The 256811-nt window shown below is 44.1% G+C and overlaps 2 long non-coding RNA genes across 2 annotated transcripts in view; both read left to right on the top strand.

Moving 5' to 3' along the window:
• The first annotated feature begins 27976 nt into the window (after positions 1 to 27976).
• On the top strand, positions 27977 to 153448 carry LOC134547805 (uncharacterized). Its single transcript, XR_010079612.1, has 3 exons — positions 27977 to 28420; positions 122843 to 123027; positions 153354 to 153448. It is a non-coding gene; the product is annotated as an uncharacterized LOC134547805 (long non-coding RNA).
• A 70089-nt stretch (positions 153449 to 223537) lies between these two features.
• LOC134547454 (uncharacterized) overlaps positions 223538 to 256811 on the top strand; it is a 61668-nt gene continuing 28394 nt past the window's right edge. The window contains exons 1-2 of the long non-coding RNA XR_010079477.1: positions 223538 to 223641; positions 225178 to 225249. This is a non-coding gene — a long non-coding RNA (uncharacterized LOC134547454). The remainder of the gene's footprint in view (positions 223642 to 225177; positions 225250 to 256811) is intronic.

Here is a 256811-nt window from a genome sequence, read left to right as displayed (position 1 = left end):
AGGCTGCATTGGCAGTGTCTTCATTTAGTGAAACGTATATTACGCTCTGTGGTTGATGTCTTACTGAAAACCCTTTTCGTTAATGTAAAATTATTTTTGTTTGCATTAAAAATAGTTTACAATCAGTGCAAACCATGGTTAAAATCAGGACCACGCTCCCATTTGCAAATTCCCTGTCCTGAGCAGAGTGAGGCCATTTTTCAGGACTTTGGTGGACCCGGAGTGTTTAAGTGTGCTGGACACATAAATACCAGTTATCTGTATTTACTGAGTTACAGGGAAAAATATACATGTTAATCCTGCTGGAGAAAGCAGAGCTCCTGCAGCTGAGCCCATTTTCCATTTGAAGGGTATAACTGTGGTGTCTGGAGGGCACTGGCCATGGCAACTCAGCCCGCATCCCTCTTGCATATTTCTTGGAAAAACCTGGCTAGACAGGACCCACACAAGGTTAGTTCAAGGTACCTGCGATAAGATCTTTTTTTTGTGTTTTCTTTTATGTCATGCAGTGCTTGTGAAACACGCTGGCTTTGACAGCAACCAGGGCACACGATTCTCCTCAGCAGCCACAAATGGGGTCCCCAGTGGGGAGCCCCAGCCCTGGACCCTCGCAGGCAGGTTGGTGCTGCTGGTGCAGATGTGCCAGCTGGGATGGGGCTCACGCGAGGTGGATGCTTCGGGCATCACGCGGCGTTGTTCACACAGGTTATGGCAGGTGTTTGGTGGCAAGGACTTCACAGCGTGACAGGTCTTTAATGGATTTGAACACGTGTCTGAGTACTGTGACAATGACCGTGTCGCAAAGAGTGCAGTTTTCCCAGAAATGCCTGCTTGCTTACTAAGAAACTGGTTTTGGAGAAAGTGCTTGTTCTTGCCCTTTGTTGCTGTAGCTGTGAGCACACACTGGGCTCCTCCATGCACCTTGGGAGCTGCCTGTCTGCTCCTGCTCGTTGCTCTGCCAGACGGGGACATGTTGAGATTCACCCTTTGTCCTCTCCAGCAGCTGTCCTGAAGCTTCAGGCTCCGTCCCCAGCCTTGCATTTGTATTGCCCATCTCAGATCCTTCCTCTAACTGGCCTTCCTGCGCTCTGCCTTGTCTTTCCGATCTTTGCTGAGAGACAGAATCTATCCAAGTTGTGGAGAGCTGCAAGCCAAGAGAGCAGTCTTACAGCAGGCTGAGGTGAACTCCTGGTTTCTGCCAGGGTCCCCATGGCACAGCCAGGTGTGTGTCCAGCATGGGCTTTCTCTGTGCCAACCCATTCGCCACTTTCAGTCTGGCCTCTACCACCACATGGAGCTACAAATACAACAGCTTGGGGCTCTTCTTGTTGACATCCCACTAGCTGGAACTTATCTCTCCTTAAAATCGGCTTCAGGAAACAAAAGTTTAAAATGCAATATGCTGGGCCAGGAAATTGTAGCCTTTCTCCCTTGAACTCTGAGAGTGTACCTAGTGAAAACGGAGCCACTGCTGTACTTTGATATTTCCTGCAGATTTGAACAGGGAGACAGGTGGTTAAAATTCATGGCTCTATTTTGGAGTATATTAAGAAAGGAGTGGTTCCCAAGGCTGTTGTATTTTGGGGATGTCTGTGTGTGTTCATTTATATATATTACGTAAGTATATATTTTTCTTTTCTATCTAATTTTTTTTGGTGTAAAATGATAAGTAACATTGGAACCATTTCTGACCAGATCCCCGCTCATGTGGTTAATGGGAGGAGCAGCAATTGTTTCATAAATAGTGCTCTGCAAAGTTCATTTTATGCCAGAGCAGCTTTTCTAGAACCGGTTTTAAAGTTAATTATCAAAGGCAGGCATCTTCTCTCCACCGCCGGTGGCCCCCCGCTGGGTTTGTTGTTCAGCTTTTCTTGGGAAAGAGTCTCTCTACAGAAGATCATCTTCATGGTGTCACAGTCCAGGGAGCCGAACACGTCCGAGCTAATCAGCTTAGAACATCACTACCATCTTAATGTGGGATTTGGGACCTTCTAGATGCAGGGTGAGAAGCTGAACTAGTCTGCAAGCACATCACTTTATTCCTTTTGCTTTAAGCAAGAATAATTTGCCTTTTTCCTCTCATCTTTCTTCCTTGTTGTTTTGCCCCTGAAAACTGTGCAGCAAAAGCAACCTCCAGGGTGGACACTAAATCTTCTGATGCAGGCAGAGCAGTGATAACATCTGAACTGAGGGTGCTTTTCCAGGGCATGCTTGACAGATGTAGCAGGGCCTTTTAGGATTTAGTACTGGAGCATATCTATTACCCGTGCTGCAGCACAGCTTGGCAGGAGCTGTGTGGTAATCTCCCATGAATTCTGTCTGACTTATCAGAGCATCTGAACAGGTTCCTGCAGGATGCAGAGTCACTGCACCAAGTTGGGGAGAAACAGACCATACACTTCCAACTCCTTTAACTCTTGCTGGCCCAAAGCCTTTCCTCCGCCCTGGGAGGCACTGATGCCTCCTCCTTGTACTTCCCCTCGCTTGCTCTTCACTTCCCCCAGTGTATGACTTCAAGGAGCAGAATCTAATTTCTACGTATCTGAGAGGGCAAGAGTAATTGCTTTAATGGCATGGCAGCCTGCCTATTTCTTTGGCAGAACGTAGTAAATATGATACATGTGGTGGAATTTAAGCTTTCGCTGGTTGCAAGTCCAGGACTCTGTTACACATAGGAGTGTGTGCTTAACAGCTTTACTCCCTCCCTTTGCTGTGTGTATTTTATCTCAGTCTTACTGAGCAGAGTATTTAATGTTCGGTCTTCATCCGCGATAACAATTATCTGAGCGTTTTATATTTTTATACACACACACACATGCACACATGCACACGCCCACGCACACACACTCATATATATTAAAATCCACTCCACCAAGATTGATCACAAACACAAAATTGTTTAGATCACAGATTAAAGTTTAATTTTGGAGTTTTGCTTTAGGGTTAGAATTAGCTTCAGAGTGTGAGTTGCATAGGAGGCGCTGTAATTTGTTTTAAGGATAAGGCCTTCGGGCTGCTGTGCATAAAATGAGCATGATTCCTTATTCCCACGGTTGATTTTTGAATGGAAGTGCAATTAGAATTTTTTCACCCAGAAGCACATACAGTACAGAGCAAAGATAATACCTTGAATGCTTATCAGCTTGGGGAACTTCTCCTGGAATTTTATTTATTGTTCACCTAGCACTAATTCAAAAAAGATCCATGCAAACCCTAACAATACACTTGCTCTTTAATTTGGAGTCTAGTGTGTTTGTAGAGACTCTTGCAGGGGCTTTATTATTACCAAGCGAGATTTCAATGGTGAATTTTAATGTCAGACACAGAAATGTGCAACCAGTTATTTCTGATAGAATGGGAGCTATTACAAACAAAACACTGATGTAGCAATGGCCTCTGTTAATCCTCAATTGCTGCAGATATTTTCCTGTCACACCAGGAAGCTGCGCTGCCGACTGGTATAGAACAGCCACCATCTGCATATGTGAGGTATGTAGATGATATTTTTTCTGATTATCGATGCCGATCACATTCATCTTCCACTGGAAGAACTGAAGAATCGATACTCTCAGAATATTCATTTAACCTGTGAGAGAGAGGTGAAGTCCTGCATCCAATTTTTGGATGTCATGGTCACTAAAGAGCCAGATTCTGCCATTTCCACTGCATGATATCAAAAAGACATTGCCTCAGGTAGACACATGTTAGGCATCACCTCAGTCATCATGAAAAGGAAGCAGGAATTGATATCATAGTTTGGGAAGTCAAATATCTTAAAATATTTTTTTCCTTAGGAGAATTTTTCAGAATTTTATGTGTGTGTGTGCCTGTGTGCATGAATATGGGAGAGAATCTAATAATGCCCTGGATAGGCTGAGTTTGGGTTATTTATCCCACATACCTGGCCTGTGCAGGAATCCAGATGGGCCTGGGTGTGTGTACAAAAAATCCCAACCTGGCACTCCTGAGGAGCTGGGCTGCATTAGGATTTTCAGAGTCCGAGAAATGCCAGGGGAAAGAATGATTTAGGCAAATTGCTCCAATAGCAGTATTTTTAAAGGCAAGGTTTTCCTCTCAAAACCTGCTTTTGTGGAAGTCTTTGTCTTGCAAAGACTGCTCTATTGCCTCAAGGACTTCCCCCAGTTCAGTGGCCAACACAGTGGACAACACAAATCGCAGGAAGGGTTTGAGCCCTACTTGCTACAGGAACAGGTGCTGGGGCAAGCCTTGGAGGAAAACGTGTCCTTGTGTGCATTGTGCCTGGGGCTGGAGGGCTCCACAGAGCTTCCAGTAATACCAAAACCTTGCCCATAACCCTTTCTTTCATTTGAAAAATGATGTTTTTCTCCCTTATTGAACAATCAAAGAACTTTCTGACATTTATTTTGATGGGAAAAAAAAAAGAAATAAAAAAAAGAAATCTATTATTGCAAGGACCAGGAAGCATAAATCCAGGTTGGCTCTCAGACACCTTCCACATAAATTGTATTCAGGTAAATGGTCCCTAAAAATGCCTTGATAGTACAGTGTACATCATAGTTGCTAGAAGAGAAATGTAAAGCTTCCCATTATGAAGGATAATACAAAGAAAGAAATGTATTTTCATTATCCTCCCATAGTTTTAAAGTCTCTCAAGATTTGATTCAGGTCCTAAAGATATTATGAGGCAATATCTATGTTACCTTTGAGTCAACTACCATGTCTTGACACTTGATCAGTCTGCAAAAGCTCCTGGAAGAATCAGAAATAAACAGTTTTGTTCCCCAAACAGGAATTTGCACATCAGCATGAGCAAGAATGCTTTTTTCTCCTCTAAATATGACTCCTACATCCTGTAATGCATTTAATCAGAACACAACATTTTTGTACAATCCCTTTTAGAAATACAATCTAGACAAAAAAAAAAACAAAAAAACAAAAAAAAAAACCCACACAAAAAAAACCACACAAAAAAACCCCCAAAACAAAAACCAAAAAAAACCAAACCACCAAAAAACAAACAACAAACAACCCCCCCCCAAAAAAAACCAAAAAAAACAAAAAAAAAAACCAATACAAAAAACCAAACCAAACCAAAAAAAACCAACCAAACAAACAAAAACAAAAGAAAAAAACTAACCCACAACAAGGACATATTTTGAAAATCCAAGAAAGAAACTGTGTGCATTGAGAGCACCCCAGCCATGCTAGGTAGGAGTGAGAAGCATATTTAAACAGAGGGGCTGAATAGGTCTATAGCTTTATGCCCTTACATTTGCATATGGAAATTCAGGGTTTATGGAGGCTGTTGTTATTTTTCCGACCAAATTCTATGTGGTCTTTCCTCTTCTACTTACAGTAGAAAAGCTCCATTTCCAGGAATGGCCTTATTGGTTGCTATACCCATGCAGATTTATTTGGTTTGGCCCTAAAAAGAGGTTTTAAGCTACAATTTTTAAACCAAAACACACCTATGGAACTTTCTGGAACAACAGTGGAGAGCTATGAAATAGCACTACTCACATTTGCTTAGAAAATTGAAAGACTTTTGCTGGTTTTGCCAAATACTGACAGCTTGGTCCAAAGGGGAAATCCTGTATCTTGTTCTCTTTAGGGCAGATGTTGTTGTCGGGTTTTAGTTTTGATTTTTAAATGACAGGTGATTCTCTTTCATTCTGTGTTTCCTCAAGCACCCAAACAGAGTGAATGACTTCTTCCTCTGGCCTGATACCTCAGGAGGAAAACATTACCTGTGGCAGGACAAAATCAATCTACTTTAACCAGAGAAAAAAAAATGAAAAGGTAGAAGAATAGCCAAGTGATTTTAAGCATGTTTTGAACCAGCATTGCTTTAGAGTAGCCTCTGGGTGCACAAAGGAGCAACAGGAGCCTGATGGACCATCCGGTCCCGTAGGAGGGGCTGCCCTGGCTGCTGAGGAGAGGCTGGATGCTCACCCCAGCCACAACATGGAGAGCTCAAGGACTGATGAACCATATGTTTGCCTGAACTGCTTCAGGAGTCATTGCTCCTCAGTTTCCCACTTACTGCCACAGTTAAGGACTGAAATATGCTAAGATAATGTTAAGTAGCTGCTGAGACCATAGCGTGGAAAGTGAGTTTTAAAAACCTGGGGAGGAGAACTGCTCCACTGAAAAGAACCAGTGTATTACAATTTCTGCTATAACAAGTGAGAGCATAACACCCTGAGGGTAACAGCCCCACACATTCCCACCCAGCAGAGCACATCTTCCTTTCCAAACCCTCGATCTACCTAGTGAATTAAAGGAATAGCTTAATTAATGCTGCCAGTAGAGGGAACTGATGTACATGTGAGTAGATGCGGCAGCATTTCTTCAGGGGAAAAGAAAACAACTTTAAAAGAATAAACACAAGAGTATCCTCTGCATTTCAAGAGTGGTCAAAGGTACCATTCCCAGCAGACAGCAGTGAGTGGCTGGGGAACAAGAAGAGAAGGCCTTGCTCCTTGCTGAAAAGTCCCTCCTTCAATGGCATGAGTAGGGTACAAAGTTGGCAGAATTTGGCAGTACGTGAACATGTATCCATGGGGCTTTGGGAAAAGAGATTTTGCATCATTTGTGCGTTTTAAGACTGGTAGGCACAGCTTGAAATGGGCTATTTGAGCCAAAGCAGCAGGGAATTTTTTTTTGTTTCTGGTTTTTGGTTTTTTTTGAGTTCATTTGCTATAAATTTATATAGTGTTCATCTTAAAACCCTAAAAGGGTTAAGGTATTGAGGTGAGCTGTTAACAAATTCACTGATATCACAGTCCTGACCATTCTTTTTGTTTCCCCCCAGTGTGGGCAGCAGAAAGTCATGAAGCAAGAGGTAGGGCTGGGAGGTCAGAGAGAAAGCATCAGACAGTGTTGAGAACAAAATGCAGATGCTTTCAACAGCATTAAAAATCCAAAAAAGGCTGGTATTAAATAACTCCATGTAACAGAAATCAATGAGCAGGGCTGAATATAACTTTGGAAAGGTTCTGCTCAAAGTCATTAGTGCTGAAGTTATTACCTGTGGAGGCATCTGCCAATCTAGAGGGTGTGGCAAAGCTGGGTAAATGAGCAAAAAATGGACTGCAGGAAATGTGGTGAATTCATTTAGCACATTAATTCATTGGCTGTAGTCATGGGTAACCCTTTTGAAATCTTTTTTTCCTAGAAGTTCTGATGGATGCCTTTATTTTTAGGTATCTGATATTCACTTGTGCATAGAAAGGAATAATTGCTTGTGTGAAGCCCAAACCTTTTTTAGGATAGCAGGCATACTTATTTTCAGGTGGATGGTCATTTCTAGTTTTGGTAGCTGAGCACTCTGGTACTTCTTTTTTGGGGATATATAAAACTGGAAGTAAAGAAAGTCAAACCACTGAAGATAAAACCAAAAACATTGCCTCCTCCTTTCTGAAATTAAAATCCACCTCAAATGATATCATTTTCTCCAGGTTTTGAAATACTGAGACTAACGTTTGATGCTTTTTGGTTTGTATAGAGGTTTTTTTCTTTTTTTTTTTTTCTTTCCCTTCCCAATTCAGGTTTCCGGATAGAATTGGAACTGAATGTGCCAAAAATACCAGGATAGAAGCTGTTCTCATGGGTGTTTCCATCTGGAATCTAATGTAGAAATGCCAGAAATCCTGTAGGAAAACCTGTTCTCATGTGGTTTCCTGCCCGGTTCAACGTTTTTGATATGTTGGGAGAGTTTGGATTAGCAGCAGATAAGCAGAGAAACTGGATCTGAATGCCAAACTTTTTTTGAAGTTTTTCCATCCCCACTGGAAGCATTATGAGGCCCATAGGCATAAGGTATAGAGTCTCTTCCCTGCTGGTAAGGGTTTAAAGCTGGCTGCATAAACAAATGCATAAATATATTCATGAATGAGTAGGGCTTTGCTCTTTGCTTCTTTGCAAAGCTATTTTAGCCACTCTGCTATTTAAGATATCTTTTGGTTATTTGTGCAAATATTTGTATGTTCAGAAAGTTTTATGTCTCTTATGTGCACCTGGAAAGTTACTTTTCAGGTGATTAGTTTTCATCACTTCCTATTTGTTATAGCTCATTTAAATTTCTTAGGGGTGGTTGCTGGTGATCTGATCAGCACAAAGAGACCAACACCAGGTTTCTTCGGGAAAGGTGCTGAGCCCTAGCCTAGGAGGCACAGCAGATAGGACTTTCCCAAATCCTGGTCTAAGTACACTAGTAGGCAGTATCCAGACTCTGGAGATGCTGATCCTTTCAGAGGCGAGATGATCTTGGGCAAACCAGTGGTCTTGTCTTGCCTCTATGGGATGGCTCATGGAAGCACTCACACTTTTCCCCCCACACTTTTCCCCTTTGCACATTTTCCTCTCATACTTGTCTCCCCTCACACACTTTTCTGTCACACTTTTCTCTTCACTTTTTTTTTCCCACACTCTTTCCCCCTCTCACTTTTCCCTCCTTTGCACTCTTTCCTCTTCACACTCTTTCCAGCTTGCACTTTCCTCCTTGCACATTTTTCCCCTCACAATTTTTCTTGCCCACAGTTTTCACGCTTGCACTTTTTCCCACTCTCAATTTTCTCCCTCATGCTTTTTCCCGCTAGCATTTTTCCCCTCATAAATTCCCGCTCTCACTTTTTCTCCCTCACACTTTTTCCCATTTGCACTTTTCCCCTCACACATTTTCCCGCTTGCACTTTTTGACTCATACTTTCCTGCTTGCACTTTTTCCTGCTCTCACTTTTTCTCCCTCACACTTTTTTGCCACTCACACTTTTTCCTGCTCGCAGTTTTTGCCCTCATATCTTTCCCCTTCCAGTTTTTCCTCTTCACGCTTCTCCCCTCATGCTTCTCCCCTCTCGCTTTTTCTCCCTCACTTTTTTCTCCTTGCACCTTTTTCCCCTCTCACACATTTTTCCCTGCTCAAACCTTTCCCCTCACGTTTTCTACCCCTTGTGCTTTTCGTCCTCATGCTTTTTCCCTTCGCACATTTCCCGCTCATATTTTCCCCTTATGAACTTTTCCCCTCACGCTTTTGCCCCTCTGGCATTTTTTCACTCCCTCTCATTTTTCCCCACTTGTGCTTTCCCCCTCATGCTTTCTACCCCTTGCACTGTTTGCTCACACTTTTCCCCTTGCACTTCTCGCTCCTCTAACTTTCCCCATCTTCTTTTTCCCTCTAGCTTTTTCCCCTCATGGTTTTCCCTTCACGCTTTTCCCCTGGTGCTTCTCCCGCTCAAACCTTTCCCCTCACGTTTTTCCCTCACGCCTCACTGCTAGGTGCCATTTTGCCCTGCTCCACTGAGGTGCCCCCGGCTTGCTGAGGGTCTGACTGTGACACCCACATCCAGTACGATGGGAGGTGACTTTATGGATGGGAGATTGTCCATCCCAGTTATCTGATGAGCCATGCTGGAAAAGAGCAGATCCTGGGAGAAGCGGCCCTCAGGGCTGGCACCATGGCCCTCCCCAACCCCAAGGTGCAGTAAAGCTCTGGTGGTGAAATGAGGCAGCTTCTTTGGGCAGCCCTGGCTGCTGATGGTGTGCTGAGGAGTGAAACATTCCAAACTGAAGTAGCAAGTTTTGCTTTTTTCAGCGATTCATTCAGCTCCAACTGCGTTTCCCAGGTAAGAGACGACTTTAGCTTGGGATGTAGAGACCTTGGAGAGGTGCTAGTTTGCCAAAGACACCAGGTGTGCATGACCTTTGGGAGGAAATAGAGGGTCTCTCTTTTATTTCTTATGTTATTTTATTTTATCTTGTGAATCAGGTTTAGCCTCTTTTGTTGCCAGAGTGTGGAATCCTGCAGATTTCCCACTTTTGGCAGCTCTGGAACTTGAATTTCTGCTGGACAGAGTCCTGCCAGATTCAGTCCAGTGTACAGAGCCCCTTTCACCTGGGCAGCCAAAGGTGGGTGCGTGCTGAGGAGCTTTCCTTCTGCTTAATGCAGATTTAAGATTAGAAATTTCCCCCTTCCCTCCTGCAAGGTGTCCACGCACACCTGAGCACAGGTATTGTATTTGCACAGCTCTTACTTGCCAGAAAGCTGCTTATTTTTGCAGCTCCCTCTCCCTTTGTACTGCTGCCTTCCCTGCCACGGACACACACTAGTTCCCTGTATCAGCTGTCGGGAGTGATCTGCGCAGAATGAACATCTGTATTAAGTTTGCAGAGCTAGTCAAAATGTTTACCAGGACTATTTAACAGGGAGATCAATAGCTAGTGCCTCTCTGTTTGTTTTAACGAAACAAAATTGGTTGCAGAGCAAAACCTTTTTAGAACAACAACAACAACAACAAAACCCCAACCCTGGCACTACTCCAGCTCCAGTGTAACAACACGGTAGAAAAGGGCATTCCTGAGCACTTGCTCAGATTTATTTTCATTATGCAGTTATTAGGGTAAGGGAGCGTTAGGTGGCTGTTGTCACTGGCAGACCCTCTCCTTACAAAGCTCGTGTGCTCGGCAGTTCGTTTGGAGCTGCGCTGATTTATGGCTGTCAGCTCCTGCCTGACAGTGTCCTGACAAGTTCTGCTGGTAGAAACTTGTTCAAGCTTGAAGTGACACTTCTGTGCTGCTGGTTTTCCTTCCCCAGAGAGGAAACTGCTCTCGACCATCCCGATTTCGGTGTCACGCTGAATTCCCTCTAAGTGTGTTTCCTTGCCTGGGGTCTGACTTGCTACTGGAAGCCAATACATTAAATCACTTCCCCAAATTATCATATTGGCTCCTCGCTTGGGGGTTGTTTACAGTAAGTTTCAGACCACTGGTTGGCCCACGTAATGCCTGATTTGGAAACTGGTAGCATCTCCAGTTGGTAGCTGACAAATTCTGTCAGTTTGAGTCTGGCACAAGATATCAATGGAACGTGGGGAAAAGGGGGAAAAGGATTATTTTCCATTTTCCAGAAGATAGCTGCAAAAGACTGTTTTGTTACATGCATGCAAAATAGGTATTAGCTGGGTTTTTTCTGAAAAAAAATTGGATTGAGAAATTATGGCTTGTTGTAATTAAGAATGGCAACCCTGCCCTGCCCAATTCTGTATTCCTGGATCTCGCTAAAATATATCCACCTGCTTGAATTTCAGCACTTGTGTTTAAACACGCCCCTTTAATAATTAGAAGAGTGGATTTATACCCTAACTTTCCAGACAGCTGGTAGATTTTTTTCCGTCATCTTCACCTCCTAAAATGTTGTGATGTAGCAAATTAGCCATTTCTCACCATTTATTCTGACAAACAGAAATAAGTGAAATCTGTCTCTGAACATTAGTGCTGCAGGCATGTGAAATATATGGTAGTCTACATGGCAACAACCAAATAAATATGTTTTGCAGCTTTTAGGTGAGAAGGTGGTAAGGAAAATAGAGAAGGAGGAGCTAAATATTCTGGCAAATATTATGTGTCAATCATGGGGAGGACGCCAGAAAAAAAGTTAGGAGATATGAATCATCACCCATGGAAAAGGGAGAGAAACATGTCAGAAGCCTTTGAGTGCATTTATCCCATTTCAAGTACTTTGTATCTTTTAAAATGCAAACTAACTGCAGTACTTGAGTTTTCCTGTGCTGCAAAAAGCACCACTATCCCTTCAATAAATAGTTTCAATGATAAATTAACTCTCCACCCAAGTTGTGCTTTCTTGGCTTCAGCTTCCAGCATTGGGTCTTCTGACAACTTCGTCTCTCAGAAGGAAGTGTCCCATTGTATTTACTTTTTGTGACCTGTGCCACCATAAACTGTGATCGAGGCCCTCTGTCACCTTTCCTTTGATAAGCTGAAGGGACAGAGGGCTGTGAGTTGTTCATGATAAGGCATGTTTTCTAGTGCTTTCCCCATTCTTGTTCCTCTTTGAATCCTTCACAATTAACCAATTTCCTGCTTGAACTTTTGCCTCCAGGGCTGTCTCTGTATTCCTGTAGCAGTTGCACCTTTGCCAAAGGCACAGGCAGAATAACGTCTCTATTTTCCCTTGAAACTCCTCTCCATGTGCCTGAGTCTGCACTGGGCTTTGTGGCTGTGAATGGGGATTTTACGATCAGCTGATAGAACCACAGTTTTGGTGTGGTTTGGGGTAGAGATGGTAGGTCCCCTCTTGGCTCCTGGCTGTGTGAAAGTGTTTTGTCGGGGTGGATATTCAGCTTACAGTTTGCCAAGTGATTCAGAGTGCTTTGTGTGCTCTTTGATCGAGCTCTCCTGCAGTCTCCCTGTCACCTGCAGACTTTATTAATAATGATTTTATTCCAGGGTTTTTTCAATCATTGATTTAATATGTTAAATAGCATGAGACTGAGGACTGGTGCTGCTGGCCCAGTTAAAACTGTTCCTATTCAATTTTCAGACTTCTATTCACAGCTACATTTTTCAATCTAAGGTGCCAGTTTTAATCCATTTTAATTTGTGCCTTGTTTAGATTATATCATTCTACCTACTGAGTCAAAACAGTGTGGAGAATCTGATCGCATGCTTTGCAAAAATCTAAGTGCAGCATACCAACATTATCACCCTTATCAAGTTGATTTGGACTCTCAGTTAAAAAAAAAAATAAAATCAATCCCAATTAAAATCTTTTTCCTATAAACCCACACTACTGGAAGGTATTTATATTTGCTCCTTTTGCATTGTAATATATAATTTTTGGATTAACTGCCCATTACCTTACCCAAGATGAGAATGACGGTCCTCACAGTAGCTGGAGGACCCCATCTGTTTGTTTTAAATTTTGGAGAAATGTATCTTCGCTTTGGTCTTCTGGAGTATTGTAAATCCCATCGTGTCCCTGTGGGGTGGAGAGCTTCCCTGCCCGTTCTTTGCACATTTTCCGACTGACTGACTTCAAAATCTCTCCCTTTTCTAGCTGCTGTTTTAAAGTCCTTTCACTCATTGCTGAGCGTGAGTGTGATTTATTGTTTTGAGACAATATGCATATAAAATCTATTTCCCAAATATGGAAGACAGGTATTCATTGAATTCTTATATGTTTTCCTCATTATTATTACGTTTTTACTATTTTTCTCCAGTAACAGCTGACAACATTTTTGTTCTCAACATGCTTTTAAAAGTCCCAGATATCCTTTCCTCATTGATTTCTTTTTCCCCCCCTTTCTGGCTCCCTTTGTCTAGTTCCTAGAGTTATTAGCTTTTGGTTTATAATTGTTATTATCAGTATTCCTTTATATCATTAGTGCTTTGTGTTGAAACAAATGTGTTTTCATTCTATGTCTACTTTTAAACTGAGAGAAATTTTTAAATACTGTCAGTTTGCCTCTTGGTTGTGAAATTGCGGCCTTTGAAATCTACAAATGTATTCTTAACACTTTCCTGATTACCATGAAAAGGCCCCTCTGTAGCTGATATTGCTCATAATTATTTCAGTATTGTGAGAACGAGTTTTGTCCAACAGCAGCTATGTGAATGTACACGCTAGAATGCCCATAAACACACGCATTGCTTTGGAGTGGAGTCTAGATGTTGACAACAAATACGATCGAGTCATGATCACTGGCATTGGAGTAACCATTAATTTTTAACATCTGGGATCAGTTCCTCTGGATCTCTCATTAGGCAGCCTACCCCAAGCTGGGTTGAGTTAAGAAATTGGCTGCCTGTAATTTTTGAAATTCTGAGGACTTTTTAGTGCTGGTAGCCTGAGAACACCAGCATATGCCATTCAGATTGAAGTCCCATATGTTAACACAGCTTTTTTTACCAACACATGATAAATAAGTCTTTAAAGAAGCTGGTCATCGTGTTTTTTACACTGTTTTGGTCGGGTAGCAGGCACCAAGTAGTTCACTCCTTCCAGTGTGTTTGTTAGAGCACAGACCCACCAGCTATTTTCAGTTGAAATCTTTTACAAAGTAAAGCCTTTATTTGCACAGACTTGCAGAAAGTGATGAGATTTTTGAGATGGCGCACTGCATCCCTTTTTTTTTGTTTTGCACACTTGAGCCTGCTGGGTTGGCTTATGCATGTCCTGATCATGTGAGTTTTCCTAGTAATATTAACCACGTGAAATTTGTGCTCATAAATCAGTTGTTCTAATTCCTCTTGTTTATTATCTGACTTCTAGCAGAAGTGTATAAGCAATTAAATAATTTCATCCCTTTATGTAAGCAGATGCTTTTGTAATTTTGTTCTCAACAACATGATTTTGAACGTCAACCAAAATCCTCACACCATTTGCCCAGGTAGTGATTACAAATGCAAAATTTTCTGACTTTTTCTGTTCACAGGGCAGGAGGAGCCTTATAAGATCGCATACATATCTGCTCTGGCTTCTGCTCAGTTTGACCAACTGTCTTTGCAGAGAGATTTCCTACAACTTCTGTGCCAGGGATGCACTGTCTAGCCCTACAGTCTTGTCCCGGTCATTCATATAAACTCCCAAATCTGTAGTTAGTATTTCCCCAATTTCCTGCCTTTTCTAGTTCCTATGGAGCCATTTTCATGCTTTTCCACAGGGAGTAGCTATGTTTCTGAAGGAGGATTGTTCAAAACCGCTGTACTTTATTCTTTGTTACATCTGTGATTGCACTTCTAAACCGCAGTTTTGTTTCTTTTACCTTCAATACCACTTGCACATTGCTCCAAAGAAATCTTTTCAGGTGAGAAAACAGAGCCCATCTGCTCCAGCTCAGAGCCTCGCTCATGCTGCCAGCCAGCCCTGTGTATCCTCTGAAAATGAAAGTTTCTCAGATGCCTTCTTCAGCCTTGCCCCAAAGTTACTCTGTTTGCTGCCTCTCTTTGCCTGCTCCAGACTTTGCCTGGCAACTGATGGATAGATTGAGTTACTTAGTGCTAGCCTCCCCCACCGAAACGAGGGGTAAATCAAGTTTGACCAATTAAAATGACCCAAGGATTTGGGACAGGAGACCCTCACATGAATAAAACAAAACAACACCCAAAAATGAGTAAGCATCTCCTATCAGGCACGTTTGAAGACCCCCAAATTCGCTGTCTTAGGGCCAAACTTAAAAACCAGCAGGATCTGGCAGATAGCTTACCAAGATTTTTAACCTGGATCCTATGCTGTCTCCTCTGAAACACCCCTGAGGCAGCAGGAGACATGGAGCTTGCCGTGTCCAGCTGAAGTGGATCTTTCCAAGATATTCACATCAGGAATGTTGAGGAGAAAGGAGAGAGTTTGCATCTGTCCCTTTGAAATACCGTTCTCCCACAGTTAGCCTAGCAGATGACTTCCCAAGAGCCCTCTTCAAGTGGTAAATCGAGCTGTCGCCAGCTTCAACAGCCTAAAGAGGGATGGGACCGCTGACAAATACATTACAAAGGGGCCAAGTTAACTCCAGTTGTGCTTTGTTTAACGGGATCGTGGCTGTTTGTGGGGGTGAAGGACGGCGGTGGCCCCTGTTCCTCAGTGATGAGCTCAGGGTTGCGTATTTCTGATGCTGAGCTCTGCCTTCTCCGCCAGGTTTCCTGAAAACTGTGAAATGATGTGGATCAGGCACGTGCCAGGGAGGTTTTTCTCCGCACCTGGCTCCCCCTTGCTCCCGTGCCTTTCAGGATGAGCCTGTCAGACACACGGGAGCAGCCGAGGCTGGGCTCTCCATCGAGGCGCGGTGCACAGGCTCCTTGAAATGCCAGCGCAGTGGTAAGGGCGCATTAAAAACAGAGAGAAAGACAACTGCTTGGCGTCATCCTATTCCCTAACAGGATTCCTTTCCGCACTGCCTGCCTTTCCAGTAGGCACTTGGCAGGCTGAGGTGAGAACTGCTGCCCTTCAGCTGCATGGCTGGGGCACCCACTGGCCTCCCTAAGGCATGGCCAGACTCCAGGTGTCCTACGCCTTTTTTCCCTATATATTCACTTCTCTCTTCCCCCCCGCCCCCCCTCCTTTTCATCTTTTTTCACCCCCTTTCTTGTGTCCCTACCTATATATGTTTTTAATCTCTGCCTGCATCAGTGATGCCTGCAGGCAAAGCCTCCAGGGTTAGGCACAGCGGGAAGAGGTGTGACCAGTAATCCCTTTGCTAAGGGCGTTCCTGCTGCAGCCAGAGGCACGCACGCCACTGGCTGAGGAAGTCCCCGGGGGGCAAACCTGGTTTTATTCTCAGGGTGCTGCTCACAGATGCTGTGAAGCCAGGTACGCTTCTCTCCTCCTCTCCTGGGCATGTTCCTTTTCGAGGAAAAGGAAAGCGTTCCCTTTCGAGGTGATGATTGTGTTTGGACCCGTGCTGAGGGGAATATATCTCAGTATAAAAATATCCATCCCTTTGAAAAGGCAGAGGATCATATTTCTTTTAAACCATACCTCAATCAGCTTGTGAAAACCTGAAATATAGCTGGACAAATCGGATTTATATGAAACAAGAAAAAATATAGCAATTTTGGGGATATTAAATTGAAGGTTCAATGTAGTTGTTCTTGGGCTAACTGGTGCTTGGGAAAATGGGGTTTAGATTGTTTTCAGAGATTCCCCTTTCTGTGCTGACAGTCAGAGAAAAGGGGCAAGAGGCTATTGCTTGTGTTTGTTCCTAAAGCAAATGACGGTTGATAGGTCCAACTTTAGACCGACCGGCCTTGACAAGTTTCTCTGCAATTCTTTCTTGTGTGCAGTTTTTAGAAATCTTTGAACAGTGAGAAGCACAAAAGGTAGAAAGTTAACAAGACTCCACGGGGCTGTGAGATGGTACCTGACAAGGGAGAAGAGGTGCTCCTGCGACTAAAATAGGCGACACAGAAGGTGGTTTTGTGCTTGCCTGAGAAATTGGGAATTTTGTTACAGGCTAGGAAGGTCTGGTGTGCTCAGACATACAGTGTTCATGACAAAAGCTTTGGTTTCATTAGCTGAATGTTTTCAGGAGGTTTCTTATAATTTTCAAATGTGTAGATTTAAGTGAGTTTATTCTGAGAAGTCAGTACTACAACTCAGGTATTTTGCTGGGGAGTTGGGAGTTGGTTTTGGCTATGTTTGTGGTTATGAAACAATTGCTGGGGTTGGAGTGGGGGGAGAAGAAAAACTCTTGCTTTGGCACACTGAAGGAAAGATGTCCTTTTCCACTCTGTCTCCCTTGAAAGAACTTGAGGTTTCTGCTTTCACTTTCCAAACCTGTGCAGGTAATTAACATCAATGATTTGTCCTTAAGAAGCAGCTTTGGCCTCACATTTCAGAGAGAAATGTGGTTATTTCAGACTTAGCAAGTGTGCTTTAGGTTTTGATCCTCAGCTTTGGTTTTCTTGTTATTCCTATTGATTGCTTCAATTTGTATGCTGTTTTGCTCTGTGAGTTGTTGATCTGTTTTGTTTCTAGTCTGTTTTTCAATGGACACGGGTTTCTAATTTTCTGTTTTCTTCTTAGACTGTCAGGTTTTAATTCAAGGCATGTTTTCCAGGATATTTCTCTCTCTGTGGCAAAGCTGTTGTATGATTATGTTGCTTGCCTCTTCCTTCCTAGAGACAATGCTAACAGATATCATGGGAGGAATATCACCCTCCTCCCCCTAAATTTTATATAGAGCACTGCACTTAAGTCAGAAGCCGTATTCCCTTGCCTGTGGATTTTCCTTTGCTGGAAGGGCCAATTCGTAAAGCAGATGGGAACTGTCAGCTTTGTGTTTCTTGGGAATATGTTCCAAAAGATATCCTTTACCATGGTATCTTTTGTAAGGCTCTGATGTAGTAAAAAGCATTGGGATATTAAAACCCAGTTAATGGAAAATCATTAACACTCAGCCTGAAAAGAGTAGAAAAACCTTGGAAAATCCTGCTGGCTAATAATCCTTTGGTGAGAGGCCAGTGCAAGGGGGCTTCCCTGCTCTCCTCTGCAGCCTGGCAGCATTCCTGGGTACCTCCAGAGGAGAAGGTTTACTTGCTGGGAATACTGCATATGGTGGGGAAGAGAAGAAGTGTGGAAGACAACACATGCAGCTCTGAGGGAGAAAGAGTTTGAAAGAAGAGGAAAATGCTGCTGGAGCATGGGGCCATTGGCTGGTGCTCTGACGTTCCCATTCCTCCCTATTCTCAGCTGTTTTAAACTCTTCAAATGCCCCGGCAGGAGCAAAGCATATGATGTTACCTCTGCCAGTGTACAGTTCAGAACCTGGTTAAACCAGAGTTTGGTCAGAAAAGGGCCTGGTCCTTTTAGGGCCTGTTATCCTGCACACTGGCAGAAAGGTAGACAGCTTTTGCACCCTGCCTACTCCATCAGTATTTGTGCTCTCTGGCCATGAATTTAAGAAAGATGTGCCAGAATCGACATTATCCTACTGGAACCAAGGGGCTAGGGGAATACTTTAAAAACTGGTGAAAACATGGAAGCTGCAGTTCTCTGTTGGCCAGAGGCACCGTGTGTGTGCATGTGCGTGTGCGTGGATGAGCTCTCTTCTTTTTAAAAACCTTTGGAGTGAGTTTTTTGGATACTTCAGACGTCCCTTTTTCTCACCCTCAGATTGTTCGCCGCCTCCCCAGCAGAGTGACATATTGTTTGCAGTGGAATTTGACAGGCTCAGATGGCAGTAGCTGCTGCAAGATTTTTTAGTTCTTGTTGGTGCTACGACAGGTCTCAACAAATTCCCTCGCCCACTCGCCCGTGGTGCATAAGAAACTTTCTCTAGTGCGAGGGGAGCTTGCCCAACAGTTTTGTCAAAATCTCAGCTTTCCTTCAAGCATGATGCAGAAATTCTGGCTTTGTGAATGTGACACAGATCTGCTCTAAGGCAGTGATGTTTGCAGATTCAGGAAGGCAGACAGACAAAGGCGAGTGAAACGTGAGCTCCCAAATAACCCTGTCTTGGCTTCGTGATGGCAGTGAACTGCCTGGTGTATGCGGTGGGAAGAGGGTGTGGGTTTCTGCCAAGAAGATGTGTCCCTACTCTTTGTGCTGCGTTCAGTGTCCCTGTGTAAGTCCATTGCCTCTTCTTTGTCATGGATACAGGTGACAGACCTGCAGACCTACGCATCCTACCCCAAATACCAGGAGGAGACATGAGTGCCTACAACATAAACCTGTGAGCTGGTCACCCACTTCTGTGTGTGATGGTGTTTCTGCTAGCAACCTCTAGGCATCTTCTTTAGAATGAGCAGAAATTTGCCCTGAAAGACCCTTTTCTTGTCTGTGTCTGCAGAGGAGCTCCCACTGCCTGGCCTATGGGGCCAGGGGAGTTCTCCTGTGCAGCCTCTGTGTAAGAGAAGCACCCTGGGCTTGGCATCCTTTGGAGTGGGACTGCCTGTGATCAGGGTGACAGTGGCAGGCATGGGTCTTTTTCTGAGAAGAGACGCATTTTCTGAGGCTGGGGACATCTCCATGTCCCTTGTATTCCTGCAAGAGTGAGGGCTTTTCAAAACAAGAGGAGACATTTTCCAAAGCCATGAGCCCCTTTTCTCCCACGAGCCATGGACTTTTGGAGTGTGGCATTCACACCAAGCTGTATGTATTCCATGTTTGATTTAGGCTCAGCCTCACAAGGTTATTTTCAAGCCGTGGTCCTGGGGCTGTCCCACTCTCAGGCTTTTCCTTGGCATAAACAGCGTTAGCCCGAGGGTGGCCCTCATCTGTGCCAGATGCCCACAGCCACGGCAGCAGGAAATCAATGGGGCGTGGGGATATTCCCCGCCACTGCTCGCTGCCGCTAATAGCTGTGGTGGTGTAGGAGTCCCTGTGGCATTTCCACATTACCTGGAGATTTCCCAAGGCAGGAGAAATCCTAAGGATAATTAAGCCTGTTTTATTTAGGGCTGAGCTGAGCCATCAAAGTGGCATAAAGCAGCCTAAATGGACCAGAGGATCTGGCACCTTATGCGAAAACTAATCATTTTCTGAGGTGGTCTGATAATTTCCAAGGAGGATATAAAATAATTCACACCCACATGTAGCTTTTAATGAGTAGAAAGGCCTATCTGCTGCATGTTCTGGAATTGTACTCTTTAAAAAAAAAAAAAAAAAGCAACTCAATGATGTTTGCATGCAACAAAGCGAGAGGGAGGCTGTGGCAGGAGCAAGAGCTTGGGGCAGTGTCTTTGTTGCTGTTTTCATCAGGGTTAAGGGCTCAGTGACCATTTGGAAACCTTTTATGGGCAAACTGGCTAGCAGCCAGTACTGCAAATTTGCACTCTTGACTTTTTGATTAGTCAGTAGTCCATCAACAGCAGTAGAAACCTGAGAAACATTTGCAGCTAACCACGTGAAAAGCAGGTGTAATAAATCAGGTTGTTCAGGTTTAGTCCCAACTGGGAAATGTGTGGATGGAGGTAGAAATCTTTCCCTACTCCTCTGGTGGTGTAGCAGAATACCTGCTGCCTTGCCCCCGTCCCTCTTTCCAGCAAGATTTCAGCCTACAACAGTGATTGCATTCCCATTGGGAAATCACAGATTTACAACAATTTCTTTTAAGATCTACAGTGAAATTGCGTGAATGACAACCATTCATCCATCTCATTGCAGGACCAGGACCACAGCGTGGACTTTTTAAGCTTAAGGAGCGAGCCCTTAATTGCTCTGCCTGTGCTAAGTGCAAGGAGCTCTCTCTGTGCCAGTGCCCGATGGCAGCAGAGGCATCTTTTCTATTTACTTGCCTCTGTCCCACGGGAAGCTGGAGAGTGTGTCTGTGTGTGTGGGGAGGGGAGACCCGAGCTCTGCTCCCTGGCTCCTGCCATGCCTGTGCCCAGGCTTTTCCCGGGAGCAAATCAGCAGAGCTGGTGACAGAAGAAGCCATGAAAAGACCGTGGCAGATGTGAGCCTGCTCTCTAATACTTTATGAATACTGAATCTGCTTTTTCTTCAGGGGGAGGGTGCCTCTCTGTCTGTGTTGCTGCTCGTTATTTATCACATGTAGGGTATACACAATACTGGAATGGGGTGTTAATGAAAGTTACAAAATTGCATCCTGGAGATATATTCTGGCAGAGGAGATACAGGAGAGAACAAGAAAGCAGAAGGGAAGTGTTTGTGCCATGAAGACAGATCAATGTTGCAGACCATGGAAGAGCTTCAGGAGCATGTTTTAATGATATTTTACTATTTTTTCCTTCTGGGTGGACTACTGAACCCAAATGGTCTGGCAATTGTGGGCTAGAATTTTATAGCAGCTGCACAAGGATTCTCTCTCTCCCAAGCTGTGACATTTTAGGATTAAACAAAACCTCCCAGTGTCCCTCAAGATGAATATACAAGTTGTAATCTCAGGAAAAATTTAGGGGATGTGTCTCCCAATATCAGGAAATGGCAATTTACAATCTTGGGAGAAGAGGGTGGATGAGACAGGTTTCTCAGAGGGGACACATCACACTGACTCCCCATCAAGTGACATCCAACCTGAAGAGTCACAGCCATACAGTAACTTAGTACTGCCATTGCCATGGCTGTAGTTAAACAGAGACCTTCAGGCTCCAGCCCAGCAGTTCAATTGCTTTCCCAGGTATGAAAATAACACAAGAAACATAAACTACTGAAAAAGGCAGAAGGAAGTGGAGCTCTTAACACCCCCAGCACTAGGCAGGCAGCAAGAGCAGGCACATCCAGGGATGGTTTGCATGCTCAGTGCTGTGAGTTGTCAGTGGTGGATATTTGACAAAAACCCCTTTTTATAGCAGTTTAAAGAAAAAATTAGTAATAACTAAGCAAACCGCTGAAACCAACTGAGCTGAACAAGGGAATAACAACAAAACAAAAAGCCCAGTGTGTGTCTGTTGCCTGGGGCAAGCTGCAGCTGATGGATAAAGTGACAGACGAATCCTTCCCTCATTTCCATTTTAATCTCTGTCTACTAATTGTCATCAATATCATCAGGGTCACTAGACCACTAGTGCGAGTCTACAGCCATCCACAGGAACCACAGCTTTATGCCTGTCTGGCCCCCAGGGCTTTGCCCCTTTGCTAACCTGGGCTGTACCAGGGATGCCTTGGAGGGGGAGGAAGGGCCCTTGGAGGTGAGCTGGGGTGGGTGATGTTTCCCATCGGCACACAGAAGAGGCCACTCCTAGTGTCCACCATTAAAATACAGGACAATTGCAGCCCTCTTTGAAATGAAAATTACTTGTACTCCCTTTATGCCCAGGCCAGCATTTGAAAAAAGGGCAGCTGGGAATCCAGCTCCCATTGGAAGAAAGGGCTCATTCCGACTCTTAAATCAATGACTGTGTGATGAAAGCAGACTTTGGATCAGACCCAAGGAGGACAGAGTCAACGCTTTTTGTCGGTTCTCTGCCTGGTGCTTTCTCCTCCCTCCCTTATTCTGGTACATGTAACACAAGTGACGTGCCATGGGAGTACTCAAGGGGGTCTCTGCTGGTGACCAGTCAGGCAGTCCCTTGGAATTTTGTTCCCTCACCCTCCTGCCCAAGAAAGGTGCCGCACAAGGTTGTAAAGGTAATGTTTAACCCAGGGGCTCCAAGCCAAATCCTGGCCTCTGCGCACAGCTTGAGCACGAATTGTGCCCATGGCAACTACGCAGCAACTTGCTAGGCTGGAAACTTCCCATCCCCACTTGGAGGCAGCCATGTGGTCCTCTGCTTCTGCTGCTAAAAAGTAATAGGTTTTTGGCATTTACTCTGTAACTTTATCCTGCACCCGCTCCTCCCTGCTTTATACGCATAGTGTTCAGGTGATTCAGACAAGGCTCTGGGTTGGATCTATTGGAATTGCTCCCCCATAACAATTTTCAACTTTTTTTTTTTTTTACCAAATCTCAACATCCCTTTGGTGGTACCATCTTCATCTCTTCTCCAAATCCCCCTCATTTCTCATGAGTTACACTTTTCCTTAGACTTCCCAACTACTTTCTCTGCAATCATTCCTTGGCAGATCAGCTTCTTATTCCTTCGCCAACCTGGTAACCATTTTTTGAACAGGAGATGTGAGCACAAAAAATGGACTTTTCTTAGTTCTGCTGTTGATTTGGGATCAAAGGAGTTCACAGTAGCTGCAGTCAAATCCTCTGTTCATGCAGCTGTAGCTGGTGACAAGGACTCTGCAGGCTCTGAAGCACATCCATCCTTTCACTTGAGATGGTGACCCTGTTTTAGGATGCTGTGTGGTTTTGAGGCTCCACATTTGCAAGGTGGTGCTTCTGCTGCCTGAGGAGAGGCGGCGGTGATCCTGGAGAGGGTCATCTTGGCCTCAAGGTGATCCTCTTTGGCTTGCTACTTCATTGCTCATACATTTCTAGTTTTCCAGTGAATTAGGAAGGGACTGCTGCAATATTAAATGCCTCTGTGTGTGCTCCTGTGGCTGTGTGGGATTTTACCACTGCGGTGTGCAGCAAATCTGTAAGGAATGCCTGATGCCACTTTGTCGTTTGTGTCCTCCTGAGTGATTCCCTGCCAGCGCTGTGACCGGGATAGGGAGAAGCAGAGAGGCAACAAAAAAATTACTTCATGAAGCCATCTGCTGCAAATCTTCCCAGAGGAAGATTTGGAATCCCCCCGTTCCCGCGATGAAAATCTTCAGAGGCCCATGCCCTGTAAGCCGCAGTCCCTGCGGCTGCAACTCCAGATCTTTGGAGCTTATTGGTAACATATTTGCAAAGCTGCCCTGCTGTGATCACTGATCTCTGCCAGCTTAAATTTGGGAAAATGCTTTACACAGCCTTTCCTCTCCCCTCCTTCAACCCCTGCAGGTCTATATGCAAGCAAAGAAAGATTTAGTGTTTGAGCATAAGCACTGGTCAGCCAATCTGCAGCGTATCTTCTTGAAAACCCAAAACAGGTGCTCCTGGGCCATCAAAGTCTTGAAGCAGTTAAACTTCCTTTCACCTCTGTTGCAGTTCCTTTAAAAGAAATAGAGAGATCTTCAAAAGGTGGAAGGGTGGCAGGCCAGAAACGTAAAGCGTGTGCAATCACTCAGATACAAGTGGCACCACTAAAAATTGCCTTCATATATCAGCTTATGGTTTACACACTGTGGCAGAAAGGACGCTAAAAGGTCAGCAGAAAAAAAATATATATGTCAAGCCTGGAGCTGTGACTCCAAAGGTGTGGAAAGACATGATCTGAGAAGGGTTCTAGAGGGACTGGATAAGTGCTTGATATGGCAGGATTTTTTATTTTATTTTATTTTATTTTTTTCAAGGGAGCTGCTTGCAAACGTCAGCACAGAAGCCAAGGTATATACTTGCAGTAACCTCTTGCTACGACCCCTGGTGACAAGACGGATAGTTCCATTCATCTGTGGGTGAACAGCACAGGCTCTCTGCATTTTTTACTTGAAGCCCTGGATGAATTTGTTTGCAGAGGGGAATGTCACCGTTGTGAATGCTCTGATCACTCATGTGCCCATAGTGAAGTCAGTGGTAGGGGAGGAGGGGGGGAAGGAGGGGGGCAGAGCAAGGAGGAAAGCAAGCTTCTCTCTGGGGGTCTGGGGGATGCCAGCTTATATCCAGCAAAACATCTCCAACCAAACATTAATGGAGGATGTGACTTCGAAAGAGAGGGATCAGCAAATATGCTGTAAATTAATAATGTGCCCTTTTAGTAGCAATTGCTTTATGAAAATCAGTAGGGCTTTTTTCCCCCTCCTTGTAGAAACAGCTCTGAAATAAGTGGGTCTCACTGGAGTTTTGTTTAAGACTGACCCCTTACTTTATTAACCGTGTAACATTTTAAGGTTGTTTTTTCCTCTCTGTCTCCTCCAGCAAGTCTCTATTGATCACTGTTTACAGTTATAATCCCTTTCAAATTTATCATCCATGACTAACACCACATGTATTGATTGGTGCTGACGGATGTCCCTGTATGGTGTATACCCACAGTGATTCTGGCTAGTGAAGTACAGTGGATATATTTTTTTCTCTCCTTCATTTGCTTTTTATAGCTTTCTGCTCCCTCCCTTTTGTTCTCAGTCTGACTAACCTATTTCACACAAACACCGTGGGATTAACATGTCTAAATTTAGGACAATTTCTTGATTCTTGATGAGGTCTTTGGAACAAGAAGGAAAAGAATGGGGAATGGTGGGGTTTGGGTTTTGTTGTTGTTTTTTCCCTCAACTGGGAAGCTACTGGAAGGAGACAGGCCCTATAGGAGATCAGATTTATGAGGGACATCCACATGTCTTAACCTAAAGCCTAAAGTAACAAAGATGTAAGGGCTAGTTTTTTTAGGGACAAATTAGATGTCACTGGTGACTAAGGACAAGGTGTCCGAAATCTGGACTATAAATGGAGTCATTTGTCAACAATGCATTTTTGCTTGCCTGCTGCAACATTTCCTCCATCTCTTGTTGGCCAGAAACAGAGGTTTCTTAAGGTTAATCTCTTTTCTGAGCCACCTTGATTTAACTTAAATTTACAGACTTAAACTAATTAACTAAAACTAAACAAATAACTAAACAAACCAAAAGCCCCCAGCCTCAAATGTCCTCAAGGATTTTGCTACAGTAGCACCATAAAATTTCTGTCACTTCAGCTATTGTTTTGTTCTTGTTAACCCAAAGCTCTGAACTTTACCTTTCAAAGGCTGGGTTCCTTCCAGATCTGAATAACCCTTTTTTAACTTTTCATTTTGTGTGCTTTATGCAATGGTTTAAATACATATTCTTGTACATGCATTTTATTTGGGGGTAATAAGGCAGCAAGTATAAGACAGAGTTGTTAAACCTCAGTAAAAACATTTTTAATAATAATTTGGCATTTATTTAATATACAACCACTGTCTTATTAAATCTAACTCTTTATATTTAATAGGATAGTTTATTGTATTATAGCATTACTACTACAATGCTATAGTTATGGTTGAAAAGGCATTTTCATCATAAACTCCTGTTTGCAGGTGCTTATAACTTCCTGAAGTACAGCACCTCTTTTATTTGAATGTGAAATCACTCACTGCACTTCTCATTTTTTTTCTTCCATCTCCTTCTCAGATACAAGGACATTTAGATGTTAAAAAAAAAAAAAGAAAAAAAAAAAAAAAAAGGCATTTACTGAGGAGCAGCATTAGAACTGAGAATCAAAATTCACCAAAGTAGGAGTTCAGAGTTAGGGCTTAGGAAACTGGACCTTGATCAAGTTGCTGTGTCCATGTCTGGTAAAGCACAGAGTTGACAATTCGCTCAGTAATGTGCAATGCCATTAAAAGAAAAAAAAAAAAAAAGGATTCTCTTCTGTGTGTGCATTTCTTCCTCACCTTCAAGGCAAACAGATTTGCCTAGTGAGGTGCTCAGGACTGGACCAGGGGTCAGTATACTCACTGGTAAACTGGGTTTTATGATGAGCAAACAGGACGTGCCCTCAGCAGGTCTGCCTCCAGGAAATGGACACTCTTCTGTGCTGTCCCAGCTGTGCCTCTGAAAGGGTGGGCACACACAGTGGTGACATCCACAGTGGCCACCCGCCTTTGCTCCGGTGTCTCTGTGGGTTGACCCTTACGGCATTACTCAGCTTTAGTAAATGTAATATTTAATTGCTTTCTGGGCTGAGAACCACTTGTAAACAAACCTTAGCCTCAATGGAGACTTTATAAGTTAAATAAATAAATGCTGACAAAGAAAGACTGGAGACACAAAAAACCCAAACAGGAGCACAGCACTAAACTGCCCCATAAAACCTGTGTAAAGAGAGTGTTTCATGGTGTCACAACAGCAGACTTTTTGCTTTTCCACAGGCTGAGTTTGCACGTGGCATCATTTTCCTTTATTTCAGTCCTGGCCCAGAAACTCCTACTGGAGTGGCACTGAGCAGAGGGTTGGTTGGTTTGTTTTTTTAATTATCACCAGGCTTAGACAATTTCTCATTTAGTGGTAGGAAGATGGATGCAGGAAGAGGGACATGTGCCACTGTTACAAAGGGTGCAGCCTGTTCTTGCTGCTGTAGAACTGGAGCTGAGCAGAGAGCAGAAAGCAATCCGTTTAAGGCACAGAATTTTGGTAGATCTCTTCTAGTTCTAGTTCTATGCAGCAATGCAATCCTTTTGCTTAGGTCTAAACATCAATTCTTTCCCAAGAATGCAAGTAGAGGTAGGTATGAATTAATCAAGACATGAGTTATTGTCTCCTACTCTGGTATAATCCACTGTGGGTTTAGGAATACTAATAGTTTCCTCAAATAAACATCCTCAACTCCACTCAAAATAAAAGGGTTTGCAGCTCCAAGCCTTCTGCCCTGACAGTCCTCCCTGCAGCTGTGGCAAGGCTGAAAATGAAAGTTGTTTTCAAGGAAAAACAGATAAATCAGACAAACTTTTATGGCAGGACTGAATTTTCTGCCGGTTATTCTCCCCCTGAAGTTTTGCACTGCTGAAAATCCTCATGCAGGGTCCTTTTAATGTTCCTCAAGCACACGTCCAGTGACCACAATGGTAACCACTGCCTCTGTCCAAAAGAGAAAAAATGCAATCATTTAAAAGCAGCAGCTACAAATGAATTTATTAAATGGACCAATCATACAGCTAGCTCTGAGCAGCTCCTGAATTTCCTGAGAACTTGTACTGCATTACCACAGTTTCAGCCTATTCTGTTGGGGTTTTTTTGGTGCACAGGTAGGTTTGACCTCTCTTTGCCAGTTTTAATTTTCCTGCAGTTTTTCAGTACCTCTGTGGTCATGTTGCTAGCAAAGGAGCACTATAAATGGATGGTGTCATGAGGAAATAGGAAACTGTCTGCTTGATTTTTTTTGACTGTTTTAGTAAACACAAGTATTTGAAAAATCTTGAAGATACAAGAACTGGGAACTTTCTATTTTTTTTTTTTCTTTCATGAGGATCATTTAAAAATACCCACAGGTTCATTTTTGTGTAATGCCACATGACTTGGCATGCTTCAGATTGTAGTTAGTCACTTTTGGTAGAATTCTCTTATGGAAAAATGTGTGCATGCCATTTTAAAATCATATTCAAACATATGAAAAATCCTTTGTGCTTGAAAAATGTGGAAATCTGGTCAAAAATGGCCTAGATTTATCTTAGATCCAGTCAATTTTGTTGTAAATGTAACTGGAGCAGAGCTTGGTTTTTGGAGAGAGAAATTCATCTAGAAGGGTGACATTTCCTGGCTGGGCAGACCTATTTTGAAATTTGAAATAAAACATCAAAGAAAGAAGTGAAGTGAAACACCTCTCTTGGATTTGCTTTTCTGATAATGAAGTGAACCCTGGACTTTTCATGGGCCTGGATTGTCCTGTCATTGAGCCCAGAAATCTCCCAGGAGGGAGGGTCTGGAGATGCTGATATCAAACTGCAGATCTCTGGGAACAGTGCAAATGTTGATTGGGAAAAGTCTGTGGAAACTTCATTGGAAAGAAGGCATGATTGTGAAGTAATTTGTATAAAGATATCCTAAAGTCAATTGATTGAACTGAAACATCAGGAGGAAAGAATTCTTCTCCACATTAAAAAAAATTAAATAATCATTATAATTCAGATTTTTATATCTTCTAATGGTAAAACATTTTGGTTATTTCAGATACCGGCCTTTTCAGCTCATTGCTTCTCCACAGGGCCAGAAGATTATCATGACCTCTATGATGGATCTTTGGATGGATGAAACTTCTTACAGGTCCTTATTTTTCACTCCCTTGGGAAATGCATTTTCACATATTTGTTGCATGAATCTTTTATTTTCGCTACTTTTTTTCCTTTTTTTGTCTTTTCTATTTTTTCTAACCTCAGAGGTAGCAATCCTACTGCTATTAGCAAGATGTCTATTATAGTGTCATTAAAAAAGCTATAGTCAGAGCATGGAATGACTCACATCATGGAGGAGTTAATAATTCACTGTAATAAAAGTATAAAGTTTTATGATAAACCACTCTCAGGGGAGTTAAATATAATCCTTAGCGGGTCACACACTGACTACAAAGCTTACATTTGTAATGGTAATTTGAATTTACTACATCGCCTTTAGTTTTTAAGCGTTTGTATGTCATTAGACCTTATAAATTGATTTATATATTCAACTCCAGTATAATTCTACATAAAGGTACAATAAATTTTATGGATTATAGATATGGCATCTAAAACAGTTTAGAAAAATAATTTTATTAAATTCACTTAAACAGCGGTGATGAACAGCGGCGAGGATGCCAGCCTGGCTCAACTTGTGAGAACTGCACGAGGTGGGCAGGGAGCTGCCAGTGGTGCTGGGGACAAAGGGAGGGGACTGGGCCATAACTGGTCACCCAGGCTCTTTTTTCAGTGACACCAAGTGCTAATGTTTCACACAGCCACCACTGTCACTGATCAGGACCCCCGTGCTGCTCCAAAACTCCATCTCCTACTGGAGACCCCCGACATGTGGTGTCCTCATGGCCAGGGCCTCCCTTCATACTCCACTGGTGACATTGCTGGTAAAGGTACAAGATCACCCGCAGGAAAGGATTGTGCTTGTACCACAAACAAGTCACTTTGTCCTAAAATTGGGCTGCTGGGGTGCACCTTAGGTTGGCTTCAGTGGGACGTCTTTCCTCAGCACTTTGCCTCTTCTGCACTCTTTATCAGAAATAGCTTGTGAACAGTGAAAAGATCTTTCTTCTCCCCACTCCCCGAGCTTGGATTCAGCAAATATATTCATAAGAGGAGCCATTAAAAATGTTCATATTGAACATTCTTTATTGATGTAATTTCAGTAGAGCTGACTGTGAGGAAGTCACTGTTGGTATTTTGCCCCGACGTGGCAGATCCTGCTCAGAACCCTCATCCTGTGAAAACTTCTGTTTGTATTCCCAAGCATGTGGAGCAGCCTCTGAAAGCAGTACAGGATACAGCTCAGAAACACTTGATAAACTTCACCGTCTGTTTCTTAAGTGGTTTTAAAGAAACAACCAGCTTTTTAATGCTGCTTTTCCTAAAGTCGGTGTAATTTCAGTGCTGATCTTCAACCTCCTTTGTCTAATCCGCTGTGTAATCTTTCCCATAACAAACCTAAAAAAAAATCCTTGTACTCCCTGGTGGGCAGTTATCAGTGTATTCCCCATTGCACTCACACATTAGCAAAGCTTTATCCCATCATCACTCCCATTTTGAAAGCATTGAGGTAAATCTCAGGTGGCATCCTGCACTCAGTGGGTGTGTCACTGATGAAATGACCCAGCCAGCTGGACAGGTTTATGTACAATTTACTGGAAATGTATTAAATGTGTCTCGGGAAATGATTCTTTAAAACATTCTCACTGCCAGTGCAGTAAAGATTAAGACCTTGGCATGAAACAGGGAAAAAAATTAAATAATTTTCAGAAGCTTGATGTAAAATAATGATACTAAGTGTAACTTAAAGTCACCAAAGGATGAGCATTTAGGTTAAATTCCTACTTGTCCCTTGACTAATTCCCATAATAATTCAGGGGTCTCTGAAACTTGCAGGCTGAATTTGAGCCCTGGCACAAGCACACTGAGTCCCGCTTTAATCCCTCTCAGCCAGTTTGCTCACACAAATGCAGGATTACATTGGCAAAACCAGAACTTGCAGGTGGGCAAGCTCTTGGGAAAATAAACACTGTTATTTTCATGTAATTATTTTTGATATTTCAATTCCTCTTCTTATATTCATTGGCTTAAATATTGTGAGGGCAGCACTTAGGCTGACTCCCAGATTTTATTTGTGCCTGAATTTCCTAAGCCACTCAAGAGGACTTTACAATCTCCTTGCTTAACATGCAGTTAGCTTTAGATTTTACTACATGCAGACTTTTAAAATTACTATTATTTGTACCTTTTGTATCCATCTGTACTTCACCATGACTGCCTTGTTTGGTTGCACGGAGCGCCAAGGGGCAGCATGGCTGGAGTTTTCCATGCCATGGAGGGCTGGCAAGGGGGCTTGTCTGCCCCAGCAACGGGGCTTGCCTGGCTTTTGAAGTGCCTCCAGGGCTGTCGGGGTAGAGAAGAGTGATCAGGATAAATGCAAGAAGTGGGTTTGATGCCCCTCTGCCCCCAGACACTGGGGTTGCAATGGGTGGGAAGTGGCAGAGGGTGCCACAGGCTGCACAAGATGCCAAGGGGACGGCAGCCAAGGGGCTTGGAACACCTTCCAGTTTCAGCATCTAAAATTATGCCGGGATAAAACTGCTTTCTGCAGTATCCTTGAACATTTGCTCTGCAGCAAATAAAGGCATTAAGTCCTTCCTCCTCTTCCAAACACACAATTTAGAAATAAAAGGTAATAACTGACGATATACAAACACTGAAATTTCCATTCTTCACAGATTAAATGATCCTTGCTGCAGATCATGAAAAGAGCCATTAGTGAGAGGGGCGGGGGGTGGGGGGACAATTTGTATAGCAACAAGCAGTATATTCTGTGCTTTAATAAGATGGAAGCTGATGGAGAACTGCAGCATTTAAAATCACAGGGAACACAGCAGGTTGATTTTTGCCAGAGCAGGATGAGTGCAGGAGAACAGAGGTGGGAGAGATGAGGAGCAGAGCTGGCAGTGACCAGGTGCCCTCCTTAGAGTTTCACAAGTTTGTAATTTCAGGAGGTTTTTTTGAAAAGTATTTTAGCCCTTCCAGATGGGTTCTTGGGCTTCCTCTTCTCATGAATTCAGGCGCATTTTGAAGAAAATATTTCAATTCCTGTTCAAGTTAATAGTAATTGTTGTTTAGTATTGGGTTATATAAAGCTATTTCATAGGGTTATAGAATTAAATATAGTAGTTAGGATGTCTGCACAGCAGGCAAAGAGTTAATGGCTTCAGGTTGAGGTGGAATAATTACTGCCTGGACTGATTTACTATTTTATTTCTATGATGTTTGAAAATCTAATAAATCATTTTACTTTTATCTCGATAGATAATACTTTCATTAGGAAAATTAGAGGCTTCATTATAATGTTTATCATGAGCTGGAAGCTTTTTTCCAATTTTTTTTTCAAGTTTTAGGATTCCACTGTTCACTTTTTGCCAGGTTTTAATTTTCTTTATCAAGTTTTCATTTTCTTTGTAATCCTAAGAGAATGCAGCAGCAGAGCACTGGGCTTGATCAGACCTGGGATCTGCTTTGGAGGTGCCACCCATGCTATTTACCTGGGGAGCTGTAGATGTTTTGGAAAATCAGGCTGGAAGCTCTTTGGACTTTAGATGCACAGATACAGAGATTGGAGGGGGATTGTAAAGATCTTTTACTCTCAGTTTCTTGAAAATTCACATTAAAAGAGCCCTCCCAGCAGCAGGGGAGACCCCTTTATTCCCACCAAAGCAGTGCTGACCACTTGCTAGATAAGCTTCAATTTGGCTAGAATGTGCAAATTTTTAGCCTTTTCTCTTGTGCAGAGTGTTGGTTTTTGCTAAGAAAACTTGCAGTGATGATGTGGGCTCGTGCTCACTCTTGGCCCAGCCTGGCTGTGGGTTAATAACCTCTTGGCTGCCACCCCTTTTGATGGTTTGCCATTAATACAGATTTATGGCATGGGCACCAGGTGCAAAGGGGCTCCTCACCTGCAGCAGGGCAGACTAACACCCATTCCCGCTCCCGGCAGAAAAATCCTTCTCTGCTGTCTCGAGTGCAGAATTCTCCTACATCCAGCCACAAGGAATGTCACAAGGCACTGTCTGACTGCAACATAGTGTTTGCAAGCCCATTTCAGTCCTCATTGCTAATTATGTTTGTTTGAAAATGCTTAAACTGGTTGTGAAAAAATGCCAAAACGCAACAAAAAAATGGTGTCTTAATCTGGAAGATGCTTCCTTACCCATACAACATCTGTAAGCTCTACATACTCACCACTTAGGCTGATTGCTTCCACAGTTATCGTGCTTTGGGTTTGTGATTCTGTAATCGTCCATTGTGTTGCAAAATGCACAGCATATATTGAAAAGTGTCTATATTATGTTTTAAAAGGAATTTTTAACTAAGCTCTGACCTCGACGCTCTCTGAAGGCAAAGAGGATCAATCATAGATAAAAGAAGGGGAGCTCTCAGAGGACATGCGTACCTAAGAATTTTCTAGGTGCAGTTCTGGATCTGTATTTATTGGTATTTATCTTTGAAAGCTCAGACAAGTAGAGATGCTGTAATTGATTTTATTTGAAAGTGTGAGATGGGGTCAAACGGGAGCTTTTGGGTCTCCTGTTTTTACTTTTCTACCTGTATAGAACAAGGACTTTTGCTAGGGGTGCTTGATGACATTCACTTCTTTTTGGCCAAATGTGTTAATGGGAGTTTTCAGCAAAGCAAACTCCACCTTCCCTAGCTTCAAATGAGCTGGGAATGATCCTCATCCTGCCAACTGATCATTAATTGGCCTATATAGTAAGAAACAATTAAAACTAAAGGTCTGATTCATAAAAAATGTATGTTGTGTTTATGTGTCTGTGTGAGTAGGAGTTTTTCCTGTACTCCAGCTGAAAGTGCAAGAGGCACATTAGCTTCATGTGCACCTTTTTGCAATTTATTCCTTCCCTCGTTTTTTTTCTGAGCCGCAACCGACCTTTTACAGGGCTCTTCTGCAAGTGAGTGTGAGAGAATCCTAGAATATCCTGGGCTGGAGGGGACTCACAGTGTTCATCCAAGTCTGAGTGGATGGAGGTGTTTGGTGTAAACCTTCTAGACAAAAAGTAAAGTTTAGACAATATGTGAAAATGTCCAAACAAAAGCTAATGGCTGTGAGTCAGCAGCGCTGGCCTCTGTTAGCTGATTGATTTTCAGCAAGTCACTGGCTTGCTAGACAGGTTGTGAAAGATCTTTGCTGGCTCTGCTGGGTGTGCAAAGCCTGCAATTTCTTCCTCTCCTTTTCTAAAAGAGGAAAAATAAATTAATGTTGAATACTTGATGCACAGAAGAAAAGGAATAGAGGATAATCATCTGTCTGATGCTGAAGTTCATGCAAAGCCCCAGTTTGAATTTTTTTCCTAGCCATCTTACCAGATCCTTGTTTAATAACTGGATGCATAAATGCATTGAAATACATGATTGTAATTCCTATAATTCTTTCTTTTTTTCTTCTTTCTTGTTTTTGTTCCAAGTAATTTTCTTTGTGGGGTGTGGAGTTGTTTTGGGGGTTGTTTGTTTGTTTGTTTTGTGCAAAGACTCTTGGGATATAATTTATGTGAACCCTGGTTCCAGAGGGCTGCACAGGACCGCATGGCATAAGGCTGAATCAAGTTCATTCTGTCGTGAAATACCTGTAACTTTTAGAGTAATCCCCACTGCAAACACCTCAGAGTCAGGTTTTGCTGAGGTGCTTCCATCCAGTTACAGTAAAATCACCAGGTTGCTTAAAAATACTCCAAGAAAACTCAGTTTCTTCTTATTGCTACGCCCTGTCCTGGGAGCTGGGCTGCCATGCTTTGTTTTTTGGTTCTTCCCAAAACAATCCAGCTGAGGCACTGATCCTGGATGCTTCCCATCTGCTCCATGGCAGTGTAAGGCCACAGCCCTCGGTGGTGTTCAGCACCGTGGGGAAGGTCTCCACTTGTGCCAAGAAAAGAAGGGACCGTGTTTCCAGGTGCCGTGCCAGCCCGGCGCTAACCATACGGTGTTTTGTGCCGAGGGAAAAATTACCCTCGGGGAAGGAGAGGTGGCCTCCGGTCCACCTTCAGGATTGGAATCTGATAAACAGTTTCAAATGTCACTGGCCTGTTGTTGGTAATTAAATCGTAATGACAGATCCGTGCTGATACTATCAAGGTGCTTTTGTCCCGGGAACCCTGCATTAAGAGGAGCCACAACAGCAGTTTTCTTGTTACCTCTTCCTACTGTTACAGTTAAATAGTTCATGGCCATCCCGAGCTTCTCGAGCAGGAACGTGCACTGTCCCCTGCGTGGGTTTGCTGCACAAACACCAGGAATGTGAGTCTATCTTAAATATTTGAATGTTCAAATGTTCCTTAGCCCTGACTAGCCAGCGTTCCTGGTCAAACAGTCCATAGGCACACATCTTTTTGTGCATCTTTACATCCAGACCTGGAGCCTTTAAAATTTATCTGTTAACTTTTGGAGAGAGGAGGAAAACGTCTATAAAAAGGTTAAAGTTCAGAATGAAGGCACTCGGTCAGAGAAATATCAATATGCAGCTGTCGGGAGAACTGACATTCTGAGTCACAAAAATACAGTTTTGGTTTGCGGGGGGGTTAACTTCTTCCCTTATAAATTATTAAAACCACACGATCCATCATGAAGATAATAATAACAGTCACCTTCTTAAAAACAACAGCAATTGCTTTATTCCCATATTGTTGTTTGTGCCCTGGAAAGAAAAGAAGCCAAATGAGAGTGTTTCAGATGTTTTGGTGAGTGAGTGCCTTCAAAGAAGTTTTGGAGCCCTTTTCCGTCCTGTTCTGTAGAGGTCAGCAAGTTTGAGGAATTACAGGCACTAAGTGAAAATGAAAACATCAAGAGGCTTGCTGTCTATCACAAGTATCACTAAATCTTTTTGAACAACCCTGGGCAGTGAATTATGGAAGCATGGAATTGACTTACAGTTTATTTCTAGTAACAGTCAGTTACTATGTCAAATCTAAAACCATTCAGAAAAGCCTATAAAAATGTATGACAAACTAACCAGCAACCTCTAGATCTTTTTACATGTGTATGATTTTAGAGAACGTCTCGCTAGCTAGCGCTTGTGGAAATGAACAGACAGGACATTTTCACGAGGCTGTAGTTTTTGTTGGGTTTTTTTCCCCTCCTCTCTTGTGTTGTTTGGCATCAGAGGAAGCCTCTGGAGTAGCTTTGCTGGAGGAAGACAATATGGTGTGTGGGCAGGAGAAAGGCACAGCTCTTGCTCCTGCCTCCCTTGGTGATGATCTTCCCCTCTGTGAGTGAATGCTCTCCTAGCAATCCCCCAAACTTATTTCAAGGGGGATTGTGAACACCTGGGGACCTTTTAGCAAAGGCGTTGCACCAGCCTTGGCTCACCCCAAGGTCAGAGAGAGCAGGAGAGGTTGCCTGCATGTGTGGGGCTGTCCTGTTACCAGCGAGTTTGGGTCTGATGTTGGCAGGGAGAAGAGCTAAAAACTTGGGTATTCATGTGACCTTATGGCTTCATGAGGCAGGGGGGAGGGCTTCTCCTGGCTGCTTAAAATGCAAGCTTGTTAAGACCACAGGGTGCTGTTCCTAAAAGCTGGTGGGGGTCAGGTTATTGTTGGGCAGTTTGGGGGTGTGGGGAACAGAGGGTATTTCAAAACAGCTCCAATGTGTTCCCCCTGCAAGGAGTCCCCACTTCCTATTTCCCCCAGAGGACTCCTGCTAAGTGGCACTTCCCTAAAGGTGCTGCCTTTCAGATCTGAAATGTGTCTTGGCTGATCTTGTGGCTTTTCAGGAGAGGCCCTTCCAGTAACGCTGGAAAAGAGCCCCTCAACTCTCTTTGGGCTTGATCATGAATTTTAGGGTAGGCAGGACCATCTGGACCTAACTCTCTAACTCTCAGAGATGAAGTCTGGGGATGTCTTCATAAAACTAAGTGACAACAAATTAATTTAGAAATATGACACAACTCAAGGCAATAGATTGTCACTCTCTAGTCACGGTTTTGATGGGCAGACTGGTATCTACCAATTGGATGGACCTATAAGGAGGGTATTTGGAAACTTATTTGTGAGGACTACCCTGAAGACACCAAACAGGGAGCAGGTCTTTCACAGCTGCTTTTTTTTTGTTTTGTTTCTGTGTAAGTGGCAGACAGCATTAAAATGTTTTAACATTTGCCACTGCAAGAATGAATGCAAAATGTCATGTGTCCAGATAGCCGTCTAGCTTTCCTTGTGGTGCTTGGGCTGGGAAAGCATCCAAAACTGAGTTTGTCTTGCAAGAAATGATTTCAACATCAGTCCCCTGGCAATTGTATTTTAAAACTAACGCAGCCTAATAAACTTTCACTCATGAAACCATCAAAGTTGTGTTTACTAGCAGAGCACTCGGGTCAGTAAAAATACTCCACACACTAGGATTTGGGCTTTTATTATTTTGCATTTATTGAGAAACAAATTGCAGAATAAAGTGGGGCCACAAATAAAGTACTCCTATACATTCAGAATATAATACAAAATGTAATTAGGCAGCACATTGTTAAAAGTCAGGACCAAAATCTAACAATATGGTGTCACCAGTTGTAAACTTGTAACAGTATAATACATAATTGTCAACTGTTGAGAAAAGATCTCATTTTGATAACACATATTGAGATTTGAAGCTTGTTTGTTAATGAGGGGTCTGAAAAATACTTATGACTCCAGGATGCTTGACAGCTCTAACTGCAACATTGTGCTGCACAGTCAAAGAACAGTGAGTTAGAAGGGATACAAACAAAAATTAAGACCTTTTTAGGAGCAAAGCAGGCATGTTTATATTTAGGGAATGTATTAAAATCACAGCTAACCTGCTCTGATATTAGAATCAATCAATAGATTGACTTGTGATTAATTTCTATTCATTTCTATTTTATGTGCACAATTTGGCTTTAAAACTGTTTTTTTTTTCAGAGCTGTTCATAATATTCTCAGCTTCATCTCTATGCAGAGGGCTGAGGAGAGGGGTGCTCTGCTCCTCTGGATGTGGCACAGAGCCAGAGCAGCTCCTGCTGCCCACCTTTGCTGGATCTCAGCGCAACCCAGCCCTGAGTTGTTTTCTCTCTGGGTCATTCCTCTCCTTGTGCAAAACAGGAGGCTGGGATTCCAGGATGCCATCAGATTTCCTTCAGGACTGTCCCCTCCTCTTTATGGCATGACCCACGTGTGGACCCAGGGCCTGTTGGCTGCTGGACTCGGCTGCAGCCCCCAGCATTTCTTTGTGCTGGCTTTCCCAGCTCTGTGTGCCTGCTGAAGTTGTGCATAAAGCCAATATTCAGCACAAAAGAGCAAAGCCATACAGGTTACACTAGCAGGTTGCTGCACACCTTTTATTTCTGATCTGTGCTGCTTTTATTTTCTTGGTGAGAGATTAAGAAGGTTTTGTTAAGGTTGTTCTGGATGCCACAAAAACTCCAGGTAGCATTTTGCAGTGAATTTCAAAATTTTTGAGTAGCGTTGTGCTGGTAAACTCAGACTTGAACTCCCATGGCATATATTCTGTTCCCTCATTATCCCGAGTGCTCAGGAAGCTCCACACAACCCGTAGCAACTTGTTTTCTCAGAGGGAGTGATTACATGTGGTAGAGTGGGTTTCTTTTGTGTGTGTGTGTGGCAGTCATATAAAAGCCAGACCCTGTTATTTTTTAGAGTATTTGTAGCAGCTGCAAAGGAAATGTCCGTGTTGCTCTATGTTTTAGAAATGAGGTAGGGAGTCTAGATGCCTCTGGAGACTCTGCTGGCAGTGCTGATGTCTTCAGGTGGCACCTGAGGCCTGACTGAGCTGGCTGCTGTCCTAGGAAGGTCACAGGTGGAAAGCTTTCCTCCCATTCACTCTGCTCCCCACAAACCCAGAAGGAACAGTGACCAGTTTGGACTTTAGGAAGATAAAAGAAAATGCCCGCGTTTGCGTTGCCATATTCTTCTTGCTACTGACAAAGACTGCATTTAGTGCTGGTGTCACAACAACCTGCCACAGTGGCACTGGAAATGTGTTTCCAGGTCACCCTCAGAGATACGGCTCTAAGCAAAAGGCAGGGGGGGCTGAGCTTTGTGCTGACTGCAGACAGACTGAACCTCCTCTGGTGCCTCCAAGGATCACAGTGGCTCTCTGTGCCCCACACCAAAATCTGGGGACCTCACCAACACAGCAGAGGGTCTGGGCTCTTTCCCTCCTTTCTGTTTCCTCACTGAGTCCCCTGCCCACTTCATCAGCTGACTTGCCATGGAAACTTTTGGAAGGAGGGGTTGCACGCTTTAATTACACAGTTCAAACCATCAGATCTATTGCTTCCAACATCAAGCACTTTTTTTCCCTTACTCTTACTAGAGCAAACCTTGCTACAAGGGTGAGCTGCATATAGTATCCTGTCTGCATTGCTTTCCTTTCCTTTCCTTTCCTCAGTGCACGATGTATTTATCCTCCAAATGTCCATTTTCTTCTATTTTCTCTTTTTCCTTTTCTTTTTTTTTCAATTTTTTTTTTAAACAGCCTTTAACCACTGATGAGTTGAAGCAATTGCCATAGAAAAACTACGTACCAAAGTCTGCTCAGGCTCAGTGCTTCCTCATTATTATGGTGCAGCAAATTCCCAAATCCTGTTGGCTACCAGCACCATGAAAGAAGGACCTCTGTTCAAAGGAGTCTGAGGGGGGCAGTCCTGTTAGCTGGGGTTTGGCACTGCACAGTGGGTGCACTGCAGCCTCCTTAAGAGAGAGGTTTGGGAGCATCCTCTAAATTAGGGGGTCAGAGTGGAGACCAGAACCACCGAGGAGCAGCTGCCTGGACACTGCCTTCCCCTCCCCTCCACACTGGGAGCTTTTGTCTTGGAGCCGTAGCTCCGCTCTGCTGCATCCGTGGGACGGCCGGGGACACCGGGGGCTTAATGGGGAGTTGTCAGAAATAATTGTGTTTCCACCTTTTTGTGCTGTCAGAGGGGAAGATGTTAAACTCTCTGTGGAAGCTGGATGTGAACAGGGATGGACAGTGGTCTTCGGACCATTACAACCCACTTCCTCTAATTTTTAAAATTTATATACTTTGTAATGCATTATTAATTTTCTTGTGAGTGATATGACTTTCAAGGCTATCAAGGGACTAATCTATTTTTTACATGGAGTAGAGAAGGATTCTACGTTTGTACAAATAAAATACTCCCTGGAAGCAATACAACTGAAATGATATCTGCAAACATCATGGCTTTACCTCTTTTCTGAGCAAACATCAGCTCTCTATAGAAAGTTAACACTTTAATTAGACAGAATTTCAAATGATTGTGCATGTCTGCTATTAAGTTAAAGCGTTTGTATCCTTTTTCATAAAAATTACTTTCTTTGTACAGCACTGAGCTAGGAAGCCTGGGAAGAGATATCCAAATCCTTAGTTTAAAGATATTTGGAAAATACACATGATTAAACAATCACTGGTATTACCTGAAATCCAAAAATTGGGTTGCTACGGGTATAGTATATTTGCTTAATTCTAGATGATTGTTCCTTGCCTGCAAGGAAAATTATGTGTGGTTGCAGAGATTTAAACATGCTTTTTTCAGCAAAACTCCAGGTATAATGGTTTCATAGGTCTAAGTGTGGAGATAATTTTGGTTTTTGGATGTTAAACAGTAGCAAATATGTGCACACTGATTTAATATAAAATCTGGTGGAAATAAATAAAATCCAGCAAATGTTTATTTGAGAGCTGGGTTTGACCTCCAGGATAATGTTAACAGAAGGTTTAATACACCAAGCTTCATATTTTTTTAAATATTTGAAAAAATAGCATGAATTCAGTAGAATAGTCCTACTGAAGAGTCGAGTACAGATGAGGAATAAGGTGTGATTAAAACATACCATTGCAAGAACAGTGAATATATTTTTTAATGATTCCTGTTTCATGGACACTCAACTCACAATGTATCCACTTTTTCTTTTTCTTGGATGCTGTTAGCTACAAAGCTTCATACCAGCCTGTCTTCATACCAGCTTTGGAAGGAAAATAACGTCCATTTTTTCATCTCTGCTATTTCCTCCTCTGAACTCTTTGAAATTCCTGTCACTGATACCAACCACAGGTTCCTCTGTACAGAAATGTAAAAACCTGGCAGGCACGAGGTGTGATCTCTGATCCACCAGATGTACCTGGGGCACTGAGATAGCACCGAGTGTCAAATTAAGTCTCATTTGGATAAAGGAACCTGGGCTGGCTGCAGAGTTTGGACCTTTCAGTACCAAACCCACAAGTGTCCAGTCCTTGTGGTGAGGAGTCAGCTCAGCTGCGTGTGCTGTTTTTGCAAAGGGTAATGTTTCTCCCCAGCCTCCAGAACCTGGCACTGTCAGAGCTTTGGTGAATGTTAAAGTAGGAAGGAATCATCCATCTTGTTGTACGTCTGTGAATGTCAGTGATACCATACCTGGGAAAGGCAGGACAGTTATGGTTATTAGGGCTTTTGTCTGGGAGTCTGAACTGCTTTTGGCACACCTGATAATAGGAGAGGGACAGTGGTGTGTGCAGGGATAAATCAAAGTGCCTTTTCAGTCCAGCTGTAAATCTGATCTGCTGACGTGTTCCTCTTCAGGAGTAACTCTGTGGAGCAGGTCCTCTGCCCACCTCATCCACCCAGATGAGAGATGAGAGAACGGGCACTCCATGCAGCTCTTTTCAATGCTGTTTAATGCTGCCAAGACTTTTGTCCCTTCTGTTTAAGGACTGCCCATAGCTAGAGCTTTGTTACCTAATGTTTTTGGTGGTTATTTTCATACCCATGGCAGCTAAACTTTGAGTGCTTCAGCGCTGGGGTTATGTTCAACAGTGCCAGAGTGAGGCTGCTCTTCCACACTGCCATGTTCCAGTGTAGTTGCACAATTCCCTTTTATGCTTTGCAGTCTAGCTGAGGTCCTCATTGCAGGAAGTGGTTTGCCAAGCACTCCACTGGCACAACATAAGCCAACACAGCTGATAACAGGGGTCCACCTGGAGAGCAGGGGAGTGATATCCCTGAGTGGAAACGTCCAAAATAATGCTTTTATCCTCTAGAGATGGTGTGTGATAATGGTCAGCCTCAGAAATGGATTCTTGGAGACATTTAATGAGCACTGCAACCTGGAGCAGTCCTACATAAAAAATGCTCTCTAGGCATCATGGAATACAAAGCTGGTCCCAAACCAGCACTGCTTCCAGACACAAGCAGTGGCAAGAACTGCTCGGTCCTCAATCTCGTATGTGTACTGGACACTTCTCACTCCTTGATTCTCCTCCAGGGCCATGTGGGGGCCTTTGACTTCCTTTTCAGTTTTGGGGTGCAGTTTGCCCTGTGCAGGGCACACATGTTGCTCCAAAGCATACAAAGTTCAGGAACTTTTGTGTTCTCTCCTGATGAAACCTGCTGTCGGTGCTAGAGGGGACCCACTGGGTCTGTGTGCAGTGCAGTTCTAATATTGTACAGAGCTGGGATGGACAAGCAGGACCATCCAAAAACTCTAATTCTACAGCGGTTCAGAGGAGAAAGATACCTGCCTGTCAAAGCCTGAAAAAAAACCTAGTTCTGAAAGACAAAAAAAAATCCTCAAAGACTCGTTAATTAGTACCATACTGTGAACGAGTTACCCAAAATCTGCTTGGAGCGATCAGACACCCCAAGAGCTCAAGAGTTTTGCACCCAGAGCCGACACTGACTTTCTGTGGCCCCGGGCAAGTCACTTAACTCCCCGTTGTTCATTGAACTGCAAAGGGGAGATAACAATCCCTGCCTACCACGAGGTAGGTTGTGGCAGGATAAATTAGCTGTTGGCTTTTAAAGCACTTTAAAGATGTACTGCAAAGCATTAAGAGCACTTGTTTTTATGAAGACAGTAATGGTTAAATGATAATTCTGTGCTCTCGCTGAATTTGTTAGTTTTAAAGTGTGAGTGTTATGCTTCTACAATATGCTATTAATCCAAACAAATTACTAAGCCTTTGTGTAGTATGTGAGGAAGCCCATGAATTTACCTTTCCGTAGCTGTAAATGCAGTGGAAAGGATTTGAACTTCCCTTCTCACCTCAAAGCCTCTGGCAAACTGGTCACTGACATAATAAATATACAGCATTTAATAATGCTTCACTTTTCCTCTTTACACCATTAGTTGTTTCCTGCTTGACTAAGAAGAACTTCAAATTCAAGTCATTTACATTTCTTTAAATAGCCCTCTTAACAATGCCGGTTTGGTTTCCTTGTTACGTTCTGTCACTAATAGCGGTTTTTATTTCTAACATGTTATTAATTAGAAAGAAAGACTGGATCTCTTAATTTCTGAATTAGTTTTAGTGCCTCTTTTCTCAGAGGCCGAAGAGCGTCCTTTCTTTAATTTTTTTTCTTTTAAATTTAATTTAAGCATGGCGTGTCGTGTTATATAATTGTTCCTGGGGTAAATAATTTAGCTGGTCAGAGCAAGTGCACTCCTGGCCGCCGTGAGTGGTCAGCCCGGCGGCGGGCAGCGAGGCATGGCAAATCCGAGCCAAAGAGGAGCACAGCTGCATGAAACTTTCATTAGGGCAGCCGAGGGAAGGGGCCGCGTCTCCGCGGTGCTTTCGGCGTGACCCGCGGCCCTGCCTGCGACCGCCGGGGCTGGCGGGGCACCGCTCCGCCGCGGCTTAAGCGTCTTTGCCGCGAAGGACAAATGAACAGGCGCAGACCGTCTCAGCTACCCTAATCTTTTCTTTCCCTACTTCAAAGCCTTCTGTGTTGCATCTCGGGCTGTAATTACCCTTGAGGTATTTCAGACTCGAAGCGACACCGGGAAAATTGCACTTCCCGATAATGGTAGTCCACAGTTGTGTTTAATCAATTATGTAGTTGGTCATGAGACTGGCTTTTTTAGTTACAAGGATTTTAAGGCCAACCCCTTATGCCCTGGCTGAGGAGAGCAACAATACCGAATTAAAGAAACATTCTCCATTTGATGCAGCTTAATCTAGGCTTTACCTGTTTAATTAAAAACATGCTGCCAGTACCCACTTACTCCTCCATGCTCTAAACAACCGGTCGAATGGCACGCTGTAATTTCCTAAGCAAAACTGTTTAAGTTAGGTGGAGCTGCAACACTAATTTTTACGGATATAAACAGACCCACTCAGCAGCAGCAGCATCTCCAGATTCCTTGGAGCTGGTGGCAGTGCTGTAGTGCAGGGCTCAGCGGTGCGCAGATGCTGGAGAGGAAGCGTGAGCTGAGCTGGGAATTAAACGCGTGGCCTTGCTTTGAAAGATGCATGATGGCCAAAAGCTTCTCTCCCCAGCAGTAATGGAGTGGGGTGCAGAGGGTGCTTCCAGTGGAATGAGTTCAGATGATCCTAACTCAACAGCTACTTTGAGATGTGCACTAGCTGGCTGTGGGAGGGCCTTGCTTTGGGAAGCTGGTGATAGAGCTGCAGGCCAGTCAAGGTTACATGATGGTGTATCCTGGTGTTTACAAATTCAGTGTGGGGCATTGTGACGGTGAACTGGCAGTGGGGCTGTGCTGGAAAGGTGAGAAATATTCAGGGAGAGGGGGTCTGCCTAGACGTCTGATGACACCCATCCTGTCTCATGCACTGAGCCCACAGAAGCTGTGTGACCTCTGTGGATGTTGCTGGGTGTTTGCCTTTGGTCCATGTTGGCTGGATGACCACTGAGTTACTCAAGCAACAGCTGTTAGAAAAGCATCCAGGCATTATCCTGCTTCTTCCACCTTCTGCCCTGCTTTCCAACACACTGAATCCTTCTCTGTCCAATTTCTTCTCCCTACCCGAAATCTCCACCTGCTCTTCAGCAATGCTTAGCAAGCCTTTACAGCACTTGTCTTGCCTGCTCCTCCTCTTTGGAAAGTCTCATGAAACCTCAGTCACTGATGTTTTGATCAAGCATGAGGTACAAGTTTGATGCTATTTTGAATCTGTTTCACTTGGGGAAGAGGGAAACTTTCAAAATTCAAAACATCTTACAAATTCCTATATTACTTTGGTTACTTCTGTGCTTGACAGCTCTTTGCCTGTGATGCCAGCTAGTTGCAGAAATATTGTCTCTGAATTTTAGATATCCAGGAGATTTGATGATATGTGAGGAGGTATTGATTGATGTATACATTTATACCTCTTCTACAAATTCTCCTTTCTCAGATAGCATTACAGTTAACTGTCCCAGAAGAAGGCAGCTTTGAATGTCTGATGTCCTCACATGGTTCCAAGCAGCATATCTGTCTATAGTGTGGAAGGCAGGTTATTCCTTAGGCCTTTTCCCTCTCTTCTAATTTTAGACTTGTAGAGTTATGAAGGAGTTGTTGTTGCCAGTCGTACAAAGCCGGTGGGCCGCCTTGTTGGGAATCACTCGTTGCCCTAACCCAGTTTCAGTTATTCTATTAATACACCACTGGAGTCTGGCTGGAGCACATAGTCCTCCGTGGACAGGCCAGTAGTGATGTCTTTCTCCTGGAGCAATTATAGGAGAAGTTTTACAAAGATGGTAATTTGGATAAAAGTAATCAGAGGGGCACAGTAGAGAGAAAAAGAAACATTGGGGGAAAATCAGGTTGGAGCTCAAAACTGAGCTAATGAGGGCTCAGTGGATGATGTGATGAAGTTATAAAAAATGTAACTTGCAAGCACAGTTCCAGACTCTTCATGGAAAAGAAACAGCTCTTATGGCAGCAAGACTGAACTTCTGAATCTCCTCTCCTCACAGCATTCACCAGTGAGAACTGGACTCCTCTCTTGAGCAAGACTTTGGTGTTAGCGCTGATGCAATGCTATTTCTGCACTGCTCTCCCTGGCTCTGGGTGTGGGTTAGCCAGCAGCAGCAGGCTGGGCTTAGCCTGGATCCATGTCCTGATCATGCTCCCCATATCATCCCCCACGTGCTGTGCTTTCTTAATGTGCTCCTGGAGCTCCAGTGCTTCATTGCTGATTAGGCAGATGGGCTGATAAGAGACCAGTTCGTGGAGTGCTGCTTCCATACCAGCAATTTAGTTGTGTAGCTCTCTGCAACAAAACTTATTGAGGATGGCAGCCTGGGCAGTCCCCTGGAATTCAAGATATGTTATTTTTGTTCTGCAGACGTTGTTAAAGGATTTTAATTACGTGCATGGTTAATAAATGTCATGCTACCCATCTTCAGCCATGCATACACACGTGGTGTGCTGCTCAGGTGCCCGCTGGCCTGCAGTGAGGGTGATGTGCAGCCACGTTTGTGACATATCATTGCTTGGATGGCTTCTGGGGTAAGCACAGGAAGGGATTGTTCCCACTACCCCTAATAGTTCCTGTGTGACAGACACAGAGTGTGTAAATCTTTAATGCGTCTGCAGCTGGGAAGGCAAGCGGCTCCTGCCCTCTCCGCAGTCAATTACACCATCTTAATTTGCTCTGACATAAAATTAGTTTCTCCTGCCCCCCCCTCCCCCCCCCCCCCCAATCTTATTTCCTCACACAAAGCAGGAGTAGAGATTGTTACTGGAGAAAATTAAGGTATGTTTGGGACCTGAAAGGTGAGGCGACAGGGAACATTTGGTTTTCTTAGGCTTTGAAATGCAGTTAGTTGAACAAGCCATTTCCTGCTCATCCCAAATCTTGGCCAGATGTGGTGGTGGTGGCACCAGAGGAGGGTTCAGTATATTGAAATAGAACTGTACCTTCCTAGTGGTTCAGATTGCCATGGAAAATGCCAGCTCTAGCAGCACAGTTGAATCAGGGAATCACAGAACTGTCATGTTTACTTTTAGGATTGTAATTATTCCTCTACTTAGGAATAAAACCCTTTCCACTGTGCCCTGCCTCAGGAATACACCTCAGAGAGTTCTTACATTTGGCTTCAGGTGGAAGTTCTGAACACAGTGGGCCATCAGCCCAGGATTCACTGCGCAAATGCACAAGAGAGGTGTGATGATAAACATTCCTCCCTCAAACTTGGTATTTCTCTTTCTGTACTTTCTCATTTGGGTTTGTTTTTTTCCATTGACCACCGGCTATGACCATATGGCTTCTCTTCTGTTTTCCTCTGTGTCTTCTACCCCCCTATTCTGAACATATTATAATGTTCACAAGACATTTTAATATCAGTTCTGGTCTTGCCTAGCAGCACAAAACATCTTGTGTATTTGCATTTTTTAGTTTAATCATTATCTTAATAATTTTGGGCAGTAGCCACAGAATCTTTTTCCCTCTGTCTCATCTCCTCTTTAAAGCAGCAGTTCATGCGACTCCCTACCATGCCCTGTTACACTTGTTTTAAACCCACAGCTGAGGTGTGGTTGGGAAGGAGGAGATGACAACCTGCCTGTAAGACACATTCCAGGAGCCTGGGTTACTCCAGCCCTCTCTGGAGCAGGCCTTCAGCACTGGCCGTGATTAGTCACAGAGGGTTCTCAGGCTCCAGCTCAGGGCACCTGGAAATGGAACTCCTATGGACTGGCATTAAACAAGTTCTGGAGATTAAAATAATCTTGGGAAGCACTGGGTTAGCAGGAAAGCCAGGAAAGCCCTCCATCTTCTGCACCCTGGCTACAGCAGACTCGTGACTCTTTTTTCCATGTTAGTTATATTTTAGGTGATACAGCCTAGGGAGGTAATGTTCCTGTTACCATAAATCCCTTCTTTTTTCAAATCCAGTTTGATTTTTGTCATCTTGGGTTAAATTCACTCCTTTTTATTTGGGTGTAGTTGCACCAATTGTGCCTGGGCTAGTTTGGTCCTGAATGTCAAACTCACTGTTAGCATCTTGGGATTACCTCATGATCTCCTTTGTAATCCTTTTACAAACATATTTTCTTTTCAGCTCATGACAAAACTAATTAGTGGTGTTTTCAGTAAATAGGAATACCTTTAGCAAAAGTCCTTTTTCAAATACAGGTTTGCTGTGACCTGACATTAGTTTGACCTTCCACGGCATCTCTCAAGAAAGTATTTTGTTCAGGTTGATTAATCAAACTTCATGAAATTTACCAGATAAGTAAAAAATTGTTATTCCTAGGTTAGAAAAAAAAAGGCTCAGGGTCAGAAAACCTATTTAAAATCGCTGGAAGATTGAAAATTATACCTAAACTGTCCTAACTTTTAGACCTCTGCTGTATTTCCAAGATGCTTTCCTTACTGGCACTCCTATTCTCAACTAGCACGTTCTCATTGTCTTTGCCTTGTTTGTCTTCCTTTAATCTTCAGCCTTTTAAATATTCCAAAGCATTTTCCTTTACTGTTCTGATAAAGTTTGAGAGAATCTCAGCCCCTGTCCCAGGTGACTCCTGAGCTGGCAGAAAAGTGTGAGCTCTGTGGGGAGAAGGAAACACCTCGTGGTGCATTGTGCAATGCTGGTGCTGGTTCTCAGCATCAATTCCAAACTGCTGCATTTTATCCTCTAATATCACCCCACAATCTGTCACAGCAGCCACCAAATGCAATGAAACCTTCTTTTCCTTTTTAGATGCTACTCACTGTTCTTATTTAGAGAGAGATCTGGCTTCAATTATTTACAGAAGAGATGCTGGGTAGAGTTACATACCAGACAAGCTAGGCTGACTTGTTGCAATCTTTTAGGACTGCCTATTTTTTTTCTATTTCTTTTTAAAAGAAATTTTAATCTTTTTCCCTTAGAGAAAATTATTTGTAATCATAAATGAATATTTGGGAAATGTCACCCCCAAGTACTACAAATGAGGCCTTCCAGGCTTATGAAGCTACAGAGGGGTTAGCTAATGTGACATTTTTTAATCTGCTCATTTGTTTTCTCATCATGGAAAAAGGGCTTCTGCTTCATTCAAAATGAGAGAAGAGCATTCTAACCAGTTATGTGGAGAAAGTTCAGTTTTTATCAGATAATCTGTTTCTGAGTTTTGTACATATTCCATGATAATTCAAATATCAAAGCAGGATTGCCCTCTTTTTCTTTTATGTATTTGAGAGGTTTTTTCCACACATTTGCCCTTTTCTTAAAGCTAAATAAGGCTCCTCACGTGACTCAGATGATAAGACTATTCAGACAAGAGTAGATGCCTCTTCACAGATTATGAATTTGCTTTAAACTTCTCCCTTTTCTGTCCCAACGCTTTGGCTTGCTCTCCTTCACTGAAAACTCTATTTTGTATCTTCAGTGAAATATAATGAATTAAGAATAGAGGTTTCCCCCCTCTTTTTTAAATGTGTATGTGTTGACAGTAATTGTTTCCTAAAGGTTTGATTCAAAGGACATATAAATCAATTGGATTTGGACTACAAATCCTAGAAAGGAGAACTGAAAGGGATATCAAGAGAACCAAACAAGATCTATTGTATCTATTTAATTTCTAACACATGGTTCTCTAATCAACTCTTAAAAATCTTCAGTCACTATTTTTACTCTTAAAATAATGTCTTAGCACTCAGTGGATTTTCTATTTCTGTCCATGATTTCTTGTCCTGCCCACTCTGAATGGGAACAAAGCAGTTCCCTTCCTCTTGGATGGAGTCTTCTACACACCTGGATATTCTTTTCCTGCCTCTCTCAGTTTCTCTTTTTGAGGATCAACATCCCTGTTTGTTCAGGAGGCCCACGTGGGGACTCCTGAGCATGTTTTCCCCAGGTGAATTTTAGCTGTGGGATGTCCAGATTGACTTTTGGCACTCAGAAGTGGATGCAAAGTCCAGCTGACACCTACACTGCTGGCGGCAGACAGAGGGAGAAGACAAAGCTCTGGAAGTCTTGAGTGCTACCTGCCCAACCCGTGTGCAGCCGACATGGCTGACTTGGGACTTTTCTCCTCAGTCTGCTCATATCTGCTGCTTCAGATTAAAGCTCCTCCGAGTTCTGCCAGAAGCAATCAGTCATGTTAACATATTCCAGAAGCCAAATCTGCCTGTGTGTGGGAAACTGAACCACGTGCTTCGTGATATTGGCCAAGTGAGATGGTGTAGGACTTCTGACACCTGGGAATTAGTCTGCTGATTAGATCTTTCACTGGTGGAGCATAAAATACTCCCCACCATGTATTTGCTGTAACTCAGTTGTTGATAGCTTACAAATATCTCAGTGCTATCCCTTAAGCACTTCTGAGGGAATGTTCATCACCTGTTTTTCTTCAGATTACTTCAGAAAGACCAAAGGGGAGCTGACATGACAAATCATAGGGTAAAACAGATTATTAGAAGCAAGAAGGCATCCTTCAAAATGTTAAAGTTCTGTGTTCAAGAATGAAAAGGGAGGACAAAGCTCACAAATCTTCAGGAACCCTTTGAAGGGGTCCCCAGGCAAACGAACAAAGAGATCCGGGTGATATGGTCCTCAGGGAATTCACAAAGGCACTTGAAAAAGTGCTTCACCCATGGGTCTTACAGGAAATAACCTCCATAAGTTTCTTGCATGGATAAGTAATTGTTGAAAAGATGGGAAACAAGCGAGAGCAATAGAGAGGTAATTTCTACAGCCAAACCTTGCAGAGGTCTGTGCTACTGCCCATATTTTCGTAGATGTGCTATAAAACCGGGCTGATCAATAAGATGGCAAGTTTGGAGGTGAATGCCAACTTATTCAAGGTAATAAAGGCAAGGGCTGACTGCAAAGAACCGAGGAAGTGCCTTTTCATACTGTGTCCCTGAGCGATAGAGTGGGAGAGGAAATTCAGCGTGGACGAAAGAGAGGGGGGTGAAAGTTGCAGCATTGCATTGATGGTGATGAGTGTGGAATTGAATACTATCACTTGGGAAAAAAGATGTGGTTATAACACTGGGCTTTGAAAGCATCACCTCAGTGCTTAGTATTTATTTTAAAAAAGGCTGACTTACTGTTAGGAGCTATTAGTAAAGTAATACAAAACAAAAGAGGAGACACAAAAGAGAAGACACTCTTCAGCACTTTAGACATCCACGCTTTGCCCACATCTTGAATACTTGGTTCAGTTCCAACACTTCAGACACAGCAGGAGTGGAAAAGGCATGGAAAATGAGTGATTAGAGTCAGAGAATGGCTTTGTATGAAGAATCGTAAAATAGTCTAGAATTCTGTAGCTGGGAAAAGAGATGAGGGGATATGACAGGGGGCTGTAAAATGATAACTATGAGCATCAAGATGAAGAACAGGAAAAGATGGTTCGTTGTTTCTTCTCACAAAAAGTAAAGGAAAATCAAATAAAGCTACTGAGTACGGCTTCGGGAAAAACAAAGTGTTGCTGCTTCATGGCACATGTAGCATGCATAGGGAACTTCTTTCTGCAGGATGTTGTGGATGCTGCAAATTTTCAGGTGTTTAAAGGGTGGCTGCTCAGATTTATGTGACAAAAAATTTACCAAGGGCTGCTTTATGCAAAAACAGCGTTTCAGAAAAATCTGTGCACTGCAATTTGTTAGCGGCTGGGAGGGTGTTCAGGGATGTCGGATTTTATGGGATGGTCCTGTTCTCCTCTTCCCTGCGTATCTGCTGTTTGTGACTGTTGGAGACAAGTCACTGGATTTGCCTTAGTCTGACACGATGCTGCTGCTCTTGTGTTCACTCTGTCATTCCTAGGGATGCTCAGACACTGCTAGTTTTAATGAATTGTTTTCAGTGGTCAAAGCAAATTGCCCAGCTACTCCCAAAGAAATCCAGCCAGGATAATGAAATCTGGCAACTTCAGGAATGTGGCAATATAACCTAGAAGTCAAAGAATTAAATAATTCTTAAAAAAAAATCCTCATTCTCCTTTAAAGCAGTATTAGGAAAGGGAAAAAAATGCACCTAAACAGTCATATATCAGAGAGGCACGTAAAATGTCCAGCTGAGGAGTATTATTAATGAAGTAGTGAACTTTAAGTCCATGCATAACATGCCTCCAGTAGGAAGGCTCTTATTTCCAATGCCTGGGGTAATCTAGCAAAATCCAAGCCATATCTTTAATGAACAAGGTGGGCTATCAATCAACATGGAGATGACACAAGCACTTCATACAAAATCAAACCCCGACCCCCCCACCCCTAAAATCAAGGCCACTGCAGTGCCTCCCAAGGCTGCCTGTCCTCGCCAGGCAGGCAAAGAGTCATGAAATCTGCATGTGACTGTTAAAGGCAGAGCTGCTGCTAAGTAGGTGGTAGTTATTTTTAGCAACTAGTTTAAATTGTTCTGATATTGAATCTGCACCGTGCAGGGGTAACATCTTTAAAATGCAATTCTATGGTAGGTGGCAACAATCAAGCTGAATTACTGACATTGTAAGGAAATGAAAAGTCAAACTGCTGACCATGTGTATTTTATGGTATTTAATTAAAAGTAGATAACATAGTGTGAATGAACCACAAATCAGATAAAAATGGCAGTATATTCTCATATTTAACACATATTTGACTTGTGGTTGCTTGACAATTTACCAGAACAGGTCTATGACAGTCTCCAAATATAAAATCAGGAGTGTAATTAAAAATACTGCAGGGAAGAAGCAATATTCAGTTCAGCCCTGAACTACGTTAATCACAGCCACAGCTGTATCGCCTCTATTCCCTTTAACAAGAACCTAATTTCTTCTTCTTTTTTTTTTTTTTTTTTTCTTTTTTTTAATAAAAGAGGGGAAAAATGTGTCCAGGCTTATGCTAAATCAGAGTGTTTGGTTTAAAAAGTTTAAAATGTGGGGCTGGGAGGAAGAAGAGGGTAGCAGAGGCAGAGCATGGTTTATTAGGAGCTGTGGTGCAGCTGCCTCAGCCTGGGGCTCTGCTGTGGCTGTGCACCAGGACTGTGGCTTCTCTTCTACTTTTGGCACAGGATTGTGCTGCGACCTTGAGAGGTTCTTTTATTGTAGCCTCTGCCACAGCTCCTTCTTCGGTAAAGCAGAGCTCTCCTTGCTTTCTGCCCTTATTCCTCTGTTTGGCTAATAACCAGAAGGGCGGACCTTGATCTCACTTGTGCAACAACCCGTTTCCAGGGCATTTAGCTCAGCTCTCCTCCCAAATCACCCCACACGCTTGTGCTGGCTGCTGTGGGTCTGCCACAAGCGAGGAAACACAAGCTGGACCTGGGCTCCCACCGGCTTTTCTTTTGATAGTTCTGCCACTGAAATCATCCAACCCTAATCTGTGAGGTTTTGCCAGGCACACGGGGATGTTCCTGGTGTTCTCCTGTCCCATGGGAAGGGAGCTCTCACAGCCTGACAAAGAGGAGTTGGTATCACACGTCTTTTCACTGGGATTCAGATAAAAAGTCACAAATTCTTCTTGTAACTCCAGCCGAAGAGGCAGCTCTTACAGAATGAGTGTTTAGTCTTCACTTGTTTGATGTCTGTCAGCAGAGCTTTCAGCCAAAATAAATAAAGGTAGGCTCTCCATTCAAAGGGAGGGCAGGGAAAATGAGAGTTCAGGCTTCTCTTGCTCACATTTAGGATCCTCACAGGTAGTGCCTTGCCAACTTCTCAGCTCCAGTCTCTGTTCCCCCCACCCACTACAAAATGCTATTTTCTGCCCTGAGAAGCCCCAGTTGATTCCACTTCCCATCTCTATTGCCTGCTTGCTTTCACCAGTATGTACAACTGAGTTGCAGTGTGACCAACTGTGGAGGAAGGAAAAACATCCCTCTGCGTGGTAGTGTGGGGAGTTTTTCCAGGTGGCTACATCTCCTGGAAATCCTTGGGAACCAGAGAGTGAAACCAGGCAGAATGCATTCAAGCACATTTGGTTTGTAAAATACAATTTTATTTTTTTTTTACTTATTGCCTCTGGACAGTTGAGTTTCACATTTTTTCGCCGTTAATCACTGTACCACTGGGGCTTCCAGTGGCATCCAGGGATTTGTGCACAAAGATGTGTTTGGGACAAGGACTAAATAACCTCTGCTCTTTGGTGAAAGAATTCAAGAAAGGATTTCCATGTTGTAATTCCTATTTCCCCTTATCTTCAGTGGGTTACAGCTAATTAGGGAGAGCGTAGGATTTAGGTTCTGGTAGCAGAATCATATTGTCTAAATCTCCTTGCTGTTATTTTAGTTGACATGCAATTGCAGTATTACCCACTAGTCTCCACAGATATGGTTTATTCCTTTGGGAAGGGCTGGTGTCTCCCTCAGTTTTGTGTAGAGTTTCAGAATTTCAGAGATTCTTTTGGTGAAATTTTGTTGCACTTTGTAGAGTATAATTCAGTGTTTCTTGCCCCTCTATTGCAAAGCTAATTGTAACACCATTTGTTAACTTGAGAATGAGACTATTTCTTATCTATTTTTAAAATCAGACTTTTTAGCTTATTCTTGACTTCACTGCCCTGTAGCCTGAGTGAGCGTAATGCAACACAATGGACTTGCAGGTAATCAATAAAAGCTTGGAGGTCAGAGATGGCATTTGACAAACTTACACTCATGATTAAATATTCTGCTGAAGGAAATACTTAGAGGGTTTCTTTTTAAAAGGTAAACTCAGAGTTGCCCTGATGACCCTGAGGTTTGAATTCCGTGCTGCCATGTAGAGGAGCTGGCTCTGGAGTTCCTTTTTGGGACAACAGAGCTGTTGCTTGCTGCACAGACAGGTTGCTCCTACTGTGGTCTGTGAGGCCCCTTTTGGCTTCAGCGGTGCCAAGATCTCACTGGATTTGTGAGACGTAACCAAGCCACCTGGGCTAGGAGCCTTGACACCCTGGTCTCCCTTGTCTACTCAGTGGAGAGGAATGATTACAGAAAATTTCTAGGGATGATGCCTTTTTAAGAAATGTTGGGTGCGAGTTGGATTGCAACAGGTGGCTCTGTTGCAGCTCTATGTGTGTGATACTCAGGATTGACTTTAGATTAAAATTACGAAAATGTTCTCAGCAAGCACTAGCAGTTAGGACAATTTGGTGTGCACCTGAGGCAGAACTTCTAGTTCTGTTTTTCTGTGAGGGAACAGAACACTTCTAGTTCTGTGTTTTCCATCTGGTTAAGGTGACACACCCCAAAATCAGCTTGTGCCGCTGAGGAAAATTGGGGGATTTGCTTTCAAGTTTCATGACTGCTCTGAAACTGAGTGCCAGTGTCCTTGGTGCTGGCACTGCTGCTGATCAATGCTGCCATTGGGTGAGAAGGTGGGAGTGCTTTTGAATATTAATAGCTGAACTGGTAAACTGTGAATTCCCTTTGTCTGAGCTTTGATTCTATGAATGAGTAGTGCTACACTGAGGTCCTGCTGGAAGGACTATAGGGAACTCATTGAGGAGATACTAAAGCAGGATCCATGTATTTGACAAAGGTATCAGGCACCTCCAGGAGTGATCATCATCCCACTGTCGCTGTTGTCTGGCTGTGGACATGATGGCTGGGTATGATGATGGTCTGTCCACAGGAATTTATCTTTACATCACCCAGACTTCCATAGCAAAAAATCCTTGCTAGCTGGACCTCTATGAAGGTGAAATCCTTCCCCCCCAAGGCTTTGAAGACATGAAGAGAAGAGCTAGGAATAAGTCAGTTGTCTCCAGACTACATGGCAGTGAATGATTTGGGCAGAATGAAGTTGCTGAAGCGGGGAGCTAATCAGGCCATGGAAGCATTAATAGTAACAGGGAAGCATGATGTGGTAGCAACAGAAAAATGCAGCAGCAGAAGATGATGTTGGCAAAACTTTCCCACTCTAGAAGTTAACTCCATGAATTTTCTGAAGTCAGTTGTAGGCACTTTTGGGAAGTGATATTTGGGTGACAGCAGAACGAGTATATTTGTGGCATGGCATCCCAGTATGCCATCGAGCAGCTTGTCTCAGTGGAAGTAAAATGTGAGAGAAGTACATCATTTAGCACTGAAAACATTTCAAAAGGACACGAGCCAACAGACTCATAAAACTTGTCTCTCCAGATGTTCTCCCCAGAGCCATTAAAATAGGTGGTCTTAATATTTGCTTTTTGATCTTCAGCATGATACCTTCCCAAAAGCCAGCAAAAAAGCCTGTGATTAAATGTGTGCACAGATGAGTGTCCATGCTGGGGCAGCAGGAGCAGGGGGCACACTGACACTTTGTTTAGTTTGCCACTCCATTTCCCTCTGACTGAACTTGCAGTCTACCTGCAGTACCTCGCTTGCAATCTGCATGCAGAGTGGGAGGCTTCAAAGCTCTTAAGGAAATGCATTTCAAATGTTCTTCCCGTTATAAAGCATGCAGCCAGAGCAGTCACCCAACCATGGCAGAGGAATCTGTAAAAATAAAGATAGGCTGGTGTAAATCAAAAAGTGAGGCTCGAATCCTGAGAGTTGTGCAACTGCAAGAGGTGTCACATCCAACAGGATGCAATATATAATGGGTATGCACCACACCAGTTACAAGAGCATGACAAATGGCCTCACAGGCACCACGCTGGCTCCATTTATACTGTTTCCTTTCTGAGGCAGGATGGTAACTCCATAATGTTTCCAATATTTTGTTGTATTTTTGAACCTCCTCTGCTGAGAGGAGAGACAGCTGAGTGTGTTCCACTCATATTCTCTCAGGTATAATACACAAGATCCATAATAATTCAATAACGTGAGAACTCAGCCCTTGTGTTTGTTGGTAAGGATTTACTCTGCTTTCTTTGGGATAATTATGACCGACTGTAGTAAGTATGGATATAAACGCTTGATCTTTGCCTTCAGAACCACAGACTACAAGTTACATGCAAGTTGAGGACACTTACAGCTCAGTTCAAAGGCTGGAGGCTTAAGAAAAAATAGTGATTGCATTTAGTAGATTATAATTCCACACTTTTTATTCTCCGTTATTTGCAATTGTTCTGGAAGTTTTACTTGCACATATGGCTTCTGGATTCCAGAGCAGTGCAAGTGCATTTTGCAGCATTCCTTTTAAATCCCATCTCAAACTACAATGACAAGGGTCCTGATGGGAGCTCACAGCCCTTTCCTGCTCCCCTGCTCTTTGGATAAATAGCCAAAACAGGTGAACACTTGCCAAGTTCCTGGGTGGGAGTTGGGCTTCAAGCACCTTGATTATTTCATTGATTTCATCATCGGGATAACTTTTTCTGAACAGCACAACAGCAGCTGAGCTACAGCGTCAGAGGACAGTGGGCTTTTCCCTGGCAGTGCCGCCTCAGCTCCTGGAAATGCTGTGGAAGCTGTTGTTTTTGTTCAGAAAGCCAGGTATCTATGACTTCTAGTAGCCCTTTGTTTCCCTGAATCCGCTGGGATGCGGTATCCTCAGTTTTCCCTGACACTGCAAACAGGTTGAAATGATAGGTGAAAAGGGAGTGGGAGGGAGCTGTGAGTGAGTGCATTAGCCTTTCACTGCTGGACTCTGGGGTTCAGAGCCTTTCTTTCAGCAAATGTAGAAATGGGTTTAATAATTTCTTTCTAACATCCTTAGTGGACATTCAGAAGTATCATAAAAACTGTGCATGGTATGGAAAAGCACAAGTCTCTGGAACAGGAAATGTGTCGTGGAATGGAAGAAAGGTAGAAAGCAGAGAGCCATGGAGAAACACGCACAACACCTCCATCTAGGTGTTTCTGAAAAGCCCATGCTTGTTATACACCAAGTGCACCCACTAATTAAGGAATAAGAAGGAAAAAAGGTAGTTGAAAAGCATGACTAGTTTTTCTTTGGGAAATGCATTAGACAATTGGAAAGTGCACATAGTCCTTTTACTCAAGTTAATTTACACCCACTCTCCTAGTCCACCACAAGAATTTATGTACCTGGAAGAGCTGTAAGTCCCTTAACAAAGTAAACAAACTGTAACTCAGGCTTGTGTTCTTCCAGAGACCCACCACCTAAGGGTTTGGGTGGCTGTTTTGGTTCTGGGGTTTGGCTTTTTTAACTAAATGTGAGGAGATGATTCAGTACACGGTGCTGTGTCGCTTTTCTCAGGGGCAAACAATTCACATAACCAGAATTAGACCATTAGAATAGACTTCAAATGCACAGTGAACCTCAGCAAATAAAATCTACCAGCCTTCAGCTATGACTTGTCTTTGCACATACAAGGAGTCTGGATAGAGAAGGAAGCCTTGACCTGCTGGGCTCCTTGCGAACGGCTCAGCCTCCCCCGGGCCCTACAAATTCAGAGCAACAACAGCCAGAAGATTAGGCAAGTGTACCTAAAACTATTCTGATGTCAGGCCCCTATTTTAATCTCCTCCAAATGATCAGAGCGTACTCGTTAGTCCTTACAACACATCCTTTCCTCCTGAATGTGTGAGGCACTTAAAGAAAGAAAGTTTTTCACACTGTATACCAGACGACCTTGATGTGATAGACTGCAGGGTTTTGTGACACTGCACACTCAGTGCTATTCAACACTTTGCCTGAAAGGGAGGAAGGAATGGATTTATTGACTTGTGACTTTGACTCAGGCCTGTGTATCAGGACTGTTATTATGTGGAATGATTAGGCTGCAGTGTCAGGGACAAGTTAAACTAGAACAACAAAGGACCTCCTTAACCTTTACCTGGACACAAGGCCATTCATAATGACTTGCATGGTTTGGAAAACTAAGTATATCTTGCAGCACTCAATACTTCTGCAGCTACAGCAAATGAACAGAAATGGAAAAGATGGATTGCTGAAGGAGAAGAAATGTAATTCAATTCTGCATAGTCCTGTTCAGAATACCAAGTTCAGGTCCATGTCAAAAAGTGGCGAAGGCATCATCTTTCTGTTCAGAGTGAATTTTAGAACTGGATACAATACATACCTACCCAGGATTCTTCCATTTTTTGGGGAGGGGTTGTGCAGCAAATAATGCTTTCTATGAAGGAGATCTCCTCATATGGAGTGTACATGAAGCCATAAACAATGTTAATAACAGCTGGTGCCAAATGTAAAGAGAAGGTCCTCAAATGGCAGGGGGAGTCACTCCCACAAAGCCAGTGTGACAATATTCACGGATCCTTATGACTGTGTGTGAGGAACTGAGTATCTCTTTGTAGCTGGTGCTGTGTGAGAGTCCTGATGTAACACTCCATTTGTGGTTTTATATTAGATTCAAAATATTGCTCTCTTTTTCTTCATGGTCGTTATCAGAGCACATTATGAATGACTCAGTGCATTTTGGATGGCTGAGATTTCAGCCCTGCCCAAGCTGATGACAAATTTGTCCCTGTTTTCAGGAGGTGCTGAATTGGAGCTCAGCAATTTGCAGGGCCAAGTGCTTGGCGGTGGGCATTGCCTGGACTCTGCTACCGGCTTGAGAGTGCCTTGCAGGCTTCTCTTCTTCCTAACTGTGCTTATTGGTGATATTCAATAGTGGAATCCCAGGCAATTCTCCTTCTGTGGAGAAAGGCAAAGACCCTTCTTGCAGGAAGCAGTTGCATAAGGTGCTGTAAAAATGTCTGCAGAAAGAAATTAAAACAAGCAGGATACGATACGGGAGTTGAAGAAATAATGAAAAATAAGTGTCGTAATGGGAATATGACCAAACTGCCTGGGGAAGGAGAGGCCAGTTTCTGATGAGATGCATTTGATCTCTCCAGCACCACACGAACATCTGAACTTGTTGCTCCCGAGTGTCTCTCAGTTACAGAGCTTGGAGAAACCACAAATGGCTTCTTGTCTTTGCTCATGTCTAGCACACACAGTCACAAACTATAGGATAAAGAGAATTCTTCTCTTCTGCCTTGATGCGTGTGATGAGTGGGAATTTGTATTTCAAGCTAAACATACCTGCTAGGCTTGAAAACAGCTGCAATATTTCATCCCACTTTTTTTTAAAGTAACTGCTCAGTAAAGCACATCATTTTCGTGGATGTAAACTGCTGTGCTGGTTTGTATGTTTGTAGAGACGTTTATTTTTGGCTTGGAGCCCCAAAAAGCTCTATCACCTCTATCTGTCCCTTTTCCTTTACTCTTTTCTCTATGAGCAGAAGAAATCCAAGTGTGGCCCCAAATCCTTGGTCATCCCAAGGCAGGTGAAGCCACTCCTCCCAGGAGCAAGATCAGACCACTGGAAGATTTCATCTGCATCCTCCAGTGTCCTGGTTAGACCATTGCCTGTGACCATAAATACTGGGTCTCTTTTAGCTCACGTCAGCCAAGAAACAAGTCCTGTGGATAAGCTATTTCTCTGCCCTGTCATGGAAATGAGGTGGGGCAAAACTGTGGCAACCCTTTATTTCACTTCAGAGTTTGTTGGGTTTTTTTCACCTCAGTGAATTCAGTCAGAATGACAGCATTTCTTCTATTAAAAGGTGTTGTATGGGTGTGAGTTAATTTAGCAATAACTGTGTTTCCCTGGCGCTATTATGAAATTATTCTAGGTTTTTTGTGATAGCTGTGCCAAGATCCAGTCACGGGATAGGAACACTGCACACACAAGAAATAAAATTAACAATATGAAGTGAAAGAATCTCTGGGTCGACCAGACTAATATTAGATTGAGACAAAGAAGACTAGCTGATGTTTGATTTGAATTTTTTGCTGCTCACCTGAACTCAGGTCTTTTGAACTAAAAGCTTCAAAGAAATGGTCTTTACCTGCAGGCTGTGGCATATCGTGTGTGTACCTGGTATCTATCTGTAGTTACTCTCAGAGGTCTGTGGGGTTTTTTGACTCTTGCATTCATTTTTGCTACATAGGAGTTTTACTGCTTTTTTATCACCCCTAAATTGATTTGTTGGAAACATCACCATCGAATGCTGTCTTTTTCTTTTTATGCACGTTGTCTAACATCAGAGAAACACAAGGGTTTACTGTATAAGCCTTTATTAACTACTCAGTCCCTTGTTTAGCTGGTGAATGACAGTGCGTTTCCCTTTGTCGTTCACATGCTCCTTTCATTTTGTCATATCAATATTGCAGCAAATTAATTAACTCCTGTTCATTTTTTTGTTCATTTAAATCAGAGGGCAGGCTGATTCTGCAGGAGACAGGAGGGAAGGACACCCTTGTACTACTCCCAGCTCCTGGACTATCTCTCTTTTACCTATGGGTAAAATCACCTGAAGAAAATCTTGCCTCCCATCTCCCACAGCAGGATTTGAAGTTGCTGTGTAGGATATTGCAAGACAGGTTTTCAGGAGCAGGATCCCTGTTCTTGTTGGAAGGCTTCAACAACTGGCCTTTTGTTCAAACCAGGGAAAGGACGTCTTATCTTGAACAATTACCGCCTTCTAAAATTACAGGCATCTGAAAAGAAGGGAGAACCTTATATCACATGCAAGAGCTAACATGAGAGGTGCACCATGTCCAAAATAACGCTGTAAAAGGAAGAACTTCAGGAGAAGCTGCCAAATGTTTCTTTCAGATAGTGCACGGAATGGGTTGTTTTACTCAGAACCATAAAACATTTATGCAGAAAGGGAGCTTAGTGTTTGCATTGCATTCACTGTAAGCACTGAAAACTGTAGAAGAAACCTGCCTTCATATTTTTAAGTGAATCATAGTTTTAATGACAGCTGTTCGACTGGGATCATCTGAGAAATTTTCCAGTCATGTGGTTGCCCTGCAAGAGTTTGTAGCCAGCAGAGAGGGGAGTTCCTTTACATTTCTGGTTCTCTCAGAATCAGACTTCTACTTCCAAAAGCCAGCAGTCTCTGCAGGCACCAAAAGATCAGCAGCCTCCAAACAATTTCAGACAAATCACCTGATTGTGTCAGAGGGGATGTTCAGAGCAGCATATTAAATATCAGGCAGATAAAGCATCCCACACATGCCAGGAGTGACAGATTCCTTTCTCCTGTTTTGTTCCCAGTTCAAGATTCCATGCTTGCAACTGTGACTCCAAGTGCACTGGACACACTTTTTGTTCAAATGGGATTGTGGGAAGAAGTCAACAGGGGGAAGAAAAGATGTTGCCAAAAGAACTGCTGAGGGAAGCTGAGAGAGGAGGAAGATACTGAAAAGAGCAAATATTTCTGTACTATTTTACCCATGAGATACGCGCTACTGACTAGCTGCAGGTTTCTGGAACTGCTTGGGTGGGAAAGGCCATCTCTAACCTCACTTACCATCCTTCAGGGCCCCTGACAGCCACACTGCTGGCTGCAAGCTGAACCTGCCGGAGGCCATGCTGGCTACTGAAATCCCCCAGCTCTGGCAGTGAATGATCATGAGAGTACAGGGTTAGGAGGAAGGATATAGAGCTGGTTACGGGAGTGTCGCACAACCAATGACATTATCTAGCTGCAGCATCAGCACAGCTCTTCCCAAATTGCTCCAGTAGTAACTAAAGTGGTTATGGCCTGGCTGAACAGAGCCTTGCTGAGCCATGGGCTGACCAGGCTCACTGGTCACCATGGCAGCAGAAGCGGCTCTCTTTGAAGCACCTCTTCTTTCTGACACCTAACACAGGACACCAAGTAGGAAGGGACCTTGAGGAAGGCCACTGTGCATATCCCTCCATGCTAAGGCAACACGTCCTGCACCTCTACCAAGAAAATTTCACATGGTTCTTGCCAGTCTCTTCTAGAGCTTCACTGCTCTTGCTCCTGGAAAGGCTTTTCCTAATATTTGATTCAAATCTTCTTACCTGCCAGCTTTTTCTTGTCCTTTTGGTCATGGAAAACAGATTGTTCCCTTCCTCTTTGCTGCAGCCTTTTATACACTGGAAGACTGTTATCATGTCTCCCTTCAGTCTCCTCTTTAGAGCAAACAACCCCACTGTGTTCAATCTTTCCTCACAAGTCATGGTTTTTAGACCTCTGATTGTTCTCCCCCCGCTCCTCTGAACTCTCTCCAATTGGGCCATGCCTTTGGAGCAGCGCGGTGCCTGCCGGAGAACACAATGCCCTGGGTGAGGCCTCCCTGGCACTCAGCAAAGTGCAAGCTTTGCTTTATGAGTCTTGCAGACTCTACTTCTGTTTAAACATCGCAGTGTGGCATTTGCCTTTTTCTCAGCTGCACGCCATTGTCGCCGAATGTTCAGCTCGTGATCCACGGCCCCCGACCCTCTGGTTTCTTTTCTGCGCAGCTGCCACCCTGGCAGTTGTTCCCTCTTTGCTGCTCATGCAGGTTAATGCACAGGGTAGGTGGAACAAACACCTGCCTCATCTCCCCCTGCCCCCAAACCCACTTAACGTCAATTTTACGCTTTTCCTACTTCACACAGAATGCGCGCGTTGAGGGAGTGTTGGATATCAAATGGATGGGGAGAGGGCTTTGTTAAAATTACAAGCATAGGATAACAGGGCAGGTACCCAGCAGCAGGCAATAGTACATAGGTTTGAGTTTGGGTAGTAAAATGTTGGACTTGGCTGTCATTGATGATTTTCCTTTGAGTACTGAAAGTGCTTAAGCTACAGGAAGATAAACGTAAACTCCCAGTTATTTCTTTACCAATTCTGGGTGATTCCCTTGAGTTCATGTGTGTTTCACACTTGGTATTTTTTTTTTCTTTTCAGAGGTAAGGGATATTCACGGGGGTTATTTGGGTTGGAGACAACTGTCTGTGTGATGTGAAGAGGTCTGCTCTTCCCTGGTGCTGGTTTGTGGCTGGACAATACAGATAATGTGGGAAAAGGACAGTTAGCTGGAGCTTTTATTGTTATTACTGGGTCATTCCTTAGCTCCTTCTTTGTAGTTTTACCAAAATAAGTTCTTTATCTCAAAATCTATTCTGAAAGATTTGGATGATGCTTGGAAGTAGGAGGTAAATCTATTTTACTGTAAGAGTGGGGTAAATTCAGGAAGATTTCTTTGTATGTGTGCTCCCCAGCCAGAAAACATGAAGGTTCATCTTCAAGGTGCTTGACAGAGGTGATGGCTCCTACCAGGGGAGTCAGCACATCAAAATGTTGCTTTCTCTGGCAGAATAATGGAGATGTGGTACAGCACCTTCTAATTTTTCAAACAGCACAAAGTGCAATTCCAAATTAACCAGCACACCTCCACCTTAATTTTTCATTTTGCTTAACCTCTCTGTGTCTGTTTTGCCATCTGTAAAACGGAGATAATACTTACCTACCTCACAGGGATGTTATGAGGATTAATTAATTGATGTTTGTACAGCGCTTTGAATATGCAAAGCGCTATATGTGCTAAGTATTATTATTTAGCTTAAATGCGACTGAACAGGTTTAGAATGCTGGGAGAAAGCTCTGTCACTGACACCAATCTATCACAATGTGGCTAATGACACAGCCTTGGGAACCAGGCAGCCAATTTTCTTATTCTGTGCCATAATTAGCCAATATCAGTAACAAAAAACCCCTCCAGCACCTCATCTTTGCAGGAACTGACCAATACAGGATATCTGCTGAAATCCCAAACTAAATACCTCACAGCGGGATCAACCAGTAGCAAATGGTTCACCCTCAAAAATCACCCAACCCACATGGGATGGGGAGTACCTGTAGGGCTGGAAGAAGGCTGCAGTGCCCCATGGAAAAAGAAGAGCATTGTCTGACTTGAGAACAGGAATAAAAATGAACAAAATATTTGCGAGGGGAGGTGGGGGGAGGTGGTGTCCAGCCTGGCTTTTGCAGACAGAGCTGAGAGCAGCACCTGCCCCCCTGCATGTGAGCAGAGGGTCTCAAGCCAGTATTTGTTCCGGTGTGTTAATGAGCAGCAGCCCCAGCAGCCAAGGGGACGGTCTAGCTGGAGATACAAAAAGCTGGTTAAGAACTGGTAATATTTGGTCTGTGTATGCACTGGGGGAGAGCAACTTCTTCCAAGAAATACAAGGAGAAACTATAATTTTTTCTCTTGGCTGCAGATTTATTTCAGTTTTAGTGGTTCTTATTCAAATTCATCAGGGGTAATTAATGAAAGATATAGGAAGGCCAGCACACACCTAGGATGCTCTGTTTGTAGCTTGAATTATGTTGAGCTGTTTGGTCTATTGGTTCACTACCTCAAGCCTAGTGCAGTATTGTCATCCTTTGCTTTACAACACAGTCATTATATCCCTAAACCACATTGTGATACACTGTGGCTTCTGTTTACGACTCCCGAAACTCCCACTCCATATATCACCTGCCATAAAACCCATCAAACTGCTGCTAGTAAAATGGTGCACAGTGGTCTAAGTAGGAGCCAGGCAAATTGTGTGATACCCTACTGTGGTTAATGAGAGTGAAAATGTGGTTAGGATTTTATTCAGGCGATGTTCATTTGCAGGGCCATTGTAGTGAGGTGGCAAAGAAAAGAGTCTTTTGTTAACCTGAATGACAATATATTTTCTATTGTACGAAGTAGCTGAATGCAGAGTTTGCCAAGTTATACATCAATTGTAAGTAAGTCAAACTGTGACCTTGAATGGCTACATTTTTATTGCTTGGGGGTCTTGAAAACTAATTAATACACTGAGATGTTATAACGACCATATGAAACCTGTTACTGGAATTTAAACCATTGTGGAGCGGTGCAGACCAGTCATTGACAACAACAAAAATATAAAAAAGTAATCCAGCTCTGTGTATCAGAAAAAATTGTTTAATTTCTTGTTTGAGTGCTGTTGGGGTGGATGTGCCATTCAATTGTTTAGAGATGTAGGGGAAATAAAATTCTGGTGGAGGCGTGGTCTGTGCTGCAGATCCTGAAGGCTCCTGATTTAACCAACACTTTTAGCCCCTGAGGCCAAGGACACACTGAGCTGCATCCCAAGGCTGTTTTGGGCTGCACCCAGGGTATAAACCTTTCTCTCTCCTCCTTGCCCCTTCTACTGTGGTTTATGGAGGGACTAGATCCAGACATGTGGGACCAGCAACTGCCCGAAAATCAAGCATGACAAACCCCTCCTTGTTCGTTCCTGAGTGATGTAAAAATTGCCAGAGCGATTGTTGGTTGATTATTTTCCACAGTCCTCATCATGTTTCTGCTTGTAGTTGTCTCATTCATTAAAATGCACTGTAGGATTTTGGTTGTAGTTGTTTCTGCCTTCTCCCCCCACCCCCTCCCATTTTTAATTACAAGTCCACATCTTCAGAACTATATAACTTGAATACAGGAGAGCTGGGTTTAACTTTAGATTGAAATTTTACATATATTTTGCCTTGGGTAAAAAGTTGATTTTCCCTCCCCAGCCAACAGAGAGTAAATTAAGGAAGGCGTGTATAACAAAACCAAAATTTTGTAGCAGCATTGTGTGCTTTTTGACTGTTTCTGTTGTTGCACAAAAAAAAATTACATTAAATTAAAAAGGCCTATTTATAAAACAAACATTTTGTAGGCAAAAAGGAAATGCAACCATAATAAAATTGTCAGTCTCAGCGGAATGACTGTATTGTACTGGGCTTTCGAAGAAAATCAGGCTGGCTCCTTCAGAGGAAATCTGATTTCAATTTAAAAGTCTTATTGAGGAAAACAGCACCACAAAAGGGGAAATTAAACCATAAAGAGTGCATTAAGATAATGTTAAGGATCTAACTTACCACCACAAAAAAACCAAAGCAATCTGAAGTGGAGCTATAGAAACTTTCTCTGTGGCGCATCCTCCTGGGTGGAATTATGGCAGCTGCCGCCAGAAATGAGGGAGGGACGGGAGGTGTTTGAGCTGAGCCCTGGGGTGGTTAAGGTTAAGAAAGAGATGATGTAAAAATGGAACCTTCTCACTTCACATATCATCTCCAATGCGAATTCTGAGTCATAGCTGCTTAATCTACTGACTGAAAGAAGTTTTTAGTGCTTTTTTTCCCCCTGGCTAGCTTAGTGGAACCTGTAGAGCCATGGAGAGAGAGCTGGATTATTTTGTGGCTCATGCACCACCAGGAGATTAGCTGATGAAAGCTCTGGTCTAGCAGTCACTTCCCAGGGTGTGGAGACTCACTCCTTTCAAGGAGAAGCATTTCAGCTCAGCAGTGAGACTTCCTTTCCGTAGGCTGAGAGATCTTTCCAAAAGGATTTTTTGTTTTACAGCTGAAGAGTGTGAAAATCTGAAAGAAACCAGAAGAATGTCAATTTGTTAGTTTTATGGCATACATGGAAAGTAATTTTGCTCCACTTTCCCTTCCTCAGTGAAATGAGTCTGACTGCCAGGATGGGCAGTTGGTCTGTAAGAGTTTATGTCCTCCTCAGGCAGACACAGGCTCCTCCCCAGTGCACCTGCTGGAGAAGGAGCGAGTGCTCCACCACTTGTGAAAATCCCAAATATTTTGTGGTACCTTTAGGATGCATTTCTCTGAGTTGCCACCGTCAGAGCCCAGGGGGTGCAAAGTCATCCTCCGAGTGCAGGAGGCAAGGAAGGTGACCCATCCCTGGCTCCAGCGTAACACTGCACCGCGTGCCGTGCATGGGAGCAGCAGCAGCCAGCCCTCAGGCTGGGTCAGCTCTGCTCCTGCTGACATCCCTGGGGTGCTGTTGGTTCCTTGTGGAAGTCCTTCCCTGAGCATTTCTCATTCCAGAGGAGCACTGCCTATCAGATGTATGTATATTTGCTTTTTGAGCTTCCCAGCTGGCTTGCACTGCAGGGAAGTATTTCCTCTTTGTTGAGAGGAAACCCAGGCATAGAGGGATCAGGTCAGATGGGACTGTGGGCTGCTGGGTGTCCCTCAGCGGCATGGGCCACCTTATCCAGCTCGCTCAAAGTGGGAAATACAAAGGTGCCTTCACAGAAAGGTGCTGGGAAGGGTTTGGGTATCGTGGTTTCTGCCGCGAAACAGAGAAGCAGCCCAAGACTTCATAAAGTTTCATCCTATTTTTAAAATGCTTTCATTAGCATTAGATTTTATACAGGTTTGACCTGGAGTATACCTGCCCTTGCTGGGTCTGTCATTTCTATTTTGTGAGGAAAAGAAAACAGGTATTTATAAATGGGTAAAAAAAAGTGAACTCAAATAAAGGCACTGTTGCCTTGGAGTGCAAGACGATGGGATGGATTTGCATACAAGAGACCCCAGCCCCTGTGGGACTTGGGAACTCTGATCCTGTGTCTGCACCACCACCAGTGCAGCAGTCTCTCTTCCATGTACTTCCTGCAGTGAGGAAGCTGCTGTCTCTTCTGTCCTGTCCCAGTTCTTTGATTCATAAAAATAGGGGCCTGCAGTCGCTGTGGGAGTCAGACTCCTTCAGTGTCAAGGGGACTTCTGGCAGAGGGAAAGATGGAGAGCTGGGAAGAACCTTTGTGCATCCAGAAATTGGAGGAAGTTTTGAAGAGAGCAGAAACATAAACAAAAATAAATAAAACATAAACATAACCCCCTAAACTGAAACATACTCATGCATTTACAATCATCAAAATCCCAGGTTAGGCAGATGAAAGAGATTTCAGCGTGTTACAAGTCATAGCAATAATAGCCCTGGGACATTGGCTGGTCTATTCTATTATGTAAAAGTCTTCCAGCCTTGTAATGGTTCCACAGATTAAGAAGTGCTATGCACCAGCTCTAAACATTTCTTCAAATTAAGACTTTCTGCTTCTAACTGAAATCTCTGCTGAATACGGTGGTATAATAGGGTGCCCTGTTCCATCTGTGTAAATAACACAGAGAGATTTTCTCTTGTTGAAATACCTGCGTTAAGAAAAAAAAAAAGGCAGCAATAACTTGAGACTTCAAAGGTCTAACTTCAAAAGATTTCTTGCATTCTGCTTGACGGGACAGCATCTTATGCACACATGCTTTTTCACTGCTAAATGCCTTAATAATGAGCTTGGGTTCAGGTTTTGTGAATCAGAGCCAAGTAACTCTGTTTTATTATATTTTCTGGGAAATGAACAAGCTCTGGGTAATTAGGAAAGCAATTTTATTAGCATCTATTTCATAAAGATTGTTTTTTAATCAGAGTCAGAACTTACTAGAAATGATTCTTTTATTTTTATTGTTCCAGTCTCCTGAGCGGTGCGGGCTGCCATGAGTCTGGACCCGTAGCAAAGTCTGTCCACTGAAGGCAACAGTATCACCATTAATGTGTAACGATGTTATAAAATAACCCTGGGATAGTAATCCCCTAAATAATGCTGCAGAAGCTAATAATTACTGTGGTGTGCTTTGCTGCACAGTGCCACCCTGGGCTAAATAATAACTGTCCATCCATTCCTACCTCACAAAGACAGGACACAAGGAGCCTGCTTCCCTGCACATGCCATGCAGGAGCGACAGGAGCCATCTCAAGCCATGGGGAGAGCTGCAGGACCGCTCAAGATCAGGGTGCAGGGGTACAGAGGCAGCACAGGGATCAGGAGAGAAGATTTTGGCTGGATTCTGTACTTGCCTTTGATTTCCTGTAGGGACTTGATACTAAATTAGTGATGGTGCTGGGAGTCAGGGGAGAGACCAGTAGGAGACCTTTGGAAAGCAGGAAATGCCTCTGTGCCCAGCAAAGGGCAAAGAGCACAAGGATTTGTTCACTGGCAAACTGGGAGGGGAGGAAAAAATCAGGCTTAGAGTAACCGTTGTGGCAAAACCCACCCAAACCTCTGTTTTCCCAGTGAAACAGGAGGAGAGGTTTGTATTCACCTGAATGAAAGGTTTTGGTTTCATTTGTAAATCTCTTATTATTTAATACAGTCAAATTTCTAAACAAAAGAGATTATTTCAAAACGCAAAGTTAAATTCATGCTTCTTGAAAGTGTTTTCAAGAAACACTTTGAGTTTTCTGAATGTTTCAGAGTTGCTTTCTATGTTCCTTGATGAACTTTACCTGAAATTGCAAATATTTTTGGTTCCTTGAAACGTCTTGAAATGAAAGAACAATGACTTGAACAATGCCATCATCACAGGGAGTCCATGGGCCTTGGAGCTCTGTGGTCACTGCTGAGCAGAGTGACCATGACTGATCCCGGGGCTGGGATCCATTCCAATCCAGAGCAGCAATAAAGACAAGTGTCTTCTGCAAAATGTACACCTACATTTGTGTTCTTATTGCAGACAGACCCTGGGTTAGAGGCAGTTGCAGTTGGATTTGGAGTAATTCTTTTTCTTTCAAGAGTAAGTTCATACTGGATTAGTAGTAATAAAGGAATGGGTGAGGATGTAATGGAAAGAGTGGGAGGATCTTTTATGCAAAAGAAAGAGTGGGCTGAACTTCCAGAGGTGCTTGGCAGGGCTACCCACGTACCTGCAGAGCACAGCCTGCCTTTTTGAAACAGAAGGCATCTGGAAAAGGGCAATTACCTGCCTGGCTCCCTCCTCACCAGGGTTTTGAGAGTGCTGTTATAAAGTTTCTAAATTTGGTCCTGTATAGCAGTTCTCTGGAAAGGACACAAGAGCTGGGAGGAGAGATATCCCTTTTGGTTTGGGAGTCTGGGCAGAGAAGGGAGAAACTGCTGGAATGCGTGCTCAGCCAGTTCCAGGGAAAAGCACCTGGCACCAAATCTGGAGCTTGACCTGAACCTGCTCACATTTTGGAGGCCTTCGGGGAGTTTGTTTCAGGCCAAGTCACTATGAGATCAAGGAGAAAGTTTATATCAATTTTGAATTGCCTGAACAAAGCAAAAACTTTTTAGGACTAAAAAGGGAGAAACATATGTTACACATGAGAAAAACATCTTATCAGGAAGACTATGGAGAGAGTGAAATGACTAACGATGAGGTTTCTGAGACTTTGCCACAAAAATTTTATAAAAGGAGGCTCCTGAAAATCTTTCAGATGGCTGTAGAGTGATCTCATTCTCCAAGCAGAGAAAGATTATAAACCAGAGTGTATTTCCATTTTTTTTTTTTTCATTTATACTTTACAAAGCTTATTTCATTTGGACAAAATAATTTAAACCCCTTCAATTATCTAGATGTCAAAACCCACATCGCAGGACAGGGATTCAAGCCAAAGACCTTAGGCAGGGATACTTTCTGTCATCCTCATGGTTCCTGGCCTCATCTGGCGGTACTTGTGGTCCTCCACAGCTGTTGGCTGCACCCACTGGGTGAAGGTAAAGGCTAAATTCTTGTTGTTAGAGAGAGGGAAAAAAGCAGGTCCCCCTTCCCTTTGTGCACACAGCAAGGACAGCTACTGCTGCCTGCTTCTCCCAAAGTTTGAGTGCTTAACTTGGTATCCCAAATACAAAAGTATTTTGGTTCACATATACATGCATACATGCATATATATAAAAATATATATATGTACACCCACACACGAAGAACAGCAATCAGTTTTATTCCTTTGCTTTGCAGTCATCAGTAAATTTAGTATATTCATGTGAATAGTTTAAAGAACACGTCCTGTGATCTAAGTGAAAGGGAAAATATATCCACAAGATGATCCGATCCAGTGTGTAAAAATAAACAGCTTGATTGCTCTTACATGCTCTTCTTTTGTGCAAGCAAAGAGAAATGCAGAAAAATTGCCACATTTCATCATGTAGGACAAGGGGGCCCAGGTGACACCCTGATCAGGTGTGCATGCATAATCATTCCCAAAATAATCACCCTTTTGAATAATTTCACTCCAAATATTGCAGCTTCAACTTATTCTCTGCAAGTGACTCATAAATCTTTACCGTGAATGTGAATCAAGTTTCAGAGCCGCAGGCTCAGGAGCTTGTTGGATTTATTCAACTTTAGTCTTTATTTATAGACATAAAAGTGTATTATTGGTTGTAACATCCAAACAAAGGAAAACAGATTGTAAGCATCCATTAACATTTTCCCAAAAGGGAAATCTGGAGTTTCTCCTGGGTCTTTCAGTCTCTCCCTTGTAATATTAAGATGATGTCATAAACTCATAATTACTTTGTGATGCTCTTATGTACTCCGTAGTTGCTTGTACAGAGATGGTTATTTATTTTCTGAGCAGAAACACTGAACAATACAAACAGGTGGGAGGAAGGAGATCGGTCTTTGGTGGTTTAAAATTTGAAGGACCCGATTATTTTATTTCATCCTAATGCAATAATTTTCTCTGATATATGCAAGGACACAGGTGTTTTATGTAGTATTATTAAAAAATGTTTAATTAATATTCAAGTATAAGATACAAACACTTTACATCCCCTTTATAATGACTGGAGCAAAGAGCAATTTGGGGAGCTGTAATCTGTAGAAAGTGCAGTCTTTACTGCTGAATTGCTCCAGGTTCCTTCCAAAAATCTCTCTCTGATTAAGTGGTGGACTTAATGCTCTAATGAGGATCCCAGATTGCAAAAAAATGTATGAGTACGTGGAGGGGAGGGAGGAAGGAGCTGACCCAAGAATCTGGGGAAGTGCAACCTTGGCAGATACCATGGGCAGGACTGAGCAGTGCAAGGGGCTGAGTGTGCCCTGTGGAGATTTCAGGGTGTGGGGCTTCCCAGGTACATCCATAATTGTTCCTTGTTTGAGGGTAGAGCAGGAATTTGCTTCTGAGCCATGTTTATCTGGTAACATTTCTGACCTATAAAAGGCCTGATGGAGTGCTGCCTGAGTGACTTGAAATTAGTAATTGATCTGGGTTTCTTTTTCTTCCTCATGGAATAATGGTGAACAGATTGTGATTTCCTCATCTCCTTGTTATTCAGAAATATCTAATACACTTTTACAATTTCCCCCCTGCCTCATTCCATTGCTTAGATTTCGCAGGCATTTGGGTTTGGCTCAGACACTTTGGACTTTGGGCAGCACATCAGGGAATGAGCACAAGTCAGGTGTTGGAGGTTGGGGTTGTTGCACTGCTCGGTGAGGAGCAGGATGGTCCCCTCCTCCCTGGGGCACCAGCAGGGCTGCTGAGGGTGGGACAGGACCTTAGGCACACGTGTCAGGTAGCTCAGGGCAATCTGCCACGGTTAGCCACGGGGTGTTGCAAACCTTCCCCGGACTGGAGTTCTGGGAAATCCATTGCTCAGTGGGATAAACCCTTCCTTGCTGTTTTCTGCCCTAGTATGGAAAAAGGCACAAGCGATTCTCACGCAAAGATGAGCAAATCCCTCTCTCTGGGAGCATACCTGGGGTGTGGGCAAAACTTTTCTGCAGGATGGTTTGCTTGGTGCAGGTGCACCGATAAAAGGAAAACCTTTCAAAAGCTGGTGAGAATATTCAGGAGCATATTTTGTTCCCAGTACTCAGTCAAAGCTAATTTGATGGAGAAGAGAAAAATCTCTCCCTTCCTGTGCAACGAGCATAAATATCCATTTCAAACAATTCTTTAAGGACCTAAGGTTTCTTATTACTCATTGCTAACCATTTTAATTTCTGACCTCTTCTGCTTGACTAGCTGCAGATCATTTCATGACCCTTTAGGATTCCAATGCTCAGATTTATGTCCTAGCCCAAATTTCTGTGAATTACTGTTATACTGAGCCTCTGACAGAATTTGAAGATGGCCTTTTTGTTTCCCCTATGCAGCTTTCCATACTTCTCCCTTCCATTTAGGCTCAATGGATATAATTTTAACCATTCTCTTCAACTCCACACAAACATTTATAATGCAGACATGATCAGAAAGGGACTCAACTTGGTTGAGTTTGTTGCACTTCTCTCAAAATTTCCTTTGGACTTGTGGATTGCTCATACTTTTTTATTTTGGTTACATAGATTTTTTTTTTTAAGTGAGAGCCATTACAGCGTATTTAAAAGTTGGCTTTCCACAGTCATCATGGCTTACTCTGCCTATGCAGAGAATTATGCTTTTCTTGCCTTTGTATTCCATTTTGGTACTTAAAGATGGCTTTTCTTGCCTTGCCATGGGTGATTCAGGGTCCTGGGCAGGTTGGGAAGAGTGGAATCCAACTCAAGTAGAGTATGGACTGACTGTTCAATCTTATATCCTCGGATTAAACCCAGATCTGAAATACAAACCTGACACTGCACAAATGAGTGAGAGGAGATGTGTTAAAGCACCAGGAGTTCACCTGTGCTCTGGTCATTTCCTGGTCAGGGAAGCTCACGTGGAAAGAGATCTCTGGAAGAAAGCCTCTGGTTAACCCAGCCGGGTGCTGAAGGCACTGGTGGTGAAGCAACCATGCTCCTGCTCCTCTCTGGGCTGGTCAGAGGCTGCTGCTTCACAAATCTTGGGTCCAATTTAGGGCTTCCTATTTCCTTTGCCTTTCCCCTCAGCCTCTGATGTTATCAACAGGCTCAGAAAAGTGCCACAAGTCATGAGGGGAAGGAGTAAGTTTCTTTGCCACCTTTGAGCTCCTCAAGCCCTGTTTGCACCATGCTGGAGGAAGGGAGAGGAAATATAGCTAATATTGCTGAATCTTAAATAGATTCCTGATCCAGATTCCTTCTTGATGCCAGACTTATTTGGGGCACATCCTAAAGCTAAGATTGATTGCTTTGAGTTACCTCCATGTAAATATATATCTCTGTTTTTAAAATTACCTCACTTTTTTTTCTTGTCTTGACCACTTTCTTTGAGAGCTCCTACTGTCTAGTGCTGCACTGGCCAGCCTGGTAATTAACCTACCATGCAGTCATCCAGGACTCTCTCTAAACTTGTTGCTGTTTACTTGGGATTTTCTCTGGAACGACTTTGATTCTGCGATTTATTCCCCACTCCTGTCTGCAAGGAAGTGGGTTAGTTAGCACTCAGGTGAGGATGCCAGCCCATGTTTATAGTCACTGGTAAAGATGGAATTGGCCTGGAATTATCAGCTAGTTTTGATTTTCCTAGAATTTCCTCCCCAGTTCTTTAGCAGGCCTTTATCAAAACCCTCTGTGTCCAGTGCACTGTTTCTCTGCTGACCTGGGAGCCAGGCACTAAACATTGTTCACATCAGAATAGCAGTGCATGAATGAGGGAATCTTTTTGTCACTATGCTGATGTGCCAACCCTATAGATGCTCTTTTGTTATTAGAAATTAAAAACTTACTCACAGATTCTGAGGCGGAATTTTGCTTCTGTGTGTTCATTTAGGATTTAGCCCGAAGTATTAATATAAAATTTAAAATTGTGTCCTTTCCACTGAAATCCAGTGTGATTACAAGGTTCTAATAAATATTATGTCCTTCCATCATGCAATTAAAATTTTCCACCTCATTTCACAATGCAAAACACTCACATGTTGTCAATCATTTTGAAACATGATTTTTTGACATCATATAATTTCACTTCATTTTTCAGACAGACATCACACCAGGAAATTATATAAGAAAGGATCCCATTATATCTTTATTTTTCCACCAAATTTCACCTTCAAATGCAGACATTTGTGTACATTTCAGTAATTCTGACAATAAACTTTCAAGGAGAAACGAATGGCATCCACATAGCTGGAGATCAGCATATGGAGTTTCCTGCTCTTCAGAGACTGCGGCTCCGGCGTCGGCACCTGGTTAGGAACCGCTGGTGTAGCCACGGGAAGTTTGCAAGTCTTCATGCACGAAGTGAAAAGGTTGCTGCTTGAAACAGATACCACCTGGGAGGCAGGGAGGGAAACATATGCATGTTTTTGAACTTTCCTGTGTTTAACAGTTAGCAGACACTAATGACTTGCCAAACAGCCCTGATTTAAAGTGTAGTAGTCAAAAGTGAGGGGACTCGCTGCTTGTCAGGTAGTCCACCCATTCAAGAAACCAAAGCACCCCTGCCCTGTGCCGGGAGAAAAGCTGCTGCTGTTTCAAACCTCTGCTCTGGGAGGTGTGTGTGTGTGTGTGAGTGTCTCGTTGTGCTGCTTCCTATCATGTGAGTCAGAAATGCGACAGAATATCTCAGACTCATTATGGAAGTCTGGTGTTCAGCGACAGATTTTGACCAGAGTTGCGTGTAAATCTAGGGGAAATACAGCCTGTTTGGAATTTGTAAGTGCTCAGACATCGGCTGGCAAAGTAAGACAGGAGCAAACCAGGCATGTAAAAAGGCAGAATTAAACTTTGGGTTGTAGCTGGGTTAAGTTTAAGATATCCTCTCCTGCTTTGTGATGTCCTTGGAAATTCACACCTGGTCCAAAACCCTCTTTCCCGTCTCTGTGGCTCAGCTGGAAATGGCAGCACGTAGCTAGAAGATGTCTGAATCTCCTCCATCCTTCTAGATTTTAATGCTGCCATGGGGACGTTGCTTCCAGGCAAAGTGATCCCAATATGTTCCACTTACAGGTCTGCTGGGTCACACGGTCAAGCAGCTGCAATTCTGCAAAGGGAATGTGCAAACAGAGCTGCTGACCTACCAGTAAACCCACTGCAGGTAGATTAAGATGAAGTGTTCAAACTTCTTCCCGTTGAAGTCCGTGCTAGAGAACCTGTGCTTGGGGAGTGCAGGTCGAGCTGTGCCGTGGTGTGCAGAGATACTGGGCTTGGTCTCTGGAGCCAGCTAAAATGTGCTGGGTGGTTGGGAGCTGCATGTGTTGGGAAGTGCTGCCTCTTAACCTGCCGGGATTCAACTTGGGTTTAGGGTTTGCAGTAATAAATGACACTACTGAGCTGAGAGGGGAGACCAGCAGAGTCTGGGCTGCTGACCCACACTCCCTTCCTGGCCATGGGGCTGCTGCTTTATGTCATTGAGATTATTCTCTTTTCTGTTCTATTTTAGGTGGTGTGTATCTGACAGTCTTGGTGTGACCAAGGATTTTGCTGGCAGAATTATTCCCAGGCATCACACACAGCCACACAGACTCAGGAAACTAAAGGGGCTCAGTTCTTGCTTTGTTTTCCACTCCAAAAACAGCTGGTACTTGGCGAAACCAGAGAGAGGTGTGAGCGGTGCTGGACACCCATCAACCAACAACGCGGCGTGCCAGGAGAAGAGCCAACAGCCTGGCACGCTGCTGTGTGGTGCTCCAGAGAAGCCCTGGTTCTCGGGGTGACATGGCTGCTGGAGAGCCTCACTGAGGCTGTGATGGGGTGTGGAATACTCCCATGGAAAAACACTCCTCCTTGCAAAGCTGACTGTGCTGCCCATCTCTGCAGAGGGTGGCTGCTGTGGTGGGGGGAAGGAAAGTGGCTTTTAGGGCAGCTGTGATTAAAAGAAGGGAAAACCCCACAACACAAGCCCAAAGTGGTAAATTGGTACTGAGTGATAGTAGAGAGCTGGGGGCTGGTGAGCTGGTTCCCCTTCTCACTCAAAGTAGCCTGGAGAAAACCGGCAATGATCTGGTGGGAGAAGCGCAGGGAGGGCAAGCAAGCACAAAACCTTCATGAGAGAAGGTTGTTACCACCACTTCCTTCCTCAAGCTGCAGCATAGCTTGGGGCTCAGATTTAGTAGGAAGTTCCTTCAGCAGAACAAAGCTCCCACCCATCAGCTGAGCTGCACTCACCACTTGTGTGCACCCTCTTAGCCCGCAACAGTTGCAAAGTAGCATCATTTAGCTTAATTTTTTTAATTAGAGACCAGCTTGTGGAACTTTGGTGTGGGTTCAGTGGGTGTGCATGTTCCCCAGCAGTTATCCCAGTCAGCTGCAGGGACGTGACGTGGGTCAGGGAGCTGCATGTTGGAACGGTGCATTCTGTGCCTTAAAACTCACTAGGCTCTTTTATAACACCAGCTCTCAGTGGTCAGATCAGTTTTACTGCAGGGACACAGGGAAGTAAATACTCCAGTGGAAGCGCAATGTAAATGATTTCTCCTGGCCTGATCCTGAAACCACCGGGGTGTGCCGTATAAAAACATGCTAGAAATTAATCTAATGAAGGACAAGGTAGATCTTCCACAGGGTCCCTCATGAGTTTAACATGAAGCGTGCTTTGCCTGGATCGGGGCAGGGGTGCTGAGCTCCTCGCAGAGCCGCCCCCCCGCCGTGGTTCTGGTTCTCGTGCACGGGCACAGCCCTCTGATTTGGGGGGGAGAGTGTGTGTGTGTTAATTCAGAGATCTGTCCTTCAAAGCAGGGAAATGATGAGGTAAGAAATCTTTCCGTATTTTGAATATATATATATGTACACACATATAAATATAGATGAGATTATTCAAATGCAGCTTGAATATATTTTGCCTAATCCATACAGAGTTTTATCAATATTTCTTTGTTTATTCTCTTTCATGCCAGCTGCTTTCTTTATATATTTCCATTTTGTACATTTTTCAGAGTGATTGGATCATGTTGCACACACTTCTATTGAAATATTAAGTGTTTGCAATCCCCATTCATAGGCACCAGCTCTGTTATTATGATCCATCATTTCAAAATCCACATATTTGAAAAAAGAGAGCTTAGCTAGCCCTTGAGTAGCAGAGAGCATTAGACCCAAGGAATCTCATTCATCTTGTCAATAATCTGTGGATTAACACCACCAAATTGTTTGTTTCATTGGCATGTCCTCACTGTATGTTTTTAAACAAAATGAGCATGTGGAAGCCCCAGCGAGGTGAGATCTGATGGAGGTTGCATTCATACTGGTCTCAGCTGGGAAACAACTTCCCAGTTGTGCCCAGCTCCTGGGCATCTCGTGATGGTTACGGTTTTGGTAGCGCGGTCAGGACAGGGAATAGGAATCCTGTGATGACCAGGGCAGCTTGTCAGTGTTATCTGTGAGGGACCAGCCCTCCCTAGGGCTTTCATTCCCAGCCAGCCTGCAGGAGGACTCACCCTTGTCCACTGCTCAAATGCAATGGGTTCTGTTGAAAAGGCTCTTTCCCTTACTGTCTGCATCCCAGAGGGATGCATGAAGGTGGAGACGTGGTAGATGAGCTGAGGGTTGACCAGACAGGTGCAGCACTTACCCCACCTGTGCAAGAGGAACCCACAACCTGTTTTATGAGCACCTCAGATATGGATAAGCTTGGTGACAGTGCTGGCCAGGGTCTGGTGGTGGCCACAGCACACTGTGGAGCATCAGCTTTGAGCATCCATGCCTGTTGTGGGTTCTCCCGCAGGCTCTCATGACTCCTTGGGGCAGTTTCACGCCCCCGTTTGCTTTGGCACCTCTGCAAGAGCCAAAAGAGTGGCAAAACCACTGGTGACACACTGACATCCCCCTGGCCAGGCTGGTGCAGGGCAGCCCAACCGTCATGCTGCCGAAATCTGGCTGTGGTCTTTGCAGCCTCTGGTTGGTGGCAGCGCTATCGGAGGGCACCAGTGGCGGTGGCGGAGCGGGGACCGCCGCCAGCCAGGCCATTCATCACCGGCGACGGTCCGTGCGGCACCGTCACCTAGCAACCGCCCGGCCACGGCAGGTGGGACTTCAAAAAAAATATATTTTTAACATAAAAATAAGGCAATAATTTAGAATTGCACGTTTCTGTTTTAGCAAAAGTGAATATTTGGGCCGGCAGGGTTGGAATTGGAAGCTGGAGACGGTTTTGCTTTGCATCCCCATGACTCCAGGCTCTGGAGCAGGGGCTGCTGTGACAAGATGGAGCTATCCGTTTCATTTGTACCAGGGTTTAAAGTTGAACCTGGCACTGGGTGATTGCCTTACACTGATTTTTCTTCTTTTTTCCCTGTCACATGCTATAAAAAATAATATGATTAAACTATGGAGTGGAGTTTTTTCACATAACTTCTACTTCTGAGGATGAACTTTCAGGTCTAATTTTTTTTTTAATCAGAGGGAAGAAAAGGAAAAGAACTACATAAACTCAAATGATCCCTTTCTTACTCTTTTAAAACACCTTTAAGATTGCAGAAGTCTTCTGAGCTCTATACTGGCGATTCATGGTGCGGCAACTCACTGCAAAATCCGCTCATTCGTTGTCGCTGATTGAATTTAGGATTGTTAATGTGTATAAAAGTGTTATGTAGTTTTGAAGTCATCTCCTGCTAAAGGATTTATAGGAAAGACTGTTTAAATGTCGCAGCGTTTTCTCTGTTGTTATGACAGTATTATTGAGTAAATAGTTTAATTTTAGTGCCCTAGTTAAGAAAAATCCATAATGACCGTCACATAAATCGCTTGCTGTTTTTATTTCTATATTTAGTTCCCTCCGAAGATACTGGAGTTGAAAATAGGCTAGTACCTAAGACATGAATTCTGTTAAATATTAAAGAGATCTCATCAATGATTTTATTAGTCTCAGTACTCAGTGAAGGCCGCACTGACATCTGAAGCCTAATGATTTTTTTAATATATTTAAAGCCTCGTACTGCACCTTTAAATATTGGACAATATTGAAAAATATAGAAGTACTTTTTTGTATATTAGCTTTAGGCAGAACTGTTGTATGATTTCCACTTCTTTCATGACATTGTAATGATGTTACCACATACAACTTTATCTTGCATGAAAAGGTGAAGTCATGAGTGATTTCTCCAATTTAAAAGCACTCAACCCTCACAGTGCTAGAAATGAATATTTTGCATATATTCATGCAACAATGATTCAATTTAAGATTTCTATTTTCAAACATTGCTTGAAACCTTCGGTATGTTAGTAGTAAAATTGCCAAAATGTGTAATAAGATTTATTATAGATGAGTAGCATTTTATTTAGTATTTCATGTTAACACGCTTTTAGGGTTACCCTGGTTTAGCAGAAGAATTCATCTTTCTTTTCTAATCAGAGCTAGCACTTTATTGTATTATTAAGATACACTTACTGTGGGGTTGTATATCACTGTGGGAGCAGAGTTTCCTGTGCCTGGCAAACCTGCTCCTGGTTGATGCACCGCGCCTGCCGCCTGCACCTGAACCCCACCACTCGCACTCTGCCATCTACAAGGCTTCCCTTCTGTCCTGCTGTTTAGTTTTCCTCCTAAACAGACGTCTTGAGCTCTGTGACACACCCAGGTCTCTCCTCGTCTCTCTGCTCTACCAGGCCTCAGCTCTGCCCTCGGAGCACCGACAGCGGCAGCCCCTGTCCTGGGATCACCAGTGCGCTGATAAAATATGAACCACTGGTGGTGAGCGTGCTGTGAAGCTTCACCTTCATCGCCTGCTCATGGCACTGTTTGTCATGGAGCTGCAGTTTCCCTGCCATCTGTGGCTGGGAAATGTGTGGATGCATTTTGATCCTCATGCCGAGGCCACCATATATTGATCTCCACGGCTTTGCAATTGAGGCATGTGTGGTGCTGGGGCTGTAGGAGCTGGGAGATAAAGCAGCAGAGCAGATGCTTGACCCAAAGAAGAGGACATCTCATTTCTGCTCCCTCACTGCCTTTTTTGTGCTCTGGGGCAGGTTGCATCCCTGCCCAAGTGGCATTATTGTACATACATAATTTTTGTGACTGAGGATTGGTAAGACTGGCCTGAAAAATTCCTGGCATTTTGATCCTTTGACCGAGATCCAAATCCTGGTGCCTTTTTTTTTTTTTTGCCTCCAGTAATCCCTTCACACTTAGCCCTAGTGCAGCCACTTACAGGGGTAAACAACATGTCCCACAGGTAAGGGGAAAACCACTATTGAAATGCAGGTGCGAGGGATGTGTGGTGACGAGCTGCTGTGCTGGAGTGATGAATATGTTTACATCTTTTAAAAGTTGTAATTCAGCACGGATGAGCTGGCATCCCCCCCCCGCCACATTCATGTTTGATTCACAAACAGAAAGAAATGATCTACTATTAGGAAAGATTTCTCTTTGACTGGGGAGCTGGAGATGGTAGTGAGAGTGGCTTTCATAGATGAAAATAATTGTACACTTTTTGTATTATTATTTTTGGCAAAGAGCTAGCGTTTCAGCTTTCCAGAGTATTACATCATTACTTTGTATAATGCATCATAATGATAGAGTGAATGGAAACGAAGAAATGCCAGCTTCTGTTGCAAGTTTAAAGACAGACACACATTTTCAGCTGGGAAAGCTGCTGTTCAGCTAAGTGTTTTCCTAGATGAAACAAAGCTGCAATCCCACTTGGCATTCGCATTAATTGTGGACTTGCCAACAGGCCAGTTTCACTGGTGTATAAATTAGTGGAGAATTATTCAACTCATCTCAATAACTAAGAGAATATCCTCATAAAGCTTGCTGAGCTGTAAGACATCCCCCCTCCCCCCCACTTTCCAGGGTATTTTGCACCCTATACTTAGAAAAATCACAGAATTTGCATGCTGTTCTAAAAAAAAAAAAAAAAAAAAAAAAAAAAAGGGAAAAAAAACCCATACAAAGAAAGGCATCAGATATACTGGATATACTGATACCCCAGAAGAGCAATGTGGTGACTATCTGCATAAAATAGCAAGTTTGTATGGGAAATGTCCAAATTAAGAGGGAATTTTCTGGTTTGTTGTTTGAGTTTTGAGTTTGGGTGTTGGTTTGGGGTTTTTTTGTTTTGAAATTCAGCTAAAAAGGCAAAGTGGAAGCACCTGTGAAAGGAGCCTCATTTCCAGCATCAGACATCCGACATTTCGTGTCTCTCTGTCGGATCAATAGCTCAGGAAGTGCAAACTTCCCCAAACTGTCCTGCCAACAGGCCTTTCTGACCTAGAGGGGAGATCACCTTTATAATGACAGGATAATTTGATCTCAGTGCCATCTAATCCTTATTTTCTTTATGGAGACTGCCGGCACGGGTGCCAATTAGTGCCAATTGTGATGGTGGCTTTTGTGATGCAGACACCTGCCCACTAGGAATTGGACTGGTACCACCAACACACATATGCCACTAAACAGCTGTCAGATGGTAATGACTTTTTGGAGTAGAAGAAAAGGGCAGAATTTCATTCTGAGGCAATTTTCTGAGAAAATTTTTGCAATTTTTCACCTCTCGCCACTCTTTTTTTGGTATCTGAATTCTGGGCTTCTAATGAGAAAACAAAATGTTAATTTTAACATACATCTCATAGCACCAACTTCATCCCAAAACCCATGTGGTCCAGATGAGCGAAACTAGAGTGAGAAACTATATTAATGGTATTCTTATTATTCTATATCATGTTTTAAACTTGTTATCTGTAGTCTGTTCCTTGTGTAGGTTACTTATCCCAGCAACAGACAAATGAAACATCATGTTTTCTTTTACCACTCTTCTGGCTTTTTTGGCTAAATGAAAAGACTGAATTAAATATAAACATCAAACAATTTTCTTTTTTTTAATGACAGAATGAAGTGCTTTGCGGCACTTCTGCAGCTCATGCCAACACAGGCACAATAGTTCAGGATCTCTCTCATGCTTTTATTAAACTCCCTTCTAATTTCCAGTCAAATCAACAGTCCCTTCTTTGATGCCTAAACAGGGGAAGTTTTACAAGCTTGCTTTATCCCTGAGTAATTATGTGTGCACAGTGTGCTTGTAGGAGTGTGTAGACATCCATCTGTACAGGCACATGCACCTTGAACTGTAACTTTTGGGGTAATTTTTGCAGTAGAGCCATGAGTGGAATGCATTTCTTTATGGCAGGTGGGAATTTCTGTGGTGTCGAGGCACATGAACCCCGTAGAAATGAAGAGCCCTGAGCTGGTGCTGAGCACTGGTGTCAGGGATGTGTGTGGGAAGTGTGGGCGCATCTCACAGGAGATATTTGGCACTGGGTGAGGAGGGACCTGCAGTGCCCTTAGAGGATTCCTGAATGGTGTCCAAGCTCCGTGTCGCTGCCGAGAGCTGCCGACGCCCGATAGCCCAGGCAGAGGCCAGGGCTGGCAATCAGTGGGGCCTTTCAGCGCTCAGCCAACACACGCAGAGCCCTTCAGCCTCTGCTCTGCCAGGTGTCACACCCTGATTAGCCCAATTGCTCACTGGCATCGGCCACTAAACCTGGATGTGAGAGGAAGCAATCCTAAATAAACCCAACTGCAAACTGTTGGTTTGCAGTAAGAAAAAGAGGAGAATTCATATTCACGGTTAAAGAACACCACTGTTGCCATATAGATACATATTATGCATAGTAAAAGTTTGTGTGAAGGTTTTTCAAGTGAAATAAAATTAGTCAGGGGTCACTGCTTTTTATTAGGGTTTGTTGCTGAGACCTGACAAATGTTTAGACAATACTCTCGGGCACACTGTGTGAGTTTTGGGGATGGTGCTGGGCAGGGATTCATGATTCTTGTGGATCCCTTCCAAGTCAGTTTATTCTGTGATTCCATGACCATTCCGTGTTGATATTTCCAAGGAGTATAAAGCTCTGCCACAGCTCAGACCAGCTCTGTTGTGAGAGGTCTTGCTGTCTGTCTTTCTTCCACTCATTCCTTATTCAAATGCTGACCATTAATGGAGGTGTAACTGGCTGTGGCCTCTGCCATGGAAAGGACAGGGTCTGCAGATGGACTCGCAGCCGTTTCTGGACTTGGTGATGGACTGCTCTCCCTGCCTGCTCGGAGAGCTGTAAACCACCAGGAATGCCTGCATTGTCACTAGAACATACTCTGAAATTTCACAGATTTGAAAGGAATGGCAGCTAGGGCAATGAACATTCACGGGTGTGGAAGAGCTAACAGCAAACTTGCAGAGGCTCAATCAGCTGCTTTGGTGTGTTGGTAGCTTTTGACCATGTTTTTTTCTCTACCAGTTAGCTTGTTAAGGGCTTTCAAAACATTCTCTCTATGTCTTGGGGTTGTTCCAAGGCTTCTCAGTTAGAGGACAACAGTGGGGCTCAGATTTTTAAAACCTCAGCCCCTGCTCTAGTACTCAAAGTAAATGTTGCCTCCAAGAAGGCTGCAAATCCTGGGCAGTCTTTTCCAGACACTGCTTGTAGAGGGGCTCCTCAGTTTGTTTTCTTTAAGGGACAAGGCACATTATCCTTGGGTATGCAAATGCTCTGCACTAGATTGTGCTGCTGGTTTGTGGGTGGGTGGGTAGTTATGTGCCTGGGTGAGCACTGGGTACAAAATCCAGCCCATTATTCCATACGCTGTCCTCAAAAGCAAGTCCAGGAATCCATGGAGCTCAGCAGAGCTCATTGCTGGCACTGAAGTGAGAACCTGTGCCACTCCTAACAGGTGTTCTTTGTTAGCTTTTTAAATGATGCAAACATGTTTTAAACAGGGGTGTCTCTTGCACATCCTAACACACAGACATCCTGAGGAACATGTAACATGGTTTTTAACACTTGCTGGTCTTCAAAACATGAAATGTTCAAGGAAAATGAGGAATTCTTTAAGCCCCCTACAATTGTGAATTCATATCATATTCATTGTAATAGCATTGATCAAAATGAATTCATTTGGTATTCATGTAAATGTCACATGTACTTCCATAGGTGTTTCATTGTAAATTAGCATTTCTCAGAGGACACTTAAAATAAAGTGTTACTGAAAGTTCTCATTACACATATTGCTGAGATTAGTACATTAAGGATCATGTACTTACATAGTACTAATGCATTTCTGCCACTTAAAATGCTGCATTACCCATTTCTGATATCTAGCAAATATCTAAAGCAATTTTGAGAATTACTGACATCCTGAAGGAAGTGGTACTTTTGTGATTAAATTGGTTTTGTGTATTTCACTTTGATTTACAAAAAAAAAAAAAAAAAAAACAAAAAACAAAACAAACAAAAAAAAAAAAACAAAACCAAAAAACCCAAAAAAACCCCCAAAAAACCCCACAAAAACAAAAAAAACCCCAACCCTCAAAAAACCCAAATAAACAAAAAACCCCAATTGCCAGATATACTTAATTGATTTTTTTATTTCAGTGACTTTAGCATCAAATGAAAGAAAAAAAAAAAAAAAAAGAAAAAGAGAGCCACATCAAATCAAGAAACCAAAACACAAATATTATAAATGTTTTTGGGTTTTCAAACTTGTCTCACAAAGCCAAATTAGGTGATTCTGTAGTACACTGTGGCACAAGCTTACTGATGCATTTGCTTTCAGATTATTCTTTCCTAAGAGAAAGCTGAAAAGTTCTGTAGTCTCAGGCAGATGCATTTCTGACATCTTGAATTGTCCATTACAGCTTGTTTGGTCTGAAGTTATTTTTGAAAAGATGAAGTTTAAAGAAGACTACAGAACATTTTATAAATAGCTGACAAAAGGTGTGTTACAGTAACCATAAAAGAGAGAGCATTGTTTAAGATCTGGAACAATCTCAAGCTGTCTGACAATGCTGTGGATGTCTTCTGAAAAGAACTGATGTAATTATTTTAAGGCTTTTTTGGTAACACTAATAAAATCAAAAAACCACAAACCTCTGAAGCTTAACAGCAGACCTGATCCTAGCAGAAACCTCTGGAAAAAAAATGGGGAGATGGCAATGTTTTAGTGTTTATGCTGGATGGGACGAGGGAAGTTTGGCCATGAGAAGTTGCAAAACCACTCCCATGGTACAATCTCCTAGCAAATATTTGCTTGCTCTTCTGGCTTCATCCACAAGAGTTGTGGACTTGCAGCACATGAAGGTGGGCTGGGCAGGAGGCAGCATTCCCAGAGCTGACAGCACTAAACAAGATGGCACTGTGGCTGAAACACTGCTCTGGGCTCTGGGAGGTTTGGGTCTGCTCCTGCTGTTGTGTCTCCATGACCCCTGTGCCAGCTGCTTCTCTGTCACTTGTCCTGGCACAGGGTGGTGGCATTTTCGGGATGAACCTCCTGGAAAGGGAGGAAGAGACGATGTAAAGGAGGAGATCTTGTGAGCTTTGAGATCTCTGGTGTCTCATGCAACTGTCCTGACCTTCCTCAAATGTGCCCCTCCCCAGCCTTGCTGCTAATTTCCAGCTTTGGTGACTGATCTCTGCAGTGAGTTGAGCTGCATCCCAAGAAAAAGGTCTGTCAAATCTGGGAATGGACAACTCCACATCTGAGTATCAGCTGTACATTAGTGCTCCATTTTGTCTCACGCCTTACCTGTTTTTCCAGAAGACTGCAGTTTTCCAAGTGTTTGCTGAGTTGGTAGTGTATGCCTGACTAGTCTGAGAACTTGCAGTATGGCAGGCCTCAGGACAGAGAGAGGAATCCAGAAATCCATTTCAGGTTAGAGCTGTAATTAGCTAATGTGAGATAATAAATAGCCACTAAAATCAGATGAAAAATATGATAGGGCTGTAAAGCGTGTTTTTATAATCCTGCTCCTCCCCTTTTTCTGCCACCTCCTCCTCCTCTTCAACGTAACAAGGACCCTAATAGGCTTCATGTATAAGTGCCTATTTTTATTAAAGACAAGTGTAATCTTTTGTAGTCCAAATGTCCCTATCATAAATGCTAACTGAGGAAAATATTAGGACTCATTTATTTATGAACCCGTTAATAATGAGGTGCAGTTATGAAAAAGGCTTTCTCAGCACAAAGCCTACTGAACAAACAATGCACACTGGGGAAAAGGAGCTAGTTAGCCTTCCTGACTTAGATAAAGCTATGGAGAAATGACAAGTGCCAGTAATTAGCACAGCCTCTTCACCAAGATAACCCTATACATCTTTGTCTATTTCAATCACCAAAGACTCCGATTCAGTGTAAAATTAAAGCCGGGATGCCATCAATTTCTGTTAACCTCTTTATATTGTTCTGTGTTCATGCATATGTGATAGATAGTTTTTGTCATTTTATTAAATGGTGACATCTCAGTATGCATGTGACTAAAACTGTTTTCTCCTTAGCAAAGTATTTTTAATAATTTTTCCATTGCCTTTATTATCTCAGTTCTTCTGAGTCCTAATTGCTTCATTGTGCAGTATTGGCAGCTGTTCTGGGGGTGCAAATATGTGTGCCCACTCCTTTTCCAAGGAGTGAATCTGGAATTAAGGGGCCTGTGCCCTTTCTGGTACTCACGTGAGCAGGTACAGTAGCTCCACATCTGTCTGCATAGCCTTCATTTTTACCCCAACAGGTGAAGAGCTCTTGGTTGCAGTGATCAGGACTGACATGCAGAGCCCTGGTTTCCATGAGTTTGGCCTCCCCTCTCCACTTGTGTCTGGATGGGTGGTCTTGGATTGGTTTTGGAGGGGTAGCTGCTGCTCACCTGCTTGGGCCACAAGCCAAAGAGTGTTGAACTCAGCTGAAAGGCTCTGTCGACATGGTGGTCCTCCTCAAAAGCAGTCTGCACCCAAACTGCTTTTTTTCCACCTTAAAGATTTTTTTTTCCCCCTGCAGGCTTCCCTTATTTGTGAGCTCATCCTGCCTAAACTTCCCCGTGACTTTCAGATAAGTCAGCGAACACATTCACCTAAAGCTTTGCAAGGGGAAAAAAAGTTATAAATCAACCCTGTTTCCTTGACATCAGGGCAGGTTTGCTGGGAGTGCTCGCAGAGTGAGCTCTGAGTGACCTGAGAAGTTGCATGTGGCACTGGGTGTCATAACAAAAGTTCCTGCTGGCTCCATTTCCCTGCTCTGTAATGTCTTTTTACTTGTTTTAAGTACTCCAGGCCCCGACTGCTGAGGTTATTAATCTTCATCTGTGCTCTTTTTAAACTTTACTACTAGCACTTTTTTTTGCCTCAGATATGCTTTTATTCATTCTTTTCAGCAGCAATAACCTCTCATATTGGCCAAATTAGGAAATAATTGCAAATAATAGAGAATCCTTTTCCAGCTCTTCAGTAAAGGATTATATATGTGCAGTGTGTGAGGGATGGCACAGAGTGTAAATACCAAAATATGGGCAAATAGGCAGAGAAGGGAAGGATGTTGGTTGGCTCTCACTGCATTGCTGTCTGGCTCAGGGGTCTTTGTGTTCAGGACACAGCTCATGACAGAGGGTCACATGTGGTGGTTTGTGGAGGAGGAGGAAGGGAAAAGCAAGGGCTGGTTTTGCAGTTCAGCTCAAGCCAGTCCCTGTTTAGGAAAACCTGGGCAGGGTCTTCTAGTATTCTGAGGTAGAAACAGATTTGGGTGAATCAAATTGAGTCACTTGTATTTTTTAAGCAGAAACCTGTGACCTTTCTTGGTTTGGTTTATGTGGCCACCGTAGCTGTGGCTTGTTTCTCTTCAGTGCCAGTTCCAGGAGTTCCACCCCTCTTTCCCTGAGTGTTATATCAGTTTTGGATCTTCATCCATTGCTTTAAAACACCCAGCTTTCCAGTCAAGGAGCTGAAACCAAGAGTTTATTCCTGACTTTTATCACAAGTCACACATCATAAGTGGCCATCCCAGCAAAACTGTCTAATTAGGCACCATATTAATAATTATTTTTCAGTAACAAGTATATATGTAGGACTCTGGAATATGCTTGTGCCATATAAAAAGCTGCTGCTTTCAGGTGCCTGGCTGCTCTCATACATAGGCATTTTCAGGATCAGAGCTCCTATGAATGTTATTCACAACAAATAATTGTGCCAGCTCTTGGGAAGAAAATACAGAGAACATTCATGTAATGTTGCCGTCTCAGTTGGGGAGCAAGGAAGTACATTGACTGTAGGGATGAGCAAAGCTCTCTGAACATTCTCATCACATTAACACTTACCTTCCTTTCTCCCAGTCAAAGTTCTCTGAGCTACTTCTTTCCATTGTTTTTTATTATTCATTTGAATCAGAAAATAATATTTTTCCTCTCTAATTCAGGAAAATTTGTCATGGCCCACCTCCTGCTGAGGCAAAAGAGTGGCAGAGCCCATCTCCTATAAGCTTCTTTTCACTTCAAATTCAGCCTGCAATGGCTCCTTTGGAAATGTAACAGGCTATTATAGAAATATGTATTTACACAGTATTTTAAGATGCACATTATCCACCTGATAGACCATGACAGCTCACCATTACAGCCTATTGAATAAAACCTCTTTGCACCATTTTTTTTTTCAAAGCAGATACTTTTTATGTGATGAATTGTGAATCTATTGTGTAAAAGTACAAGTTCGTCGTGCAGGGCTGTAGGAGGACATAATTTATCTGTAACCCACCCTGCCCCATGGAATGAGTTATTCTGACCAGAGGGATGCAGATTGAAAAAAGTGAGAAAAAAGCTTCATGAACCTGAACGGGAAAAGTTACAAGTATTTGTTTACTGGCCTGCAGTATATTATGAGGGAGAACACTCTTGCAGAGTAATTTTCCTTCTTCCTTGGCTGGTCCTGGTTTTTTTTTCAGGGACTCCTCTATTTTGAAAGGATCTCTGCTTGGCTTTCCCACCCAAACTTCCTGTGCTTGTGTATCTCACTCCAGCTGATCCACACTTAAACAGTTTCTCTCTTCCAGGGATTCACATTAGAACCTGCCCTAGGTGCCCTGCCTCATTGTCCAAGGATGCTCTGTTGGAATAGAAAATAATCAAAATTTTATTAGCCTGAAGGTAGGCATAAGGACTCTTCCTGTCATTTCCTGTGAGTTTTAACTTAACAGGAAACAAAAGGCAACAGGGAAGATGACAAGACCCCAACTTCAAAACTAAGATTGCAGTCAAAGACATGGTGTCCCTACTATCAAACAGGCTGAATAAGCTGCAAATAGACAAGATCCCCAAGTTTTTTATAAGATGAAACCGAGCCCAGCTCCTGTTGAGAAACAGTTTTACATTGCAGATGTTCATGAATGCATGGAAAATGTGGTGACTTCAAGTATCTTTTCTTTCCCTATCTTCAGGATGTCAAAACTGATTTTTTAAGAGAAGCTCTCTAACAGTTACAGTTGACTCCTGAGAAGAACTTGCTTGTCTGGAACAAAAAAAAGACTCCCAGCCAGCTGAACAGCGTTGTCTTCTTCCCTCCCCCATTCAAATTAAGCATACACAACAGAAATACCAAACAGGCATGGGTTTTACATATCATGCCAATTCTGATCTGAAACAGTTTATTAATATAAATCACCTCCAAAAAAGGGAAAGATTTTAAAGGGAAGCAAATAGCTGCCAAAAAGACTTACATACAGAGCCAGTGCCTAACACTAAACCTAGTAGAAATCGTGTATTTCCACTCCTCATGAAGCCAAGCAGTGGGGAGCCAGTGCTTTGAACTCTGCGTGGGACACTTGCTGTGAGCCCCCACTGGAGAGCATATGGTTTGAGAGGAAACAGAAACCCCCTCCAGAAACGTGCTGGTCTCCAACCAGCGGATCTGTAAACAGTCCAAACCCATTCCCCTGCAGGAGGGGACCCACAGGCCCCATCCAGTCTTTGCCATGGCTCTTCCCTCCTCAGGGGAGCCAGTGTGAGCTCTGGCCCCTCTGAGATGACTCCTCTGCACCTCCCAAAGCAGAAGGGGATGGCTTGGAGGGGCAAATGTCACCCTGAGGGTGCAGAGATGGCATGCCAGGCTGCCAAGCCTAGGATTCCCGCAGTGTGGGGACCCACCCAGCTCCACTCTGCTCCAGACCTTTCTCTGGGCCCTCCCAGGAGAGCTTTCCTGGTGTCCAGCCCAAGGATGGAAGCTGACCTTATGTCTGTGGTTTTGTCCCAGGCATTTCCTCCCCGACTCTTGACTCTTTCACCAAGCAGGACCGACCAGCCCAGAGTTGTGGTTTCCTGGATATCCTAGGTCTGTTTAGGAAATTCATCCTCACTTTTTAAACAGTGTATTTGGTTTAATTTTCATTATTTTTAGATGTTAAATTTTACATCAATACAGTATGTCTTAAACTACTGTATTAGAATGCTGCTTGACTCACTTCCAAATTGAAGACCTTTTAAAAAAATTGAAGCAGTCCAATAATTTTAAATCACTCTGCACTGTGCATTGCAATTTAAAATTATTGGAGTGCTTCAAATTTTTATAAGCCCTTGAATTTGGAAGTGATCGAGGTTCTGGGCATACTCAGTGTAGAGCAATTTAAAATTATAAGAGCTGTCAAATTTTTATATAAGCACTTCAGTTAGAAAAGGGATTTGGGTTCTGGGCATGTGCAAAGGGGAGCAATTTAAATTATTAAAGTGCTTCAATTTTTTTTCTAAGCACCTGATTTTGGAAGGGTTTTGGTTTGTGCAGCCTAAAATGACAACTTCCTTTGAGAGTTTCTTCTTTAAAAGAATTTCAATCTTGCAAACTAAAGTATTCTTTAAAATATGAATTCACTGATACTTTAAGAACTGATTTGCACAGAGCTTGGTGCTCAGAACTCCTATTTTTTTTCACTCATTTTATCATTTTACTCTTTAAGGGGCAAATTGATGGTATAGAAATAGCTGCCTCTGGATTCTAAATTTTTTCCAACTGTTGCACTCATAGTTAAAAAAAAAAAAAAAAAAAAAAAAAAAAAAAAAAAAAAAAAGTGGAGAATGAAAAATTTGATGGGAAGGACTGAATGCTTTTTCCATGGACGATCCTGCCTGGCCAACAGAATTTAGAAGGCACGCAAAATTGAAGCAATTTGTTATTAAATCTCATTTTAATGTCTCTCAACACTCAAAATGAAAGCCATGTGATAGCTGATTGAATCTGAAGGAAGGAAGTTGGAAAGCAGCTTTATTTGCACACTCGCTCTCTGCACTGAAGTGATTCCTGCCAGGAGCTGTGCCAGGATTGCCATCTTTGCCCCAGATCCAGCCATGTCCTTCAGCGTCCCAGTGCTCCCAGCAGGAGCAGCAAGGGGAGCAGGGAGGGTGCAAGATCCCACCAGATCCCATTCCCTGCCACCGTGGGAGCGGTGCAGAGGGGATCGGTGCGGCCGAGCCGGAGATCGCTGTCTGGGGTGCACAGGAAAGATGAGACCGAGGGATGGCCTCACCAAGCTGTCAGAGCACAGAGAGAGGGCAGATGAGCATTTGCAGCCTCTCCACTCATGTTTCTCTCTGCTATCCCTTTTCAAAACCAGGGATTCACTCTATAGGGCAGGGATCAGGGTAATTAGTCAATGTATAAGGGCACCGTATACCTTGAGCCTCGCGTACCAGGAGTACCTGCGGCGTGGAACCGTGCATTTCATCAAATGCCAATTTAGTGTTTTCTTCCCCTTGAATGCTCCTTTCACTTGTTACCATGGAGGTGATAGGTGACCATTTGTAGTTGTTTATTCCTTGGAAAATGAAGTTTTTGAATAAAAGCCAGTGATCAAATTAAATAGGGGCAAAGATCTGCCGGAGGTGAAATTCAAACAGGAGCCAGATTAATCATATAGTCAGGAATGAAGGGGGAAATTCCTGAAAGCATTTTGCTTTTTCCTTTGTAGTTTTTCTTTTGCTTTGGTTTTTTCCAAAAGTAGAAGTATAAAAATGGTTGCTTACTGTCCATGGTATTAACTGCATCATTCTTTTGGGATGTTAAACCCAGGGGATGTTCCATGCCAGAAGGACAGGGAAGGGGAGGCCAAACATGTTTTTGCTCAGTATAAGTTGATTTGGACTGTGCTTTCATTGAACCCTTGTGGAATTTTGTGGCAGGCTTTGGCTAAGTTCTGTCCAGAGATGGGGTGTGCTGGGGCCTCATGTGAGTGTGGCCAGGAGCCTCTGTGTGTGGCTGTGTCAGTAGTGAGAAAAGGCTTTCCTGGGAAGTTTGGTAGAGGTGAGATCTGTCCATGCCTTCTCTTTCTGTCCAGCGTGTGGGTGTGGACACGGATTGGATTAAAAACCTGCCTTGGCAGAGGAGCAATGGGGGCAGGTCCAGGCTGTCGCACCGGCAGGCCCATGCAGGGATGAGCGTGTGTCGCACCAGGGGCATGCAAAGGCAGCAGGGCATCAGACACACAGAAACCCCCTGGCCCTGCCTGTCTGAATCCCTGTTCTGGCACCAAATAACAGAGGGATCAACTCGGAGCCGCCGCCTCGCAGGCTCACGTACGAGCACCGAGGCTGCCTTTAAGTTCCTGTCTCGCTGCCTCACTTCAGCTGCTGCGTGCTCGAACCCCGCTTTTGGGCTGTATTCGTGCTAATGTTGACAGGTTTTTTCCTCCTTTGTTACATCGTGCAAACCAAATAGAAAGTGAGGTGAGCTTGTCTGAGCAGATGAAAGATGGCAAGAAATTGGCGCTTGGGGACCAGTGTCTTGGTGACATCGACTCTGCAGTCCTTTTTTTCTCTCTCTCCCTGGCTTCCCCTCTCCCTCTCATTCTCTCTGAAATGGTCTGTGCCTCCAGTAATTTACATAATACTCTTCTGACACCTTTACTTTAGTCATCAATCACGGTACCTTCTCTCAGTCTATCTTTTGTCTGAGCATGTCTCTTCTTTATCAGGCCATGCACAAAAGATTAATTTCACAGTTTTTCTCCCTTCTTTCTTTCCTTGCAAGATACAAAGCTCATGAAATGACAGAAGCAAGATAATGAAAACAACAATGCAAGCAATTTTTTTTTTTGTTCTTGCTGGTTGGATCTCAAGATACTTTTTTTAACCTCATTGTGTGCCATCTGTCTTAGAAAAGGTCTGCTTGGTATTTTTTAATACAATTCTGATGCTGTTCTGAAGACTACCTGGGGAAAAAAATACATTTTTTAATCAGGCCATAGGTACTGATTTAAAAATAGAAAAATAAATAAAAGGGAAAAGGAATTTGCTGAACAATTAAAGCGAGGGGTCCATTTCTAATGGTGGCATGGGCTACTGCACAGTGCCCATGCCCCAATTAATATTAATGATCTTTTGTGCATAGCAAATTTATGGCATTTGATTGACTCACACAACTACACTTCAAGCTGTCACGTAAAGTGAAATATATGGGCACCATGGCCTAATTTGCATATGCATATGTTCTTAATATTAATTAGTCTAATGGATCTAAGGACCTGGAGATAATTTGAGTACTGGGAGAAGAGAAGCAAACAAACAAAACAAAACTCGCTGAATAGTGCCCTGCTATGGGTTGGTCCTACAGTCAAATAACTCTCCTAAAATGCAAAATAATTGGCATGAATTTCTCCTCCTTCCCCATGTCTCTCCCAGGACCGGCTGAATTAAAATCTTATCCCATATAATGCATTGTTTTGGCTCTGACCCTGACACTTTTTAATTTGAAATGCTTAACATGCCAAGTAGATTACAGAATTATAGACAGAAGAGTTTGAGTTCAGGCTTATGGGCGTAGGTCAGGGCCATGAGACTCGCAGCCCTGCGAGGGGGCTATTTCCCAATACACCTGTGTAATTTCCATTAATATTAATGGAACCGTGCAAGTTTATTGGGGGGAATGCAGTCTCCCCAGCTTGGCTTTGTGTTTGCATTGCCTGGTAATGATGGTGCAGATCTCCAGGAGAAAATCAGCCACTTCTGACCACTGGGCTTTCAAAGTTAGTGAAAAAGCATGGTTTTGATTCTCTGGGGAGTAGGAGGTGCCAGAGCAGAAAAGCGAGGTGGTGTTGGAGTAATCCTTTCTGTTTGACTTGTGAATAGTCTTGTGGGAGGGCTGGTGTCCAAATCCTGGCTGCACCCCTAAGTCTGTACAACTCCCCTCTGGGATAACCAGCTTTAAGATGAGGACAACCTTTGTACAATGGTAAAGAAGAAGTTGGCAGGGAGGTCCATGCAGTAAATCCTTCCAGGACCACAAAGTGCCAGCAGGAATTGGCGAGGGGAGGGAGGGGTGGTCTGGTGTACCAGCAAACTGGCTAAAGTCAGGAGATCCTTGGATCCATTATTATCCTGTGCAGTTGTGCAAGCAGAGTGTTATGTCACCAATGGAAAAGTAGAGTAGGCATTTCACTCTCTGGGAATGACTGTGTCTTGGGACATCCTCGAGCAGCATTCTGCAGGAAGGGTGTGCAGGATATCCGTGTCTTTCCTGCAGTCTGGAATGGTGGCTGTGGGGCTCTTTCTGTGCCGACGGGGAGGTGACAGAGGAGTGACCACCACCCTTGTCCCCAGGGGAGCTCCTGTGTGGCCAGTTCTGGTGAGGCTTGGGCAGGCAGCTGAGGAGCTGGGGCTGAGGCTGCAGCACTCCTTCATGAGCAATCTGCAGGGATCCGAGCTCCACGTCCAGCACGGAGGGATGAAAATCCCAAAGGCCAGAGCATAACAGCGATTTCCAGGAGATAAGGGTGTTTCAGAGCTGGGAAATTCGTTTATGCTGCTCCTGCCCCGGGGGACGTGGGGACCTCATCTCAGATCCGGTCCCTGACTCACCTGGGTTATTTTGGATCCGGTCCCTGACTCACCTGGGTTGTTTCAATTCCCGAAGAAAACAGCCCATGCTGCTCCGGCCCGTTTCCAGCCTGCAGAGCTGTAATGAATCTGCAAGTTGCTGATTGCCTTTACGAGGTGCTAAGCACCGATGGCTGCCTGATGCCAGGGAGGGAAGTGTCAGCTCTTGCCCGGATCAGGTCTACAGTGAGTTGTTCTATAGAAAAAATGACTTTCCTCTACGAAGGCATCACTTATATACAGAATATATATAACAAAACCTGGAAAGCCTCTAGTCACTCATTTTAGCTGCTAAAATGCCTTTAGGCCAACATTCCTGCTGTGAAAGGGGTTATGGACATGTCATATGGGGGTCATCAGTGAAAAATATACCCAACTTTTGTTATTCTTAAGTCTAAATCAAAAACCTCTTTTCACAATCCACTAAGGGACGATTTACTAGAGAGTAGAATGTGGTATCAATTATTTCTGTGGGCATCCTTTTTGTTATAAGAAGCAAAGAGGATTGCTTGAGAGTCAATAGCATGACTCCATCTCAGATTACTAAATAATGAAATGCTAAACTTGGCCTAGAGTAAGGACTATTGCTGTCTCAAAGGGACCAGGGGCTTCAATTAAATCAGAGGACGGTGTTCAATGAATGAGAAAAGGATGCTTAAGGTACGATGACATAGTACCGGATTTTACATTTAATTGCAGTGCTTTGTTCTTTTAATAAAAGCACAAGAGCAGTGGATCTCCATTATGGTCATCTGGTAACATTGTTCACTGTGGACAGTTTATTGTAATTTATTGGCTGTGGTTAATCCCTCTATTTTTCATATAAATGAATTCTGTCTGCTTTATTTTATGAATTTTCTTTGCTTATTAAAAAATAGCACCTAATAGTTATTTACACACAAAAGAGCTTCTCCACTGAAACACTCAACAGTGCAAGAAAGAAACAACCCAGATTCCATGAGATTGGAATGGAAGCAAGTCCTTCTGCTCAGAGAAGTGCATTTCTGCATCACCCAAGCGGGAATTGGCACTTACTGAGCAACCTCAGGGGTGACAAAAATGTCCTTGTTGATTTTGAGGGGTTCTGTGCTGTGGAACCTGCCCGTGCTTGGGCTGTGGGCAGTGGGGCCTGTGCATGGAGTGACTTTGTGGATTTCTGGTCCAGGAGAAATTGGCTTCGAAATCCCCTGCCCCCAGAGGTGGGTTTCAGCCTTTCTGCTCGGTGCCCTGGGATAATGCACAACACATGGCAGCAGTTTAGCTGGAAAACCACTGGAGCATATGTATGTGATTATACATATGTGTGTGCACACATGCATGCATGTATAGATATATTTATAGCTCTATGTTTGCATATACAGTGATAGGTATTTATTTTAAAATCTGAACCTACAAGTGTTTTTAAAATGGTTGTCAGCCAAATCCCCCCTCTCAGACATTTTTGCTGTGACTTGTCTCATCTGAGCATGCCAATCGTGTCCCATTACATAAATGATGGGATGGTCAGTGATTTAACTAACGTAACCTGATGCACCAAGGCTACACTGAGGTTACTGTCGGCTTAGGAAGGGAGAAATTGAGACCTTAGAAACTCAGATCCTCGTCTATATTTTTAGAATCTGGTTTGTTTTTTTCTTATTATTTTTTTCTTTTCATTAAAAGGTCCTTCTGCAGGAGGAGGATCCTTAAATTCAGCTGAAATACTGTATGCATTGAGCACAGGCAGAGGAGAAGCCTCTCTTCAGGTCTGGACAGTGCATGTCTGGTTTTTGGGGCAGATCCTCCCTGGAACAGGGTCACAGTGAGTGGTTCATTTCCCGTAAACAGGTTGGGTGTCTTTTGTTTCTGCCTTGTTTCAGCTCGTGTCAGAGCTTGTCTCTGGAAATGTGGCAGTTCAGTGAAGAGGGTGGGATGAGCTGACTTTCAGAAGTAATGGCACAAAACGAACGGCACAACCTGCCACGAGAGGCTTCTGGACCCAGGGAAAAGTTGTGAGCTGCCTTGTCTCCAGGGAGAAATCCCTCCATGGTTTTATCTGAGGGGTTTTCCGGGTGTGTTGCTTTCCAAGGAGAGTACAATGCTTTTGACGGCCCGGAGTGTCTTAATTTTTATAACATCATTCAACCTTGTGGCAGCGTCAGAGTAATGAATTCAGGAAGTGTGCTGCGAGGATTGTCTGTGCAAGAGGGTACAGGCAGTACTTAACTCACCATCGATTGCGAGTGACTGATAAACAAGTGAGTGCCTCCTGATCAACCCCAAAGGGTGCTGCAGGCCCCAGACATGTGGCTCTTCAGGTGTGGTCAGGTGTGCTTTCATCTGCAACAGCAGTGTTTCAGCACCTTTTCCCCTGAACCCATCAACTAAGCAGAAATTGCTTTTGCTCTTATTGGGATGGCCCTCTTCAAGGGCAGTAAGTGTTGGAGAACTCCTCTGAGGTTGCTGTACATGCAGGGCTGGGCTGTGTCCAGCTGCAGGACCAAGCATTGTGCCCAAGTGCCACTTATGCACGTGGCTGATGTCACACACTGTGTGCCAGCCCCCTGGGTGTGCAGTCTTGTGCTGTGTGGAGGAGAATTACGGCTGTGAACTGGGCAGTCGGGTGACCAAGCGCACTCTGTTTGTCACAGCTGCTCCTTCCAGGGGCTGATGCAACGTGGCTCTGCTGTATGCACGTTTATAAATTACCACATGATGAATATGGGGTTGTACCACAGCAGAGTCTTCCTCTTGACAAAGTGCTGTGCCTATTCCCAGCTCTCCCTGGCCTCTGTTTTTGTTAATTTTACACTGAAGGATCAACATGCCCAGGATGCATGCGAGCATCCATCTCTCTCCCTCTCAAAGGAAATTAGTGCTTTCCTGTCACCGCAGGTGATATGAGAAGGGGAGGAAGTACACAAACTGATTTATCTGGAGCTGTCAGCTGTTTTGAGGATGTTGACTACTAAGGGTGTCAGCTCCTCCTCAGTAGTTGGCTGACTCTGAAGAAGACCCCATTCCTCATTAAAAGAGCACTGAGCTGCACTTGAAAGTGACTTTCCCACTTGTTCTTCCCTCACAAACATCACAATAACAGATTCGCTGTTTAAAGTGGCATGATCTTCATGCCAGGCCCAGGCAGCTTTGTAAAATACACCTCTGCAGCACTCGGTAGCATCGGTACCATCCATGCAAAATTCATTTGAGGTATAAACTAGAGACTATCATCGCAGATGACAGTTATAGCAAATCAGCACGCTGTGTACAGTTTCATCCTTTATTCGTATTATGTATCATAATAAACGTCGTCCTAGCAACACAGTTTGTTGGGAGTCAAACACAATACCCCACAATGCCTTGCCACAGATGGATGCGAGGAATCGTGGCTGTAAGAGCCTGGTGCAGCCTGAAAAGGAAACAACAATTCCTACTGTCATTTTAGGGGGCTCTTTCCTCCTCCCAGCACAGCCTTGGGAGTGAGGGAGCCTGTGTGAACTGGGGGTCTCTGCTGCACACCGGTCCATGTGGGAGTAAAGTGGAGTGTCAGAAGCACTGGGAACTCGATCAAAATGTGTCAAGGCTCAAAACTGGAAGGCTTGAGGAAGAAGAGGATGGATTTTCATTTGGTTAAATTGAGAAATATTGTGGAAGAAATATTACTCAGGTACAAGATGACATCTTCTTTCTTTTTAATAACTGCTTAGTGAAAAAGCACTTCCAAGGTATTGAAAGTAAAAGAAAAAGAAATCCTAATGTAAAAATATATGCCTTTGGTATAGAATTCCACTCAGAGCTAAGAGAGATGTTTCTGAGTGGAGTCGGGTGTGATTCATATAATATTTTGCCATCCCCTGGGGAATGTCATCTCCTTCTGATGTCTCCATTTGCAAGAAAGGCTTCATTGCAGGGGCAGCACAAGGCTCCCACACCAAAGGGCTGCGCTTGCTTTCAGACCTTGACGCGCGTTTGCTCTGTGAGGTACAGCAGCACATTTTCTCTAATTCTTGCCCTGGCACTGGCTCCAGCAGGTGTTTGTCCTTATCCCTCTCATGACAGCCCCTGCTCACATGCTCTGTATTACAGAGGAGCTGCTGCCTCCCCGGGGTGCCGGTCAGCCCACGGTGGGGATGCTGCTTCCTCAACACTGAACCCCTGGGGTGAGGCCACAGGACACTGTCCCCTGTCCCTAATGCAAATCATGTGTTTCCACTGCTGGGAAAACTATGGGAAGAGAGCCTCCACCTCCTGTCTGATGTGTGTCCTCTGATAGGAGCAGTCAGCCTAATGAAGGATTCTGTTATGTGGAGCAAAGATTTTCCAGGATGAACCATTATTTTCAGAAGACCCTGATTCATTTTTTTCCCCTTCTCTTACTGTTTTGAACAAAATTATCACAATGTCTTTCTGAAATGGAAATACATTAATCAATAAGCTGTTAGAAAAAAGGAAACATCTTGGAAAATCACCTTAAGTGTTGCTAAGATGCACCTAATTTCTGAATGAGCATGGGGCCACTTTCACAGCAATCCCCATCCAGTGTGTAGTTCTGCAGTTCAAAAACAACAGAGGCAGTGAGACGCAAATGCCAGAGAAGATAAAGACAACCCTTCCTTGCACAAATCCCTTGGGAGAGGAGGTGACACAGATATCACAGGAGTTCAGCCTTTACACAAAGCAAAGTGTAGTACTAAGCAAAGGCCTGAAACTTTAAAGCCTGGACATCAGTCCACAACAGAGCCCTTCCAACCTGGGGAGAGGTTTATGTCTTTCTCATGGGTGCCATAAAATAGGATCATCCATCATCCCTCAAAGTCTATATCTGGGTCCAGAAATAGGTTTTGGGCTCAATTCTGCATAATTCATTGTTATTGTGGAGCAGTCCTGTAAACCAAAATACATTCTCTTGGGGTTTTTAAAGTGTGTGCAGGTTTTGGTGTTACAGGGAGGACATTTGGATTCCTGTGGGAGGGAACCCACAGTGCCACCAAAAAAAAAAAAGGCCGTTATGGTTATTAATCAGAATTTTGTATACTTTTCAATTTGCTTCTCCAGGACTGATTCCACTGCACAATAATTAAAAAGAAACCCGTGCCGACTGCGGTGCCCCCCCGCCCGTGGAGCGGTGCCTGGCTGATCCCATTGTCTGCGCCCTGAATGCTGAGCCCACAGTTAATAATTAGTGAGCAGTGCTTAAATGGAACGGCGCAGCCGATTCCCTGGTACACTGGCAGAGGCGGCGGCTGAGCCAGCCAGGACTTTGTCATCTTGGCAGGGAGCAGGGGAGCTCGCTGCCATCCCGCAGCCAACGTGCCGTGCAGGGGACCTGGCGCGGCCGCCGTGCTGGCACCGCGCTCGGCCCGGCGACGAGGTGCGGGCAGCACGGCAAGGGAAAGGGTTTTGACATCTTCTGCAGGGAGAAAAACAGGGAAAAAGGACTCTTTTTTGGTAGGGATGTTTCCCAGAGATGTCTCTCAGGTTCATATTTATTGTTTATTGCCCGTAAAACTGTGTTTCTATGCTTCACAAAGCCATCATTTCGATGTAGTCTGCCTAGCCTGAAATGATAAATGAAAGCAATGAAGGGAGAGGAAGGGTGTTCTGGTGATTAAAATTCTGGATTTGACTTGAGAAAGTAGGTTTCAGCTCCATCTCTGCCACCAACTTTGGGGTGGCTTTTGACCAGTCATTTAATCTCCTTGGGCTTATGAGACCTGGGGGGAACAGGGATTTCTTCCTTTTAAATTTTTTTTGTGGGTGTTTTTATTTCCCTTTTTCTGGCTGGGCTGTCCAAGTCTTTCCATTGGGAATCCTTTTTACTATGTAAAATGTGACCAAAATAGGGTGCCACTGTAATTTTAAACTCCTGTCCCCAGTATTTTAACAACATATTCATGGATATACAGAAGGGAAAATAGTACAGTAATTAGAAAGGATGTGAATGGCGAGAGTGTGAGCAGTGGCGAACCTCAGAGAGATCCTTTTCTGACTGGAGCAGGTTTATTTCCCTCAGTGGTGATTGAAATTAATATGGGCTCTTATTTTATGGAGGTACTCGTAAACTGGAGGAAGTGTGATGGCCTGTAGATGTAAAAGGTCAGAACAAATGATCTAATAGTCCTTTTTAGCCTTAAAACTATGAAGGAAAATGAAGGCTTTTAAAAATTATTCTTTTTCCACAGTTAGACAGGAAATGAAGATGGGATGGCAAATCTAACCTCCAAGCTTGGACACTGCCTATCGCTGTCCCTTTGCTCATTCCTGTGCCAGTAGGTCTCCAATAGGGCTGGATATCCCAGAGGGTCTCTGAGCCACCTCCCTAAAGAGTGCCTGAAAGGCAATTGAAAAAAACCCTATTGTCAGGAGGCTTTAATTCACTGTTACAGGTGATCACCTCTCCATTGGAAGCGTAAGGCTCCATAAATCAAGAAATGGTTGAAAACTTCTGCTCTGGTCTTTGCCAGTGGTTAAAGACAGCTCACGTCAGCCCCATTTATATGCCCATCTTGATTCCCTGTGCCTGTTCCTATTGCTGAACAGGTCACTTCTTGACACCATTGTCAAACCAGCCTGTGGCCCTCTTTTAATTTTCCCTTTTTCTACTTACCCTGCAATTAAATACCCCTAAAGTGATGAACACACAAAGAGCTTAATCTACAGCCCTGTTGCACACCAGACACCCGAGTGCACCTTGGTAGGAGGTGTCTTTCTAGACAAAGGCACATAATCACTCATCAGGGCCATTGTTTTTGCTGCACGTGTGGTCTGGATCAAGGGCTCAGCCTGCATTGGCAGTGCAGTGATTCCTTTAGGGTTTGGAGGTTCCAAACTCAGACCAAGAGCCTTCTTTTGGCCACTTCCTTCAGCACCTCCAGGCAGGGAAGGACATGTAATGAGCAATTCATACTGTGAGGGTGACCTTTGGTCCCCAGCTTCACTGTCTTGTTGTCAGAATGGAGGTAGCTAGACAGGGACCTCTCCTTTCTCAAGCCTTATCCAGGCAGGGTGTTAGGGACTTCCCAATCCACAGGCTGTGCAGGATCATCGTGCTCAGCAGTCCTCTGTGGAACTCTCCTGTAAATTTGTCTAATCGTGTTTACAATCCATTTATATTCCTGGTTTCTGCTACCTGCTGTGCACTAAGTTGCATCATTTAGTTATTCTTTGTAAAAGTGTTTCTTATGGGCTGTTTTAACCCTGCTGCCTCATAATTGGTTGTGCCCTGGTTCTTAAGCTGTTAGAAATAATGACTAATTCTCTTCTGTTTGCTTTCTCTACACTGTTCATTGTTTTATAGACTTTATTGTGTGTTTTCTGATTTTCCTCTATCATTCTGTAGCTTGAAGGGCCACATTTTTTACAGAAGTCAGTACAATGGGAGATAAGTAGAGGATTTGGTGGGTTATTGCAGATCTTGAAATACAGAAGAAAAATTGATCATCAGCTGGACTAAATATTAGATTTTAGACTTTTTATTTTAAAAAGAGTTAAAAACCTCCAAACCTTTAAAAGATCAGTTTGATCTTTTACTGATCAGCTTGATCAGTTCAACATTAGTTCCATTTTAACATTGAATCCTTTTGTTTTTATGCAAGCAGACAACTAAATGTCAGAGTCCAAGAGATTTTATATAAAAGGCTTGAGATATTTTTGGTTTGAGAGTCACAAAATGTTTGCATAGTCCTCTGCAATTTTCCTCCTCAACCTGCCCATTCAGTCCGATAAAAATCTCAGCAAATCTGCAGCTTCCCCACCCAAAAGGCCTGGAAAGAGAAGCTGGCTTGAAAAATGTAGCCTAAACCACACATATTAGACTGAATATAAAAACTCTCCCAACACAGATCCGTCAAAGGTCTTGTGCCAAGCAGACTTCCCATGGATTTTACTTTATGTGTGCTAAACACTCCACCAAACAAAGCCCATCCAGAGACACGAACTCAAGAGCTGTTTAACACTGTAGATTTTCCCCTTGTATAACAATTATGGAAACAGGCTCGCTAATTGACATCGGATGTGACACTGTGAATATGTGAATGGTGTTCAATAGCCATCATAATTCCTCATTTTAGTGTTTTTGGTGGCGTAGGCCAGGAGTTGTGTGTAGTAGGAGAGAATACAAAACACGCCGTTCTAGCGCCTAACTACCTGAACATTATTGCTTTCCCCTGCTGGCCAAGTGCGCCTGGATTTTCTCACCTTTTCAGGCTCAGGTCTTTGTTCCTTTATTTATGTTTTATAAGAGGAAAAGACTAATTAATCTCTTTCCCGAAGAAATGCAGGCGTGTGCTTGTTCCCACCTGAATTTTGCTGAGGGTGAATTCCTCGCTGCTGCGGTTTTGAGTCCCTGGAAGCGAACGGAAACAGATTTGCCTGCTCCTGATGTCTGCTGGAGCTGGGCTGGCTGGCTGGCCTGAGGTCCTTTTGGGGACCCAAGAGTGTAAAACATTTTGGTGAGAGGTTTGTCCCTCTTGTGCCAATCAGACCCATGGGTGCTGGGAAGATTCCTTGTCCATAGCACAAATATTGCCTAGGATAGTTTGATGGTTGCCTGTGCTTTCACATGAGAGTTGCAGCTAATCTAAGCAAGCTTTTGTTTCCTTCCCATCCAGGTAGTGTGGGATTCAGTCTTAGTCTCTGTATTCCGAGTCTGCCTAAAAACTGATTTTTAGTCATAAAAGGAGGAATTCATTTAAAAATTGATTCAACCCAAATATATGGACTTTGCTTGAAATAGTCAATATCCAGTAGGAAATCCCCTGTATTGTATGATGGGCTTATTTAGAGTAAATCTAGGAAGATCAAGACATATTTTAATATACAAATTATATTTGTTTTTAAGCTACAGTATTCTATCTGGACTCAGCCTGCTTCCATTCCTTTAAAACATTAATCTTTCTTTTTGCCCCTAATCCTTTCTTTGCTACAATGAGCTTTCACTATGTATGTGTGTGGAGGGAAAGCCCTATTAGATTATAACATTTTATGAGTTGTCAACAATATAATGACATTAGCCACCTGACTGAGAAAGTAAAAACCTTTGTGGTGTCACATAACAGGTTAGAATGGGCTGGTAAGCCCTTGTGAAATAAACAAGGTAAAAAAAATAAAAATCCTCCAAAATGTTTATTTAAATTGGTGGCTCTAACCCCTCCCTGCTTATTAGACCACCGAGAGCACATTAAATATTTTATAGGTATCTATCTTTCTGCCTCTCCAAAATAGATAGAGGTAGGCACACACACATCAGTACATGCACACAGGCATAGACACACAAGTCTTTCAAAATCAGAAAGGTCTCAAATTTAATTGGAATGGAAAATGCTAACTAATTGGCATCCAAATTTGATTTACTGTAGAAACCTCATATTTGTTTGAAACACAACACTGTGTCTTGGAACACAAGCCCAGTCCTTCAAAAATCATACATGAGAACTGTGGAAGAATCAATTAAAGTTGATTTGGCAGATCTGCTTTTGACAAATATAAAGAAATCTCTGATTAGGCTGAGAAGAAAAGAATCCCTCTTTCGTGCTCTCTCTATTCTCTCCCTCTTTAAAGGCAGTAGATGTCAGAAGGGGGTGGGTAGTGATATGCAAAACATGGCCTCCATAACCAAAGTAGCCTGCAAAATTAGGTGTCAGCATGCAAAGCTTATTGATGTATGAATGCGGAAAATGAAAGCCGGCAGTAGACAGACGGGGCTAAAGGTGAGACAGCCACAGTGAAAGCAGCTGTACATCTACGTCAAGGTGTTGCTATATGAGCCTGCTTTTTTCTGGAGGGCCACAGCCTAACAAGCTGTGCCTGGCCATAAAATGATGAAACAATACAATGTAGGCACACACTGTGTGAATACCAAATAAATTGACTCGGGCCCCCCCCACACCCCTTCAAAGTAGGCCTGTGTGTTCATTAATAAATTCATATTCTGAGTTTTCAATAAAAGAAGAAAATGCAGTGTAAACTGGAGTTACTTAGTGACACCCAGCTCATTGCTTTTTATTGTTGCTTGCAGCTACGAAGCCTTCGCTGTGCACTAGTAGAATTTATTACTGTCTGTCTTTGTGGCAAGTTGGCGAAGTGAGCCTTTTGAAGAAAATTGACCCACACTTCATGAATATGATGAAAAATGCCAATAACACTACAAAGACAAAGCTCTTGACATTAGTGTGCAAAGAACTAAGAGACGGTAATGAAAATATTGCAATTACAAATCATATCCCTCCTCCCCGGCTGAGAGGCGCGGGCATCTGGGGGCCACAGGGGAGCCCCAGGACCCTGCTGGATGTGGGGTGGGCTGGAGAGTGGGGGAGGGGCAGGCACCTTTTCACCCCCTGGCCCCCTCCCCATCCTCTGTGCTTTGGAGGAGGAAAGGGGTGAGAAGAGGAAAGCAAGCAAAGTGCTTAATCCAACAAGGATTTCCCTCCTAGAAGGTTGCCCCTCTTCTCTCCGAGCCTGCGCGCAGAGGGAGAGTGGTCTTGTTGCTAAGGCACAAGATTAGCAGCCATGGGGTCCGGCTTGTGCCTGCCCTTTGTCCACACTCCTCCTAGAAGCTCCTGGACACAGATCACTATAAGATTGTTCCTTAATTTCCCCCTCTGTAAAATACTTTTCCCTTCTTTGCTTTATGAATGGAGCTTCTCTGACTGGCATCTCCTCTGAGCTACTTCATTCTGCTTGTGTGCCTGTACCCCTCCACTCTTTTGGTATTGCAGTAACAAGGATAAGTTAAACATTAGCATTTTACAAGCAGAAAGGTTTGTCTCACGGTCTCTGTCCTGGAAAGAGACAAGAAGAAGGAATGTGACATGCAAAAGTTCTCCATTTAATTCTTAAGCTGGTGATATGCAACTTGATCAGTGAAAATCCATAAGGAGTAAATAGGGTAGGCTTTTTTTTTTTTTCCCTACCCAGCAGCCAATGGAGCACTGAAACAAGGCAGCTAGGAGGAACCAAGCTAAAGAAAAAAAAATTTAAATCAGCAATGAAACAATGAAAGGTTGTTTAGCCCTATGTTGAAAATTTGCCACTTTCTGAACTTATCATCAATCAAATTTTCTGTCACCAAGAGAAACTGTAAGTGCTGGGCGCTTTGTTTATGCATTCTGCTCTTATATTTATTGTGGGGAGACCTGCTAAAAATCAAATAAAAAGCAAGCATGCTATCTACTAAATTTGGATGTGACAGTCATAGGTAAGATATCTTGCTGCGTTGGAATACTGGTGCCTGAACAAATCAGTTTAGCTTTGCTGTTCTCGTGCTCCTCTTCCCGTTTGTAGGGGGTGACACTTTTAAATGACAGCAAACCACAACTTTTCCTTTGTGATATGCGGCCACTTAAGAGATAATTGTGAAGTCAACCAGAGCAGTTCTGCAGGTCTGAACTGATGGGCTCTCAAATATGGGCTGCCTGGGAACTGTGCTTCCATCAGGCTTGTGCCACTTGTGGATCCTACGTGTGATTCGCGATGTAGTTTTGAGGTCCAGTCACAGCTTCAGAGCACTCAGACCTCTGAATGCACATCAGGGTTATCTCAGCATCCTGAGCATCTCTTTTCTCATGGTGTGGTGTAATTTTTCTGTCCTGCTCATGGATGACCTGCCACATTTGAGGAGTCAGAGTGAGTGGCTGTACCTGTGCCCCTGGAGGCTGAATACTTCCATGGAACATCCTCATCAGAGGCACCATGAACCCAGCAGGAGGAAATGACTCTGCTTTGAGGAGAATTAAACTGGATGTGATACACTTTTCCATGTTTTATAAATCACTTAGAGTTTTACAGTAAATTGCGAGGACAAAAGAGATTGAAAAGGAAAGTGAGTAAAGAAGCATCCAAACAGCAGGAGCAGCTACTGTATAACAGGTGAAAAAATAGCAAAATGGACTGATTATGTCTGAACATCCATCCTTCTGAAGAAACTGCGGGTTAGAAATCATTGCTTGTGTTATATGGCTTTGAAAACAAGGCTGATGTAGAAAGCTCTGGAGGAAAATATGAGACCACCACATAGATCAGAACAATGCCAGTGTAAAGAACAAAAAAAGACAGAGCCAGAGAGAGCCAGCAGATTGTCCAGCTATAAAGAGCAGCGTTGAAATCCAGAGGAAACTTTCATCAAAGGCTGACTTAAGTGCAAAGGTTCAGACCTGACTAAGGAGCAGCTCATTTTTTGTTCCTCCAGAGCAGGACCTGTCCCCCCAGATCAGAGCAAGCGAGTGAATGTTCTCTTGCTCAGCTGAACGAGGCAGTGGCACAGTCTGGCCACAGATGGGGAATCTCACAAGTAACGATGAAGCCATTAGATAACATATTGGAATGACTCTGCTCAGCAGGCTGAGTGCCTGCTCAGTGAAAAAAAAAAGAGAGGAAAACGCTGTGTAATTACACAGCTACCCCATTTTACTTTCTCCTTCCTTCTTTCTGTCTCCTTCAACATTAGGCTTCCAACAGCTCTTGCCTTTCCAGAGCATTTTGTGGCTTGTCTCTCTGACAAGTGATGTCCCATTTACAGGAGATAACCTTACAGTAAGATACAGGTTTCATGATGGGACTCTCCTTCCTGCTGCTGGGAACATGGACCAGCCTTGTAGTGAGCTGATCCCCCGACCAAAAATGTTTGTTGACCTTATTCCTTGTATTTCACAAAAAGTGCAACTAGATAACGGGACAGTTTATTTGGCATAATTGATTATGGCTAACAGTGACTGGAAATCCATCTGTGACACTGCTGGACTTGTCTGCAAGTCAGATACAAGGAGATATATTTTTCAGGTCTTGGCATGTTTAGCATTTTGGGATGAACAATTTATCTACCTGGGTTCATTCTGCTGCTCCCAGAACTGATTGGATATTAGCATGTCTCATGAAAATCATGCGTGACATTACTCTTGCATCTATATATTGAAAAGAAATGAAACTGGGGCCGGATAAAAGCCCTTTGAAGTCAGTGGAAATGTCTCCCATCAACTTCAATATGAACAGATGAACATAGAAATATAGGATTGGAAAGGATCTCCTGGGTCACTGAGTCAGTCCTCTGCTGTCCCCTGCACTCCTTTATACAATCCCTTCTCCATTGGTTGTTTCTCTTTAGCCTGTCTAAGGCTGAGGATGTGCTCAGCATATTGCTGGAATTGTTACCCAGAATGAGATTTCTGCATTACAGGTAACCAATGGCTCCTGCGTGTTTGATTTGTCAGCTCTTACAGGCGTGAACAATTCCCAGCGCGTCATCTTAAAAACGTAGTCAGGTGGATGAATGCAGGTGTCGGCAAGACTGAGGGGGGATACAGGGCTATCTGTATTCAGTCCGTGTGTTTGTCATAACTCTGAATACTCACACCACGGTTTCCTGTAAGTGGTGGATAGGATTCTTCATCCTTAGAGCAAAGAGTGGGGACAGATCGCAACAAAATGAAAGGGCCCTGGTTTTGTGGCAACCTTAAAAGTTATAGGTAAAGGAAGCCCATGTTCTTTGAATTCTTTTTTATTTTTGCAGAGTGTTCTGAATGCTGAAAGTGAAAAGAAATTATTGAAAGGTAGGACTTGGAAGATTTCATGCCATTTTATTCAATGACAATTATTTATAACGAGAAAATTGAAGAAAGGGCTGGAAAGGGTTAAAATTAAAAGCTGTTTCTAAAGCCTGCAATAATAATACAATAGACTGGTGGTAGCCACAGGCAGAATTTACTGTCCTTGGTCTAGTGAACCAGTATTAACCCTTCAAGTGTCCATGATGGCTCCGTGCACAGTGTCACTTTCTGCTCCAGTGTATGGATGTATGCTTTCTGTCAGATTGCTCAATTAATTATAATTGTCCTACCTTTAAAGGGATGGCCCTGGGCATACTAGGGGGTGTGGCCCTCATGGGGTTTTATTTCAAGCCATATCCTACTGTCTCCCACTCAGTCAATGAATCTTACTCATCAATATTTAATGACCCAAGTGTACCTTCCTTTTTTTTTCCCCTTAAATTATTCTTCTACACAGCTAGACAGGTGCATTGTCTTCCCGTTATGTTCTGGCGACAGAGAAGATGTTGCCTTACTCTGTGTTAGCATCTAAGAAAGAGGTGGGTTGAGCCACCCAAAATTTTGAGCAATGGGCATTACAGACCTCTTGTGCTGCCTCTGAGATGTGACAATAGGTGTCTCGCTGCAGATTCATTAACCAACAGGTATTCATCAGCTTCAAAGATGCTTTTGCTGGCTGTAGCACCTGGGAGGAAATCTGTTTCAAAGAACAGGGCAGGAGAGACATCTCAAAGACTGTCCTTATTTTATTCTACAGTGCCATCTCAGCTGCTCTGAAAGCTACCAGTGACACATATTGTGCTGTTCACACCTTGGTGTACTCTTGGACAAAAACCACATCCTGTGTATTATTGATATTTTATGACAAAGTAAAGCAATTTTAAAACATCAGGCTGCCCATCTTCTCTGAACTACTTTTCACAATATTCAAAATAGATGTGTTTCCCTTTTCTGTTTTCATATGAGGGAAATGCAGACCACAGTTAGGTTATGAGACTGGGGGCCAGGAATTTTTCTACTTTTAATCCTGTCTCTGACATTGATTCCTTCATTAGCCTTGGGCAAGTCATTTCACTTGGATATATTCGAATCACCACATCTATAAAATGGAGATGCAGTGAGGTGTCATGGAGATTTATTAGGCTGTGTCTGCAGCATACTTTGAAGAAGTCAAACCTTATACACCTGTTAATGAATGGAATTTTAAAATATGAATGAAAACATTTTCTCGTTTCAGAACCCAAGTTCTGAAGGAGTGTCCCGCAGACGCGTGACTCCTGCTGCAGTCAGCGGATACGGTTTTACACTCACTGTGTAAACTCATCCAAGAAAAATTACCTGGAACGTAACATTGTGGCAGCACCACACCAGAAAGCTTCCTGGTCAGAAATATGTGGTTATTGCTGGATATCTTATTGTTCCTGAGAAATGAAAAAAAAGCAGTTTTTACAGTTAAAAAATCCCCAGGAGTAGTTTAGGGAGTTGGTGCTCTGGAAGATATACAGGGAAATTAGATTCCTGCGTAATTTGATCACTAAGGAGTAAAACGCTAGGCTTGTGTGTTTTGCTACCAGCCTGGATGAAGCCAAGATCTCGTCCTAGTGACAGGTAAGCTTCAGCTGGGAGACTTGGAGGATTCATGAGGACGTGGAGCCTTTCCTGGTAGCTTGGTCTGGTGAAGGTCAGTAACTTGTGGAAGTGTCTTTAACCTGAAGAGGAGCTTGTGAGATGAGTTGGTCCCATCCTGAAGTGCCTGCATTGACAAGTTTTGGTGTGGGCAGAAAGGCATGAAAAGGATGTGTGGCCCTGTCTGCCTCACCAGCCTGAGCCACACACCTGGGGATGAGACACAGCTCAGCTCTGCCACCGGCCAGAACCGAAACCAGCCGCTGCCAAACTTACATTGTCTTTACTCATGCCGGACTTTCTGCAGACAAGAATAAATCCCCTCCATGACTAATCTGTGCATGACTCACCAACTGTGTTGCAGCGCAGACCTCGAGGAGCTGTGGGAAACCACGATGCACTGAGGCATGTTTGAGAGGAACGCTGACCCCTCTCAGCAGCCAGCGGGGCTCACACAGAAACTCAGGGCACGAGGTGGTTTCTGCAGAGCTGGGGCAGCGGGGGCACAGCGCGGTCCCCAGCCCTCCTGCTGCCCCCGTGCTCAGCCACTTCCCTGCCAGCCCTGGAGGCTGCCAGCCACCGACCCATCATTGTTGCTGGTTTCCTCAAAATCTTTGCCCGGTTGCAGGGATTTTGAGGAAATCTCATGGAGCAAAGCAGTGGTGGTACAGCAGGGAATGGGAGCAGGTGATAGTGAGCTCAGTCTAAAGGGAGGAAGAGTCCTTGCTTAGGAAACTGGGGTGTAAATGTGTTACAAGGAGATAGAACAGCAATAGGAAGGGTGAATCTCCTGCAGAAGATAAAGTAAGCCCCAAAAGTCATGGTGCAATGATAAGATCAAGTTCATTTTAGTCACCCAAAGCAGTTTGAATTAAGCTCTTCCCTGTCCAGGCATATCTAACATAGAGTTCAGCTGTGGCTGTTTCCTATGAGGAAAGCTGGCAACTTGCTTCTCTATCCCCTGCTTAACTTCATAGTCATAACCAAACCCATTGTTTCTCCTAACATGTAATATCACAAAAAGGATGTTTAAAAAGTCAAGAATTTCCCTGCATGGTCGAGTTGCAACATAATTTTAAAGCCTGTGCTCAGGCCTTGCTACTCTCTGAGCACAAAGCAGCTGGGAGTGTTCCAGAGGGAGCTTGCTTAGCCCTGGGGGAACAGGTGAAGAGGGTGTTTCTGTGACTTGTTTGCAAACCCCTGTGGCTGTTTTGAGGAAAGGCTCCTGGGATTTTACACAGTCATGTACATCCCTTCTGACTTGGAAAAATGGATTATGTCCAGGGTTTGGCAAAAAAAAAAAAAAAAAAAAAAAAAAAAAAAAAAAAAAAAAAAAGGAGGGGCCCCCTTCAAAGGCTGAGTTTTGCTGGTTTAGAAATAAAATGTGTCTAATGAAACCACCATTCACCACCCTCCTTGCAGTGCTCCTCTGCCCATTCCTACATTAAATAAGGAAAATAAGGAATGAACGAAAATGTATCCAAGTTTGTTGTGGGCAGAGAGGTTGTAGTAAGACAGCATTGGGCTCCAGAGGCAGCTGGAAGTGCAGATAAGATCAGATCAGGTCAAAGAGGGAGCCTGGCAACCATGGTCCTGTGGTGAGCTGCAGCTCAGCTTGCCAGGAGCAGGTGCCTCTGGCCTCTCTTCAGCTCTGCACCCTGCCAGTGAGGGGCTGGGTCCTTTCCCTGGGACACCACAGGCTGTAGAGGAGGGAATCACAAACAAAAGTGAAGTGATTTCCACTTTCCTCAGTATTTATTTCCTTGCCTCAGTATGTATTTCCTAAGTTGCTGTGTGCTTGCTAAGCTTCAGGCTGTTTGGTTTTCTCTTCTCTGAATCTGATGGTGTCATTTCCACACTGGAAGCCTGTTTCACCATGTTTCTGGCAAACCCCTTTGGTTAGACTTGTTTCACCACATCATGATCTCTTTTTATAGCCTACATCTGCCAGGAAAGCTTTGTCATTCATCGTCCTCCTCTCTGCCGTGTTCATTTTCAGCCCAAAATGTCCTTGTGCTTTTCTGAAGTAATGCAAAGCCTCCTGGCTTGGTGGTCAGAGCAGAAGGGATAGAGGGAGCGCAGTCCTTACACCACTGGATATAGGCGGTGTTCAGAGGTGGGGAAGAGGTGGAAAAAGAAGATCCTCAGCACACACAAAGTAGGCTATGGGACTTCTACTCCCCTTCTCAGTGGAGTGCCCCAGGCGCTTCCAAGGTTACCTATGTCCACTCCTAGCCCATTCTGGTGGAGAGGAGCTTTTTTCCAGAAGAAATTCCATATCTTTGACTTTCAGGGCTGCATTTTTCCTCCCTTTCCTTGTTACTTATCTTGTTATGGATAAGAGCTGTATTGGTGTGAGCCTTTGTGTTTAAACTTGGGACAGAACTGAAGCACAGCTGTATTTTGGTCACTGGATTTCTATAATCACAGTGGAAGTGTACCAGAAATATGTAATAATACATATAAAGTAGTTTAATTGCTGTTTAAATGCTGTTGACAAGGTGGCAGAAATATCCATGGCAGAATTCGTGGATACTCTGTACAAGGCCAAAAAGGGGACAAAAGTGCCTTTGACAATGACTTTGCTATAAACTCTTAGGTTGGACCATGTTTGACAAAAGGTGTTCTTTGAGCTCTTTGGAGAAAGTTGATTTTTCAGCAAACTTGTTTGAGGTTTTGTGTAACATCTGCTCTACGTTACATCATGGTTGTTCTTGCTGCTCACTTAAAGAGCTGAAACCATTTTCTAGGCACACATCACCTCCACTTTCCAGAAACTTGGGCACAGATGGGCCAAGGTCAGAATTTAATATGAGAGCAACATTTATACTCCAGTTGTCTGCTAGGGATGGATTTGGATTCCTGATTTCAAGTGTCCATTTTTGACATTTTTGTAGTCACGTGACTGCCTTGAAAGCAATGAACAAATTCCCTTTGGCTTCAGTGGGCTCCAGAGAAGAAACCACACTGAGGTAGCAGAAAGGCAGATGTGGGAGCCAGATCTCTGCTCTTCACCACCAAAGCCTGTCTCGCTCCTCTGTATCTCCCTTGTACAGAGACAAATCAAAATTCAGAGACTTGTGCCACACTCTCTTCATAATGCATGTGTACAAATATTTGCATGCAGCAGTGGTTCAAAGGAGCCTGGAGATAGTATCTTAACTGTGGTGCTTTCCCAGACCATTGCTGTTCTTTGCCTTTGTGAATAAAGGCAGTAGTGTCTGCAGTCAGGAGATCTCTCATATAGATTTAATCTGGCTGTTTCCCTCCCTGGGGAGCAGAGTTGAGGATAGCGAAGTTCAAGGTAGCGTGTGTTTGAGTTTTGCAAGCAGAATAGACATGGAAATTTGAAGCCTAAATTGCACATTCCAGTCTTCTTATGGAAATGGTAAGCAAAGAGGAAGCGGAGCCTTTGGTACTGATCATGTGCCAGTTTCTGAATACCAATACAGACCCAGAGACTTTATTTCTAAACGCCCCATATGTGTATGGGCACACGGGCACAGGCGCTGGTACGGATACACACCTATGTGTGATGTTTATAAACAGTGCCCTGCCCCTCTCTGCTTATAGATCCCATTGATGATTGCTTTATTCATCTTGTGGCAGACCCATTTAAATGAAAATATGTTCCCTATTCCCTTGCTACTATAAATTCCGTGCTATGCGTTAGTAGCAGAGTGCTCTAGCTGTACCTCCATGGAGAAATGCCCTGTTGAGGAGAGGAGTATTATACAGGGAACAATTGACAGCCCTTCACTTCAGTGGGTACATTTCTCTGTACAGCTACATCACCACTAATGATAAATGAGTAATGTTTGATAGCTGGCTCCGTTGCCTGACAGCTACAGTTTTGGCCAGAGGGCCACGACAGGCTTTAGACTTCTGTTCAAAATGAGTTAAACATATTAGGTATTACGAAGCCACAGAAGCCTCGAGAATGAGTGCTGAAATGAGTTATCAAGGTATGCTCCTGGGTACACAACTTGCAAAGCAGATGTCATTCTAATAATGTGTGATATAGAACATGTCTGGCCTAAACCCTGCTGGATGAAATATGAAGCCCCGTTGGTGATATTTAATACCATTTTATGAGGTGCCATCTTATAAAGACAATGCCCGCCTTATGTGGAATGCTTAAGGTATTTTGCCAAAGGCACTGGGAGGTATCTGAACTAAGTAGAATTTTTATTATTTTATAAGCCTTTACTTTGTAATATTTCTGTTTCTACATTATTGTGGTACTAGCTGCACTAACCCTTTGTCTAGTGAACTTCATGAGCGGTTTGCTGATAGATTGACTGATAGCCATGGCTGCCTGTGGATGTAAAGGCCAGCTCCTACCTAAATATATTCCTAGCAAAAAAACAGAGTAAAGTAGAAAGCAGACTTCAAAAGGAAATAAAGCTTTACAGGAGGCACTCTTGGAAAAGAGGTCCTTGAAGCTATGAGATACAGAGGTTTCAGTGTTTTTTAAGGGAATAAGGCCTGGCAAGGTTGTGAGTTTGTGTATTACAGCTGCAACATTCATTTTGTCTTGAATTCCTGTTGTAAACTTTGACTTCCTGTTGAGATTTCTGGGTCCCTTTGCTGATATCCCAAGGACATATGCCGAGTCTCTTAGTTTTGGGAAGATGATGAATGTTTTCATTCTCCAGTTCTCTCTTTATTTACATATTTTCATTTAAGGTTGTTTTTGTGGAACCAAGTTGCCTCCTTGTTCAGGTCTGTTGGAAAGCAGAGGCAGAGAGAGTGCAAGCGGTTATTCTGAGCAAATTAGGTGTCTCCTCCCTGGGATGCAAAGCCTGTGCTGACAGTGCTGTGGAGCTAAAGACCCCAGTGGGGGTGATACTTACATTTCAGTGATGCTGAGTCAGTGCAAATGGGCTCAGTGCTCAGAACCCATCACTGCTGCCAGAGGATCTGGTCCACTGCAGTAAGGGAGAAGTTTTCTTGTCTTAATCCTACATCGTTCTGTATCTCACAGTTCTTCTAGTCTTCCATACTTCTCTGTTTTGCCTCTCCTGAGAAAATAGTTCCCATGACCTGGAAAGCAGCCACTTCCCAGAGCACTCACCAGGGAAAGCTGATGCGGCTCAGCTTTTGCTCGGTGGCTTGATCCAGTAGGGTCTCTCTTGCAGGGCAGAACTGGGTCCCCAGTTCTCCTCCCTCCAGGGTCTCCTGCTCAGCCATGATCTGACTTGATGAACCTCACAAAACCAGGTTCTTGTGACTCCCTCTGCTGATTTGTTTGTTTGAATAAACATCGGCATTAAAGAGATTACTAAGCTCGGTGTGCCAGTGACCACCACATAGAATTTCCAGATAGAAAGACATCTCTGAGGTAAAATATATGGCAGTTCTTGCTCTTAATCCTAATGCTCTCCTTCTGCCTCCCTGGGTAAGTGATCTCTCAGTGTATGGTAGCGCAGCCTGATGCGAGGAGGTGTTAGGTTAATTCCCTTTGATAAAACCCTACTAACTTTTTTTTGCCCTTGAAAAACTTGCTTTCCCTTCCAAATGCATCATCCCGCACGCCCAAGGTTCACAGATATTCAGATTCATCTTCCTTTATACCATAAACATGCCAGATATATATAATCCATTTGGACACTGGCAAGTGATGACTATCAGAGGCAGAATGGGTACTGAGGGGCCCATAGTTATACAGTAACATCAGCTTGGCAGCAGCTCATCCATTGTGCTGGATGATCTGTCCATCTCCCTGCCTATGACTTGTAGCACATAAAATATAGAGGAAAAGTCAGACCAAATATTCTTTGTGCGATGCTCGTCTCATGCAATGCTCGGCTCTTCTAGCTTCAGTTTTAAATGCACTTGTGGACCAACTGTCTGGGCGCGATGCTGCTTTTTGAAAGAAACATGTCTTAGAAATTCCTGAAAGTCACTGCTCAGTGTGTGACATGTCAAATTGCATCTGCTGTGTCACGAAACATCAGCGTGTTGCGAAAGACCGTAATGGAAGGTGACAAGACACGCTGTAAACAGTTTCGGTCGATGTTTTTATTTATCCCAGAGCAAATTTCATGCAATATCACGATCACGGGGAGAATTCAGCTTCTGTTCCGTCACTCAGCTAAACTTTTGCCTGTGGTGCTTCTGTTGGCTGACCCTGAACATTTTGGGTGTGGAGGTAGGTCAGCCTGCAAGCTGAGCTTGCCCCAGCACACGTGGTGGTGGGTCTGTGCTCACCCACCCCAGGGACCCCTGAGGGTCAGGAGTACTGGGGTGGCATTTCCTCAGCTGTGTCCCACCACCCACGCAGGTGCTGCATGGGGATTTCCCCTCCTGTCTCCCAGCAAACGTGTGGCCAGGCACGGGGCTCCCCGAAAGGAGCTGTGCGGGATAACTCGGGGTTCCCACGACGTGCTGGGGCCCTTTGTGGGGCTTTCTTTGCCTCTCAGAGAAAGCTCATAAACCCATTTGCAAATCCTCCGTTTGAGCTGTACAGGTGGCTCATGTTTATCGAGGTTTTCTACTTGGAGCTCATTTCCTTAAAATCTGTCCTTATGTTTGCTAAAATCCACACAGTCCCTGTTCCAAGCTGCGCAAGGCTTTTAGCTCTCTTCCTCTCAGCATTTTTTGCCTATATTGTTGCAGGAGTCAAATGGGGAAATGCACAGAGCTGGGAGATTAAAGATGTAAATTTTATAAACAGAAATCAAAGGTCCTAAATCCTGAGCAAAGAAAAGCCTACATAAGTATGAACATTAAAAAACATACATAAATAGTACTTCAAGGCTGAATGTGTTAAATTATTCAACAGTTAAGTCATAAGTGTTCTTAAACTTAAGTATAAAAATGCCCTTGACAATATTTCATAGCTGTGCATTTCTTTAAAATATTTAGCATTCTCATTAAAGAGAATGACTTTATTTTATATATTAGTTACACTCCTGCTTGTTAATATGAAGGAATTTAGTAGCAAAGAGCATTCTTATGTATATAAGCCAAAGACAATTTACATATAAAGTTGGACGACTATTCACTTTTTATTTATTCCTGGATCATCTGCATCCATGCAGAGCTATATAGCATTTAAACAAATTTGTTCCTTAATGTGTAGTATTAATATCTTCTGCCCCAAAATATCATTTGCTAATGCCATCGCAGAGACAGGTTCATTCAAAGCTACATGGAAGTTCTTGCCTTTGAAAGACTTAATGAACCTTACATTTTTGGTATACTGCACAGTGTAATGCCTATTACATATTCATTGCCAGAATGGAAGATTTCCTTTAACTCTGAGCTTCCTGGTCTAGTTCACTGTAAAACATTGTCAAAAGTCACAAGAGACTTTCACTGAAAATTGTGACTCTTGATAGCAGGATGTAATGGGGAGGTTTAGAATAGAAGAACCAGTGGTATATGGGCCCAGGGGGAATCGTTCTGACAGACAAATGGATGGATAATACAGTTTTTGACATAATGGGATGAAAAAGTTTATGCCAGAAAGAACTGAATTAAAGTTATTACTTTGAGGAAATTTTGAAGTTCTCAAGACCGGCGGTATTACCTGCGTGCGTTTCATTTTACTGCATCTCTGCATACTGGGTTTTTAAACAGGGTTGGTTTTGAATTGATTTATAAGCTTACTCACAAATCTGCAATCAAAACTGTAGCGACTTTCCTGGAAGTAACCTCAGTAACATTATTTTACAGGGGGTTGTTTTGGGAGCAGGATTTTTTGATCTCTGGTTTTGGCAAGTCCTGCATCATCAGTTTTCCTCTCAGCTCCCTTTTGTAAGGACAGCAAAACAAAAAAGGCTATTATTCTGCATTTTCCTCTGGAATAGTAGGAGGTTGCATAGAGCTATGTTATTTTGTATAAATTTCTTTTTCTTGGTGCTTTGTGAACTTTGGAAATTCACAGCTCTGAGATCCCCGAGTCCTGGTGAGACATGGAAATCGGCTGATGCACAAACCGTTGCAAATCCACGGCCTCAGTTAATCAAGGCCATCAAAAAAAAAAAAAAAAAAAAAAAAAAAAAAAAAAAAAAAAAAAAAGAGAAAAGGCACTGTACGTTTTTCTACTTGTTATTTTTAGGTGATGGCAGGGCTGGGCTGCCAGTCAGAAGTGTTTCTGAGGGGTGCTGTGTGCACGTGTGCACCCAAGGGTTTGACCGCAGGTCTCTGGAGAGGGCACAGAGCAATAACAGCCGCTGCTCCCCGGAGCCTCTGCCTGAGCTGGGTTTCATTTTAGCTGGCAGGGACTAAGCCAACGGCTGAAACGCAGAAATAAGAGCGGCGGGGAGAGGCCCTCATAATGGCAGAGATGAAAAATGTGTTAGCGCAGAACAATGAAGTGATGGTAAATCTGAGATGTAGGCACCAGTCACCACTTGTACCATGCTGTTGTCAGAAGTGTGTTGAGATATCGGAGAGAGCAGGCTGAGAAAGGGAAGCTAATTATACCACATTATTCACTTCTGCTCATTAGGTGTAGTACAAAGGCCCTGCTTTTTATGTATATATTAGAGTGCTGAGGACTACAGGAATAGATAACTTCATGTTTCTTTTGTCTCTCTAGTGGGTCAGTTCAGACAGAAAAATTGTGTTTTCACCGACATGCAGTTTTCCATCCTGCAGAATTAGGGATTTCCTCCTGCATCACCTCTAAGAAACAGAAAAAGACAACTCCTCTCCCTCTTGAAACCCAGCAAGCAAAGCTCCTGTTCCCTGTGACAATTCCTCACCCAGTGCCAGTGTGATGGGATGATTCCCACCTTATCCCCTCTGCTCAGTGTAGGCACCAGTGTCCATGAAAAAGCTCTTCCTGCTTAATCCCACTTCCCCACACAGCTCCAGGGGCAATTTGACAGCCCCTAACCTTCTCCACTGCTGACATCCATGCCTGGGTCTCACTGTCTGTCCCCTCATGATGCCACTTGTCCCTTTGCCATCCTGAGACCACAGACACTTTCCAGCTGAGTGTCAATGAAATGAATTCAGCTATTTAATAAAGTTTGGATGGTACATATAATACATTCAGCCTTAGATATTTTACCTGCCTCACAATCCTTGTATTGCATTCGGATCTGTAAATGAGCCATTAGGAAAAGATGAAGGGGAAGGCAGAGGATCGGTTTATTGAAATTATTTATATATGAGAAATACCTGACTTTCAAAATTCATGGCTCTTTAATGCTCAAGTCACAGAGAACACATTAAATCTAAGAGGAGAGGAACAAGTATTGCACTTCCACACTGAGGTGAATGAAATCAGATTTGGGCATTGAAACCTACCTTTCTCCACAATGAAAATTGCCTTGCTCTTCTAATTATGAGCATCACAAAAGTCACTGCTTCAGTGAAATACCCTGCAGCTACACAAAAGGATAGACTGGAGAAGCACACATCTACCAATAAGTGGCACTGAGCATCTACTCCATTTCTCACACAGGTTGGCATATCTCTCAGTGGTCCATCTGGTAGAGTTGGATGGCATTTATCAGGAAATAATCCAATTGTGGCATGCCAAAACCTGAACATGAAAAGTACTTGTGCCTAGTGTCAATCATTCACCCTCTGACAGTTCAATAAACATCCTTTCTGCGAGGGTTTTCAGGAACACTGACACCCAAAATGCTGGAAACAATGCCAGAGATGGAAATGACAATGCTTCTGTGAAACATCAAAAGGGGCCGACACAACCTGGCATGGATTTTGCCAAGTGTTGCTTAGCAATACATCGTGCTTGTGGGCCACTGGCGTGTCAGGATTAGCTGCGAGGGGAGCGATATTCACACCTCTGCTGAGAACGCATCCTCCCCAAATAAAGCAGCACAAGGCAGGGAAGTGCAGCATCAGCAGGAGCAGGGGATACCACAGCCACAATATCCAGTTCTAGGCTTCCAAAAAGCCATCTGCTCTCCCCACGTGTCTTCCTTGGGTGTGGAAAGATGAAGGGCCTCGTTCCAGTGCCACAGGGTCAGGGTGCTGTCCTGCCCAGCTCGCAGGCTTGGAGGGTATGAGGAGGTCTCATGGCCTTTTTCTTTCAGAGGGGACTAAACTTTGCTGCCAGCAGCTCATGTAGGCAGAATTTGACCTGAATTGAGTTGGCCTCTGCGCTCACAGGCTGGTGACAACGTACGGGAACAAAGACTGAACCTGGAATGAGGAGGTGAATGACCAGTAGGACTCCCGAGGAAATGCTGAAATAGGAATGGTTATTTTAACAGCAAAATTGGTGGCAGCAGTAAGAGGATATAAGGAGCTCTTGATACAAAAGAAAAAACTTGTTCACGTCCCGAATTTCCCGAGTGAGTCCCTCTCCCCAGTGCCTGGATGCGTCTCTGCAGCCACCCCCACCCTGTGAGGGACCCCAAAGGGCAAAAGTAGCTTTTCCAGAAAAACAAAGCGTGTGCAGTGGCCAAAGGGAAAACATATCATTTGATATTGCAGGCACCACTTTGCCACTGAGGAGGAAACTGAATCGGGGAAAGTGAAATAACTTGCCCGAAGCCACCAACAGACCTGGGAACTAAACTCTAGCCTCCTTCATGTGCCAAATCCTGCAGCAGAGGCTCACAAGGTCTAACCAAATTGCCTTTTATCTGTGTACCTGGTAAATGGGAGTGGGAGGAATGTCTGCATATCAAATCAGGGGGTTTTGTCCGTCTCGAAATTCCAGGTTTTCAGATCCAGGAACCAACTGACACCTGGAGCATATAAACTGCCTTTTTGGTGTGGTGAGGACAGGCCTGCAGGTCCAAACACAGACGTGCCAGCCAAGCTAGTCCAAACAGAGGCACTGGGATCTGCTGTGAGAGTGTCCAGAGCCTGGAGGGAGGCAACTGCCTGGGGAGGCACTCCTGGGGCAGTGCTTGTTTACCACTGCTCCTTTTGGCTCGGGGCTGTCTAGTCCAAAGACACCACGGTGGTGGTGGGGCTGCAAATTCCATGGAAAAGATATTTTCCAACAGAATGCTCTGAACAGAAATCCTGAGGTGTGCAGATCCTTATATATACTTATGACAGTTTTCTAGGGAGAAGTGCAAGCTAACTCCATCAGTGCCTTTGAGCCTTGACTTGTTAATTGGCATTACTTCTAATTCCCAGCTATATTTTAAGGTATGAACCTAAGGAATTTTAAAGTCATTATGTGGGTGAGGGACTGATAAAAATAAATCCTTCAGGTTTGAAAGTGGCAGAGAGGGAATAAAAGGTGTTAAGGAATCCAGGAGTTTTCAGCCAATTGGTTCAAAAAAGCATCCGGGTGGACTGCAGCTCCTAGAGAAAGGTCACTGATACTACTCTGGATACCTCTTTTTATGAACTTTATGCATCACATAAAATACATTTAAAGCAGTTTAATTTAACAGTCTAATTAGTCATGGTTTTTTCATCTTGTCTATTTAACTATACATGGAACAAAGAGAAAGACACAGGGCCAAATTTGGAGCTGGCACAAATCAGCTCTGCAAGTCCAGGAAGCCATTCCTGCTCATCCAGGGCTGAATACGGACGCTGGCCAAATTTGTCCCTGGAGGTGACACCTCTTGTGTCTGGAGACTTGAATTTGGCTGCCAGGAATTAACTCTCCGCAGAGCAAGTCCTTGGGTCTCAGTGTTCAGAGCTTGAGCCAGGCGAGATGAAAGGTGGGTTGAACACTCAGCAGAAATGGCTTAAAGATTCAACATAGCTTGGAATAAAACTCTTCTGTGTGTTGGCTTCACAGAGGCTCCTGCATGCACTTCCCTTCACCTCAGCCAGCGTAATTCACTCCCAATTTCACTTTAAATTTCAGCACATTCATATAATCTCATGATCTCCAGCACAGAGCAGTCACATGAGCGCAGGTGAACTGGAAAAGAGTGTCTCTCCACTGCCTTTGATGTGGCCTCACTGGTTATGCCATTGCACAAAGTCGGCCTTGCCCTTCAGCTCATGCACAGAAACCCTCAGCACTAACCAGGCCTTGATGCAGGGATGTGGATCGATCCACGTTTACCAAGGTGAAGTTTCTGTGCAGATCTCCAGCTCATAAAGCCTTAGGCCAGCTAAAGCCTAGACCTCCAAGTCCAGGGCTGTATCGTGGTATTTGGGAGGGTTATGATCCCACTGCTGGCTTTCACTAATGAAACAAATTATTTTTCAAATGTTCTGGATTCCAGCAGAAATCTCTCTCCCACCAGTCAACGTGTTTGTTTTGCGATGTCCTTTCACAAGAGCATGTACTGGGGCAGGTTGGCACTGATGCTGGCAGGCACCTGGAGGGCCATAGGAGAAGGCCGAGGTATCTTGGCCACATGTCACCCCAACCCTGAGGGAAACGAGACCCTTCTAATGGCTCTTTTCAAAGTTCCTGCAAGGTACCATTTCCCCAGCCAAAAATAACTGCAACAAACAATATCAGCACAATAAAGACATTCAAATATATCTTAAACCACCTAATAATTAACCACGCTCAATTAGTCTCCAGGGTTTTCTGTGCTGCTGTGTGGTCTCCCTGGAGGCACCACCAGCACCACAGCGGTGAGTTAATGAGTTCTGGTTGTGTCTTGTCCGCACGCTCAGCTGCCTCACCGTGCTCTGCCTCTGGCCTCATGCTCCTAGGAAGAACACCCACTTCAGAGGACTTTCTTTCTCCCTTTTCCTGCTGGAAGCTGATGAAAGGCTGGGTCGTCCCCTGTAATGCGTTTAGCAGGGCTCTGCAGGGCCAGGTGAGTTCAGGGCTCATCAGGGTGCTACCCCATGCCTCTTCCTGGGCATCCTGAGCTTGCCTGTTTGGGTTGCAGGGTGAGGGGTCCCCACATCTGCCACATAAAGACCAGGTCTCTCTTTAGACAATGTAGTTTCAAGAATGTGGATTAATTCTCTCTTTGGTGAGATCTGCAGACATTAGTGCTTCCTGCCAGATCTGGCATCTGTATAAGTTACTCCTTTTTTTTTCTGAAATTTGGTGTCACCGGACCGTCAGGACTTACAGCAGATCTTTTTCTTACCTTTAATTCATGCTTCGTGTAGCTTTTGCATGGCAATACACTCTTCCCAAAGTTTTTTAAAGCTCTGATTATATTTTTTATCCCTCTTGTCTTCAGGTTCAGCCAGCACCTGTGCAGACCCTGTGTCTCTACACGAAATTGCATTTTCCTGTGAAATGCTGCACAATCCCAATGGCGCTGCAAGAGTCCCCAGAGTGAATCATGAGCATGAAGGAAGGGACCCTGAGGACATACCAACACACTGGGCATTAGCCCAGCTTCCAAGTGCACCTCTCTGTTAGGTAATGGAAAATGTTCTCTTATTTCCCATCTATATAAACACCTGTATGACAGGTGAGGCCTGCCATCAGCTCCTTCAGCTCTGCTCTGCTGGGAGCTTCCATCTTTCACTTTTCCACTTCCTTATTGTACCTGGGGTATTTTTTTCCATAACACCACTGGGGTTGGCCCCACGCTGACTTGTGCACCATTGCTGGACTCACAGCCACAAAGTGTTCTTTTCTTCTCGTGGATGAGTCCACCCACACCCAGAGGCACCAGCAGTGGCTCAGAGCCAGCACTGTTGCTGCCACCATTTTGCTTCCCCCACGCTCCACATCCCTGTCCTGCGTAATTTCCCACAGTGGATGGACACTTTATTGCACCATTTTCTGCAGAGTCCCAATTTCACTGCCTCATGCTGTCCCCGGCTGGGGGCTGTTTTCTTGCAGTACTTTGCATGAAGCTTCTCACAGTGCTGCTTTCCAGGAATTCTGTTCTGGACACGATGAATTCCTCAGCGTGGCAAATTTTAATTGTTTTATCAAGGATTTTTTTTTTCCCTGAGTTTTCCAATCTCTTTCCCTGGTGTTTTGCCTCAAATCCCAGCCATAATATGTTTCTTCTAATACGGGATTCCAACCTGACAGTTGTAAGATTGGCCCTGCCACCACAGGTTACAAAATCTGGAGTTTGCACCATGTTATCTTTTTCCATGGAAAATAAGACATTGGCATATGGCATCTCTCAAGAGAGTGGAGGCTGAGAGTGGAAGGCCAAGAAAGTGGAGGGTAAGAGATTTGGAGGCCACTAATAGGAGCTGAGAGAAGCCAAAAGTGGGAAGCCCAAAGAATGGAGGCTGAAGGACACCATAATCTTCTCTCTGGCCATGCCCTTGCAGTTTTTTCCCTACATTTCCTCAGTTTCCCCTCAGTGGCCACTGGCCTGCATTTGTGTGTGATCCCCCACAGCTGAGGTGAGGGCAGGAGCTGCCTCAGCCTGCTCACTACAGCTCCAGACTCGGAGCAGGGCCCTTGGCTCCCAGAGGATCATAGCCCTTGAATTGTGTCTAATCAGGCAGCATCTGAGATTAATTGGGAGGGCTTTCCTCTACCCACCCACAGAGATAAATGCAGAGGAGCCAATTTGGTAATTGCCTTGGGTCCTGGTGTGTTTCTGAGTTGTTCCCGGGCCAGGATAAGGTTGGGTGAGGGAATATTTGCAGAGACACGAATGGAGCATTTACTGTGAGCCCAACTCATAAAGATGCCATGGTGCCTTTATGGGGCAGAGCCAGAGATGAACAGCATGATGTTATAAGTAAGACAGAGGATAGACTCCCTCTTGCTTTCAAACAGCTCTGAATCCTGCTCTTGGGGTTTCCTACATCTCTCTTGAACCAGAAAGAAGGGGGCAACCATTTTCACCATCCCCACTGAAGTGGCTGTATCTCAGAAGTAATATTGTGAGGACTCAGCTGACAATGCCATCACCCAAAGGTGATGTGCTCCTGTTTTGGGGTGACCAAGCTGTAGCTTTGCCAGGATGGTGCAGGACATATCTTGCTGTGTCATCCAAGATGTTGGGCCATAAAGACGTATAAAGGATGGGGTGGGAGCAGATTGGTGCTTTACTGGCTGTGGGTTGGTAGAGAAGGCACCTGTTAGTGGCCATTAAAAACTCCCATGTTCTGCTAATCTGTGCTCGTAAAAAGGCCATCTGCTAATGCTCAAAGGTCATTAAGTTACCAGCTCTGTTTACTCCTCCTGCTCTGCTGGGCCAAGTCTTTCTCTGAAAGGAGGGCTTAAATGGTTATTAGGGTGGCGCCTGCTCACGCTGCCGAGTGGTTCAGGATCTGTCAGTTTTTTCATTAGAAACCCGGACTTTCAGGGCTTTTTAAACTTGGCCATTAAAGCATTTGCTTCTCTCTGCCTGGCTGCACTTTGGAGAGGGAAGTTTTGCGTTGGACAGGTTTGTGATGAAACTGTTTATTGTCTTTATTTTTTCCTTATGAGAAACAGAGGAAAAGCATAGAAAACAGAAGCCCCCTTTACATGCAGCTCTAGGGGCTGTGCTGGGTGTTGGTTTTGGGGTTACAGGAGGCGGCAGTGTGGTCTGCCCATATAAATGACACTGTCCCCAAACAGGCAGCGTTTGTGTCTCACACGGTCCCAGCACTATGGGTGGCTTAGGGAAGAAGCTGAGGCCTGGACTTTGAGTTGCCTTGATTTCATACGTTTTAGTCAAACCTTTAAGGTTACATTAACATAGTTGTCTTGTGGTTAAATGGAACTATCAAAAACTTTGATAATTCTTTTTTCCTTCTGAGACTTCCCAGCGATAAAATAAGACGTAGCTGCTCAAGTTTTTATCCTTCATTTCTGATAATGATGGTGTCTGTCTCATAAAAACCTGCCTTTTATCTTCCCCAATTAGCTGAGTTGCTGCACCCTTGTGCTGGGAAGTTCTGAGTGCAGTCAAAGCACCCCCTCTCCAGCTCCATGGGGCCAAGCCATCCACAGCACCCACCCTCCCGTCCCCGCTCCCATCGGCACCGGTTTAATCTTTTGCTTCCTGCATAGCATAAAGAAGAAACCTGGGTCAATGAATAATGAAAGCTCATTCAAAACCTGGACTCTTAGAGTTTGGTCTCTGCTGCTTTTTATTTTAAGTGGAACTTCTTTCACAGATCTCTTAGTTTTTTTTTTTCTTGGTTAATGCATTCAGGCTTTCTCCTGTGGATTTTGTGAAGTTTTTCATCCGGGATTTAGGGGAAGATGACACTGATTGTGTGATTCGCTTTTTCTTCAGATTGGTTTTATTTCTATTCTGACGGAGCTCTGAGGCCAGCTGGGGACAGGAGGGTGCTGTACTGGCCACTGTGTGTAAATAAGGAATACAGAATTCCTTGGAGAACTAAGGGTCAGCAATGGATATGAAAAATAGGGAAGGGTACAGCTCAGTTTTTTTACACAGTCTTTCCAAACCATGTTGCTGAACTTAAAAAAAAAATAATTAAAAAATAAAAAACCCCTCAGTCTTCCTAACTCAGCAGAGATGTTTTTGCCAGAACCACCTTCTCACCAGCCAGTCCTTCTTAAATCTGTAACAACCCAACAGGTAGTTAAAATAGTCTCAGCTAATTGTAACCAGGACTGCTGGCTTCTTCTGAGCTATTGTTCGGATTAGGCATCAGGGCCAAAATCTTCAGGAGGTATATTATAGACAAAGTAGTCAGTGTAAGAACTCAAAACAAGAACTACAGGCCTGGAGTTTTTAAAATTTATTATTTAGCTGCTGTAAAAGCAGGCCCCATGTCTCTGCTGTGATGTGTCTGGCTCATCGCTTGGCCCAGCTCAGTGTTGCTCTGTTGACTTCATGAGAAGAATGGGTTAAAGTATTAAAAGTTGAGGGCTTAATTCAGATTTTCTGAAAGCACAGAAGTAATAAAATTTGTACAACTTCACAACTTCATGCTAACACCAGCTTTTCCAGGAAAGTTAGTTTTTAAAACACGGCCAAGCTTGGAAGTCTCTGGGACAAGAGACTGGGGGAGAAATTATCTTGTGATAGACACAGTAAGGTATTTGGAAAGGCAATGGTGCACTGAGCAGCCATCCATCCTCAGCACCAGAGCAGTGGAAATGCCATTTTCCTTCCCCCTTGATCCCCGTGTTTGAACCAAGTACTAAAAAAAGGTGTTTCATCTTTTTGCAGTAGTCAGTACTTGAAATATTTTGGTTCCTTATAGGTAGTGACACAGTCTGTTTTGGTAGTACACATAAAAACAAACAAGGAAAGAGACAGGAAGCACAGGCAAATCCTTGGATGTAGTGTTTTGCTGAGGCTATAAAGTGGAGGAGGCAGAGATTTGCTGGGATTCTTGCTCAGCACACACGGAGCCAAATTATTGGTGAGTTTTGGAGCTGAGGGAATAAAATATTTTGCCTAGGGAAGGGTGAGGGATTTCAGTTTGCAGATATGCCTCTATTTTACTGGGTATATTTATTTGTCTATCTCTTGCTTAGGAGTGTTGGGTAGGTCTGCTCCGTAGGATTAAATCATATCCCAAACCATCCTGGCTTTGTGACAGTACAAACATTATTGGATTTAGTTCCCTTCTGCTTATCCACCTCCTGTCCTCCAAGATCCCCATTATTATTATAATAATACCCACAAAACTCCTACTCTGAGATCAGAGGGGTTTTCAAGTGCCAAAGCAATCAACAAAACATACCTGGTCCTTTTAATCTCCTTTAATCCCATCTTGTGGGACTCTCCCAATAAATGATTGCGTATCCAAAAATTCTTTCTCTGTAATGACATTTGAGTTTTAGCTCACAGTTTTCAGGACATTGTCTCAAATATGAAAGAAGATGTACTGGGGCCTTCTTACGCCATCAATAAAATAAAAGTTTGGGTTGAAAAATTGTCTTATGGAATAAAACAATAACAAAAATCCATCATTATCTATGTTTCAGAAAAGGATGGTGTTTTGTTTAGCATTTTAGTTAGAAATGATGTATGACTACATCATAAAACACTTATATTAAAAATATCTTCTCACCCTGAATTCAAAATATATATTGTACTCTCTTATCATCCAGTCATTTCAGAGTGAAAGTTAAAAATGCTTATCCTGTGGTATTAGTCACTGGTATTATATCTTATAGCTGATGCATTCTTCTAATACTTTTACTTAAAGGGGCTTTTACTTGGTGCCCATGAGAACAGACATTTATTTTGTTATTAAAATGGTGATGCCATGAGTAGTAGGTTTGTGTTATTTTGTCAAGGTTTGATCTGCCCTCTCTGTTGTTGGTTGGTTGTGGGGTTTTTGTTTGTTTTTTTGTTTTGTTGTGGTTTTATTTGGTTGGTTGGTTGTGGTTTGGTTTGGTTCGGGGTTTTTTTTTGGTGCATATATTGAAACCTACTCAATTTTAAAGAAAATCAAGTGTTAGCAGAATAAAGGGTGGCCCATGCCATGGTTCAAAGTCTTGAGGGTGTGAGCTGTTCAGGAGTTTTCACAAACCTCCCTGTACTGGGAGCAGGCAATACGACAAAAAGCAGGACTCTGCAGCATACTGGTTTGATGTTTTAGAGATGAAAAGTTTCTCCTGCCTGAGGCATAAATTTTGGCTTGAATGAAAGAGCCTAACCCTAAGGCGAAGATGCTGGCACCCAGATTCCTGTTACTGGTTTGAACCACACAGAGCGGAGTCTTCTAACTGACTTCATCTTGTCCTCAGTGAACTCCCTCACCACTAAAAAGTGAATATTGTCAGGAGAAAAAAAAAGAAAGGAGAGTTATTTTCTGGTGGCAGGTTTTTTTGGTCTGTTTCATTTGGACTCTTCTCTAAAAGAACGTGGATCCATGCAGAACATCGGCTTCTCTGAAAGCCCTAAGTTTTAAAAGGATGGGGAAAAAATCCCTTTCCTGCACATTTGATAAGAGATTGTCCCAAGCTGTGAGAGTGTGAGAATTGGGTTAAGTCAGGCTGGTCACTTTTGTGGGAAAGCAAAAACTGGGAAATCGGCAGAGTAACTAAGCAGGACACCCCTCTGGTCTGCAGAACAATTTACTGAGGGGGTGGTTAAATGACACAGATTAAGCTCATTAATGGTTCAGATATTTGCTTGGTTTACACAATGCTGTCCAGCAAATTATATTGATGCTTGACAGAATTATTGTCATTATTTATTTTGCTGTAAGCCAGATTTATAGATATTTGTAGCTTTTGTAAGACTAAACATAAGAAACATTAATAGCTTTACTAATTATATCACTGCTTTAGAGATATAGATAGTGATAAAAATGCCAAGTAAAGTGAGCTAGTAAAACATTTTAAAGAGAATTTTAAAGTGAGCTACTGATTGATGATCCCTTGGGTCAGTCTTAAGTTTTGAATGTGAGAGTGGTGCTTCCCATCAGGGCACGAGGCCTTTTGCCTCCATCAGCTCTTACAGCAGAGACGAGGAAGAACAAGGCTTGTATTGAGCGACTGATTATTAAATCACATTGCATAATCTGAAAAATATTGAAATCCTATAATAGCATAAACAGAGGCTGAACTTATCAAACGCAACAGGGTTGTTTGGTTTTTTCACCTTTTCCTTGTCCTCAACCCCTCCTGCCTGCTGGATGGTTGATCTGCACTTCTTTGTCTCTTACATGCTAAAATTGCAACCTCTTTAGAGCAGGAGCTGCCTCCTTCCTCTCTCTCATTAGAAATATGAACAGGCCCTAGCAGAGCTCTGATGAGGAATAATAATTTCATAGACGTTAAAAAATAAATAAAATCTTTAATTGGCAAGCAGAGTCTATAGAGGGCTATATACAAATTAAAGGTGTGCTTTTACACGGCTGTCAAATGAAAAATCCGTTTTCCTAACTATTGATCCTGGTTTGGCTGCGAGCACCCTTTTAAGGAGGGAGATAATGGGTGAGAAAAGAGTTAATAAATGTTCAGCCATTACTGCAAGCATGAATGGAAATCCATCATCAGTTTAAGTACTGGACGGGCTCTGGATGATAATCCAAGGCTGCTTGACCACCGCCAGTGCTACTGGAAAGAAACCTGCAGGGCTCTGGGAGGTGTGATCCTTAGGGATGTGCCTGGCTCCCTGCTTTTCTCCGATGTGCAGCACTGCAAAACCCCCAGTTTTATTTTTCTTGGGTTTAGCAATGACCTGGTTGAAAATCCCTTTAAGCCGTTGGGAAGACTGGCAGTCTCTAACGGCCTGTGGATTAGGATGGTGGCAGCGTTTCCTTGGAGTGAACAACCAGTGGGAATTTTCTCCCAGGTGCAAGAAAAAAACCAATTTTCTTTTTTTTCTTTTCCTGCCCAGCCCTCCCTTGCTCTGCAATTTCTGATTAATTGGTCTTCCTAACACACTTGTGATTAGTGTATTGTGGATGCACCCAGGTGGAGTGACTTGGGCCCCAACTCATCAATGATGACATCCCACTGCTGTTTGATGGGAAGAACACAAGGACAGTGGATTATGGGCAAACCTTTAGAGCAGACCACAATGAGCTTGTAAAAAAAGTCATGGAATGTGATCCTGAACTCACTGAAATCCTCAGAGTATGGGCTGCCTCCGTGCAGTATGACAACAGGACAAGCAAGTGACACTGGGATTTATAATCCTCATGGGGAAGTCAGAATGAGGCATCACCCCTGAGGCTGGTAGAGCTGGAAATGTTTGGCACTGGCACCCCTATGCTCACCCACCCCATGTCAGAGTCTTGGCCATGCAGAGCCACTCAAAAAACTCACAGGAACAGGCTTTGGTGGAAGATTCCTGGGGTCTCTTTCTAGGTCTGCTGTAAATATCACAGGGGCTGTTCTCCCTTTGATCCCAAACTAGAGATGAAAGGAACAATTCACACATGTTTTTGAACCATAAAAAACATGTGGCTTGACATTGGATCCAGAAACAGGTCAAGATGTAGGATAATCTTATTTTTTTCCTGAAATATTTGAACTGTCTTTTCTCACCACATTATGAAGCTGTGCCATAGCCTTAGAATATAAACAAACGAGTGTGCTGTGGGATTTAATTCTCAAAACATGGGTAAGAGGAAAAGTCTGTTTGACTTTGGTTAGCAGAACTTTCTTTTGAATATTGAAACTAAAGTTGGATCACTGTGCCACTCCCTGACTTCCTTCTTCTCTAATATAGTCATTGTTCAATTTTTGTGGGTTGTGATTATGGAGAAAAGCTTTGTGTGTTCTTCTAGCTTGGAAAATGACAAAATAACAAATGATTTTATTGAATAGTCCTACTCATTACTACTACTACTACTACTACTACTACCACTGTGTATCCTACTTTTATGAGCATGTTTTGGACCATTGCTCTCCACCTGCACCAAAGTTTGTGGACTTCCTTCGCTTCTGCTTTGCTTGCCAAGACACCTGTTCAACTTGCAGGTATTTTAAACTTCTTAGAGGCCCCAAATCTGGTCAGCTGTCCTAAAAAGATGACATCCACCAGTCTGTGAGCGGAACCCTGAGTTTACAGGTAAAATCAGAAATTGTATTTGCCTTCTGATGACCTTCAAAGGAAATTATGAAAAAATTAGGAGGGCTGAAGTGGTTCCATGGTTGCCAAGGACTACCAGTCCTGAAGTTTCAGAAGGGTAGTGACTGTCTGCACTGATGAAGATCACAGCCACGATTAGCTGTCTTGCACCAATAAGGATAAAGGCTTGGCAGCTGAGTGAAATTATGTCAGCACTAGTCAAATAATGTCAGTATTTTTTACCTCCATGCTTTTTCCCCAAAAAAGGGGATGTAGCATCTTTAATTAAATGTTATATGAATACATTCCAGATAGACCCAAACATAGGGCAACTGTGTTTCAGAAATGCTGTTTCTAGATTTAAAATGTATTTGAAATGTAATTTAAGAAAAAAGATAATGGAAAAAAAAACCCCTAAAATAACTTGAAACAAGCCAGAATATAGTAGCTCATCATTACGCTAATATATCAAACAATATGAGCTTAGCTTAATTATCCCCTTTGAGAGTTGAGAAAACTAAGCACAACCTTCAATTTACAGCTGTTTGGTGCCGGGAACCTGAATTATTATTTGAGAAGAAGGGGGGAAAAAAAGTTTATTTATTGTGACCTACACTCAGTTTTTATTCATCATGGAAAATCTGTATATTCACAAATGAGGGCTATTCATCTGCAGACTGCAGCATTCTTCAGCTGTCCGGGGCTGCATCAGCCGCACTTCTTCAGCTTTTGTGTTCATCTCGAAGCCTCTTCATCCAAATTGTTCATCATCTTGATGGCGGAGCTTTATCTTGCTCTAGTGCAGCTGCATTCCCCTTATCCAAAGTGCCGAGAGATACAAGGGAGAGGGAGAGAGCGAGAGGCAGAATAGAAAAGAGAAAAAGCAATGGCCAGTGCTCATATGAGGATAATTTGTAGTTTCTCAATAATAATATAAAAAAATAAAAAAAGGAGGACAGGCTAATTACTGGCTTAACTAGGGCAGCCTGTGGATCCTCATGTCAAAAGGACTAGCGTAATTATTTGCCATCAAAGCACATTCATATTGTGGTACAAAAGAAGGGCCTTTCGCAAATGGATCTCACTAATAAACAGGGCTGAGAGGAGCATTATGTGTCTTCCTGGATGCAAGCGCATTAACACAGTGACATGGAGCATAACTCTCAGCCTGGCAAGGGGGGGTGGAGAGGAAGAATGATAATTATCCCCCCTCCCCAGCTTTCCTCTCCTTTTCCTTTGTGTTGGGCTAGCAAGCTGAACGAGACCCGCTGGAAGGCCCAAGGCAGGCTATTAGTGACCTCTGAGCATTGACAAGGTGGCTACACTCTTAAAAGCCCAGCTCTCCATGTCAGGAGGGTCGCAGGAGCCCGGGAGAGGAGCTTTAAATGGTCCAGCAAACACTTCAACCTTAAAGACACCTGGAAGGTCATGACCAATTTAATGTAGATGAATCTGGCATGAAGAGGGCTCTTTTGAATCCACGGACAAAAGTTTTTAGTAGATTTTTTTTCTTTTTCTTGGGTGTTTTTTTTCCCCACATTGTTTTTTCACAGATCTTAGCATAGGGGATGCTGGAGAAAGAGCCTTGATTCTGGAGACCACTCCTGTGCTCGCTGAGCAGATGTGGTGCCAGGCGGCCTCCAAGGCTGTGGCTTTCCATGAGGAAAAGTAAACAGCTTTAGAAAGAAAGAGAAGGGACTTGGATGCACCTTCCAGGCATGTGTGGAAGCACTGATGTGTAACACATTTCAAACTTGGATATATAGCAAAACATTTGTGTGTATCTATAGGTTTATATGTGTATGCAAAGAGGACTGTTTGTTTCTGGGTTTTTTAGTACTCCAGCTACACCAGGCTGTCCCCCACCCATGCCCACTGGCAGCCCCGGTTCCTTGCCTGCCAGCCATGCATTTTGTCTGTTGGGATGGTGTCTGAGTGAGCCCATTGCTTGGGATGGGTTAAAGGGAGAGCTGCTGGGAAATGTTCAGCACCACAGTTTGGTTTTCCCAATCTCCTCCCTTAGAGCTGTACAACCTCAGCACTCAGGGGCATGAGCTGCCTTGGCTGTGCTGATTTTCCCCAGGAAATCCCTTCTGTTCCTTCTCATCCTTTCATGGAGAGGAGGCTGCAATAGGGGCATCTGTGAATAATGGGGATGAGGCACCCACCCCCAGAGCTCCACTGCTCTGGAGGAACTTAGAGGTTTACGATGTTGATTTTGCTTTGTTTTCAGAAAGAACCCTTCTTTCAGTGCTCATGTCCCAACTTCTTTTAAGTATTTGGGTTCTGTGCAGTATAACAGCTCTGCTGGCCACCAGAACAGTAAACTGGGATCGTCCTTTTTTGTGACAGCCTTGCCTGACACCACAAAACTCGGCAAGGGCAGGTGGGACGAGGGAAGGCGCCAGTCCGAGTTGGGAGCGCGTGGCACACGGTGACACGAACCCGGGTGTGCAGCCACATGTGACTGGGATGAAAGGATTTTGAAACCCTACTTGACCGTGCCACAAAGTGCTGAAAGCCAAAGTTGTTTCTTTTCCAGTGCCCTTCTAGGTCACATCTAGGTCACGTTACAGAGAAGAGCCCCTTTTCCTTGTCACAGCACTTGGGGACATCACTGTCCACGTCACCTTGATGGGCAGGAGGAGCACAGGTCTGCCCATGCCTGTTATCCCCAGGAACAGCTCATGGAGCCACTGGGCTTAGGAGAAGAGTTGCCAGATTGTCAACCTAACACACCCACCTGTGAATCAGATTTGAAAACTGAGAAAATAAGGTGGCTTTAAAAATTGAGGAATTAAACTGGTGGCAGATCTTTTTTTTTTTTTTCTTTTTTTTCTTTTTTTTTCTTTTTTTTTCTTTTTTTTCTTATTTTTCTTTTTTTTTCTTTTTTTTTCTTTTTTTCCTTTTTCTTTTTTTTCTTTTTCTTTCTTTTTTCTTTTTTTTTCTTTCTTTTTTCTTTCTTTTTTCTTTCTTTTTTCTTTCTTTTTTCTTTTTTCTTTTTTTCTTTTTTTCTTTTTTTTCTTTTTTTTCTTTTTTTTCTTTTTTTTCTTTTTTTTCTTTTTTTTTCTTTTTTTTCTTTTTTTTCTTTTTTTCTTTTTTTTTCTTTTTTTTCTTTTTTTTTTCTTTTTTTTTTCTTTCTTTCTTTTTTTTTTTTTTCTTTTCTTTTGTTCTCCCCCATTCTTCTTGCTTGGTAACTTTAGAAAGGACTTGGATGTTTTCTCCATACTTTCCTTTGCATGGAGAAAGAGTGGTAAACATGAGTTTGAAGGGGGAGAAAATAACCCAAGAGGAAGCTCTTTATTTAGCAGAGATCACAGAAACCTGATGCAACTCATGGTGAAATAGCAAACATTGATATTACAGGAGCACAGACACACTCCTACCCAGGCAGGCTTTTGGGGCTGGGCAGTGCTTCTGGGACATGACCAATGCCTGTGGCATTAAAATTTCAAATTTTTGCCCATCCAGGAGCTATACAACCCCTCAGCCCCATCATGGAATGCTGGAGGGATGGAGACCCACATGAGCAGTTGACAGCAGTGGCCCTCCACTCAGGAGACACAAAACTGCTTGTCCTCCTACATTTCCTCATCCCTGTAGCCCTACAATATTTTTTTCTTTTTCCTTCTATTTTGCTGGATGTTAGAAAATTCTGCATACAGAAAATTTTGCCTTTAGTTTATAGGAAATTGTAAACAGGGACTCAGCAGCAGACTTGAGTCCTCTGAGGTATGGATATTCTGGAGTATAAAGAACATGATTGATACCATTGAGAAATAAATACTTCTAGGAGAGGTATTAGAAAAGTTATCTTTATAAAGTTGGGAGAGTGGAGTTTTTTGTATTTTTAAATGAATCCAGGTAAACTTTCCTGGCTTAGTTGTATTCAGCCATGCCAAGGACCAAGTGCTGATATTAGCAATAAAGACAATGTTATTAGTAGCATTACATCAATGTAAAGAAGGTTATAGAGTTAGCATTTGTTAAAAAAAAATCTGTTAATGGTAACTTTTTGCCATTAACTCACTCTTTTGCACTATTTTATGCAGTGTTTATGAACCTGGTCATGTATTTCTAGTGTTGCCAAGAATAATCAAAGACAAATATAGCAGTTGCAGGATTTCTTTCCTGATGAAATCCTACTGCAGCTTCTAAACCCAGAGCTGGCCTCCAGTAAGGGACTGTGTCCTCCTGGAGTCAAAGTGTGCTGCTTGAACTTACCACATAATGCTTTCAAGGCTGCTTGTCTAAAGTGACTTAATTTGTACTGCAGGAGTAGCCTTGTACCCACAAACACGCCAAAAGCCATGGCGAGCCAGGGCAGCAGGGTTATTACTAATTTTTTATTAAAATCCCTTAGGCACACACAGAAGGCCCAAAAGCAGCTTTAATAATAGACAACATACAGCACATTTTTCTTGTATTGCCATGTAATCAAATCTAAAGCTTCTGTTCACTTTCTTTGTTTTACCTAGAGGACCAGCTTCCAATTTAGTTGTGGCCTGCACTAAACTGATTTTTCATTGTAATTAATGCCTACTTTGGCCTCAGCCACTTATACAACTTTCCATTAGAGGTTTGCAGCCATCCGCAGAGAATTTCACCAAGTTACCCTCCCGATCCTGCTACACTTGCAATTTTTGTTAAAGTGCCTTTTATTTTTCTTTTTACTTTATTATTATTTTGCAAAGAATGTTTAAATTACTGGGCCAAATAGGTTTCTTTTTCCCTTTTATTTTTCTCTTTTTTCCCCCCCCCCCTCTCTTTTTTTCTTCCCCCCTGCCTGCTGCACCTATTAAAGTGGTTGGGCAGGAGTCCAACTGGAAGGAAAGCCTTTAAGTGATTTCAGAAAGGGCTAGTGGAACTTATTTAGGCCTGGGGTCTGCTGTGGTTAATTTTCAGTCTGTGTTTTGTGCTGTCCATTTCCTCTGAAATACTACCTGGGGTTTAAGGTTCCTCAGCACAGGATGTTAATAGGCCTCTGCAAACATTCAAAAGGCAGCTTTCCCACCACTAACCTTAAAAAGATTGTGGCACTGGGCCCAGGGTCAGATTGAATAGATGAAAAAGTATATGCTGTGCTTTTGCTTGCTCCTTGGACCTTTCCCTGTTGGCTTGCCTGACATTTTCAGTGACTTTTTCTTAGTACCTTATTTTCAGCGTGCTTCCTAGAAAATTCTGCTTATTACCTTCTCCTATCCCCCAACAGCATCGCTAACTCGAGCAGCACAACAATTTGTGGCCATATCTTGCTGTCCTTTGGACTTTTCCCTTGCTGCTGCTTCCCCTGGCCCCGATGGACCAGCCGGGCCCTTCAAGTGTCCTCCACACGCCATCACCCAGGGATACCAGGATGTTCCCTGTGGATCTCTGGCGTGCCTCTCCCAAGGAGAGCAGCTCTGCTGCGAGGCCAAAGCAAAGCTAATGATCAATTATGTGCATCTCTGCTACCCTGGCTTTCCTCCCTGCGGCAAGAAACGCAGCCCTGGGAGCTCTGGGGTAGGCATGCTGGTTTTTGGGCACTGGAGCCACACAATTCCCAGTGCTTGGGTTCTGGTTCCAATGTCCTTGCCTTGCTGTGGCACTGTTCAAAAGGAGCTGGAGGGTGTGACTTGATGTGCACCCTCTTACAGGTTTTAGCACATGCACTCACCCCTCTTCTAATTGCACCTGAGAAATTAGGCAGGCCCAGTGCCAGAAGGTGCCTGGTGTCCCCTGGTCTGAGCTGGCAGCCTGGTTGTACCGGCTGGATGTGCTGGCCTGATGGGCTCTGTGCTAAGGGGCCAGTTCTGCTGCTCTTCTTTATGTGGGTGCAACTCCTCTTAGGAAAGCAATCGGATGAATTTAACTGGATTTGATTAGAGGGCTCTCTTGGGTACCATAGGTGGGTTTTACAAATGTGTCCTGGTAGACCCCTTGGGACTGGGAGAGGTAGATGGGCATTTGGGATTGCACAGGTCTGCTCTGTGGTGTTACTGTGCCAGACGTCCCAATCTGAGGGTGGGAAGAGTACAAAGCATATTTTATTAACTTTTAATTAAAATAAGCATTTATTCTATTAATTTATCAAATGCTTATTTTTATAGTGCTTATTATTTTATTAAAATAATAAGCATTTCTTTTATTATTTTTTTTAGTGGTAGCTCTTCTTTAATTGACAGGGGAGCTAAAGTAGCATTTGAGCAGAGTACATGGAGACTCCCAGATGTTCCAGGTGATGGCCACAAGCTGGGCCTTGAATCCCAAACAATGGACTTACACCCCTACCCGAGCCAGCTGCCCTTCTGGCTTTGGACTGGTTCACAAGTGACTCATTTGCAAGCTCAGTCCTTTCTGGCAGCCCTGGAAACCAAAAGGGTTTTGGGTGAAGCAGAATGAGAAGGAAAACCAGACCAATGGAAAGATGGAGCATTATGTGCTCTGTGTGAGCTGGGGCTGGGAAGTATGGACACACTGAATCTGGGATGTGCACAGTTCACCTTCTGATGTGGGGATCCGCCCCTTTGCAGCCAGCGGCACAGCTTCCAGGGGCACTTCCTGCAGGAGTGACCTGCAGCACTGTGCCTCTCTGCAAGTACAATGGCTGCAAGTCCCTCTCTGTCCCTGTGCCTGCGTGAGTACCCCCACAGCGAAGCAACTGATACTGGTCTAAACACATTTGTGTATCTCTGCCTGACATTTGCTCTGTTAAAAGGTCAGGCTTCTGCAGCAGAGACAGGAGCCGTCTTCCTCATTATCACATATTACTGCCAATTTCCAGCTCCAGTTCCAAAGTTCCCAGTGATTGCTGCTGCTGCTCTGGCTGGGGCAGTCCAGCACAAGGTGCTGTGTGCCAGACTGGAAGCTCTGCCCTGAATCACGCCAACGATGCTCAGGGAGAGAATCAATGACCATTTGGGGGAAATTTGTGGAAACTCGGTGAATTTCCTGCTGCAGTAAGTTCATTGCTTGCAGTGACGAGTTGGGAAAATATGCGACAAATTTAACTTAGAAATGCAAGTCTGCAGGAAGAAAGGGCTGTTCTGCAAAGAGCCATTCATATTTTTCAGTCTTCCCACAGAAGTGCTGCTCTCAGTTTCTCTGTAATCTCTGATATTTCCTAATATCAGAGCACAGTGCTGGCAGAGGCAGAACCTGGGGCTAAACTTCAGTCTGTGTTCTTGCTCAGAGGAAGCGGATTCTAGGATCTCTTTGGCTTTTGAATGTCTAGAGGCCAGGCTCAGAAGCAAAGGAGAGGGGAAAAAAAAAGGTTGTATTTTTCTTGTTAAACGAAGGTCTTGCTGATGGGAAGACACAGATGCCAAAATAAAAGTGTGTGTGACCCTGGAGTTGGGCAGGCTCTTTGGGAGTTCACTGGGGAGGGTTGTTTGCTCTCTGTTTTCCATACTCCCCTCCCTCCCACCAACCTCAGGAGCAGTTATACAGATCTTTACATATAAAAGGGACTCTAAATGTCCATGGGGTAACACAGTTGTGGAGAGAGTAGGTATTGTTCTTGCTTTTTGCATTTTTCTGGTTATGTCCAAAGAAGAGGCTCAGGAAGAGCATTCCCTTGATTGGTAGATGACCTGGCTGGGAGAGGGATGAGCATCTTGCTGGTCCTGCTCCGAGTCCCATGTGCAGCATGGATGGCCACTGGCTGACATTCCCGATCTTCTGCTGACTGTTAACGTGCTGCAAGGTGGCCATTCAACGGTGGCCTTGGGAGAGGGGATGATAAACTGCTGATTTAGTAATGGAAGAGCTGGGGGAGAGGAAGAGCCTTACTTACTTTGGCCTCAGATACGGGTGAGACCTGGGGAGCCTTTTACAACAACAAAGTTGAAAGAACAAATGCCTCACAGCACAGTTTTAATGTAGGTTTGGTTCTTTTTTTTTCCCCCCCAGTAACAACCATAAAGAAAATATACTTTGCAAGCAAAATATTTTTTTCACATTCTTCCCCTTAGTTTTTGTCCTTCCCGTGGTGGTGGCAAACCACAGAGCTGCAGTCAGGAAAGGCAAAGTCCAGGATGGTATCTGCTCTGAAGATATTCAGATGCTACAAATGACGGTGTAATAATTTCCACAAGAGTCATGCACCTACCTGCTCAGCTCTGTAATTCAGGTGGGTACCCACTGGAGAGGGATTTCCTTTAGGATGGGCTGCTACAGAAGCAGGGTGAGTCTGCAGGATGCTTTAGCCACATTCTTACCCTAACTACCCTTAGTTTTTCCCTCCTTGCCAGATCTGGAGTGAGAGAAATGCCTGATCAGGAAAAAGTATTTCACATAATTTCCTTGCTGTTGCATTTTTGTCTTACAGAAAACATTACTTGGTCTAATGTTTCTAGGTGCTTGGGGTGTCCCTTTCCCTTGTGCCAGTTTATTTATGCTAATTCAGTAAAGCAAAAGGGCTGCATTTGAATTCATTGCCATTGAAGTTGTGACTGAGGACAGTTGCAGTATAACAAGATGAGGATGACCTCCTTTTATCTGCTCTTGCTGCTATGGAAAGTTAGTGCTGGCTTAAACCCTGACTGCCATTAATGAAAAATTCCACTATTTTTATTAAATTTCAGAATCATCTGAGCTAGCATGAAAAACAATGATATTGGATTTCGTTTTAAAATTAACAATGTATGTAACACAGCGAAAAAAGCTGACATTTACTTAGTGCCTGGGAGCAAAGAGACTGCAAGACAGACGGTGAGCTCTCCTTCATCCTGCAGCCTGGGAACGCGAGCTGGAGACATGGGGAGAGGTGGCTTGGGGTGGATCACACAGTCAGGATGAAAGCCAAGACACACCACCACTACTGCTACCTTTCTGCAGTAGGAGAACGTCAGGGCTCGCGGGGGAAGAAAAAAAAAAGATTTATTTTAGCAGCTGGCCTGGATGTCTGCCAAAATGAGAGGGAGCTCAGAAGTGGAGCCTGGGATCTTGGTTCAAGGATGCAGGAGGTGTGAGCTGGGGCTGGACAGTCACCAGCTCTGATCTGTTCCATGGTCAGGCTGGGAGGGGACCTTGAACCCCCTTCAGATGCCGAGGGACATTCACTGTCCCACTGATGTGCACCATCCCTGCTCTCACAGAGCAAGGAGCCAGCCAGCGAGGGGAGCTGATGTTACTCTAACCTGACTTTAGATTTTTAAGGCATGTTTATTTATGGTTTAAAATTATGGTGTTAGCATTTTACCTTGGGTTCATTTCAAAATTCACTCTCTTTCAGAAGTTTCTACTGCAATCAGCAGAATCTCTTATAAAAGTAAAAGCAAGCAGTTGCTTCATACCTGTTTGCAGGCATTGCAGAGGGTGCAGTGACTGTTAGAGACCAGCCTATCTCAGACTGGAAGTGTTGTTTGATTAACAGTCTGGGGCAATCTGGAAAAGTGCTTGCTCTTGAGGAGAGTCCACAGATCAGCAGGAATATATTCTTATACGGAAGTATCCTCACTGTCTTCCTAATTCATTCCTCCCCACTTTATCCCACATGCATTGCTGCTGGGTTATTGACTATGTGATTTCTTTGCTTGATGCCACAATAGAAAAGGCATTACTGTACAAGACAGGGAAATAAAGCAGGGCTCTGTGTGTTAGACTTGTGGTAATGCTGAGTAGGGCTGGTACAGGGCATACTCCTCCTCATTTAGGGCTTGGTCCCCACCTTCCTCTGTGTATGCTTAGAGAATGCTCTGGACGTGTAGAGCAAGTGTGGGATGAGAGATCTGGCCAAGATCTCCTTCCACCCTTGTTGTGGGGAACTCCTGATGCATCTGGGGGGCCCATGTAACACAGAAATTGCTCAGTTCCAGTGATGGCAGGCAGGACCAGCCCCCACAATCTAGGTTACAAACCCATTTACCTGGAGCTGCGAGAAGTCATCCCACATGCAAAAACAGACAGGCACTGAGCATCCTGCACGGAGACCGTGCAGGAACCTCGTGCTAAGTTCTGCCCCTTGCAAAAATATCAGCACCACAGGTCTGCTCTTGGCACTGGAGTGACTCTAAATATCCCAATTCAGTCTGCTTCCCCAGGCTTTCAGGAGTAGGAACTCACTGTTGTGTTTAAATTCCCTCCTCACACGGAGTGCCTGAGAGAGGTGCTGCAGATTTCTCCTGTTGCCTACCTTGGCTTCCAGCCTTAGGTTGGGTGCACTAAGCACAGTGCAAAGATGCATTAGTGAAGACAGACATCCACGTAAAGGGTGCTCTGTCCATCTATACCATCACCTGATCACTCCTGATCAGCAGTTGGAAATTATAAATAGCCTAAAAGCAGCTCACCATCATCCTACGCTGATATGGTAATAAATAAGTGCATATTTTAACAAGGCTTTTTACTCTTAGAAGAGAAAAAGATATAATAGCTTTTTTTTTTTTTTTAATATGTCACATAATTTATTCCAACAAACAGATGTATTTTGTTGTTGCCATTATCATTTGATGAAATACTTTAAAGCTGGTCCAAGGTGGTGCATTTTCAAATATAATGTATACAGTACATCTAGCAGTTAGTGGAGTTTGGATGTGCAGCATAGAATGGTCATTATTTTTACTGAAAAAAATAAAGGCACTAATTACTTACAGACAAGATACTTAGCACAAACAGATAAGCTTCAAAATGAAAAATTCTCGGTTTATGATAATTATGTTCTCTGCTTTGTTTTCAGAGACTGATAATTTGAGGCTTTAAAATCACCAGGAAGCCATTAATTGGAATTCTTCAATAAAAAATAAATTACATAGAAGTTCATGATGAGTTGTAAAAACACAGAGACTGTATTATGCAGTGAGCGACATTGCTCTACTATTTATAGACATGCAGAGCTATGTAGCAGCAAAAACTGTAAAGAATTTGAGATATGCAGATAGCAATTATTCACAGATCCCAACGATCTGCAGATATTTCAAATAACTGCTTTTAGCAGATCAGCTATCCAATAAAAGCAGGGCTTTATTTCCAAGTGGCACTCTTCTAGCATGTTGCTTCTTGTTTTTGACATCTTGTATGACATTATTCTCCCAGAGCTGATGGTAATGAGGAGACATGGAAATCCATGTACAGAAGCAGAAGTTCTGCTCTATGTGTGTGTTTATCGAGAGGAGCTGAGGGAATTTCTCTTAGAAAGGTTGGTCACTGTGGTCCTTACTCCTGTAGCAGCTCAGATCCTGAAATCCATAGCAGCTGACCAAAAGAAACTTTTGGTGTTTTTCTAATGTTTTTCTTTCCTGCCCCATTTTTCTGCTGTCCCCTTCTTCTTTGTTTCCACCTGGGGCCACATCCTCAGGGATGATCCTGCTGGTGGAGGGACTAAGGATCTGCCCGGTGACACTGAGCACAAAATTTCTCTTGACTTACGAAGGAGCCAGACTGACTCCTCACTGGAGCTATGTGAGCAATTTGGGAGTATTTAGAGCTGCTGCACAGACCTTCTGTCCACCCACACCCTCCAAGCACTCATTTCTGTCCTTCTGGGCACATGGGGCAGAGCCACCAGGCTTCCAGCAGCTTTGGAGTCTCCCAGGAGGAGACTGGTGTTCCCGCTTTCCTGAGGGAGATCTGGCACCTCTTTGCTATTGTTTGGATGCAGGCCTGAGACTCCAGCCACTAATGGGGCTCAGTTAATTGTCTGCCCAGAGGATATAAAATACTGCTATATTCCAGCTGTGCTCTTTTCATGACCACTGACACCCCGGGCTCCTGCAAGGAGCTCTTTAGATAAAGCAAGGAACAAAAGTGATCACAGGGATCCTTGACATGTGCCACCTAGTAAAGGAAACAGAGCAGGTTTCAGCTCATTCACCACTGAGCTCAAGGGGATGCACAAAAGACCAAAGTGGCCTTGGTAGAGCCTGGTCTAAAGTTACACTTCAGGAAGACAGAGGAAGTGTTTCCTGAGGACCTGATCAAAGGCTCTCTCTTCAGTGCCAGTTTAGTGCCTTCTGGCCACCTTTGTTAGCAGGCACCCTTCCAGGGCTTGACGTGACTCCCAGGCGGGTTCATTCTCACTGTATCAGCAAGGACTGAGCTGAAAACCATCCTTTTCATATTTTGTGGCTAGAATTCATCAGAAGTATCAGCTGGTTTATTCCCCCTCCCTTGTTTGTTTAGATCTGTGTTAGCGCAATCACAGGGAAGGCTGGACAACGCAAGGGAGACCAGGATAAGGTGAGACAATAGAAAAAGAGTCTGCAGGGAGGCTGCTGCAGTGTCAAGACCAAATGGCATCATGTCAGGAGACAAAGCCATACAACAAAAATATTGGGTCTCTGCTGCCACTCTAGGAGTATCATAATTCTTGGAGAAAAAAACCTCCCATATATCATCCAAAATCAATTGATAAGAGATCTCAGAGAGATTAAAAACTGTTCCCTCCCATTCATTAGTAAAGGTGGCTTCTGTCCAAAGCTGATTGTTGGTGTGGGCCAACTATGATAAATGCTCTCTTACGCACCAAAAAGAAACACGTCTTGATGAGTGATCAGCTTGTGTACGTTTCAATTTCCAAATTGCTTTTGAGTCCATACACAGTTCCCCAGAAGTGACAGTGCTGCCCAGAGGCATGCTCCCCTAAGCAACACTTTGCTTTCTTTGTAGGCTCATGGAACTTTTTGATGCCAAGCCAATCCCATCCCAGGACCTGGTGTCTGTGAATGACTAATATTGCAACAATGAGTTATTAACTTCTGTTTCCATGTATTGTAAAACAAGGAATATCCATACGTGGTTAGTGCATGGCAGCTCAGCATTTGTGGGGTGTGATTGCAGAGACTGGGCACCCACAGCTCCTGTTCACTCACAGTTCCTGATGCTCAGCACCTTTGACTATCAGGACATTTCACTGTGGGAAAAGCTGCTTCCCAGCAGGATGGTTCTGCCTGTTCTCCAAGACTTGGTTATGTCCTCTTTCTCCATGTGTGCCCTAGCCTAAAAAATCTCCTGCAGTTCCCGTGCTCCTTTGGGGGGGAGGGACCAGGAGGTCCCACACAGCTGCCCCCAGGGCAGCACCGAGGAGATGACACAGAGCCTGCCTTTGCTTTCCTCCTGCATCCCTGAAGTTTGCAGGGGCACCCTGGAAAAGCTGAGTGCCCCATCCTGTTGCAAACCCTACAGCTCTTAAGGAGCATTGGTGACATTTACCCCTTGTGGCTAAATTATTCTCGGTAAAGTGGTGCTTGGGCCAGTGACAGTGATGCTGCAAAAGGTCACTTGATGGACCTCACTGCCCTGTTTTATTTACTTAGTTTATTTGGCTTGCAATGGAGACAGGACATGCTTAATATGTGGGCCATGTCACGGGCAGCTGAGCTGCAGTGCCCAGCACCTCTTCGGATTAGAGCGTTTGTAGGAGGTGTCAGAAGAAATGGAAGGAGTTCAGTATCTTTCTTTGGTATGTCAGAATTTCAAAGGATTTCTGAAATTTAATGAACTCATTTAATAGGCGTAATTGTCTTGAGTACATGTGAGAAAACTTCTGAAATAGCAGAATTAGGCATGCTCCATTTTGTAGCCTTTCAATGACCTCCAGCAAACGTGTGACCCAGATATGAGAGCCTCCTGTCCACTTGCATAAACATGATGTTTTAAAAAGGCGGGGGGGCTGAATAAAAGAATTGAGCTCTTAATGGCACATGGACAGAGACATACTGCAATTGCAAAACAAATTCAGCAGCAGATAGAGAATCGCCTCCAGACTATGCACACCGAAACTCCGCCGCCTCCCACGAGACAGAGCTTTGATGGCCGGGGACCTTCAGTCCCAACCGCCCTGGATTTCCCTGCACAAAGGCTCAAGTGGTAGCAAGGGGCACTGAGCTGCTTCGGGCCTGGGAAAAGCTCTGCTTTAATGCTTGAGTGATGTCCAAGCTGCTGTTACACCATTTATTCAGGGTGTCCTGGAACATACGGCACTTTTTTGCTTCCTGGCCTCGATGGGAGGACATGTAGGGGTTGTAGTGGCCATGCCAGGCAGTGAGGAGGTGGCAGCTGCTCGCTCCAGCTCCTGCCACTTCCATACCAGTTGTGGTGTGAGCAAAAGCTATAATTTTAAAAATCTCATTAATTAACATGCATTTTTAATACATCATTAACTTCCCATCACATGTCTTGATCCAGAGGAGCTCTGTGGCTGGCTTCTGACCATGGGCTGCTTCGTCCCTACTTGCAGAGAGGGGCCAGTGGCTCTTCATTAGTTTAGGCCCACCACTGCCACAGTAACCAGCCCTGATTGACAGGACTCTGAATTAATATGCACACTTAGGAGAAGGGGAAGGGGGTCCTGCCAGGGGTACCACAGGCAGCCTGTGGCTCCAGCATCCCACCCACCCAATCTCCACTCCATTCATTGCTATGAGTAAGGTTTAATTAAAAGCAGAAACCTGCAAAGTGTGGCTGGGTTTTAAAATTATATGCTGTTAGTTATTAACTGCTACAAATTAGGTAGATGTTGTTTCAAGGAGAGCAATTTCCACAGCCGGTGCTGGTGGAGCGAGTTGGCGTGGGGTATGGCACAACTTTCGAAAGGAGGGATTGCCAGCTTTCTCAGAAAAGCACTTTTTTGGCCACTTCTTGGGTTTTACGCATGACCGAGATTCAGCATTGTTCATGCTTGCTTGCAGCAATGATACTTCCCTGTCTATGAAAACTCATTTTTCATTTTAACAATAATTCCCGGGCAGGAAAATACACGTCCTGGTTTCTCCACTGAGCCAAGCACTGAAACAGAATATTGGGCCAAATTATGCTCTGATTTTGCAACTTTAAAATCTGCCTTTGCAAGTTAGTGCTGAATTTAGTTTATTCCCCTCAGGCATTTTCCATGCAATAAAAATTGTGTTTCTTTTTTTTTCTTTTTTTTTTTTTTCTTTTTCTTTTTCTCCTGCCATTTGGGGAAAAGGAAAACTCAAACGAGAGAATGAAGTTAGTTGTTAGATTAAAATTATCTGAACTCTTGGTGTTAGAGGAAAACCATAAGGAAGGCTCACTCCAAGTATCTTGCCTGGAAATCTGGATTATCAGCGTGACTGACTGCTGATACACAATGAGGCATTTTGAGTTGTGGCAGCCAGTCATTACAAAAACCTCTGAAAAACAAAACTCAGAGAAAAGCAAAACTTTGAGACTTCAACACTTCTGTTCAGCAGTTTAAAGGGAGAAAGCAGGTTTGAAGATTTTTCCTTCCCCACTACTTTTGCTGCTTCCACAACCCTGCAGGGGAGAAGCAAACAGTCTTTGAGCTGTAATAGGTGTCAAACCAAGCAAATTCCACAAAGTTTTAGCGAGTGAGAATGGAGAGCAGCATTCACAACATTTTATTTGGCAGTCCCTTTATGGGTACTCAGATGTGGAGACTGGGAGTGTGATACACAAAGACAGATTGCTCTGGGACGGAGAATGGGGAATTTGAGGTACCACGCACAGCACAACTTTTATCGGGCTAAGAAATGCAGAGTGCAAACCATGGTCTTTGTCACAAAAAACAAAGAAAATGCTCTTTAGACCAACGTTTTTGTGTTAATCTGGTAAAAACTGCTACAGAAATTATCACTGGTAGCTTTTTAAAAGCCAGTATGGCTGAAGGCCACAACCCACCTATATCTTCAGCCTAGATAATTTTTTTTCCAGGAGTTAACCAATAAATGGTAAGTAGACGTTTGTGTATATGTATGTTTGAGTGTGTATATGTTTTCCTGCAAGTGTGAGAAATAAAGTACTTAGTGAGGAGTGTAAAAGCTCATTTTTGTTTGTCATCAAGAGTGGCAAAGGGACAGAAATTGAGGAGGTTGGAGGGGAAGTGAGCAGCTGAAGCTGTACTGACACCAATAACTTTTCACCAGGGTGAGGCAAAGCATCAGGATGTGAGACCCTCGCTCCTGCCCTTTTGAACTTGCTTCTATAGATCAGGATGAAATAGAGAAGTGAGAGAAAGGCTCCTGTCCCCAGTGGGGAGAGAGGAAACCAGCGACTCATGCAAATAGCTCAGATGAGAAGCTGCACACACGCCCTGCTCACATCCGCAGGGCAGGCCACGTTGAACAACACCAACGTGTTTTGGAGGTGGAAAGCAGGTCTGAAGTAACAAGAACATGAAGGAGACGTGCGCCTTCCTCATGTCCACTCGTATGGAGTGTAAAAGATCAGTTTAGCAAATGTACCAAGTGCAGTGATGGTGCCCCTAAACATGGGTGATGTGAGGTACAGGAGGGTGAGCTCTGTGGGACACCCTGGCCAGGCTGGAGCTCAGCTGTCCCCAGGCACAGGCTGCAGCTCAGCAGATCGTGCTCTTGCCCTGGGCACCTGACTAGTGGCTCTGCCTACAAGAACCAAGGATGTCACATCCCTGCTGCCACCGGCTGCTGGGCAGTTCATGAGTTGCCCTGCAGGACCTATGCAAGGAGGTGTTTGTGCTCGGAGTGTTTTGTCCCCAAGAGCTGGCCCTGAGCGTCCCCTCCCTGCTGGAGATAAGCAGGGACATGACATGGCAGCAGACCTGCTGCTGAGGCTGCTGGCCCTGCCTTTGAGGTGGCCATGGGGCTCTCCACCGGGCCCTGCCTTGCAGGTGACGGATGTGGGGTGGCGAACATGGCCCAGTGGCTCTTCAGAGGTTTCTGGTGTCTGTCTGCTACTCAAATGGCCGTGGCCGAGGTCCCGCTGGGTCGGAGGCTCTGCCTTACTGTGGTGTGGCAGCGCGTGGCCTACAGTTTCTTCTAAAAGCAAATTGAGAAGTGAGAGGCAGCTGTCACACTCAGGACCCTCCATGAAGACATGGCCCCCAGCTTGGCCTCCTGGACAGAGAAACAAAGTCATCTGCAAGACCTGAATTCCCCACTGTGCTAGCACAGGCTGCCTTTTCACTCACCCTAAGAGATGGAGGTAGCAAGGAATGCTCAAAGTTGAACAATATCCAAGCATATTTTGTTCTTTTAAAGCAAGCCCCCTCTGAAATCAGATTTCTGCTGAGGCCAAGAGGTGCTGCTTCTCTTCTGCCAGCTCTTTCTGCTTGATTTCTTACCACACTACCTCAAGGTCCTGGCTGAGACACAAGTCCCACCACAGCAGGAACTGTGCACGCCATTGCAGGAAAACATTTGCTGTCTCACAGAGCTTCAGATTTAAACAGAAAATGTTGTGAGGGGAAGAACACAAATAAAGTGACTCAGGGTTGCTGGGCTGCTGGTGGCAGATGTGGGACTGGACACTCCTCTTCTCCTGTTCTGGTGGCCTCAGGGTGAAGCCAGGCTTCGTCCTGGTGTGCTGAGTGTGTGACAACCCCGCCTGTCTGAACTTCATAATGGCCTTAAGCAACAGCAAAAAACTGGGGTTTTATGTCTCTATGCGTGGTGTCGTCATCAGGATTACAATGAATTATCATTGATTAGGAAGTTCAACTGCATTGCACTGACATGAACTGAAAAGCTGGAGGAACCCATATTTCCAGAAAACATCTGTATTTTCAGACAGCACCACTGCTACTCAGTGGAGAGATTTTATATGCGTGGATGTGTTATTTAAAAATGCAAAGATCTCTTGTTTTACGTGAAGAGGCACATTTTCAAACAGGGAAATGGGTACATAATATCCTCTGAAAGCCCCTGGAAGTATAAGTGTCATTAGTATCTCTGCAAAAGTTGCCCTGTCTGCACTCCTCTCACAGTGTTTTGGTGACAATTTGTGAGCGACACTTCAAGGCTGATTTTAGTAAGCCTGGCTCTGCCTGTGCTTTCCAGACCTTATTACCCACGTCCCAGTTGTCCAGAATTTGCTGTTATTTCAAAAAACTACATGTCCAGAGAAAGAAGTTCTGTGGGTTAGCTCAGAGTTTGATCATCTGCATCTGTTTTAAAGTGTCTCCAACACTATTTAGATAGTCTGGCGAGTTGTGAGGGAGGGTTGCTCTTTCTGCACTTCAAAATTTCACATACTGACATTAGGGTTTATTCTTGACTGTGAGTAGTTCAAAGGGAGCTTTGGTCCAAGCCTCTCTGATGGTAAATATTGCATAGCCATAGCTGCCTTCACCTTTAACAGTGTAGAACATTTTCTGCATTATTTTGTTTTATATTCAGCATCCCTTTCTTTTCTACCAACATTTGAACAATTTGAGCCCCAAGTCTTACCTTTGAATGTATTTTAACGTCACTAGGTTGCATAACCTTTCTTAGGTAAAAAACAGTGAGCATGTTACTCCTATTTAATTTATTAAAGAAAACCTTCCATGACCCTGATGGCTGCCCAGAGTTTTGGGGAAATTCCCTGCTCACACTACTCTTGAACTGCAGGTGCAAGTATTTTGGTGATACCTCATCACACAGGTGAGTGTTCACCCGAGCCTGTGCTGCTGCTGGGGACCACAGACTACAAAGTAAAATACTAAATTCAAATGCTGAGAGGTAGAGATGTCCTTTTAGGGAGAAATATTCAAACGAGTGCACAAACACCAGGAAAAGTGGAATGGGGCAGGAGTCAGGGAGCAGCAGCCTGTCCCTTGCAAGAGAAAGCAGCAAATAACGAGTTGGTTATAGGAGAGATAAAAGAAAAGCTGACCTCTGTGATAAGCATGGAGGTGGTGGAACGACGAAGCAAGGAGGCAATTATCCCAACTCTCTGGGATGAAGTGGGTACAAGACCGAGCTGACTGGTGAATTTCAGCAGCAAAATAAAAAAAAAATGGATCGTGCACAGCTGCAGGGGTTACTGCCGGAGACTGTATCAGAAAGAAGAAAAATGGATCTTGCCTGCAGAGGGACTCAACAGGAAAAGTCGGCTCCAGCATACGCAGGAATTTCTGAGATGATTTTCCAGCTACTTTAGATTCACTGCAAACAGGTTTCAAGTGATAAAATTCTTTGGGGGATATGGGTTATAATGAATGATCCGTTTTAGAAGAGGAAACAAATAGTGGGATGTTGCAATGTTTTAGCAGGGAGAAAGCCATTGTTTCCAGATTTGTATTAATGATACGGAGTAGAAGGAGAATGGCAAGATGACAGCTTTTGTAAATGAGAGAAGTGATCAAAGATCAGCAGCAGTCCCAGGAGGAAGGGTGAGAGCAGTTAGAAAATACCAAATTTCAGCTCCAATTCTCATATATCCCCTAGGATACTTTATAAATTTATTTGTTCCTGAAGAGTTTTCTGGGCTCCCCAGCTCAAGGCAGTGCATGAAGCCTGCACCCCTCTGTGATTTTGCCAGCTTCAGCTCCTAGTACGGATGGGCCTGGAGTTGGGAGAGACCACAGTGCTCCTTTCCTGTAAGCAACAGACACCTGACATTGTTCCAAGGCTACTGTCATGAGTACAGCCTTTGCCATGTGAACAAATGTGTGTATTACTCACAACTTGTAAGAACAAAGTAAAGAACAGCATTTGAACTGCATTTTCTAAACAACCACGTGAACTGTACTTTGAAAGGGAAAACTTCCTGGCAGGTTTTATAGTCAACATTTCTTTCTCTTTAGGAGACATCAGGGAAAAAAAATACCTGCTCTGGGGATCTAGATCTGTAGGCAGAAAGATGCAAACTAGGAAATCCCAAAACACACAAAAATTACCTTGCTCAACTAAGATATTACTTGCATGATAATAATTATAAACAGACACACCATTTGATGATTTACAGATTCATTTCTCTACTTAGTTCAGCTAAAATTTGTAGAGTATTTTCCCTCATTTTTGGAGTAATTGACTTGTTCTGATGACATCCCTGGGCTCACAATCCAAAGCTGAGTGTGATCCTTCCCTCGAAGCCGAACATCTCTGTGAAACTAGCACTGGGATTTCATCGCATCCTGCTGGGTTCAGTACAAAAATGGCTATTGAGATGTGATCACCTGGGCTGTGCAGAGGGGGATGCCAGGGGAGCAGAGGGGTGACTTGCACCCTTTACATTCACTGAGACAGCAAACCCAGAGGCTCTCCCCTTTACAGAATGTCTGTAGTGCTGCCAAACCCCGAAGCTTTGGAGATACAAACATTTCAAAGAACTGCATGTCAGGGGGCAGCATGAGAAGGCTTTCCGTTTCCAGCACTGTGCAGGCTCTCCAGAGCAACCTGCTCTGCCATGGCTGTGGTTCCCCAAGCTTCCTTCGCTTCCCCTGCTCCCACTGTCACCACCCCAGATTGCCTCATCTCCTCTGCTGAAGGATAATTTCTGCTGTTGACATGTTCTCTGGGCAAGTTTGCTGGTTGTCCTGCATGGCTGTTTGATGCCTTGGCACAACATCAGTTTTGCCATAGCTGGGCTTTGTCACTGGGCTCCTCCTCAAGCAAAGCCCTTGTGTATCCTTCATGAGCCCCTGGCACCCTGATGCCTTTCTCTGGTTGGGGTGAGGTGACACCTGGGCTCCTGAATCTCCCTCCTCTTGTCAGCATTTCCCTGTCCTTGCATGAGTGAGGCCCTGGAGGAGGGCTCTCCTGTACCACAGAGTGAACCACCTGTCTCCTGTCTGAAGGCACAGGGTAGCTGCCACACTTCTCAAGCTTTTCATGTGGCACAAAATACCTGTCTGTGCATACAGAGCCACCTCCTGCCTGCAATCAGAGCCCTCGTCACACATGGTTTCAAGTGCTATTCTTGGCAACACTGTCTTGTTCATCTCAGCCTCCTCTCCCCAGTGATCATGTACTGGTTCCTCATCTTTATCAGAATGGGCAGTTTTGTACTTAAAACCTGCTTTGGCTTTTGCTGCTTTGTGTTCGTGTTGGGCATTTTTTAGTAGGGCTCTTGTTTTCCCTGTGGACCACACTCTTTCACATGGCTGGTTTGGTCTGTGTCTCCTCACTGCCTGGTTTTTCTGAGGAGCTGGTCCCAAGTAGAAATTTCTAAAATTTGTGAGAAGTATTCTTTGGGAATCAGATACTAAGATATTAAATGTGCACATAGAGTTAGAAGAGAAAGTGGCAGAACCAGTGGCATTAGTGGCATAACCCTTTCTATGATATTCCCTACAGATCTTAAATATAAATATTTTCAGTGTTGAACAAGCGCTGCCTTAAATCATTCAATCACTCTCTGTAGGCTACAGCTCACTCAACAGCAAAGTTTAGTCCTGCTTTCAACCTCTCCTCAACAGGGAACACAGGATTGCTCTATCATATTCACTATGTTCTCTTCTGCTTCCATCTTCCACCCTTCTTAGCTGAGCACTTTTTCCCCAGCAGGGCAACTGGTAACCAACCAGTATCTCACTGTGATTATTTGACTCCATTGATTTAGTCTTTGCCTGTAATCAAGTGCAAATCTCACCTCTAGCAGAGGGTCAAGAGCTTTATTCGTATGGGTGACACATCATGGGTGACGGGGCCAGGCTCCCATGGACATCTTGTCCTATTCTGTCAGTGGATTTACACCAGGGAAAGGTTTGGCACAGACTTTAAAAACTAAACCTTGACCCAGCCTTGAGCAAATGAGAGTGAGGCAGCTGTTTAAAATGCCTGATGGTGAATTCAGATTAAGCCATTTCAATATTGACTGAAATGCTTAATTTTATTGGCACCGGCTACTGTGAACCCACTTCCCTCTCAGTGACAAGCAGGGGGATTACCAGCTCAGAGGTCACCAGGTGGGCTCTCCATCCTTGGCTCCTCTCTGAGGACAGGACTGGGAGAAGGGATGATCCTTCACACAGACCATCATCCCTGTGGCCTCACACCTCTGCCCTTGAACACTGGGGGAAAATGAACCAGATGCAATTGGCTGGTGATCTGGTTTTCAGCCCAGCAGTTCTGACCAGGGGATGTTGGACTGTGTGACCAGAAGCCAGTGAGCTGCCAGCAAAGTGTTTGTGTGGAGACACATGTAACATCTTTTGGCTGACAAACCGCATTACATGTCTGTCCCCATGCCCAGGAGTAGGCAGAGCAGTTCTCTGCTTCAATTTCCTGTGTTATATATATATATATATATATACACACATATATATATCTGCATATACATAGCCAAAAATGTGAACTTCTTGTGGTGGTGCTTGCTCCAAGCTATTGCCCAAGACAAAGCCAGTGCCCCCAGGATCTGTCTGGAGAAGGGGAAGGCGTTCCGTCTCAACTACTGCCGCTCAATCAACTTGCTGACACCAGAGTCCCTAAAAATTGGCTGAGCAGAGGGCACTATCTGAGCCAAAACTGGCAGATCAGCAGCTGCTGGAAGCAGACACTCCTTCGCAAGTTCTGGTCCTCTCTGGTGTCGCCCAAGCTGCTTCCCTGACTTTCAGCGACGGCTTTTTGTTAATTAGGTCACGCGTGGCCCTGAGTGTGAAGTGCCACACGATGCAGCAGGAGCAGTTTAGTGCCGGTGTGTCTTTTCACTTTGTAAGTCTCGCATTTTCTTTGCTCTCCAGGTTGTGCCAAGCCAGAAGGAGGGACTTGGAGAGGGAGGATTAACCTTTCACTGGCCACAATTCCTTCCCTCTTATCGCGGAGGCTTCGGCAATGCGCCCCCCTCCCACCCAGCCTATCTGTCTGAATTGCTGAAAGCATAATGCTCCCATATGAGAGATAAGTAAGTGAGCTCTCTTTCTTTTCCGTAGGGATGAACTATAGTGTATGCAGATTATTAGGAGAAGAAAATAATATCAGAGAAAGGTGGCTTTCTTAAAAGGCATCGGTAGCATTAGTGTCATGTGTGAAGCACCCATTTGTGACAACTGTACAGACCTTTCAATGGAAAATTGTGCTGTGCTACCTTTTAAAGTATGAAATGCTAATTTTGGATTTACAGTTTTTGAACTGGAGGGCTGCATTTTGCATGGAATTTTGTTTAATTTCCCAGAGAAAAAAGGCATTTGAAACACAACTGCCTACAGCCAACTGTCAACAAAAATCAACTGTAATAACACGCGGCCTGTCACTGATTTATGTGGTGATGTGGTAATCTTCTCAATTTAGCTGGATATTTCTTCTTCATACCAAATAGCTGAAAGTCTTGCTAGACATTTATGAATATTGGGAGGTGCTATTAGGATGATAATGGGGCAAGATTAAAGAGGTGCTCACTAGTTCAAAGTGCCAGTTAAAGAGACAGGGAATCCAGAGGTGTAGATATATATGGCCCATTGGTATAAGTGAACTTTATATTTTCAGTGTTGCTTAAGATTTGGGAGACGGCATATTGAGATCCATCTGCCAGGAGAGCATCTTTCTAAAGGGAGACTGAGGGAAGCAGCTATATGCTTCTTTTTTTCCCCCTAAAAAATATGCTTTTGTTTAGCAGGGGGTGTGGATTGAAAATCTTAGGTATGGAAGCTGGAGCAAAGGAGTATGGACGATGTTCTGACAAGCAGAATGCTGGGAATTTTCCTCCTTTTCCCCAAAGGTCTGAGCCTTAGCCATGGTCATTTTGCAGCAGGCTGTGTCTCAGCCAGGACTGGCAAGTAACATATCACACTACATGTTACAGCTAAGAAAAGTAAATGGCCTCTCATAAAGAGCTAGAACTAATGCAGACAAAATGATATTGCAAGACTTGAGCTGCAAATAAAGAGACAAGTTTGTGTTTTACAAAAATGTATAATTTACCAGGCATTTCATTATGCTGTATAAAAAGGCAAAAATGATAATTGAAAATAAACGCGGCTGCCTAGCTACAGTATCTGCTGCCAGCGTTACTGGAAATAGAAGTGCTTTCTTGCTGAAGAGAGTTAAAATTTTCATACAACTTCTGTCTGCAGACTTGTGTAATGTATCTTGTTAAATTTGTTTCAGTTTGGGTATTTGTTACAGAGAAGCAGGCAAAATGTGAGGCTCGTCTGTGTATTTTTATATCTAGGGGGTTGTACAATTATATTAATTATTAACAGCGTCTTCTGCAGATGCACACATCTGTGGAGGATCTGAGGCAGGATTCATGTTGCTGAGTTTATTCCAGAGTGGGAATAGTACATCAGTTGCCTTCAAGGTTGCCAGAGATATTCCACAGCACTCCTGCCTTCCAAGGAACACGGTTACAAATATAGATAAACCAAAGTAACGTTGTTGGGTTATTTTGCCCTGAAGCAAAGGGAACTCTGAATTGCCATTTTTCTTCAATACATGGGGCTACTTGGGGATGCTGAGAATCAGTGGAAGAGGAGAACACAGGTCTAGGAATTGTCATTGCTTCTGCCCTGAAAGCTTCTGTCTGGCCCCCTCATTTTCTGGCAAGAGAAAGTTGCCACAAACGTGGTGTCCCTCTGGGTCCGAATGTCTGAGTCTCCCTGCAGCAGCCCCAGTGCTCTGCACACTCAGTGTGAGAAAACCTTCCCCAAGGGAGCTTTGCGGAGGAAAAAACCCTTCTCTGGATTGAGATTTTTTCCTCCAAGCTCTTCAATTTTTCAACAGAGAGACCTGTAAATGGCTCTAGGCTCAATTCTTCCCAGGGTTAGCTGACGCCCCACAGCAACAAAATGCTCTGCAGGTTATCCAAGTTACAAGTGAAAGTACTGAGTTTCTATTAGCTCTGGAATAAAGCTAAAAAAATAAAAGGAGAGAGGTCTTCCCTTGGCTGCAAACAGCTAGACACCACTGAGATGGCTTTAGAGGCCAGGGAGGTAGGGACAGAGAAACAGCAAATGGGATGAGTTCCTTGTTGGCACTCTCATTCCACAGATCCCTCACCAGGGTGGATGGGATGGCAACAGGGTGGACAGGGTACTGGGAAAAGAACTCATCAGCAGGAAGGTTATACTTTCATGTGTGTGTTTAAATCCACTGCTTAAAATTATCTTCTTTTTCATTCTTTCTTTCCATTTGGGCTTTTTTTATCTATAGACTCAGCTAGGCTTCATTGTTCAGAGTGGTGGTTGTGTTTGGATGGGTCAGGCCCTGTGAATTCGCTTGGCCTTGAAGCAAAAAACTCATCATGAATAATGAAAGAAAGGAAAATAATGCCTGAGACAGAATGACTCTAAAAATGATTAATATCTATTCTTTCCCTCATAATTTGCCTCCAGACTCTTCCCTTTTCAAAATAGCTTGCCATTAGCAGTTGAACTTTCAATAGTCAGTACTTTGATGGAACTAGTGCTCTGAAGCCATAGGAAACATTATTATTATTATTATTATTATTATTATTATTATTATTATTATTATTATTATTATTACTGCTACTATTACTACCACCACTCTATGGAATCAAGGTTCATTTTGATAAGTTCAAAGCCCTGGATGAATATAGCCAGGCCCAAGTTCTGCCCTCCACCACATCTAGCTGGCTCAAACTGGCCACTCGAAACAAGCAATGTCTGCCAGGCAGACACTGAAATTCTTGTGACCATGGATGTGTAAACACCAGTTTCAGTTCTCATCCAGTAACTGCTGACAGGAAAGCTGGTCCTGTGCAGAGCAGCACCAAGGGGATTTGCAATTATGAAGGAATGGGATATATCAGGGATGCAACTGACTGCCACTAAGTAGCTCAGCAACTCTCAGGGGCCTCCACTGAGGCTCCCAACATCTCGTCTCAGGCAGGAGATTTTCCTGCTTCAAAGGCTTTTATTAAAAACCAGTTCAGGTAAATGCTGACAATAAGCAAGCAAACCTGTTGAGCCTCGAGTCCACAACTTGCCAGGGAACAGGATGCTTCTCTGTGACATTTAAGAGTGCTAACACCTGAAGAAAATATTGCATGTTTTACCCTTTCTGCTTAAAATAACACAAAAAAGTGCTGCTCTTGCAATTGCATTTAGGGGCATTTTCAGCGGGCTGTCCCCACCTCAATCCCCAGAATCCAAGGGCTCCCAGCTGCCCCCCATTAAAGGAAACCTTCTCCATCAGTGCCCTGGGCAGGACTTTGGAATAACCCAAAGCAGCTTTATCTACCCCGAAAGCAGATCCACACCAGAATTTAGGGTGTGCTGAGTCAGGGCTCCTGGCAGGCTGTGGGCCAATGAGCTCCGGGGAGTTAATTAGTGTGTTATCCCAAACACCCGTGGAGCAGGGCTTTAGCTCCAGCTTGCTCCTAGTGCCGGCGCTTTTACTGTGTGCCACTCCACATCGCCACAGAGCAGCTCCCTCCAGCTCCTTGGGCTACCCTGAGCTGCAGGTAAGTCTTTCAGTTATTCCTTAAGTTTTACAGCTTTGTAGCACAACAGCGCTCCAGGTTCTTTTGAGGTGATGAGCAGAGAAAGTTTGATGGTTGTAGGACCTGAAGTTGCTCCTTTCTGTGGCAGTTGTAAGGTGGAGTAGCCGCTTGATGTGAAAGGTGATGATTTTGTCTTTCTATGGTGAAATTCTATTTTTTTTTTCTCTTTTAAGCCCTCTCTCCACCTGTATTTACCCCCAGTTCCATGGTTCTGCTTTGTTGGCATGTTTAGCCTTTAGACAGCTGCATACATGTATTGCTTCCCTTGCAAGCCTTCCCCTAGCTGATCATCTGTGGAGAGCAGTAGGATTTTATGGGACTTAGTACTTCTTAAGTCAGACTTCTTTGATTTTCTGTCAAAATAGCAGATGATTATTTTGTTGGTAATGGTCAGATGTGCCAGTTCTGTGAGCATTATGGTCTTTGCAGTATGTGAAGTCAAAATTGCTATGGCCTTTAGTCAGGCAATGCTCCTATTGAGTGTGAGGTTTTTACCCCTGGTTAAAACAGGGATTGCCCCAAGCTTCCAATTCATCCCTATCCTGGTCTTGGAGGAGGTTGGAAGAACAAAAGGTGCATCTTTTTTCTCAGCTGCCAGACTTTCAGAGAGCCTGGGCGGTGTTAATGAGGCACAGCTGGGCCTCCTTTAAACACTTAAAGCTAAAGGGTGAAGCCATGAGGAGCTTCCAGAACCTTCTGGGCTTTTCCAATCAGGCTGCAGATTAATTAATTATCTCTGCCTGTGCTAGAGGTGGAAGGAAGCCTTTTCATGTCTGCCAGGGGATAAAGCTCCTTTTGCTGCCCACTGAAAGCATGGCAGCCTCAGCTTAAGTGGGTGAACCTGTGTCATGTGCCCCATTTTGGGGACTTTAATGGCTCAGGGGAGGAAGCTTTACGTGGCAAACGCCCCTGATTCCAGGGGGTTCACCTGCAGCATGGAGTAGGCTGGGTTTTAAGCCATCAAAATGCACTTGTGTGTTACCTGCAGAGATAATTGAATGTACATGCACATCCCCAACAGAACACCTGTGCTGCCTCCCTGGCATGCATAAGTATTCCCTGCATGCCTGTGTGTTCTCTGCAAGCTACACTACACATTAATGAGACAATCCATATATTGCACTAGGACAGACCCTATGCAGACAGTGCTCCAGGTACTGAATTTTTTTTGTGTGTGTGTAAATCCTGAAATATGGCTGATATGGTCCACTGCAAAATGAACCTATATTGGAAATGGCAAAATTGTAATGTAAAATATACTGGGGTCAGTGGGGTGTGATGTTTTTTGCATACATTTTTTCTCCCTTGACCCATGCCATTCTCCTGCATATCGGGGGAAAAAAGCTTCATCTCACACAGAAATGTGATGTCCTTTACTGCCAGAGGCTGTTGCTGTTTTAAATGAGGAAAAAGCACAATGCATGAAGAAGGAAAATTAAAGCATATTCATTTTGGAAATTAGATACGGTGTCAGGAGACTCTCTGGAAATAGCATGGTTTGAATGGAGTACCAGACTACAAGACAGTTCACTGAACTTTTGACCACTATTCATACTATGGGAGCTTTTGAAATGGGAAGACAGCGAAGTATTTTATAGCTGTTTAATAGAGGATTGTGGTTTTTACTAGACATTTATCTTCCCTCTGAGTGTATATAAGATAAGTAAACATTATGTAGTGTAATTGGGTTGTGTTGGAAGCGCTTTAATTTAGGGCTGCTTTATGTTCCCTGTTTGTGGCACATCTCATCCCCAGCCACCGTGAGGGGGTGCAGGTGCCACCTGACTCTGTCCCAGGATCCAACATGTAGCTGAGCCTGCTCCTAGGATCTAAGTGAAGCTTTTGCTGTTTGTATTGGGCAAAAAAGTCTAAAAGAGGTGGTTGTGGCCCTGGAATCTTTGGGAAGCTCAGGTAACTTCTAGCTCCAGGCCTGACTTAATTTTCCTCTCATTTCTACATAGTGAAACTCACTTTAACCTCCTCTATGGCTTCAGTCCCTCTTTAGCATTCCAAGTGGAGGGAGCAATACACCCTTCCAGGGCTGGCAGCTATCTCATTACAATTGTAACGATGCATCACCAGGCAGACATGCATGAATGAAACACTGTTTGCAAAACCAAAAATGTGTTTGGGGTATTTTTAGGTCCTATTAACTTGGGCTGTTCAGGGAAATAATATGGAAAGATCAGAATTTTGGAGTAATCTGAGAAAACGTGGTCTCAGTGTAGTCAAGACTCTTCTCTCCCTTCTCCCTTTCCATCTACATACATTTTTAGCTTCAGCTGGCATGGGGAGTGTTGCACCGTGCCTAGGGGTCTCGAGGACCAATCATTGGAGAGGGAAGTGCTCTGCAAAAGGAGCTGCCACTGCCGAACCAGCCACCTCCTGGAGCTGAGGACTTAAATGGAGTCATGCTGTACTGGGATTGGTGCATGTAGTGCTGTTTTCCTTTCTGTTTTCCCCTCTTGGAGACAATTATAAAATGGATCTCTTACTGCTTAATACTGAGAGGCAAGCCACGAAGCCTTTTCTTCCTTCTATCTTTTTTAGTATGGTTTTAGGGGAAGTTTAGGCTGATGGACATCCATTGCGTTGTCCCTTTGTCTTTTGTCAGTTAGCCTGTCATATAATTCAGCCTAAGGGGGAAGGAAAAAAAGATTTTTTTCCTTCTGCTATGGAAGATGCTTTTCTTCCTTGGACCAGAAGCTCCTCTCCTCTCACTAGCCAGTAACAACCCTTCTGTTCATCCTTATGTCAAAGCCACACTACCGAGCTAATAGAGATCGCTGACAATTAGAGATGAGCTGAAATGATTTGGCAAGCTCCGGGTGCCTGCGAACCTGAGGGTGTTCTCGGATCCCTCGGAGCCTGGTGGGTGCGGTGCCAGCCGCGCGCTTCCCACGTCCCCTGTCCTCGTGGGGAGAGCAGTTGGGATGCCGAGTCCAGCTGGGCCCGGAGGTTGGAGAAGAGTGTGAGGGGGAGTCTATCAGATTCATCTCTTCCCTGCTGGGAGATGCAGCTCTTGCCTGCTCCCCTTCCTGGCTGCTCTTTGTTGCTTCTTTTTGCCAAGACGTCCCAGACACTGTCAGGTCTCTTCTCCTGGGGGACATGGATGTGACAATATCCCAGGATGACTGTTTTTTCCTCAGGAGTAGCTTGATGGGTCACAGCTGTAGAGACAGCGTCCCTGGAACACACAACAGACACAATGCATGGGATAATGTTTTAAAAGGAATGCAAATTCCCTATCAGTGTGCACCTCCTCAGATGCTGGGTTTGTTGCCTCCTTTTGTAATGGCTATTCATTTCACTTTATTTTTCTCTAGACTTAGAGTATTTCTATCTTGTGCTTTCTCGTTGCCCAAGACAATATCATGAAATACCTTGAGGTCCTATTTATGCCAAAACTTTATAGGACAAGTGGTAATTTTAGATGTTTTCCTTACTCTTTATTTGGCGTGGGACTACTCAAACCGAACTTGAAACAATACCCCAAGTAATCATTGGTGAAAAAGTAAATACCCCAAACAAATGTCTTACAATTTGGATTTGTCATGAGATGGTCTGTCACTGGAAAAGGAGGTTGGCTGATGGCTGAGCCATGATCAGCAGCTTTGCATCTCTAGGATGGTTTCCACCCTGAAAGACTGAATGTACCTTTTCCGCTCGTCCTGACTAGCTATTTGTGGGAGTGTGGAGAGAAACTGCTTCCCCAGCCTCATTAGGGAGCTGTGCTGCAGGAAAATTGCTTAGGGAATTTTCGTACATCATTTGAATCCCGTGAAACTGAAATGAAGAGGTGTATTTTCATTATTTTGTTTCACTTCTCTTAAGGCTCCAGGGTCTCTTTCACCATAGTGTGGAAATTTGTACCTCAGTGTTTCTGTCTGCCAAGCGTCTGCTATTTGTGGAGGATTTTGGAAGTGTCTTAGCCTTCAGTCCAGTAAAACTTTTAATCTGCATCGTGTGTCTATTAAACAGGAGTGGTAAAGTGCAACAGGTGGCCCAAACCTAGAAATTAGCAAATTTCAATTTGCATTTTGGAGGCGTATGAAATACATCTGTGTAGTCTCTAGAAAACACAGAGAGGGACCGTGCTGACAGATCTTTATCCTACATGTCTGCACATGCTTTTCTGAGGAAAAAGCACACAAAACCAGACCAGAGCCCAGGCGCAGAGGTAACGAAAGAGAAAACAAGTGGCTTGGCCGTGTCGTTCGCACCGCAGGCCGTGTGAACGCATTGGACACAAATTCCTTGTGTGTGTTAGGAGATAACAGATCCACATTAATTTCAGAGCTGATTGCCGTTCTTTATTAATAGAAATGTAATGTGGTGCCAACGTCAAGCCCTGCCAGCCTTTCCTTTTTCTCTTCTCTTTTAAATATAGACAGCACACAAAGCCTGATTGCAGGATCCCCCCAATCCCTGTTTATTTCACAGCTTGGTAAGATGAGGGACAGGAATGGTGCTTACAGTGGCTGAGGTGTCAGCTAATATTGTAAATATCACCTGGAAATTTTTTTTGGAGGCTGAAAATAGTTTCTGTGGAATAATGCTAATTTCATATAGTTTCATAGATTGAACAGAATTGAATGAGCGACAGTAGATTTGTGAATAATTTGCAAATTGAAGCAGTGATAAAATTTGTCAAATAATGTGTTTTCTATTAATAGTTTGCCCTGCTCCATGAACTGCTGAGCACTCTTGGTTCTCTTGGTTTCTTTTGGTTGGGGTTGTTTTTTTTTTTTTTTTCTGAGGAGAAGGTAGAATAAAAATTCTTTTCATTATTTTTGTTATTTTTAAGCACTATCCTTTTTTGTTTTTCTTCCCTGTTCCAAGAGCCATTGTTTACTTTTGAAGCAGATGAAAGATGAATTCAGGTTACGTTCTGACATTACAATGAAATTGTCAATAGAAATCAATGCCTTGTCAGATGATGAGTTAGGGGCTATAAGACAGCCTAACAGTGTCCCTATATCTTCAAGCTCCCTCATTGTGCTGCCCTCCTCGGGAGCCAAGCAACTGTACTGTTATGGAAAGGTGTTGTCATCGTTAAGGGGATAGTAATGCAGCTTAATAAACCCGGCAGCCAAGGCATGGAGCCCTAATCCCAGTGCCAGTGTTATAAAGCAGCACGTTGTCTGTCGGGCCCGGTGTTCCCATCTGCATTTATTGACCCTGCAGAGGTAATATAAACACAAGAGATGGAGGTCAAAGAGCTCACCTTCAGCCGCTGCACATGGCCATTGGTGCCTTGAAATACCACCGTGTCAGCCCTGTCCTCCCGAAGACCTCGGCGTGCTGAGCCCCGGCTGCCTCAGTGCTGGCACGGGAACGGCTGCGGGGCTGTGCAGGACTGGGCAGTGCCTGCGTTGGAGCCGTGGTGTCCCTGCCCATGAATGCTCTGCTGTCTCTTGCTGGTGGGGTTTGAGCTCTGCCCAGGGCATTCCTGCCTGATGGGGGACGGATGTAGCCCCGCTCCTGCCTTAGGCCACCCCTGCCATTCGCAGCCCGTTCATTCAGGGCAGCTCAGAGCTGGCTGCCCTTTCTAGGTGCCTTTGAACTGGGAGGGGTGGATGCTTCTGCCAAGGAATGGCCTGGGGGTCGTTTCCCTCTCCTCCCAATTCACCCTCAAATCTGCCCAGATTGTAAATTCCAGATCCTTTTTGGAACAGAAGCTCCTTCAAGCTCAACTAGTTCAGCCCCAGAAAGCAATACTCCTAAAGAGAAATTATTACTATTATTACTATAATATAAACCTCCCAAACACACCCAAAGAACCTGAATTAGAACAAGATACAGGAACAATTTATTCTCTCTCCATGGATTAGAGGGGTGGTACTTGGAGCAGCTTGTTAAACAGAAGTGCTTGGCCCCTGGCCTTATACTGCTGTTTAATGATCCACTCTTCATGTGCCACCTCTCTAATCCATGGAGAGATAGGTACAAATTGTATCTATAATGTTATATTATTTAACAGTATAATGTATTATAAATCGTAGAATTGCATCCCTGCCTTGTCGTTGGTGAGATGTGTTGCATGAGAAATCCCCTAATTCAATATAAAGTGGTTGCTCTTATGCATAACTACCTCTCTGGATCAAGCCAATTCAGCCCAGAAGTGGTGAGAGGAAAGTTAAAGCTTTTTTAATTAAAAAACCAAAACAAAACAACAAAAAGCAACAAAAAATCCCCCACAACTTATGTTTTTTTAGGCCCCATTGGGTTTATAGGCTCCTGCCCTCAACGAGCTGGTCAACAGAGGAGCTTGTCCCTGCAGCAGGAACTGGTCTGCAGTGTGTCCTGACACTTCCCAGAGAATTTTCCTTCCTGCACGCTGGTCTGTTTGTACCAGGACTGATCCTCACTTCTGGGGCTGGCTCTGCCAGAGGGAAGGAAAAAATGTCAGTGAGGGGCCCTTGAGCAGCCTGTCCCTGCTGTGCCACCAGCCCCTTTGGCAGTGCCTGTCTCCATGATGTTGGAGCACTCCTGCAGTAAAGTCAAAACTAAGACCCCTGCTTTATTTCCCCACTCCCCTTAAACCCAATGTCTTGTCCTTGAATAGTGACCAGAAACAACCACAGCTTCAAGGAAGACTTGAAAGTATCAAAAATATCCTCATTATGTAATGCATCAGTGAAAGAAGTACTTTTTCCTGACCCTGATAGTGATCTGCTCATGTCCTAAAGCAGTTTGAGTGATGGGCTGTCTAGTTCTTTCCGTGAAGTTGCAACTAACAGATGTGTCTTCCCCCTCCCCAATAAATAACCTTTCTGTAATAAATAATAAATAAACCCTGGAGCTGTTCTAGACAAACTATGCCTAATTAAAGCTTGTGACACTAAAACAAGTTACCTCTCTTTTCAATTAGAAAATGTACTTGTGGCATAAAAAAGAAAATTTAGCAGTTGGAGTTTGTCTAAATGTATGATAGGAATGGGCCTTAATGAAGACAAAGAAAAAAAGCTTTCTCTGAGTTTAGCTAAACTTGGCTCTGGGATAAGGGATGCTGTGATGGGTCCTACCAGGGTTGGTGTTGACCTCACTGGACAAGATCCTGTTGGTTTTGTATGGTTTCCAGAAGTAATGGAGACCAGCAGTCAGACAGGTACCCAAACTCTTCAGGCCTATTGGAGGCAAGAAGTCTGGAAACCTTGTGAGTAGTGATTTTTGTTTTCCTCTCTGCTGAGTTTGGGCAAATCTGTAAATATTTACGGAAACCTTATCTTGCTTTTATGGTGGTATTTCACCTGTGAGAAGAAATCTGTCAGGCTTAAAACAAAGAAAAGGAAATAAACTTTGTAGACCCTTTAATGACCTAAGCCAGTGCAAATTTGCATTGGGGCTGGGGGCAAGGAGTCAGTCTCATTTGAGGAGGAAGTGATGTGGGGTTAATTTCTGAATCAAAGTACACATTAGTCATCCCCATCTCCTCCAGCACACACAGGACAGCCTGAATTACTGACTCAGAAAAGCTCCTTCATGTCCTGTGCTGCCTTCTTTAAGAAGGCGAATACTTCTGCTGTCCATGAAGGGAAGGTGGGAGGTGGAGGGTTGTTTCTCCCTGGTTTTATACATACTGTATACAAGGTGATACTCTTTATTAGGTTTTCTGGAAAACAGAGAGAGTTGAACTGTTCCTGTTCCAAGTTTGTTTTGCTTGGCAGATAGGAAGTAGTGAGAACCTAGGAGATGATACTTTTATTTGCAAGTGCTTCATTCTGAATCTGAAACTTGCATAAAATGGGGGATGTACAGAATCAGTGCTCATCCCTTCATGAGGCCTAAAATCTTGATGTGCTGATTCTTTCTGTTTTTGCTTTTTGCCTTGAATTTATTTTTCTCAGGTGCAAAGATGCCACCAAAACTCAGAGAGACTTTTCCGACTTTTTTTTTTAACTGGTGACACCATCAGAATAATGACAATACTTTTCAGGGCAATTAGACAGGACTGTTTTTCACTCACGTTGTTATATTTGTCTGTGGTACCTGAGTTTCCTTCCTGCTCGAGTTGTTTTGCTTTTGCTGAGTGCGAATTGTGTGCAAAAGGAATGCTTTTATTCATTTACCTCCTCTTTCTAGTCAGTTTTACCTGCTTTTACAAGTGAAAGCCTGGGGGTGGGAAACAAGGAAAAAATAATTCTTACTGTTTTCCTCTGAAAGCCCCAAATAATTATGTGAAGTGGGGCAGAGTATTTTTCTCTCCTGTGAATGGCTGCAGTCCCCACTCCCTTCCCAAACCCCTGTGAGACCTGGGGCACAGGATTTTCTTTCCCAAGGTGGGCAGGGATTTCTGTCCTCCCCACCAGTGCCCCTAGACAGATCAGGGTCTGCCTGGCAGAGTGGAGATGGGGAGAGAAGGGTGGGATGAACAGAAAAATGAGGGGGGGGGGGAAAATACTTCTTTCTTGGCGAGCTTTAATCGGTGCTCACCTCATACATTTGTAAAAATGACTGCCTAAGAGGTGAAAAAATCTATTTCTACAGCAGCATGCACTTACTCTTAAATCAATCCAACGCAGTAGGGCACTTATTTTTTTTCCTCCTGACTTTTCTATTTATTTGCTTTATATGACAAAAAAGTTGCCTTTTCCTGGACCAAAGGGAGAAGCAGAGTGCTTTACCTCCCTCCTTTCCCCACTCTGTGGGATTATTGGAAGGAGGGTGTGAACACCCATTTGTATTGTGGAGTGTTTTTATGTGCCTGTCTGCATAAAAATAGGATGTAATGATGTTGAGGATTAAAGGTATGGTCAGAAACTTTTTAATATGGTATGAAATACTTGCAGTGGGAGCAGCTCTTTCCGACCCTCCAGGACCTCCATACTGAACATACAATAGCAATAAATCCTGGAGCAGATTAAGCAATTTCCCCACAGTAATGTGTCTATTGGAGTTTCAAATAACCCAGAGTAGCTTGAAACATTTGGATATTCCAGTCTGTATCCCATCTGTATGTAGAAAGTTGATGGCAGGGCAGCATCCTGAACTTTGACTCCTTGTAAAAGTTTAAATTGCTGCCCTGCTGAGCTGAGTGAATGCTAATTACTTTGTCTCTTACAATACGTCCAGACTACTTATTTAAAAAAAAAATCAAAAAAAAATCCCCGAAGACACAGCTTTTGCATGCCAAATATATTGCACTCAACACAACACAGGGAACAGTGGGCCTGTTTGCACACAGCCAAAGCCATTGTGAATTTGCTGGGTTTAGTAGCCTTTAAGAATAATTTCAGCTTTTCACTGCTCGTGTGAAAATCACCAAGGCCGAGCAGTGCCTGCCTGGGCACTGCCCTGGTGGCAGCTGGGGTGCACAAAATCCATGCAGGAGCACCTTGGAGCGTGTCCCCAGAACAAAGATGGTCTTGAGACTGAATTTATTTATGTCTGAATCAAGCAGGGTTTCTTGCAAGCAATTAGGAGCCTTTTCCAGGCTCGTCCCAGGGCAGGCATTGGAGGTACAGTTGAAATAAGGCCAAAGCTGTAACCCGTGGAAGCAGAGTCGAGCAGGCTCTGTCTTCCTGGAGAGGCTCAAAATCTTTGATGCTGCATTGCCAGAGTCTAATAGTTGTCAACAATTCTGTAATAACAATATTAATTACTGGGGCAGCCGAAGTTCACTGATGATTTTTTGGTTCCTTTCAGTAATCATTAAGCACAATTAGAAGATCAGACCTGATGAGTTCCTGGCAGTGGCATTGTTTGTAAGGGCCACTCCTTGTGTCACTGCTCTACAGCAAGGAGCTGTGGGCAAGGGTGGTTGTTTGTGGGGTTCAGGCTACAGGCATGGCATTGGGTATCCTGAAGGGAAAGAAAAAATGTCCCAAAAAGAAAAAAATGGAAAGATAATGGAAATTATGAGTAGGGATGGACAAATCACACTGGAAAGTGAGAATTTAAACAAAGGTTAGACCCTCTGCCTTGCCCATTCCAGAGCTGTCAGCGTGCAAGCTCACACAAAAAGGTGCTTGATGGCTACTTGGGCTTTGCTCCAGACCAAACCCAATGCCCTAAAACTTTCCTGAGATGTGGTGGAGAGCACAGGGCTTGTTGCCTCATTTATTCTGTCCTGGATTAGAAAGTGGTGTCATGTTGTGTGGTTTTTTTTCCTCATACGCAAAGAGAAAACTAGTTTAATTTTGACCAAGGTTAAGCTTGTCCTGCACAATGATGAAAATTGGGGTTTTCAAGAGCACTGGGGACATAAAGATTTGGGGAGGAGCTGTGTGTTTCAGGCCATGATAAATCATTTTCCTAACATGGTCTCCCAGACCCTGGGCTGTGAGAGCTGCACAGCTCACACTAATCTAAAATGTTGCATCCAACTTCTACTCCCTTGTCCCTTTCCAGGGACAGCCCTGGAAACATGTGCTGATCTGTACCAGCTGCAAGGAGCTACGGCAAATGTAGGGAACCAACACTGGGATGTCCTGGGCTGGAGGGTGTTTGTACACCGGGTGATGCTGTGGCCCCCTCAAAGGCTCTTGGAAATCCCCTTGCCCTGATTTTGGAGCAGCTGAGTCTTTGTGGTGCCCTGTGTCCCTCCCATGATCGTGTGAGGGGCTGGGTAAACGTGCTGCTAGCACTGCACACAGGGCTAAGGGAGTATTTGGAAATAGGTTAAATGAAAGGCATTCCTAATATGTTACCCACCAAATGTGCCAATGCAAAGGAATGTCTTTTATGGAGGTGAACAGCCTGCAAATAGATAATAGAAGAAAACAGGGGGAAGGGACAGAATTTAAGAATTTCATAATGTTTCAGACTTGGAAAACGTGTCACCAAATCAACAAACAGAGTATTCATTAGGAGAAATTTGCTTAATTTCAGACCAGGGATGTGGAAGTGCTGTGAGATTTGTTCTGAGGGAATTTTTAGCCCAATCAGAAATGAGAGAAGACCACAATTATTATGGGAGTCTGTTCTTCTGAGAATGCCAACCCAGTTTTGCAGACCCAAGAGGTCTGAACAATCTCAAATCAGGTCTGGCTGCACAGCTCTTGCTCTTGCCGCTGTCTGTGCCGAGCGAGACGTGAGGCTGCTCGTTACTGTTTTCAAAACCAGTGTCGTGTTTAACCTCTGAGACTCTCCTGAGCTCAAAGTGGAGAAGTTTTATTTATCAGGGCTGCCTGTTCAAACCTTCCCTGCAAGCAGAGCCTGACTCCAGCACGCTGGCTGGATTTGCTGAGCTGGGTCTCACACGGGGAAGGGCTGTGTGGTTTGGGAGCGCTGTGTGCCGAGAGGACTCGGTGCTGCCTGGCCCACGATTTAGCTGATTACAGATGTGCAGAGTGCACATCTGGGCGTTATGGCAAGAGCCTTGATGAAAGTCATCAGACCGCAGGCTGCAGATCTCCTCCCCAGAGGCGCCTGCAAAAGGTCACCCCGCAGCTCTTCCCACTGGTGAGCGCTCCAGAATCCCCAGCCGGAAAAGGCTTTTTTGAATGCCTCGTCCTCCAGAAGCCACTGCAGGAGGATGTGCAGGCCCTGGCTGCTTGTCACCAGGGCTGATCCAGTGGGGTACCCACAGCACAGGCAGTGGCGTGGTGGTACTGGAATTAACAACTCAGTGTTTTAGATTACTCCCTGGATTTATTACCTTCTGGGAAAAGAAGTTATTTCTAGACCCTCCACCAACCCTCAATTTCTAGTAAATGAGAATATACTTGTTCTGGGACTTAGGATGCTTTATGCAAGGAGAGGGGGAGAAAAAAATGAAGAAGGGAAAATGATTTTGATCTGAGACAGAAATTCAGACAAAGGATTACCCGTGTTGTTTGAACAGACAGTGCATAAACATTACCTTATATTAGAAGGAACAGAGACTTGCAACATCCAGGAAACTACTTTATTCACAAAATAAAACTGGGCCCATTTCTGCTTATTCAAATACCACCCACAACTTTCTGGGGAAAGATCATATGCAGAGCATATTTGGAAACATTATTAGGAATGCATAAAGTACAGTATTAGTCAATTTTATATGCTCAGTTGCATGAAATCTGTGTGTTTAAAAAATATAATAATTTGCATTTCATGGCTTTTGATAACCTCAGGAGTGCACTTGAAATTCAGCACATGCCCACAGCACCTCCCAGCTCACCCCATTTTTAACTGAAGACCAATGGTTTCTATTAAGGGATCAGGCAGGGACTCTGACAAGCCAGTCAATAACTATGTGAGGTTACTTCATTAATGCTATAATGGCTGATAGAGTGAGAGGCAAAAAACAGGTTCCTGACAGCAGCAAATGAAAATGATAGAGATTCCTGAAGCAACGCGCCTTTCCTTTGTCATTGTCTTTTGCTTGGCTTATTCAAAATGTGGCATTTATGTATTCAGCCTTGATGAATGTTGCAGGCTTTAAGTACTTTTTCCATCTCTAATGCAGTGCCGATTGCACATTGTTCTTTCTTTCTCTCCCTCTCTTTTTTTCCCCTCCTTTTTTTTTTCCCCTCCTATAACCTCTGCTGTCAAGGGATTGCGGGCTGAAGGGTTGCAGGCTCTGGCTAAATGGCTTTTTTTGCTGTAAACGGTGAGGGTGACGGGACGATGGATCATGAGCGCCGCCGGGGTCACACAGCGAGTGGGTGGCAGCAGCTGAAGCTGCAGCGAGGTGCTGCAGGAGGCCCAGCCCCACAGGGAGCAGGACCTCAGCCATGAGCAGGCAGCACCCCGCCTCCCCAGGTGTCACTGGGGTGCTTCAGGGCACCCCACTGGTGTTTGGGAAGCTCGTCGCACACGGGCCCCACAATTTCCCTTTCGAGGGATGGTTCTTCCCCAGGATGAACAGAAACCCCATGCCCGGCATTCCCAATCTGGGTGTCCCCTCTGCTGGCTGTTCCAGGGTGGTCCCTGAAGGGGTGTCACATTTCTGCCATTCCCCTGGAGCAGAGTCATGTGTGGAATTTGAACATCAGGATAATGGGCCTGGATAATTTAGTGTCTTTAAGGGGTTGTAAGTATAGCATATAGATGCCCAAATTGGAGTTGGAAACGTGATAGAGATTCTTACAGTTTGCCTTCACTCTTATTTCCTTTCATTTAACTATTTACAGCATTGCACATTTGATTTTTGATTCCAAGTCTTTTTTGGGAATGGTTGTTCTTTAGGCCACACAGACCAGAGGGTTGAGGCAAGGCTGGCCCAATGCTGTCCCCTTGCAGAACCCGGCACCTTCATATTTGTGCTGTGGGAAAAAAGCTGCTCATTCATCATTGACCAGTCCTAAAAGACAGTGCTAAAGGTGAAATAAGTCTCCTCATACTTGTCAAAGTTGCCATATGATCAGTTACAAAAATAATTCTTTTATAAAGTTGTTCCCTTCTCCTAATTATTGCTGATAGCTCAGCCATGTGTTGAGTATTTTTGTCCAAAACAATCTATTCCTTTCATAGGGTGTTTGTGCACACCTGCTAAATACTTTCCCATCCTCTACTTTTCTATTCCAAGGCAATTCTTTACGTGCTTAAACCCCAGTTTGTTTCAAGCCAGCTTCTGAAGATGCTGAGGCTTAATTCAGCGCAGTGTTTAGGCATGTGCTTATCTTTAAATAGTCCCCCAGCAGTCACGTTGCAGAGGCAATATTAGACACATGCCTAACTCTCTGCTGACTGGAGCCTAAAAGGCCTAAATATCCAAATAATTAGATTAATTTGTGGCTTGATAGTGGAAGACTTCTGGCCTAGGAAATGAGAATGCAAAAAGTATGTAAAGCAGTTGCAGATGTGTATATCCCAGCAAACTTGGAAGAGACCGCGAGGCAAAATGTTGATACTGGGCGTGCAAGAATGCCTGAACATTAAAGTGCTTTAAGCTTCTTTAAGAAGTAGCTTGGGTACAAACCAAAACTCGTGTTTAAATTGTTTCCGCAGCAGAAGCAGAGAGGCTCAGAGCTTGCATTATTTATTTTTTTGAGGCACTGGTAACTTCAGGGATTTTCCCAAGTTTAGGGTTTAACAAGAAGGGGGCCAAGTGTGCTGTGGTTAATGACATAAGCATTAAAATAGAAGGATGAGGGAGATCCGGACTTGCAAACCTCTGTGGGGATTTTGGGCCAGCCAAATGACCCCCTCAGCAAAGAGGGTGGGCTGCTGCTTTCTCTAGCTTGTTCTCGATGAGCTTCTGGCAAGTGTTGCTGCTCACTGCGGGAAGGGTCTCCAAGAGATCGATGCCCAATCTGGGCATTGGTGTGATAACAACTTAAAATCACCCAGATACAGAGGAAGGGCCCAAGCTGCCCATTTCCAGTTGCACAGGAAGATCTGTTGGAGACCTGGGGCATGGAGAAGGGCACTGATGTTTATAGCAGGGATGGTCAAGCAAAGTACATTTGTCTGTCTCTCTCTGTAGGCTGGAATGGGAAGCCTAGTTTGGAAACATAACTTTTTTTAAAGTGTGTGGTTTAACAAGTCATGAGACCTCTCTTGAGGTAGAAAAGTCTGTATTTACTCATATATTGCAGAGTGATTTTTCTATCTTAACTAGCCATGCTAGGAGTATTTTCCTTTTATTTGCAAAAACAAAACTCTGGAAACCAACAGCTTCTTCCAAGGAGGAGCAACTCTCTCTTGGGGCTCTTGGGGTTACCTGCAAAATGTTTGAAGTGGCCCCAATTTCCAGCTGAATACTCATTCAGTTGCTGAGTGCACTCTGTGGTGTAAACTGATGTCATTTCGTGACCTATGGGACTTCAGGACACTTCCCAACGGGGTGATCTCACACGCTGTCCGTGGTTTGGCTCGGTCTGGGGTTGGTTTTGTACCTCCCTGTTGGTCTTCACATAACTCATTTCTCAGTCTGCCTGCAGCCTTAAGTTATTCCAGCTTCTTCCAGGCACTCAGCACCTCTCCTCCCCAGCCTGTTTCCCAGATGGGAAAGGCTGTGATCCCTTCTGGTGCAGCTGGAGCAGGCTTGGCGTGTCCCCATAACTGCAAAGACTGGAGCTGTGGCAATTCCTTCAGACCCAAGTGTCCAAGGCTCCCTGCTGTGGAGTTGAGGTTGAGGAGAGTCCCTGGATGAAAGCTGCCTTCCAGGAGAGGATTGGCTCAAAGGGTGGTTGTGCAGCAAAGCTTGTCCTCCGTTAGGATAAACCCTCCTGGAGAGGCAGCTCTGGGAGCTGCAATTTGCACCTCTCTGCACAGGCAGAAGTGTGAATTGAGTGAGGAAGCTGCCAGGCTTTGCTTCCTCCTTGGGAAACCACCAGGACTGTTTTCCACTGGGCAACACGGAGGAAGGGACACTCATTTTGCTAACACCTATTTGCTGCCCTTGCCCAAACTGTTTTTCTGGGCCCTGACAATCTGGGAAGTGGGTTTGTGGGTGAGCCAGCACCTCCTGCCCTGCTCCTGTCGGGTGCATCACTGGGCTGGACTGAAAGTGGGAGAAGTGGTGGGCCTGGCTGACAAACCTCACCTCTCTGCCTTCACTCCTTAAAATTACTGACAATCCTTTGCTGTTTTGGCTGATATTTGCATGCAAGATCCTGCTTTTTAAAAGGTAGCAAAGATTCACAAGTTAACACTATAACCCAGTGTGGTTTTATGAGTAGAGCTGGGTAGTGGCAAAGTCAAGTTTTCTTTTTTTTTTTTTGAAGTTGTGAAATTGCTCAGGAGTAACTGGAAAATGCATTTTCCAACAGGAAACATTACACCTATCTTACCTTTTCACATTCACAGAATGCTCTGGGCACAAAGGAGGGTATTTAATGAACTTAATGAATCCATCAATTAAAGGAAATTCATGTGCTTTCCATGATCAGATTCTTATTTCAAGGCCAAACTCTATTCAACACAGCCCTGTATTCCCTAGCAGATACAATTTTAAAATATAATATCAATTGTTGCATGTGAATATCTTTTTAAAAGAGGTATTAGGTAAAAGTCATCAATGCCTGCATTACACAAAGATGGAGATGTAATGAATGCTTTCACAGAAATAAGATTTTTTTAAGAGTCTCCTGCCAGTTTGTCTGCATTTATCATTTGCTCTTTTAAACAAAAGTTAGAGAAATTATTGCTAGCAAACAAAAATCTATTTTAGACAAACACAGTATGTCCTCAAAGATCCAGTTTGTCGTGCTGATAGTCTCATTGGCTGTGATTTGTATATTAAAAAGATTTTAATTGCCCAGGTAAGTGCCTGCACCTGCTAAGACATTGAATATTAGAGCACTTTATTCTAATCTCTTATAATATAGGGCACACTTCACCCATAAAATTATTCTCTACACAATTATAGCTTGGTTTTGCTGAGGTAGAAAGTGCAACTTAACTGTTTGGTTTTGCTCATTATTATTAAAATCATGCAAATGAGGACCATTAGGTAACAGTTGTGTAGTTAACCACTCCATAGCCTGGTGACTGCTTTTCCTCCCCACTACAGACAATTACAGGGGTGGGGATGTGGTGTCTTCTGGCTGTGCTGGGCGTGCAGTGGGCTCTGGGAGTGTGAGGAGCTCACATGTAATATTGCCACCAGTTTTGTGCAAACTGTTGGGTTTTCTCATGGCCTATTTCCATTTAACTGGGAAATCTGTGATTTCAAAACACAGAGATCTGTTCTGAATTGGAACAACTGGCACAAAGTTTGAAATTGTCTGTAAAAAACACATTTCTTGTGTTCTCTTGAATTAGTCAGAATGTTCTGGTTCAATAAATCAAAAGATTTCATTCCGTTTCAGTATTTCTTTTATAATTAGGGATATAATGCTAAGTACACAGTTGAGAACAACTTTTTCTTTGGCAATGAATAATTTACTTGCTCTGTGCCAATGAAATGTAATTTTAGGGTTTATTCTCACCAAAACACCGTGGTTCAATTCTTGTTCTAAAGGAAATTCTATCACAATGTGCTGGCTACTGCTTCAAGTTCCTATCCAACAAAATGGCACTTCCTGATGGGGAATGTTTTATCCCAGCTGCTTTGACCAGCTCTTGCCTAGGTCCCCGAATCTCTAAAACCAAGCAAGGTTATTCACTGCTCTCCCTATTATTCCTTTATTGAAAATCCCATGCAGCTGAAAGGGAAAATCCCATGCTCTGAAGTCCAGGACACTCTGTAGCTCTTAACTCCTGCCAGGAACAGAACATAACTGGTCTGTGCTACAGACACTCCTTCAAATTAATCTCTGGAGTAACTCCAGGACCTTCAGCAGAGTTGCTCCAGGAGTAAATTTGGCTCCGCAGTTTTCACCCAGGTGGGTTTATTTGGATATCACAAGGTAACTGTGTGGCCATAGATCCATAAAAGGATTTATAGTTCTTGCAGGCAGCTCCTGCAGGTCCTGAGGTCAGATGCTGGAATTATCAGGGTGATTTTTTTTTTTTTTATTTTGTCATATGTGATGAAGGAGGAAATAAATAGCCATCATTTTATTTAGGTGTGTAACCCAGAAATGTTGGTGCTGGATGCACACACAAAGGTGTTGGGGAGAGGAACCAGAACCTCCTGCGTTCAGGGTGAGTTTCTACCCAAAGCCGGGTTTAGAGTAAGGCTCCTTTGCAATGTGGGAGGCTCACACAGCCATGAATGTAGGATCTGACATTGGAAGTAAATATCTTCAGAGAGCTCCTTGCCAAAGTGGTGAAATCCATCCTCAGCAGGCGTGGCTGCTTGGCTTCTTTAGAAGCAAAAAAATGTAGGATGTCTCCTGTTAGGAGTTTGGATAGACAGGAAAGCTGCTGGTGTATGCATAAGGAGAATTATCTGGGATGTTTTAAGTGGAAAGAGTAATGGGATGAAACTGAGCTAAGGAAAACTTCAAGCCATGGAAAAAATAATACAGGCTAGTGGTGTGTGGACTGGTCTCCTGAGAGATCGAGGAAAGCCATGCCACGCCGGCCAGTGAAAACCACAGTGGGAATAGACTAAAGAAAAATATTGGAGTTGTCAGCAGGATGGACAAGGTGCCCTGTGGGATTGTCAAAGTGATTCGAGGAGTATTTGTTTTCATGTTTTGTTTTCTAATTGGCCAAAACATATACAGCAGAGTCTCACAGGGCTGTGCTGAGCCAAAAGTCTTGCTGAAGTCAGATGAAGAACTTTTGAGCCTGCCCTGTTGGAAAATGTCCATGGGTGAAATTGTGGGAGGTACGGCATGTGAGAAATTCTCTCCAAAATGCTCATTTTGCTGTACATCCTCCCTACAGGGGACATGTGTGTAATTAGCAATTGCTTACAGTAAATGGCTCTCTGATCATGGTGAAAATCCAATTTGGAAGAAAGTATTATAAAAACCACCATTTATAGCTGGGCCCTCACAATAACAAGTGCCTGGCTGGTGGAACATCTCTGCTTCTGACCGAGTGTTGTTGTATAAAGAGCTGGGTTTGGGATTTGTCTGCCCCACGCCTCTGGCTGCGTAGTGGGGCGAAGGAAGTGCCCTCTTGAACGTGGCTGATCTTCCACTCCATGACATCTCATGGCTTTTGTACATCATGGCCATGTGGTGGCTGGAGGATACAACTCCTGAAGAAACCTCTCAAAAGCAGCTCTCACTCTGTTTTTCCTTGGAGTAATATTGTCTCTTGATGTACTGCTGATGTAAAGCCCTTATTGTTAGATGTCCCACGGGGGAGATCCTTCTTCGCTCTCGCCAGCTGGATTGTCTGGGCTTGGCATAATTGAGGATGGACATCTTTCTCCCTCTTATTCCATTCTTTTTGAGACTTTACTGCTTCCTCAGACCAACACGGTCTCTCCCATGTCCCTGTGCTGCAGAGGATGAGCCTAGACTGCTGTGCTGCTCATCAGTCTCTTTTCCCATGTGTCACCAAGGGAGCCTGTCCTTGTCCTGCTCTTTCCAGGGCCCTTGGTGGTTGCACTCACACGCAGGAGCAGCTCAGCATTCTTGTAATGCTGGCAAAGATGGGTTCTCACTACCCTGGTGTTGAGTTTTAGCCCCTCAGGGCTAAAATTGCCATGCTACTGAGTCTCCCAAAGCGAGGGGAATACACTGAAAGTTCATACTGTTTTACTACTACTTTTATTATTATTTTAAGCAAGATCATTATTCTGTGGCCACATCCCTACCTGGTCAATCAAGTCTGCAGGCACAATAGCTCCTCACAGGCTGTTTCCCCCTTGGTTCCTTTTCTAAATCATAAAGATTGCAAATTGTGGAGAAATTCTATAAACAAAGAGGTTCATATATGAACTCATCAGGACAATGCTATGTTTATATAAACTGCTACTTGTGGTGAGGGGCTATATGACAATTTTTTATTGTTGCCAAAGGACATATTATTCAAATATATGTTGGGAAAATAAAATGAGCTCGATAAAATTGGGATGACCCTAGCAATCAGAGTTTCACTTTAAAATAACAATAATAATTGAAGCGCCATTCTGCTCACCTGCACTGCAATCAGTGCTGTCTGTACTCCCTCTGCAAATGCCAAAAGTTTCTTATTTTGGGCAAGTGGCGTGTCTGTGGTGGGTGAGGAGCTATCCCAGCTCAGGGTGAGCTGCTCGGGAAGGGGCTGGAACATCCCACCCTGCTGATGGATGGGCTGCCCTGTGCTAGGATCTGGCTCCATGGGGCTGCTGCTTCCCAGCTTCGCCTGCTGACCTCGATGCTTTTATCCAGAGTAACCACACATGCATTTATCACACAACTTTATGAACAGTGAAGGTTTATTACGTTGCACTTAAACCTCGTTTAACCTTTTCTCAGGAAGCAATGCTCTAAAGTGGGATTGCAGGAGTTTGCAAAATTCTGCAAGTGCTTCCTGGGCAGGGTGTGCATATGCTCCCCCCAAGAGAAAATGCAGGTACAAACCCCACATCTATTGTCTTCATTCTGCTGGGAGGAAATGTATTGCACTTTAGGAAAGATTTATGGGAAGACATAACTTTAAATTTTTTTTTTTAATTTCTAAATTAATCATTGGCTCAAAAATATGCATATTTCCATCTTGTATGGTGGCACCTGCAGCCCCGATACCTCTCTGTGCAGGTGGCCTTGGGGCAGCCCTCAGGCCCAAAGACCTCCTGCAAGCTGTCACGCTGCTCAGAAAGCTCCAGTCCTGGAGGGAAAAGGGAGAAATAGAGAGCTGGAGCTGAGCAGTACAGAGAGCTTGAGCAGTGCCCCAGGGGAGCTAATGCAAATCCCATCACATGGGATGGTAGAAACTTGAGTGAATGAAGTTCTGGCCTAAAGATAGCAGGGAAGCATCCTTCACAGTGAGGAGGGGGCTTGGGAGACTCCCAAGCTGGGTAGTCTTTTTCCAACTGTACTTGCAGGGATTTACATTTCTGTTCTGGATCAGCCTTTAGCTTGTAGGATGTTTGTGTCATTTGGAAGTGGAAAAACACAATGAAAAAATGTGCGGGATGATCAACAGCACTTAGTGGAATTGCAAAAATCTTTGTTCTGGCAGAAAAAAACCCTCTTAACTTTTGGTTTCTACAGAGCCAAAAAATGTTATAAAATTAGCTTTGATCACCTCACACCTGATGTCCCCTCCACCTCCTTGGATGTCTTCTCTCACAGGAGTTGTAAACACAAAAGCTCCTGACCACTGTTGATGAAGACATTTCTTAGAAAGCCAGAGCTCCTGCAAGAAGCAGCCAAAAATAAACCCATCTTCCAAGTGGGTGGCAAATGTTGCCAGAGGTTGATAGGAATTTTCTGTAGGTCTGGGAACGAGTAGAGCAGTTGTAGGAATGGCTCAATTGAAGGTGCTTGGGTGCACCTTGCAAGGCAACCCGTGATGAAATCAATAATTTACTGCATGGTATGACTGAGATGGGTTGCGTCTTCCCAAGTCAACTTAGAGGTAAGCAAGAATGTGCCATAACAGCGTGTTTTTGAACCACAGGATAGAGGCTTAATTGATTTGCTCTTTATTCTCTGCAAAAGACAGCTGAATGTCAAAGGTCCTTCTTTTGTGAAGTACTGGAAAACCCGTTGTCAAACAACCTCTGCTCATTTAATAATTTATCCCATTTTGTAAAAGAAAGGCAGCTGACATGCACTAAATCTAGTCCATGTTTAAATTACTGCATTGAACAATAATAAGAGGAATGAATAATCTAGTACATCTATTTAAAATTAAACATATATGAAACTGTTTTTCCAAATGATCACCAAGGGCTATAGTTTAAAGGCAGGACAGAAGCCACGAACAGAATAAAAATGCCAAGCAGTAGTTTGCAAGTGGCAGCAGAATTATTTATTCTGTTTTTTCTATACATAAGGAATAGAGCTAAATGAACAATGTTTAAGCATGTCAGAATTTCATCAATTTTGCATGAGCATTCACAAATATCCTGGTGGGGGTAATTGCTTGCAAATACATTTAAACTAATGATATGTTATGTCCTTACTTGATATAAAACTATTAAAAGATACGTTATTGCATTTGACAATGCCATGAAGCTGGGTCAAAGCTTAATGACAGATTTCTGCATTCGTAAATTAAGATATACTCTGCTGGAAGCAAATATTTTGTAAAAATAAAAGCCATCTACTACAGAAGTTTCATCATTGATCTAAGGTTGCTTTTTGGCTTCTCCAACCACTGGGCTTGCAAAAGTAGAGGAAAGGGAGATTACATTGCAGAGGCAACTCTGGAAAACCTGGTGTGGCTCTTGCACATGCAACAGGAGTAAGGAGGCTTGCCAGAGACACCCAGTGGTTTTAACAGTCCCACTGGAGACTTGTAGGGAAGTTTGTGCACCAGCTGGTGACAGTGCTTGGTTTTCCTGTGGGGAGAGCAAGAGAGTTTATTCTACCTAAGGCTGAACATGCTGGGGAGGCTTTTTAGCCTGAGAAGAAATTCAGAAAACAGGTACTGATGCCATCAAAAGACTCTGAGGAAGCCCTGGTAGGCTGAGGCTGTGTGTGGAGTTGGTTGAGGTCTGGCCATTGCTCAGATTCCTGGCCGAGGTATTCCTGGCTGGTTCGGTGTGGCAGGAATGTGCCATGGAGCAGCCCTGTGGGCATCAGCTCTTCATTTGTGACTCTGTGCTGGTGAGCAGCTTCAGTTATTTACTGAAGGTTGTATTAAATATGAAATATTTAGAAAATTAAATGTCAGCAGGACGCAGCCAGGCAGCCTTCACCAGGCAATAGAAAGGCCTGCAGATGGCTGGGAAATACTGTGTTGTTCCAGGAGAAGCTGTAGGATTTATGATTGTAAGAGAGAGGGACGCTGATCAACTTTTACTAATGATTTCTGGGTGGTGTGAATTTTGTGATGATGGGAGGCACTGTATCCCTAATCAAAAGGAAGTATTCCTTGTGGAGGGCAACGCTTCCCACAGAGATGCGGCCGCTCTCTGCCCTGCAGCAAGTGGAGAGGCACCGGGAGTGATGATAAACCCTCATTTGCACCATCAAGAAGGCCACCCCAAACTGTTGTGGTGGCCATGGGATCGAGTCTGGAGGGGTCCTGGCCTGTGCTCGGGTATCTGGAAGGGGTTTGAGCAGCTGCTCTGGGATGTTTTATGGCTTTTGCCACGGCTGGTGGCCTCCGCTGCACGGCAAACCTGAAATATCCCTTCCCGTCTCCTCTCGCGCTCTCTTCCACTTTTTGAATTGCTCTGATTCCCAACATCACTGAGGATTATTATAACCTCTCCTCGTAACGTACTATAAATTTTATTATAAAGCACGAATTCTTCAGCTCCCCAGCCCCATCTTGCAGGGAGACAGCGTGCTGTAGTTCTTCCGCTCGCAGTAATGTGAGCAGAGAGCTAATGAAGATCTTTATGTAAATTTTCCAGTTATCAGGTGAAATCTTCACATCGAAATCTGTCACATGTTATAAAAATTCTTTATGTTATCAAATGCTAATGATAACTCAGAACACAGAGCCCGCGGAGGAGCTTTGAAATCCTTCATAAAAACTGCATTCGGCCCCAGCAACCGGAGCCTTGGATTTCTACTCTGACTACTCCAGTTTGTAATTAGCATAGTGCAGGCTTCTCTGCCCTCTGAAACCATAATGTTAATTACAAAAATTACACTGTGTTTAAAAGTGCAATTAAGAGACTGTGCTGCACAAAGGGAGCCGTGGAACCTCTTTGCACACTTTGAAGCCAGGTCACACTGCAGCCCATGAAAGAGAGTCCAAGGCTCGCTCCCTGCTAAAGGCTTGGGAAGATCATAGGGAGAGCTCAGCTAAAATGAGCTCTGGTGGGCTCTGCTCAGCCCTTAATGAATAATATTCTTCCTTGGGAGGGAAAGTGGTAAAAGGCAGAGGGTGGGGGGAGAATATTGAACTAATTAAGGATCTGATCCTGCCGTGTTCCTTGCATCTGCTTGGGATGACTGCTGCAGTGGGGAATAAGTGCAGGATCAGGCCTTGGGAGGTCACGGTGCAATCACAGCTGCAAGCAGCCTATGATTGCCTCAGTATTTACACAGCACCTGGAAGCAAAAAAGGCCCGTGTTTCCTTGTGTCTTTGCTGGATCAAGTGACTTGGAAAAAATTTAATTCTTCTGCCCTGGTCCTCAGCTTGAAGGCTTGTTCTGCTCTGGGGAGCTGGGGTGTCCCCTGTGTTTGGGTGGCACTGGGTCTCAGTGTGGTGGTTGCCAGTCGAGGGAGCCCTTGGTCCTGCCCTTCTCAGCTCACAAAGGGAGAAGAAGGCAGCTTCAAAGCATTTGTGGAGGGGCAGGAAAAAGCTGGAAAGCTGAATTGGCAAGTGTTACATGAAAGATGTGGGAAAAAACAGATTAATTTTTTTTTTATCTTCTTAAATCACTTGATAATATGAACTTCAGTAGTCTTCTCTACCAAAGACCTTCCCAGTGCCTTGTGCAAGGTGTTAATTAATTAATTAAGATCCAGAGCACCCCTCAGTGGTCAGTATCTGCACACCAGTTTGCACATAGAGAAACTGAGGTATGGCCAGTGGCCGGAGGGGATGTGGGCAGCTGTTCCCAGGGCAGGAGAGCCCCTGGAGCTTCATCTCCTCGTCCTGCACCACCAAAAAGTTGTTCTTGTGCGTGTGCCTGGCTGAAGGAAACCAGGCTTTCCTGTGGCACCGGCTGCTGTGGGTGTCTGGGAGGAGGGTGATGTGGGGAGCAAACCCCAGACCCCACTGTTGCAGCCCTCTGCTCCAGTTGAATTCCAAGGCCACCCGCCAGCTCCACTGGCACGAGCGGGAGCTCGCAGTGACACTCATGGGGCCAGGATTAGGCCATGCTGCTGTGGGAAGGCTGTCGGCCTGGTTCTGATACAAATCACAAGCTGGTTCCTTGAATTTTCCAGTAACTTTTCCATAGAGCCGCATGTAAAAAAGCTTCAATAACTGTTCAATAAATCATCCAGCTGACCTTTTCCAGTAAAAACGAGCACTGCCATGGGTGATGCCGACAGACTGTGTGTGGTGGGGGCATGGGGGAAGGCAAGAGGGAGCCCAGCTTTGCCAAGAAACTTCAGTGCAGCCAGCAGCCTTGGGTTTATTTTGCTTTGGTGTTAAAAAAAAAAAAAAATCCTCTTTCCTTCTCTTTGCCTTCTACCTGCCCAACTGGTTATAGACCCAGACAGTTTACATATGTGATCCTTCCTATTTAGAAAATTAATGGTGTTTTCTGGCTCCAAATCACAGCTTGTGGTGCTCTGCAGGCGATGAAAAACTTGGCCAGCTTCAGCAGCAAAGCAGCCATTAGAAAATTAACCCTTGGTGGCAAAAGAGCAAAGGTACCCCAGCGAGGTCCACGAGAAGTGGCAGGCTGCAGCTTTCAGGTGTACCTACATATGTTAGCAATGTAAAACCAGCGCAGGCAGTCCCCCCGGAGAGTGCCCATCAAGCGTGTTTGTAGCTGGATACTGTGGAGAGGGCATGGCCATATCACTTGGCAGCGAGAGCGACCAATATGCCACGGTTTTCATTAGAGCACCGGAGAAGTGCTGAGCGCAGATTATGAATCAGAGATGCCTCTCTCAGCTCTACCTGCGGCTGCTCTCCGGTGTTCCAGTGATTCCCCAGCGCTCTGGCCTTAGCTCTCGTCCCATCCTTCTGTTTGCTGTTGGCAGCAGTGCACAGGAGCAAGAATTTTGCAGAAAATTTAAAATATTTCTTTTAAAAATGGATGTGAGAGGGCTAATGCATTGCTGCATGTTCTGTTTTGGCTTTGAGATGGGAACTCTTCTGGGTTGCAAAGCATGACTGTGGCCAGTGCTCTCTTTGCCCCTGTCCTGTGGTCTGGGGACATGTGAGCAGCTTGTGCGTTTTGCAAAGATCTTGAATTTCCATGATGTGATGGCTGTCACTTTGTGCCAGGGGGATCAGTGGCACTTCCCCAACTGTCCCAATGCAGAGAAAAAATAATGTGGAGCATCTGGAGAAGGAGTAACACTGCAGCTCTGAGTGCCCCAGCTGGGGTGCAGCTCCTGGGCAAGCCGAGCTGGGGACAATCCATGCCAAACACCTTTCCCTGCGCTGTGGGGATGTCCAGGGTGCCCAGAGCCCTGCAGTGTTGCCATAGCACAGGTCAGGGCTGTGCTGCCTCTAATTTGGAAGTACATGGGGCAACATTATTTTGAGGTGGCCTTGCAACAGGGCAAGTGGGGAGATGCTGCAATGACGCTGGTGGCGCTTTTCTTCCTGGGGAGCTGAGGGTTCTCTGCAGTGGAGTCTTTGAGTAGCCCACTGGGGCTGCGTGTGGCTGTGAGATTGTGCTGGTGCCATCCCTTTGGGAGAGGCTTCACAGTGCTTCTTGTACCACATCAGGAGGTGCAAAAGCTGCTCTTTGGGTTTTCCTGTTGCTTGCTCCCCGTGTTCCTGCTTGTGCCTTGTCATACAAAAATATTTTTGTCACAGCCCGTTTTTTGAATGGAAAAGCATCAGGACAGGTGCTGCCTATTGCTGGTACCCATAGCAGAGGTGCCAGGACCAGGGTCCTGTGTTGGCTGTAAAAGAGAGGGGACAAGCATTGCCTCTGCCAACCCTGACCCCGTGCGTGCCCTTCCTGCAGTGCTAAACCTAAAGCTGGTTTTATCTCTGGGCTCGTGGTGCCGGAAACCACAGCCGTTAATTTCACTGCCTCTGACTTGGGGCTGTGTGGAGCTGAGTGAAATCAGCCCATCCACCTTCCTGCCTCCCCGAAACTGGGGGCAAACAACAGCAGAGTGTGAATTACTCCTCTCTGGTTTACTTTGACAAAAATGCCCTAAACCAAAGACTGACGTGATTACAGATGATGCATTTTCAATTAGCCTTTGTTAACGCTATTAATAGGATTAATAACGTACAGTAAAAATGTCAATAAGCTTCTCTCTAAAATTTTTGGATCAGCCTTTTGGCTGGCCAGCAGCGAGCTCTTCCCTGCGCAGCCTCTGCGGGCTCGGGAGCGAAGTTGCTGCAGTAGGATTTGATTTCCAGGGAGCAGAGATAGGGCACGTCTGTGCTCTCCCTTTGGCAGCTGCTGCCGTAACGCTGCCTAGAGACCCAGGGCTTGCGCTCGGAGCGCCGGCAAACTCGGTGCAGCCGGGGACTTTGCAAAGTTGCTGCACAGCAAAATCCCCTCTAAAAAAAGCTCATTTTGTATTACCTGGGCTGGCGTCGGTGACCCCTTTATGAACTGGATGATAAATCGCGCGAGGAGCTCGCGTTCCTTCTCTGGTTTAAAACGTGCGACGCAGCAGCGACCAGTGTTAATGTACAGAATTAATTGCCCCGGTGAGACACTTCTTCCCAAAAAGTAATAATAGTTAGGATTTAGCCTGGCGAATGTGAAAACTCTCTGGTATACTAATAAAATGAAAAGGTTTCACAAAATAATATCTCAAATAATTGGGTTCCCTCTACCAAAGGACCCCATGTTGTTTCTCTTAAGCAATATATAAAAAAAAATTGTGATTATTCCTTTGGACTTAATAAAACGTAATTGGAAAAAATCTTGAAAGAAAGAGTAAGGTAATCGCTTTCACTTTTCCCAATCAAGTTGATGTTGCTTTCCCTCTTGCATCCTCCTTGTAAGGTGAAGAAGTCTTTAATGCATTTGGCTCATTCAAGAGGCAAAAAAAAAAAAAAAAAAAGAAGAGGAAAAAAGCAGCAAATTAGCTTTTTTCTCTTTTTATTTACAAATGGACTCACAATGTTTATTTGTGGTAGTAACATACTCATTGTAGCTCTCTTTGGTTTGAAGGGCTGGCTGCTTTGGCATCGGGGATTTTTTTTTAATTTTTGGGGGCGTTCATGACCGTTGGAGGGAGATTTGGGTCTTGATAATTTTTTAAATTTTTTTTTTTAAGGCGCATTTGACTGTTCAAACTTTTGAACAGCCCCGGCTTGTAAATCCAGTGCCCGTCGCCCCCTCCTCCCGCTCCCCAGAAACTGCATGCTCCTACTGTGCTGCATTCATAATCAAATTAGTGTGCTGTGAATAGGTTAAAAAAACTGTTATCCAGCCGCTGCCACGAAAGATATTTTAGCCCACTCCCCACAAAGCCCTCCCTTCCCCGCTCCCCCTGCCTTTTTTCCTCCCTCCGCGAGACATAAAGACATCCACGCGGACGGAGAGATCTTTACCTTACTTCTCCTCTGCAATCTTAGCCCTCTTTTATTTATTCCCCACCCACCACCCTTCAAACGTAAGAAAACAAAAGTAAATTCTCCAGAAATGAGCTGCTGGTGAGAGAAAAAGGGGTGCTGGGGGGGGGGGGGGGGTGGGAAGGCGGAGGGGCTGCTGCGCGAGAGATGCTTTAGGGAGACAGCGCTGGAGATAGTTGTCCCAGCTACGAGATAAAAGCTACATTACATGAAATTAATGGAGGCTGTCTGAGACATACATGAATCACTGTTTCAACACTAAGAAACCAGCACAAAAGAATAAAGAAATCTGAGTACTAACTATATCTTCAAAGGTCTCCTATTTACCCAGCTATACCGGGTACTGACACAAGTGGGGGGAAAATATAAGAAAAAAGCACTGCTGTGATCGAATGAATGAGACCATATGAGCTATATTGGTGCCGTATGCATTCTATTTAGCTGATATCAAACACAGTTTAATGAAAGTTAAATAGTTTCTGAGGAGTGCATGAGCTGGAACAGATTAGATTCCACCGAGGGGTCTGTCAGCATATTGTTGCTCACATGTATTCCCTGCTCAGAGCTGCCACAATTCCAGCACTCCATTAGCAATACACAAAAGACTTATGCAGATAGCGGGCATAAGCACGTACCGCCATGTTGGGAAATATAAAAAAAAAAAAAAGTAAAAAGAGGGGGGGAAAAAAGAGAGAGGAGAGGGGAAAAAAAAATACCCAGATGAAGGTTTTGTTCAGCGCGTTCATCTGAAAATAGATCTCTGTAATTTGAAAGTGATAAGAATAGATGGAGAAAAGGGGAAGTGGTGGGGCTGTCAGAAAAAGAAAATAAAAAGATAAAAAAAAAAAAAAAAAAGAAAGGAGAAATATGTAAACTCCTTTAAAAGAACAGATATTCCACCAAGTATATAATGAGGTTTTGATCTTTCAGGGGACAATGACATGGGTGAATGCTGTGCCCTTTTGATTTGCAGGTTACATCTGGTCTTAAAGGCGCAGCGGTTCCCCTGGCCTCTCTGCCCAGAAGTTGCAGTGGAAGATGATTTTTGGGAGAAGAGGAATGGAATTCTTCCTACAAAACAACATCTCTCAGGCTTCTCTGTCTTATTTTAAGATGCAGAATTCATCCCAGAAATACCACCGGACAGCCTGTGTGCCTGGTACAATCGCTGTCACTGAAACTAACATGAATTGAGATTAATTTTTATCACTTCAGAGGATTTTTATTCCTCTCCCTGGGAAAAAAAAAAATCCTCCTTCTCTGAGGTGTCTGTTTTAAAATTAATAGTAGGATAAGGCTGGTGGGGGTATTTAGATATCAGATGGCAATTGCTCAGTGATTATTGCATTTTGATTTAATCTGACAGAACTGATCTTGCACCATGAAATCTGTATTTTCACAGAAAAATAGGAGTTGCCATACTGGAACAGACCATTTGTCCACCCAGTCCAGCGCCTGGACCCATCCATGGGGGTAGCAAATCCCTCCTGTACTTGCACCCTGCACAAATATTTTTTATTTATCACCGGGAGGAGCAGTGTTCCTCCTGGCTCCTGGCTGTCAGTCCCTCCACACCTTATGGCAGCAGCATTTCTTTGCCCTGAAACTTTTTTTTTTTAACCCAGCTAAGTGCAGCCATGGATATTATTTCAGCCCACGGAAACACTGCAAACTCCTTCTGGAGCGTGCCTGGAGGTGACAGAGGCGCTTTCATCCGCTCAGATGTGGGAGGGCAGGCGCTCCCCCCATCTTCTCCCCTTCCTCTCCCCACCCTCCTCTCCTCTAATTCGGTCAAAGAAAAGGGGACACAAGTGAAAACACGATGATTTGTTCGGGTTTCTTTCTCTGCAGCTGGGAGCCTGCCTTATTAATATTATCTGGGCTGGGAGCGTGCAGTGTTTCCTCAGGCATCTCTTCTGAGTCATTTTATCATTATTCATAGGGATAAAAATGGCCCAAACCAAGGATCCATTTAGGGTTGCCTGTCAGATCCACTAAGGTAATTGGCTCCATTTCTTCATTCCCATTCTAAATTAAAATAATTTTATTAAGTGGTACAGTAGGTGTTTCACCTGTGTCACCAGCTGCCTATTAGAGCCAGAAAGGGCTTTTCCACATTATTTCTGTCTGTTCTTATAACATTATGTCATCGTATTCTGCGTTACTTCGTGTCAGAGGTTGCACAGTCTCCTGTACTTAAGTCCAATGGTTACAAAATGTAGGTCCAAGATGCACTTTTCGGGGTGAGGGCAAAGTCAAACACACTTGACTGTTCCAGCTCTGCTCACTGCTTCCCAGACAGAATTCACATGGCAAGAAAAATCACTGTAAGACTGAGATCAGGGTCCATGGTGTGATTGAAAGTGTACCACCAACAAAAACCATGAACCAGTGCTGGCGTTCCCAGTAGCAATGTTTGGAGGGAAGAGCTGTGCTGCCTGGGCCTGGGCAGAAAACACGTGGATGGGTCTCCATGGGGGGAAAGATGTCTGGCAAGACTGGTCACTGCAGGTAGCAGCCAGGAGTGGTCCTGCTGGTGGCACTAATGTGGAGCTAAATAACAGAGCCTGGTCAGGTGTGTTTAGGGATAGTTCCTTCAGAGCAAGGTGGTCCTTCCTCATGGAAATGCAGCTGGGGTCACTAATCCCACTTTAAAGAACTGATATGAGGTTCAAAAGCATGATGGTGAAGGCGTTCTGTGTCAAAATAAGGAGTTTGCAGCTCCCAGGTTCACGTTTCAGTGTCCAGCCATGTCAGGCAGGGATGGGGGCTGTGCATCCAACAGCAGTGCTTGCATTTAGTGTTCAAATGCAGCATGAAGCATCTCCAGTCAGTTTTTGGCAGGTGGATAAATACACGTTTGAGTGTCTTTCTGAATTTGGCTTCTTGGGGATGGGTCATTGGCAACTGAGATCCTTATATCCCATCGGGACAGGGGAGCCAGGAGCAGTTACAGAAGCAGCATCAGAGAAAATTGCTTATTTAATTTTAGGCTCCCCACAAACCACTAGCAAGCAGCCAGGTGGAAGTTTCCACCAGCAGATAAGACAAGCTGTGTTATCTGAGAGTGAGAAAAGGTCGCTTTTCCAACGGACAAAGTCATTTCCGTCCAGAAAAAGGTGCAGTTGCACAGGAACATTTCTTGTGGTTAGATAGGGAAGGGGGGGCGGGGGGAAGGCATGTTTCTTCAGTTTTCAGGGATCTTGCAACTGTTTTTCTTTGACCTGCAGGTGGCATTAGCACTAAAAATGGATTTTTCTTTCTTTCTTGAAAAGTGTTTAGCAATGAAAGGAAGAAAGCTGCAAGGGGATCTGTAGTAGGACTGCGTGCTTGGAGTTAGTCATGCTAACTGCAGATGGCATTTTTGCATGTTTTATAAGGCAGGGATATACAAACGTTTTAGCACCCTGAAATATAATATCTCCAGTTTCTGGAAGCAGGCGGGCTGGGAGGACAGAGGAGCTGAGCTTAGGCTAAATCTGTGCAACTGCGAAGGAGCGGAGCAGCGCTGGGCTGGCACCTGTCCATCACGGGGTCACCCCAGCCAGGCGGCCTTCAAGCTGCCATCTCACCCCCAGCCTCAGTTCCAGGAGTCCCACACTGCTGAGGGGCAGCTTACGGCAGGTCAGAGCTGGTGCCTGCTGAAATTAATGGGAAAACTCCAGAGGGCTGAGTGGAGCAGGATCAGACCCTTCTGCACAGTGAGGTGTGCTGGGAAAGAGCTGCTGGCTGGTGGCTTGGATGGTTTGGCTGTGTAGTGGGGAAAAGGAATAATCCCTGTTTGCCTTTTCTGCCTGGCACAGGGAGATGGAAATACTAATTAGTGCTGAAACAAGGGTTAGAATAGAAAAGTTTGGTTTTCCCTTTTTTGGGGGGTTTGTTTTGTTTGTTGGATTTTGTTCGTTTGTGTGGATGAGGAATGGGAACGGGCTCCCATTTTAAATGATAAGACCCATTCAAACCCCATCACTAATGCCTCCACCTTCCCAACACACCAAAGTGCCCCACAGGGCAGAGTCCCAATGCTGTTCCTTCCGGCAAGGCTGGAGCCATAGTCATTCAGATTTGAATTCCTGTCCAAGGAAAGTCCCCTCGGGGTGCACGAGAAGAGCAAACCGGGAAGAATGGAGCCTTGCAAAGGCATTCCCCAAATTAAAAATGTGGAATGAGCATCATAAGAATACATAGTGGCTGCTGGCTTTGCTGATATTGAAATCCCGCAAAGAAAGCTAGGAGAGCTAAAGAGAAGTGTAGAAGCAAAAGGTTGCTAGAGAAAGAAATCATCAGCTGAGGCCACAGAGCTCTCACCAGAGGCTGTGTAGAGATTTTTTTTCCCTTTTTTTTTTCTTTTTAGGCAAACCATTTTGTTACTGGAAAGTGCTAATTTGTGAAAGCAAAACAACTGCAGGCAAAGGGTGTGCTTTGACAAATTTCCCATATTGAGGAGGGGTGGGGAGAAGCATGAAAAAGAGGAGAAAATAAATGTAGAACGATTGCAATGTCATGGGGGGTAAGTGGTACGTTTGAGACAGGGGCTAAATCACTGTTAAATCACTGCAGGCAGAATTGATGTGAGACTGGAGCACACTGAGAACTGGGCAGGGGCATAAACCTAATTGATTTGAGGCTGGAGCAGGGAGTTAATTGGGGGCCAGGGTGGAACAGTAACTAACAGAGTGCCGTGATAGCCAAAAGCATATCTCACTTTGCACCATCCTGCCTGTGCCGGGTGTGAGTGCTGGCAGCTGGGAATCACCCCAGAGCCTAAACCACAACTTCAGCCTGGTAGTTGGAGGCTGGCTCTGTGCCTTTGGAGAGGGCTTGAGCATCTTTTGAGAGCTCAGGATTGCTCCCTGTCGTGATGGACCTCGAGAGAGAGCAGTACTTGTCACCCACAGCCTTGTTTTGCCTGGGGAAGGGGAGCGGTGATTGCTGCCAGAACAATTATTGTGGGAAAATGTTCACTCTCTCAGAGAACTTCATTCCTCTTGAAGAAGCACCACACATCCCCAAGGAAACCACCTAAACCAGGTCTACGGTTACTCTGTACAAATGTTCCCTTTTTTTTTTTTTTTTTTTTCCTAAAGACTGTTGAATTGAGCACTCAAAATTTGAAAATGCAAAGATGAAGGTTGCCTGGGCAACTGCTTTGCACTGAATGAGGAAATGATCTTGTGAAACAAACATTAAGTGATCGTGTAATTAAAGACTGAATCAAAATTCCATTGTACCAGGAAGGAGCCTAAATTAAAGTTGACCAGGCAACTTTCAGTTTGGCATTTTCTAAGTTTTAAGAACTTGATTTAAATTGACTTCCTTTAATTATTTCTCCTTTTGCATGCAATCTTCGTTTTTTTCTCCTAGCAAATTTATGACATGTTGGTATGTTGTAGCCATGCTCACCTCTAGCCACAATCCAAGTTTCAGCACAGGAGCTGTAGAATCCCAGATTCCCGAACGCCCACCACTGGGACAGAGGGTGCAACTTTCATCTGCTGCCCTTTGGGGAGCGACAGCTGAAGGAACAACGTGACTTTTGGGTTTGTTATTGTGTACAGTTTGCCACGCTGCGTCAGATGGGCACCGAATTTAGTCTACACCAGATGCACCAAAGAAGGATGCAAGTATGGAGATATAGAACAGTCTGTCCACAGGAAGACTTCACCCAAGCCACTTGTAGTTAGAGGTTGTTTTAAACCCTCAGGAATAATTCTTATTTACCTTCCAAACCCTACTTGTTTTGTTTTGTGGGGTTTTTTTTTTGTTTGTTTGTTTGTTGTTTTGTTTTGGTTTTTTTTTTGTGGTGTTTTGGTTTTGGTTTTGGTTTTTTTCGTAGCAGTGGTTTTGGATTTAGATTCCACCCTTTCACCATTTCCATGACCCAGTGTGTCAGAGGAATGTGGTGACTCAGTGCTCCTGAGGTCTGCCTCACGCTCTGGGGCATGAGTGTGGTCCTGAGCAATTATCAGCAGTCAGCCACTAGCAGGAGAAGCAGAACCTCAGACCTGCAGCATTATAGTACACATGGTTAAGGAAAACTTTAAGGTGATGTCCAGATCTCTACAGTGCATGGATCCTTCCAAATAACACCTTCCTTCTGTTCCTTTTGTAAAACCACTGTGGCACCTTCCAATACATTGAGGTGCATTTGCCATTTCAAACCTGTATTTAAGACTTTGCATCAGCAAACTCCTCTCTTCAATTCATCTGGAAACACATGTGTTTGTAGCTCACACGTTTTTTAGCTTACCTAAGCGATAGTTACGCAGAGCTTCACCCTTCCCTTGCTATTTTCAAGGGCAAGAAATGTCCATGCACGCAGCATGTGCTGGGGGCCTGGCTTTTATTATTATAATTGTTATTGTACTTAGCTATCTGTCAATGCAGAGCTTCAGTTTGACACAAATTATCTCCGCAGTGGTGCGTTCCTACCCTGAGACACTCTCGTGCCTCCCAGCTCTGAGCATGCAGGCAAAAGAGTAGTTTTAACCTTCTCCTATCTGCACCCAGTCTAATTTTACCTCATGATCTCACCTAATTTTTTTTTTCTTCTTCTTCTTCTTTTTTTTTTTTTTTTTTTTTGTGAATCCCTGGATATGCAAATAGTTCCTAAGAATTATGTCAGGAAATAGAGTGATAGGGAAGATATAACTCGTATTTACAGAACTCACTAGGGGTTTGGGGCACCTCAGTTCTCATCTTTCCAGGGTCACAGGGAGACTCAAAGCAAGCACTTGCCCATGAATGCTTGGCTGGCTTCCCTCAGTAGCTCTTTCCTCTCACCGCTCAGGTAGTCTTCGTCAATGTATTATTTTTTATTCTTAGTGACCATTTGATGATTTTTCTCTCCTCATACCCAGTGTTTATGCTGGAAGCAGTGGCAGAAGTTGATGCTGTTTTGGGGTAAGGGGGCTGAAAGACCTCTCTTTCCCCTTGCTGATGAGCACAAGTAGTGCCTGCTTCTAAGCAAAGGAGACTTTGTGTCTGTTGAAGTCAGCTTTGTGCTGCCTTCATTTTTCCAGGATAGGTTGGGAAGTTCATTCAAAGTTCTTCCTTTACTGTGGGACATCCCTGACATTTTCCCATTGACACAGACCAACTGGTGTGATTCAGTGACCTTCTGCACCGACCCTTCAGTTAGATTCTGTTCCTGCTTCCTCACCCAGCCTGCCCCACCATCATGTCCTTGTCCAGCTCCACTGTTTTGCTGCCATCAGCTGACTCCCAGTCTGATTGCTTGCCCAGGCACAGGGTCTCTTTTTAAAAAAAATTATTAGTATTTTTATTCCTACAAGTGTTTTAATCTCATGACTTAGCCCAAACAGCTTTACTCTTTCCCTCATCATTTAGCACCAGCTCCTCTCTGCAGAATCTGTGTCCACCCAAGCAAGGCCAGCTGTAACCCATCTTTCCCATCCCATATTTCAATTCTGCTTGACCTGTTATGCCGTGGATTTCTTTCCATCCTCACAGTCTTCCTCGTGTGTCCTCTTATCCCCCCATTACATGAAGTTGTTTCCTTTTCTTTGTCTCCAGGACCTGGAGATATCCAGGGAAAAATTATTCCGGTTGTTCTCTCCAAGGTCCGTCTTCCAGCAGCTGGAAGCTGCAATTACAGAAAAAGTCTGGTTTGAGTTTGGCAAAGTTATAAGCAAATGAAACAGTCTCTTAAAATCGGAAGTGTCATACAACCTCAGTAACAGACAGTGCCATCAGCCCCACCTATAATATGTGCATGTGTGTAAAAATGAAACCTGAAAATTGAATGAACATGAAAAGGCCTCGACCTACTTTCAAACCGATAGGAGTGCTCCCCATCCCTAATGGAAGCAGACAGGACAGGCCTTGTACATCTCTGGCTTCATTTTGCAGGAGTGTGTTACAAGTGCAGAATTAGTGTGGAGAGGAGTCTTGCAGACAATAAAAGCAGGGAAGGGTTTTTTGCAGGACTCATTTGCACAGGGGTAAAATGCACTGGCCCCTTTGAATCCCAGCCCAGCGAGTCAGGCAGATGCTGAAACATGCGGTAACCAAAAGCTAGGTCCAAGCCTGGGCCCTCCAGTAGACAGATCTGTCTTCTGACAGGCCCGGGGTCTGCTCTCCAGCTGCAACCCAGAGGAAATTCGGAGGGAGACTGGGATTCAGAGCGTCCTCTTTAAGCCCACCATTCGCTTATTAGGAAATGGAGAGCTCTGATTCCTGGAAGCAACGTTTTGTGAACTGTCATACTCATTTCCTTCACACGCTGGCACAGATTGCCTGCTTGACCCGAGGGCTGAAGCCATTTACATTTTTGATCTGCTCATCTCTCAGAAACCTCCACAAATTAGAAATACCACAAACCATGTTTGTTGTCACGAGGGCAGAGAAGTCTGAAGCAAGGTCTGGGTGCTGTGTTTGACCTCGGCTGCAATACTGGTTCAAAATAGACCTTCTTTGAAGAATCTCAGAGTCTCTAAACTTCAAAGCACTGGCTAATGTCTAATTGACTGTAGGTGAGTATTGCTTTACAGGAGAGCTCTTCTGCACCAGAACTCTCAGACCAAGCCTCTCCTGTGCCTTTTAGGTGAATGACAGAATTCAAAAGCTATTACGATCTCCAAAAAGATTTTGAGTTAAAGCTTCATAATTGCAGCACTTTTTCCTTCTGTGTTAAGATTCCTAATATGCTTTTTACAGAAGGCTCTCAGTCTCCCAGCTGAGAAATGCTGTAAGACAGCAAACACTTTATTTCCTTAATCTTTATTCTTCCTCACAGTGTCTGTTTGCCATGGATGTGCTCTGCCTTGTACTTTTGCAAGGAGGACATGTCCATCCTTTCTGCTTTCCTCTGGTCCCAGCACCCTCAGATGGGCATCAGGGTGGCAGAGGTGGCTCTCTGGATGGGACCCTCAGAGCTGGCCCACGTGTTCTGGCCTAGGAGAGGGTAGAGAATGAAACCCTAGGAACAAGCTGGTAATGCTGCAAGATTGAGTGTTCAAAACCTCAGTATTTTTCTGTGATGAGGCCATTTATAATTTGCCACCATTCCCTCCTGCTGAAAAATTCCTCTAATTCTTCCCATGTGAATGGAGAGCATGAAAGGAGCACTGAAAGTTTCCTCTCTTGTTCTCCCATTCATTTTCTTATGCTAAAGCCCTGTGGATGAAACCCATTCCAGGTGCCAGAGAGCTTTTCCTGTAATTTACCCATGGTATTCTTATCAAAAGTGTTACCTCCAAAAATATTTCCTTTTAACGTTAATTATCCTTTGAGCCAGCTCACTCACAGCACACAAAAAAAGGACACAGAGGCTTGGCAGGATTGGGTTTTTTCCTTTATTTTTCCTCTTTCATTAAGTACCACATGTGCCTCTCTTTGCATATATGGAGGGGCTTCCCACCACCTTGAAGACATCACATCGTGTTCTGTTGGAGCCCAGGCTAACCAGCATTAAATGGGTGGTTATTGTTTAGGGATGTGCTGTAATGCTTCCCCTATGACTTAGTAAGGAGGCTTATGGTGCTGGAGGTGTTAGAATTAAACTGAAAGTCTAAATAATAGTAATAATTAAAGAAAAGGGACATGAGCTGATGCTGGGATAACATCTTTGGAGGATGAGCCTTCCCTGGAAGGTTTGGCGTGCCCAGGTTGTTTCTGCCAGCCAGGGGAGATCAGGATGTGATCAGCCCCATGGGCATGGAGGTGGCTACCTGAAGGCAGCCCCACAGGAGCTGGGGGAGACAGAGGGGTTAATCGCCTGTCCTTACCGCCTAGCAGGGAAGGTCTCCGTTCCTTAGGTGAGTTAAGTCAGCCTCTGCTTTGTTTGATGCTGCCCATTTGAGGAAAGCTTCTCCCTGACCTTCTGCCAGAGAGACTGATGACAAGGATGGTTTGAACTAACCTTGACATTCACCAGGGTAAATGGCTTTTTCCACAAGTAGTCAGCAAGCCAGGAGAGCCAGTCAAGAGCTAATGAATCTGTACCTGAGGGAAACCGAACAACAGTTGTACTTTTAAAGAAGGAAAGTCTTCCCTGGCTCCGTCTGTGCTTAAATGCTGGAGGATTAACTCTTCCAGCTCCCACCTGGGCTTTGCCATGTCACCTTTTGGCTGGTGGCAGGGAAACCACCAGTGGAGATGCGGGTAGGGAAAGCCTCTGTGGGAAAGGACAGGTGCTCAGCTTCCTCATTTGTACGGAGATGGATGAAATCACTCCCACCATGGTAGGTGGTAACCTCACCAGAGGCCTGCAGTGCCCTCGGTACAGAGCATCAGCCAGAGGGATGCCAGCAAAGGCTGAAGGGTGGTTGGGTCACTGCTACCTGCAAGTGCTGTGCCCCCAAATTCCCCTTTAGAGGGGATTTGAGGCTGAGTTTCAGTCCTGGCCTTTAACCCTGGGCAGTGGAGTGACTGTTGTGGCCACCACCAGAGCCAGCTCAGGTCTTGGTGGATGGGGATATCACATGTTGGTGATCAGGCTGGTTTGCAACACCAAAGAAAAGGGCCCAGCTGCTGCTCCTCAGCCTGGGGTTTTCACCAGTGTCCTCAGATTGCACAAGCAGAGGCATCTGGAGCCTGCTGTGCCCTTTTCCTGCTCAAGGAAGGAGGTTTCCTTGGCTGCTCAGCTGATATTAGAAACAATAGAAAGAGCATTGGCAATTGCAACATATTTCACTTTTCTCAGTACTGTCCAGATGATGTATTCCTAGTCCTAATTAGGTTGTTCAAAGCCCAGTTTTTGTGAATAAGCCATCATTGTGAGAAGATTGGCCCGACAGTCCTCTGGCCTGTTCATTCACAAATCTTGCCTGTTGCCTGTTGCTTCATTTAGCGTTAACTCGTTAGGGGATTCCTCCTGTGGCTGCAGGGAAGGACCGGAGGTGTTGCACTGAAAAGGGCGTCCCAGAGGGGTGGATGGAAATTAGGGTAATACTGATTCCAGCCCACTTTGGTGAACCTCGCTATTCCATGGGATCTCAGGCTCTTGAAAAAAGTTTGCAAGGGGACTGGCTGGTGGAGTGAGAGTCTATTTTTCCGGGATACTCGGGAAGTGACTGCAGCTTTTGTCTGGCAGAACTTGGACTTGAGGCACAGGGACTGCTTTTCTGAGTCTGCTACTAATTCGTGTGTGCATAACTCATACTGGCTGGACTAAATCAGCCTCTGAAAATGTATTTATTAATACTTACTTCCTAGGGCTGTTTATTTAAATGTTTGCAAAAGGCTTTGGAAGGCTAAGCAAGGGGAAGGCACGAGCTCCAGCACTGAATCTTAAGCACTGGCAACGGAGATGGTTGGCAAAAACACAGCAATACATTTTCCTCGGGATAACAAAAGTAGCGCCAATGCCATCTCTGTTGCATGATCATCTTCCAAGGGATGATTTAAAAGAACCCACTCCAGTGTTCTAAGGAGGGAATGAAGCAATGCTGGGAAAACGAAGTGCAGCTGGGATGTGAGCTGGCTGTGTTTGCTTTGGAGATCCCCCCCGTAGGGCTTGCCCAGGTTTTGCCACCGTGTGCGAGAGGCAGGAGCGGAAATGGGTGATGGGACTGGGGACAAACCAGAAGGGACAAATGGGGACTGCAGTGAAGTTCTGCCAGATTTTGTGTCTGCTGATGAGAGTGAGGAGCCCAAGCACAAACCAGACCATGGTGCTGGCACAAGGGGTGCCCTGCAGCCCCTCCACCCCAGAAGGGGCTGGAGATAAAGCCCTGGCGCTGGTGAGGCTCCTGGGGAAAAAGTTGTATACAGAGGAGGAGATAATATTTCATCCCCCACGGGTCAGTTGGTTCTTGGCAGTGTTCTCTGTTTGAGATTTGAGGATTTGCAGACAGACAAACTCCACAACCCAGCAAAGGTCAGTCTAAATATCAGACAGATAAACAGCACCTTCTCTGTAAGCACAACTCCGATTTATGGTGCTCCGTTTTCTCTTTCCTCTGCATGATAAAGTGGAACGTGTGCTTCTTCAGAGGGTGGCAGCTGAAAAATTTAAAGTAACATAACTTCCTGAGGTGTTTTTAAAGAAATATGCTTTCCTGTAGCCATAGCCTGCTTCCTCTTTAAGGCTTTTTTTTCCCCCTCAGATTATATTGCTTTGGAGAATTTCTCCTTCCTGACTCCCAGTCCCACAGAAAAATGCAACACCTGCCTTGTAGTTGGTTTTCCAAAACAAGACCTGTGTGTCTGTAAGAGCATTGCTTTGGCCAAGGGCCACCCAGGAGGTGTTGCACCCTCTCCCTTGACCAAAGCTGTGCTTTGGTGTTTCAGCCTGCCCTCGAAAAAGCCAGTGAGGTACAGGACAGCATTCCGGATCTGATTTCAGTTGATAACACAGCTCCTTTAGCCCAGGCTAATCCTTGTAGTTAGAATTTGCTCGTGTCATCCTCAGTAGAACTCACATCTCCCCATGCCCCGTGAAGTATCTTCAAAGTGAATATAAATTATGATACAATGGAAAACCACCTTTAACAGTATGGCAGTGGGGATAGGGAGACACAGTAAATCAGAATCAGACTCCCTTTAGTTTTCTTCTTCCTGACCTTGTGGACAAGACCTTTGTAATTAAACCCTCTCTGTAGGTAGTAAAAGTTCTGAGTGCAGAGGCTGTACCAGATCCCTTTTTTAAGTTAAACTATATTTCATTAGTCACATAATTGAGGAAATATCACACTGCACCATAAAAGCATTTTAAAAATCCAGCATTTCCACGCTTTAAAAATATTAATATTGGGGTTTAAGGTTTTTTGGGGAGTACGAATTATTTTTGTTTGCAGAAATCTGATGTGTGCTCTCATCAAGGATGAACTCTAACCACTTTTAGGAATTGTTGGTGTCTATACCATGGATTCCTGGATTCTGGGACTAATTTGCTTCTAGGCTGACTTTCAGAGCAGTTATTCAGTAAATCTGTGGAAGTTGGTTTTTTTTACGTTACTGTAAACATAAGGTAGTTTAATTATTTGGGGTTGGTTGTTTGTTTAGGGTTTTTGGTTGGTTGGGGTTTTTTTTCTTTAATCTACTTCTTGATCCCTGCAAGCTGAAGTTTTTCAGGAATGTGCACAGCTGTTGACTGCTTGTCACAGCAATGATCCCAACATTGGTGCCAATGCAGCATCATGGTTCAGCCAGTCAACTCAGCACTTGTGGCTGCAGCCTTGAAATCGCACAAATTATCTGCCTAGTCTGTAATAGTAAGGCCAAAAAAGCCCTTTTAAAGAATTTGTAAGGTTTTATAGCACAATACAATCATTGTAACATTATGAAAAATGCTAATATTAGCTTCCAATGCTTTGAAGTTTGTTCTGGGAATTTGGATTTTACAAGGATGTCCCTACAGGTTTTACAGTCAGTAGAAGACATTTGGGTGGAGAAAGGGAAGAAAACAGAACCTCCTTCTCTCTTCCAAGTTTGCAGGCTTTGGGGGCATGGGGCAGGGAGCGTGAGATTTTATTTTTTTTAGGCAACGGTGACCTTTGAACCATTAAAATAGAAAGCAAAGTTTTAGCACCTTAAGTTCAACACTTCATCCTGTGTTGTGGAGAGACGCTGCTTTCCTTGAAAGCACAGCAGGTCAGTGAAGAGGAGGCAGCTGAGCTGAAGCAGCAAGCTCAGGCAGCAAGGCAAGGCCTGGGACAGTGGTGGTGGACACCAAGGGGCGGGTGCGTAGATGCTGATGATTAAATCCCTCACGAGGCAGGCCCTGGTATGAGCAGGTCCCCCCACTGCACCTCTTACAGCCCATTCACTGCTACTTTATGAGACAGAACAGTGACACGCTTTTAAAATTGGTTATTTTAGATGGTTCACCTGGGGATTTGCTATAATTACTGGAATATTCCCCTGCTCCCCGTGGTCAGGGCAGTGGAGTTGCAATGCCATATTTTGCTGCTGACGCAGCCCGGCATACAGACGGCTTCTTGGGGCTGCAATAGAAGTAGCATTCCGGAATTATTTTCTTTCTGGGGATTTTTGACTCGCTCTTCCATGACCCAAGTGGACACAGCCTGATGACTGAGGCTGGGTGCACATCCCATAAAGCAGTAAATAAATCCATCAGGCAAGTCCATATCCTAACAGGAATTCTGGCGCATTCTGGCATGGTAGAAATGAGTGCTTTTTCTGAGCAAAACATTGTGGGTGAGAGCAGCAGTGGCAACAATTAAAATTTCATTTCCTTTGGAAAAAGTCAGTTCAAGCTTTTTACTTCCTCAGACCTGAGGGCTGTGTTCATCTTGCAAGGCCTGTGCTGGTTGTGAGCTGAAACCAGCCAGTGCAGCTGGGACAAAGTTTCATGGCACCACTCCACGTGTCATGAAAGGCCGTATTCTTTTTCTTTCCTCTTCTTGGAGTTTCTTTGGGAAACATTACCAGTCTTGCTGGAAGACCACATTTCCCTGAAGGAAGGGTGAAGAGATGTGTGGTGTTTCTGCATCTCTGCTGTAATGATTTCTTGGGTTTTGTTGGTTTTCCCAGGGTTGGGGTCGTGCTCTCACTTCTGTGGAGTCTCCATGGGACAGTCCGCTTGCAACTTCCCCAGTGCTCAAGCATCACCTGAGCACCACTGGGTGTTTCCATGGTGACCACAGCAGGGCCAGTCTCCATGGATACAGTGGTACCCTGGCTCTGGGATGGGGAGCTGATGCTGGTGCCTGGGGTCCCTGTCCATCCCAAGACAAAGTGGCCTGGGGGGCAGCAGGACTGACAGGTTGGGAACATCAGGTTCAGACAACAGCTCGAGGACAGTTTGTCACTGCTGCCAGCCTCAGGGCATAGAGCTCTCCTCCTGGCACTCTCTCAGGCCTGCACTTTCCCTATGGGAACAAGGACTAAACCCCAGCCCCATTAATTACCCAGATCCAAGGATCTCCCGCTGTGTCACCGTGTGTGGTGGCAGGAGCAGCGTCCCACCTCTATGCAGGTGTCCCTGTACCTGGGAGGGCAGGGAAGCTCAGGAGCAAGGCCCCCCATAAGAGTCACAGACAGATGCTTTATTTTGGGTGGGCTCACATGATGTTCCTGTGCACCTGTACCAGCCCCTTGAGCCCCTTTGCACCTCTCTGCACGAAGAGCAGCTGCTCCCTGCCACTCGCGTGCAGATGCTCTAAGGCTGAGCAGAACCTGCTTAAGTGAGCAAATCCTGGTGGCCAGGGATGGCTTTCTGTGTCAAGGAAGGCTCAAGTGGGTAAGGTCAGACATGAAAATAATCTATGCACCTGCTGAAGAGGTTTTTTTAAAATTTGTACATTAGACTCTGAAGGTGAACTTTGTATTTCTTGATCACTGGGCAGTGAAAGGAGCTATGTTGGCTGCTTTTATCCTTCCATTAATTTGGTTGAGTGCTGCCTGCATCCCCAGACCTGATGGTAGCTGTTAAATAATTTGCCAGTTCTCAGGGAAACCATGGGCTGTGAGTGAAAGCACAGACTGGTGTTGTCTCCAAAGTATTGGTGAAGGAATGGCAATTTACTATTTCAAATGACCTAATCTAGTAAGGGCAAAGAGGGACATAAGCACAATAGTAAACAGCGTTAGTGTCACCAAGGGCTCTGGAAAGTGTTGCATCCTCCTCATGTGATGGAGGCTTCTTTTTTTTATTAACTCTTCTTGAAACACTATCAATGATCCAACTATTTATCTCTGTCTCCTGGGAGACACAGAGCCAGGCATGCCTGCTCTGCCATGGGGCAAGGGGAAGGCAATGGGGAGGGTTAACCTGGGATTTGTGCTAAAAATGATTGTGCCAAGTGAAAGACAAAGAAGATGAGGGAAGTGGATTGGAGGGGCTGAGTTCAGCCCTAATGTTCCTGTTGAGAAGAAAATCTGTCTTCTTTAAAGCACTTCCAGGTAAACAGGTGCAAAAAATGAAGCACCTCCTTTTCTGCCCAAATTAGCCAGGTCACTGTTAAAAACAACTTCCTCCTGCTTTCCAAATCTCTTCTGCACATGCTGGTGTGTCCTGGTCCCACCCATGTCACATAAAGCTTCACCCTGGCTGGATGAAGTGGGACCCTGCCCTGCCACAGCCTCTGGGCACAAGTACCTTCCCCATTTCCCATGTATCTGCTGTCTTGTAGGTGGCACCAGGTGTTACTGGCACTGCAGAACAGGAGAGAAAAAGAAAATATTTCTCCTGGTTTGCCCAACTCCCTTGCTCTGTGCAGTTTTCACTTGGCAGTTTCTGCAGGCTTTTTCCAGAGTAAGCGGGAAAAATTAGCAATGAGATTGATGACCAAAGAAACTCCATTGTAGACCATCTCCAAAGTTTCTTCTTTCTGTTTCTACAGTTGGGATGAACCCTTGGATTGGTCCCAGAGGCTCTGTGACCTCTGGGCTGCACAGGGTGCAGGAATGAGCCCTGGAACTGCTGCCCTTCATGGGCACCGTGGCCAGAGAGGGCCTGGAGCTGAACATGTGAAAAAAACTGCAAGTGCCCGCTGTACTTCAGATCAAAGCCACCCAGCACTTGCTGAAGTTTATCTGCACTTCAAAATGTATAAAAGAGTTTGTGTGTTCTATTTGCTTTACCCAGTGCTTGAGGATTAGAGAGGTGCTTAGCAACTTTCTGGATCTGGGTGGAGTTAAAAATAAAAATCAGGGATGATCCTCACCAATACCCCAAACCATTCTGGGGAGAGCGAAGGAGGCGCAGGGACAGCCTTGCCATGCAGCTGCACCCCTTCCCCTTCTCTCAAACCTGCTTGTGGAAAATAATTCAGAAATCGCTGCCCTTATTTCCTGTCAGTCCTGCGGAGCAGCAGTGCTGGCCAGGCCGGGCCCTTATCGGAGGCGCGGGTGCCCCGTGGCACCTGGCTGGGGGCAGGTCAGTGCTGGGATAGGCCTTTGCTTTCCCTCCTCCTCAGGGTGCAGCTGCCGGAGCATCGGGAGCCTTGCAGATTGTTAAGCACTGAATTTTATTTATTCCCTCTTTTATACAAGTGTGTTTCACTGGAGGAGAAGCAGGGCCCAGTGGGTCACCCCATGAGCATCCCCTCTGCATCCATTTTAGGGCTGTGCCTCCCAGGAGCAGTTGCTTTAGGGGAAGGAGCCACAGTGTATGGGATTGAGCGGGAATGCAGATGGGGCTCTGGAGCATGGGGCCACAGGAGCGGGGGAAACATCGCCTCGCCTTCACCGGGGATTTTATTTTCCCTCATGAAAAGAGAGTGGCCTCTGAATGTCAGCCCAGCCTGCCTGTCAGTTCTCAGCTGCACCATGGGATAAAGCTGCTGATCCCTTTTATCCCCTTCTGGGAGTAGTATTAATAGTATATTCATTTTTGTTCCATTTATAATTCATTACTGCCCAGTTATTTGGATTTACTTGTGTTAAAAGGCATAACGAGACAAAAACTTAGCTGGTTATGAGCCCGGGGAAAAGGGGAAGGCTCTTCCCCTCCCTCCTTCCCTGCCTTGCCTCCAGGGCAGGGGGGAGCAGCCGGCCATGGCCGGGTTTGCTGGGGAGAAGGGAAGTCACTTTGTCCCTGGGATGTAAAGCTTTGGAGCTTAACACACTGCTCTTGTGGCCATTGCCTCCAAACCCATAGGAAGAGTGTTAGTTCTGTCCAGACTGGCACATTCCCAGGTTGACGCACCTAAATCTCACTGAATTTCACTGCAAATCAAGCTCCCGTGGATGTTTAAAATCCCTCCATACAACTAAAATATTTATACTAAACAGATAGGAGCGTGCATTTTAAATAAAAATCTCTTCTTATTGTTTTAACCTCCCACTTTCCCCTGCTCCGTTGTTTTATCTGTCACATGTCTGGCTCTCCTCTGGGCATTGCAGGTTCAGGGCCAGAGGGTCTGCTCTGCCCACAGCAGACGCTCCAGGAGAGGCCCAGATGTTCGGAACCAAGGGTGAGAGGAGGAACCTCCATAACCCAACAAAAACAACAACAAGCTGTGGTTTTAAACCACCTTTATGCTTTCCTGCTCCTGGGGCCAGCCCCCTGCGCAAGATAAAACAGCCTGGAGCCTGCTTTATCTCACCCCCAGCTGCCCGCCCTCCCGGGGGACGCTCCCGGGCAGTGTGGCTCAGCCGGGCACAGCTGCTCTGACCGGGCTGCGGTGCCCAGGGAGGGGCTGTGGTGACACCGGCCCCGTGGGGACCCTGCAGCCAGGCCTCACCCCATGGCCGCTTGTGTGGGGTTTTCCTGTCTGTTTGCTTTGCACGGAGCAGCTGGGGCTGCTGTTGAATTGTTCTCTCCCTAAGCTGTCAGGCTGCCTTTCCAGTAAACTGTGGCTTTTGTGCTGGCTCTGGGAACGCTGTTTACACCAGGACAGAATTCAGTAGGTCCCTTCTTACAGCTTGGCCCAAGTAGAACAAATTTGCTCTTGAGGCTGCTCTTGCAGATGGTGCCGGTGCCCCTCACCCTGCTGTGACCACCCATGGCTTTTTTAGCTGGCTTAAATTAGCTGCTGATATAGGTCTGGACAGGTCAGCCTGGACATTCACATCCCAAATACGCTTCTGGGAAATGATCTAAAATATGGGCAGGAAGTTTTATTTTGCAGATAGACTCATGCAGAGCTGTGCAGACAGGGAAACGTAGATGGACACATCAGTCAGATGGGGAGTCTTTGATCCTGAAAGCTTTCAGTCTTTGAAGGATTTTTTTATGTATTACTAAGATTCCCAGTCTCAGCCTTGACCCAATTGCTCCCTTCCCAAAGGACGTTTGCAGATGTAGAGCAAGAGTTACTGGTGGGCTCTCAAGAGGAGAAATCCCAAATTACTGAGGAATATACTGTGGGTTTCCCAACTGTAGCTCCCCAGCTTTTGATTCAACACCCAGAATAGCCTCTCTGAGGCTCATGGAGCCTCTTGGGAAGAGGTTTTCATATGGCATTTGCTGTTTCATATAGCACTGGCTCCATAATTTCCTTTTATTTCCTTTTTGCAAGACTCTGGACTAGAGGGTAAGGCAGTATCAAGGGCTGGTCCTGTAGACATAATGGTCATCTGTGATCAGCACTGGTATTAAGTACTAGAAATAGAAAATAGATTTCATTTTAATTCCAAATTTCCAATGTAATTGGAAGTAATTTTAAGTATTTCCAATGAAACTTTATATGTTTTCAGGGTGAAAGTGACAATATTTAGGCCCAAGTACATTCCAAACTCGTTCTGGGCTTTGGGCTGGATACTAATCTTCACCAGTAAAATCTGGACACTCTCTCCTGATTTTGGAAAAGTTACTCAGGATTTGGTTAAGCATAATTGAGACAAGGTTAAGTGTACGCTGTAGAGCTTCTAATGTGTTCTGCTTTTATCTTATGTTCCCTGTGAAGCCATTGCCCTTGCTATAAACTAGATGGGAGATGAATGTCACAGTATAGGTAAATGGTTTCTTTTTTGCTTTGTTTTTCTCCAAACCCCACAATTAAAGAAAAATCAAACCAGGTCTGAACCCAACCCCTCGTTAGTGGTGCCTTGTGGTACTTCTAAAAAAGCCAGAACTGGAGGCCAGTGGCCCATCCCAGAGTGTAACACTGGTGCTTTTGCACTCACCCAGAGTCAGGAGCTGGGCTCGCACTCAAATTTTTGGTTTTGTCATTGCCACCAGATTTAGTGGCATAAGGGGCAGGTGGCACATGGAGAAATTGTGCAGCCAGCGGACTCCCCTTCTGAAACACAGCACCTACTGACTTTGTGCACCCCTTTTGGTGTGCCTGTGGGTGTGATGTGTTTCTGAAAGGGAGCAGAGGAGCAGGAGAGGGGGCAGGGAGACTGCTGGCAGCCCCTCTTAACAGGAGCACGGTTTGCAACCCCATTCACAGACATTGTCTGGCATTGTTGTACCAGACACGCTCCATTCATGGCCCCTCTCTTGTCCCTTTTCAGCAAGTGCCCACTGGTCCTGCTCTGTTTGTCGGCAAGAATGAGCCGCCGGGAGGAGGAATGTTTCCCAGACGGGGGGTGAGGAGGTCAGTCTGGACCTCTGGACATTGGCGGCTTGGGCTCGCAGCCGTGGCATGTGAAAGCAGGGGGACCCTTTGAGGGCTTGGCAGCCGTTTGTTTGGATATGTGCAGCTCAGATCATGAGATTAGCTGTCAGGTCATCTGCTGTGAAATCCATTATGAAAAACACCCGGAAACTGATGCTTGACTTGAAATCCTTAGTTGGCTAAATTGCAGAAATTATCTTCCAAAGCTTTTGTCAGCTCCGTATGTACATGCAATATATTTATACATGTGCAGATATAAAATAATGTTTGCAGTAAAGCCTCATGCAAAATGCTCGTTGAGTAAATCTGTCACTGAAACTTCAATTCCAGATTACTGCACTCCAAGATCTGCTATTATCAGTGAAAACACATCTTTAGAAAGTTCACAACAGTCTGAAGTAGATGAGCTATTGAAATGCAATAGAAAATCTACCCCTCACGGATTAGTCGAACAATGAATGTAGCCCTGCACGTAAACATTGTCTAACTGTATTGGCAGGGTAAATGGTTCCTGATTTACTGCTGCAAGAATAGGTGGCATTTCCTCACACTGTGAATACTAATATCAATTATCTCGAGAAGCAATACATATCTAATCTGTAAGCGTGGTCAAGCGATGCAAATAGTGGCAACAAATCAGTCAATTATCAAATTATTAAACATTTCCAATATTATTATTATTAACCTTGGGTAGCAGCAGTGTACAATTTGCCAGAAAATAAATTGTTGGTAGATCTTGCAGTACTTGAAAAAGTGGTTTTAATCTGTGGGCATCCTGAAAACCCACAACCCTGAGTCAGGGAGATCAAAGAGGAATGAAGAGTCTGGGGTTTTGGATTTCAGAGACAGCCTTTCATGGTGGTGGTTGTTGCCACTCTCAGTGTTTTCATTCTGCCTTGTGTGCATTATGGATTTATGCAGTAATAGCCACACTTACCTTTGCAGCTATTTGGATGTAGCAGCAAAGGATGAACTCCTGAAGGAGAAAAAGATAAAAGAAGGGAGCAGAGTGATGCAGGTATTGCTCTCTCTGTTGATGGCCAGCAGTTTCTGCTCTGTCTGCAAAATATTTCCACGTTTTCCAAATGGTCTTCCTGAAGAGCACTCTCAGCCCAGTGTTTTGATGGAAATATCTGAGGTACAAAGACATGGAGAGAGCAAGAACTTAGATTTGTGGTAGGTAGAAAATTTAGATCATTTTATTCCAACCCATGGAATCTTTGTTGAGTTGTTTTTAAAATGTAATACCCTCCTCAAAGATCTTTGGTACCAACTGGAAATATTTATTGGCTTATGCCCTGGGTGCAAAGGGAGCTTTCATCCACTCTTCTACAAAGGAGTAATTTTGATGAGGGGGGTTGGATTTGGCAGGTTTTCTTCAATTCTCTTAAATGGCACACATGCACTCGCAGAGCAGATTTTTGCAGTGCCTCATCTTACAGCACTGGCCTCATCTCAAAGCAGCTCCAGGCCTGACCAAAGGAAACTGGTATCCAAAAAGTCCAACAAACCAGTGGTGATGTGGCAGAAAATGCCATTTCTGGGCATGTGATGACAGACCTGGTCCAGCCCCAGCACAGGCAGCTCGTGCAAGTCATGGATGAGAGTGTCACCGCTGTACATTTTTATTTGCATAAAACAATTATCACATGGACAGTGGCTCTGGAATTGTCTAGACAACATGCTTCCGATGGTATCACTGACCTCAGACACACTGGGCTGGCTTCAAATTATCAACGAGCAGGGCTGGAGGGATGTATTATGGCAGTTATAAACCATAAGAAGGTATTTAAATAGATAGATAAGACACATGCAAATCTTTCCATTGCCATGACAACCATCTTGATATAGGTTTTCCATACGTAGCAAGAACGGCAGAGCAAAAGGCACTGGAAAAATAGCAAGAACCTGTAATGATAATGAACCCTGACAGTGTATTAGTCTAGATTTTGGTCACTTATTAACTCTTAATAGAATACAAACTTCTATAGTAATACAGTGTTCAGTGGGTCAGGGAGCAATTACTTCTAAACCTTTGCTATAAGGATCTCTGCTATATGGCTATACCTAATGTACCAATTCTTCACAAATTGATCTGACTGATTAAAAAACACTTTGCTATTAGATGTAAATTGCTTAGCCGCTCAAAAGCGCTTCGCAGGGACGAGTTGCACAAAGCATGAAAATATGTCATTTATGGACATCTCTATATTTCCCTCCCGGTTTTATTGGCCGGGCGAGGAATCTCGTAAATCTGAGTATGTGGATAATTGTCATGTAAGAGCTGGGGCCGCCAGTTTCAAAAGGGAACTGCAGGGCAGCCTCCAACACGTGTGTGACCCCTCCATACATTACCTGTCTGAGCAGGGCAGAGCTGGGTGTTTATTCCTTTTTGTTCTTCCTTCTTACACTTCCTCATTTCTTCTGAGTGCAAAGTCGGTGGTTTGAAGGCCAGCTCACGGCTCTAATGATGCCTCCTGTGGCCAGTAAGGGTCCCCTTCAGCAGTGTCTTTCTCAGATAGAGGCACAGGATGAAAGCAGCTGCCGGAGCTCGGACCTGGAGGCATCTTGTCCAGCCTGAGTCCTCTGTGCTTGTTCTCACACAGCCCGGGGATGCTGGGGTGCGGTGGCCAGGTGGGAAGGAAACAGATATGCCACCCCACTTCAAACAGCTTCCTCCACCAGGCAGATGTATCAGTAGGGACTGGGGCCTTGGGAAGTGAATCAGGGTTAACCTTGCAGGGCTTTGTTGTTGTTGTTGTTTCCTTGATGGTAGTGAAGATGCTTAGGCTTAGAGGTGACCTAACTGCAGCCTTCCAGTGCCTGAAGGGAAGAGAGGAGGAGAAAGAGTTTTAAGACAGCATGTAGTGATAGGACAAGGGGGAATGGCTTTAAACTGGAAGAGACTAGGTTTATATTGGATATTACGAGAAAACATTTTTGTGAGGGTGGTGAGGCCCTGGCACAGGTTGCCCAGAGAACCTGTGGATGCCCCATCCCTGGAAATATACAAGGCCAGGTTGGATGGGCTCTGAGAAACCTGGTCTAGTGGAAGGTGTTCCTGCCCATGGCAGAGAGTGGAATTGGATGAGCTTTAAGGTCCCTTCAAACACAAACCATGCTTCTGTGATTCTCTGCAGTTGTAGGGACCAACCCTATTGCAGACTAATTCTTCATTATCACTGCTTGCTGTTCCTGTAATGGATGGTTTTGTTGTGGAAGGATGTTTGGAGGTGGATGGCCAACACTGTACTTCCACATTGCCCCATTCCTTTTCACCCCAGCAGCCAGTGGGATCCCTTCCTCCCCGGACCAGCTCTGGATACAGAGCAACTGAATCTGTCACAGCCTCTGTGCCATCTCCTGTCACATCCACCCACTGTCTCTGTGCTATCACACTCCACATTAAACCCTTGCTGTCCTTGTCAGAGCCTTTCCTGAAGTGCCATCCTTTTATTTATGCTTTCAAGTAATCATTTTGGCCAGCACCATCAGGCTTTCACTGTACACAACCCTCACACCAGTCTTCCTCCTTCAAACTCCCTTGGGGCTCTTCTGAGCCCTTGAAGAAAGCAGGCAAGGTAGGGTGTTACCTCGTTACCTTGTGTTACCTCTCTGCCCAACTTCCAAGGTGGGGGGAAGCAATTTGGGTGGGCCCCATCCTGTCCCCCCACAACGTGCAGCCCCCAGCGCAGCAGCTCTGACCAAAACCCAGCGGGTGATACTGTGGTGCAGAGAATAATTAAAAAGCTGCACTCATTCCCCAGATGAGATACACTCCTGTAGTGTGTAAATCAGTCACAGTCCTGGAGGAATAATCCAGGCGGGATAATTGTGCAGGGGAAAGGCCCCAGACGTGATAGGGGTTTGCATTAGCAATGCCTTTTCATCCATCTGTCTTTTGACCAGAGCTAGAGAGGGCCAGAATTTTACTTATAAGGATGTTTTGATCAACTGATTATTTCAGTGACAGAGCTCCTGAAGTACAAGCTCCTGAAAATACTTTATTTGTGTACAGGAGCAGCTAGGAGACAGGGACTGAAAGGTTTCTTTCTTCAAAGATTAATCTGTTTAGGATCTACTAGTTCTCTCATGATCCTGGAGAATTCAACCATCAGCTTGACTGGGGGAAATATTTCACCTTGAGTGTTTATCCACTGAGCATGGTGAAACAGAAACAGGACAAAGAACCTGGCTCAGGACAGGCATTAAACTATACACCTTATTGATAAGCTGCTGTTATTTATTAATTAGGCTACAGAGGAGCTGAAAAGCCCTGTCCATGGTCTGAGCTTGATTGTGTTGTTCAGGGATGTTGGAAAGCCCTGCAACACATATCCCACTTTTAGGTGTCACTAGGGGAAGGCTAAAGGTGTTGAAGCTGGCTGGTAACAGAAAGTATCCCAAGAATGAATGTGAAAGCAATGCAAGGGCAAATGCATTTGTCCTGCAGTCAAATGCTTTTACAAGTCCTAGGTAACAAATGCGTTGCTACAAAGCTGGTGAAAAGTGTTCAGTTTAGAAAAGGCACATTGGTGATGTGGAGAGAAAGTGTCCATGGCAGACTCCACCTACGTGTTTTCTTTTTAAGATCATCTAAACTTTATCGAAGACTAACCACAGAACTGAAAATTGTTGGTATTAACACTCTAGGGCATCCTGTGTTCTGAAGGCTCAATTTCTTATCCTGAATACGTGTTCTGGCTGACAAACTTTGGGGTGTTATTTTGCCTTCTAGTTATTCAGATGTTCTTTGGACATCTGGGAATTTAATTAACAGCTTTTGCATGTATTTAAAGCAAAGTAAACTTTCATGGAGCCTCCTGGTGGTGAAGAGCCATCTTATTTACGAACACTGGCACCTGTCATGTTAATTTGTACAAAGTTTTTGATTTATCCTAAAAGAACTCATTACACAGTGGATTTGGAGGAGTTAAAGGGAACCTTCAGGGTGACTTTAATCTTTATGTCTTTATATACTTGAGGGCATTTTACTGCACCTCTGCACTGCTTTCACCACACAATCATTTTCTGCTTTAGAAATGTAGCCATTTGGATCAATAGCTGCAGTACAATATATGGCACTTCTGATGGGAGCCTCACAGGACACCTCAGAAGCACCGTGGTAATTTTGCAAAACGCTTGGCTACACTCTGGAATATATCTTAAAAGTTGGCAAAACAGACACTGTGCAAAATTACAAGAGCCCCGGTGAAATTACACTTACTGTATTTATGTGTATTAATTGTAAATTAGGAAAAAAGGTGTGTAAAGGGATATTCCTCGCCTGAAACATGGGGCTTTTATTAGGAAACTCTGAACTGTTAAGGGCTGGGTTATCTGCATTTCTTGTAGCAGCAGTTGTAAACTCCTGTGGAACGTGTCAGCTTCTTTGGAGGGATTTTTGAAAGGAAAAATTTCCAGCTAATGTGATACACGTGTGTTTCCCGGGCTTGATTTAAAAGAAAGCAGAAGTAAAAAAGGATGTTTGGGGACATTTACTCAGTGCACCAAACAAGAAATGAAAGAGGATCTAAAAGCATACGTCCCTTAAAGCGTTAACAAACGTATCCTGCACGTTGCAGATTTTACAGTAAATTCTTTATCTATAAACAAACCGGGTTATCACAGCTGTTTATTGTACTGCTAGCCCTGATCCTAACCTTTATGTCTTTATTGCTTACATACCATTCCCTTGTTTATATGTCTGTACCAGCCTGTGCCCTTGAACTTGGCCCCGGCGAGCCCTGACCCAGCACTCGCTCGCTCATGGAGTCACGGTGGCATCAGAGACGGGACATCAACACCCCATCAAAGCCCCACTGCCTGCCAGGGGCACAGACCATGGGGACATGAGGAAAGAGCAAGGAAAAGGATGAAAGGGTGGGCAGGATTCCCTCTGAGGAGTGTTTGTGGTGCTGCCCTGCTTCCCAGGGCCCGTGAAACCTGCCTGGGAAGCTGCACTGGGAGGGGGCAATGCCTCTCTACACCAGAACCATCAGCCCCCTGCCCTTTCCAGCTGCCCAGCTGGGGCCTTGGTGCTGCCTAAGAAAGACTTTTCCTCTCTTTCGCCCCATCCTCTGATAAGCTGACAGCCAGGCATGCTTTGTTCTGATAAGTCAGCAAAGTTTGGTTTTCCTGCGGACAAACAGGCTGTGCCCTCCAGCATCTTCAGCAGCAAGGCTTGAAGGGCAGCATGGAGCAGGCAGCGCAGGGACAAGCAGGGACAGGGATGTGGCTGGGAAGATCTGCCTCCAGGTCACTGATAAACTTCATCCATAAGCCAAAAAGAGTTTTGCAACCCCCACGATGTCCCACATGGTGGGTTTGAGGGCATAAAAGATTTGGGCTTAGCTCAGTGGGCTGAGTATTCCACCACGACCACAGCTGGGGTATGCTGTGGGATGAGCCCAAAAGAAGGGCTCTCTGAAATGTGTGCAGCACCAAACACATTTGGGCAAAATCATTCCAGTCTGAGCTTTTGTCACCACTCCTGAAACTCTTGTCCTGGGTTTGGTTCAGTTAGTTGAACAGGCTCCTCACTAAAAACAAGCCTCCTGGTACAAGCATCTCCAGGTCAGAATCACATCCTTCATTTGCTGCTAAAAATAATGGCAATGAATGGAAGAATTTGCAAATTCTCCCAGGGAAAAGAAATTATGATCCCATTAACCTACATTACAGCCACCGCCATTAAGAGATACCATTAACCTGCAGTTCCCACACTGCCTTGTCAGAGATACTACAACCATCCCTATAATTCTGGAGATGCTGCAGCCATCCCATAATTGTGTGGTCACTTTTGGCAAGTGCTGACTTTTTAATTGGCAGTGCTGCAGCCAAGTTGGATTATAAACCCCAATCCACGCGGCCTTTTGGCTGCTCTGTCTCAAATCACACTCGGGATGGAAGCTCCACAACAGCACTGGGCTGCCCCATGCCATCCAAAATTACAGGATTTTTACTGCCTTACTAGGTCATGAGTGGCCATAATCGACCAATACAGAGGATGATGTGAGTATTAGGAGTTTTAATGGCATAACAGCATGCAATAGGAGTTGTTTCACTTTCCAAAGTAACACATGTTTCCAGTGGCTTCTCTTCACACATTTACTAATATTCAGCTTCTAGAGTGAAAGTGCTCATCTAGTGAATGAATTTAACACAGTCCTACTAGTTGGAGAACTGGAACATTATGGCTTAATACAAAGTGTGTATATATATATTTATTTATGTATATAGGGTCAATATTTTATTTTCTTAATCTCTTCTAATTACTTGACACATTTAGGCTCTGATTACAAATTTTCTGTTAAGTCTATGAATCAAATTTTCATATATTCAGAAGCTTGAATTTTCCTCAGCTTTTTACTTTATGGTATTCTTTTTGCCTTTTTTTTTTTTTTTTTTTTTCTTTTTTTCTTTTCTTTTGGGTTTTTGGAGCTTTTTTGTTTTTTAACTCAGAGGAAGCAACTCCAGGGAAGTCAGTGTGGTTTTGCAGTAAAGGAGCTGGAGTGGTCCTTGGGACTCATAACTTGAGTTATTTCAGGTTTTTTAGTGCTCAACAAATTTCTCAGAGCTAAAAATAAGCAAATCTGCACGTTGAGGGCTACAGTAAAGCAGAAACTTTTTCTCATAGGTTAAAAAAAAATAAACTCAAGTAATAAGATGTATATTTATGTAACAAAAAGTCAGATTTATGAAAAATGCTGCTGTGGATTGCAATTCCACATGAAATGGTCCAGTCTCGGAATAGGAATTACTGGATGCTGACATGTAGTGATGTGCACACTCTCCTGTCTGAGCTGAGTGTATTTCTAACTTTGCTCTAATTATCAATCACTTGATTCATGTCAGACCACTCACATTTAAATCAAGTTTTTGTGCTATTTAGACAGGTACTCTGTAAACACAGGCAGAAGAGATGGTTTCTGGAATGAATGGGAAAGGCTGCCTGAGTCCATGCTCTGGATGAACAAATTAAAAGCAGGAGTCTTTCATGCCAAATTTGTATGGCCCTCTGCACAAATTGCCCAATTTATTTAAGTATTTTCTGGTGGCGAGATGTTTTGGGACATGAGAGCTGATAAGAAGCATTAAATAAAACACTGCAAGTTGAATTTAGGGATAAAACAAAATTCTTTCTGTGTTGGGTTTGATGTTCTTAATTTAATCCCTGGTGGACAGCAGTCTGCATTACAAAACCTTCACACATAATTTGGCAGAGTTTGGATGATTTGCAGTCTCTCCCTGGCTGTCTGTGCAGAGGGTGCCCCGAGCAGGTCCTGTGTGGAGGCTGGGTGACCTCTCCTCTCTCAGGAGGGTGGTCTCCTCCAGTCACCGTCGGGGTCACTGCTGCGGCAGAGCAAGGAGGCTCTGACTGTTCCTTTGCTTGTAGGGATAAACAGAGGACTTCAATTTCCAGCACTACTGGTCCCTAACCTTCAGAAGCTTCACAAAGGGGGTGGGGAAGAGATGCCAAAGGAAAGTGCAGAGCAAAGAATGTAAGGAATTTTGCTTATCTGTGACAAGTTTCTAAGCGTGTTTGATTATGGTAATAAGGATACCTCATTAACAAAGGGTTTTAAAGGCATGTACACCATTGATAATCAGTCAAAATACCACGTACATTTTTAACTTCCCCCCCTCCCCTCAAATGGGATATATTTGAAATATTTGAAAATGAGCAGCACCTTAGTTAAAATGTGGAATTTCACTTGGTGCAGGAGGGTGGGGCTGTGGCAGCTAAGGAAGGAGCTCTATCTCCTGAAGATAAAGTCCCCATCACCAAGAGATGACTGTAAAACATGCACAATTCCCAGTCCTTAAAACTCTCCCTAATTGCAAATCTCCTCATTGTTTTAACTTATCTCTGCCCGAGCTGTGCTGAATTAGTCCTTTGGAGTCCCTGAATGGGATCAAGGGAAGAGAGGAGGAAAGGAAGGATGGGAATGAGAGCCAATGAGGAACAGAAAGCAAGATAGCCAGAGAAAAGGAAAGGGGGTGGTTGTTAAGCGTAGTTGCCCTTTGGCTTCCTGTGAAACTGCAAAATCTTTTGAACACCCTCTTGAACCAGCCCCAGGGATGTTTTCTGCACCCCTGCTGCATGGGAGGCATCTGGCCTGCTGCTGGGGGGGGGCGGGGTAGAAAGGGAAGAAATGGTGCAGCAGGAGTTTTCCTCCTGCTCAGATAATTTCCAGTGTGTGTCTTGCTGGAAAGTGGCCCAGTGAATGTCCTCCCCACCAGCCTGTGTGCTCATCTCCCTGTTAAGTCCCTTGGCCATCCTTCCCTGGCCCAGGTCCCCACTTGAGGGTGGGAGACAGAGCCACCCCCTGTGCCCACCCTCTTTCTTGGCCAGCCTGGCCCTGCAGCAGGCAGCTGTTTCCACCAACCAGCCATCCGTGGGAATTTACTCCAGCTCCACCTGATACCTGGAGTATTCCTATTTTTGCATCCTTATCTTCTAATGAGTTTATAATCTAGAACAGAGCAGTACCCCTGCAGTTCTGCAGCCTTCTTATCAAATGATTTCACTATCAGGCACATTCAGATGACTGACGAGCTGCTTCTGGCCCCACATGGGCTCCTCTGTGGGGGCCTCTTTTCAGAAGGAATAGACAAGCAGAAGTTCTGTGTTGTCACGTTAAATGGGAGAAAAGCAAAACCCACCTGTGCATGGGGCTCTTCCAGCTTGTTCCAGGTATAATATTTGAGTGCTGGCTGCCCAACCCTAAATGTGGTGGATATAACCCGGTATTTTTTCTTCTATTGCCTTTGGGTTGAAGAGAGCATTTTAATATCCACACACCTCTAATAAACTAAAGCTGTAACGAGGCTTTCTCTATTTGTATTGCTCTTTTGTTGTCTCCTATGTGCATTTACCATTGATTTTTGCCAAACTCCCCTGTATTGTAACTATGCAGTTATAAACTGGTGTTATTGAGGGGAACTGAGGAGGGAAGGGATAGCCATGAAATTACTGGTTGCAAACAAACACTGCAGATCTATTTGGGCATTTCTCAGAAACACCTGGAGATTACTGCATGCAACCTTCCTAATCAGTAAATCAGCCAGCCACCAATTGTTTCCTTAGCCACATCAGGCACAAATGGAACAGATGTTTAATTTACTTTTTTTTTTTCTTCTTTTTTTTTTTTTTAATGGTAGGAAATTCATGTCCCAAATCATTAATATCTTTATTTTGCAACTTGTTGCCATTAATTATTCTATTTTCTTTCCTCTCAGTGTTGCCTGCCATAAAAGGTACGAGTGTCTCTGTGTGAATGAAGTGACCTGATGTCATCTTTCAGGATGGTGCATGGAAACCAAGTAAAACTCTCTGGAGCTTCACCTGGACATCTTTCTAATCCAGGGGCTGAGGGGGGGAACGGGGGACACTTGCTAATGTGAGCAGGAACTGAGGGACCCAAAGCTTTGCAAGCTCTAGAAACTCCGAAGTAAATGGCTTCGGTTGGCTTGAGACTGAGCAACAGCCAGCTACAACTGAATGCTTTATTGCCGTCTGGAAGTGTTTATTTTCTGAACATAAATTCAAGGGACAGATTCAAGGCATGTCTAGAAATAAAGCATATCATCATGTGAGCTAAGCTGACAAGGACAATTTACTGTACCCTGCATTCGTTCTGGGCCAATCGGAAGAGAAGAGGCTATTAACATCCTGAAATTCCCGCTGTTCGGCTCTGCCTGTCCCTTCACTGAACTCGGGAATGGCATGTATTAACCCCTTGCGGGCCTCCCGTGCGCGGCGCACATCCCGGCAAGGGACACTTGTTCGGGCCCCGAGCCATGTGTGGCGTGTCCGGCTCCCATTGACAGCAGCAGCAGAAACTGCTCCGAGAGCGCGGCGCGGGCGCTGCTGCCTGGAGGCCCCGCACAGGGTTAACATCTCTCCTAGAGGCGCTGTCGGTGCTGAACACCAGCACTGACTGGCTCTGTTTAAATACGAGAGTTCACTGGTCAGCTTGACCTTGAATTCTCTCGCAACGACAGGAACAAGTTGACATACTGCTCGTGTTTCCAGTGGCTGCAAAGTTCAGGGAATACAATGCAACTGCAGCTCTCATGCCACGAGCTTTGCTTAGAGAAGGGAAGGGAAAGTTCATTTCCTACTTTATAAACACTGCCAGCAAGAAAAGTAACAAAACCAGAAGAGAAGTCGGAAGGTAAAACACAAAGGGCACGGCAGCAGATATTGCAGAGGAAAGGTGCCATTCATAGTCAGGAATGCGTTATAATAAAATCCACAAGCAAAAGTCCACAGAGGACTGTTTGCATAGCAGCACTACAATATCTACATGTGTAAATAAAGGGAACAGCCTTTAAATCCACGCTGCAGCAGCAACTGCTGGGTCTTTTACCTGCTGCTTGAAGTGTTCCCCCTGGCTTGATGGGTGTCCTTGTACAGGACAGCACGACCAGCCCCATCCCAATGTTGCAGCTGAGGGAAATACATTATTGTGGCTCTGAACAGGAATTTTCTGCATATAGCACTGCAGAAGGCCAGTGCAGTTAACTAAACTGGTCTTAGCTTCTTCTTTTCCTCCGTTAGGGAGTATGGGTTCAGGACTGCTGATGGCTTTCACAGTAAAAGTCTCGGGCTTCTGATTAATTATTAATGTTTGTCATCTTGCTCCTTTTTTTTTTTTTTTTTTTTTTTTTTTTTTTTTTTTTTTTTTTGGTGAGTTTACAGCTGAGGAGCCTGTCTCATTCATTCCCTGGCACTCTACACAGTGTATCACAGTATCACAGCCTTCAGTACCAGACCAGAATAATGTAAGATGCACAAAGAATCATTTATCTGGCATGACATATTTTATGCTCTTGTGTAAGTTTTCCTAAGGGACTTCTGAATGTCCTACTGGGGGACTGCGAAGACTCCAAGGACTCAAAGTCATGGGCCTCATCTTTATTACAAGCCCTAAAACACTCAGTACAAAGACAAAGCTCAGTGATCTTAACTTTTCTGAAATTAAGAGACTGTATTGTCTCACCCAAGTCCTTCCACAGATCTCTTTAAGAGCGGAGTGGTTTGGGGCTAAAACTGATCCTTATCTTCTATTACTTATAGGAATGTTTCTGTGCTTTAAAAATTCAGTCCCTACTTCTTACTTACTACAGACTACCCTAATCTCAAATTAGCCTTCTGAGCAAAGGTCAGGAGTGCAGGAGTGCAGGTCTTATTGGTTCAATTAAAGGAAATAACACAAAATCAGACAGGCTATTGCAGGAGTCTTTGTCAACAACTTCCTGAATGCTGAGAGGCTCCTCAGGCATAAGCTGTTTATACAGCCAGATAACACTGTTATTAGAATCATATCAGTGTGAGAAATTGGAAAAAAAATGTATGGCTAATAGATACATTCATCTGATGGTCCTCACAGCAAAAGTCTTGGGCTGGTGCTTCTGATTAATTATTAATTTGTAGTGTGGGTGTGGGGTTTTTTTGTTTGTTTGTTTTTTGTTTTTTTGTTGGTTTTTTTTTGGTGTGTTTACAACTCAGCCTTGCCTCTCTTATTTTTTTTTCCAAAACACATATAACAAAACTCAGATAACTCTGCTGGTATCTGTTGTACTATTACTTGCCTTAATAATGATGCAAAGTTCGCTTCCAATAATGTACCAATAAATATTTTGGAGTTAGGGAACTGGCAGGTATGTGGGGAGGGCAGTTTGTGGTAACAGCTGATACACTGTTGTTACACTGCTGAAAACTGGGGCTAATGCACTTGTGTAAAGATCTTCTTTATAAAAGTGATTTTCCTTTCTTTCTTTCTTTCCTTTTTTTTTTTTTTTTTTTTGTTTGTGTCCTTGTGCCTGAACATTTGACCCTGGAGGAGTAGGATGGAAAGATTGTTTAAAGAGCAGAGAACTGTTTATTTCAATTTTCTCCTCTTTCCCCCCCCCCCCCTTTGCAGTTCTTTTTACAGGTAAATCACTCGCGATATGGGAGAATCTCAGAAAGTTCAGAGGTTTGGGGCAGGAAACGCTTCCCCTCCCCCTGAAGTTTGGATTCAGAGATAAATTTATCTGAATGCTGTCATTTCCCTGCTTTTCCCTCTCTACCTCCTTCACCACATTCCTCTTTCTCCCTCCCCACTCCCAGCCACCCAGATCTTATCCTTTCCTTGACCTGCAGCTCCCCCTCCCTAGCCTGCCACGGCTCTAAAATGTCCGGAGGCCTCGGCTGAAGGTGGCAGCTTCTCCTGGTGCGGATTTTTTAATTCCTGAGCTGAATCATAGCGAGAAGTGCTCTGTAGTCCCGTTCCCTCAGCAGCTGTGTCCATCAGAGATGTCAAAAGCAGGTTTGGTGGCCACTAAGAGGGAAGGCAGCAGTAGTGCCCAGCAGAGCAGCCCGGGCTGGCTCGTGCCTTGCTGGGTGTGAGCATCTGCCTGTGATGCAGCAAAGGGCCCCTGCAGGTATAAGCAATTTGATATAGTCAAAAAAATTCAAAAATAGGTGTTGAAGTTCAGCCAAATTTCCATGCTGCTCCTGCTTTTCCCTGACACATTCTGCACATTTGCATCACTTATCACAATCTTGAACAGGTCTGTCCTGGTAGGAAATACACAGAGTTCAGCAAGAATCCCTCTCTCTCTTTTTTTTTTTTTTTTTAATATTATAGTCTTGCACTGTGGCTATTCTAGTTTTTCACAGAAGTGGCAGGCAGCCAAAGACTGGAGTCATTATTTGCAAACTCTAAAAATAGAGTCAAGATTTATAGGAAGAAAACAGATATGTCTTGTTATAAAACCATGAATAAGGATTGGCACAAACATAACGGTTTATTCTTTTTTGATATTGCTTATTGTGAATTGCACTCTATCTTTCTGGAAGATACAGCAGATAGTTACAGTGCAGAAACACTTTCTTTACTTGAAAGAGCTGCAAAACTGCCGTTTATTTGTTGTAAAGAATTGGTTATTCAAAGAAAGTGACAAGAGATGAGGTAGCCCCTGGGAATTTTGTGCATTGTTGGGGTGGACAGTTTGTTTTAAAAAAATTATTAGTGATCTTCTTCTGCAGGTCGCTGCTGATAAAAATTACATTCTTCGCCCAGTGAAGAGGCTCCTCATGAGTTGCACTTCTGGTTAATACGGCTTGTTACTGTACACCACGAACATCACATCCCTGATCTAACTGTGGGTAATAACACTCCCTGCTCTATCTCCTTCCTTGTAGGCTCTGGCAGGGCAGCAACAAAGAAAAAAAAAAAAAAAAAAAGGAAAAAAAAAAAAGGAGAGGGGGAAAAAAAGAGGAGGGAGGAAGTAAGCAGAGGGAAAGAGAGGGAGAGACTTTTACAAAGAGTTAAAAAGGCCTGATGAAATCCTTACAATGTACACCATATGGCTTGACATTTACCAGATTAGTTAAACATTTCTACTGGGGATAAATATTCCTGCACATCGATGTAAAGAAATTGCATGAGACAAGGGCACATGCAGCATATTTATGCCATGGAGTAATCTTTTTTTTTTCTTTTTTTTCCCTCCCTTCCCCTTGGCTAGTAGAATTCAGGTTACAGAGCATGTGAGAGACAAGTGTACTAACACCAAACAAACCCCAATTCTGTGCATTCCTGAGCTGCTGCTGGGGTGGCTTCTAGCATTACCCCAAACCCACCTCAAAAGCCTCCCCCCAAAAAAAGTTCTGAGGGAGCAGTCTTGCTATAAAAAATACCAAAACCCCAACTCTACAGAGACGCTGAAGCATTAAAGTTTGTCAGAATCTATTTGAGCACTTGGATTGCCTGTGGAAGATGACTGTGATGGCTGCCAAAGAGATTTGAGTGGGTTGATGCAGAGAAGGTGACTGCTGGTGCCCGTGTCTGGTGCAGCTTGCCCCACTCCTTGGTGAGCAGCCCTGAAGCCATAGATTTCATCTGATCTTTGCAAAGGCTAACATTTGTCTGCTGTCATTTCAGTGAGATTGATGACAGGCTGGGATGGGGAGGAGGAGGGGGAGCGCAGCGGGAGGAAGGCTGATCCCCACAGCCCCGATAGCTGGGGCCAAGCCCATCCAGAGTCGCTACCCTGGACTCTCTGGTCAGCTCTGGCAGAAGCAGGGAGTTATGCCTGCACCACTCCAGCAGGAATTGCACGGGGTTGTTACAGGAGATTGCAGGAACTGGGAAACAGGAAGGCAGCACTTTGCACCTTATGTATCTTAATAGATTATTCGCGTCACAGGCAACACAGGGCAAAATGTTATGACAACCATAAAAATGTAGTTTAATGTGGCTGGGCAGTGCAGGGTAAAGCTATCAAAAATATTTTATATTTTTTTTAAAGTTTTCAAGACAAACTAACCGATGTGGACATGCAGCTATTTTTATTCAAACCCCCGAATTTTAGGCAAACCCTTTCCTAGGCTAGAGCAGAAAAGGCTTACTCTTTTTATTATTAGTAGTAGTATCCCAGTACTAAACTAAAAATCAGACACCTTCCCACTTGGAAGCTTTCTCACAAGCTGATGTAATAGGGGAATCTTCTGCAAAGGACACATGTCCCAAGATGGGCAGCCAGTTGCTGGCTGCAGTATGTAATGTGTCTTGGAAAAAAATTAGCTTTCACACTTGTGCAGGATGAAGTCCATGTATCTTTTTCCATGAATGAATGAGCGACTATCAATGCTGACATTTGATCTTACCTCAAAACCCTAGAGATCTGCGTTTCACCAGGCACATGTATGTATACATGGAGGGATCTCAGTACTTCTGGGAGAGATATGCAGAGTGAATGGGTTACTGCCCTTGTGGAGAAATGTACCTGCAAATCTTAATCCCAATATTAGATTGGAAACCATTGAGGCAAAGGCTGGAAGCAGCCCTAGATCCTCTCTGGGAGCTGAAGGGTAGACGGGTGCATGAGCCAGTAACTCTAACAAGCTGGAATTCAAAATATGCCTGACCTAAGACCTTGGGCTGGGACATGTACAGGCTTGGGGGAAAGCTCAGCTCCAGCCCCTCGTCTTGAGATTTACAGTGCCGAGACCGATACCGTGTGGCTTTTAACCACCCAGTGTCCCATGGCACCAAAATGACATTGTGTGAGGACAGGGTTTCAGCTGCAGACAGGGAAAAATGTCGTGGAGAATGTGAAAACAAGGAGTCCCCTTATTTTTGCTGGTCAGAGAAGAGCAGAGACTCCCACCTGAGTGGGAGGGCGGCTTGGGCCCCGCACGAACCTTGCGCTTGGGTGATCACGGGTGGCTGGGTTGATAAAGAGCGAGCCAGAGAGATAAATACCTGTACCAAGGAAAATAAGAACAGATAATGGATTGGTGCAAGTCGCAGTATATTTCCTCCTGGTGATGAAAGGCTAAGAGTGAGTTATAGATCTTTCCCTGTGATAAGAACAGATATTTCTTTCCAAATCTTTTATCTATAAGATATCGAGATAATATTTTGGTCTGCGTTGGTATTAATCGGGCTCTTTGCATCCCAGTCTTTAGCAGGTGACAACACGCTAGGGACCCCAGAGGTTTTGTCTGCACCTTCCATGGGTGAGGTGTTGCTTTTCATCGTTGGGAGCTGCGAAGAAAGAGGGAATGTTTATCCAGGTGTCGCAGGTGATGGTGATATGGCTATTTATGCATGACCAGGGTTTAAATCTTGCTTTGTTCAGGTCCTTAATGTACGAGAAGCATTGCTAAGAGTGTTATAAGATCTGTTACTGCTCTGGGATAGAATTAACTTTAAAAAAACCGCAAACATTTACATGTTCGGGTGATATGACAGGTGTGTGCAAGGGCAGGAGATGGTGTGGGGAGAAAATGCAGCGTGGTTTCGTCAGCTGGGAAAGATCAGAGCACCAGGTTTGATAGTGAGGGGAAACGGCTTTTAAAATTTTAATTGTTTGGTTAATAGTCTCATTATTGAGTCGATATTTTGTATGATTTAGTAAGTGGCAGTTTCTCGGCCCCCTTTCCCCGGGGCGGCGCGCGCCTGCCCTCACGGCGGTGCCTCCATCTTGAGAAGAGGGTGGGAACACTCGGGGCAGGGGAGAACGGCCGAAACACATAAAGCGCAAATAAACTGCGGCCAGACAGGCTTTGGGGCTGTGGGATGAGGGCTTTATGGACGGGCAGGTGCCATGTCCCAGCGCGGGGGTTGTTTGTGGGCAGAGAAGCTAGCAGGACAAGGGGCCTCGGGTGTGTTTTCATGTACTGTAACCTCAGCTTTTGCTGTCTTGCTTAAACCTCTGCTTTTGGATCTTCAGAGAAACCTTTGCAGTGGTCAGTAAATCCTAATGTTGCGCTTGCCCTGGTTTATGAGATTTCCAGGAGATTTGTCACTTCGTGGATCAAGCAGCTCTGAGGGCACAGGTTTGGGCTGACTGGGGAGGACTCTACTGTCTTCGTCCTGTTAAAAGCACCTTCAGGTTCAGTACATTAACGTGTTAATAAGGGAGCCCTGTGTTCCCACACTGGTTTTCACGCTGCTGACCTGACCCCCTTAATCCTGGCTTTCCTGGAGGAAAAGCTGATCCATCAGGCCTCCTGTTCCTAAAATGGGATGAAAGGGAGTGATGGGCCTATTTCAATTCTGATGTTTCTCAGGTACCTCAAGCAGCCTTGTTCTTTTTCTATTCATTGCTTATTTCTCTGGAAAGAAAAAAAAAAAGAAAAAAAAAAAACCCTTTTAGAGTGAGGGCTCAAATCACTGAAGATGAAAAGCAGCAAAAGGAAATAAAGAGGTCAAACACCTAAGTTAGCTTGTGATTAAAAAGAAATTAGTGGGGCTATTTTTAATTTGTTTAAATATATTACTTTCTATTAAAGAGGTCTTTTTATTTCACTAAGTATGAGATGAAGTGAGTCACCAGAGGAAGGTTTTTTTTCAGTTTTAGTATCTTTTCTCTTCAAAAATTAGCAGTCCGATGCCACTGAAGTCACAAATGCAGAGACAGCAGGAATGGCAGCAATGTGGGACTTTTCCTCTACAGTACACCGCAGTCGCCTTCCAGTTGGGCTGGTTTGTAGGAAATCAGGGAAGAGAGATGTAGACTGTGTGTAACAGGTGTGTTGTGGGGAGGTCTGTGGTACCACACAGCCCCCCAAATACTCAATGTCAGAGTGTCGTGCAGCCTTGAGAGCCAAAAATCTGCATCTCTGCCCTCAGACTCAACCCAAGGTGCTGGTCCCCAGCCCAAGGTGCTGCTGGGAGCCCCCTTGGAGGCTGGAGTACACCTTGTATCTGAGTTTGGCTGCCAGATCTTACGTCTTTTTTCGTTAAATCTGCTAGACTATGGATATTTTCGGGCTGCAGCTGACAGAAATTAGAAAGGAGAGTTGTAAATGAAATTTTGTAATGCCAGAAGTCTACAACGGAGCTTTTATAATCAGTGCACAAGCTGAATGGTGATCTAAGTGTTCCAAGGCCTTCCATGAGATTGCTGGTTTTTCCATTTTTTTTTCTTTCTTTTGTTAAATGAAGTTCCTTGAGAATAAACACAGTAACTGGGGGAGACTGCAAACCTGTGAGGGAAATACACCATAAGGTTTGAATAAAAATAATAAAATGTTTGGTTAGGAATTTGTCACAAAGCTCCAAAACAATGCAAACACCTTCAGTCTCTTGTTTCGTTCCCAGCTGGGAAGCCAGGCCAGAGTCACTGAACATTTCACCAAGTCTTGCTAACCTTCTGAGCTGAGTTGTGAGAAATTGTTCTTGACATCACATGAGCTGGGCCACAAGGCAGGACTAATGTGATATTTGCTGTCGAAGGTTTCCTAGGAAACATGCTACTTAGAGCACTCAGCCCTCCCTGCCACCCTTCCCGCATCCTCCAGCTTCCCGCGCTCCCACAGGTTTTGCAGGGGGCAGGGATGTCCCCTCTGACCTCCGGACACCCTTGGCACAGGCCTCCCCTCTCCCCAGCTGAGCGCAGAGGAGCTGTGGAGATTCTGAAGCTCACCCACCTAATTGCCCTTTTTTCTCTGGTTTATCTCTTTTTTTGTTTTTCCCCAGCATGCTGCAGTAGGAGAAGTGAGAGAAACGAAGCTACATCCTGCAAGAGATGTAGAGGAGATGGAGGGGAGGAAGTTTGAGCCTTCTCAGTGAAGTTAAGCTTTCCGGCCGTGGGGGAACTGGTGGAGAAAGGTTAGGAAAAGCAGCAGATAACTTACAACTTAACTTGCCGCATATTTTGCCAGCAGTTTGCATTATGGTAGCTGCTGTGGTACATAACTCATAAACGTTTTTCAGCAGAATGGAGTTCCCCAGTTCCTTCCCATAATTTCACCTGATAGGTGCTGTCCTTGACATCAGCCCCAAAAAATGATTCCTGCCATCCAGGCCAAACTTTTCAGCTTGGGCATTTGGAGCAGCAGGAGAGTTCCCATTGAGGAGGGGATGAATGGAGTCGGTTCACACATGTTAACCAAATGCAAATCCTCCGATGGAAACTCATGGTCAGCTTTTTCCACTGCTATTTTCAGAACTTCCACAAAAGACCGTGCTGTGATTATATGTATTCATGATATGTATATCATGTATTCAGCTCAAACAATATTTGAATGATGCATTTAGAATTCTTCCTAAAAAAGGACCATGCTTCTGTAAACTGCATCATATTTGTAAAAAGAGAGGAAAAAAAACTAGCTTGCTTTTCCTTTCTTCCTCTCTTTCTTTTTAATATATCATTTCATAAGGCTGTAAGAATTGGTGTTAATACCATATTACACACAGACACACTTCTACATAATCATATGCATTTGCCAGAATTCCATACATAAACAACCCTATGGAATCCCGAGTATTCATTGTTAAGTTTATCTCCATATTTTTCAAAGCAAAGCAGCTCTGGGTGTCAAACAGTTGCTTTTTTCACTCTCATTCACTGGGCTTTGTGGAAAATTTAGCCAAACAAACAATGCATTGGGTTTTGAAGGTTGGCTGGATTTTTTTTTAGTTTGTTTTCATTTTTTGGGTTTGTTTTGCCATTATTGGGAGTTTTTTTGGTGTTTTTGTCTTTATTTTTGATTTTGGTGGTGGTTGGTGGGATTTTTTTTGTACTTTTTTAATATATTTGTTTTTTATATGTGGCCATTTATAACTGCCTCTTTTCCCTCTTGTCTCCTCCACTGATAAAACACCATTTTTATGACTCTGTCATCAAGTGTCCTTCACATTGCCAATATTGATTTTCTCAACCCCTGGAAGGCCCAGAATGTCACCTCCATGAGGCTCCCTGAAGCCACTGGTTTGGAAAACAGGAGCACTCAGGTTGCTGTTGCCAGACACTGGTTTCCCACGTGGTGGAAAGGAGACAAGTAGCCCCAAGTCACTGGGCTGATTCATCTCCTTCCGTGGTGCCATCCCCTTCACCTCCCTGCATGTCTGTGTAGTGAAGCTGTGTGGCCAACATGCCCCATGTGCCTTGTCTTAGTGATCAAAGTGCAGGAGGTGGAAAAGAAATTCCATTCTGGATCATTTAGCTCTACCTTCAGTTTCTGGTAACATCCCAAAGAATGGGGTGGCTTTGAGGCTGGCATTTCAGCTTGCCTTCAGGGTCAGGAAAGCAACACCTACTGAGCCCTGCAAAGCCAGTGGGGCCTCACCTGTAAATGAGGGCAGAACTGGGGTCTTTGTGGCCAGAGAAGGAAAATCAGTAACACTCTTCTTTTTCTGTTCCAGTCCAGAAAAGATCCTCCAGCTGTGAAGTCTGATGTCAGTCAGCTTCGGAGAAACAACACTAGCAAGTCTCAGGTCTGTACCAATCTCTGAGATCAGCATTTCTCTCTATAGAGTCACATTTTCCTTGCATGGAATCATGATATGCAACTCAGCCTCTGCCTGTGAGACACCATCATGAAGCCACATTGCTCATAGAAGGCAGAACTTTTCTGTGTTATGACAGGCTGCCCAACGTGTGAGATTCTGGTGGTCACCCACACTGTTGTTTCCAGAGCACTCTCAGAATGTCAGTCCTTGTGACACCACGTGTAACGTGTGTCAGGGGCTATCGCTAAACCCCACTGCCAGCTGAGGGAGCGAGGAAAGGGGATACAAAACCACAGCTTGAGTTATTGTTGGAGACAGGACTGGAACTCGGTATTTCCTGGGCAGATTACTGCCCTTCGCTTCTCCCTCGGCTGGTATAATTAGCAGTGTCCTGGATCTCTCTTATTCCCATGCAAGCACACATCTGAATGCATTTTTCTTTGAAATTGTCTGTCTTGGGGTCATTTGTGTTGTGCACTTCAGGCTGTTGATGATCTGTTGTCTGCAGTGAAATGCTCGCTGGTACACTGTAAATCATGAAGAGATGCAAAGGCATCCATTTGTTACTACTGATTGAATCTCGGTGGATTTCTGGAATGGGCTCCCTGTAAAACTTTGGGAGCCAAGTCTCAAAAATTCCCAATCCTTTGTGGCTCTTTAATTTTTTTGTTCTTGGCTGCTAGCCATGCAGACGGATGTCTTACATCCTTGAGATGAACTTAGTGCAGTCCTCATTGACCTAGCAAGCCATTTTTTCCCTGATGACAAGCTGGGATCACATTTTGTAATGACTGCTGCAAGATTGTCTTGTTAGGGAAAGGGCTAAGGTGGGATCATCTTTAATGACAATGAAAGCACCTCATAAAACCTGATTCTTCGGTTTTACAGGCATGGCTGTAAGAATTTTAGCCAATGCAGACTTAGTAAATCAGTCAGTCAAAAATTATATCAGTTGAAGTATAATGTTCATGGCAGTCCAAAAACCTGAACATGTAGGTGATTTGGAGGGCATTTTGTTAACTCTTTAATTGGTCGTTTGAGTGCTGGAGGCAGTAGCTAATTGCCTGTAGGTCAGAGTAGTCCTAGAGCTTAGGTAAATGTGTATTGTCATATGTCACATTTTCATATGGCTCCTTTGCACAGGTTGGTAAAAATGATTACTGCATAATTAAAATTAAGACAAGGTGGGAAAAGTGATTCAATTAAACCCCTGAAGCCATTGCACAAATTATCTGAAGTACCAAAAACTAATGAATAGTTAAAACTAGTTTTATCTTTTTACTCTTCATTCCTGAATCCTGAGGGTATCAAAATGGCTGAAGTCTCTCTCAGAGTTCTCAGAGGTGAGTTTTTGGGTGGGCAGTGCGAGTATGAGTCAGCACAGAGGAATCCAGGCCTTTTAAAATACCAGCACACAGAAACTTTGTTACCTACTTGTTTGGAATTGAAAATAACCAGACCTTAAGCACAAGAGACCTTTTGGTTTCTCCACCAGCCCAGAATTATTTTGAAAACATCTGCAATATTTCAATCTGCATGCAGCAGGTATTATATACCAGGGAGGGTGATGACAGTAAAAATAAATGAGATATGTTGTAACCAAAACATCCCAAGTTTTACATCATACATTTCACAAGCCTAGCAAGCATCCTGTGCTTTGACTTGAAGGCTGAGGGCATGTGGTAGTTTTACAGATGTCTATTAGTATTAACAAATATGTTCCATTATTAGACAGTGTGCCACTGCCCCAACCTCCCAGTGCAAGAGGTGAGTTAATATGGCTTATAAAATATAAGAGTGCTGCAGGCACAAACTGTGGAAATCAGAGCCCTGGCTAAGCAGGAGGTCTCATTACGTTTTGTGGGACAACTTACTAGAGGCCTGAACATGAGCATTAAAGCTGCCTCCCAGCTAAGGCTTTTTATGGTTCCTGTCCTTTCCCAGAGCCATACAGCTCTAGGAGGTTTAGAGCAGCAAGGTCTGAACCTTTGGATACTGGCAGTGTGCTAATTCTGACCATTTAAAAAGAGAGAATTGAGATGGGTATGTGTGCACTGTCCCTTTGCTTTTTAACAGAATTGTTGGAGCCTACAGTAGCAGAGCACTGAGGAGCTGTGCTCTTGTTGCTTTTTGGGTTTGTCTTTAGTTTTTTTCCTTGCATGGCTCTGTGGTGGTAGCTGTAAACCCCCATTTCTTGGAAACAAGAGTGTTTCTTGGCCAGGTTTCCCACGACTGTGAGTGTCTGCACAGAGAAGATCCAGTGTGTTGAAAGTGTATAAAACAGTGCGTCTTTCAAGGAAGTAAAAAAGCCTGGTGGCTCTTCATTAGAATGGATACTGCCCTGCAAGATTTGTAAAACATGCCCTGGCAGGGACTGTCACCAGCCATCCAAGTGGAGGTGTCTGTCGGCATTTCCCGAAGAGGGATGGTGTGGATGCATACATGAGGAGCACAGTGCCTTTTTGTGCTTCCATCGCTTTGGAAGGGATTCTCACCCTGCATTTGAAACAGTTAAAAACCTTCTTCTGATGCTTATCCAAACTTAATCAGAAACCTTAAATAGGAACTAATTTACTGTCACAGGTAGCATGTTCATCTTAGTACTAGCTTTATCAAACCAAAAAAAATCCCTGCTGAGGACCAGGGTGATTCAGGGAATAGTAGGTTATGAAAACATGATGATGTCAACTCACTAGGTGAGTCTTTCATTAATGTGTAAAGCTTCTATGGGCAGAAAAAATAAACCTTCCTAAAGATTTCTGTGGATCAAACCCCAAGAGATGAGGAGTGCAGAGAAAAAGAAGAAAACTGAAGCGCAGGAGGTGTTCAAATCACGTGAGCTCTCTGCTTTCACATACTTCCTGATGGAAAAGCAAACAGCCAGACATTGTCAGGAGTGTCCTAAAAAGTCAAAATGTGAGTGGACAAGTTGCAGTCTCCCCCCCAAACATTTTTTTCAGTCTTTTTTGAAGTGTGTTCAGCCTAGACTGCTGGTAATCAGAGACAAAATTTCCACTGCCTGTGATTCAAGAAAAACACTGCTTATGTCATTAAACAGAGTGCTTTTCTGTAGCCTTTTCTGTATGGTCTTGGCTTGAGACCACCCAAATGCCAGGTGAAGTAGTGCCTGGGACAAGCTGAGCTTTTCCTTCCACTCCAAGGCATAAGCAGCAGGCTGCAGCTGATTTCATAAATGCAGACTGATAATTTAGGAAGCTATCAACAAAAACCAGGTTCTGGGATGAGCTGTTGTGGAGTGCACCAAGAGAGTGCTGAAATTCCTGACCTGCGTATAGGAATGTGGAAATGACCCAAGAGTGTTTGGGATGCCTTTGTGAATTTTGTGTATGTGTATAGTATAGTATTATGTTTGTAGAGATGTATATAGCAATACCATGCAGGACTAATATGAGACATAAAAGTTGTTAAAAGACATTATGTGACACATTCACAATTTTTCCTTTGGGTACAGAGAGTGAGTCAAGGTCATGGCACCAAATTCATCTTTCAAAAGTGCCTCATTTCACTGACTATGGAAGGCTTGGACCACTGCCCTGTATTTACTATAAAAATACGCATTTTAAGCTATTAAAAAAAGCCCCAACAGTATTTTGATCTGTTAATATAGACCTTTTAAAAGAAAAAATGCAAGCTTTTGCCACCAGCCAGGTCCATTCCCATGTCATACCCTGCAAATAAAAAGTGTATGAAAAAAGTTTAAAGTTGGATTGAGGAATGCAGCCAGGGTTGCTGGTTCAGGAGCCAGGAGCACAACCCCTGCCTGCTGGGCTTTGTGGAGAAGACCTACACTATCAAAGCTCTGGAAGGTAAAGGAATGCATTAGGGCTTTGAAGAAATTCTTTTAAAAGCCTCTGGAATTACAAAGACGGTGAGAAACGCTTTCCACAGACTTTCTGGAAATGCCCTGTGAGTCACTGGGTTCCCCTGGGAGCTGAAGGAGGCAGCAGGAGGCTGGTAATGGCCTATTAAATTTGCTAGGATGTGCTTTGGTGGTGGGACCACGGTGTTTCCATGTGTTTGCATGAGTGAACAGCAGAAGGATGTGCACACTGTGCTTCCTTTGGGGTGCATTTTCCATGGTTTTAATACAGGAGACAAACTCATTTCCAGTGAGTCTGGGGTCCCACCATCCTCGTGTTCTCAGGGAGCACACCCCTCGTTCACAATAGTTCCATGTGCGAGGACCAAAGCCTTAGACTGCTTGAGGCAAGAGTTCTTGGGTCAGCCCAAACAAAGGGCAGGGGTATGAGATATTCCTTTGGCAGTGGGGTTGCCCAGGGATACATCTGGAAGGGAAGGTCTGCTCTGCCATGGGTAGAGCTATTTCAGTGGTGTTACAGCCTTTCCAAGAGGATAATGTTCTTAGGGTGCTCCCACCTTCTCCTGGCTTATACACAAGGGCTGAAAACCCTGCTGGGTGCCCAGAAAGGGACAAAGTCAATAATGACCAGTGTGCAAAGAAAGATTAGACATGAATAGAATTGGATTGATTGCCTTAGACAACTTTATGGCTTTGATTTCCTTCCTAGAGTTTTTTTGTGGATCCTTTTTTAGTAGAATAAATCACAGAGATGGCACTATGCAAGTATGTCAGAGTATTTTTGGTGGCTCACAATTACCCTTGATAACCCAAAGGATGGAGGTTGGCATATGCCATGGGTGGAGTCAGGGATATTGTGCATCTTTTTATCTGTGGACGTGTGACAGATTTCTTCAGTCAGATGCAGGCCAGGCTGAATTTAGCCACCTTGGCCTGGATATTATCCATGTGGCTAAAATTGCCAGATCATTTACCCTGGAAATTATTGCAGTGGTGCACTGCCAAATGCACAGTTGTATTGTTCCTTTGCTTCATGCTGTTGGGTGTTAAATGTACCTCTGAGCCTTAAGCAAGCCTTGATTGAGTGTTTTTGTTTACAAGAAATTCTAGAGGGGGAGAGGAATCTTTCAGTGTTCTTTCAGGATCTACCAAAACCTTTGTCATTTACTTGTAGCTTAGATAGTTATGACTTAAAGTGTGAGAAGGAAGTAAAAGGGCTTATGTAAGAGTTCAGATGATGGATCACTTGAATTTATAGTGGGAAATCTGTGTTAGTGAAGGCTGGAGCAGGAGCCGGAATATTTTAGGATTTTCTACACACAACAAGAGATCAATGACTAACCCAAGTTTGTGAGCCATAAAATGAACAGGCTGTTTAGACCTTAGGTAGGTGGTGACAGTAAATCTCCTGATGATGTGGAGATGAAAGTTCTCGTGTCCCTATCTACAACAGCTGTTTGTGTGGAAATGTGTACAGAGACATTCTGCTGTGCCAAAAACCCCTGTCTTGTGCCATCAGAACGCTGAGACCATCCAGGCTGGGAATCGGCGCGATTCCCTTTTTAAAACATGAACGTGTTCAGGGGTCTCTGAATAGCAGCTATTGAAGGGCACCACATCTTCTGGGGAGTGTCAAGATCTGCATGCTTGAGAGGCATCCCAGGCTAGGGAGGAGATGTCTCTTTTCCAATTAGCTCTTGTCTGAGGAATAGAACTATAAGAACAAGCCCTCCATTAGGAAAATGACCGTAAATGACAAATTCTCCACTGTTGTTCCCAAAACAGAGAGATTCATTCTGTTAGGGTCACCCATTCTGCAACAGAACTTTTATGATTTCATGAGGAGATGGTCTTATGTCTCCATGGGGAAAGGTTCATCTCTCCATGCAGTCCTCCTTTTGGGTAGGATGAGGAAAGCAATTGCCAGGATGGAAGAATAGCAGCTCTGCTGGAGGAAGCCAGCTGGCAGCCCTCTCTGGGAACCAGCACTGCCCGCCAGGGAGAGGCTCTGTTCTCCTCCTTCAATCCACACATTTCACTCTGCACTTGCAAGGCAAAGGTGGGCATCATACAAATCTGCATTTCAGTCTATAAAACCTCAACACAGAGAAATTATGTCCTTTCTTGTTTGTTTTACAGAAGAGAACAGAGGCTTGCTACCATCAAGAGACACTTTTTTTTTTTTTTCCCCCTCTTTTTTTGGCTTCCAGTGCCATTTTTTCCTCTGTGGAAAGAGGAGACATTCTGGCTCTAGTTGCATCTGTTTTCACTATTTCCAAGAAGAAAACTTCCATTTTCCAACTGAACTTAAGGTCCAAGGACCAACTCAGTTTCCTTCAATAATTTCTGAATCTTTCTCACGTGACCATCTCTTGTCATGATGAGCATGAGAAGGAAACCATGAAGGGCAGTCCAGCTTTCCAAAGCAAAATCTTAAGGCTTGTTCCTAAAATTCTCACAAATTTGGGTCAGGGTTTATTGCCAGGTTGAATCACAGACATGCATGGCTCTAGATGCTTTGTTCTGTGCTGCCTGCTTCTGAACCTTGAAAGTCTCTCTGTTAAGAGCTTGCAAACCACAGTAAGCCCACTGCTGTCTTGCATGGATTCAGCCTTGACTCATGGGAATAGACAGTCAAGGTGCACGTCCCAGGTCCGTTTGAAATGCTGAAAATGTTTCCTGAAATACAGTATTTCTTTTCACCTTTTTTTTTCCATTTCCTAAAACAACAGCACTTTATAGCCTCCTTTTCTCCCCCATCTGGCACTTGCCTCCTTCCTCTTTCTCTGCAGCCCACAAATGTTTGCTGCTCTGGGAGCCACTGCGCTGGGCCCTGGCTGCTGTTGGATAAACAGGTGCTAATCTTGGAGATCAGGGGAGCAGTGGTTTTCCTCGGAGCTCTGCGGTGAGGTCCCCTCTGGCAGCGAGGCCCCACTCCCCATCTTCCCCTTCCACGCCTTCTCCTGCCTCCCTGCACCCAGAGGGGTCCCTGCTGAGCAGTGATCGTCAGATTCAGTTACAAATGGAAAATGTGATGGATCAGATGGATTAGACAGAAGATGGATTGATTTTTCTTTTTTACTTGAGTAACTTGAATTTTTAATAGTAACTTGAATTTTTAATAATTGTAAGAATTTTAATTTTTTTTTTTTCTTCATCTTAACAGGCTAAAGGTAAATATCTGCAGTTTTAGCAATAACGCTTTGTTCTGACTGGACACTTGTTACTTTTTATTTATGGAATGAAATACTGTACACACCCTTCCAGCCCAAATATGAGTGTTCTTTCTAAAGTTTTCTTTCTAGGAATGAACATCCTCATAACAGTAATGGCTGAGCTGTTTGCAGTAGACAAACACAAAAGGGCTGTAAATGCAGCCAGAGATCAAAATCAAAAGAAAGATTCTGAAAAATGTTTGGTACTGTTTGCTCACCTTTGGAATATACATCCTGTTCCTCTTCTTAAAATATTTTATTTTATTTTTTTTTAGTATAGCTGGGTGAACTGGTATTTCTTCTGCTCAAGCTGTCTCTAAACTTATATTTCCAACAGTGGCAGAAGATTATGAGACGATACTTATAGAAATGACATTATATCATTCTTTAAAATACCCATCCTGAAAGGCAAAATCTGGAGAAATTATAGGACTAAGAGGCCTCCTTTGAGAGGCAGAAACTATTTTAACTTGTTATTTTTAGAGCTCTGCAAATCACATATTTTTCTCTTCACTGGAAATTCAAAAAAAAAAAAAAAAAAAAAAAAAAAAAAAAAAAAAAAAGGAAATTGTAATAAGTTTAAAAAAAAGAATCTTTCACAATTTTTTCTATAAAATGGAAAGTTGAAATATGTAATTTGTGGGCAAATGAGATGCTTCCCTTTAATTTCACCATTTTTATTTTAGTTCCTTTCCTCAGATGATAAAAATTAGGCACAGAATGGTCTGTTTTGAACTTGACTGCTGATGTGGACGGGGTGGGGGTTCTTGGCAAGGACACCTGTCCTGGAGCATGAACAGTGGCATGGACACAGGGACAGCTGTCTCCTTAGCTGAATGTTCCTGTGGGTCTGTGGACCTTGCATCCACCTCCACCATGCAGCACAGAGATTAAAAAAAGACTGGATACGGAATGTTTCCCAGGAATAATGCTGATACCTCCCGTCATTGCTGGCATTATCCTTGAACGAGCCTTGTATATCACTTTCCAGGGATGGGAAGTGCTGTGTGGCGAGCCCCACCATACCCTGGGAGGGGCTGGATCACCTGGCTATGGAGCATCCATACCTAAGGAGTATCCCTAGGGATGAGGGATGCTCCCTCCCATCCTTCCTGGTGCTCTGCCTGCTGGCATGGGGTGAGCCATGGGAACAGCTGTTGTGAGGAGATGGGGCTGGAACTGGAGCAAACCGCTCTGAAACCTTCTGGCATTAAGGAGGGCTGAGCACTGAATTTGTTTTAATGGAGGGATCTTGAAGAGGCGCCTGACTGTTTGACAATCAGCCACTAAAATCTGATGCAGTAGGAAGAGGTGGGTGCAAAAAAAGGGGAGTAGGAGCAAAACAGCAGCAGCAAGAGCAAGCTTAGGGCAATAAATGAAGATATTTCAATTTAAAAGCAGAGGTTCATGAGATCTGGGGAGGGTTGGATGATTGATGTGATATTCTGTGAGATGAATTATGGGGTTTGAGTGTCTTAGGAGCAACCAGGTGACTGGATCTCTACAGGATCTCACACGGGGGAGATCACACTCATGATCTCACACTCAGGGGGCAGTGTCAGAGAGCACCTTCACTTGCCAGACACTCTGCTCATAAGCACATCTCCCAGAATATCCAGTCTTGAGCCCTTTCCAGCTTGGGAAAGGACCGCTTCAGTATTCATAGTGGATAAAGAACAGTAATGCTTCCATTTCCTTTCTCGTTCTTCTTTTTTAATGAGAAAAGATCTCAGTAGAGGAAACTTGTTTTTCAGAGATCTCATTTCCAAAACTTTTTCCTCTGAGTGATTCAGCCTGCAGTTTTAGAGCTTGTTTAATTACATTTTTAAACTTCCCTCCTTTAATTACTCCTATTTTTTTTATTAACACCTAAATATGCTACTATTTGGGGCACAAACAGACAGAGATTACAATTAACAGAATAATTACACTCTTTTTGTCAGTGTAACCTCATGGTACAGAAAGTATTACAAATCCATTTTAAAACATATTAAATGTTCATATTAATGAGGATAATAGAGAACAAGTACCAGCAAACTAAATATTGTTAATGATTTTGAGCTATTAAATTCATTACCATTTCCTTTCATAATAAAGTGGTTAGTTGCTAATTAGACCTTTTTTAACTCATCATTATTGAATTCATTACATTGTGTGCAGTTAACCCTTAAAGATCTGCCTGGGTTTACAGATACAATTAAAAAATAATTTCAGCAGCATCTGAAGCCGAGATGCCATTCTCAAACCCGCTTGTATTTTTGACAGTAGCTCCATGTACTTTTCTCCTGGTACATTTTCTTGACACATCATGCCTACCAGCTTCTCAGCTGTCACAGCAGCTCCAGCAACACGTACGATGGAAACAGGCTGTATTCATTTCATTTAATAGCGTTTAATGTTAAAGCTAAAGTAGAACCCACTTGTTTGGCCAGGGAAAAAATACCCATCAGCGTGCTAAATGGTTGATGTCAACGAGCGGCTCTTCTCCCAGTTCAATCTGCTGGGAGCTGGGACGAGGTGCCCTCTCCTCCTACAAAGACATGCCTGTGCCTATCTGGGTATCAGGTCTTTCTCCGCAACCCTAGATGGAAATCCATCCCTGCCAGAGTTCATGTCAAAACTTCTCTTGATTGTAAGGCATCCCTGAACTCTGCTTTCAGCGGCTCTGAGGGTTTGCCCCACTCTTGGGGATGGGGTGAGTGCCACCGTGCCTGTGTCTCGTGCCGCAGGTCTGATTCCTGGAGAGGACACTCCTGGGGACTGAATCAAAGGGCTGCTTTGCTTCTTCTTCCTGCTTCTGTCCTCACTCATTCAAGTGAGGGAGGGAACACAGCCTCCATCTCTTAACTTCTTTCCTTTTGTACTGTGCACTTTTTTTCTTTTCAAAAAACCCAAGCCACAAACGCCCTCCTTGCCCCCAAACACTGCAAAGTTACAGGTATTTAAATAACACTGGGACTAATGGACAGCACTCCAGGCTTTGCCTGGTTGTGGCACAGCAGCGTGGCAGGAGAGGGGCAATAGTGTGTGGCTGGAAAATGCCATTTTGGGAGCAGCTCTGCCACGGAAGCAGGGCTGTCGCAGTGCCGGCAGGCAGGTGTGCGCTGCTTACGTTACTTGCTGCAAGCAGCCCCACCAAGGAACAATTTTACTTGGGTAGGAAAGGCTTGGTGACACTTATTGCTCCTGTGCTTGATGGCTGGAAGCTGAGCTGATGGATACCCTGCAAATCCAGGAGATAACAGATGAGCTGTGTGCGTCCTGCACGGCTCTGGAGAGGCTCTGGCTGCACTTCTGTCTCAGTGTGGTGAGATTTGGGGGTACACCTGTGGGCCCCACGCCTGTTCCCCAGTAAATACCCACACCACCACCCTGGATCTGTAACCTCTGTTTTATTTAAAACCAGCTCCCTTTCACCTGTGAACAGCGAGGGTATAAATGTGCCTCACCAATCACATTGGACTATTGTATTATACAGTCTATTGAATGTTTTTGGCAGGCACGAGCCCCTGTGCTACTGTGTCCTTATTTTATTATTGTTTTGAGGGTAGAGCTGTGTGATTATCCATTCTTGCTTCAGGCATAGCAAGCCATCTGGAATGCTTATTAAACCCACAGGCAGATCAGAAGGATATAACTCTGATGATGTACATGTACATGGGCTGTACTACATCATCAGAGCATTGCTCCTCTGATGATGTAGTACACATTAGTGGGCCTAGATAATGGATTAGGACTAGCAGAGTGAAAGTTAGACTTTTTGAAGGATGGATATGGTGAGGTTTTTTTTCTCCCTCTGGGTAACTGCTGGCAGAAGATGTGGAAAGGAAAATTTAAAAGTGAGCCAAGGAGGCTTCAAAACTTGTAAGTGCTTAGCTTGTCAATGGGGAGGGACAAGTGGTGATCAAGAGGCTTGAGGAGACAGCTTTGAAACCCTGAATCATTGCAAAGAGGTCATATGTACTTGTCCGCTCGAGTGAAAAGGGACATGGAGAGTGTCCAGGAAAATGCCGCTTCTCCGATCCTCCTTTGGTTGGTCACCATGGGCTGGGTTTTGGGCAGGACTTCGGCTTTGCCTCATGCTCCAGTCCTACAGCAAAAAACCCGACACCCTGTGTTATGACACACAGAACTAGTTTTTCAGCAGTTTCCAAATTTATGCTCATCACATATTTGCAAGTACTATTTAGAAATAAGCTTTTCAAATGAACGAGGGATCTGATCAGCTTTCAAACTAGCCATGTGTCTTCTTTTCTGAGTATGAAAAGAAAATCAACATCAGTAAAAAAGAAAAACAATCTGGGCACTACGTATGGGCTGTAGGTGAAGAAGGGAATAACTATTTGCATCTCTGTGGAGTTCTAAATATAATTTCTGTTTCTCTTTGTTCATAACCATTTTTGCAATGCTTTTCCGAGGTAGCTGATATTTGTCTAATCATGGAAAGGTGTTTCGTGTCTAAACAAAACCTTTTCCTGTGAAAGCTGAGAAGGTTTATAAAAGTTAGGTCATTCAGTCAGGAAGCTGAATGTGTGCTATGCAATTTAGATAACAAATTGCACACTTTAAATATCAAACTGTAAATATCAAGTACTCAAAAGAATATTGACATTTTTGAGCAATTCCAAAGAGTAACAGAACTTTCAAAGAGGAGCCGTACATCGTGAACATATGCTCTAAAATCATAGCTGTAAAGTAAGGCAAATGCCTGTTTTAACAATGGCAAATAGCAAGTAGGGAAAGGGATGGGTCATGTTTTATTAATGCTCAGCGTGTCTCAGGTTTGCAAACACCCTCACCTGTGTGCCTGAGGAGCGCTGCAGCGTGAGCGGGGAGGTGCACATCTGTCAAAGCAACAATTCGTGATTTTGGGTGCAAAATAGCAGCACTTGAGTAATTGCTTTGCCAAAATCTTCATTTTGGGGTGATTACATGGCTTTGCAGTTTGATGATGACCAGGTTATCCTTAAGATGTAAAGTAGGATTAGTAAAAATTCCCAGTTAGAACTGGAGTTCATAATTTACGTGACTGTCAATTGGTAGTTTCCATTTGACATTTTGAGATTTTCTTGGTGAGGAACCACAATGAACCCCAGTTTATGACCATTATGTGCTTCTCTTTCTTTGGGCTTGATATGGACACAAGGAGAGTTTGTTTTCTCTTTCTGAGCAAGTATCCAGAGAAGTTTCTGTTTCATTCCTGTGAAAAATAAAAGGAAACTTGGAAAACTCTTCCCTCGCACTGCAAATCAAATGGACCCTTTTTGGATAGTCCATGCTTAGCACAGCTCTTGGATAGCAATTTTGACAGGAGGAGGGTGTGTGGGTGTCCGTGTGTGTGTGTGTGTTGATTTCCAGATTTGCACCTCTCTCAAGTGTAGCATCCAGCTTTTGCCCTTTTTCAAGCCTTCCTTCTGTTCTTTCCCTGGGTGTCTTACCATGTTTTTGCTCACAGGAACACCTTCACTCTCTTCCCCATGAGTTGCTCTCTGTCCTCTGGAGTCTCCATCCTTGCGTCCCACTTCAGGGCTGCTGCAAAGCCAGCCATGTCCCCCAGTCACCTTCCCGTGCCAGTTTGCTTCTTTCCCTGCCAGCACTTTGTCCCCGCTCCTGTTCGCTGGGGAAGGAGATGACAAACTGTCACTTTCTCAAACACCCTCTCCTCCACTGACTACTCTTAAAGAGGCAGTGGGATAAATGAAATTCAGCATTCGAAAGGCTCAACTCCTCCAGAAAATATTCCACCCACAAGTGGGGAGCTTCGAAATCCATTCCTAGCAGTTAATGCTCCATCCTAAATGACACAGCTTTTCAGTAGTGACATGTGCATTGATCTGCATTACAAAAATAAGAGAAATAGCACTTCTTTTCAGCAGCAGATAATTACCAGCATACATCAGGTTCCCTCCTGCTGATACCCACAGGGTGGAGGGGATGGGAGTGGGCATTAGGTGGAGGGATGCGGTCGGCTCGCATGTTCAGCCAGATAAATAATATTGATTGGGATTTGCGTGGCGCCTGGGCACAACCCTCCTGGCTGGTGTGATGAGCCACGGGGGGACGTTCGCTCCTGTTACAGGATTTCACCCCAGTCATGTCTGCCATGCAAAGGTGCTGGTTAGGTACGAGCTAGCTGGGAGTTGAGAGCTTCTCCAGCCCTTATCGGGAAAGATCAGAGCCAGGTGGCTGTGACTCAGGTGGAAGAGTGAGATGAACTGCGGGACAGACGTGTAAGAAACCCTCCCATCAGCTCCATCAGTGGGGCACAGGCCATCCTGGCAAAAGCGCAGGGCTCCCCTCTCTGCCTGCCTGCCGCCCCTCTGCATGCAGGCTGGTGGAGCTGTGGGAGGTAATTCCCAGTGGCTGACTGCTGATTTTTGCAGTCTACATGATGAAACATTGTGCTCCACTGGGACCAGGGTCTGCCTGAGGTGTTTGAAAAGTTCCTCTCTCTGGGGTTTGGCTCTGAGCTCTGATGAGCAGCTTCTGCTCAGCTCAGGTGAATTCAGCTTTGCAGGAGCTTCTGAGCTCCTCTGCAATGAACCCCCCCTTGGGCAGGAGACACTTCAAATGTCTCTGAGGGAAGGGGTGCCATCACCAGTCCCCAAACACCTGCATTGTCCTCAGGCAGGACAAGGGCCTTTATTTGACTCACCTCTCTCTGGGGCAGATGTCTAAAAAATCACTGCTGTCGTTTTTGTGGCTGAACCATCAGTACACACAACCACCTTCATTTTCACAGGAGTGCTGGAAAAGCTGCAGCTAGCAGGGAAAAGGGGCTGCTGCTGCCTAAGTGGGACTTTCCCATTTCTCACTTCATAGTCTGTGGTGCTTTAGAGGCGAATAAAGCCCACTGGCAATGGGACTGAAAGTGCTTTCTGGGTCTAAGCACGCTCCAGTGTTTTAGCTCTACTGAATTTCCTCTCATCAGTGAATGCAATCTGCCGTAAGAAAGTTTTACTGTCTCTGAGTCCTTATGAAAACATTCTTAGATAATTGAGACATTCCCAAACAATTAAGATAACCAGATGTGTCTGTTATTTGTAATTACCTGAACATGAATTCTTTCTTCAAGAACAGTTCCATTTTTTTGTGCTTTTTGAATTACTCCAGATAATGGATAGGAAGATTAACTCCTCTGAAAAGTAATCTGTGGTTTGTACCCAGTATGTCTCATTCTGATGCAAAATCACCTCCTCCCAGAATTAAGTACTGGGGCTGAAACAATATGTGAAATGAACTTTCCAGTTCTGCTATTCTTGTGATCCCCAGCCTGCAGTGCCCTTGCAGGTCACACCATGGGGTGAACACGGAGGCCTGAAGTCTATGAACAACCCATGAAGAAGATGCTAAAATGATTTCTTCAAGCAGGGAAAATTGCTGAAGGCTCAAAAGTGGTCTCACAAACCACTTCGTTAAGTAGCACAGTTTGAGTAAAAGGGCTTTTGCACATGCTGTATTTGCACCTAGAGCTTCTGCAGCATTTTCATTTTATAAAGCACCTGGCTTTCGCTGCATTGCAGTGCCTGAGGAGAGGGAAGTTGAGGCAGCCTGGCAAATCCACAGTATAGGAAAGACACCTCTGCATTTGGTCACTCCTTCTGGGCTTCAGTATCAAAATTGGTATTTCTAGTCATGGCTTTCATTGCAAAGTGAGTCTTTCAAGTCTTCTCCCTTCCCCACTTCATCAAACAGAGCTTGATTCAGAACTGGCTGTTCACACCCAGCTCCAGGGTCAGCATTTGACCATCCCTTTTCTGAGGAGCCCCCTTCTCTCTGCTTGCTCCTGGTGGGTTTCCCTCCTGTTGTGCCTGCAGCTGTGCTGCTGTTTCACCAGAACATTGGCTTCATTCCCATGTAGTGCAGGCTTTTTGAAGGCGGTTTCTTAAATTCTGCTTCCACCCAGGAGCTATGTGTCAGTGATCCTTTCTGCACCAAGGGCTGTAGCTCTGTGCTGGTTATTCTGGAATTGGAGTCATTACCTTCAAATCCCTTCTTCTGGCCCTTTTCCTGGCAGTGTCTCTGCGGAGAGACAGGCAAAGGGCAGCGCTGTTGCAGCTCAGGGCAGTTAAACTGTTTAATCACAGCTGTTACCGTCACATCTTACTGCTCATGTGATACCTGGGCACTGGGAAGAGGAAGAGGGAAGTGCCCCAGTCCTAAGGTTCTGGTCTACTTTTCCTCTCCTGACTCAATGGCCTTATCTTTGCTCCCCTAACAACTTCCTCCCATTCTGTATGTGCTTGTAATTAACAGTGGTGAGACCAGTGAGGATGATGTCACCTTCAGTTGTTCCAAGAAAAGTTTATTTTTCAGAACAAAAGGGGGAAAAGCAATTCTTGCACGAGTACTTGGTGACTGGCGAGTTCAATATTAAGGCTTTTTTTTCCTCTGAGGCTCTTTCCCTCTTTCTCTTGACAGTTTTGCTCTGGTGCTGTTATCTTTGTTGTCCTAAAGGAATATCCTTGAGTGTTAGTTGTGTACATATCACCTGAGACTTCTGTCACCACTTTTGTCTGGGTGCTGAAAATAGGTGGGGCTTGGAGATGGTTAGGGAGACTGGTGAGAAGTGCTTCTCCTTTTCACTCCTACTCATGGTTAGAAGGTCTACTCAGTGTGAGGCAACGTCCATTCTCTCTGCTGCATACAGGGAGTTGGGACAGCTTTTCCAGGTTGGAGGATCTGGTTGTTTAAATTCCCTCTCTTTCAAAAGTGGAAGGCATCATCGAGTTACCTGGGAGCCTACTGATGTTTCAGGCATTTGTCATCCCTGGAAAATGCAAGGCAAGATTTCTGGTGCAGGGAGGCAGTGTAGCACTGATTTCTTCACTGGTTCCTTCAGGGCTGATTGTCCTCAATCAGACCAGCCCTTGTATGTTATTTTATATTTTATATTGTGTGTGTTTTTGTGTTGGAAGAAAAGAACACACATGTTTCTTTTGTGTGGTCATTTTGTGTTAGTCTGCACAAAATGTGTCAGTCTCTGGAGGTGAACTCCATACTGGTGGGGAGAAGGAGCCTTATCTGAAGCAAGCCATGTGCTGAAGTTTGCCTTCAGGTGAACTAAGACTTTACAAAGACTGGCTTGGGATTTCAGGAATGGCTTGAAGACCTATAATAAAGTAGAGAGTTGCACAAAAAGATCTAATTTTAATAGCATTGTGTGTGAGAGCAAGAAGGGAGAAGGCTCTAGTTTAGTCACATGGAACCAAAATATAAGGGAAGGGAAGCAGAGGGAGAAGAAAACTGGGCTGGGTCAAAAAGATTGCAAAAACCTCTAATAGAAGATGAGCCAAAAGCACGAGGCATGAAGAAGGCTGGTAGAAATGTGTTTGTTCAGTTTGAACTTATTTGGTACTGGGACAAGAGTGAGGTGAGAAAGGAAGGGAAAGGAAATTGAGCCTTAAACTACTTCTGTATTTACTACTAAAAAGTGTAACCACTACTGAAATGTGGTTTTTCTTCCTTTGAGAATGTGTGAGTGCCGTTTTTTTTTCCCCCCAGGAGTTTCTGAGTGTCTTTTTGTACTAGTAGTAAAGCAGACGTGGTCCTACAGTGAGCCACATTGATGGTGTGGCTGGAGGTGCCCAGGAAAACAAATCTATGGAATATGTCTCTTTATCAGTGCCTAAATGTTTCATCAGATGCAAGTTGCTCTCAGGAACACTTCTGGTAGAGCACTGGGGGGTTTGGCAAGGCAGGGAAAGTGCTTCAGGCTTGGAGCTTCCCAAATGTCCATACATTCAGACTGCTCATGCAGCTCCTTCTCTGTCTGTGTCCCCATGGATATAAAAGGGGGCTTTACAGCCCCTGCCTCAGAAAGGCACTGTGCCATTCATGGTCTGTTCTTTTCCAGCATGTGGAGGGGCAAGGAGGGGAACCTTTCCAGAGCTGGGCCAAGGATGGCCAAGGACAGCCCTGGCTTTGGGGGTCCCACTGAGCCCCCTGCATAAGCAGCAGTCAGACCTGCTTACCCAGCCTGCCCTCATCACAAATCCTGCATTTCCAAATAAATATTTTAACAAAAGGGAATTGTGGAGATTGTTAGTGTAGCTTATTAGGTTTTAAAAATTCATGTTTCTAAATTCCCAGTATTATTTTCCCTTGCTTTAAAGGAAAAAAGAAAAAAAAAAAAGAAGAAGGGGGGTGGCAGAATCTCTTTTCAATAAGGATTTAATTGTCTGTTTCATCTGGAAAGCTCTCTGAATTGAAACTCCCTTCTCCACAGTGCTACCTGAGCACTTCACAATTTTATTCTCTTGAAGTGTCTATTTTACCATTTGTCTCACTTTCAAGCTTTTAGCTAGAACTGGACATTTGTGGCCAGACAAAGGAATTTAAACTAAGTAGTGTGTTATGGACTACTTCAGGTGACTCTGCTTGGATTATATCACTCTGACACTGCAGCAGCTAAAGCAAAGGGCATTAACACAAGCCTATTGAATGTAGACCTGCAACTGAGATGAGAGAATTTCACTGCATTTCCCATTGCATCTTTCTACTGACCTTACCCCTGTGTTTGGGAGATGCCTGAACTAAGAGAAATATTTTATCTTCGGGGGTTTTTTAACTTCCTAGAGAAAGATGCTTATGTATCAGGAAATGATACGCTTTACCCGGGGTAGCTCAGGATATGGGAATTTGATTTTCTTCTCATTTGATTACCAGCTTAGGCTTGAAAATGGAGTAGACTTAGTAGCATTAATGGTATGGAACATGGGGCTGCTTTGTAATGGGTGGTGAGGGCAGACACCTGAGTCTGGCAGAGTTTTGCAATAGGGGACAATAATGAATATGAGTGCTAAATCAGTCAAATGACAAATAATTCCTCATGGAAAACTCAAAGGGCCACTGGACTGGAGCTGTTGGAGGAGGTTTGTGAAGGAGTAGCTGTTCTGAGTAGGTGGTCAGGAGCACCTTGTGCTGCTGTCAGAGGTACCAGCACTAGGAGGTAATTTGGGACATAAAACCCCTCTGTTGTTACTGTGTGCACTTAGGTACATTGCAGGAAAGCCCCTTCCAGTACTGCTTGGAAGGCATAAAATATGCTAAGCAACTGTTAAAGGGGAAGAAATAACATGTGGCAGAGAGAGATGAAGGATATGCATAAAAATATATAGGAGACACTTGTGATGGAAATGTGAAATGTGACATTTGTGTGTCTGGGATGCTGCAGAGTGCCGTGGCTGTGCTGGTGGCAGGGCTGCAAAAGGGTTGTTTTTCTATTAAGGGCAAACAAAATAAAGGCAAAAATTTTTAAGCTGAGGAATTCTGTGGTACTGGGAGGCAAATTACCGCACGCCCTGGTACTAAAGAGCAGGAGTAAACAAGACAATGTGCTGGGAGTTGCAGCTGTGTGTGCAGCAGTGCCGTGCATACATTAGGTGCCAGCGTTGTCAGGGCGAGTGACAGTGGTGACTGAAAGCCAGGCAGGAGCTGCTGTCAGCGCCGGGCAGAGTCACAGCGCTCCTAATAACGAAGTCTATTCCGCTTACATCTGACATGGGCATCCAGAGCCTCTGCTTTGGGGAATTTTATTTGTTTTGACCCATGGAAGGCCGCTGAGCGGCTCCATTGGGTGCAAGCCTCCTGCCGGGGCAATTAGATGAACTCATCCACGCTGGTTCATGAGGAGCATGGAATTTTTTGCACCCTCTTTCCTTTCTGTATTTTTTTTTTCCCTCCTGCTGGACTTTACTGTAGGAAGGACAAAAAGAAAAGCATAGGGATAGCTAATGAAAGCTCTTCTGGAGCTGTGCCTTGGATGCTCTGACCATTTGTGAAGTTATTCCATGAGGGGCAGTGAGTGGTGGAAGTCTGTGGTTTTGTGCCTACAACTGTGCACCAATTTGTGCAGAAAAGGGTCTGCACAGCCCCAAGTTTCTCCTTCCTCCCCAGGAAAACCCTTCAAAAGCCAAATCAGGAGATTTAGGCCATGTCCCAGTTTGATTAAGGTAGGTCTGTGTGTGACTTACCCTGGGCTGAGCACATCCAAGGCAGGAAGGTAAACATCCCATTGTGCTGGATTTGATGAAAGAAAATCCTGGAAAACCTCGTGCTTTTCTAAGAAAACTGCCAGAGGCAGATTATTAGGTCTGAATTAAAATGCAGACGAGATTCATTAAATTGTTGACCCTGCCCCCTCCAAAAAAAAGTCAGGTTGCCATCTTAAATTGACAGCATTAGAGACAAATTATGTGCACTGATTAATAAGTGTGGGCTAAATTACGGCTCGGAGAGTGGGTGGAGTGCAGTGGGAACGGGAGCGAGAGAGGGAGCGCAGGAGGCAAAAGCCACCCTGCCTGTGGGCACAGAGCAGTGCCATGGGCTGGGGGTCCTGTGGCACCAGGCATGATGGAGGAAGGAGCAGGAGGATGAGCCTCCTCCAAGGAACCCATTCCCTCTGAGATGCTACTGTGACACCTTGGTTGCCAGCGTGCTCCCCTGGGACATCGGGTGCTGAGCTCAGAGACTGCATTACCCCTTTTCTCTGGGGTTGAGGGAGCTTTGCATTCAAAAGAGGAAAAAAACCACCCAAACCTTGGATGGGTTGGATTTAAGAAGTTAAATAAGAAAGGTAGGGTAAATTAGAGAAGATAATTTCTATCACACTGGGGGAAAAACATATACTGACCATTTCAGCATTTCAGACAAAAAAGGGGAAAAGCGGGCATAATAACATGTGGATTACTCCCAAGACATAATTCTCTGCAAATACTATGACCGGTACATAAATAGCAAAATGAATGTTATTAACATGTTAATTTTACTAACCCTTTAACCTATTGATTAGCCAAACAGAAGGAAACAGCATCTTTTCATGCTTCAGCCCCCCCCTTGCTTTTCATGTAATTGGATTCAAATTCACATCTGTAGCTACTAAACCAATGTTTTCAACCTTTCTTCTACACCTCCCCACCCCCAACTGTTTAACCTCCTATCTCCAGCACTGGCATAAATGTAAGCCTTTATTTGTGAATATTCCGATAAGCACTTTGCCTCCAACTATATTGTTCAAGTACCAGCATCATTGTTACAGCTGTAATTGTTACTATCAAGACACAGCTCTTTGTAATTAGAAAGTCAAGATGGTATTCAGCAGTATGGCAGCACAGATTCTCATTTGTTAGGCTATTAGAAAAAAAATGTTTACAGAGAAAACAGTGTCATTGTTTAGTGCTCTTAATTGACCATCTGCCTGGTAAAGAAATGTCCAAAGAAGGATAAATAAGACTATAGTGCACTTATTTATTTATTTTCTTTGTGCAATGAGTAAATTAGGAAAAGCAACAGCAGATCCAAACTAGACAAGACATTGCTAAATCAGGCTGCAAGTGAAATCATGTCATGAATACATTAACTTTTATTTCTCTCAGTGTCAAGACTCATGTCTGCATCTTCCTCAAAGTTTGTTGGGAAGAAAAAGGAGGCCAGATCTTGGTGGGCACTGTGGAGTTGACAGCATTCATCTTTTAACAAAGTCAAGCATATGCTGCTTTGAGTGCAGCATCTTTGCATGCTCAATGACGTGTTTAATGTCACCTTTCCCACTGTAAATCATCCCTGAGTAAATCCACAAGGGAGAGTGGTAGTAGGAATTAAGCAGGAGAGAAATAAAATTCATGACCATGTGGTTCTATCTCAGGGAATTTGGTACGTATTGACAAGAGAGATTCACACCTGACGGGGCCGAGAGCTAATTTGTAGTAGGGTTGTTTATCTTCTGCCTGAAAGGAATACTTTTTCATATTTAATGTGCATTTTCCTCATCTCCATGTGTGTATGTGTTTGTGATTTAGCGTGGCTAGGGGTGCATCTGCTTTTGCTGCTTGGCAAAAATGTAGTTTCAAATTTCAGGCTAATTCAAAATTCTGAGTTTTCCCTATGAAAAAGTAAAGGAGGCGCAGTTTGGCCTTCAAAAACCAGGTTTGATGTTTTCATTGCACAAGGCACTGTTTTAGACAGGGAGTATTTGATCTGTTCTTGCAGCATTTGTTTACAGTCTTGAAATGAGAAATGAAAAAACCCCAACAGTATTACCATGCTAAACCAATATGGTAAATGACCAAACTGATCTTTTGTACTATTTGTCTTCCAACATTCCAGGTGGAAATAAACCAGTACATTTATATGTTGATTTATTACAGTGTGGAGTTGGAAAAAAAGGAAAAAAATAAAAAGAAAAGAGAAGCAGAAGCGGGGGGGGGGGGGGGGGGGGGAAGGCAGGAAAAGGAGAAATTAACTAAAAAAGAATTACATTTGTAAATAATAATAATTTCTCAAAACATTACCAGCAAGAGGAGCCCCAGTTCTGCCTCCTCCCTCCCATGGGCTGCAGGGTCCATGCAAAGCTGTCACCACTCAGATGGTGACAGACCCAGTGACAATAGTCATGGTGCAGGTAGGCAAAATTTCCCAACACTTCAGAAGCTGACAGTGTCTTAGCCAACAGTTTGTCAAAGTGAATTTCTCATCATAAAAACTCTCCTTTGATGCCTTCACCTGATTCCTCAGGTGCATCATCCCTTGTCCATATGTTCCTATTGAAACTTTCTGGTTTTCCATCTTCCCCTCGTTGGTGTACTAAATACTGACTCTAATATTTTTTGTTTCTTCTTCTTCCTTGGGTATTTGTTCTTTGTGTGCACAGATTTATTTTTTCTTCTGAGTTTTGAGGGAGTACCTCAAAATCTTGGTTTCTTGATGATAGCTTTTGAGAAGGGGTGGTAGCTAATGGAACCTACCCGTAGTTTGTCTTAAAAAACACCAAACAAAACCTAATGCTTCTAAATTTAGAATTTTCTTATTCTCCCATTTCTGTGCTTTTTCCTAGTGCCAACTGCATTTTTTCAGAAAGCAATGACCCACCTTTTTTTTTTTTTTTTTTTTCTTTCTAGTAGGGAATATAACTAATATAATGACTTCCATTCAGCAGGTGCAGGAGGGTGAGAAGTGGGCAGAGCTTCCAGGGTGCTGAACATTTTTCCTGTCCTGGAGACACAAAATTATGAGTTCCAAGACCTTTCTTTGATCTCTCCTGACCTGGAACTGGCTGAAGTAGTGAGGCTGGAAGCCTGCTCAGATATCCTGTGTGGATGTGGTCCCTATTCACACTGCCCCCTTCCTTGGTGTTGGGTCAGTTTGGGAAGTGTTCAGTGATGACTCCTTGCTGGTGGCTTCACCAAATGCCCCTGTGCCTGCCTGCCCAGCACTGGGGCTGTGCTTTTGTGTCACCTTGTCCCTGCATCCCTTCCGCGTGTGCTCTGCAGAACTGAGCAGAATGAGTGGCTCAGGAAAATCTGATTGACACCGGTAGTTTTAAGCTCATGCATGTCTAGCTACTTGTTCAATTTGTTTAGTCCAGTGGTCTCCTTTATTAGGAGCCTTAGGGTTTTTCTTTTGATTTGGCAGGATGATTATAATGAGAGCTCCTTAGTGCTACTCCACCAGGGTATCTGCCCACTTGCTCTCAGCCTCTGCTGTATAGCTTGTGATTAATGTAAAACAGTCAGATGCCCTTCAGATCAGTCGAATTTGGGGATTCTATTATAAACATGAAAAGCGTGCTGACCGCACAAAGCCCTTGGTGGTACCAATTAAAGACAGCGCCATTCAGTTGGCACTTCTCATGCCGCTGCTTTTTTCCCTTTTTTTCTTTCTTCCTTTCACGGCAAATCTTTTCCATGGCAGTGGTGGCCCCGCTGCCGCCATGCACCTGTGCCATGCTCCAGCCCCGGGGCACGGCTTCCTCGGCCAGTGGGGAAGCACCTTGCTCTCCCCTCTTGCTGCCCAGTTTCTGTGCCCCTTCGCTCGTCCTCTGTCTGGCCAGGCGTGAGCAGTGGGATTTGAGTCCAATCTCTCTTCGTGTCGCCGTGCAGGGATGGGCAGAGCTGCCTGCGCTGCCCCCAGCAGAAAGCCCTGAGGTGTCCCCTCCCTGCTGCTGCAGTGGCTCCGGGCTGCCACCGCAGAGCATTTGACAAATTTCACGGTAAGACCCCAGCTTGTCATCATTATCTTTTTATTTCAGTCAGTATTCCAAGTATTCCTTGAATGTCGTGAGTGAAGAGCTGGATTACACACAAAGTGTCCAGTGTTAAATCCTATTTACATGCAAAAGTTGTGCCAGTTTACCCTGAGGTTAAATCAGTGCAAACCCCTTCTGTGAGGACTCTTCTAAACTAATGAGAATGACCTCCCATAATTTCTTTAATTAAAGAACAACAACCACCTAAATCAAGATAAAACATGCTTCATATTAAATAAGGTTGGCCAAGGAAATGGGTTTGCATTGCTTGAAGTGCTGACTCCTCTTTTTATACTGACTGAATCCCACAAATGCTTTGGACAGAGCCAGTCCCAGCCCTGGGTTCTGACTCTGCAGCAGTGAGAGGATGTCACACCTGCCCCTCTAAAGGCAGCACAGGCTCTGCCTCTGCCTGTGAGGTGGCCAAGGTCTCTCTCCAACATACACCCTTTGTGTTAAATCCCATGCACCGCTTCTGATATTCCACTAATCCATACAAACTGACTGGATCAAGGCAAAGCGTTTTCTCATGGAAGTTACTCCCCGCGCCACCACTCCATGTTTGTCAGAAAGTAATAAAACTGCACCATATAAAAGCAGAGAGAAAAACCCTTTATTTCTGAAATTTTATCTTCCAGAGGCAGGTTTTTCCTTGCATAAGACTCTCCATAAATCTGAGGTCTTGTAACTTTGATCTGTTCACCCCCTGCCTACAACACAGACTCCAATCCCACCTCTTCCTTAATGGACTGTAAGGAATTGAAGAACATTTGTGTAAGAAAAAACCTCAGTACTGGATCCTTATTTCTCTGCTTATTTCTTAAATTAAAAAAGGCCTTTACAAGCCACTTTGAGGATGCTTTCAGTTGTGGAGGCAAGAGCCAGCCTCCTTCCTTTCACTGCTGATTCCTGTTTGTGTGGGGATTATGGCACTGTCCCCATCAGTGCTCAGGGGCTGCTGCAAGGGGCAAAGTTACCCTCTCATGGTGTGCCTGAGTCTGTGTCGTACTGCAACAAAACCTTAGAAATTAAATCACTGTGATTAATCCCAGCAGAAAATGTGGGCAAAACAGGAATGTGATTTTCTTCTCAATCAATATTATGGAGCTCCCACCAATCTTTTAATAATGTTTTGTTTATGGATGGAAAGATACTGAGGTCCCAGTATATTACAGTCATTCATGGTTAGACCTGTAAATGAACCCCCAAATAATCGTCATATTTTGTTGCCTGCTCCACGTATGCACTCAGTTTACTTGTATATAAATTAGAGATAAACTGCATTTAATCCTGTTAAGCATTAAAACGTGAGCAAACAAATTGACTAACAAAATATGGGAGATGGCAAAAAAAAGAAAATAAGCTCAGAAAATAATTGGTTCTAAGGAAGTTAATGAAAGTTTGTAGCATGCTTTTTATATGAATAGAGTTCAGAAGAGATTATTTTTTTGAAGTGTTACTCACAAATCTCCCGTATCCACAATAGATCTTTTGTTAACTGTACCTGCACATTTATTGTGTACGACAGCCTAATAAAATGAAGTCATTTTAATAAACATTGTATCAGAATATCCTATCTTCTATGTGGCACTGTGAATTTCCACTACTGAAGGAAACATTTAACATTCTCACCATTTTAATACTTTTAATAAATATTTGCCATTCCTGTGATAATGCATAATGGCAGAAAAATGCATTGCCTCCAAAATTTATGTGGCTGCTGGCAGGTGGCCATTTTCCAATTTTCTGTCTCACTAATATACATTTATTATGTATTTCTAAGGGCTTTTCTTTTCAGTATTTGGCTTGCCATAAAATTGCTATTTCTTTTACAAGAGAAAGTGCTCGTGACAAAGAAATCTCAATTGAACCCAAACCTGACAAGCGGACATCTGCTGGCCAAGCCAGAGAAGAAAAACGTTTGCCCAATGTAGCTCTCAGTTTGATGCGTTTCCATCAGCCACAATATGTTTGGATCAGAGGCTCGCACTCTGAACTGCTAACAAGAATCAGCCCTTGCTTAGTGATATTTCCTGAAGTGTGACATTGTGTTGCATCATGTTACCCCTGACACGACATGGAATAACATCACGTTACATGATGGGTTATGACATAGGCAAGAAGATGTGAGTTAATACCACGCATTACACTTTATTTTGTCTAAATTGCAGGAGCAGAGTGTACGATGAGCTGTGAGTGGTCTCTTCTATGCTGGCTTTGTGCAATTTATACAACAGCCATCATTATAGTACCTGAGCATCCACCAGCACATAATTAAACCTCTATTGATAGCTGAAATCCTTGAATCTCTCACTAAGCACATATCGTTCTCTGTGTTTAAGTAGCAGCATTCATTTGAAGAGCCAGGGAGCAGGGACTACATATGAAGCCTAAACAGGCAATAAGAAGTGGTGAAACCACTAAGATGATGCATTCTTACCCTCTCAATGCAAGGAAGCTGATTTTGTGGAGCTCTGTATGGCATTCACAGCAAAGCAGGGGATATCCCGTATCATGGAGCAGGTGCTTCTCAAGGAGCCTTTCTGGTGGCAAGTGATGCTCAGAGAGTGTGATTTGTTATCAGAGAGCTATTTGTGATGGCCAAGATAGAAGGGCACTGAATAAATATCTACAGCTCTCAGGAACTCAAACATGATGGTGCAGGAAATGGAAAGAAATATCTCAAACAGGCAGAGGAACAGAACTGCGCTACCAAAGGTGACTGCAAATTCAGTAGTTTCTGGTTTATTTTTTCACAGCTGTGAAGCAACAGCATAATCCAAATTAATAATACACGGTATATTAGGTTTTGCAGTAATAAGCCTTGATTAAACTGATTCCTGGAATGATAAATGCAGTCTCCCTAGAAGAGGCTACTGTACAAGAGGTTTGATCTCTGATTTGCTGGGGAATTATGGGCAGGTTGCTTCATAGTCTGCATTTTTGGTTTTCCCTTTATTTAACCTATTTTGGCCCAAGCTCAGGAAAGAATCACTATTTGGGAAAGTGCTTACTGGATGTACTGTGAATGTTTCAGAGCTTTCCTGAATCACCTTTGGAGATCCTGCAGCGCTGGATATGGAGAAGACAAAGGCACATTTTTCAAGGATGATCATGGGCTTATGCCCGTGTACTAAAACTGCAGTTTAGAACTGGCTAGGTAGACTGGTATTTTTTTTTTTTAACTGAAAATTTAGTGTGTCTCATTCTTCTTTATCAAATCATCCATTTCTCTATTTTGAAGCTAATTCAAGTGAATTAGGTGCAAACTTTGCAAATTCTCACCAGAATTTCCCAGCTGTCCAAAAAATTACAGTTAACCTTGAATATCTGCCAAAAAATATAGTAATTTTTAATAAGTAGTAGTAGTACATGGCTATTTAAGCTAACTATATATTTATGCATGTTCATTTTATTAATACATTACTATATAGGTATATAAAATATTTCTCATAGTATGATTTATTATAGGGATTATACATTATAGGATATTGCATAATACAAATAGTATTATATTGAAATACAGAATTAGTATTAGGGATTCAAAAGAAAAAAAGCCATGATTTTTCTTTGCAAAGGACAATACTCAAATATTGGGGGGAACAGATGAAGGGCCCCTTTTACCCGTCTCCTGATACTTAGGTCAGTGGCAAAGTGTAGATTTTTCTACATAACTTGTTTCTTGGTCTAATTGATTTCTTCCTCCTGAACTTGCAGCCAGTGGTGCCTTTTCAAAGTGCTTTGCAGCCTTGCTGCTATGCAATACTTTGTTGTGCTCAGTCCATCTCACACTAGAGACGTGTCTGTGCTTTGTTTGCATTTGTTTTATGAAGGGGAGGACATGAGGTTTTTGTGTCGCTCGTGTCTGATGCGGGTTGATAAGAAACAGATATATGAAGAAATGGAGAAAAGCAGATTAAAGATTTCCTGTCCCCTCATGGCCAGTTTTCTCTTAGATGAAATGAAGGATTTGTGAGTTGGCACAAATGAGTGATACAATCATGTTTCTACCAGAAAGTTTAACTGTATCAGTAGGCTGCATTTTAGCATTTTTGATAAAGATTGTCTTCTGAGAAGAATTAATGTATTTTTTACCCTTGCTGCTGATTTCATCCATGTCAGTGAGTTTAATTTGCTAGCAAAAGATTTCTCAGAAGTAACTTTTCCTTACAAAGGGTGGCCATTAAAAAAAAAAATAAAAGAAACAAACCCCCACAAAAACAAGCAAAGAAAAACACCTGACAACAGGGGAAACTGTGGCAGTTTTCCATGAATCTTCTTAAGCTCATACATTTTATAAGCATTTAATGTGATACCTTGTAGGAATAGACAGCAGCAGGTGACTGCAGTAACTTTGAAGAACAGCTTTTTCCTGTCACTTCTTTCCCAGCGTGGCCAACAGCATTTCTTAACAAAAACCACTTGCACAGCATCCCCATTTCTCTCAGGAAAATCAGTATAGATTGGTAATAATGCAGAGCAACATACAATTAAAAATTAATAGCAAAATGATTACATTATTCTCTTCTAGCAGAAAAGCCCCTCTACCCTACCACAAAGGCCTTTAAAGCACTTTGGCTGTTTTCCAAAAGAGCTGATTAATAGTGCACCTAGCACTGCTGCCTGCTCTGCCAGGCAGGAATTGCAGAGTGTCCATCGAGGAACTGGGCGGGCGGCAGGGAAGGCTCCGCTCCAATCCCTGTGCCCTCGGAGCTCTGCTAGTACCCGCCAGGAGAGGCTGCTCAGCTGGCAGCAGCATGGCAGGGCGGTCCTTTGGCTTATTCCAGTAATCTGTGACATTCCAACTGGGAGACAACGTGTGGGGAAGCCGGGAGAGAGAGGAATTGCCTTGCTCGACTCCAAAACAAAGGCTTTGCAGTGTTACACAGATTATTCTGATCACAAAAGTGTCCTGCATTAGGGCTTTCAGCCTGAGATAATTGACCTTGACATTGCTCTCAGCTGTGGCACAGAACTCTTGGTGCAGTGACTTACCTTGAAGAACAGCATGCAACTGCACAGAATATTTACTTTTCCTTTTTTTTTTTTCATTCCTGAAAACTCTGCACTGCAAGGACAAGTAGGCAGAAGTGTAGTGAGGGATGGAAGGTATTTTATGTGGATGAACACATGAAGAGGTGATTATGTATTGCTAAAAGTCTAATCCCTGGATAAACTACAGTTTGCTATTAATTCTTTGGACTTGCTTAGCTGCTACTTAACATTTCCACGACTTAACAATTATATTCTTGAGCTAAGAGTAACTTTTCAACAAAATGTGAAGGGATTAGAAACATTGATAATTATATTAATTAATATTAATGGGAGTGACAATATTTGTAGTCATATGACAAACATAAGGAAAGCAGGGCTTTAATTTTATCAATTAATTCTGTTTCTAATTGCTTTCACTATTCAATTGTCAGAACGTGTTCTCCTTGCAACAAGGAATGTGTTAAGCAGGAAAAGCACAGACCAGAATTAAGGGGAAAGAGGGCTCTGCATTTGTGTATGGTGCTGTCTGTTATCCAGAAGCATATTGAGCCTTCTCTGTGGGCTTTGGATTTTCCCTCTATTTATTGTAAGTGCCAGTCATCTGGAGTAATGGGTTCAGTCTCATTGAGCTGCGTTAGTAGGCAGAGAGGCCGGTCAGGAGCGGGCGATGCCACTGATTGAAGAGCTCTCCAAATTATCAACTATCCCTCTTCCCACACCTTCCCACAGGACAGCAAGGCCTCGGAAAAGAGAGCTCAGTGTGTGTATCTACAGTGACTCCCCAGATTTAATACCTTTAATGGGCTCCCAAGTTGTCTCTGGAGGAAGGCGGGGAGCTGCAGTCCATTGGCCTTAATCCTTCCCTGTGCTCCCGTATCTTTACACTGCTCCACCAGCCCCACACAACTGTAAAACCAACAAAACCCACCCTCCGCTCCCTGGTGTGAGGGAAGTCCCTCACCAGGCCCCTTGCTGAGTGCTGCAGCTGCTGCAGAGGATTCTTGGCACCGGGAGCAGGGCAAACCCCTCTCTGCAGATGTGTCCAGAGCCCTCAGATGCTGCTCCTGCAAACCCCAGCTGTAGGGGTGGAGGCCTCAAAGTCCCCATGTCCTGAGACTGCTCTTAATGCAGTGACGTTTGCCCCTGCACAGAACCCTCACCACACAGCCATGCAAGAGCCAATAGAACAAATAATGATCATCTCCTGGGGCAGCTGCAATAAACAGTGCTGCCAGCTAAGAATGGTGCCTTTGATGGCTCTGCAGGCGAGAGCTTAACCATCCCTCAGCTGCTGAACCCTAGTTCGCTGCCCTCGCAGGCTGTGCCAGCTGCTCCTGCAGCGCTTCAGGGCCTGCTCTTCCTCTCCGCTCACCCCTCCTCTGCTGCTCCTCAGGACCGCACCCCTGCAAGGCTGTGAGGATCTCACCAAGCCCCGTACAGATAAGGGACGCTGTCACCCAGCACATGCTGCTCTAGTGGCCTCTGGCTTCTCCCAGAATACCTGGGAGAGGTTGCTGCTGCCTGCTCAGCTGTGTAGATGTTGGTCTCTACTGGCCTGGGGAGTTCCTCACCAACACCCCAGTAAATCTGGGGACTTGCTGATGAGGATGAGGGAATACCCCAAATTCATTTGCTTCTTGTGGACTGGAGACCCTACCCATGCCATTCCCCTCCTCGTGGACATGCAATGCTGATCCCCAGCACATCTGCACCTATGCATATTTTTAGGATAAAATCAGGAAGCACAATTCCATCTTGTTGTGCAAGCCACATCATTGTCAAAGGCACGGTCAGGGCAGATTCACATCTTCTGTGCTGGTATAAGCATTGCTTCTCTATATCCTCTTTAGGGGACAGAGTTCAGAATGAGCCCTTTTGTGTTTGTTTCCACTACTCTGGGATGGACCTGGGAGCCTTTGCTTTTCCCCATCAGGAAGCACAGGTTTAATGTATCGAATGCACCAGAATTGCTTAATGAGTGCTCAGTGAATATTAATAAAAGTTTGGACGTGACTCAGGCTACAATGGCTGAGAAGTTTGAAAGCTTTGGTTCAAGATTACAGGAGGCTGTGAGAAAATATGGTATCCAGCAGCTAGCATATAGTGTGGATATTTCACTATCCAGGGATCTCTAATTACTAATAATGTACAGGAACAGTATGATATGTCCTTACAATTGCAGAATCCTTTTCAAAGATAATCTTTAATAGTTTATTTGACAATCTGTAAAATTATAGAAAATTATTAGTCTTGGGAATTACAAAAATCCCCATAGTACAGTCAAACAATAAAATTATAATTACCTGTGGGTAATTGAAATTTAACTGTTTTTTTATTGTATATTACACATCAATAGCAACATAAGTTCAAGAGTGTCCCCCTCCCCTCCCTTTTCTTTTCCCTGCAGAAGTGGGGAAAATGGACAACCCTGCTGGTATCTTGTGAGCCCTTGTCACAGAACAGAGCTTGAACAATTTCGATTAAAGCAGTATGTTCGAGACTGTCATTAGACCTGCATTAAATTACATATCTGGAATGTTAAAAATAAAGAGTACTGAAGCTTATTCACAGCTGCCTGTGGTAAAGTATGTAGTCAAGGTTTTTATTATCTTTGAAGTTCTTATTTTTCTCTTTTCTAAAACTTATTGTTTCATCAAACAAATACCTAGCACATTTAAGAACAGTATGAGCACACGAGCAGAATTGCTGGAGCTGGATAAAGCATTAGCGTGTTTCCATTCTGTGCTCAGTTGTATTGTTTAGTACTAACAATGGTAATTTATCAATTATACAGGAGGGAACAAAGCCCTTCACTGTCTCACAGCTCCAGAAGTACCTGGTACAAGGCCCAAAGCTGGAGACCCTCCCAGACCTCAGGAGGCACCATTTACTGTGAGCATTTGCAGGGCCAGGATTTGCCTTGTCCCCTTGCACTGACCTCATGGAGGCTGCTTAGTACTCAGCTCCAAGACTTCCATGGCTTTTTTCCTAAACCAGGAAAATTATAACCTTTATTCATTTTCTTTCTGACCCAGGGTCCTTGATAATGAGACATCACACCTCTTCTTGCCCAGTCAGCGAGACCATCCATTTCCTCTTACCGTGTTATTTTTGTGACTTTAGAGACTTTCACACCAATCTGAAGGACAAACCCCAAGCTTTTGGATGCTGCTCAGCCAGGACAAACCCCTAAACATGGTACGTTTGACCATTAATTGTCTATACAGCAGCTTTGTTATGCGCTGCTGAGATGCACAAAATCCTCTACAGAAGGATCAGACTGGCTACTTTCATTTGATTCTGTAAAGTGCTTTGTGATCGTTATGTGAATATGACAGCACAAGTAAAAATATCTCTGTTTTATTGAGTTTCAATTAAAGTGTTTAATACACAGATTTTATCGTGAGAGAGGCATCACAAAGACTGAGTACAGCATAATGGCAGGCCAGGTATTGTTATGATTATCATTACT

The sequence above is a fragment of the Prinia subflava genome, chromosome 2 (genome assembly GCF_021018805.1).
Source record: "Prinia subflava isolate CZ2003 ecotype Zambia chromosome 2, Cam_Psub_1.2, whole genome shotgun sequence".
NCBI lineage: Eukaryota > Metazoa > Chordata > Aves > Passeriformes > Cisticolidae > Prinia > Prinia subflava.
The sequence above is the reverse complement of the archived record's forward strand: the minus strand, read 5'-3'. Positions and strand labels throughout refer to the sequence as shown.